Source organism: Equus asinus, chromosome X (genome assembly GCF_041296235.1).
Source record: "Equus asinus isolate D_3611 breed Donkey chromosome X, EquAss-T2T_v2, whole genome shotgun sequence".
Classification (NCBI taxonomy): domain Eukaryota; kingdom Metazoa; phylum Chordata; class Mammalia; order Perissodactyla; family Equidae; genus Equus; species Equus asinus.
In genome coordinates, this window is record NC_091820.1 from 133,605,528 (window position 1) to 133,893,885 (window position 288,358).

Here is a 288,358-nt window from a genome sequence, read left to right on the forward strand (position 1 = left end):
GGGCCGCCCAGGTTAGCTGCTGCCTGCTTCAGATCTCAGGCAGAGGGCTTGCCAAGAAAACGTACCTCCACATGGGTTATAACTTCAGGATAGAAGAGCATCAGGAGGCAAAACTCAAATGGAAAGGTATTCAAGAATAGCAGGACTGGCTATATAGAATGTGGGGCCTAGTGCAAAATGGAAATGGGGGCTCCGTGTTCAAAATTATTAAGAATTTCAAGTTGACAACAGCAGAACCTTAAACCAAGCACAAGGCCCTTCTAAGAACTGGGCCCTGTGTGACTACACAGGTTGCACACCCATGAAACCAGCCTTGGGGAATATTTGTCATGTATTGTAAACCAAGTTATTATATATGGATCCCTCCTGCACCTTCACCCCTTGCCGATGCCATAAAAATGATAGGAAAGTTAATGGAACTTGTTGTCAAACTTAACTTGTCGACGAAAATAACCCATAACCAATCTATAAATGAAAATTTGGGTGAGTTTATTCTGAGCTAAAATGTAAGGACCATGGCTTGGGGCCTTTCTTCCCAAAGGAAGAAAGGGCACCAAAGAAGTGGGGTCTACAGAGTGGTTATATACCCCCAAAGAGGATGTTTCACATATGATTGAAATGTCCTTTTTACAATAGTCGCAAGACTGCTCTGTTGGCACAGCGATTGATGGACACAGCAGGTAGGTCTGCTGTCTCGGTGAACACAGCAGGGTGGCAGGTCTGTTGTCTCGAGCTGAGTGGTCACAGGTGAGCTGGGTGGTCAGAGGTGAGCCCAGTAATCAGTTCCTAGCCTAGGAAGAGATGCTTATGCTTAAGAAAATGCCAATGTGGGGGGAAGTTGCACCTTTATCTTTTTTTTTAATTGCTTTTTCTCCCCAAATCCTCCCAGCACATAGTTGTATATATTTTAGTTGTGGGTCCTTCTGGTTGTGACATGTGGGATGCTGCCCTGCCAAAGCGGAGTGCCCGAACTTAACCACTCAGCCACAGGCCGGCCCTGCACCTTTATCTTAAGGGCATTTGTTCTTGCCAGAGTAAATGTTTAAAGCATATATACAATGCATGCTCAATGGCCACGTCAGGCCCTTTGGAAAAACAAAGTGAGGCCGAATTAGGTTTACACCAAATGGCTTCCTCATCTACTCCAATATATCCTATTGCTTGCCGTTTCTATTTGTCAGACTAAAAATCTATCAAAGGCCTTTGGGCAGAGTCAATATATGAAGGGGAATGTAGGAGATGACCATGACATACAGATGGTAGAGTGGTTATCGTAACGGCTTCTAGTTGCCCTCTTTACTTTTCATTGTCCCCAGCATCAGACTGCAATTTTTTTAGGTGAATATTACCGAAATTTCAAGAACAGATAACCCCAATCTTACACAAATTGTTCTAGAAAGTAGAATAACAGAAAAAGCTGCCCATCACTTTTATGAAGCTAGTATACTGTGGATACCACAACCAGAAGAAGATAGTACAAGAAAAGGATGTTAGAGGCCATTTTAACTTAAGGACATAGATTTAAAAAATCCTACGTGTGTGTGTGTGTGCACGCGTGTGTACTGCATTCAACAATGTGTTAAGTGAGCCTTGTTCCAGGAGTACAGAGATGTTTCAGTGCAGGAACACTTGGGAATATAATTTCATTAGTGGGAATATAATTGCATTAGTGGGCTGAAGGAGAAAAATTATATGATTTTCTGAAAAGGTACGGAAGAAAGCAATTAATATCAATATCCATTTATGATTTAAATCTTAGCAAGCTAGAAATAGAAGGGAACTCCCCTAACCTTATAAAAGTAAACTAAAATAAACATAATGGAGAAAATTTAGAAGCATTCTCTTTAAGGTCAAGAACAAAGTGAAGGGGAGGAAAGCTTTTCCCTTCTTCCCTCTAGGGCCTTTGTCTGGTCTAATAAGTAGTTGACAGACAGATTAACAGGAGTAAGACAAAGTAAATTTTGTATGTATGGGAGACCCAAAGGTACAAGGCTCCTCAAAGTTACCAAAGCAGGCAGCTTTTATTCCTTTTGGATAAAGAAACAGTAAATTTGTGAAGAATTGACAACACAGAGAGATTTGGGCTTGGAGTAGCAAATTAGTGAAGTAACAGGCTTTGTTTATACAGCTTTCTCAGCCTTGAATTCCCTATCTCTAATGATAAGGATGTCTCTCTTTCTCCTGGTGCCAGGAGGATATCTTTACTTGGGAGATTTGTTTCCTGCTTTCAGGGGGACAAAAGAGGGTCATAGTGTCCTTCTTGCACCTGCTGTTTCTTAAGTAACTTTAATTCAAAATAATCAGTATACCAAAGTGGCATATTTTGGCATGGCACATTTTGCTAACCTTCAAAGGCAATGGTGCCTGATAGCACAGCTGCTATTTAAAGTAATACTAGAGGATCTAACCAAAGAAATCGTAAGAAAAACAAATGACTTGTAAAGACTAAAAGAGGTAACCTCTATCATTTGCATACGGTATCGTCATTTACATAGAAAATCAACAAACAATTGAGACTAATAGAGTTAACAGTGTTAGATCCAGCCAATAGAGTCTGTGGCCTGAAATGCCTACAGATCCATTGTATGTCAGTTTCCCCTTACTTCCCACTATGGACAATGAAGGCCACTGTCCTGGTTGCTCAGGCCTGAGCAGTTTCCTTGGATGCAGGATTTCCATGCTACACCCGAGACAGTCACCGTAGCTCTGCTACTGAATTTTTTCTTCCCTTATGACCCCTCTAAATTTATTTGCCTTTCAAGCTAGGCCATGTATTAAAATTTGTTTGGGTGTTACATTTTATCCAGCATTCCTAGATATTTTTAGCTTAAGGTATGGATCCACATCAGCTCAATTTGCTCTTTTGCCAGAATTCTCCTTATTAAGCCTTTAAGAATAACAAAATGTTTAATAATGTGGGAAAATGTTCGTGTGTAGAGTGAAAAAAGCAGATTACACCACTCTGTATAATCAGGTACCATTTTTATTGTAGAAATATATCATGTTTTCATATCTTTGAAAATATTGAGATAGCAAGCAGAACTTCTGCAGATAGAATTGACTTCAATGTCTTTTGAGGGGGATTATTGTGGATAGAGAGAAAGACATCTTAAAGGATGTGCAGCTGGAAAAAAGGCAGTATGGTAGGGTAGGAGAAGAAAACTAGTGAAGATTGGGAGAGGTAACAGAGGGAATGTTTCCATTGTAGTGAGAGGGTTTGTATTTTAAACACTTATGACCCATAGCTCTTTTTCTTCTTTGCACCTGGGAGAGAGAAAGTGATCTAATGTTATTCCTCAGAGTCCTGGCCCCAGATTGCATTATCTTATTGAGCATGTAACTAGGTCATTGGAGCAGGCATTTGAAACAGTTGCTTACTAGGGATTTTTAAAAATCCATGCTTCAACCAAGACAAGAATAGAATAAGCTAACTAAAACATACTTGAATGTTAAACATCCCTAGAAAGGCTCTGATATAGCTCAGGTTTTTTATGGTAATAAAACAAACCGATAGCTATGAACCCAGTTTCAAAACAGAGCTTTGATGAGTCGTCAGGGATTTCTTGGCCGTGAAGATGATGGAAGTCTGTTCTTGGAATTTTTAGGTATATGTGCATCACGATAGGGAAATCTCGTCTGAGGCAGTCTATTCCCTAAATAGTTAAAAATAGGTTATGTAAAGAGGAGAGAGGTGGGTGTAACTATAAAGGCACAGTACTGGAGAGTTCTTTGTGTTGATGGAATAGTTCTGTATCTAGATTGCAATGATGGTAACAGAGAACCTAGATATGTGATAAAATGGCACAGAATGACACACACGTTGTGCCAAGGTCAGTTTCCTGGTTTTGATATTGTACTGTAGTTATATGAGATGTAATCTTAGGGGGAAACTGGGTGAAGGACACATGGGACCCCTCTGTTCTATCTTTGCAACTTCCCGTGAATGCATAATTATTTCAAAATAAAAAGTTTTAAAAATTAGACGAACACCACCAAAAAATAGGTCACACAGACTAGCATCTCCCTGGAAGAGCCAACATGACCCCCAAATATCCTGTCTACTTTGTCTTAGCTGAGCACCAAGACTGGAAGAAGAGATTTGGGCTGACTGACGCCTGTGTGCTTTGCCAAATAATGCGTTAGACAACGGAAAGCTAAATATAGCCTTAAGAGCCTCGTTCATTTTCACTTTTATATAGGCCACAGTCTCTTGATGGAGTTAGAGAAATGGCCTTCCAAAACAGTCTTTTACAACTGGTTTATTTAGGCAGTTCAGTCAAACGACCACTTGATTCGCTGGGGGGGTGAAAAAAAATCACCTAATGAATTGAATGATTGATCAGTCAGGGTGTCAGGTTTTTCACCAGTCTAGACAGACATGGAATGCATATTCATGATAAAATAGCTCACAGAACAGCTTACGTGGAATAATTATTAAAAATAATTTGTGTATTGGAAAATGGACCTTAACTGTTCAAGCTAAGTTGAAATATTCATAAGAACATTTAGAACTAGAAAAGACCAGAAATTGTCTAAATCAGTCATCTCATTTTATATGTAACAAAAGTTTATATCTGGGGCTGGCCCCGTGGCCGTGTGGTTAAGTTCGCGTGCTCCGCTGCGGCGGCCCAGGGATTCGCTGGTTTGGATCCTGGGCGCGGACATGGCACCGCTCATCAGGCCACGTTGAGGCGGCGTCCCATATGCCACAACTGGAAGGACCTGCAACTAAGATATACAGCTGTGTACCAGGGGAGGTTTGGGGAGATAAAGCAGGAAAAAAAAAAGTTTATATCTGAGCAAAAACTAAGATCAGACATATCTGGGCATCTGTTTTCGTAGGTTCATTACATCATGCATGTGGCCTGGTTTGGTTTGTTTCTGACCCCTGGAGGGCTTTAGTTTATCTCTAGCCCCTGGGAGCAGAATCTTGGTGATGGATGGGTGAGGAGAGTGCCTGTTCCTCAGACTGGCCCCATAGACCAGGCCATAGCCCCATGCAGAGAAGAGCATTCTTTCCATTTCCCCTTGGAACATAGTGCGTGTTAAGTGCAGTGAGGACTAGATAGAAGCTGCAGCTTGGGAGCACTGGAAGTCAGCATGCTGAGCAGGGAAGTTCCTCAAGGAGAGCAGTAGAAGTGGCAGGGACTTTTCTGGAAGAACAAGAGCAGATTTGTTCAGTCATTCAATGAATATTTATTGGGCACCTACTATATTCCAGGCACTGTTCTGGGTGCTTGGGATTCATAACGGACAAAACTAAGAGCCCTGCTCTCGAAGAGCTTACATTCTAGTGAGGAAGCGGGTAAGACAGAGAAGAAATAAGAGGCATCATAAATAAGTAAATCACACGGTGTGGTAGAATGTCATATATCCTATGGGAAAAAGTAAAAGCAGATGAGAAGAAGAGGGCTTCAGAGCAGCATTGAAGGGAGGCACAGGCTGCGCTACTGAATAGTCAGGATAGACTTCACTAAGCAGGGGAGATTTGCGGAAAGATTTGCAGGATATAAAGGAGTTAGCTGAACTGCTTTCTAAGGAAAGTACATTCCAGCAGAGGGGACAGCTAGGGCAAAGGCCCCAAGGCAGGAATGTGCCTTAAATTACAGAAGAAATTGATATAGGGAAAAAAGAGGAGAGGGTCCAGCCCGGTGGCGTAGTGGTTAGGTTCACGTGCTCTGCTTTGGTGGCCTGGGGTTTGCGGTTTTGGATCCTGGGTGCAGACCTACGTACTGCTCATCAAGCCATGCTGTGGTAGCATCCCACATACAAAATAGAGGAAGATGGGCATAGATTTTAGCTCAGGGCCACTCTTCCCCAAGCAAAAACAGGAAGATTGGCAACACATGTTAGCTCAGGGCCCATCCTCTTAATCAAAAAAAAAAAAAAAAAGAGGGGCTGGCCCCGTGGTCGAGTGGTTAAGTTCAGGCACTCCGCTGCAGGCGGCCCAGTGTTTTGTTGGTTTGAATCCTGGGCGCGGACATGACACTGCTCATCAAACCACGCTGAGGCAGGGTCCCACATGCCACAACTAGAAGGACCCACAACGAAGAATATACAACTATGTACAGGGGGGCTTTGGGGAGAAAAAGGAAAAAAATAAAATCTTTAAAAAAAAAAAAGATATTCCTTAACAGTTAGAAGCAACTCGGTTTAAAAACAGTGTTCTTTTATGGAATGAATGTTATACATATTCCCTCTCATTTGTAGTGAAAATTTGATGTCTTATTTGAATATGTTCCTAAAGAACTAGAAACAAGACAGTGTAACCCCAGTTTTCTTTTCAGTGAATGAATGTAGACATATTCCACTCTTGTGAAAAGTTTGATTTGTCTTAAAAGATAATATTCCTAAACAGCTCGAAGGAAGATGGTTTAACCACAGTGTTCTTTCAGTGAAGGAATTTACACATATTCCCTCTCAGTTGTAGTGGTTTGATAAGTCTTCAAGAAAGATGTCCTTAAATATCTAAAAGCAAGATGGTTTAACGGCACTGTTCTTTCAGTGAACGAACATTATGCATATTCCCGCTCGCTTGTAGTGACGTGTTTGATAAGTCCTCTGTGAAGATAATCCCAATGAGCTAGAATCAACAGGCTTTAACTATGTTTCCTTTTAGTAAATGGATGTTAAGCATATTCCCTCTCACTTGGAGTGAAAAGTTTGATGACTCTGTAAGAAGATACCCCTAAACGGGGAGAAGCAAGTTGTTGTAACCACAGTGCTCATCCACCACATGAATGTTATGTATGTTCGCACTCACGTGTAGTGAAAAGTTTGAGAAGTCTTATAAGAAGATGTTCATAAAAAGCTAGAAGCCAGTTTATTAACCACTGTGTTCATTCAGTGAGTGAATGTTATACATATTCCCTCTTTTTTTTTTTTTAAAGATTGGCGTCTGAGCTAACAGCTGTTGCCAATCTTCTTTTTTTTTTTCTGCTTTTTCTCCCCAAATCCCCCCAGTACATAGTTGTATATTTTAGTTGTGGGTCCTTCTAGTTGTGGCACGTGGGACGCTGCCTCAACACGGCCTGATGAGCAGTGGTGCCATGTCCGCACCCAGGATCCACAGCAGCGAAACCCTGGGCTGCTGAAGTGGAGCGCATGAACTTAACCACTTGGCCACGGGGCCGGCCCCAGAGCAGCGTTTTTCAAAATGGGGTCCCTGAAAGAGCAAAAGCAGTCTCACTTGAGGATATATTAGAGATGCAGATCCTCAGGCCCCACCCCAGACCTGCTGAATCAGAAACTCCGTGCTTTCACAAGCCCTCCGGGCGATGCTGCATTCTACACTTTGAGAGCCCGTAGTGTACAGCACCATTATCAGATGAGTTTACTTCAAATCATTAATGGAGAAGGTCTCCATTTTAGGGTTTCAATTTCTGCAAATCCTCACCGATATTTGCTATTTTCTGTCTTTTAGACTGTAGCCATTCTAGTGGGTATGAAGTGGTATTGCATCGTGGTTTTGATTTGCATTTCCCATAATGGTTGTTGAGGTTGAGCATCTTCTAATGTGTTTGTTGGTCAAGTCAATATCTTTGGAGAAAAGTCTGTTCAGATCCTTTGCCTAGTTTTGGCCCTGAGCCAACATCTGTTGCCAATGCTCCTCTCTTGGCTTGAGGAAGATTGTCCCTGAGCTAGCATTTGTGTCCATCTTCCTCTACTTTTATGTGGAATGCTGCCACAGCATGGCTTGATGAGTGGTGTGTGTGTCCATGCCCAGGATCCGAACCCACAGACCCTGGGCCACCAAAATGGGGTGCGTGAACTTAATCACTACACCACTGGGCTGGCCCCCTTTGTCCAGTTTTTAGCTGGGTTGTCATTTCATTGTTGACTTGTAAGAGTTCTTTATGTAGTCATTATCAACTTATGCAAAAATGGCAGCTAGGATTTTGGTAGGGATTTCACTGGATCTGTAGATCATTTGGGGGGGGTACTGCCATATTAAAATATTGTCTTCCAATCCACAGTCATACTGTGTCCTCTCATTTATTTAGGTCTTAATATCTTTCGACAATGTTTTCTTTCTAGCTTTCCATGTGCCAGTCTTCCACCTCCTTGGCTAGATTTATTCCTAAGCATTTTATCTTTTGATGCTATTGTAAATGGAATTATTTTCTTAACTTCATTTTCTGATGTTTTGTTGCTAGTGTATAGAAATACAATTGATATTTATATTTTGATCTTGTATCCTGAAACCTTACTGAACTCATTTGTTAGTTCTAATAGTTTTTTAAGCCAATTACTTAGGATTTTATATATAAAAGACAATGTCATCTTTTATATCTAGATACAGATAGAAAATAGTCTTACTTCTTCCTTTCTAATCTGGATGCCTTTTGTTTCTTTTCTTGTGTAATTGCCCTTTCTAGAACCTTCAGTACAATGTTGAATAGAAGTGGTAAGAGAGGATAACCTTGTCTTGTTCCTGATCTTTACGAAAAGCATCCAGTCTTTCATCGTTAAGTGTTACGTTAGCCGTGCAGTTTTCATAGATGTAATTTAAAGCTGAGGAAGATTCCTTTTATTCCTAGTTTGTTGTTGTTGATGGGGTGTTAGATTTTGTTAAAGGCTTTTTCTGTATTTGTCAAGAGGATCGTGTGGGTTTTCCTCTACTGATTTTCATATGCTGAACCAACTTTTCGTTCTTGCGGTAAGTCCCATTTGGTGGTGGTGCTTGATTATTTTATATGTTGCTAAATGTGGGATTTTCTTGAGGATTTTTGTGTCTATATTCATAATAGATATTGATCTGTAGTTTTCCATATTGTTATAGCTATATCTGGTTTTAGTGTTAAAGTAATAATGGCCTCATAGAATGAATTGGGAAGTGTTCCCTCTTATTTCATTGTTTGAAAAAGATTGTGAAACCCAGTGAAGCCATCTGGATGTGGGCATTTCTTTACGGATAGTTTTAAAATTACTAATTGAATCTCTACTATTTAAAGGTCTATTTTTATTTTTATTATTATGTTTTTTGCTGAGGAAGACTCACCTGAGCTAAAATCTGTCGCCAATCTTCCTCTATTTTGCGTGTGAACCATGGCCACATCATGGCTGCTGATAGACAAGTGGTGTAGGTCCGTGCCTGGGAACCAAACCCAGGCCGCTGACGCGGAGCATGCCAAACTTAACCACTAGGCCACCAGCACTGGCCCTTAAGGGTTTATTTATATTTTTCTATTTCTTCTGGAGTTTTGGTAATTTGTACCTCTCTTGGAATTTATCCTTTCATCCACGTTGTCTAAGTTATTGGCATGTAATTGTTCTTAGTATTCCTTTTATTTCTGTATCCTTTTTTTTAAGACTAGTAGTAAGGTTCCCTCTTTTATGTTTGATTCCATTAATTTGAATCTTCTCTCTTTTTTTATTTGGTTCATGTAGTTAAAAATTTGTCAATTTTGTTGATCTGTTCTAAGAACCAATTTTTGATGTCATTGATCTCTATTTTTCAACTTTCTATTTTATTTATTTCTGCTCTGATCTGTATTATTTCCTTCCTTCTGCCTGCTTTGTTTTAGTTTGCTCTTCTTTTTCTTGTTTCTTAAGGTGGAAGATTACATTATCAATTGGGGATGTCTTTCTTCTTCTTCTTTTATTTTTTTTAAGGAAGATTAGCCCTGAGCTAACTACTGCCAATCCTCCTCTTTTTGCTGAGGAAGATTGGCCCTGAGCTAACATCCGTGCCCATCTTCCTCTACTTTATACGTGGGATGCCTACCACAGCATGGCTTTTGTCAAGTGGTGCCATGTCTGCACCCAGGATCCAAACCGGTGAAACCCGGGCTGCCGAGGAGCGGAACGTGCAAACTTAACCACTGTGCCACCATGTTCCTTCTTTTCATATACGTCTTCACAGCTATAAATTTCCATCTAAACACTGTTTCAGCTGTATCCCATAAGTTTTGTTATGTTGTGTTTACATTTTCATTCATCTCAAAGTATTTTATAATTTCCTTTGTGATTTCTTCTTTGACCCTATGGTTATTAAGGAGTGTGCTGTTTAATTTCTACTCTTTTAATATAGTTTTGATTTTTGAAGCATGTAAATATTTTATGTATCAAAAAGGTAAAGTCAAAAAGGATTTAAGGAAAGCAAACCTTAAGTTGAATAGATACAAAAACAAATGACCCTGGCTATGTATGACATTAATAACATAATCACAAAGGAAATAATTAAGTCAAGTAACTTCTGACTCTGAGCAAGCTCAGTCAGATATAGCCGAAGGATATAAAAATCAGGTGATCATAAAATTGTGGTTTGTTCCTATACTTTTTATCCTGCTCCATTGATCTATCCTTTCCCCAGCACCCCAACATCTTATTGTAGCTGTATAGTGGGTCTTGATATCTGGTTGTGTAAGTCCTCCAATTTTGTTCTTTAAAGTTGCTTTGGCTATTCTTAGCCTTTTGCATTTCCATATGAATTTCTATATCAGCTTGTCAGTTTTCATAACAAACCTGCTACAATTTTTATTGAAATTTAACTCCATAAATCAAGGAGAAATTGGGAGGAATTGACATATTAACAATATTAGCAATGTTGAGGCTCTAACCTATGAACATAGTATATTCCTATATTTGCTTAACTTTAATTTTTCTCAATGATGTTTTCTACTTTTCAGTGTAAAGAACTTACCCATCTTTTGTTAGATTTATTCCTAGGTATTTCATGGCTTTTAGATGGTATTGTAAATTAAAAAGAAACCCCACTATTTTCTACTTACTTGTCCTGATCTTTAAAAATGAGTTTGATGCGTATATTTTGACCTTATGTCAACATTGTGGAATATGCTTTTTACTTTACGTTATTTGTAGATTCTTTTGGATTTCTTTGGTACACAATTGTGTCATCTGCAAATGATAGTTTTTATTTCTTCATTTCTAATCCTTATGCCTTTTGTGTCTTTTTCTTGCTTAATTATGCTGACTTGGACCTCCAGTACAATGTTAAACAGAGGTGTTGCTAGCCGACATCCTACTGATCTCAGGGGAAATTTTTAAAATAATTTAACAATAACTATGATGGTTTTTGTAGCACTATTCATTCAAATTAGGGAAGTTCCCTTTTCTTCTAAGTTTTCTAAGAGTTTTTTTTTTTAAATCACAAATGAGAGTTCCATTTTATGCCTCATCTGTGTCTATTGAAGTGATTCTATAATTTTCTACCATCTTTCCTGTTAATTTGGTAAATTACACTAATTGATTTTCCCGTAAACCCTACTTGGGTGATATGTAGTATCATTGTTAAATATGACTGGATTAGATTTACACACACACACAGTATTAGTTTGTAATTTTCGTTTCTTTTTTTAAACCACTTTATTGCATCATGACTGACATGTAAAAGTCATACATATTTAGTGTATACAACTAAGAGCTTGGGGGTAAGTATACAGCTGTGAAACCATCACTATCATCAAGGCCATACACATATGCATCGCCTCCCAAAGTTTCCGACTGCCCCTTTATTATTATTATTACTACATAATTTTATTTCTTAAAAATTCTATTCAAGTTTTCTTTATGTTGGTTTCATAAAGTAAGATGGTGAGTATTCCCTCTTTCTGATCTCTAGAAGTATTTGTGTAGGCTCAATGTTATTTCTTCTTTAAGTGTTGGAAGAATTTAGCAGTGAAGCCATTTAGGCCTGGAGTTTTACTTTGGTGGGAGGTTTTTAATAACAGGTTTCATTACTCTCATAGATAGAGAATTCCTTCTTCTTGTGTCAGTTTTATTGAGTTGTGTTGCTCAAGGAATTTGTCAGGTCCCTCTAGGGCTGCTTCTGACTCATTCTCTTGCTTTTTTTTTTCTGGCTCTCCCAGCTACACCTATGGTAGACTTTCCTCATATGTTTCCTACATTGTTTTCGTGAATTTCCATCCTTTTTGCTCTCCATTCTTTTTTCTAGATTTTGTCTGCTGACCTATCTTTCAGTGCACTAATCATGTTTTCCACTTCTCCCAGTGTGCTGTTAAATCCATCTGTTGAGTTCTTAATTTTAATTATTTTATTTTTTATTCCAGACTTTCCATTTCATTTTTTCGTATAGATTCCAGTTCTCTGGTAAAAATCTCTCTCTTGCCATCTATTTCTGGAAGATTTCATCACAATTATTTCAAAGTCTGTGTCTGATAACTCCAATATCACCTATGTTTCTGCTTCTATCCTTCTCTCTTTTTCTCTCAGTCTCGTTTATTTGTATGCCAGTAAATTTTGATTAAATGCCCAACATTGTGTATGAAAAGTTGAGGAGGCTCCAGATCACGTTATTTTCCTCCCGAGAGGACTGCCCCTTTCCTCTGGCAGGGGGCGGAGGATCAGATCACCTTAATTCAGCGAGGGCCTTTGGTAACTCAAGGCTGGTTTGCCGTCTTTGTGTGTCCTAGTTTACCTCTGGTTCAGGCCCCCTTCTGTGCTATTGCCCTCTGGGAGTTCCAACTAGGAATCAGGGTCGTTTGCTTGTGCTACTCCTACTTGGCAGGTCATAAACTCCAATTTTTCTTTCCCCAGCACTATGAGCCTACCACAAACTTGCTCTGCTTTCTGATGCTTTCTGCCTGACTTTTTAGCCTCATTCTCTGCACAAAGTATAAATGGCTCTAGAAGAAAACTGGTTCCAAGTGTTGAGTTCTAGTCTGTGTCCTTCCTATCTCTCTAGGATCTTGGTTCCTCAACATTCAGCTGCCTTGGCAGCTTCAAACTTGGTTTTCAGTCTTCCCAGCTCTATGAGGTGACCTAAAGCTGCTCTGCTGGCTTCCCTGTCTCATGCTTCATGCCAGAAATATCCCTAGGGAAAAGTAGTGTGCAGAAAGTAAAGCTCAACTTAATGAACCTCCCTTCTGTCTGGGTCGGGTCTCTCAAGTCCTGGCTACCTCAGTAGCCCTCTGATTCCTTCACAAAAGATATTTTTTAACACCTGGCTTTTCTAGTTTTTCTCATTAGCATATTGGTCTGCTACAAAGCTACTCCATCATAGTTAGAAGTCTTCTGAACTCATGATTAAAATATGTGTGTGATTGAAAGGATATAGGAGCAGTGACTCTCTAGGAGCAGTGAACACACCTAGCACCTAGAGCTTTGTTTCTATACATCATTTCCCACTAAGATGAATCAGGTTTCCTTGGAGAAATTGCTGATTTCAGGGAAAGTACAGGATGAGCCTGGGTATCTTGCTGTACCAGAAAGTAAGCAAAAGCTCAGAATATAATGGGAGTGTTTCATAAGGACACAGGAGCCAACTTGAAGGGACACCCAAGGCCTAAGTCTGGAATAATCTGAACATCAAAAATAATGATAGTTTATAATACATTGAGTTACCACAGGGATGAAATATACAGCATAGTGAACGTAGTCAATGGTATTGTGATAACTTTGTATGGTGACAGATGGTGACTCGACTTATCGTGGTGATCACTTTGTAATGTATGCAAATGTTGAATCGCTATGTTATATACCTGAAACTAACATAATTTCTAATGTCAACTATATTTCAACAACAAAATATATATAATTAATTAATTAAAAAATAATACATGGAGTTAAGAAAAATCCATGAATCCTTTGTGATATTTAAAATTTTAAAAAGGAGGAGAAAAAAAGAGGAAAGCTCTGTTTTTATTTTTGTTTTTATGGAAGAATGCCAGCTGCTAACTGTAGAAGGAATGATATAATTAGAAAATTGCTGTTTATAACCCCCCCAAGTACTAATCGATTCAGGTAAGGATCATCAGTTGATGCAAATATAACTAGGTAAAATGTTGCTGGGAACAAGTCTCAAAGTATAACTCCACAGATTACTTTTAATAAAGGGAAAAATGTACTCTTACAATAGAAAAGTTTGATAGTCACCACCTTAACCAAGAGGGCAAGCTTGGCAATGCCAGCAATGGTGTGACCTGACATCGTGTGCCTCCCGTATGATCCAGTGGGAAGTACACGATGTCATTTATGTGATAATCTTGCTGGAAATGTTTGACCTGAATCTCATCATGAGGAAACAGACAGTTCTACAATGTGGGGCATGATGAAGGACAAGTGACCTGGACTCTTCAAAGGATTTAATGTCATAAAGCACAGAGGGAGTCACGGAGATTGTTCTGGATTGCAGGAGATTACAGAAATAAAACAGTCAAATGCTCTGAGAAAATCTCGAGTGGATCCTGGATTGGAAAAACAGAGGCCGTAAAGGACATTTTGGGGACAATAGAAGAAATTTTAGTATGGACTGGATGCTGGATATTGAATTTATGGTGATTATTTTAGGTGTGCTGATGTCATGGTTAAATAGGGGGATCTTATTCTTGGGGAATGCATATTGAAATATTTTATGGTGAGGTGTCATGATGAAAGTAACCTACTTTCCTATGATTTGGAAAAAGGGAAGTGTGGGTGTGTAGCGAGATGGAGAGGGTGTAGCAAGATGTTAACAGTTGGCAAACATAGGTGAGGAGTATATGGGTGTTGAAAATTAGAAGAAAAACACCCTTGTGGCCTTTACTTTTTTCAACAAAAAATCCACAAGATGGCAGTAGAAGAACGCTCTTAAAGTGTGTTTCTTTGCACCCTTTTTTAAGGTGACCTTATTTTCAGACTTGAAAAGCAGAATGTGAAATCCAACAAAGGATTGTTTTTGCTTTTTGAATATATTTATATGAAAAGTTATACAAAAGTATGAACACAAAATGCTAGTTGGCTGTATCATTCTACAGTCTGCTTTTATTGAAATAAATACTGTTTTGTTAAAATTGTTCCACAGAACTCCTGAAACGTATCTAAAATGTTGTGTGTATGAGCATTTTTCTGGTGAGAATATCCACAACTTTCACCATATCTCAAAGTAGTCAGTTATAACCCCTAAAACTGCTGAGCTTGAGGGGTTCGAGAAAGTGGTACTAGGTCAACGCCTTAACCACATCAGAGTCCGCAGTAGTTGAAGCCATTTCCCTTTGCTAAGTTCTCTGAAAGTGTTTGAGTTTGGTGAAGGGCCCTGACAATGAGTATTTGTCGAATGGATTGATGGATGGGAGTCAGAAAACCTAGGTGTGAATGTGACACTTACGCGTCCCTCCTCCCTGCCCCAACGCCCCAAACCCACACACTAAGATAAAATGTATTTATCAAAATATTTGTGGTCACATAAAGCAATTCCCTACCCAACAGAATCAGTTGTTTGCCTCTGTTTATTTTTTTACTCCCCAAAGAAAAATAGTTTATAGCCATATAAAACTTTCTCTTTACAAACGTTTACCAAAGAGTTTGTTTTTTAGGGTAACATGAGCCAAGTTTCTTGTGATTACAGAAAGCTTTTAGTCTCTGTGTCACCTGTGCGTCTTGTTTTCCTCCAAGAGTTCCTGGTTTTGTGTCAGACTCGGTTTCTACAGATTGCAATTTGAGCAGCTTGCAGTGTGAGAGCCAAGCCACACAACACTCTTTTCCTTTTGATTCACGGACCAGAGATTGGGCTTTGTTTTCTGTGTAGTTAAAAGCAACTTGGCAGATAGCTGTCTTAAAAACTTGTATATTGACTTGATTGTAAAAGAAAATCCCTGCTAAGCGCCTTGATCTGGCTATCTGGGTGGTACAGCTTTTAAAAAAACGATCATGGATCAGAATCTACCAAGTGAAAATAAAATGTCTGTTTAAGATGTGTTGGCAGTGTGTAGTTGGTTTCAAGTATCATTTACTGAGTTCTTACCATTTTTTGCTTTCTAAACTCCATTAATATTGGAGAATTCCTTATTGAGGGACCATGAGCTACCGGTAGTTAGCAGTGTGATTGGAAGTGAGAGACTACATAGTAAAGTGGTCATGTCTTTAGAAAGGAACTTTTAACTTCTCTCCCCCTGCATTCCCAATGGAAACACCATGTCGTGCCATGTTGTTGGCTAAAAGAGCTTATGTTCAGTAAAGAACTGGTGAAATAAATTACGACATCCATTAAATGGATTGTGTATGTAGCTGTTGAAACTTATGACATAGATTCATAAATATTGACACGGAGAGGTATCCAAACTGAACTATAACAGAAACAGAGCAAGTTGGGGAACAATATGTAAAGTATGATCCTACTTTGAAATATATATCTGCTATTGTATGTTCAGAAAATAAGATCTGGGAGACCATACACTCATTTGCTTAAAGTGGGTTGTTTATGTTTTGAGGGAGGGAGTAGGATTGCAGTGCTAAGGGACTTAAATTTTCTATTGTATGTATTTTCCCGTTGTCTGGGTTTTCTTTATGAGAATGTAGTCTTAATAAATAATGATGTAAAGGGAGCGTATGTTGGCACAATCCTCGGAGACCTTCACATGCTGAATATAATTGTTGCTCCGTATAATCAATTCTGTCATTCATCTTGAATAGACCAAAGCCAAAGAAAGCCAATTAATTAACTTATAAATTATATCCTTTCTACATTTGAAGCTGTTTACAGTATTAAAAGACCTGAAGTGGAACAATAAAAATAAATGTATAAACTGAAAAAGACAAATTGTTTTGAAGAAATGAGATAACCATTTAGAAGGAACGAGATAACCGTACCAGGAATATGGAATGACTTCTCTACTGAATAGAGCGCAGGGTTTAGCTCTGAGCTTTCTGGTTCCCAAGCAAAAAAGGCAAACAGGTTGGATCTATTTTTTATATTTATGTTTGCAATTATACAAAAGGAAGAATATTACAGGAAATTTATTGTATGGCATCTTATATAAGCAACATGGAATGATGTATTGGACGATGGTTTCTATATATGTTCACCAAAGACACAGAAAGCTTTAATTGAATATTTTCTCCATTCACTGTCTATAAAAACACAGCCGAAATATCAAATCACAACTCAATCACTCAAAAAATGTCTTTGGGGAAACTAAAGGAATACAGTCCAGGTACATATTTTCTTGATGATCCCAACAAATTGTTTTCAAATCTGGCTGCACATCAGAATCAACTGGGAGGCTTTTAGAAATTCAGATCCCATGGTCCGCCACGCGTCTTCAGAGGTTCTCACTCCAAACGTCTGGCACTGGGCTCGAGAACCTGTACTTATTGATGCTATGTGCATATTCTGATGAAAATCCTGGTTTGGGAACCACTGATCTACAATACACGATAAGCATAGCACCTTTTCTTCTAGCATATATTTTATTCGAAGGTAAATGAATTAAAAACGTTTTTCCTAATAAAGCAAACATGAATTATGAAGCAGAATTCAAATTTTGCATTAATTTCTGCAATAAAATATGAGCCTTAGACATTTAATGCATGCAAAAGCTCATTTGGGGCTTCATTCCCAGACCCCAAGGAGGTAGGGTTCATGCCTCACTATTGTTTAAATATTTTGATGGAAAGGTTTTTAAAGCACCAAGGGAAATGTATCAGTCAGGGTTCAGTGCTGTGAAAGGACTAGAAGGACTAGAAGATTAGGGATAAGGAGGCGCCACTGTAACTGGGACCCAGAGACTAGGCAGATGCTGCTCCAGCCCCTGCCACCACTGCTGCTGCCTCCACTCCTCTCAGCCCCACAGAGCTCAGGGCTGACCAGTGACCCTCAACAGGGACAACGGCAGCAGGAAGCTTGCCTTTGCCTCACTCCCACCTTCCCAAGCTTGTGCAAGTGCCTCTCATTGGCCAAATGGAATTCACATCCAGAATCCCAGCTGTAAGAGAGCCTGAGAAATAGCATTTTAAGCTTTTGCATCCCTGTGGTATGTAGGTAGGTGCATGGAAGAAGGTAGAAATGGATACTGAGTATCAAAGGATGCTGTCAAGCATAATCATGAATCAAAAGAGCAGAGCAGCTGGATTTAACTGGCTGGGGAGGGTCTGGAGATTCCAAAGCCATGGAGATATTGCTGTCCACTTATAAAGCTGAGTGAGACGCTCTTTCCAGACACAGGCTAAAATGGAAATTCAGTTTTTCTCTTTTATAGAAGACATTCTGTAAATGACGGATCTGTCCCTGAAATGGCATTTGTTATTGGCACTGGCTTCTAAGCCAAATAACTTCAACTGAGAAATTGTGAATCACATTTTTTCCCAAATCAGGAGTTGGTTATGACAAACCTTTTCTTTAAGTATGTATGTGACTGAATCTGAGTTACGTGTGAACCGTTCTCCCATCATTTTGCTTGGTGGGGGGTGGGGGGGGAGTCTGTGCATGCACGCTTCCTTGCAGGCTCTCCTGAGCTGGGAAACAGGTTGCCCATTCCCCTGATTGTCCAGACACGAGTTCTTCAAGGCTAACATCAGCCTGCCTGTGGTTGTGTTGGCTTGGAGTCAGAGAAGACGCTTCTCTGAGAGGACCACAGTAGTAATAGATGTTTATTGAGCACTTGCTCTCTGCCCGACATTGTGCTCATTCCTTTACGTATATTATTTGTCCAACCCTTATGATGCCTCTTTGAGGGGTGTGTTACTATGTCCATTTTACTGATGTGGAAGAGGCATGAAGAGGTTAAATAACTTTTCGAGGTGGCAGAGCTGGGAAGCGGCAGAGCCCGAATTGAAAGCCAGTATCTGATCCCAAAGCTGCCACTACCTTACGGGACACTGAGGAGAACCTCAGAAAATTACTTGCGGAATTGCTGAGACCTCTTTTTTGTTTTACTGTTATTGTCCCCTAGTTCCTTTATTTTTGCCAAATGTATGACCATACTCAGAAGCTGCAATATTGAGGGTAATGGTGCATTTAAGAGAGACAGGGAGTGTTTTTAGTACAAGCAAAGATACCTACCCAAAGATGTAGGCAGACCAAAAGTCTGTCTGGTTATTGAATAATCAACTGTTCCAGAGCAGAGGCAAGACAAGAACTCTCTCATCTTCCCTCCTTGCATGATATTTTCAATATTAGATTGTGGAGCGAGGCTATAGTACCTTCTGTGTATGCCTATAATGCTCGGAGTTTAGAAAGTGAAACATATAGGAAAACATAACAACAAGTGAGAAAAATAACATGCATTTGTCCACTCTCTTGTCTGAACAAATTCTGAGTTAAAGAGGAAGTTTCTCAGAAAACCATGAGGATTGGATGATGAAAATTTGTTGCCTGTCATTGGAGTGATGGAAACGGATTTGGAGTAATTTCTGCTCATTGTTTAACTTGTTATGCCATAATTTCACCATTCTAGTTTCATATGTGGCACAGGGCCATACAAGGTCAAAGTGAAGGGGAAAAGAACAGTTTCCATCTGATATGAAATACCCAACTCAGTAATAAAATGAGCAGTTTCCCTTATCCTGCAAGCATCTGGTACAGTGTTTTCCAAATAAGGCATCACTAGTAATTTGGGAGGGACTGTGCTTCCTTGGGAAGGGCTGTCCTAAGTAAGTTGTTTAGGGTCTCTGACTTTAGGGCGCTAAGTGTCAAGTAGCCCTGACCCTATCACCTGGAGAGCCAGGGTTCCGCCTCAGCCGTGATGTGGCTCTGAGTTAGGGAATGCTGCTTCCCTGTGGGCCATTTCTCCAGGGAATGCTGCCTAAGACGCAGATAAGTAGTTTGCCCAAAGTAGGCTGACGAGGTAAAAATATGGGATGCCCAGTTAAATGTTAATTTCAGATAAACAGTGAAGAATTTTTTATAGAAGTTTGTCCCCCAAAGTTACTTGAGGGTCCTGAATTTTTATTTGCTGAGTCTGGCAAATAATCAGCCAATCTGAAACCAAGGTCAGTTGACAGATCCATGCCTCCATAGCAGCAGATCTGCAACTTGAAGGTGGGCCTGTTGTGTGTGACTTCAGACTGCATGCTTTCCACTGCCCTGTACTGCCTTCCCCATTTGTTGAGCAGCTTTCATGTGCAAAAACCATGCCCTGCAGGATGCAAAGAAGGAGTTATAATTCCTGCCTTCAAATTATTTGGCTTCTGTGTGATGAGAGAAGAGAGTAGAGAAGAACTGTGTTTGGACTATCTTCTTGAGAGCCTACTATGTGATGAAAGCTGAATCATTTTATATTCTAGAAAAATTTTGAAAGCTTAAACAAGGAACTTACGTTGTACTTTCCTCTGAGGAGTCTTGTAGCAGCACCCAGGTTATTTTATAGAGTGAGATATCTGCAGAGGCCTCACCGTGAGAGACCCTTCCTGGGAGTGACTTCCTACTCTTCTTCTTTGGTTCAAGGGGTAGTTGATTATGAGGCTTAACTAAGGTCAGAGGCTTGTGTTGATTAATGGGTTTCACTTATTGGGGGGGATGATCTTACAGCTAAGAACACAAACGATCCAAGTAGCTTTGTCAAGCTAACCAAGTTTTTACTAAAAATTCTCAGGACTCCAAAAACTGAAGAAGCACATTTTAACCTTGACAACTTTATCTTCCAATTTCCCTTTATTAATGAGACTATGTATATGAAAGTGCTTCCCAAACTGGTAAAGATATTTAACTGAAATAACTGCGAAATACTATTTTGTTATCTGTGTTTTAAATGTGAAGAAACAGACATCAGAAAAACTAGAGTAACAGATGAGTTAAATAGGTAAGTAGATGGTATCGTTCCGCATGTATGTTTTCGCAATTTGCTTTATTCACTCAACACCGTTTTTGAGATTTATTTGTGTTGATACATGTAGATCTACTCCATTTATTTTAACTGCAGCATAGTATTCCACTGTATGAATAAAGCACAGTTTTATTTATCCATTCCCCTACTGATGGACGATTAGGTTGTATTCACTTTCCTTTTTTGTTTTTGCAAACAGTACTACAGTGAATATACTATAAGGTACATGTCTCCTTGTGTATATGCAAGAGAGTTTCCCTAGGATAGAAACCCGGAAATGGTCAGTTTGATGCTAGCTATGCAAATTAAAAATCACCCAGAACAATATCATATATTGCTTATGAATACATACATATAGAGACCAGAGAAAGAACATTCGTGGGAAATATGCACAGCAACTTCAGGAGGGTGGGTCCTCCGGGGAGGGAAAAGAAGGGGGAATATCGGAGGGATTTGGAGCTTGAGCTATAACATTTTATTTCTTAAAAGATGAAGAAAGTTTAGAAGCATATACAGCAAAATGTTAACTTCTGTTAAATCTGAGTGGTGAGTACATGGGTGATCTTACTTTCTGTATGACATATTTCATAAATGATCATGACAAATATTAAGTTATTTATCTAAAAAGATAAATCAAAAGAATTCAGGACACTAGCCCCTGTGTCTGACCACTAGTTCACACTCAGATAAAAATCGATGAGTCTGGAATGCTGCTTCCCTTTAGCCCAGCTCAGAGGCGCTTCTTGAAGCACCAGACTCCTGGAAACAGGACGTCTTGTTCAAACCAAAGTAAAACATACCAGAAGAACACAGAGGTGCAGAGACTTCCTGAACAACTCCCTGCTCAGTCGTGTTTCATGCTCTCTGATGGAGATGAGGACACGTCAAGGATCTTATGAGATGAGCGGTATAAAATGGAGGCATGAGATTTCCAAACTAACATGAGCTGGAGTTTTCCACCGGCGGTTTCTTGACAGTTGTAGTGACACATCACACGAGGGAGCTATGGGCAAAGGGAGCTGCCAGAGGGTGCTCGGGGAGGCTATTTTGCCCTGGAAACAGACACAAGTGCTGTCCCAGAGCCCTGCCTGACTCCCTTTCTTAGGCTGCTGGCTGTTTGAGCAAGGGTGAGCGCTCTCTCACAATGGCACAGCTCATCTGAAAATACAAGAGCAACAGGACTCTCCTGCCGACGCCTCAATCTCAGACCCAAACCAATTCAAAACAGTAGGTAACTAGGGCCTACATGCTGAATTTTGAGAAAAGACGATTTCCTCCCTAATTAAATACAAGAGCATGTCACTATTTGATGTTACTGGCCAGGAGTTGTAGGATTAATTACTGAATTCGGACACAGTGCTATCTGATTAACAAACAGAATCATGTTAAAAGACAAGAATAGAAACCTAAAGACTATAAACAGGCAATGAAAATCACATTTGTGCCTAATCAGAAGATTATTTAATATTAATCAGCACTTTATAGTTTGCAAGTATTACCCAATCATTAATTAATTAATGTAATCTAGCAAACCAGCAAGTAGTTTATTATGGTTTGCTGACCAGAGCCTAATCAATGCGGAAGCCATTTTACTTTAGATAAAAACCACACTCATGTGGAAATTTGCTGCTGTATGTTTTACTGCCACATAAATTCACCCGCCATTGCATTTCACAGATCAATCTACCAATATTAATAAGAGAAGTGAAATTAAAAAAGAGATACCAGCCAGCCATCCAAACTAATTAACCAGCAAAGAATTAAAAGGAGCTCTGCGTTTTCCCATCCCCAGAACCCACACGCAGCAGAGGGCTTTGTCCTGGTTGCAAATGTGACCACGTAGGAGAAATTTGCTAAAGTGGCTTTTGCGCATGCAGTGGCATCATCAGGTCTGGCCACTGCTGTGTTTCTTTGCCAACAACTGCTATTGAACATTTGCCACCTTCCCTGCTGCTACTGAGGCTCAGGATTAGATGTGGAGAGGCCGGCAGCCCTCACAACTTCATCTGTTGGCACGGCAGGCAGGCAGGAGCCAAGCAGCATGGCAGAGCGAGAAATCTTTGAAATCGTCAATTTGAAGACCCTGAACGGGAGGGAAGTAACGGACTTGAAGTCAAAGGGGCAGTGAGGGCTCCTCGGAGAAAGAGAGAGAGCCCTTTGGGAGCAGGTGGAGTAGAGGCACGAGTGTGGGAGGCAGACGAGGTTGTGTTACTGTAGCACAAGGGGTCTGGACTTGAGCACTAGGAGCTGGGTACTTCTTTGTTTTGCGGGAGGCTGTAGGATGATTAGCAGCATCCCTGGCCCTAACCCACAAGAGGCCAGCAGCATCTTCCCCCTCATTCCGCCAAACGGGACAACAAAAATGTCTCCAGACATGGCAAAGTGTTCCCTGGGGGGCAAAATCACCCCTGATTGAGAACAACTGGTGTAGCACATGATGGCCCTCTCAGCAGGCTGCATTTTGGGTTCCGGTGCATCAAATGTGGTCTAATTCACCTCTGTTATGAGCTGAATCCCGTCTCCCCAAAAATCATATGCTGAAGTCCTCACCCCCAGTCCCTCAGTATGTGAACTTGTTTGGAAATAGGGTCGTTACAGATGTAATTGGTTAAGATGAGGTCATACTGGGGCAGGGTGGGCCCTAATCCCTGGCTGATGTCCTTATAAGAAGATGGCTAGGGACTGGCCCAGTGGCCGAGTGGTTAAGTTCGTGCACTCTGTTTTGGCGGCCCGGGTTTCACCAGTTTGAATCCTGGGCGCGGACATGGCACCACTCATTGGGCCATGCAGGGGCAGCGTCCCACATGCCACAACTGGAAGGACCCACAACTAAAAATACACAACTATGTACCGGGGGGCTGTGGGAGAAAAAGGAAAAATAAAATCTTTTTTTTTTAAAAAAAGAAGACGGCTATGTGAAGATAGAGACGCACGCAGGGAGAAGGCCTTGTGAAGATGGGGGCAGAGATTGGAGTGAACGTGAGGGCTGCCGGCAACCGCAGAAGCTGAAAGAAAGGCATGCTAGAGGAAGTGCCTGCTGACACCTTAATCTCGGAGTTTCAGCCTCCAGAACTGTGAGACCATACATTTCTGTTGTTGAAGCTTCCTGGTTTGTGGTACCTTTTTTATGGCAGCTCTAGCAAATAAATACAACCTCCCCACTAAAGGCGGTCTGTTGACAAAGTTGGGGAGGACGTTTTCCGGCAGGGATTTGGAGCAGTCTGTCAGAGGCCTGAGTCCGTCTGCTCATCAGGCCCCATATTAGTCGCTTGTACCTGAAATGGGGTTGAGGGCTGCTTTGAAGAACCTCAGATTAAGGACAAAGGGCAAACACAACCGGACCCCATGTTGTGTCCATTCCTATGTTTCATCCCTCTCCTGCATCTTCTCTGATGATTTCATTCAAAAACAAAACTCCCAGGCAGTAGAGTAAGCATCTGTTTTACTCCCCCGACAGCCTGCATTAGTCGAAGAGAAACTCAGATTGATCTGGTCTTCTGTACTAACGGTCAAACAGTGGCAAAGTTAGTTAGGATCTCAAGCTCTTGGCACTTTTTCTTTCTTTCAGCTCTCCTTCCTGAAAAATGCAAGTCAAAGCAAAAACTGGCTTCAGGTGAGCCTGTGCATGCTTAAGAGGCCCAAGGAAATGACTTGAAGGTTTTTGAAGGGGTCCATTGACAGTTTAGATTTTCTTTCTTTTAAAATTTTAAGTCTGGGTACATTGGCATGTTCAGAACTACCCTAGCCCTTGACTTCAGGGTCTCCCCAAGTGTTTGAGGCCTCTGCAGCTCTGGGCCCCAAGTCCAGGGGACGTGGACAGAGAATAGGGGAAGCCGGGGTGGGAGGCAGTGGACACTCGGAGTGGTCCCTGCCCCTACCTGACCTGTGGTCTCTTAATTTAACTCTTACTCCGCCTTGGCAGGGCCAGCTGGGCGCACAGACAAATTCTCTGTTCCAAAGGGAAGTAGAAGTGGTGGTGGGAATAACTATGTGGAATAAAAGCTTTACTTTAGTTTCTCAATAATTGGGGCATGGGGAAACATGATGACACATGATGACAGCTAGCATTTTGTATGTGCTTTCGATGTGCCAGGTGCGTCACTGGCCTACCTCTTGGAATTCTAACTACCCTCGGAAGGTGGAGGTTATTAGATTATCATGTTTTCAGATGATGCAACGGAGCCTCAGAGTTAAAACAGTTTGCCTGAAATTTGCACAACTTCAAGGAATAGAGACCATTTGAATCCAGATCTTGCTAGAGACAAGGGTCATACTCTTTCCATGTTACCACACTGGTCCTTGCCAGCTAGCCTTTGCCTCTTCTGCAAGGCCTGGAGGTCTCCATGCTGTGAGTGAGTGAAGCTGTCTGGAGAACTTGAACGCAGTAGGCAGAACAAGGCCCCTCCCTCCAAAAGATGTCCTTGTCCTAACCCCAAGAACCTGTGGATATGTTACCTTATATCTCCATGGACCATCCTCTGAGTGAGTGGCATGCTCCCTGGCCTCCCATTATATGGTCCATGCCACTTTATCCAGCATTGTCCCCTCCTTACAACTACACGACTCTTTGTGGCCCACCAGCTCATACTTTCTCCCAAGAGTAAGGGGAAATCTTCCTGCTCACTCTCTCTCTCCCTCTCCTACACCATTTGGGTCAGTCTCAGGGTCTAATTTTGCCCCTGGCACCTCCAGCAGTTATCTGTACTGCTCCCATACTAAGGTGGTGCAAGGAACTGCCAGGCTGTCACCTTGCAGTCATCATTTCTGCCATGGGCTTCAAAAGCTGAATTTCAAGAGGAGAACATTCATGTGTTTCTCTTCTCTACATCTCTGCAGTGACAGTCCTAACCTGAGGGCAGCGTGTGTGGAACACTCTAGCTGTTTGGGCTGGAGTGCTGCAAAGACGTGTTGGTGTGGGAAAACATCAATGAGTATTTCAGAACGTTCTACCACAGAGTCATCTTAACTCAGTTATCAACTACTTGAAAGTGCATGAGAGTATGAGAAGTTTTGCCACTACTGCATGTGAAAAAATATCAACGTCAGAATAATTAAGTAGGTCGTGTTGTATACACATAATCTAATGGCCATTAAATCTTGGAGAAGTTACTTAATTTCACTTAGCTTCAGTTGCTGTCTGTAAAATGGGGGTTATCAGCATCAGATTCAGGTTTTTTGGAGCCCAATGTTTATACTATTTGGGAGCCCTTCTTCAATGAAAGTACTTAAAAATTACAAAAACAAAGTGAGATGTTACAGTGGCTATTGATTCGTTAGTTTCTGGCTAATCCACCTCTGGGGTAATAACAACCTCTGGGTATCTACTCAGGATTGGCGAGGAGCTCAGAGGTAGTGGATGTGAGAATGCTTTGTAAACTGTGAATTGTGGTATGGCTCCAAGGTTGAAATGAACTTTAGAATGGTTAATTTGATGTGTTACGTAGAAATTTTTAGTCTAAGTAATTGTGTGTAGGAAATTTTAACTGATCTCTTTTCTGAGATACAATCCACGTTATCTTGGAAATGATAATTTGAATGTAAAAAGGAAATTGGTTAAAAGGGGGCCTTTGAACTCAGAGCTTAAAAGAGATTGAGCTGACACTAAGAGAAACCAGACAATTCTAAAGTATTTATAGAGAAAAGAAAAAGAAAAACGTGCAGGTTTGGGGAGGTGGCAGTACGTTTCTATGTATATGGAACCTGAGCATTCTTTCAGAATTGGAGTGGGGTGGAGTGAACCTGGAATTGGGGGTCGGCAGAGTTACATTCAAGTCTGGCTTTGCCCTAACTTGCTATGTGACCTTGAAATGGTGTCTTATCTGATCTGGGTCTCATTTTCTTACATGTAAAATGAAATGATTATGCTAGATAGTTCTCAAAGTTACTTCCTCATTCATTTCAAAAATTCTTTAAAAAATTTGGATTGTTTTACTACAAATGACAAATTCTAATTATAAATAATTTAAGGAATACAAAAAAGGACAAAAAGAAAGTTAAAAAATCACCTTAAAATAATTGAAATTCAAATTCAGTGACTGTATTAGTCAGAAGATTAGATACAGCTAGAAAACAAATTCATGAATTGGAAGATGGACCTGAAGAAATTCTCCAGAATATAGTTCAGAAAGAAAAAAGAGATGGGAAATATGAAAGAAAGACCAAGAGATATGGAGGACTGAGTGAGGGGTCTAATGTAACTGCTGCTTCTGTTGGAGATAATAGAGGAAAACACAATATTAAAGAACTAATTGCTGAGAATTTTCCAAAATTGCTGAGAGAAGCCCATCCTCAGAACCAGGAACCCCAAATGAATCTAAAACAGAAAAAATAAATCCTCATCTAGACATATTGCAGTGAACCCACAGAACATCTAAGAAAAAGAGGATATCTCAGAAACAGGCAGAGAGAAACAACAGATCACCAGAACAGGAATAGCAATGATGACTGATGTTTCAACAGCAACAATTGAAGTGAGAGGCGTGTAATTATATCTTCAGCAGGCTGAGAAAGAGTAGTCATAAACCTAGGTTGTACACACAACAAAAATATTTTTTAAAAATGAGGAAATTAAAGATATTTTCAGAAAAATAAAAATTGGATATTTATTACCAAAAAACCCTCACTAATGGAAAAACTTAAGGCTATACTTCAGACAGGAGGAAAAAAACCCCAGAGAGAAAGCCTGAAAGATAATAAGGAATATAAGTAAAGATATTGGTGAATATATATGTAAATCTAAAGAAACACTGATGATATAAAGTAATAAAAGCAATATCTAATTTGTGAAGTGAAAAATAGTCCAGAAGTGAAATATCAGACAACAATAGCACACAGCATTACGAACTAGCCTGAGCCCCTGACCCCTATGCTTTCTGGACTTCATAGTTCAGATAGAGCTAGATATGAACTTCAGATCTAGGTCAATATCTGCAGCTGTTTGTTGAAACCGTGAGAAACGGGGGGACTCATACAACTGGCTGCCCTTTGAAGGTTGCACGTGGCTCCAGCTGGTCAGCTGTTTATATTGCAGCTGGTTTAGCACTTCATCCTTGGGGTTCTATAGCTAAGGCTAAACGGAAGAATGGATATCGGGTTAGACACCTAGAAGTCCCTGCCACAGCTGTATAGCTACACCTGATTTCCTCAAATTGTGACTGGGGAGGATGAGGCTCAGAGAAGTGACAAGGCTGATGGCTGGCAGAGAAGGGGCAATAGTCTGGTTTTTCTGACTGAGCTCAGTGTTCTTTTCTCAGTACCATGTAGTCTCCTTGCTCTTACAGCAAATTTATTTTCCATCCATAACTCTTTGACACAAGGGTGTTTGGTTAGACCCTAGCAGTTAGATCTCATGTCAGGCACCTGTCTGTGGATTACTATGACAGCTGGACCTACTCGACAGCCACCACAAGTGATCAACTCAGGATCTCTGAGCAGATTAGGGAGTTTGAGGTCCCACCTTCATGACTTTCAGCCCACACTGAGGGGAGCCTCCAGTGAACTGTGAGATATCTTTCTTTCCCCCGGGAGTCATTTCAAACACCAGCTCTCGGAAGCCTCAGACCTTTGACTGCCTGGGGGCCATGAGACCTTGGAGTAACCCAAGACTGCAGTTTGCCTAATTGACAAGAGAAGATCCTTTTAAGGTCGTGGGACTCTGTGGATGAAAGTTGATTGTCTGATGTAATGCTAAAACAGGAGTAAATGTTTAGGTAGCCTCAACATTTTTTTTTCTACTTTACCTCCCCAACCCCCCTCCACCCCACCCTATACATAATTGTATATCCTAGTTGCAGGTCCTTCTAGTTGTGGGAGCCTCAACATTTTTAATGGGAGTTTACATTTGATAGAGAAGTTGGTGAGGAGCTATTTGGGGGTCTTAGGTGGTCAAAACAGAAATGAGAATATGGGGGTTTTAGCAATAGTTGATGCTGGCTTGAGGCAGGAAAGCTGGCTGCAGAATTCAGGAACAGACCACATGTGAGTTTATCTTCAGGGATTTCAGGAAAGGGACCTCCAAGATGCTGGGACTATGACTGGCACACTTTGGAGATAATTGAATTGGCTAGTATCTTTGTATTAACAATAGCTGTTTTGGGGAAGAAAAGGCTCCCTGAATAGACCTTGACATTCTGCTAAAGGTATTTGCTTATACCACTCAACTTAGCTCTATATTTTTATATCATGTGTGAATTTTTACTTAAAACATGCCTCGATTACACATTGCTTATTCTTTTAAAAAATTCTCCTTGCTGATTATTATTACTCATTTTTCTCATACTCGGCTCAGATGACACTTTCCATAAGAAGTGTTATCAAACCTCCATGTCTGGGAGAGATGTCCCTTTCCTGTGCTCTTACAGTTACCTGCATGGAACACAGTGGTGTAATTTCCTGTTTACTATCTATATCCCCGGTGCTCTGTGCCTGGCACATAACCAACTTCAGTGAATATTAGTCAAATGGAAAAATGAATGAATGAGTGAATGAATGAATGAATGGATTGCAAGTAAATTTTTGGGAGGTTTTGTAGAAGAATTTGCTTCTGATTGGGTAGAATATAGGACACTCTCTAAAGAATATATTATCAGACCAACACCCATTTATGATAAAAACCCTCAGTAAAATGGGTATAGAAGGAAAGTACCTCAACATAATAAAGGCCATATATGATAGACACACAGCCAACATCATACTCAATGGACAAAAGCTGAAAGCCATCCCTCTGAGGACAGGAACAAGACAAGGGTGCCCACTTTCACCACTCCTATTCAACATAGTACTGGAGGTGCTGGCCAGAGCAATTCGGCAGGAAAAAAAAATAAAAGGAATCCAAATAGGTAACGAAGAAGTAAAACTCGCGTTGTTTGCAGACGACATGATCTTATACATAGAAAACCCCAAAGAATCCACAGAAAAACTATTAGAAATAATCAACAACTACATCAAAGTAGCAGGGTATAAAATTAACGTGCATAAATCAGTAGCATTTCTATACACTAACAATAAACTAACAGAAAAAGAACTCAAGAACTCTATCCCATTCACAATCGCAACGAAAAGAATAAAATACCTTGGGATAAACTTAACCAAGGAAGTGAAGGATCTATACAATGAAAACTACAAGACTTTCTTGAAAGAAATAGGTGATGACATAAAGAGATGGAAAAACATTCCTTGCACATGGATTGGAAGAATAAACATAGTTAAAATGTCCATACTGCCTAAAGCAATATACAGATTCAATGCTATCCCAATCAGAATCCCAAGAACATTCTTCACAGAAATTGAACAAACAATCCTAAAATTCATATGGGGGAACAAAAGACCACGAATTGCTAAAGCAATCCTGAGCAAGAAAAACAAAGCCGGCGGAATCACAATCCCCGATTTCAAAACATACGACAAAGCTACAGTGATCAAAACAGCATGGTACTGGTACAAAAACAGGTCCACAGATCAATGGAACAGAATTGAAAGCCCAGAGATAAAACCACACATCTATGGACAGCTAATCTTCGACAAAGGAGCAGAGGGCCTACAATGGAGAAAAGAAAGTCTCTTCAACAAATGGTGCTGGGAAAACTGGACAGCCACATGCAAAAGATTGAAAATTGACCATTCTTTTTCACCACACACCAAAATAAACTCAAAATGGATCAAAGACCTAAAGATTAGGCCTGAGACAATAAGTCTTTTGGAAGAGAATATAGGCAGTACACTCTTTGACATCAGTTTCAAAAGAATCTTTTCGGACACTGTAACTCCTCAGTTGAGGGAAACAATAGAAAGAATAAACAAATGGGACTTCATCAGACTAAAGAGCTTCTTCAAGGCAAGGGAAAAAAGAATTGAAACAAAAAAACAGCTCACTAATTGGGAAAAAATATTTACAAGCCACTTATCCGACAAAGGGTTAATCTCCATAATATACAAAGAACTCACACTGCTTAACAACAAAAAAACAAACAACCCGATCAAAAAATGGGCAGAGGACATGAACAGACATTTCTCAAAAGAAGATATGAATATGGCCAATAGACACATGAAAAGATGTTCATCATCGCTAATCATCAGGGAAATGCAAATCAAAACTACACTAAGATATCACCTTACCCCCGTTAGATTGGCAAAAACATCCAAAACCAAGAACGACAAATGTTGGAGAGGTTGTGGAGAAAGAGGAACCCTCATACACTGTTGGTGGGAATGCAAACTGGTACAGCCACTATGGAAAACAGTATGGAGATTTCTCAAAAAGTTAAAAATAGAAATACCCTATGACCCAGCCATCCCATTACTGGGTATCTATCCTAAGAACCTGATATCAGATATCTCAAGAGTCCGTTGCACCCCTATGTTCATCGCAGCATTATTTACAATAGCCAAGACGTGGAACCAGCCTACATGCCCAGAAACTGATGATTGGATAAAGAAGATGTGGTATATATACACAATGGAATACTACTCAGCCATAAAAAAAGACGAAATTGGCCCATTCACAACAATGTGGATGGACCTCGAGGGCATTATGTTAAGCGAAATAAGTCAGTCAGAGAAAGACGAACTCTATATGACTCCACTCATAGGTGGAAATTAGTATATTGAGAAGGAGATCTGATCGGTGGTTACCAGGGAAAAGGGGGGGTGGGGGGAGGGTACGGAGGGGGAAGTGGTGTACCCACAACATGACTAACAAAAATGTACAACTGAAATTTCACAAGCTTGTAATCCATCATAACATTAAAAAAAAAAATGACTAAAAAAAAAAAAAAGAATATATTATCAGAGAGATTTTTCAAGAATATGTAGGATTTTATTAGAGGGGAAAAAGACAAGGGGGATTCCAGACAAAGGAAACATCGTGAGCAAACCACAGAGGCAGGAGAGGTGGAGTATAATTATGTAATGGCCAGTTGGGGTTGGTTAGATCAGTGGTTTTTAAACTTGAGGTGCATCAGGATCACCTGGAAGGCTTATTAAACCCTAGACTGCTGGGCCTCACCTCTAGAGTTTTTGATTCAGTAGTTCTGTGATGAGGCCCAATAATGTGGGTTTCTAACAAGTTCCCAGGTGATGCTGGTACTGCTGTTCCAAAGACCACACGTTGAGAACTATTGGGCTGGAGAAGAGTATATTTGGAAGGAACGGTGGTAGATAAAGCTGGAAAGATAGATTGAGGCTGTACTGTGGAAGGTTTTTAAATGACAAGTTGAGTATTTTTTTGTGTGTGAGGAAGATTGGCCCTGAGTTAACATCTGTTGCCAATCTTCTTTTTGCTTGAGGAAGATTGTTGCTGAGCTAACGTCTGTGCCAATCTTCCTCTATTTTCTATGGGGGGGGGGGGGGCGCTGCCACAGTGTGGCTTAATGAGCAGTGTGTAAGTCCATGCCTAAGATCTGAACCTGCAAACCCCAGGCCACTGAAGTGGAGCATGTGAACCTAACCACTACACCACTGGGCTGGCCCCAAGTTGAGTATTTTTTTATTGCTTTTATTGGTGTAGGAGAACCATTGAAGATTCTTGAATGTGGAAGTAATTTGTTCGGAGCTATCTCTTTAGGAAAATTAATCTTGTAGTAACCTAAAGGATGACTTGATGGAGGTAAGTAGTTGGGGGTTGGGTGGAGAGATTGGAGGCAGAAGACTGAGTAGGATGTGACTTTAATAATCTAGGTTTCAGTGAACCATTCTATATTGCTGAACCTTCCCTTTCAAAATGCTAATCATTTTGGATGGAAATCTTCCTAAAATATATTACACACTCTCTGCTCTCCTACAGAGAGAATCCTGAACATAATGCATCCTCTTGATGACTCCAAGTTATCGTTCTGCATATCGATGATTGCACTGGGCTGTAACACAGTGTGCTCTCATGGGTATGGAAGTGTAAAGAGCTTTTTGCCCAATTCTAAATGCCCTAGAACTGCTGTGAATTTTTAGTTTTGTGTCTTCTATTGATAACATTTTTAACTCTCCCTTAGCAGTTCCTCTCTCCATTCTAATTGGCTGATTCTAATCTGCAATGGGCTGGAAAAGCAGATATAATTGTGTGTAATGTAAGAGTAAATAGAGTGTGGGTGAATAAAGTCTATAAGCTTTGAAGTGTGAACTCTGCAACATTTATTTGAGCTGCTTACAGATCTTTCGATGTTCTTCCTACTTTATGGCTCCATTCCAGGTAAGTGAGATGGCCAGGAAGACGAAAAGTGATGTGTTGTCAATGGGAGTGTCATGTCTTTTCTTTTCAAATAAGAATACTTGAAAGATGTTATAAAAGTCATAATTCTGAGTAAACTTACTTTAAAGAAGGATGAAAATAGAATTTTAAAAGACCAATTGATTGTTTTCAGATCACTCCCCTCCACCTCCAATATCCCCTACCCTGGGAGTCACTGAAATTACACTCTAGACCACAAGTCATTTGTGATATTCCTCTTGAGAAGCCACCATAAAAGACGCAGAAAAATTTCTAATGTTTGATATGATAAAGAATGTCTATTAAATGATAAGATAAACCATTTCCTTGGTAGACTGTTGGAGGTAGGAAGGTCGGGGAGAATCCCATTGCGTAGCATATTGAGTCTTCAAACAGCCTGCCTCTTTTCAAAGGAAGCAGAGTCCCACAAACAGTCTTCAGGCAACTGCATATGGGCCCTGTGGAGTTTATTAACTTGTTTTTCACCAAAGTGTAAATGTTGTAGATCCAAATAACAGCAGTTAGGGGAGGGTAAAAGAAGAGAGGATGCTGGACCAAAATATTTATCCCCACAGTGACATTGCAAAGAACTTAGAGAACATTTACTCATAAGTTTGATTATATAGTATACATCTCTCTCTCTCTCTCTCTCTCTCTCTCTCTCTATATATATATATATATATACTATTGACAGGAGAAATTGCTTATGAAGTCATCAAATTTTTATCCTTAAAAGAAAAAGCCAGAAAACAAGACCACAAATGACAAAACATCCTAGTTAGAGCCCAGATGGCTGCATAAAATAAATAGCCATTTCCTTGATGGAAGCATAGGCAATTTGGCTGTGTGAAGCTGCAATTCCAGCAGAGATCCTTGAAACAGATGTTGATATTGCTTGTGCATCAAAACTTTCTGAAAGAGCAAGATGTTCAGGTAGTATGAGAAACAAATAACTGGTACCTTCAAATCCTTATGTTAGTGTCACTGGGAGACAGTGTTCTCCCAAAGAGAGATTGCCTTGAGATACCCACAGCAGAACACATAGGAACAAAAACTCAGGCAGATGGAAATTTCCGTACTTCTATTACAGACCAGAGCATCTCCCAAATCTCCACACTACCTGTGTTCATTTTGATCCTCCTATTCTGCCTCCCTAAAGTCATTTCAGAGAGAATACAACATCAGCTATTTCTTTGGGAGAGGATAAAGGGAGTGTAGGAAAGAAAATGAAATTCTCTCATCTCAAGAGGAGTAGTTGCCTCTGTGAGGATGGTTAGGACTCTGACAGATGGAGACATGTGAGGTAAAGCCTTACAGGTAGAGGTAATGGCAAAAGCAAAGACCAGAGGTCAAAAAGAGTGTGATGTGTTTATGGGCTGGTGACCAGAGAAATATGGCTAGAATGTAGGGTTTGTAGAGAGGAATGGAAGGTTGGAAAGAAGACTTGGAAAACTGCAAGAAAATGATTGGGAAAATATGAATTCAAAAACATTATTCAAGAAGTATTATAAAGCTAATGATAATTTACTCAGATTTTTCCATCTGATACCTTACATGAGAAGACTCACTGGATTCTAGTAATTCCGAAAACATTTACCTTTAGAATAAGAACAAGTATCAGTAATTTTAAAAATAAGGTGTATTTAGAAAAAACTCAGTTATCATAGTAAAAGTTTTTTAAAATAGAGAGAAATCGTATACCTTTTTATACCTGTCCCGTAAAATATCCATCATCAGGAATGAAAAAGATATCACTAAAGATGGCTTAGATATTAAGGAAATAATAAGAAATTACTACAAAGAATTATATGCCAATAAATTGAAAATTTAGATAAAACGGTTGAATTCCTAGAAAATATAACACACCAAAACTCACTTGACAAGAGTTAGAAACCAAGGAATTGAATCACTAATCAGGAGCCTTCCCACAAAGAAAACTCCAGGCCCAGATGGCTTCACTGGCAAGTTCTACTAAATGTTCAAGCAAGAAAGAACTGTAGGTTTGCACAAAATTTTCCAAAGAACAGAAAATCAGTGAACATTTTCCTAAAACATTTCATCTTTCATGAGGCCAGCATAATCCTGGTACCAATGGACAAAAACATTAAGAGAAAGGAAAAATGAAGGACAATTTCATTCATTGTAATAGATGCAAAAACCCTAACCAAATGTTAGCGAATAGAATTCAACAATATATAAATAAGATAAATGATCATAACAAAGTAGGATGTGTCCCAGGAATACAAGATACTTTATATTAGAAAGCCAAACAATGTAATTTATTACATCAACAAATTAAAGGAGAAAAATGGATGATCATCTCAACAGAAGCAGGTAAACCACCATGTGGTAAAATTCAGCATCCTTTCATGGAAAAAGTTCTTAGAAAACTAGGAATACAAGAAAATACTTTAATTTGAAAAAAGATATTTATTAAAGTCATACAGCAGAAGTGGAGATGTCCTGAATGACAGAATAAGGACCTCCATAAATCTGCCTGTCCATAAAAGCAATGAAAATGCTGGCAAAAAAAGGGGTCAAAATCAACTTTTCCAGAACTCTGGAAATTAACCAAAGAACTGCAACAATTTTAGGAATGTTTATCCAAGAAAAACTCCTGAATCTCAGTAAGAACAGCAGGGTTTGTGGCTTTTAAATTTCTCCTATTCCTACCCGCCTCTCCATAGTTCCATGACAGCTTTGAAAACCAGTAACCTCACAAATAATGGAAGGTGTGAACACCAATAGCCTTGAGGCCAGTGGAGGGGCACACTAGTTTTGTAGCTCCTCAAAAAGTCCCATCCCCTAAGAGCTCTCACTATTTGACCTGTCTGGAAGGTCCCTAGGAAAAAACCTTTTCACAGGGCTTGTCAACGTTTGACTTGACTCAGAGCTCACTCTTTGGGAAAAGCCCTAACCCCAGGATATTTGTCAAAAACAATCTGTGGCGATTGTTTAACCTCACAGCTACATGAGGCTGTGATACCAGTTGGGGCAAACATGAACATGGCCAAAAACATAAGTGGAACATCTGGGAATTACATGTCAATATGGGGCTTTGAGAGCTCTTATATATTCCTGGGGATTTTAGAAGGCCAGGCACATGTGCTTGGCTGTGAGAAATCTTGAATTTGAACAGAAAAAAATGAGACATCACTTTTAGTGGGAGTAAAAATTGATATGACTACTTTGGAAAATAATTTGATATTTTCTAATGAAGCAGAAAATGAGGTGTAACAATGACTCAGAAATATACTCACTAGATCAATACATGCTTATAGTCATAGTAACATTATTCCAAATTGCCAAAAACTAGAAATAAACCAAATCACCATCAGTAGAATGTATAAGTAAATTGTGCAATATTATATAACAACAAAAATGAATTAACTGCAGAAAAGTACAACATAGATGAATCTTACAGCTATTATGCTAAGTGAAAAAAAGCAAGACCACAAAGAAACACATTGTAATTCTATTCATAGAAAATTAAAAATCATTTAAAACTATACGGAAAGGTTTGAAACTGTATATATATATATGTGGTTAAACCACAAAGAAAGGCAAGGAAATAGTTTTACCATACAATTTAAGATAGTGATGTCCTTCAAGGGGTTGTGGTGAGCTGGAGAGGATACATAAGGCTTCTGGGTAGCAAAAATGATCTCTTTTTTACTTGGTTGATGTGATATTGTGCTTTATAAGAAATATATATTTGGTCATTCAGATATATATTCTCATATATATTTGGTCTTTGTCCTCAGTTCCTGGCTCACAGCTCCTAAGACATTTGGAATTTCCTGTGATAAGAGCCATAAAGGTGTGTTTTGTTATGTTAATGAGGTGGCTTTTGGAAAGCCCTTAGGTAATCTGAAGTTGAGGGGCTGGTTGCCAGGCGAACCAACCTTGTGATTAGAAGATGGGACCTTTCAGTAGCCCCTGCCACACCTCCAGGGAGGGAAGAGGAGCTGGAGATTGAGTTCAATTGCCAATGGCCAATGATTTAATCAAATATTCCCATGTAATTAAGCCTCCAGAAAAACTCAAAAAGACAGGGTTTGGAGAGCTTCTGGGTTGGTGAACACACGGAGGTGCTGGAATAGTGGCACCTAGGGAGTGCAAGGAAGCTCCATGCCCTTTCCCCATACCTTGCCCTATGCATCTCTTCCATCTGGCTCTTCCTGAGTTATATCTTTTTATAAGCAACCAGTGATCTAGGAAGTAAAATGTTTCTCTGAGTTCTGTGAGCTGTTCTGGCAAATTAATGGAATCTGAAGAGGGGATCATTGGAACCTCCAATCTGTAGGAAGTTGGTCAGAAGCACAGGTGAAAATGTCAGCTTGAAACTGGTGTCTGAAGTGGTGGGGAGGCAGTCTTGTAGGACTGAACCCTTAACCTGTGGAATCTGATGCTGTCTCTAGACAGATAGTGTCAGAGTTGACTTAAATTATAGGACACCCAGTTGGTATCTGAAGAATTGCTTGGTGGTGGTATGGAAAACCCTCCTCCCCATGAACTGGAATTGGGATCTGGACACTTTTAGTTGGTGTCAGAAATGGGATTTGCTAGAATGGCCCTGTCCCATGGAAACATGTGGTTCGGGAAGAGAAAGGATGAAAGAGTGGGGAATAAAGATTCCTGGGTGGTCACATGGTTACCCATGGTATGGAGCATCAGCTGTGCTACAAGCAGTCACTAAGGGTAAAAGTTACCAATGGAATTTAGAGATGGATCCAGCTCCTGGGGTGTTGGCTCAATGGATGCATAAGGTAATGCAAACTAACGAGATAACAAAATAGATAGCAAAATATTCAATCCCTTGTTTATTGTTACCTGTAATAACTAAACTAAAAGTATAAGAAAGTGCTGGGTCTGGTCTTGATGCTAAACCAAGTTCAGATTTGGATCAGTCTGAGCTTCAGCCACTAGCTTCAAAACTTCCTAGAAAGGGAAAAATAATTCAGGGGCGACAGAAAGTACCTCTAAGGCTTCTGGTCACCAAGAAAGCAGTCAATGTAGGGGAAGGGCAAAACAAAGAAACTATTGAAACCAAGGTGTATAGTGTGAAGGAGTTGTTACATTTTGTGGATTGGTATCATCAGCTTCCTGAGGAACCTTTACTAAAGCGGATTGTGAGAGTAACTAATTTTGGAGCTATGTCTTTGGTGTTGAATGCTGCAGAGTGGAAGAGCATGTTTGTGTTGATACAGGACACACAGCTCACTAAGGAACAATCACAGATGGCTATGGTAGAATCAAACTAAGATGGAGTCACTTATGTCAAGGACAAAATGGAGATGGTCAACACGGGCCCGTACAGGAAACAATTTAAATTTGCAGGAATTTGGTGTCTCAGCTTCTGCTCATGGGTTTTACAGATGCTAATAAAAACAGGTTAATTAACAAGAGAATGGGAAGAGGCTGAGGGGACAATCAAGGGACTCTTCCTAACCAGGTGGAAATTTTTGAAAGATTATTAAGAAATAAAGTGAATAAAGCAAATATTCAAAAATAAAGGGTTGAAACAAAGAGGAAATAGAAAGCAGAAAGTCACAGGACTTACCCCAGCATGGCGGAAATCTTTAGATGGTTATTAAGAAATAGGAAAACAAAATGGAAATTCATGGGCTTAAAACAAAGGTCTTATAGAGCACTACCTAAGGTTGGGTGGGCCAAAGAGACCCCCTGCTGATCCTCCACCAGTAAAGTGCCCCAAACAAGTCTGCTCTGTTTACCCTTGTTTGGAGAAGTTAAAAAATTTTCTTGATAAAATGTTGGAGAAAAAAGTGATTACACACCACCTCCCTGTGGATGAGAATAATCCATAACCAGCCTATAAATCAAACTTGGAGTGAATTTATTATGAGCCAGATCTGAGAACCATATAGCCCAGGAAAGTCCTTTCACAAAGGGATGGAGCACTCCGAAGAAGTGGGGGTGTACAGAGTGGTTATATACCATCAAAGAGCATGTATCACAAATGATTGGAACGTCCCTTTTACAATAGTCACGAGATTGCCTAGCTGGCACAGCGATTCACATAGCAGTTGATGAACACAGCAGGTAGCGGGTCTGTGGCCTCCAGCTGGGTGGTCGCAGCAGGTCAGCAATCAATCCCTAGCCTAGGGAGAGATGCTTATCCTTATGGAAATGCCCATGTGGGGGAAGTTACAGCTTTCTTTATCTTAAAGGGCATTGTTCTTGTCTTTGGGGCATAGTAAATACTTAAAGCAGATGTACAATGCATGATCAATGGCCTCGCCAGGCCCTTTTGGAAAAACAAGGTCAGGTCAAATTAGTTTTACACCAAATGGCTTCCTCATATACTCCGTTATGTCCTATTGCTTGTCATTTATTCATCAACCCCCCGCCCCCCCGCAAAAAAAAGCTGAAAGGCAAAAATTATGATGAGAAACCTGACCAGCAACTGCTTCGGGCAGCAGTTAGGCCAATTAATCAAGATTAATCAAGATTGACAGAAGGGCCAGGATCCCTTGGCTCGACCCCTCACTGGAGTCCCAAAGCCTTTTGCACAAGAGTGGGTCAGATAACAGTCCAAGGGTGGAGAAGAGGAGTTTCTAGGACTCTTTATAACAGGAGCTCCACGAAGTGTGGAACCAGGACTCACTGGTGAAGCTCTGCCTCAGGCTACAGTCAGATTGAGAGAACGTAAAAGTGTAAGTGTTGGTAGGATTATGAAAGTTGGAATGTTTAAGCAGGTAGTATGTACAGAAGTTGTGTCAGCGTTACTGAATGTTTGATGGAAATGGATGTTAATGTCTGGCTGGGGAACAGTTTCCCTACCCAGCACTGTAAAACCCAAACCTGTTGATGAAGCCCTAAGGGAGCCTACAGTTAGACACGTAAGGGGTGATGGAATTAAGGTGAACGTTGGTGGAAGAATTGGTATGTTAAAACAGGCTTTATGTGAAGTGGTTGCATCTTTTACCTGATTGTTATGAGGATGGACACTGTATCTGATTGGGGAACACCTTCCCTACCTGGTCTTGTGAGACAGAAGGCATGGAGATCCACCCTTCCAGCGGTATTAATTAGACATACTAGATGGGAATCAGTAAGATTGTCTGAGCCCACACAGTATAGAGTAGAAGCTAGAGTGCTGGTAGGGACAACTTCTCTGTGACAGTCCTATGCATCTCTTCCAACTGGCTGTTCCTGAGTTATATCCTTTTATAGTCGACTGGTAATCTAATAAGTATAATGTTTCTGTGGGTTCTGTGAGCCGCTCTAGCAAATTAATCGAACCTGCAGAAGGAGTCATGGGAACCTCTGATTTATAAGCGGTTGTTCAGAAGTCCAGGTTAACAACCTGGACTTGTGATTGGCACCCTGCTGGAGGGGGTAGCGGGAACCTCCAATCTGTAGCCTGTTGCTTAGAAGCACTGGTGTCTAAAGTGAAGCAGGGCAGTCTTGTCGGACTGAGCTCTTAACCTGCGGAATCTGATGCTGTGTCCAGGTAGACAGTGTCAGAACTGAGTTGCACTGTAGGACACCCAGTTGGTGTCATGGAGAATTGCTTGCCATTGTAGGGAAAGTCCTTACCCCATGAATTGGAATTGGGAGCTGGACGTTTTCAGTTGAGGTTACTTAGGTGTTTATTATTATTTCACTTTATTTATGAATGCTATATTTCACAAAAATGAAAGAAAGAGCTGCTCTTAAAACTTAGCTGGAAAACAAGAAGTTAGTGTTTGTTGTAATATTGATCTCAGCAGCGTAGAACTATTGAGGTACGTTTGCTGCTTAAACAGTCACATATAAAGCATGTTTCTCCATTTCTCTTCTCACGTGGCTTATATATTTCTATTTATTACACAAGGCGTAGCTATACGTCTACTAATAAGCATATGCTATATACACATTCCAAGATATATTGTGTCATAACAGAAATACTCAAGGCATTCAATACACATTTTGGAATATAAATATTTAAAATACGTATAATTTAAATATATATAAATATATATATCCATTCTGTTTCTGGTGGATTACTCATATATAGATGTGCTATATAAGGTTAAACAAGGTGCTCTAGGTATGATCTGTATTTGTTGAACTTGCACAGAATATGTAAGGAGAGGGAGGTAGCTAGTGAGTACCAGTAGAAAATCTAGAAGCTATAGACGAAAACTCTGTAAAAATTTATAGAGATTAGCTTTGAAAAATTATTTTTTCATAGCTCTCTAAACAATACTACAATGTGCTGATACTTTCGCTGAACTCAAAAATCCATTCATGTTAACTCACCATTTACCTCCATCAATTGCTCACTTTCTGCTTCTGGTTCACTGACTTATATATCCGGTGGCCCAGAGGACAAGACATTCAGAATTTCTGCTAGTTGCCAGAGATGCTGCTAAGAGAGATAAGGCTTTATTGCAGAACTTTTCTACTTAGGAATGAAGGGACACAGGCTGTCCCTCATTCCCTAGATGGCAGTGTAGACAGGTCATAGTCATGAAGGAGGGATCATTGCTTTTAATATATCTACCCATTGCACTCAGAATCCTACTTGTAACTCTTCTGATTTCTAGTAGTTTATAAAACAGTTTATAAAATGCTCTTTAGAACAGCCAGGAAGATTGCTGTAAAATGCACGAGCATTTTTCGGCACTGGCCCCAAGGGACTGTCGGGCGAAAGATGTCTTGAGGCAAAGGCATTATCTTTAAGACCCTGACTTGCACTAACTAACTATGCGATTTGCCCTTTCCAGCATTCACAGTGGTAAAAAGCTCAACTGCAGGTAATGCCTCCCTGTTCACTTTTAGTTTCTGATCTTCAACTACTAAATCAGTCCTGGAGACTGAAACACAAATGAAAACACAGATTTTTTTTCACCATGCAAACCTCTCACCAGACCATATCCACTCCGTAACCAATCTGGTTGACTCTAAGTGTCTTTAGAGCACAGTTTCCTCACCGCTGCTTCTTTGTATGTCCAGAGACAGAATTGTCTCTTGGCTGGGGTGAATTGGTACGGGGCTCATGCTCTCAAGTCTGATCCCTTAAAAATCTTCTGCACATCTGTAGGTTTTTCCCTTGATCTTCAAATAGGCACTGATTGGACATGTGATGGCAAGTAACAAGGGCATGGCCATGGACAGATATAAGTCAGGGGACCAAACAGGAACAGCTCATTGGCATCTCCTCTAACTTTGCACCCTCACACTCTTCTCGTGGCCAGTCACATTCTCTCTCCTCTTTCCTCTCCTGGGGAAATGTAAATGGATGAAAATAACTCTGAGACACCCCACGAAATGCACTGACTTCTTTGCTGATATCCAGTGTCAGTACTTTGCTTTTCCCCCTCCCTTTTAAAAATCTATCTCAGGATCGCAGTCTGGTAGATATGGGAAGAATCAAAGGGAACTTCTTACCTGGTGCTTAGCCAATTGTGCTGTGTGGAGACTTCTCAGAGCCACTACAGAGGGGACTCTGGGCCCACCCATCCCAACATAATCAGAAGAGCTCCACTTCATTCATATATTCCTTGAGGAAATATTTTCTTAATGCGTACTGTGTGCCAGCTGCCTCTCTCTCTGTGTATGTGTTTGTGTGTGTATATGTGAGATGACCCTATGGCAGGAGAGCACACAAACCTTTGGAGGCACTGAAAGGTGGCGACATGACTGAGTGTAGTCTAAGGAAGGGATGACGGTACTGAAGCAGTGAAAGTCTGTTTTGCGTGATGCATCCCCTGTCTCTAGACTGACTAGATGCTATTTTCGTAACAGAATTTGTTTGGGGACTGCTGCGGCTTACCCATGTCTATTTCAATATTCCACTCTCTCAGACGGCAGATACATTGTCAACTATTCATTTGGGAGAATACCTAGGAGAGTGTGATGTGCCTTCGATAAAAGTGATTTATTTTGTTTTGTTTATTTATTTGACTTATTCATTTTCCTTGACTGAAACTTTATGCCCACTGATTAGCAATTTCCCACCTCCCTGGCAACCACCATTCCACTCTTCGATTCTATGAATTCGATACCTCATATAAGTGAAATCATGCAGTATTTGTCTTTCTGTGACTTGCTTATTTCACGTAGCATAATGTCCTCAAGGTCCATCCATGTTGTTGCATATCGTAGAATTTCCTTCTTCTTAAAGGCTGAATAGTATTCTATTGTCAAACCAAGATAATAAGTGTTGACAAGGATGTGGAGAAATTGGAACCCTTGTATACTGTTGGTGGGAATGCAAAATGGTGCAGCCACTATGGAAAACAGTGTGGAGGTTTCTAAAAAAATTAAAAAATTGAACTACCATATGAACCAACAATCCCACTTCTGGGTATACATCCAGAGCAACTGAAAACCTCAAAGAGATATTAGCACTCCCGTGTTCATTGCAGCACTGTTCACAGTAGCAAGATGTGGAAACAACCTAAAAGTCCTTCAACAGAGGAAAGGATAAAAGTGCTCTTAATAATAAGGAGGTAGTGGGCACACAGGGAAAGTACTATAGATCTTAACCTCCAAGTCCTACTGTGTAATGATCTGAATTTTTAAACCATTGGTTCAAATCCAGGTGTTATTTCTAGAAATTCTCCATGGGAATCAACGTGCCAATGTGGAAATATGTTGCATTGGAACAATAACAGCTGTTGTATATGAGCCGTAGGTACTTTGCATACATTATCTCACTTAATCCTCACAATAACCCTGTGAGATAGACGGTATGATTATTCTTATTTTAAGATTTTGCAGAGATTATTTAACTTGCCCAAAGTCCCATAGCTAGTGGGAGGCAGGGCAGGGGTTTGAACTTAATTGTCTTGGCCCTAACAGGGAAAATAGAGTTTTTAAAAAGATGCTATCATTTCAAAAATATATTTAATTGAAACACATGAGCAGTAACAATGTCAGGAACTCTCCCAGTGCAGCTCAGTGTACCTAGTTTTCTTGACTTATGAGCTCAGGCAAATCTATCCTCCAGAATCTGGAGTTGCAGCTCCAGAAAGACACGCACACGATGTCCTTGCCTGAAAAGGCCTTTGATCGAGGAGTTAGTGACATTTTGGCTCCTCTACTTTGCCTGCCTTTTGACTGTTTATGTCCAGCTTCTGGGCTGACTTCCTGAACCTTTCTTGAGAGTGCCATGGAGCAGTGGAGAAAAGCATGGACTCTGGCATTGGACAGACCTGGCTGAATGCTCGTTTCTGCCATTCTCAGACTGTGCCTTCTGGCAAGCATCTTCACTTTCTGAATTTCAGTGTCTTCATCTGTAAAACAGGCCTCATGGCAGCGTCTACTTCATGTGGCTGCCTTGAAAATTGAGTGAGATAATATAGGTAGTGTCTAGCGTGGTCCAGAGCAGCACTGTCCAATGGAACTTTCTGCATTGATGGAAATGTTCTGTATCTGCACTGTCCAATATAGTCATAATTAGCTACATTTGGCTATTAAACATTTGAAATGTGGCTAGTGTGATTAAGGAACTGAATTTTTAATTTGAATGCATTTTGATTTACATTTAAATAGCCACATGTAGTTACTAGCCACCATATTGGACAGTAGAGGTGGGGATACCAAGCTTAATCTTCAATGACTAGAACTGTTTTTTTATTATTGTGGACATATTTTGCTTAGTTCACCAATCTTCTAGCTTACTGCCTGGACTCTAGATGTATTTCCTGCATAAATGGAGCAAGCACAGGATTTCAGGGACAACTTCATCAAGTATTGGATGGCTGAGCTGAGTTTTAAAAGGTAAGAAGGAATCAGTCAGGTAGAAAGGATGGTCCAGGGAGTGGCAGGGAAGGGCATACCAGTATGTGCCAAGGTGTGGACATATGAGACGTTACGGCGTGGTCAAGGAATTATAAGGAGCTTGGGATAGCTGGTATGGGTGGTGCCCATGAGGAAAGGGGACAGAGATGAGCCTGGAAAGGTGGTAAGGGTCAGATCACGGATGGCCTCCATGCCATATCTGGATTTTATCCCTTAAGCAGCATGGAGCCACTGAAAAGTGTTTTAACTATGGGAGTGACACAATCACATTTGTGTTTAACAAAAATACTTATGAATGTAAAGTGGAAAATAGATTGGTGGCATAAGAGAAGGGCAAGACAAGAGGCAGAGAAAATAATTACAAGACTGGGGCGGCGCTGTAGGCAAGAGTTCTGTTTTGGACATATTCATTTGTATGTGTTTATATAACACCAGAATGGAGATATCTAGTATGCTGTTGGATATTTTTATAGAAACTTATAGCACTTACCCATATCTGGTTCTGCTTTCCTTATGAGCACATTGGAGCATTCCACTTGAAGTTAGATAGGGTCTTGTGACTAGTTCTAACCAATGGGCTGTGAGTGGAAGTAATGTGGTTGCTTCTGGGCTAAAGCATTTATTTAGTGGTATAATTCTCAAGTTTCTCTCCCCCTGTTGCTTTGACCAAGGATGCTGAGTATCTCATGCAGTGTAGGTACAGGTAATGGCAATTCTGTTAGCCTGATTGCTGGGGAACATTGCCTTGGAGTGTTACCGAGATCTATACTTTATATACAGCATACATAAAATATCAACTTTTGTTAAACCACTGAGTTTTTTGAACTTTTAAAACCAAATTATAACTTATTCTATCCTGACTAATACAGAAATGCATGTGGAAAGCTCAGGAATGCTATCTGGGCTACATATGGAGATTGGTAATCGCTAATGTATAGATGTAACTGAAGCCATGGAAATGCATGGGACTACCCGGGGGCTGGGTAGAATGGAAGAGAAATGGGATAAGGACAGGAACCAGAAGAACTCCAGAATTTGAGAGAAAGGTAGATGAAGATAAGCCTACAAAGAAGAACTAGAAAGAGGAGTCAGAGAGATAGGAAGAAAGCAAAGAGAAATGTGATGTCATGGGAACAAGGCGGGGAGAGTTTCTAGATGACTGATCAGCAGAATCAAACGTAGCAGGGAGGTCAAGTCTAAGTCCTGAGTTGTGTGCAAATGATTTGGCAGCAAGGAGGTGGTTAGAGGCCTTGGTGAGACCAGCTTCAGAGGAGGACTGGCCTGCAGAATCCAAGTTACTTTGAACTGGTGATTGGGAAGTATGATGGTTAATTTTATGTATCAACTTGACTGGGCTAAGGAATTACCAGAGAAGTGCTAAAACCTTTTTCTGGGTGTGTTTGTGAGGGTGTTTGTGGAAGAGATTAGCATTTGAATCAGTAGACTAAGTAAAGGGATCCACTCTCACCAACATGGGTAGGCATCATGCAATCCATTAAGGGCCTCAGTGGAACAAATAGGCAGAGGAAGGGAGAATTTACTCTCTCTTTCCAAGCTGGGACATCATCTTCTCCTGCCCTCAGACATCGGAGCTCCTGGTTCTCTGGCTTTCAGACTCTAGGACTTACACCAACGCCACCTGCCCCTTCCCCAGGTTCTCACACCTTTGGACTCAGATTGAATTATACCCCCCACTATCCTGGTTCTCCAGCTTGCAGATGGCAGACTGTGGAACTTCTCGGCTTCCATAATCATGTAGGCCAATTCCCATAATAAGTCTCCTCATATCTACCTACCTACCTATCTATCTATCTATCTATCTATCTATCTATCTATCTATCTATCCTATTGGTCCTGTTTCTCTGGAAAACCCTGATTAATACAGAAAGAGAGTATGATGAGAAAGTAAATGTGGGTGATTCATATAGGAAGCTTAGTTTCAAGTGGAAAGAAAGGGAGGAGGTTGAGAAAAAGAAAAAGAGGGAGAAAGAGAGAATGTCATTTCAATAGCTAGAGAAGGATATAGGGAAGGAGAAGTTGATGGTGCCGTAGTATATTACTCACACAGGCTTGCTGGGATTGAGTTTGGGGCAGCAGTCCGAAGTGATCAGGAGGGGAGGGTTCCATGGTGAATGTTCCTGAACTGAGAGATGTGTAGCAGCTGGGAGGAATCTACATAGAAGACTGCTCTTTACCAAAAAGATGATCTTTAAAAGGGAGCCAAGGATCTGTCTGCTACAAGAGTAGTACACAGGATTTAAGGCCACGGGTTAAGAGCCAGGAAGTGGTGCCAAAAATGAGCTCTCTACACACAAAACTGAAGGACCACAGGGTCACAGGACAAGCCAGCCTATGGAGGGAGGACTAGAACGGCTAAGATCACAAAGCCTAACAAATAAGAGCAAGGGACGAACCAGGAGCCTAACTGCTGATGTAGGAATCAGAGAACAGAGCATCTCCAGGTAGGGATGGGAGAGGCAAGTGAGGAGTGACTCATTGAAAAGAGATTTTGAAGTAGGAGCGAGTGCTCTTGGCTCTTCCCTCCCTTTTCGGCAGTCAAGGTGCTGGCTCCAGGGGTTATGGCACAAGTGATGTGAAGATTAAATGAGATAATTCATATGAAAAGTTAGCATAGTACATAATACACAGTTATTTTTCCTCTACATCATTTATCCATAGGGATTCTTTTTCATTGAGGAACCAGGATACCCATCTATACTTTATATATATATATATATATATATTTTTTTTTTCTTTTGAGGAAGATTAGTCCTGAGCTAACATCTGCTGCCAATCCTCCTCTTTTTGCTGAGGAAGACTGGCCTCGAGCTAACATCCATGCCCATCTTCCTCTATTTTATATGTGGGACACCTACCCCAGCATGGCGTGCCAAGCAGTGCCATATCTGCACCCAGAATCCAAACCGGTGAACCCCGGGCCGCCAAAGCGGAATATGCACACTTAACCTCTGTGCCATTGAGCCAGCCCCTATATATTTTTTAAATTATTATTTTTACCTTTGTCTCTTTAATCCATTTGGAATTTGTTTTGGAATGATGCTGTAGCTCACCCACCTGAGTCACTAGACACTTTCCTGACACAATTTATTGAACGGGTGTCTGATTTGGTTGAAACAACTCCTAGCTTCTTTGTCAGTTGTGAGAATCTGAGAATTTTTCTAAACTTTACTCTTGTTGCTTGTGAGGGCTGATGTGTCAGAATCTGGTGTGGGTACAGGTTTGTGACAAGGCCTTCATGATGTAAATTTTCTGCAATGCATCTCAATAAAAATGATTGTAAATGGAACAACATTTATTTTCTCTTCAGAAGAGCTGTTTGGTAATCATTTTGGGCTTGGCTATGCTAGACCCCTGCCCCTCAAAAATGGACCTGCAAGGGCCAGCCCCAGTGGCCTAGTGGTTAAGTGTGTCATGTCATGCTCCCCCTTCAGTGGCTCGGGTTCAGTTCCCGGGCACGGGCCTACACCACTCATCAGTGGCCATGCTGTGGTGGCACCTCGCATACAAAAAGAAGAAGATTGCCACAGATGTTAGCTCAGGGCTAATCTTCCTCGGCAAAAAAGAGGAATATTGGCAACAGATGTCAGCTTAGGGAGAACCTTCCTAAGAAAAAACAAATGGGCCTGCAATATTGGCATAGTGTGGCGGTGCATTAGAAATGCAGAATCTCAGGCCCTGCTCTAGACCTGCTCAATCAGAAGCTGCAGTTTAGCAAGAGCATGTGAAAGTCTGAGAAATACTAACTAGACTTGACTTTAATATACACATACACATGCACACACACTTCTTTTCTTGCAAAATAATACATTTCCATTGTATAATATTTGGAAATGTTAGTAAAGTATAAAAAAAACCTACATAAAATCCAACCACCTAGAGTTAGTCCCTGTGAATATTATATTTTTTGTAGAATTTTATTCATCAATTTATTTTTTAAATTGGCATTACAGTGTACATGTGCTTGTGCACCCAGAATATTACCTGGCATTTCCACATGTTCTAAATATTCTTCAAAACTGTGGTTTTAGTGGCTGCGTCATAATCTACCCTGTGGATAAGGCTTCAGTTATTTAGCCGTAACTCCATTGTTCAATAGTCAGATTGTTCCTATCTCATTGGTATCGTGCTGCAAACATTCTTATACTTGCATTTGGAATAAATACTTTGTTAACTCCTAAACATAGAGTCCTACAGGATTAGGAAGTAGGAATAATTGTAGGAATCTTGATATACATGGCTTAATTATTGCAACAATATACCCTTCAGAGCAGTGTACAGATCTGCCTGCTGTGGTAGGTATCTCCTCTAGCCAGCATTTCTTTTTTTCAATTCTTTAGCTTGAAATCATTATAGGCTCACAGGAAGCTGGAAAAATAGTACTAGAAACGCTAGAGCCCTTTACCCAGCATCCCGATGGTGACATTTCATATGACTGTAGTACAATATCAAAGCCAAGAGATGGACATACATTGGTACAACACTGTTAACTCCACTCAGATCTTAGTCAGATCCCACCAGGTTTATATGCACTCATTTGTGCATGTGTATGTGCAGCTCTAGGCCATTTGATCCATGTGTAGATTTGTGTAATCACCACCACAGTCAGGATACAAAACTATTCTATCACTACAAAGGAACTCCTTTGTGCCACCCCTTTATAGTTATACTCATCTCCCGCCGCAAGTCCCTGTCCCCTGGCAACGATTAATCTCTTGTCCATTTTTATGGTTTTGTAATTTCAAGGATATTATATAAATATAATCATACAGTATGTAACCTTTTGAAACTGGCTTTTTTCACTCAGAATGATGCACTTGAGATCCATTCCAGTTAATGCATGTATCAATATTTCATCCCTTTTTATTGCTGAGTAGTATTCCATAATAGGTATGTACCAGAGTTTGTACCAGAGACATTTTGGTTGCTTCCAGTTTTCAACTACCATGAATAAAGCTTCATGAGCATTCACATATAGGTTTTTGAGGGGACATAAGTTTTCATTTCTCTGAGATAAATGCCCAAGAGTGCAACTGCTGGGTTATATGATAAATGGATACATAGTTTTGTAAGAAACTGCCATACGTTTTTCTAGAGTGGGTGTACCATTTTACATTTCCACCAGCAATGTATGAGTGATCCAATCTCCACATCCTCTCCAGCATTTGGTATTGTCACTAATTTTATTTTAGCCATTCTGATAGGTAGGCGGTGATAGCTGATATAGTTTGAATGTCTGTTTCCCTTCTGGCTAATCCTGAACATCTTTTCACGTGCTTATTTGCCATCCATAGCTTCTCTTTGGTGAAATGTCTGTTCATGTCTTTTGCACAATTTCTAATTGGATTGTCTTCTTTTTACTGTGGAAGTTTTGGAGTTCTTTATATGCTCTTTAAGGTTTGAATTCTAGTTAACAGTGTTTTACTTATGTCAGTTTCCTGATTTTGATATTGTAGTACAGTTATATAAAATGCCACCATTGATAGAGACTGGGTTAAGGGTTCAGGAGACTCCAGTGCCAAAGTGGTTAACTTTTTCAGATATGGGGTTTGCAAATATTTTCTCCAAGTTCGTAGCTTTGTTTTTCATCCTCCTAACAGGGTCTTTGCTCTTTAATAACAGAGCAAAAGTTTTTACACATTTTAGTGAGAGGAATAGACAAGAGGTTGCAAGCGGAGTGTGGAGAGATGCAAAAGAGCACTACTGTTCCCCTTTATCAGCTCAACTGATATCTCTTTTGTAGTCTCTGTAAGCAGATATGAAAGCATTCCTTGTCACTTTAGTGGTGGCGTACTGATCTGGCCTCATCTCCTGCCTCAGGTCGCAGGGCCCACTCTGAAGATTCCTACCTTGGGTAGGAAGTATATAAAGTGCCCCTGCCTCAGAAGGCCTTCGACTTCTTGTCCAGCTCTATTCTTTCTACTGGATGTTTCTTATCTGTTGGTATATAAGCCTTCTGCTTGGCTTTATGCCTCCAGAAGCCTGGGGTCCCAGCTTCTGCTTAATGGCTGCCACTGGCACAGTACCATTCTCCTTCCTCTGCTTACTCTTCTAGTCTTAGCTTCCAACACACCTGATCTGTGGTGTCTGCTGGCCCGAACTAGAATCACAAAAGCTGTTGTAACACGTAGCTGCACAACCTAGTAAAATAGCCATTTTAACACTGGAGAACTCAGGCTGGGAAAAACTGCAAGATTAAGTTCCAATCAGTTTGAAGGTAAAAGCTGAGATGGCATCTATGACACATCCATCAGCGGCCAGGGTTGAAAGCACAAAGGATACATGGACAAGGCACTGTATCTTATAGGATCCTGCCCTTCACTACCAGAAAGAAGAGAAAATGTACAAGAAAGGCAACAGAAGAAAGGGGGGACAAGGATCATATGTAATATTTCTGAGTTCAGTTATCACAACTTTATCCAGAGCCAGGATCTGCTTTTGTTTGATGAACATGATCAATCCTACAAGTGAACAATGACTAATTAGGGGAAAAGATGTTCCTCTTGCCTGTCTTTCAATTCCAGACTGAGAGTCATTCTGTGAATTTAAGGAATGTTTAATGAATGCCAGTGGTGTGCTGGAGCCAGCTCACACCTTCCAGCAAGAAATGATTGTGCACGTCTCTTCCCAACTCTGCCTCAGGGACAGAATGTCGGTAACTTGAAATCAGCCGTGGTGGGAATATTTACACCATGAAATCAGCAAACACTACGCATCAGGACTTTTTTTTTTCTTGGGGAGTCAGTTGTTAAACATTTACGTCTTTGTTAATGTTAAACATTTACTTCTTTGCCTTTGGGAACTCCCATTTCATTGTTAAGCAGCTTCCTTATAATCTCAGCACTTTCTCTAACCACCTCTGACATTTCCTTGCCTTGATCGAAGTTTAGATTTCTGATGGTAGCCTGTTTATTTTTTGTAATCCTCTCAAGTGGAACCCAGGCTCCCATGCCTCCAGCCTCTAATGGGTCTCAATGAGCAGCTGCCATTCTGCTGACTGCTTATTACACCGCTTTTCTTCAACTCTTCCTATACTATCCAGTTAGACTATCTGCCTTTCATTAACCCAAAGAGGGAACACAATAGGAGGAGCAGGTTTGAGAGGGACATTTTTGACATGGGTAGTACTGGTGAGATCGAGTACCGGTGGGAGGCACCGCCGGGACGTCCAAGTGGAAGATGTCCAACCAGATATTGGAAATGCAGTTACCAGGGATCTTTGTACGCAAGAAACTTTGTGGGATTTCCTGGGATCAGCATGGAAGATTCATTTTCTCTTCCTACTTCTTTTCTACCCACAGCACTAGATAAGGAAAAGACGATGGCTTACCAGAGATAAAGCAAGATTTTGTTTTATCTTACAAAGCATCAAATTAAAATGAATTTGTATTTAGTGTAGTTCCAGTAATATATTTTTCATCTCCACTCTTCCAAAACTGAGGATCCATTGATATATGATATACAGTGGTGGTTCACAAATCAGATTGCCTTTCATAATCATCTGGATCATGTATAAAAATAATACACATGCTTGGCAACAGAATATACTCAGCATTCTCAAGTGTTCAGCTAACCAGAAAAACCTCTTTCTGGCTGTTCCGATGAATTAAAGTACACTTCTATGCAAAGGTCCAGGACAGCAAAATAAAAGCTTGTACTTTGACAGTCCTGATCTTTCTGTTTTGCCAGAAATAACACAAGAAAGAAGAAAAGGAATCACAACCTCCACTGGGCTCTATCTCCCTTTCTACGTGCACAAGCCCACTCCGAGAATGCATGCCCCAGTCTGATACAGAGACTCTAGCAACTCTCTTCTTGTTTTCCCTGGAGCACACTGGTTAACATGGGAACACCAAGAACTTTTTGACAGATTTCTTAGGGAGAAAATCCTCACCTAACAGCTTTATTTTCCCCATCCTACGAATTACTGTCTGAATGCTTTCAAATTCTGAAAGAGCAAGGCAAGAACAGGATCCAGTTATCATTTCAAGTACTTTCAATGCATTCTTTTGTCACCAAAGTGGTTTTTATTGTTCTGTTATCAGTAATCCAGGTTTTACAAAGTGTGTGCTATATGTATTAATAAAAGACCAGATTGATGAGTTACCTTGCTATCAATCAATTTACTGAGCAATCATCATTACAGACCACTTAATCTTCACTGTGACAGCGTATGATAATGCCAGAAGAACTTCTATGATAAATTTATAATCAGTTTGCAATCCATGTACATCAAACAGTTAGTACAAGTAATAACATTTGCCACAGTTAATGCAAAAAGTGAAGGCAGCAAAACAGCTTCATTAGGATGTGGAAACGCACCTTTCTAGAGAGAGATAAGGATTTGAAGTGCATTCATGTATCTAGCTCATAGGCAATTCTTCGTAATTCTTTTGGGCTGTACATACACGCCATTCAGCCTTACACATCATTATCTCATGCATATTTAGCATCGTAAAAGATGTTGACCCCATTTTACAGGTATAGAAATCAAGGCACAGAGCAAAGTTTGTCAACGTCCTATAAATAAGTAACATATAATTCTACATTTCTGACTCTGAGCTAGGTTCTGAATGGTATTGGTGATATGATAGATATATAAATCCAGACAACAGTAGTAACGGCTTAGAGGAAAACTGGAAACATTTTACTTTTCATTTCTTTTGCAAAAATCTGTTAAGATGAGATGCAGTATAAAATAGTGGTCGAGAGTATAGCCTCCAGCATGACACTGTCTGGGTTCAGATTTTGTCTCCAACATAACTTCTACGTGCCTTAGTTTCCTCAACTGTGACAAAAGGGATGATGATGTTAATGGTAGTACCTACATCATTAGATTGCTAAAAACATTATTTATAATGTTCATATATGAGTCAATATTTATTGTGTACTTAGAACCGTGTCTGGCACATGGTAAGTGCTATATAAGTATTAGCTCATGTATATAAAGATTTTGGAGATTCCCTAACTCATTAGACAAGTGTCGGCTGACTGACTTTTGTAGCATCTCTACACTGACAGTGCTGGTTTATTTGTCTTGTTCCATCCAGAATAGGTAGCAATTCTCACGTCTGTGATTTCTATGTAGTCCTTCTTCATTTACTTTCTCAATGTTATTAAGTTTCTTCATAGACTTTCTCACTTTGAATCAGGTAATTACAGATCTTTTCACCTTCTATTGTAGCTCATATTTTCCTACACCTTAATCACCTCTTTCCTGTGCCCCTAACTCATTCTATTTTACCCATTGAGTGAGTATGACTCTGGATGCTTTTTATAATGGAATAACGGTCTCATAAGTTTTGAAAGACCCATGAGAAATCATGTAAGGCAGTGCTCCTCAAAATGTGTTCATCAGAATCCCTGGGGCTTTTGGTACAAATAAGGATGCTTTGGACCCACTCTGAAGATTCTGATTCAGTAGGTCTGTTGGGGAGCTCTGGCAGCTGTATTTTTCAAATCCTTACAGATGATTCTGAAGTAGAATGGTTGGGAGCCACCACACTAGGGCATATGCTTCCCTAGAAACAGAACCAGCTAGATCTACTGGGTTTAAATACTCAAGAGACTCCTCCATGGGAAGCTGGAGCTTAATGCAGTCAAGTATTACAGTCCTGTGTTCTCAAGGGGCTCTGTGATTATGATCATCATTATTAACAATATTTAAAATGGACTAATAAATGGTTAACACTTACATAGTGCCTACTATGTATCAGGCAATGTTCTAAGTGCATTATACTGACATATATAGATCAAAGCATTTAATCTTTATAACTCTATGAGGTAGGGGCTACCCATCTCTTATTTGGCAGAACTACCTACCATCCTTGTTTGCAGACACAGAAACAGAGATACAGAGAGGATACTAGCTAACCTTACTGACCACTTACCTCTGCCAGATGCTGAGCTGAGTAATTCCTTCACATGCATCTAGTCCTCATGATATTTAATGAGGACACTGAAGCCTCAGTGAGGTAAGTTCTTTTCCAAAGTTCATGCTGCTGGTAGGTGACAGCACCACGACAGGAGCCCAGGTTTTCACTGATCTAAAGGTGTGTAGACTCTGGTTGTCAAGATAGGTTATTAGCTTTTTCTTTCAATAATATGGAGAGTAATAATTGGAGTGTAACTGTCACTGACTTGTAGACTCTTTCATGATGAGATAAAGGAGTTGGGGAAGATAGCATTCTTTGAAAAGCCTTTTGAAGCCCTGTCTTGATGAAAGTGGGAGGAGTTTCATTAAATAAATTCTGGAGACTTGTCCCCCTAAGTGTGAGCCCAATAACTTAGGGCGGGACCCTCTATCACGCCTCCCTCAAAGTGGTCTTCAGAGATCTTCGTGAAGCCCTGGCTTTTTCAGAGAATGCGACAGTGGAGGAAGGGTTAGTCAGAGCAGCTCCCTAGCTGAGAATTTTCACTTCCTTCTAAGGCCCGAAAATGTTCTGAAACAAACCTCAGAGCACGTGACAGAAGGTGTTTGTGATGCATCTAGATATGAGAGGCAATATTTTTGGGTAATAAACGACTGGAATTTAGGGGGACATTTTGATGGATTAAGGAGACAGAAAACTCTTGAACTTGGAACTGGACTAGAAAATCTGTTCACTATGCACTAGTTGGGAGGCTTAGTCAAGATTAAAAAGATTTTGATGTTCTCATCTAGGAATCCTGTGATCCTAAGGACAAGACAGGAAGGTTCATGCTGTAGTTCTTTGAGTGCCTAGGAGACTGAGAATATTGCTCACTTGGGCGGAGTTGTGGATGGCCCCTGCTGTGTGTGGGTAGCTGCATTTTGGGACCGGACGGGATGCTAAAGACTCAAAGGGGAAAAACAATTTCTTTGGTTTACAGGCATTTCTTGTCCTCCAATGAAAATAGTATAATAAAAGAGGCACAGACAACATTAATAAGAAGTAACAATAGATAAATAGATGTGTGGAATATTACACAATAAATAATTTGCCAACATGTAGCAAAAGAAAGAAACCAAAGGGGGAAAAAGGAACAAGTAAGGTGGCAAAGGCCATGTCCATCTGTGGTGGCAAAGATGGGCTCCTTTGTAGGAAAGAGTATGGTCCTTTGGGGATAGAGTAGACTCCTTGCCACATTGACCTCACCTGGGAGCTTGTTAAAATGCAGACTCTCAGGCCCCATCCTAGATCTACTGAATCAGCGTCCACATTTTAACGAGCTCAGCAGATGATTTGTTCTCACGCTAAACTTTGAGAAGTACTGGGCTAGAAGACTTATTTAAGGTCTCTCTTAAGTTTGCTGCTCCATCTTTGTGTTTCCTCTGGGAGGAAATTCCTTTTGAGTGAGGGATGAACCTCTTGAGTAATGAATGTGGAGAGCAACCTTGGAAAAAGCATGGAAGCTTATTACTATCTCCTTCTTTGGTCCTGAGAGTAAAAGAAAAATCAAGCAATGAGTAGGCCTTTCTGTTTACGTTACTCTCCATGTTGTAAATAGGGACACAAAGATCAGTAGTACCCTCATTCACCACAAACATCTATGGGCAAGGCTTTGTTGATGTGACAGTTACTTGGTTGTGACAATTTTTTTCAAAGTTGAAAAATGAGAAGCATCTCTAAATTGGCTACAAACTCGGGGTAGGTGAGGAACTGCTGGGTGGAGTTAGGTGAAGTTGGTGGGGAATCATTCTGACAGGATAGGTATTAAGCCTAAACACTTGTGTGATAATGTGGGAGCCTGGAGCACTGGCTATAATTGAAAACCTGAATCTCCCTTTTGTAATACAAGGTCACAGTGAAGGCCCCATAGTTGAAAGTATTCTGATGTTGTTTTCAGCATACATAGGGACTATGTCTTATTGTAAAAGGCACCAGTATGACACCTTTTGTTTCTATTCATAGACTATTGATGTGACTTTCTCATCATGGAGCTAATGAAAATACCAGCTACATGGTTTGGGTTCTGACTTTGTCTCAGTGTGTATTTTAGTGATAAAGAGGTATGTGTTGGAAGTAAAAAAATCCAAGAGGTAACCACTCCTTACAGGTGAGAATGGAGCTGTGCTTCTCAACGTAACACTATTTTGAAGGGCTTCCAGGGACTAAAGAATACCATGATTTATGCATATAAGTCCTTTGTCATATTGAGACAGTTCCTAAACAGCATCTACAAATAATAGCTGAACTTCAAATTCTCAATAAAATGATAAAGTTCATTGATAATCTTGCTAAGTCTGTGACCTCCAGCCACTCAGCTGAGGTTGCAGTTTCTTAAGAGTACATTGGGGGATGAGCTCAGGATTTGAATCCAGATCCTGCCTACTTGAGACCTTAAGATCATGTTTTCTATCAGAGTGATGACCAATGAATGAATGACCTTATTTAGTTACACCTCCTCAAAAGAACTGAAGAATATCTACTTACATCTAGGAAAACCAAGCAATCAACCAATGAACCAACCTACCAACCGTCCAGCCAATTTACCTGAATACCATTCAAACAATCAGCCAACTAAATGCTTGAATTCTACAAACAAATTCTTAAGCTCTTTGTACCAGATGCTGTGCTGGATGAGGATAGTATAAAATTCAATAAGGTAATAAAATTTCTTGGTCTTGAGAAAGAGACAGACATTTAAAGAAATAACCATAATATAATATGATAAAGGATAAAATAGAAGAAACTATGTTTTCTCCTTGGAGATAGTGGTGAGATGGGGGTACAGGTCCAGGTAAGACACAGAAAGCAGATGACATTTCAACTTTGTTTTAAAGGATGAGTCCGAATGGTGAGATAAGCTTCTCCAGACCTAGGTGACTGCATGAGCAAGATCATAGAGGCATCAAAGCTCATGGTTTGTTTAGAGAACAGCAAGGATTGAGGATAGCATGGCGGCGGGGTGTAGGGGGGGGAGCCGTGCCACATCAGTGCCATCTTCCACGTGCCTAAATTGATTAATCTGAGCTCACGTTATAGCTGCTCAGTAGCTGGATTTTCCTAGAATAAACCAAACAGGATTGAAAAATTGTCATTTCCCACATAGAAGGATTTAGACCTCTACTAAGCCAAGTATCTTCATCTGAATACTGAGGAGTTTGGGTAGCTAGATCATCTCTAAGGCCTTGTCCAGCCCTGACATTTTTAGTTTCTATGTTTATGTCTGAAAGGTAGGCAACTAGATATTAATGCTTAAAACCTTAAAGGGAGGAGGTATATCTCAAGCTGAAATGTATCACTAGAATTTTAATCTGTCCTTGATTTCTCTCTCTGTGTCACAGCTCTAAGATATTAGTATGAACTCTTGATAATTCTTAACTTTGACAAAGTTGCTAAGGCATGTGTATTGTCAACTTGTTTCTCTGAGTTGTGTTTACTTTTTCTGATTTAAAGAGTGGATTATAATGAAAATACACTCAAGTGTCCATGTTGTGTGTGGCACTGTGCTGATTTGCATGAGACCCCTTAGCTGCATGGTGATTAGAAATAAGAAGGAACTCAAGGCCTGAGAACAGAGAGCTGTCATGAAATCTCAATGAAAATAGCAGATGACCAGCCTTGTGTCCAGGTATACAGGCCAAGAGAAACTTTATCTCCTTCCCCTTTCTGTATCACTGCCCCCTTCATTCTCCCTTCCTTTGGATAGTACCACAGTCATCTGGAGAGAGATGTTTCTGGCAAGGAATTCATTGGAATCCCTTGAATATCATTACATAGATAACCACTTATTATACCTACTTACTTGTTGAGATTTGGATAGGCCTACCTGCTTATAAGACAGTCAGATGTCTTGACAAAGATTCCCTCCTTAACCATACTTTAATCAGATTCCTTTGAGCCCTCTTCTTGACTAGGCCTTGACCTTAGCCTGCTGAGGCCAGTTTTAGCAAAGAATCTTGCTAAGCCGATTTATCAAGAATCTCATCCCCTTTGATATGTAGTCAAGCTCCTCTTCTCTTATACTTTATGTATGATCAAGCTCCTCATCCCCTACCCTCTATATTCAAGTCCTTGGCCTGTCTTTAGCAAGAATCTCATTAAGTCTGTTTAGCAAGGATCTCCTTAGCCCTGATAGCTAATCAAGTTCCACTTAGTAATTTTCCATCTACTGATCTCCTCACTCTTCTCATTAGCTATAAATCCCCGGCTTTCTCTGCTGTAGTGGGAATCGAGCCCAGTCTCTCACCCTTATTGTAATGGACCCTCCTCTACTGCAGTAATCTTGAAGAAAGTCTTCCTTACCATGTTAGCAAGTGCCAGAATAATCTCTCTTTGATAGTCTGCATGAGTCTTTGTGGTAAGCAGAATTCTAAGACAGCCTGCATGACCCTCATCCCTCTGGAATTACTTCCATGGTTATATTGTTACATGGCAGAAGGAATTTTACAGATGTAATAAAGGTTACTAACCAGTTGACCTTAAGGTAAGGAAATTGTGAAGGCTGGCCTAACCCAAACATGTGAGCCCTATAAAAGCAAAGAGTTTTTCCATCTTGTAGCAGAAGAAAAATTCAGGGAGATTCAAAGAAAGGGAAAGGATTCAATGTGCTGTTGCTAATTTGACTATAGAGGGACTGTGTGGAAAGATCTGAGAGTGGTCTCTAGCTGCTGAGAGTGGCCCATGGCCAACAGCCAGCAAGAAAACGAGACTTCAGTTGCACAGCTACAAGGAACCAAATTATGTCAACTTGAAGGAGTTTGGAGATAGACTCTTCCTCCAGAGCCTCCAAATAAAGCCCAGCCCAGCTCAATTTGATGTTTCAATTATTAATACCTTGATTTTGGCCTTGTGAGACCCTAAGCAGAGAACTCAGATGAGCCCACCCAGACCTCTGAACTACAGAAGAGTGAGCTAATAGAGGTGTTGTTCTAAGCCACCGAGTTTGTGGTAATTTGTTACACAGCAAGAGAAACTAATACATCTTGTTCACGTATCAGGGAGGGGATTGGTTGACTGCCAACTTCCAGTCAGCTCTGCAAGCCTCTCTACATGGCGCGAAACTGTAAGGCCAGGTTTTCCTTAAATTCAATCCTCTCAACTCCCTTATTTAAAAGATAGGTACACTCAGTTCTCTAGGATTTCCTGTGGCATGAAGTATTGAAAATAGAAGCCAGCCATGTTTATAACACAAGCTCATTCGCTCAACAAATATTTATTGAAGGTCTACTATGTACGAAATACTCAGGGCTAAAGTCATTCAGGAGAGGACAGGCATCTCATTTCTTACACCTGCTTGTGTTTCCAGATTTGGAACCAACATGAGCAGAATTATCTTTTTGCTAGATGCAGCCTACCCTACCTGTGTTAGTCAGAGTTAGAGAAACAGAACCAACAGGATGGCGATATAGATAGGTATAAAGATAGAGATATTAGATGCAAATATAAATATATCTAGATAAATATATATCTATATAGTTTATCTCTGTATCTATCTATCTATCTATCTATCTGTCATCTATCAAGAGATTTATTTTGAGAAATCGGCTCACGTAATTGTGGAGGCTTGGCAAGTCCAAAATCTGCAGGATAGGCCATCAGGCTGTAGATGGGGCAGAGGTGCAGTTCAAGTGCAAAGGAGAGTCTGGGGCAGAATTCCTTATTTTTTAGGGGAGGTCAGTATTTTTCTCTTAAGGCCTTTAACTGATTAGATGAGGCTCACCCACATTGTGGAGGATACTCTGCTTTACTCAAAGTCTACTGATTTAAACATAATCTTGTTAAAAAAATACCTTCACACAAACATCTAGAATAATGTTTGACCAAATATCTGGGTACCACGGCCTGGCCAAGTTGACGTATAAAATGAACTGTTACACTACCTATCATTGGTGGAGCAGCTGGAGAATAGCAGGCTTCTGCGTTTTCCTAACGGTCAACAGAGAAAGTCTTGCTCAGTTGCTCACCAGAGAGAGAGTTTACTTCTAGAGAGAGTAACAGAATCCTCTTGAAAGCACAGTGACTTCTGCCCCATACCTAGCAACCTGATGAACTTTTTCTCTTTCCTTGGGGAGGATCATGGGAAGGGCTGGAGAAAAGGATGGAAAGTTTCTCACGGGCTCTCAGGACAACGGAAATGTCCTGACTGAGACAGGTACTTGGGCAGAGGAAGAGAAGAGTTTTTCCATCCTTGAATTATAAACTCAGTGCTTCTGAGTTATCAGTTAAGACACAGGAAATGGACCCACTGCTACTGTGTCCAAGAAGACCAACAGTCTTGAGAATAAGAGCCTGAGCTCCAACAGACCTGCGTTCAAATAGTGGCTAAGGCTACCTGCTCTTTATGTGTATGTGTGTCTATTCTATAAAATGAGGGTATGCATATCCACCTCACAAGGATTTTGTGAGTGTGCTTTGAGCTAGCATATGAAAAGCACTTCAAACAGTACCCAGAACATAGTAGGAGATCAACAAACGGGAGTTTATAGTGTTGTGAATATTAGCGGTACCACCAGGAGAGACAGCAGAAATGGAGGGTGCATAAAATAAGTCCGTTCTTTGACATCTTCTCGAGAGTATGGGCTTGTTTTTTAGGTCTACTCATCTTTGCAGTGGATATCAGATGGAGAACAATGGATCTTTTCTCACTCTGTACTTCTTGTCTCATAAGTAACATTAACAGGACCTGTACACAAGAAATAAATATGAAAAATCAAATATATATATATATATATATATTTATAATTTACTCTGCACATTATTTGCTGTTTTATATTGTGCCACGACTTTTGTGTCAAGCTCTGTGACCTTGAATGGAATCAGCAAGTTACTTTGGATTTAATTGTTATAATTTATTGCTTTTTCTGCCTTCAGCTGCTGACTGTAAATTTTTGCAGAGAAACACAAAATCACTTCCTGTTCTTGACACATAAAGGGCTTTTTTCCCCTAGTTATGCTCATAATTTTATGTTGGGTGACCTTTGCATCTGTGGCTTGGTTTTATGATTTAAAAACTGTGCTTTGGCTGACACACAATTCTGGAAATGATTTTTTTTTTACCTAATGCAAATTGCCTGAGCCCAAGACATAACGTGAGTTCCTTTCTTTATATTTCCTGTTAGCATTACCAGCGTCATGCTGCCTATAAATCAATTAATCTGCCCTAGATGAGAAGCTCAAGTCCTGTGAAAACTTTGCTTGAGAAAATACCTTTATCTCTACCAACTTTCATTTCCAACATAGAATTCCTGTGAAATCACATTAAGGGCAGTTTGAAATTAAAAACAATCACTTAGTTTCTTGTTTGGGTAAAAGACTCAGTTCTGATCTATAACAAGGTCCATGTGAGAGGGGGAGAACAAGTTTTGTAATGATTATTGCTTGGCTGTGCCTGAAGCTTTCCCTTCTTTCTCTTCCCCTGTTGTCTGTGAAGAAAAGAAAGTGCCATAGGTAATTGGTATGTGCAACACTCACTGGCTTTTGCTTGTAGAAACACAGGCCAAGGCCTAAGCATCTTGTTGCCTCAGTTGAACAGATGGAAAGCATGAAGATCCACCCTCATCAGCAGGTTAGAATTTGGCAACTTGAGTTTATGAGATTTAATATGCATATGAATAAATAATAAGGAAGAAAAAGTATTTATCCCCAAAAAATTTAAATAATTTTTCCTTTCACAAAAATGTAATAAAAACAAAATTAAAAGAAGTATTTTATTTCTTCATAAGCACTAATGAACAAGGGCAAAGTGGTCCTGGACTTGGAACTATAGCTCATAAGTCCATTTAAGGCCATATCACCCATAACCTCTTAGCAGGCCAATTTCCCGTTGAAATCCATGGGGAATTCACCACCTTCTGGAGGAGAAGATCAAGTCCCTGAGCAACTTCTGCTTGCAAATTCATTCACTTCCCTCTCCTCTTTATGGTGCGTATATTGCGACCAGTTGCTATTACTGCTAGAGCCGTTTAAGAGAACAGGTTGGCAGATGATAAAGGCTGACCACGTCCAATGGTAAAGTCAGGTTATCTCAAAGGCCTTGCAAAAGCACAGTAGCTAGCCTGTGTACAGACTCATTGGATGTTGCCTTCACTTCTTTATATATTATACACTTACATGGGGAAAAATACGAAAATAAGGGGGCAGAGCAGATATTAAGGGATTGAAAACAGTTTCACAGCAGTGTCTTGTCAGCTTTCCAGCATCCCCTGACTTATCAAGATCCAGACACTCACAGCTGGTGCATATTTTGATGCCAAATGACTAGCATGGCTGAAATTGGAAGTCAGCATGTCTCCTTGTATCAATTTAGTCTCTTCATTCCCCCATGTAACTTCTGAACATAACTTTGGATTTCAGGGAAAGTTTTTTTTTTTCTTTGAGGTGTGGGCTTTTCGAGCCTAAGTCCAGGCCAAGCAGATGCATGGCTGAGAAGTAAAGTGAAATGAAAACCCTGCTAAGTGCCTGCTCTAAAGTTGTCAACCAGGGATGTGCCAAAGCTATTGGCAGAAGTTCAGGCTCTTCCAAACAAGGGCAACCTACCAATCCAATAGCCAAGGACAGCAAAAGAACTATGTGATTGCTTTCTCCCCATGTTGGCCTATTCTTAGTAGGAATCATTTTCCGGGTGCTAATGATATCCACTTGAAAAGTCAAGGACAAAATTTAGGGTTCTTCAGAACCATTAGGAGGAGAAGGGAGCAACTACAACAATGCCAACAGAGTGGTTGAGTTAGATGAGGTGAAGAATGGAGGTGTATCTATCTGAGAAAAGGTGTTCTGAGTGTCTGTGAATCATGGAGGTAGTTTGAATAGTGAAAATCAAAACATAAAATGATTTGGGAGGTTTCCAAATCATATATGCGCGAATGTATGTATGTAAACATATGTACACTTGTGGTGTCTCTGTTTGCGAATTTGTGTATCTCATGATGTCCTGATGACATCACCTTTTGTAAAGCAGTAGTTTTTCAGCTATCTACGAGGTTTTGAAGGCCAGGTCCAGTCCAGTTTCTGAGCCGCTCCAATGTGAGCAGAGTCAAAAGATCCTTGTGATTGCTGGATTCTAGAATGAGCCACATTTCCATTGACCCTGAATGTCTAGTGTGCTTGGTGATGTTCTTCCTTGTTCCCATATGCTCACCAGATCACAGCCTTCCCACTTCCACCATGTTGGTGTAGTCTCTATGCCTGAGCTCATGTTTTGGTTTCAAGTTCCCCACTGGGACTAGGTTTGTTTTGAATATCTCCTCACTTGGCTTCTTCTATCTAGACACGGACTCTTTCCTGCACCAGGCCCTGCATTTAGGAGTTCCTTTAAACTTAGCACATTTGTCTGCCTACTGCTCTAATAAACACCCTACAATTGCATCAGTGCCCCTCGGCCTGCTTGGACCTACTTCAGTCTTCTTTCCATCCCCTCACTTGAATAGGTTGAAGTCCCAGCATGCCATTCACCTGAGATTTTATGTTTGATGACAGTCAACCTCTGTGAGGTCACACCTAGACAAAATGACATTTTGGGGTTAGAATACTTTGAAATGTCAAAATGAATGAAAGTACTAAATAACCAGTAATCTTAGTGTGTTTTAGCAATACATAACCTAGTCACATAGAATTCCATTTCTTAAACAACTAATCACTAGTCTGACGTCTACTATACCTTGTTCTGGCTCTGATTTGGTGACTAGGACTAGCACTTCATATGAATTCCACCTTTTATATATGTTACAAACTTTATTGCAATGTTCATAAGCAATAGTTGTCGCAAATATGCAAAGAATGAGGTATATATTTTAATAAAATCTGTCACATATTTATAACTAAGCAAATAGAACAGGTAGGAAACATATTGGTTTTATGTAAACCAAAATTTAGAATTTAAAGAATTTCAAACTCGTGTTCTTCAGAAATGTACAGATCAGGGGTTGGGGGGCAGGGGACAAAAGATAAAGGAGGAGGGACTTGATTATGATGAATTATACATTTCCTCATCATTTCTCTATTTTTCTGGGTTTTCATATCTGTAAATATACCAATGTGGTAATTTTAAGAACATGCCAAATTATAAATAATACCTACTAATGCTGCTAAACCAACAAAGTACTTTTTAATCTATAATCAGTATTAAAATATTACATATATTTCCATTTTCCCCAGATTAATAACGTTGTCAGCAATTGCCAAAGTCTTACAGTGTCACTTAGCTTTTCTAAATACCCAGAAGAAGGGAGGGGTGGTCCTGCCTTGCAAAGCTGTCAGATTTGCTTCTTTGGGGTCTCGTTATGCACTGGAGGGGGAGTTGAATCAGAAGAAGCTGTGAGGTAGCTCGGAGCCTTCCAGCACACTGAGTTGTGCTGTCTACAGAACGTTTTTTGTGCAGACTTTGTGATAAAACTCCTGCTCTGTATGTGTGTATATTTATTTATTTAAACTTTTGGTACATGTTGTTGATTAAGAAGAGCTAAAATTAAGAGTAAGAGGGGCTAAAATGTCAAGCTGACACATGTCCCTGAACGTAAACTTGTACATGTGAGGTCACTACTCCAGCACATGGGTGCTGGCCTCGATTAAACGTCAGGCAAGGCTGAGATATGCGCTCTCCTACACTTGCAAGGGGTGGTTGTATAATAAGGACGAGGCGGTGTGGAGTGCATCCCATGGTGATGAAATACCATTTTAGCATTTAGTCTGAGGCATTTTAATAAGCAGAAAGAACCTAATCGGGCAACGTGTGCTTGTACTGTTACAGGGCTTACAAGGTTGTAGTTTTAGCCATAAAATGGAAAACTAAAGTTGGAGTCATTATGGAAAATAAAATAAATTTGACTGTTTTGAAATTTCCAGGGACTATCTGACAGATAGGCACTGAGCTATCTCATATATCTTTAAAAGGATGCTGTCAGAACAAGATATATTAGGAAAGTAATTTTGCCAAATACTGAAGATCGGCACTGGTTCAGAATCCCATTCATTGTTTAACTCCAAGTTTAGCATGTTCCCATTCAGGATTTCTAGCAGATGTTAAATCTTGTTGGTGATTCAACTTCTAAAGAAACATTTCCGCTGTAGAAGACAATGTACCAAGGTGGTTAAGAGCACAGATTCTGGCCCGAGACTAGCTGTTTACCCCTTAAGTACATTTCTTAATTTCCTTTGTCTCAGTTTGCTTATCTGTGAAAAATGATGACTTTAGAAACAACTACCTTGTTGGGTTCTTATGAGCATTAAGTGAATAAATAGACGTGAAGGCCTTAGAAAATGCCTGGTACCTAGAGAAGGGGAGGAGCAGGAGTTGTCATTATTACCACTTACTGTTCAAGTTTCTGGATCATTTTAGTTGAAGTATAAGCTAGGTTTTTGAGGCAAATTTTTTTAAAAACCATTGTCATTTACAGATACTTGTCTATATGAATTATAATTTTTCTGATACTAGGCAACCAAAGGAAGTCCAGAAACAAATTAGATATTGAGGCAAATGTCAGTGCAATTGACAACTATGACCCCAAATCTCCAAACTTCATATATATCCAGGGTTTTGTTCTTGTCATTAACTGATGTGATAGTCAATACACAGCGATACCTTTCAACTTATACAATACACCTCTACTAATAAAATCAGTTCGACATATTAAAGTTCCACATAAGGCCATGTTTTTAAAAACCCCACTGATAAAAAACTTAAAAGGCTTAGGGCCAGCCCCGTGGCCGAGTGGTTAAGTTGGCTCACTCTGCTTTGGCGGCCTAGGGTTGTGCCAGTTCGGATGCTAGGCGTGGACCTGGCACTGCTCATCAGGCCATGCTGAGGCGGTGTCCCACATAGCACAACCAGAGGGACCTACAACTAGAATATACAACTATGTACTGGGGGGCTTTAGGGAGAAGAAGAAGAAAAAAAAAAAACGATTGGCAACAGATGTTAGCTCAGGTGCCAGTCTTTAAAAATTAAACACAAAAAACTCCCCCAAAACTTAAAAGGTTTAACTCTCACTGATCTAAAGAAAATAATGTCTGTTTTACTGTGATGATAATGATAATAAAAATGTCATTTTTACAAAGTGCTATCTCACCTATGATGGTGTTTGTTACAACAGCCCAGTAAAATAGTAGGGTGGGAAGTATCATTCCTATTTTACTGATGAGAACATTAAAGCTCAAAAAGGTAAATGACTTTCTCAGAGTCACAAGGTTATTGTGGCCCAAAGCCAAGATTCCAGTCCAATTCTGGATTCCTCATTCAGCGTGTTTTTACTTGACCTGCCTTGCAGCTAACCTGCCTAAAAGTTCCTGTTCCAAAGCGGGGGCCCCTTTTCCTTTGGTGCCTCTGATGGAGTGGTCCACAGGGAGGTGCGCCTCTCTCCCTCCTCACATGATGGAGAATCTTGGTGCATCTTGGCTTCCGATCGCCCAGTGCAGGGAATTGGGAGGTGCCATGCTGGACTTGAATGGTAATGTGAGCCTAAGATGAGAAGTTAATTAGGCCCTTCGATATCTAATGAGGTTTCACATAATTTATCACCAGTAGAGAGCACTGTAAGATTAGAATTAATGGCAGGCCTTGCATGAAGAAAGGATTGTTTGTATCATGAATGTATTACAAAGGGAGAGTTAACATGATTTTAAGCAAGCACGATCTGCCCTGGTAATAGAGCATTTCCATCAGCTGAATCTTTAGAGAGCAGTCATTCCAAACTTGCATTTAAATGTCATATCAATATTAAAAGGAGTAGGCATTGCTTGCTTGCTGAAGTTAAATTGAAGTGGTTCAATTCAGAGTCAGAACCCAGGCTTGCCTGCTTTCTCCTTGAATATCTTGCTTCCGAACCACGGTTGGAGTGTTTGTAACATAGAGCTCCTCCTGGCTCCTGGCTCCTGTATTGCATATGGGACTCCACACACAGAGAATAGACTCTGACACCGCTTGGTCGAAAATATTATAGGGCCTCATTCTGATTTCCTTTATTTCTCTTGCTTGGGATTTGCTACTGGTAGGTTTTCTTAAAACATTTTTCTGGTTGTAAATATAAAATCAAGCTTCATTTCATAAGTAGCCTTCAGTGTTTTCATGCAGTAAACACAAATCAGTGCCCACAGTCGATGGAATGGAATATTGGCATTTAGTTGCAACCCAATTACAGTATTTTACCAGTCTAAATACTCAGATGCATCACACGACTTGCGTGCTGTGGAAAGCTTTGAAATGGATCTGCCTTAAAGATAGATGCATTTACACTTCATGTGTTTTCTATCTTTTTTTTTTTTTTACCATTTTGCCAGTTCCCCAAACTAGCTGTATTTAAACAAGTTCTTCCCCCACAGCCATTTTGTTCTCTGATTTCACCCTGCCGTGAAGTCTCAATGTGAAATTGGCAATAGCATGATTGATCATTTAGCTGACAGCATCATCACGAGCACGGGGTAGAAACTTAGCTTCACATCCAGTAAGAGGAGAAGCTGGAATGCAGCGGTATTAAAACACGAACATCTCCAATGAAAACAGAGGTAACATGAGAGCTTTAATGTTTGAATAAATCTTTTCCCCCCGATAAATGTGCTTTCCTCTTCAATTTTGTTTCAGTTCTCAGGTTTTCTTATAAATAGTATATTTATTGCAAAAGGCTCTCTCCCTTTACCCCCTCTTCTGTCACAGCAGTGAGAGAACACCCCCCTTTCTCCTTGCAAAACAAGCCTGCGAGTGCTGGCTCCCTAAGCCCCTGGTGACTTGTTTGCCTGAGTGAGGAAGGGGCATGTTCTGCAGGAATGTTGTGTGTTGGATGAGCCCCATTCAGAAAACAACCACAACCTGGTTTCTGTTTATAGACGAGCCATTAAGCGGATTTACTGTCACAGTCAGAGGTTAGCTAGCTAACCAGGTGCCCTGCACGTGGAGGGGAGGATTTCGCATTTTAAAAAGTGCAAAGAAGCTGCCTGCTGGCGTGAAAAACGGGTCCCCCAAACATAGGTTCTAGTGATTTATTTCCCCAAAGGGGCTCTACCTGCACTTCCTGCAGTAAACCGAGCCACTGGACGCTTTGTTGCTGTTGAATACCAAGTCCATTAACAAAAATTTTAATGGCCTTCAACAGGGTTTTCAGTTGGGGGTGGTTGTTTTTAATTTTACTTTTCATGTGAGAATTGGCATGTTAAGGCTACTGTGAAAGCGAATTTACTGACAGTGATAGATAGTATCTATGAAATACAGAATACATTTATCTAGATTATATCAGTGTGAACACACACATATCAGAAAAGTGTATGGTGAAAAAGGTTCGAATTATTTGTGTTGAATTTCCAATGAGACAATGGATGTGAATGCCCTTTATATAGTCGAGAGTGCCACCACAGCAAGGTAGTATTTTTACGCTGCCATTTTGAATCTATGACTTGGAGCTGACAATTTTATATGTACAGGAGTGTCTCTGAAGTGAAGGTGTGAGCATAAGTGAATGGATGAGCTGAAATGGCAAATACTAACACTGCTGCTCAGCCTGTGTGAGGAAATAGTCAGGAAGTCCGGGAAGTACTGGGAGCCCTTGCCCTTCCGGCCCTTTCTAATTCACTTGTCAGTTGTTCAACAATGGCTTGCCATTCTTGCCTTGTGTTTGACTTATTGTCTCATCTTCATAGTTGAGCTTACAAATGATAAACAAAGAGCGTGAGCAGAGAAACTTATCAGAAGCTTCTATCACTGAGCAGAAGCTCTCAGATTTGCAGTGTGGTTCACTTGTTTCTTTTATGTGATTTTTACTCTCTTCACAGGCCAGCCTCTTTCCCCTGAGAACGTGTGGTTGCTGTATTTTCTCAGTATTTCCTTATTTCAGCTTCCAGTGATGCACATGTGTGGGACTTTAAAAAGATCCTTCTTGTGCCTTATTCTCTTAACATATACCTCAAACTCCTGGGCATCAGGAACGGTAGACAGGACTTGAGATGGCTCAATTTTTTTCTTGTCTGGCAGATCTTGTATAATACAATAATAGAAAAGGAGAAGATTTGGAGCCAGAACACGACATATGGGTCTCCAAACATCGTGTGATCCTCTCTATACAGTACATAGCATGGGATTTGGCATAACACCCCCTGGACGAGGTCCAACGCTATTCAGTTACTGGCACTGCACTCCGGTGAATCCTGGACTCGCCACTACCAAGCACTTCCGTGGCTCTGCCCCTGAAGTTGCTATAACAGTGGGACTTCAGTGTATTATATAGAGAGAAGGACAGAAAAAATATATGTGGGAATGTAGGGGATGATCTTGTCTATCTTCCCCCACCCCCCACATCGGGTTTAAACACGTTCTTCTGTCCAGTCCTTCACATTTGTAGACTAGTATTTATGTTTGTTTCAATGACTCTATGACTCTTAATGTTCCCTCAAAATTGACTTCAGGGAGAATCCATTACATCCTTCTGCCAGGCAGGGCCACATAGTCGGTACTCAGTAAGTTTTCCTTTTAGTAGTGAATGAATGCAACTGGTCACAATGAAAATAAGGATTTCCAAATTAGATTCATTTTGTTCGTCTTTTACCTTTGGTACCTCTAAATTACTTTTATTCTATGAAACATCGATCTTAAGCAATATTATTCCTGTTTCTAATTTTAAAATCTCAATCACTTATATTAATTGAGAAAGTATTTTTCAAGTGCCTGGCACAGTTCTTGACACATGGCTGGCAGGCACTGTAGAATGAAAGTTTGTTGAAAATAATGTGACTTCTACTGGTAGATTTGATTGCACTAAATAAAATGGAAAGAAAAGTAATAAAAGGTCCCAGATTCTAGCATCTACGAGCTGTGATGCGAACAAAGCAATTGTAGGGGTACAGATTGGCCTTATACCATATAGAAATAAAGGTGAAAGGGAGAAAATCCAAGAAGAAGGAAGAAAAGAAAGAAGAGTTGTTTCAACCGCCTATTGATTAAAATTCCATCTCATTTTGGATGAAAATAAATATAAGTTTTTTGAGATTTAAAAACTGTGATAAAATGTACATAACATAAAATTCACCATTTTAACTATTTTAAAGTGTACAGTTGAGCAATATTTAGTACAGTCACAATGTCGTGCAATAATCACCACTACCTTGTTCCGGGATATTTTTACTACCCAAAAAGGAAACCCCATACACATGAAGCACTCCTCATTTTCTGCTCCCCTCAGAGCCTAGTAACCACTAATCTGCTTTCAGTCTGTGGATTTGCCTATTGTGGGTATTTGATATAAATGGAATCATACGTTATGTAACATTTTGAGACTGACTACTTTCACTTCACATAAAGTTTTTGAGGTTCACCCATGTTGTAGCATGTATCAGCACTCAGCACATAATTCCTTTTTATGGCTGAATAACCTTTCATTGTGTGGATACACCACATTTTGTTCATCCACTAATCTATTGATAGATACTTGGGTTGTTTCCACTTTTCAGTTATTGTGAATAGCAACGCTATGAACATTTATGTATAAGTTTTAGCTGGAACATCTGTTTTTGATTCTTCTGGATATGTACATAGGAGTGGAATTGCTGTTCATATGATAATTCTATGGGTGAAGGTGGTCAAAAAGCACGAACTTCCAGTTATAAAATATATGAGTCACGGGGGTGTAGTGTAATGCAATGTCCACTTTTTTTATTGTAGCCATCCTAGCGGGTGTAATTCTTTTTTACTCTAAATGTCCTGGTGGCTAAGGAAGAGAAAGTGAGCCACATGCCACATTTGTCACAGATCAAGTGTCCTGCCATACCTCCACATCAGAAATGTGCGGTATTACACAGGGCGCATGTGAGGTATTAGATGCCATCAGTGCTGGCTGAGGGCCAATGGTGAAGGAGGCGCTGTTTGCTTTTCAGGCCTCTGCATCCACATTTTGTATCCTTCTTTTATCCGCCTTCAGTGGTGCTTCTTCCTTTTTCAGGTGCTCAGTGTCTGCCTTGCTCAAGGTCTGACCCGCATGAACAGACTTGTACAGCATCTCCCTTTTGATTAGGGTGTTTAATTTTAACAGGCCAACTGAACTTCCAAAATGTCCAGCATTGTCCGTAGGCACAGTTTTTAGGAGGCAGAGAGTACACAGTGGGCGTGCTGTGAGCCTCTATCAGAGACAGTGGTCATGAGCTCATCGTCTGTTGACTGAATAACTAAGTGATGCCCAGTGTGAACAAGTCTCACATCACAAAGCACATGAAAAGGAGTCTATTGGTTAACTGTCAGAGGAGCAGCCAGTCATTTATTTAATAAGAATTGGCTGAATGCTTACTTTGTGCCAGGGACTGGGCAAGGCACTGTGGGTTGAATCTATGCTGGATCCTACCTTCAAGGAGCTTGTGTTGGAGTTGTTTTTATAAGCAGTAAGGTGGGTGTTATGGGGAATCCACGTTATTCTCGGACAGGGCTGTCTTGTGACTTGTGGAGAATGTGTGTTCAATGACTGGCCAGGCACACAAATATAGTCTGTGCACCTGAAAACAGAAAAATGAACTTAGCAGTACTCATCGTGAATTGTGACTCATTCACCAAGGCTTTGGCACCCCGTTTCTCACAACCTGGAACTGCACTGTCAATACAGTAGCCACCTGTGTCCTTTGGGCACCTGAAATATGGATAATGCAACTGAGGAACTGAATTTTGTGTGTGTGTGTGAGGAAGATTGGCTCTGAGCTAGCATCTATTGCCAACCTTCCTCTTTTTGCTTGAGGAAGATTGTCCCTGAGCTAACATTTGTGCCAATCCTTCTCTATTTTGTATGTGGGATGCCGCCACAGTGTGGCTTGATAAACAGTGTGTAGGTCCATGCCCTGGATCTGAACCCGTGAACCCTGGGCCACTAAAGCAGAGCATGCAAACTTAACCACTATGCCACCAGGCTGGCCCCAGAAGTGAATTTTGAATCATAATTAATTTAAAACATTTTTTCAATTATACAATACAATGTTATCAACAATAGTCACCATGTTATACATTACATCCTCAGACGTTATTCATCTTATAGCTGAAAGTTTGTACCCTTTTACCAACTTCCATTTGTTTCTCCCACTCCTCGGCCGCTGGCAACCACTTTTCTACTCTGTTTCTAAGAGTTTGACTTTTTATTTAGATCCCACATATAAGTGATACCACGTAGTATTTGTCTTTCTCTGTTGGCATATTTCACTTAGCGTAATGCCCTCAAGGACCATCCATGATGTTGCAAATGGCGGGATTTCCTTCCTTCTCGTGACTGAATAACATTCCATTGTATATATATACCACATTTGCTTTACCCATTCATCTGTCTATGGACACTTAGGTTGCTTCCATATCTTGGCTATTGTGACTAATGCTGCAGTGAACACAGGGTGCAGAAATCTCTTTGAGATCCTGTTTTCATTTCCATACAATTAATTTTGATTCATTTAAATTTTAAAACTGATACTTGATTCAGTTATTGGAAAACATAAGTGTATTTGGAACAATTCGGATGTGTGAATCTACTTTGTCAATTGTTTATGTTATGAAATTTAAATATAGGTCAAATGTTTCCAATGAACATTTAGCATCTGAATTGAGATGTGTTGTAAGGTAAAATAAGCACCAAGTTTCAGGGGCTTAGTATGAAAAAAGAATGTAAATGGTCTCCTTAATAATATTTTATAGAGATTACATTTGAGGTGATAATATTTTAGATATATTGAGTTAAAGAAAAAACAACATTAAATTTAATTTCTCATGGGGCTGGCCTGGTAGTGTAGTAGTTAAGTTCATGCACCCCGCTTCAGCGGCCCAGGGTTTGTGGGTTTGGATCCTAGGTGTGGACCCACACACCACTCATCAAGCCATACTGTGGCAGTATCCCACATATAAAATAGAGGAAGATTGGCACAGATATTAGCTCAGGGATAATCTTCCTCACACACACAAAAATAGTAATGCTAATTAATTTCTCGTTTCCTTTTAAAAATTACTTTTAAAAATGTGGCTCCTAGAAAATTTAAAATTACTTCTGTGACTCATATTGTGTTTCTACTGGACAGTGCTGCTCTGGAAGAATACTGGGGTCATCTAATCCTATTTATTGCAAGTGTATTTGGAGTAAAACTCCTCCGTAGGAAGTCCTCCTTCTCCCATCAAACTTTCAAGGATACCATCACCTTACCAAGCTTCTTAAGGCTGAGCTCTCAAGGCTGACCTCTGGGGCTTTCTCAAAGCCCTCTTTCTAAATGCATCCTCTCCCTTTCAGCCCATGCCCAGGCTCACTTATGAGTCCAATGCACTCAAATCCTGTTCCTGCCCGGCTTTCCTTGAGTGACAAAGCCATCCAATAGAGCATTCACACTGAAATGATCTTAGTTCAGTGTGTTGTTTCCCTCAGGGATATTTGCATTTTAAAATTTATGGCCTGCAGGGAGCAACAGTTAACTCAAAGGGATGAATTTAAGGGTGGTATTTTGGATACCGTGACGTCTAAACTTGAGAGAGACTCTTCCAGAGGGACCTTCCTGATCCGGTTTTCTAGTTGTAAATGAAACATACAAAAAGCCAGGTCTTCCTCAAGATTCTTTTCCTGCCCCCACCTTCTGCCCCATGAGTAAGTAGCCATTGATAGAAAAAGGATCCTTTGCTTTAGATAAATTTATGTTTCATACTGACAAGTGGGGTATTTATGGCCAATCAGAGGCAAGATGTGAAACGAATTTGCCTTTAATTTCTTTCTTTGTTCCAGAAGTGATAATGATGAGCAGTTTCCCTTTCATTAGACTGCCAGCTCCTCTAGGGTTGGCTGCCTGGAACTGAAAATACCAAATAAGTGTTCAGTCAATTCATTTGACTTTTTTATTATGAGCTCGTTTCTAAAAAATACATCCAATCTCAGTAGAGCTTAACCTGTTAGCACGAAGAATCCAGGGGAAGGTGATGATCCATTCTTTACTCTTTCCCAGGGATTCATGGCTGGAAGAGCCCCACAACTGTGAAAACTGTCTAACCTACAGCATGGACTCTGTCTCTGGATTTTGTTAGGGAATATTCAATATGCGATCAGAGATGTGACAAAATAGATATCGGTTCCTCTCAATGTAAACATAAACATGTAATGTAATTATGTTTGTGAACTTCTTTGTAGTTCCTTAAAACTCTCTCTTTGGACGGAAGTCTGATCTGTTGGATTTTTCTCTGAGAGTTGACACAGAATGAAAGAATTTTGATCTCTCTTCTTTGGCCTGAAATGGAGGGATGTCTTTGAACTGGAAGGGGAGGAACAGTGTTAGGACTTTGTAGTTATATTGTACCTATCAAGAATACAAGAATGTGATTTTGGAGTACCCCCAAGAGCATTTGTTTTACTGCCCCATTGCCAATGGAGAACTTGAGACAGAATAGGGTTAAGCAGTTTTCCAGTGTTCCACAGTAAATTGGCAGTTGAATTTGGATTAGAATCTAGGTCTCCAAACCTTGGGGACTTCTCCATTAGCTCAGATCATGTACGGCTCAGCAGTTTCTTTCACAAGATCCTCCTGACATGACACATGCCATCAGTCTTATTTTATAACAGATGTTTTGAGGGTGGAGCAGATGGTCTCTTCCCTTTCCTCCCCCAGCCTTGACTCTAGAGAGTCAGATCATGTCAGAGATGGCACTCACAGCCCTCTTTCCCCAGAGGTCCACCTCCCCTTCTGCTCATCCTTTTTCATACGTTCATCTTTTGAGTGCTCAAGAAAGCACTGTTGTTACTGTTCCCTTTTCTTATGAGGCTATGTAATTTCCCCTAAAGTCTTTTCTGTTACTTGTGTTCTTGTTGTCCTGACTCTTCTTAAGTTTTCGTATAAGAAACCGCTGTCTACTCACTGGGAAGATCACTGGCCTCTAAGACACTGGGCTCCGCATCCCATTATGACTCTTGATGTAATGGATGACCTGTGACAAGTTGCTTTCTACCTTTATGTCATTTACATTTTGGACTAACTTTAGTCCCCTGGAAAACCCCTCTGGATACCACTTGGGAAGCCCCTGTCCTAGAGTACTTTGAAATTCAAAGAGAAAGAACAAGGCCTTGCTTACAAGTTTCTGATGCACCATTGGCTGTTTCATCCATCATATGTATATATGGCATATTCTCTGCAGTACCACTTTTGTTCTTGAATGTCATTCTTCCTACATTATTCTTCTTGAATATCTTAAAATGACCTACTGACATTTATATCTTTTCTTTTTAGCTAACCAGTGAACTTCAGTTTGTGTCTTGAGGGAACCCAGTGTGAGATGTGTATGTATGTTTTTGTACTTACACACATATGCATGCGTGTGCTGCATGCACGTGTGGTCATGCACTTCTACCCATTTCAGGGGATTGTGTTTAATGTAGAAACATTGACTCTGGAGTCATCAATGCTTTTAAGACCCAAACTTGCTTCTCAGAAGCTGTGAGGCTCTGGGAGCGTCATTGTGCATCTTGGTCCTGTATAGATGCTCAGGACATTGTTGCTCTTGTGGGTGAGCAATAGAAGAAACAAGTTGTGTCAGGAAACCATGAAAGCCAAAGAGAAGAGAGGTTTCTCGGTGGTAAGCCATTCTCCCCATGAAGGAATTACTGCCCACTCTTTATCCCCCTGCCTCAAAGTGGGCAGTCCTGAGTGGGTTGAGCAGCTAGGTTACATGTGAACTTGTTCACTTCTGGAAAATCCTCTAAGGGAAATTAGTCAGTCTTTCTTTGCGTCCTATGGACAAACTATCTCATTTGCATTTTAATGCAAGAAATGGATGGAAATAATGGCCATTCCCTTCTGACCATAACCAGAGTCATTCAGTTTTTTCAAATTTTGCTATTTTATTACAAACAAAACAACCTCATAATTCATCCTGATGTACTTTTCCGTGTTGGGCTGAGTGGATATAATCAGAATGAGGATGTTGAATTATAAACTGGAAGATCCTCATTTTCCTGGCGAGTCTATCACAACTCCCTCCTGTGCCTCTTTGTTTTAACATTGCAATACTTTGATCTGCAGCCAGTAATGGGCCTTGTTTCCACTCTCTTCTGTCCTAACTCGGGATTTGGTTGCCTTTCACTCTCTACTTATCTCTGTTTGAGGAAGTGCAGAACGCAGATGGAGAGCGCTGATTCTCCTTGGACATAACCTTGAAGTTGGACCCTAGAGGGTCCTAGGAATTTTCTAATTATTTATTCCAGTGTTAACATGTTTTATGATCTCCCTGGGCTCTTCTCTGCTCACACTAACTCTGGTTAGAAGATTGGATTAAGTGACCTCTCATTAAGTGAATACCATTGCCCTTGGTTTCTTAATTTGGCTGCTAGCCAATATCTGTCCTTTTCTACTTTTGGGTCTGAAGTGTGTCATCTTTAAGTCTGAAGCTGATTCTGGGATCATTTCAAGTAGGAAAGGTTTGTTTAAAACCATTGAAGGGATCAATCATTTGTAAAGATTTCATCTTATTGGGTCAATGCTTCATCCTCTTTTTAAAGTCTTTTTAAAAAGTCCTGGTCTAATGGTAGGGAAACCTTGTTGGAATGTTGGCCCTCCTGAATGGATAGCCACCTTGAAATATACTGATTTTTGTATGATCTCAGAACTACAGGAAATTTCATGAGATCATCGAACCCAGCCTCTGCTTTTAAGGCCTCTCCATAGATTCTCCATGATAAATGATTGCGCACTAGGGATGGAAAATTTCATAATAACATTTGAGAGCCTATTCCAATGTCTGGAAAGTTGTAGAGTGGAGACTCCTAAGATCTTGCTGTGTCACACTGGAAACTAAATGTGATTCTTGCGATCCTAATTTATTTGAGTTGATAAAACACCAGCCAGTATTCTACTCACAGATCCTCAGATATGAGGGCTGTGACATCTATCACCAAAGTTGATTTAGCTGCTCTAGCTGACGAAGAGGCTGTCCCCTTCCTCCCTCATTGCTTTGGGCTCAAAGAGGACAAATTTCCCAGATACTTACAATGTGATGGTAACTGGTAGCAACACCAAGCATGAGCCTATGAGTTTGAGTTCACAAGAGTCTTATTATCATCCCTTAGAATATGCAAGGAGTTTGAGTTCTCATAAGCACCAGAAGGGCTGCATAATGATGCTGTCCTGCCAATGTTGACTTCTGTGGAATGTATTTTGTGGAAACTGTGGAACAGTTTTCTAACGATGCTCCAGGGACTTTCTACTCCATTAGGTCCTTTGGCACCTTCTAATATATTTACTGACTTAGGACATGCCTCAATGCCCCTACAAAGAAGGGGTAGAATTAGTTTCCACGTGCTAAGCTGCTTGATGGACTATTTAATACCCCACATGATTTTCATTTTGGTTCTTTGTTAGTTTCTGCAACTTTCAATTTTTTGTGCAAGTGTCGCCACGAGAAGAAAACTTCAGAGCCTTGCACATTGCTAAGAGTGTGGAGGAAGTCAAAAGTTGCCTGCCCAAACTCGGCCTTGGATCCCTACCTTGGTGCCTACCTACTTCTCAAGCCTCTTCTCTCTTCACTTTCTGCACCAGGGATCTTCCCATTGGAGGCCTTCATACCTATTGTTTTCTTATTTCCCTATTTTTGAAGCTCGCTCTTCTCTTATTCCTTGACAAACTCCTCATTTGCCCAGCTGGCTCCACAGTCCTGACTTAAATGTCACCTCCTCAGGGCCACCTTTCTTAACCACAGAGATTATGTCAGGCTTTGCTGGACCCTATATATCCTTGGTAGCACTTGTCTGAGAGGACAATTCCACCTTTACTTGCATTATCACTTCACATAGTGAAGAACGGAGAGCAGCAAAGCTTCCCTCAAAGGCAGATGCTGGGTTGGGCAAAGGGACCTGCTTTCTGTAGCTCATGCGATTCACATGTACTTCTGGAAGATTATTGAGTCACTCAAACCCGATGTTGAACCTATGAATGCCAACAGTCTTTGAGGGTCTGCTGTGTGACTTTAATCTTGATGACACGTTGTGGAACATTTGATCCATTTTGTATCAGGTTAAATCAATGATTATTTATCAAACACCCATGAGCAGTTCTGTGCTAGGTGCCTTGAAGTAAAAGCAAAAGTATAGGACATGGTCCCTAACTTGTGCTCTGCTTGTGTAAGCCTGTGATCTGGTTAGGGTGAGACAAACTACACACTCAAAAATTAGTCACTCCCCCTCTCCACTAGGACATGTTATTTACTTTCACAACACTCTGAACTTTTCATTCATAACACTATTTCAGTTTGCTATTGGTGACAGAATTCTAAGGTGGTCTCCATGATCCCCACCTCCTGGTGATCATACCTTTATATAATCCTCTCTCCTTGAATATGGGCATGGCCTGTGACTTGCTTCTAACCAACAGAATATAACAAAGGTTACAGGATATACATGATTATGTGTCCATGATTGCATAATCTAACCTGTCTTGGTAGAGTCTCTCTATTTCTGGCTTTGAAGAACCAAGCTGCCATGAATCCTATGGCTAGCTACAAAGAAATGAATTCTGTCAGCAACCTAAAGGACATTGAAAGTGGACCCTTTCTTGGTTGAGCTTTCACGTGAGATCCTGGCCCTGGTCAGCACCTTGGTTGCAACCTTGTGAGAGACCCTGAGCAGAGGACCTAGCTAAGCTGTGCCCAGACTCCTGACCCACAGAAATTGGGGGATGAGAGTGTGTTGTCTTCTACCTCTAAGTTTGTCATAATTCATTACACAGAATAGAAAACGAATAGTACTATTGAATAATTATTTGCATAATTCATTCAAACGTTTATCTCCTCACATTTTGTAAGTCCCTGGTGAGCAGGAACCATGTCTCTCCCTCTTACTGCTGTATCCTCCATGCATGTTATGTTGCCAAACAAAGAATTACCACTAAATAAATTTTGGTTGAATGAATAAATGGACAAGTGAATTGGAATGTCAAGCACCACACATGGAGACACATTTAGCAAATTTTAGGATCTTCAGTGGAAAGTCACAAGGATGAAGGTGAGAGGTCTGAAAATCACGGCAAGTGAGCAACAATCAAGAGAGCTGCAGATATTTGGCTGGAGAAGTGAGAGCATCAGATGGGAAGTCATGACTCGTGCTCAGACATATGAAGAAGTGTCTCATGGAAAAGAAGCTGTGCCCATGCACTCTGTGTATCCCTAGAGGTTAGTTGAACTCAAGGGCAATGGACGGGAGCTGTTGAAACACAAATTTTGTTTGATGTAAAGAAGAGTGGTGATAGCAGTGGGTTTAACAATTATAGCTGCCCTTTTAGAGTTACTCCGTGAGGTGGTAGTAAGTTCCATGGTACTCGAAGTGCTTAATCAGAGAAGGGCAACCACTTTTCAAGGGTGTTCTAAAGGAGATCTCTTCATATAAATGACTTACTATCCAGTTGGGAAAGAAGACATACATGGAAGAAGATATAGTCATGCGTCACTTAATGATGGGGATATATTCAGAGAAATATGTGCTTAGGTGATATTGTCATTGTGCAAACATCATAGAGTGTACTTAGACAAACCTAGATGGTATAGCCTACTACACACCTAGACTCTATGGTACTAATCTTATGGGACCACCGTCATATATGCAATCCATTGTTGACTACAATGTCTTTATGTGGCACATGACTATAAATATTAAGAAGACATTATGCTAAATGTCAGATGAGATACAGACAACGTATCAAATCTAAAAGACTTTAAAGGGTGGAGTGGCCCTGAAAACTGAGAGGTTACAGAATACTTTGTGGAAGAGACTATGTTGAAGGAAGAGTAATCCTCGAATATGTGACTTTAGTGGATTCTGGGGAAAATTCCATGCAGGAGCAAAAGCATGGGCAAAAGGGCAAAGGTGAGTATACCCCAATCCACAAATTATGACTCTTGCTTAAAATCATTATAGGCTGCATTCTCTATCCCTGATTACCAAGTCTTTCTGCAGATGCTAGGCCCAGGTGCCTCCTGTCTTTCCACTCAGATACCCCAGCTTCTCTCTGAGCCTAAAAGTGCATAGACTACCAGAATCTATTGATAGATAAGTGGCGTTTTTTCAGTTACGAATGAGATTATGTCAGAACACTTCAGCTGAAAACACAGAGTCGTTAGTCAAGTGCTTTTCCAGCCTCAACAGTGAAATAATGTGAAATCTGAGCACATTTCTTAGCTTCTCGATTTTTAAATTTCTGCTTCAAAATGATAATGTTTTTTGGTTTCTCATTGAAAGCTCAGGGTGCCAAGTATCAACTTAAGAGAAATAGCAGTAACTAGCACAATCTGAATTTACTCTATTACCAAAGATGTCACCAACAAAAATAAATCCTAGACCTTCATTCTTATCCAGCATGGTGGGTTCTTCAGAGAGCCAGGATCCAGGGAGAGAACTGAAGAAGGCTGGTGATGAAGTATGCGTTTCAGATGGAAAAAGGAGTTCTCCCTGTTTCAGAATAATTTCTTGCCTTTTAACATTGGGTATGTTACTGATTTATGCAGCAGCTTTTGACAACACTCAGGCCTAAAATTCTCTTCACAGCATGGTTACCAGCAGCCTGAACTTTTTCCCTACCTTACTCCTAGGAACTTTGACCCCAAAGAACCATCCCCATACTTCGTCAAAGAGAAACACATATTTCATTCTATGCTGCCAGAACATTTTAAAGCTAAATAGTGTAATTTAAGATCACCTGTCTGGGAAAATATCCATTTGAGTAACAGCCAAATCTTTCTTAATGTATGGTCTTTCTTCTGATTTGAAATGTAGAACTGTCTTTTTGTGTGGGATGGGGGGGAGCTGCATCTAGGACCCTAAATGAATGGTCTTTGTCCAAAGACTTTCTCCATATTAACTTCCTCTGGCTCTCACCCCAATGTAGTTGACTTCATGATGTAGTTTTTACTGACTTTTGTATCTCTATCCCTGAAGTCAAGCACTTCTTATACTATTTTAACTTTAGGTATCGTGCACTACCTTAATGTATCATGAGCTATTTTTAATGGAATGCGTTTCAATCCTACAGAAAGAAAACAATTACTAATCGAGGATCAGTACATAAACATGGGGATATTACCACTAAAGGCAAATAGACGGGTCTGGGTGAGCACTACAAAATGAAGAGATAAGTATAAGTGGGCCAAGATTAAGAGGGCAAGAGTGCAACCTATTCAAGGTAAGCCAAATACATTTAATCTGGCAACACTTACCCTGAAAAATAGGTGTCCTCCTACCAGGTGAAGCATGGTTCTGCAATGATGGAACACCGTTCTTTAGTAATGAAACACTATTCTATCTCCAGCATCTACCACAGGCCCTGGACCATAATGGGGACTCAGTAAATATTCAAAAAAATAATGAATGAATCAGTCTTCAAATTTACTTGTAGCCCTGGCTGTGACTTTAACTTCGATCTTGAAAGTACTTTTGATCAAAAGGATTCCTTTTACAGGAAGTGGTGACTAAAATATGCTGATCTTTGAATCTATGACTAAAAGTGTTTCACACGTAATAGGTGCTCAATAAATATTTTCAAAATGCAGCTTTTAATGAAGAATCTCATTGCTGGGGCTGGCCCCGTGGCTGAGTGGTTAAGTTCGTGCGTTCCGCTGTAGGCGGCCCAGTGTTTCGTTGGTTCGAATCCTGGGTGTGGACATGATACTGCTCATCAAAACCACGCTGAGGCAGCGTCCCACATACCACAACTAGAAGGACCCACAACGAAGAATATACAACAATGTACTGGGGGCTTTGGGGAGAAAAAAGGAAATAAAATCTTTAAAAAAAAAAAAAAAGAATCTCATTGCTGCTCTTCAACTTCCAAGATAGCCCCTCCCCCGTTATATTCAGTTATTTGCATGAACCTTGGTGGAAAGATCAAGTGCTCTTACACTCAAAGGGAGAGTCTCTGAATGCATTTGGTATAGATTATATCATGGATTGGATTGGCATTCCCACTCCAGTGATAAAATTAGAGTGCACATACAAATTATACAAGATTAAAATTGAGTGTGGGCCAGGGTACTGGTGAGTTAAAAATAGTGGTGGTGGCCAAAAGAAAAGAAGTGAGTGGGGAAATATTCTCTTTATCAGGAGATACTGGTATTACAAATGGGATTTCATGAATAAGAATCATATCCTTCAAGGTGCTCTTTACATACATAACATACATACATACATAGATGAATGGACAATGGCAAATGTGACTCATGGGAGATTTGAACTTGCATTTGCATCATGCCAGGGCCTTTGTAACAGGAAAGAAATTGCAAAAAGTCAGCATCTATTGTTAGATGATATATAGGAAATAAAAGTTCTTAGTGGTATGTTACTGAAATAGGAAAGATAATCCGGGATTTTCTTGTAGTATCCGTGCTGAAAAGGGAATGGCCCCACCTTCACTCCTCTCGTGCTTCTTATTGAAAAACAGCAACTGCTGTTGACTTAGAGCAATTTTTTTCACAAAATATGACTCTGCATTGGAGCCACCTTGGAACATATTAAAAATGTAGGTTCCATTGGAGAAATGCAAATCAAAACCACAAAGAGATACCATCTCATACCCATTAGGATGGCTGCTATAAAAAAACCCCTGAAAATAACAAGTGTTGGCAAGGATATAGAGAAATTGGAATCCTTGTGCACTGCTGGTGGGAATGTAAAATGGTACAGCTGCTATAGAAATCAGTATGGCGCTTCCTCAAAAAATTAAAAATAGAACAACCATATGATCCAACAATCCCACTTCTGGGTATACACTCAAAAGAAATGAAGGCAGGATATGGAAGAGATATTTGCACACTCGTGTTTATAACAGCATTATTCACAATATCCCCGAGGTGGAGGCAACCCAAGTGTTCATTGAAGTATGAATGGATAAACAAAATATGGTATATATACAGTGAAATTTTATCCAGCCTTAAGAAGAAAGAAAATTGTGACATATGCTAGAACCTGGATGGACCTTGAGGACATCATGCTAAGTGAAATAAGCCAATCACAAAAAGACAAGTACTATATGAGTCCACTTACATGAGCTATCTAAAGTAGCCAAAGGAGCACAAACAGAAAGTAGAATGGGAGTCTCCAGGGGCTGCAGGGAGAGGGAAACAGGGACTTGTTGCTCAATGAGTATGGAGTTCTGGAGATCTGTTATACAACAACGTGAGTATACTTTACACTTCTGAACTGTATATTTGAAAATAGCTAAGATGGGAAATTTGGTGTTATGTGTTTTTTTTAACCACACTGAAAAATTTTTTTAAAGTGGGGATCCCAGAACCCTGCTGCCGGTCTGCTCAATCAAATATCTGGAGCAGGAGGACTGGGGATGTGCATTTAAACAAGCTCCATGGTAATTTCCAGATGTACATCAATGTCTAAGAAGAGCTGAGGTCGGCCTTTCCAATTCACCGAGTTCTTTTCACCTATATTTTCTTATTTAATACTCACACCAACTCTGTAGGTGAGTATTATTGTAATCATTATTTTTATGATAAGGAATCTTAGGCTCAGAGAAGCGAAGCAAATTGCCTGAAGTCACAGAGCCAATAAGTTGTGGAGCCGGGGTTCAATTTCGGGTTCACCTGGCATTACACTCATCTTCTTTCCATGTATATCTCAACTTGCTTCTTATCCCTGCTTATCTCGGTTTCATTTTGGACATAAAAGTTAGACTTGATCTGCCTTTATGTGTCTGAAAAAATACTGAATGTCTCAAAACAGTATTTATTTTATCTCTTGTGGTTATTCATATTAGCACTTTTAGAGGCTATTCATTCTTATTTATTACTATCCGATTGTCACGCACTCTGATGCCCAGGTGTTATTTGATTGTACCTGAGTTTCTCGTCTCTTTAGATTGATGCTCTCTGCTTTTAGTCACTCCATGTATGTACCTTTTGTGTTTCCCTATGTAGATCCATTCATGTATGTACCTTGTATATTTCCCTATGTAGATTGATCTGAGGTTTCCTGTGATTTTTCCCTCTAACATTTGGATATAACTTTAAATTGTGTTGGGGCTGGCCCAGTGGCCTAGTGGTTGTATTCTGTGCGCTCTCCTTCAGTGGCCCAGGTTCAGTTTCTGGGTGCGGACCTACACTACTCATCTGTGGCCATGCTGGGGTGGTGACCCACATACAAAGTAGAGGAAGATTGGCACAGATGTTAGCTGAGGGTGAATCTTCCTCAAGCAAAAAGAGGAAGATTGACAACAAATGTTAGCTCAGGCAAAAGCTTCCTCAGCAAATAAATAAAAAATAAGAATAAATAAATTGTGTTGATATCTCTCACAAGTAGCTTATTGAATTAATTAAGGTCAATCTTCTACTCATAAACCTTTAGGGGATCCTGAGCAAGATTCTACCAAATTGACTACCGAATAATGTCCAAATTCCTAACTTGCTATGTAGGACTTCTGTACGTAATCTGCCCTCAAGACACATGTCTAGCTTTCTCTTTGCCACATGCCCGATACTACATCTAATTGGATCTGCAATATTTGTCATTTCATGAATAGGCACTGGATTTCCTACCTTCCTTCTTCTTCTCCTGGCATTCCCCATATTTAGAATGCCTCTTCCAATCGTGTTTACTCATCTTTACAAATTTGGCCCGGTTCTAGTTTCTCCGTGACTTTCTTTGCATGTGACCCCATCTTAAAGTGACCCCTCATCCCACATATTTTATTGCATTTAATTTGTTCTATGCATAGGATATTTTTTATCAACTGTACTGTATTACTGCAATTTGCAAGTGTGTCCAATTTCCTCTATTAGATTATAAGGACTTCAAGACAGACCCTGAATTTCTAGTCCTTAGTTTAACAACATTACATTTGAACTTACTATGCGTCACCCACTCTGCTAGGCATGAGGGCTACTGAGGTGAAAGACAGTTCCTACCTCCATGGGATTTACGGACTCGAAGAAGACCCAGAGAAGTAAGAAATTTTCTGTCTTACACAGTACAACCTCATGCATTCACCCTTAGAAATGCCATTCTGTACATACCTGTAAACTTTAGTAAAGTGGCCAGTAATCTAATTTCTTTGATAATTGATAATGTTTCCATCAGATCAAAAACTACTAGCCAGAAATGACTTATAACTTCTGAGCTAAAATCAGATACAAGTGGAAATTCACTTAACTGACCTTGGATAATTGAATTCATATTTCCAAACTTGAATGGGATCCACTAATTTCTCTTCAATAGTCAACAGACCTTTTGCATCAAGGAATAAACTTAGGAGAGTGATTGTTTCTTATACGCCAATAGATGGCTGTGGATTTTGTGTTGACTTATTTAGTGGAACTTTCTTTGTAACTTATGATTGTACTCAGCTGTAACCGTGGCCATCAAATCAATAATGGTATTGGGTTGGTTTTGGATGAGAGGAGGGTAGATTGTGGAAAATAAGAAAAGATCATACACAAATGCAGTGACTTTGTGAGAAAAAATTACAAAAAGACACATACAGGCTGATAAAGTCCTAGAGTGAAATTCAAATTGCTCCTGCATTCACTTGTTTTTTTCTAGCATTTATAGCAAAGCTTAATAAAGCCTTTCTCAGCCCCAAAAAGATTGTCCCCATGGACTATACACTTAAGACACAAAGTCTGCCAGTTAAGGAGTATCAGTGTATTCTAAGAGATGGAAAGTTTATTGTAAACTAAAACTAACAAGAAGCTTGGAGAGTTTTGTGGCCCTTCTTATTAAAAATGAGAAAAAGTAGCATTCTCGGGTGTTGCCCTGCTTTTTCTTTAAAAAGATTGAGGCTGTCTTTTGGGTTCCCGGCCCCCTGGAGGAGATGGTCATCTCTGTGACTGTGCAATTGTTTAGCACTCCATGCTGTCAAAGCCCTTTTTTTGTTCACCTGCTGGATATGTCAGATGTATTACTGAGATGTTTTAAGTCAAAATTCATTGGTTTCTTTCTAGTTTTGGCTCTTGATTAATGTTAAAGGTAGAATTACTGACTGGGTATAAGATCACAACAATACCTCCAATTAATGGTGTGCCTTGGCAAACAAACACTTTAGACACAAAGAAGACTGTGTTTAATGATACTCTTCAGTTTGCTAAAACTCTCTTAGAGATTTTCCCAGGGAAACCAATTCTATTTTTAGGCTTCATGTTTGCCAATTTGTATTTGGCCCTTAATATTTTTTGTTTTAATTTATGAAATCCAAGGTGAATAATGAGTAAATGTGTTTTCTCATGTTTTTTAACATGCACTTAAATACATACGTGTATCTATATGTGTACGTATATGCACACACATTTATGCATCTCTTTTATTTTGACTCTGGCCCTTCAAACTCAGCTAACCCATCTACATGCTCCATCTTGAAATTGTGGAAAAGCCTTGAAGATTCTAGATATTCCGGTGATTATCTAGGCCATCTCTCTGCCCACTGCCCATTTGATCTTGGCCTTGGCTCTTCTGTCCTTCATTCCATACCCTGCCTCCATGCTTTTCTCTGGCCACCTTTGGCTTTGACATCCCTCCTTCTGGATCCTCCTCTCCCCCTCATATATCGTGGCTTTCACACAGTGTTCTAGGTTCTGTGGGTTCTCTTGATTGTGGTGTTTCTGTTGCCTTATAAAAGAATCCTGCTTTAGCCTTGCTGGTTGAACGAGATGCTGGGCATACACATACACTGGATTACTGGTATGAGAAAATAAGAGGGGTAGGGTGTGAAAATGGCATTTCGCTTTGTCTAGGCCTGAATCTATGCATTTAATCATTGATCAAATATATATTGAACTGAATGACCATCTTCCCTTCCCGCCATTCCAAGTTACAATCCTCTTTAACCTGTACTACTGCCCTCCCTGCTTCGACCCTTGCCCTGACAATCCAAGCACCGTACAGCCATGGAGGGATCTCGTCCCAATGTAAATCAGATAATACCACTTGCCTGGGTCAAAACACGCCAATGGGAAGTCAGATAATAGCAAATTCTTGACTGTGACCTATGAGGCTCTGTATGATCTGGCCCCTGCCTACCTCTTCACCTCATCTCAGCCCTCTCTCCCCTCTGCTCACTCTGCTTCAGCCTCAATGACCTTCTTGCTGTTCCACAAAAACACCAAACTCTTTTCCCCTTGAAAGCTTCGTACCATCTCTTTCTTCTTTCTAAAACACCCTGCCACTTGATCTTCACACAACTGATTCCTTCTTGTCATTCAGATTTCAGGTCAGATGTCACCTCTTTGGAGAATTCTCAGGCCACCAAATTGAATGTGTCTCCCAGTCACTCTCTACCACATCGTCCTATTTTATTTTCACCATATGTTGTTCATTCATATATTAAGCTATAATGTTTCCCCATCACTAGCATGTGAATTCCATAAGAGCAGGCACCTTGTCTGGCTTTTTCATTTCTGAAAGCCCTGCAACTAGAACAATGCCTGGCATTGAGTGGGACTCAATAAATATCTGTTTATTAATATTTTACCTTTGAGTGATAGATGGAGTGTATAAGTGTTTAACGTATGTTAAGTATGTTAACATACTTAACGTATATTCATTCATCACTTCTCATAGTGGCCCTGTAAGATAAATGACAATCTCCATTATATAGATAAGGAAACTAAGGTCCAAAGTGTAAAGTGATCCATATACATAGGAAGAGGTGGTGCTAATATTGGCCCCGAGGTGTATATGATGCTATATTAATTTTATATTGCTGCATAACAAATTACCACAAACTTAGCAACATAAAACAACACTCACTGAGGGGCTAGCCTGGTAGCATAGTGGTTAAGTTCCTGTACTCTGCTTCAGTGGCCTGGGGTTCGTGGGTTCAAATCCCAGGCGTGGACCTACTCACAGCTCATCAAGCCACGCTGTGGCAGCATCCCACATACAAAATAGAAGAAGATTGGCACAGATGTTAGCTCAGGGCCAATCTTGTTCACCAAAACCAAAACCAAAACAAACGAAAAACAGCACTCATTGATTATCTCACAGTTTCTGTAGGTCAGATGTCCAGCATACCTTTGCTAGGTTCTCTGCTCGAGGTCTCACAAGGCTATAAACAAGGTGTCAACTCCACTGCATGCTTATTTGGAAGCTCAATTAGGGAAGGACTCACTCCAAATTGTTGGCAGAATTAACTTCTTGTGGCTGAAGAACTCATGGCAGCTTGCGTCTTCTAAGCCAGCAATGGAGAGAGACAGTCTCTACTCCTTCGAGTCTCTGACTTCCAGGAAGATCTAAACCCTGCTTTAAAGGACTAACCTGATTAAGTCAGGTCCACTCAGGATTATTTCTCTTTTAATTAACTAAAAGTCAACTAATTAGGGACCTTAATTACATCTTAACCTTTGCCATATAATGTAACGCAAAGGACGGAGATCCCATCATTTTGCCATATTCTATTGGTTAGAAATAGGTTACAGGTCCTACCCGCACTCAAGAGGAGGAAATTATACAGAGATGTGGGTCATTGGGGGTCATCCTAAAATTTTGTCCACCACGTGATGCCAAAGACCATGCTATTTCTCCTCTAATCTACTTTGAGTGGAAGATTGGGAGCAAGATTCTTTAGAACTTTAAGATAGTGTAATTACACAAATAAAAAGGAGAAGAAATAACTCCAAAATGAATGAACGCTTTGAGAAGAGATGACGCAAACTGTTGTGCTTGAAAATACAATGCAAATCACAAGAAATAAATGGAGCATTGCATGTGATCAAATCTAAGAGATCGACTCTCACCTCTCATTGTGGATCAGTTTGCTTTGCAGCTCTCCGCTCCTCCTGGCCATCTCATTTTGTCATTTGGAATGGAGACACTCCACTTTAAAGGTAAACTCATGTTGTCAGATGTGTGCCTTACTGAAGCAAAAAGATGGCCTTCTATGAGAAGTGAACAGATTTAAGCAGGCAGCTGCAGTAAAGATGTGCTTTTGAAATGCCTTTTTGGATTTTCTGCTTTGAAGACTAGTACAAAGGGATGAGCCGTGTCTAGAGAGTCCACGTGTACTCATTCACTGAACTTCTAGAGAGCATCTACCAGGTGCCAGACTCCATGGGGCCTAGGCACGGAGTTCCAAAGATGCACCGAAGAAGGTGCTTAGCTTGAGGAGCTTCTGGTTCAGTGGAAGAAATAGATGTGTCAGCTGAGTGGTATGGAGTTGTGTGCGAGCTCAGGCGTTGGAGTGGGGGTGGAGAGCAATCGCTTCTGCTGCTGAGCTGAGGAGAGATTTCCCAGAGGACAAGCCAGGTCACGAAAGCAGCATAGGTGCTCACTTTGCTCACAAGCAGGGGGGGGCACAAAGGACATTCAAACAAAGGCAAACAGCACATGCAAAGGAATGAAGACTTGAAAGGGCATGGCATTTGGGGCGGTGTAAACCATTCAGAGGGGAGAGCACAGGGTGAGTATGAGGGACGGGAGAGCTGAGATGAAAGAGCTAGATGGTCTTTTTGGCACCGGTGCAGCCACGATATGAGAAGAGATTTTAGACTGTGTGAGTGGCACTGAGGTTGTGCTCTGAGTAGCCTCATTCAGCCTAGGCACCCTGACCAGACTCAAGGATAACATGCCATGGTCTGCCGTTATATGCTTCTGTAAGTGCTATGTATTCGGTAATTTAAGTAGCACGGTGCAAGTGATGCCAAAGGGCCCCCCGTGGAGGGAGTGTGACGTCTGGGACTTTCTTCTGTAAAGCTAATCAGGGAAAACCTGTGAAACTCCTAATGCCACTTTTGCTTTTACTACCATTTCATCAGAAATTATACATTCACTCAATCCTAAATAACCAACATTGACAGTTTTATCAAATTGGAATATATGGGAAATAAAAGATACATTTTATTTTTATTCATTTATTACCCAATGAAGACCAAAAAACATTATCCATTTGAATTTATAATATTAAATGTCTTTCAGCACGAATGCACCTGCTTTTGTATTAATATGAAATATATGAAATTGATGGTAGGAGCGCAAGTCCCTTGTATGCCTCTTCATTCTCACGAGGTAATTCTGACAGCAGTGCTAAGAGGGAGTGAAACCGGCTGGGTGTTTGGAGGGCAGGCTTCAGATGATGCCAAACCTGAAACCCAAGTGGCCGATTGCCTTGGTAGACGTGTCTGCATTCACAGGGGTTGGAGAAGACGGCAGCAAAGTTGAAAATGAACTCAAAACACACAGCTTAAAGTAATGTTCCACAAGGATGACTTTTTCTTTTTTCTTAAGTAGTCATTCATAACTGACAGATAACTTGAAATCTTAGAAGAAGGACTCCAAGTTGACTGTTCCCTCAACCTTCCCAATGCTGCCCTGCAGAATGAACGAACGTGGCAGATGGACTGCAAACTGTACATAACACAAAGCAAATGGTCCTCTGAAAATATCTGAGCGGGGACTGGTAGCCAAAAAGAGGGATTACTTTATAAAGGGATGCTCACCATCCAGGTTATTGTGAGTCATGATTCTAATTTTGCAGCACTTGTGCTGAAGAGGTTCGAGCATAGTTGGTTTCGTTTTTCTGTGTAGTTACTGGGTTCTGTGACATCAAGATAAATCTGGTTTTCAAGTAGCTGATTTGTATTTTCTGCTGAATAGTTGACTTTGATCTTCACTTGTAGAATGGCGTCATGGAAACAAACAGGTTCTGGAGCCAGTGATAGCCCTGGACTCAAATCCCAGTGCTCTCACTTATTTCCTGTGTGGGTGACAAGGCTTATTACTTAACCTCTCTGGGCCTCAGTTTCCTCATAAGTAAAATCAAGGTAATAATTGTTTTTACATTGTAGGGTTATTGTGAGGATTACAGGAATTATTCCATGCAATGGGCTTAGAATATTGCCTGACACCTAGTACACACTCAGTAAATATTAGCTGTTTTTATTGCACCCATATTTGTGTATAAGCCTTTATCAATCGCCAGTTGCTACCATCTCAGATTTGAGGCAAATATTGAGAAGCCTAAGGGACGTTTAAAATCGTTTGCTATGGTGATAATGCTTTAATATCGCCTTATACTTGGATGACACTCTAACCTTCTAATCTTTCGATATGTTAATAAATACTGATTGAGGGCCTGTTCTGCGCCAGGCACTGTTTTATCCCTACGAAAGAGGTAGGATTAGTGTAATTATCTCCATCTGAAAAAGAAGAAAACGTGTGTCTGGAGAGGTTAGTGGGTTTGCTTCATGTCATGCTGTTGTTAGTAGTTCGGGTGGGGCTGGAGCTCAGATCTTTTTTTTAATTAAAGATTGGCACCTGAGCTAACAACTGGAGCCAATCATTCTTTTTCTTAAAGGTTGGCACCTGAGCTAACAGCTGTTGCCAGTCTTTTTTTTTCTGCTGTATCTCCCCAAATCCCCCCAGTACGTAGTTGTATATCTTAGTTGCAGGTGCTTCTAGTTGTGGCATGTGGGACACCACCTCAACGTGGCCTGACGAGCGGTGCCACGTCCGCGCCCAGGATCCGAACCAGCGAAACCCTGGGCTGCTGCAGTGGAGCACGCGAACTTAACCACTCGGCCACAGGGCCGGCCACTCAGATCTTCTGACTTTACCCCCAAATCTCTTTCGGCTTTATCCTGCTTTTGTGCCTAGCGCAATGGGCCTGGCCAGGGTATCAGGGATGTTCCTTCAAGGGGCCTGATAAAAAAGAAGGCTAGAAGCCACCAAGAGCTAGGGGAGAGTCAAAAATCCAAAGTCCAGGACGGAAGCAGAGTCCAGAGGAGAGGGGAGCAGACAGGGTTCAGGAGCCCAATAGGAGATGGTTGCAAGGTACAGCTGAAGACTTTTGCAGATGGCATGGCTGACCTGAGTGGGCTTCCTGTCTGAGTGGCGGCTTTCGTCCTGGGGCACCTTCAACACAGAGCTGGACTTCTGGCCCTGCTCAGGCATATTCTTTTCCTTATGTTCCTCGGCATTGAGGCAAACCCTTCTCTTGAGTTTGTATTGTCTTGATCACAATAACATAGACTGGCATCATTATAAATTAGTGAAGCTTACCATTACAGGTTAGTCACAGGTAAGTGCAGAAATCCCAGACAACTTTGGCAGAAACAATCCTTGTAAACAAAGTTTACTGTGGGACTGGAGAAGGCAGCAAAAGAAATGGACTGTCCTGTGCATGTTGAGATGGCCCTCCTGACTCTGATCATTCCCCTACAGCCATGAGGATGGGTTTGCACTAATCTGCCCACATTTTCTCCTTAGCTCCCGTTGTGACCAACAGCACCATTTGCCACATGGTTCAATGGGGTGAGGGGACGGCATGCGGCTGTGACATGTGACAGAGTGAAGTTAGCTGACCCATGTGGGAATTGGACTGATAGCTTTCATATAAGGCTTTCAGAACCTCATTTCACATAAACTATGGAATTAAATAAAAGGTTATATAAACAGAACCAGACCAATTGACTTTGGAGTAAAAAATAGCATTCATTCTGATTTCTAATCCTCATCAATTTTTTAGACAGATGTCTGGAGTTTGGGGTTCAGACACAGACTTAGTTTGAAAATGGCAAGGCCCTCATATGGACTCTGGGAGGACTTGGGTGTCTGTCAATTGCTAGCTAGTGAGAATACACTGTTGGCCCTGAGCAGGCAACGTTAAATGTCAAGAGGTCCAGGAGTAAAGGGCTGAATATCCCGTAAGTCAGAATCTCTGAATCTCAAGATCCTCAATACGATTGATCTTGATCTCCAGCGCTGCCACTGAAGAAAATCCTGGCTTTAAAGAGCTCCTTGAATTTCCTGAAATATGAAATTCCTCTCCAGGTTGAATGTTCTTTTCCATTTCTGTGCTACAAATCTATGGAAGTATAGGAATCAAAGCTAAACATGCTGTCGCATGGAAAGTTCAAGTTCCGCCTTTTGCTGCAGATAAGGAGTCTGCTTTGCAGTAACCTCTTGCACCTTCCTGGCCACACTCCTACTATCCAGGCTAGCAAAACCATCCTCGCCAGTTTTAGGTTCTCTGTAATGTCAGCCTCTATCCCTCGCCCTCTTCCTCCTGCCTCTCCTCTGCCCACCCCCTGACTTGAAGGGGTATCGAATGTAGTTGTCCCTCCATCTCCTTCCACAAATTCACTTGTCCCTCCATTTCTACAAAGGCTTTTCCTCCTTTCCTTCTCTCCATTGTCTCTGAATCCAGCCCGATTTTTACAGTAAGGTTCCCACCTGCTTTCGGTTGCAGAATGACCTTGGAATCTTTTACTGGGGGAGCAGAGCTCTCTTGCCTTCTAGCTAGTAATTAGTGTCAGATGAGGTAAACTGCATGGGTTACAAACAGAGCTAGGAAAGGTGAGACGTGCCTTTTGGTTGAAAATGCTCACATCATCGAATAATTGGTAAACTTGAGTGGTGAGCCCTTGCATATTATAGATATAACATAAATATGTATATATAATGTGTACATGTATCTATACACATACATCTCTCTATACATATACGCATATATAATTTGTAATAGGATATGGATGGGGTGCAACTCCTCCTCATTCTTCCATTTGGAGCTGAGTTTCTTCACACTGCAGTATTCGTTTTGATAAGCGTGCAGAGACAGATGGCATTTTGTCTGCCTTCCAGAACAGAGGAATGGTTTGCCGAGCTATAGCTAGTCTAATGAGGAGCCGTGTAAGTTGAAGCTGAGGGAAAACCAGAGCATCTGTCAGTCCCCGCGTGCCAGATTGGAGATGCTGCAGACAAACTAATATTTCAACAAAAAGTTGAAGCGAGTATAGATTTGTGACCAAAATGATTGCATTTGATAACAATGCCATAGCAGATGTCCTAGAGTTCATGCTTGGTTTTTATTACTGCTCTGTGAGTGTTTTTGGAAGCGAGACCTAGCGGCACAGCTTGTATGGAGCATGTTCATTATAAAATTTTATTTTACAGAAAACAATGAGATGGGAAATTTGTAGGTAATTTGGTACTTTCCTACTCTATCATGTTTCTTTACTTATTATTTGGAGAAGGATTCTATTCTTGTTTGATTTATGTTGGTGCTTTCTAGCCTAATGAAAGAACATCATGTCAATTTGAAGTAGAGAATGAGAAAGTGGAAGTAATATTTATTATCTGATCCTATGTTTTCAGTATGGACCATGGGAAGATGCACCTTAATGTGTCCAGTGCTCTCCTTTTCATCCATTCAGTTTTATGTTTTGTGCTACCTGAAAGTAATTTTTAAAAAGCTTTTCTTTAGAATCCCTGATTAGAAAAGAAAGCGCAGAAATGTGATTTGCCCACTCGTGTCTTTTGCCTATTAGTAGTTGATCCTTCCTCAAGAAAGCAATTGTTGTAGATCCGGATGATTTAAGTTCTTTACCTATGGTGAAGAATGCGTATTTAAGTGTGCTTAACACTTTCCGGCCTGAGTGCTACATAAGGCAGTGTTAACACGACTCAGTGTAAGAAAGTCACTCGCTCTGAACCCAGCTCCCACGACGTGCGCATTATATGAAGGACAATATTCTGGGTTTCAGTGGAATGGGAAATAGTTATATAACCTGATTGCCTTTTAACAGATTCCTTACTGGGAGAGGCAATTATTTTCAAAGGTTGCTGGATGTTAATAAAACGTTACATGTGGTAGTCAAAACGTTATAGCATCGAGTTTAAAGAGAGGAAGATAGTCCAATTATGTACAAGAATATTTCCTATTACAGGGGCTGTTAGGACCATTCCTGTGCCATCTTTTGTAAGTGAACTGTATTCAAGGACAAATGTTCCTGTCTCCCTCCAACTCAGTGGCTCTTGGGAAACATATGGTTCAATTTCTGGCACTCCTCTTTCTGCTTCCCTTTGAGGTCTTAGCTTGGACTGTTCTTTTCCCAGCAGTTTGTGGTGTTGGAGTCTTTGGGTTACAATGAAAGCAGGAGCATGGCTTTCGGTTTGCCTGAATGGGTTGATGTGCAGTTGCTTTGCCGAGTGCTAAAGCACACTCCTGGCAAGTCTCAGTTTGAATTGGAAATGTGATGATATAGTAACACACTACTGTGTTAAAATAGATATGCATGTAATTAAATAAACATGTCTAAGCTGAAAGAAGAAAAATAACCCATTCAATTTTACTCTCGTCTACTTAAAGACAATCTTGCTTGTCTATCGTCCTTATATTGCTTGCTTTCTCAAAGCTCTTTTATTAAACAATTTTTATTTTTAAAGAGGATTTAATTTTGTATTTTTTAAGATATTAAATCTATTATAAATAATCATCAGATAAATCTAATGTTATAAACAGCATATCCAAGATATTAGGCTTCTGGGACTTTTAAACGGTTTAAATTTGTTTTGTTTTGTTTTGTTTTTAAATAGTTACATTGCATTGCGGAAAAGTTTGGTGTAATTTTAACTGTAATACTGTGGAGAATTTCCTTCTGTTCCCCCAGGATCTGATCAGATCACTTGCTTTCCTGCAAACTTTCAAATGCCCAGAGGAGAAACTTGGCCGAGGGGAGAAACATCTTTGTACGGCATTCAAGGTCTTTCCCATCTGCCCCCTACCTTCCTAGTCTGCCCTAAGTCCCCCCATCCCTCCCACCCCTCTCCCACACGTCCCACACCGAGCTCTAACCCTCAAAACCCAACACACACCAAGGCTCCTTCGTGCTTCCACGCCTTGGCCTGTGCTATATAGCCTCTGAGTAAATTGCCCTTTCTATTCCCCACCCTCTGTTCCTGCCTATAATTGCTCCTATCAGACATGACATTCATATTCTGGAACTGAAATCTTTGAAATTGCCAAATAGATATCCTATAATAACTCATGTGAGCTGTTGTACAAGCTCAGGTTGCAAATATGCCTGTACCTCTCATTTTTTCCAATTGATTGCTCAAGCTCCCACCTGTTCATTAGCAGGAAATGCAGAATCTCCCTCTTGATACCTCTCCTCTGCCCCCACCAAATGCCTAGGAACTCTAGAGGTTTCCACAGTTCAGAAAGGATGGGCCTCTTGGCTTCTATACCTAAATAAAGGGGAAGCTGGAATCCAAGTTCACTCTTACAGTTGCTATACAGGGATGCTTTTGAAAATTGGCAACGTTCAAGGTGTCAAGTTGATTTTTCTTGCACCTCTCATACTGGAAAAAGGAAAAACACACATTTGATTTCCATGGGTCATCCCTCTATCCTGGAATTTCGAAAAAGGGGAATTATTGTGGCAAAATATTTGTACTTAATAACAAACAAGACCTTACATTTGAATAACTCTTTGCAAATATATTCATATGGTATAAACAGAGCAGATCAACTTGCCCCTCGGTGTAGATGAAAAAATGAAGGCTCAGAGAAGTTAAGTAACCTGTTTAAGGTTACAAAGTAAGCTAAGTCATAGATTTGGGACCAGAACCTATTTTTGACTCTGCCACTGCTTTCTGCTTTTGCTTTTTGGGTCTCATTTGTTCTGGCCTTCTGGCCCCTGGCTCTGCCCTTCCCTGAAGCTGTGGGCCCATACTGTGGGCTCTCTCTGCTTTGAGCTACCTGGGAGATGCACTCCATCTGGCTGGTCCCTTAAGATCCAACCCTGACCACTGGGCCCCGAGCAGAGGCATGGAGGCAAGAGTTTAGACCACTTTTGGACCAAAGATCTTTCTCCTATATGACTTTTCGTGTTATAAAAAATGCAACATTTTTCTTTTTCCTACTTATTCTCTAATTGATCATCTTAACCCAAGATGGGAAAGTAAATGGTCTTTCTGTTATATCCGCCCAGCTGTGAGTGTGCAACTAGGAACTATGGTGATTCTTGTATGTTAATGGAGACGATTGCTATGCCCAGAAACTCACCTTTAGAATGACTTTTGCCCTTGTGCCACTTATTAAGCAAGATATAGTAATTAAAAATAAGAAATCAAAGGACAGTTTGTGGGAGAAGTTGCCTCCAGGGTGGGGGGAGGGCGGATTGTACTGAATGTATGCTCTCTCAGGGTCAGCGCTCTGGAACTGTTTTTTACTAAATAAACAAATGGCAGACACAAAGATGACCCAGGAGAGCAAGAGTAGCCTCATTTCCTCTTCTGATAACTTAATTTTGCACATAATGCTAAAATCAGACCATGCAGTACTGCTTGTACAAGACCAGGGTTGGTTTGGAAAATGGGCAGAGAAATAGTAAATTAAATTCAAGATTGAAATAAATTATTTGAATCCTTTTTTATCAAAATGGGCATATTCACACACACAAAGTAAGCTCAATGAGAATAAGAAAGTTTACAAATGAGTGACTTGGCAGAATCTGTCAGTTCTTTCCTCAAAGTAACTTAACTTGAGAAAAGGTAGGATGCACCTAGGACCACTGTGAGGGAAGTTTAACATAAAAATGGATAGCAATATGGAAGACAGATCTGCACCCCCGTGTTCATTGCAGCTTTAGTCCTAATCGCCAGGATAATGGAAGTGGCCATCAATGGATGAAGGGATAAAGAAGATGTTGTATGTGTATATATATATGTGTGTATATATATATATATATACACATAAATATATACAATGGAATATTATTCAGCCATGAGAAAAAAGGAGATCCTGCCATTTGCGAAAATATGGATGGAACCTGAGGGCATTATGCTAAGTGAAAAAAACCAGACAGAGAAAGACAAATACTGTGTGATCTCGCCTATATGTGGAGTCCAAAAGAAAAAGTCAAACTCATAGAAACAGGGCAGAAGAGTGGTTGCCAGGGGCTGGGGGGGTGGGCGAAATGGGAAGATGTTGGTCAAAGGGTACAAAGTTCTGGTTATAAGATCAATAAGGTCTCAAGATCTAACGTAAAACATGGCAACTATAGTTGATGACACTGTACTGTATAATTGAAGTTTGCTAAGAGAGTAGAACCTAAATATTCTCACCAAAAAAAAAAGATAAATATGTGAGGTGATATGATGGATGTCTTAACTAGATGGTGGGAATCCTTTCACAATGTATATGTATATAAAATCTTTTTTTCTCAGTGGAAAGTTGAGGGAATCCTGGATTGTGTACAAATGAGAAGTTACAGCTAGCCGTGCTGCATGTCACCATCCCTCATACTCCCTCTGCCTTAATATTGACTCGTGGACAGTATGAGAAGAGTTTTTATTACTTATATCACCATTTTAGACTAATACTCAGATGACTCACATGCATGCTGCTGACTTTGGATAAATTGAATCTTTTCCTTGAACCAAGTATGACTTTTCTACCTTTTCACTATGTTAACTCCTATCTTTAATGATATTTTTTATTAGAATCCATTGAAACAAATTGGTTTGTTAGGTTTGAAGCAAAGCTATTAAAAGTGCTTCCGACAATAAAATATATATAATGCAAATCCCTAGGTTTGTACTTCAGAATACCAAGTCATGCAAATCTGTACAATTTGTGCAAATCAATGGAGAACAATAGAATGCACAGATATTTTACATGAATGGTAGCACACTATATATTTAATTCTGTCACCTACTTTCATCATTCAAAAAAACCGAAAAAAAGACAAAAACGCTTGCAGACATATTTTCATGTCCAAAAGAATCAGCATCTTTTTTTATTGGCTGCATGCTAGTCCAGTGTAGCTGAATTTTCATTTATTTAACCCGGCTCCTATCGAGGAACATTTGGGCTTCTTCCTGTTTTTCACTATTTCAAACACTGCTACAATATACATTCTTATGAATGCTGGGTTTTTGTGTTTTGTGATTGTCTCCGTACGTTTGACCTTGTTCAATTTTGCTAACCTGGTAAGTGTGCAATGATACGCCATTGCAGTTTTTATTTGTGTGTTTACATGATTATTAGAGTTGAATATACTTTCATAGGCTTGAACTTTTCTTTTCTTATTTTATAAGGTGCCCTTTGCCATTTTTTATGTTTTAACATTTTTTTCTTTTTAAATTTTTGGTTTGTAAGAGCTTGTTGTATATTGGGAATATAGTCTTTATCTTATCATATGTGTTAGAAAATATTTCCCCCAGTTTGTCATTTTTCTTTAAACTTTGCTTAAGGTGTTATTTTACTATATGTAAATTTTTAATTTCTAGTTTTTATATATTCAAATGTTCCAGACTTTTAAGTCATGGTTACTGGCTCTTGACATGTTAGGCACTTATCACCCCAAGATTTTAAGAAAAATTCAACCAAATTATCTTTTACAACATGTATGGTATTTATTTTTTATCTTATTGCAGTAACATTAGTTTACAACATTATATAAATTTCAGGTGTACATCATTATATTTCAATTTCTGTGTAGATTACGTCATGTTCACCACCCAAAGACTAATCACCATCCATCACCATACACATGTGCCCTTTCACCCTTTTTGCCCTCCTCCCTCCCCACTTCCCCTCTAGTGACCACTAATCCAATCTCTGTCTCTGTGCGTTCGTTTGTTGTTGTTGTTATCTTCTATTTATGAGTGAGATTATATGGTATTTGAATTTCTCCCTCTGACTTATGTCACTTAGCATAACACCCTCAAGGTCCACCCATGTTGTCACAAATGGCAAGATTTCATCCCTTTTTATGGCTTAGTAGTATTCCATTGTGTATATATACCACATCTTCTTTATCCATTCATCGTTTGATGGGCACCTAGGTTACTTCCACGTCTTGGCTATTGTGAATAAGTCTGCGATGAACATAGGGGTGCATGTACCTTTGTGCATTCGTGTTTTCCTGTTCTTTGGATAAATACCCAGCAGGGGAATAGAGGGATCATATGGTAGTTCTATTCTTAGTTTTTTTTAGGAATCTCCATACTGTTTTCTATAGTGGCTGCATCAGTTTGCACTCCCACCAGCAGTGTGTGAGGGTTCCCTTCTCTCCACATTCTCTCCAACACTTACTGTTTCCTGTCTTGTTAATTATAGCCATTCTTACGGGAGTGAGGTGATATCCCATTGTAGTTTTGATTTGCATTTCTCTGAGAATTAGTGAATGTTGAACATGTTTTCATGTGCCTGTTGGCCATCTGTATATCTTCTTAGGAGAAATGTCTGTTCATATTTTTTGCCCATTTTTTAATTAGGTTGTTGGTCTTTTTGTTGTTGAGATGTATGAGTTCTTTGTATATTTTGGATATTAACCCCTTATGTGATATACGGTTTGCAAATATCTTCTCCCAATTGTTAGGCTGTCTTTTCATTTTGTTGATTGTTTCCTTTGCTGTGCAGAAGCTTTTTAGTTTGGTGTAGTCCATTTGTTTATTTTTTCTTTTGTTTCCCTTGCCTGGTCGGACATGGTACTTGAAAATATGCTGCTAAAACCCATGTCGAAGAGCATACTGCCTGTTTTCTTCTAGAAGTTTCATGGTTTCAGGTCTTACATTCAAGTCTGTAATCCATTTTGAGTTAATTTTTGTGTATGGTGTAAGATAAATCGTCTACTTTCGTTCTTTTGCATGTGGCTGTCCAGTTCTCCAACATCATTTATTCAAGAGACTTTCCTTTCTCCATTGTATGTTCTTAGCTCCCTTGTTGAAAATTAGCTGTCCATAGATGTGTAGATTTATTTCTGGACTCTCGGTTCTGTTCCACTGACGTGTGCGTGTATTTTTGTGCCAGTACCATGCTGTTTTGATTACTGTAGCTTTGTAGTATATTTTGAAATCAGGAAGTGTGATACCTCCAGCTTTGTTCTTTTTCTCAGAATTCCTTTGGCTATTCAGGGTCTTCTGTTGTTCCATATAAATTTTAGGATTCTTTGTTCTATTTCTGTGAAAAATGTTGGAACTTTGATAAGGATTGTATAGAATCTGTAGAGTGCTTTAGGAAGTATGGGTGTTTTAACTACATTAATTCTTCTAATCCAAGAGCACAGAATATCTTTCCATTTCTTTGTGTCTTCTTCAATTACTTTCAACAATGTTTTATAGTTTTCAGTGTACAGATATTTCACCTCTCTGGTTAAGCTTATTCCTAGGTATTTTATTTGTTTTGTTGCAATTGTAAATGGGATTGTATTCTTAATTTCTCTTTCTGCTACTTCATTGTTAGTATATAGAAACAACTGATTTTCGTATGTTGATTTTGTATCCTGCAACTTTACTGTATTCATTTATTATTTCTGAAAGATTTTTGGTGGATTCTTTAGGGTTTTCTATATATAAAATCATGTCATCTGCAAAAAGAGACAGTTTCACTGTCCAATTTGGATCCTTTATATTTCTTTTTCCTTCCTGATTGTTCTGGCTAGGACTTCCAATACTATGTTAAGTAAGATTGGTGACGGTGGGCATCCTTGTCTGGTTCCTGTTCTTAGAGGGATAGCTTTCAGTTTTTCTCCATTGAGAATGATATTAGCTGTGGGTTTGTCATATATGGTCTTTATTATGTTGAGGTACTTTCCTTCTATACTTGTTTTATTCAGAGTTTTTATCATAAATGGATGCTGTATCTTGTCAAATGCTTTCTCTGCATCTACTGAAATGATCACGTGATTTTCATTCTTCATTTATTAGTGTGGTGTATCACGTTGATTGATTTGTGGATGTTGAACCATCCCTGCAACTGTGGAATAAATGCCACTTGATCATGGTGTATGATCTTTTTAATGTGTTGTTGTATTTGATTTGTTAGTATGTTGTTGAGGATTTTTGCATCGATGTTCATCAGTGATATTGGCCGGTAATTTTCATTTTTTGTGTTGTCCTTGTCTGGTTTTGGTATCAGGGTAATGTTGACTTCATAGAATGAGCTAGGAAGCTTCCCCTCCGCTTCAATTTATTGGAAGAGTTTGAGAGGGATAAGTATTAAGTCTTCTTTGAATGTTTTGTAGGGAAGTCATCTGTCTGGGCCTGCACTTTTTTTTTTTTTTGGTGAAGAAGATTGGACCTGAGCTAACTTCTGTTGCCAATCTTCCTCTTTTTGATTGAGGAAGATTACAGTCCTCCTCTATTTTCTATGTGGGATGGCACCACAGAATGTCTTAATGAGTGGTGTGTAGGTCCCCCCACCCCGGGATCTGAACCCACAAACCCTGGGCCACCGAAGCAGAGCATGCAAACTTAATCACTATGCCACCAGGTCGGCCCCTGGTCCTGAACTTTTATTTTTGGGGAGGTTTTTGGTTACTTTTTCGATCTCCTCTTGATGATTGGTCTATTCAGATTCTCTATTTCTTCTCGATTCAGTTTTGGAAGGTTGTATGATTCTAAGAATTTATCCATTTATTCTAGATTATCCAATTTGTTGGCGTATAGCTTTTTGCAGTATTCTCATAATCTTTTGTATTTCTGAGGTGTCTGTTGTAATTTCTCCTCTTTCATTTCTGATTTTATTTATTTGAACCTTCTCTCTTTTTTTCTTGGTGAGTCTAGCTAAAGGTTTGTCAATTTTGTTTATCATTTCAAAGTACCAGTTCTTAGTTTCATTGATTTTTTTCTATTGTTTTTTTCTGTTTTGATTTCATTTATTTCTGCTCTGATTTTTATTATTTCCTTCCTCCTACTAATTTGGGCTTTGTTTATTCTTCTTCTTACAGATTCTTTAGGTGCACTGTTAAATTGTGTATTTGGGATTTTTCTTCTTTGTTGAGGTAGGCCTGTATTGCTACAAACTTCCCTTTTAGAACCGCTTTTGCTGTATCCCATAAATTTTTTTTATGTCATATTTTCCTTTTCATTTGTCTCCAGGTATTTTTTATTTCTCCTTTGATTTCTTCATTGAGCCAATCATTGTTCAGTAGCATTTTGGTTAATCTCCACATATTTGTTCCTTTTCTGATTTTCTTTGTGCAGTTGATTTCTAGTTTCATGCCATTGTGGTCAGAAAAGATGCTTGTTATTATTTCAGTCTTCCTAAATTTATTGAGGCCCATTTTGTGGCCTAATATTTGATCTATCCTGGAGAGTATTCCATGTGCATTTGAAAAGAATGTATATTCTATGGTTTTTGGATGGAATGTTCTATATATATATATCTACTAAGTCCTTCTGGTCTAATGTGTTATTTAAGGCCAACGTTTCCTTATTGATCTTCTGTTTGGATGATCTACCCATTGGTGTAAGCGGAGTGTTGGAGTACCCTATTATTATTGTGTTACTGTCTATTTCTCGTTTTATATCTGTTAATAATTGCTTTATATATTTCAGTGCTCCAAGGTTGGGTGCATGGATATTTACAAGTGTTATAGCCTCTTGTTGGATTGTTCTCTTTATCATTATGTTGTACCCTTCTTTGTCTCTTGTTACAATTTTTGTGTTAAAACCTATTTTCTCTAATTTAAGTATTGTTACCCCACCTTTCTTTTCATTGCCATTTACGTGGAGTATCTTTTTCCATCCCTTCACTTTCAGTTTGTGAGTGTCTTTAGGTCTGAAGTGTGTCTCTTGTATGCAGCATATATATGGGTATTGTTTTTTTTATTCAATTATCCACCCTATGTCTTTGGATTGGAGCATTTAGTCCATTGAGTTTTAAAGTAGTTATTGATAAGAATGTACCTATTACCGTGTTGTTACTTTTTTCTTCGTGTTTTAGTAATTCTTCTCTGTTCCTTTCTTCTTCTCTTGCTCTCTTCCCTTGTGTTTTGATGTATTTCTTTAGTATTTTGTTTGGGTTCCTTTCTTTTAAGTTTTTGTGTGTTTATTATAGGCTTCTGGTGTGTGATTACCGTGAGGTTCATATATAATATTCTACGTATACAGCAATCTATATTAAGTTGATGGTCTCTTTAGTTTGACCTCTTCCTAAAAGTTCTACTCTTTTACTCCTCTCCTCCCACATTTTATCTTTTTGATATCCTATCTAGCCTCTGTTTTTGTGTTTGTGTACTAGTTACCCTCTTATCATGGAAATAGATTATTTTAGTACTTTTGTCTTTTGACCTTCATATTATCTTCATAGCTGCTTGATATGCTACCTTCACTGTATATTTACGTTTATCAGTGATTTTATTTTAGTTATTTACTTTTTTGATAATTTTCTTATTCTTATTTGTGGTCTTCTCTTTTCCAATTAAATAAATCCCTTTAACATTTCTTGTAAGGCCAGTTTATTAGTGATAAACTCCTTTAGTTTTTGCTTGTCTGGGAAACTCTTTATCTCTCCTTTAATTCTGAATGATAAACTTGCTGGGTAGAGTATTCTTGGCTGTAGGTTTTTTCCTTTCAGCACTTTAAATATATGGTTCCACTCCCTTCTAGCCTGTAAAGTTTCTGCTGAGAAGTCAGCTGATAGCCTTATGGGGTTTCCTTCATATGTAACTTCTTGTCTTTCTCTTGCAGCTTTTAGGATTCACTCTTCATCTTTAATTCTTGACATTTTAATTAAATCATATCTTGGTGTGGGCCTCTTTGGGTTTATCTTGTTTGGTGCTCTCTGCTTCCTGTACCTGGATGTCTGTTTGCTTCCTTAGGTTACGAAAGTTTTAAGCTATTATTCCTTCAAACAGGTTCTCTGTGTTTTTGTCTCTCTCTTGTCCTTCTGGGACACCTATAACACAAATGTTAGCGCACTTGATGTTGTCTCAGATTTCCCTTAGACTGTCCTCATTCTTTTTAACTCTTTTTTCTTTTATCTGTGCAGCTTGGGTGATTTCCTCTAATCTTTCATCCAGCTTGTTGATTCATTGTTCTGTACCATCCAGTCTGCTATTGAGTCCCTCTAGTGAATTTTACATTTCTAGTATTGCATTCTTCATTTCTGATTAGTTCTTTTTTATATTTTCCAGTTCTTTGTTGAAGTTCTCACTAAGTTCATCCATTCAGCTCCTAAGATCAATGAGCATCCTTGTGACTATTCGTTTGAACTCTTTATCAGGTAGATTGTTTATCTCTGTTTCATTTAGTTCTTTATCTGGGAATTGTCCTGTTCCCTTATTTGGAATGCATTCCTTTGTCTCCTCATTATGCCTCTTTCTCTTTGCTTATATCTATGTATTAGGTAGATTAGCTATGTTTCCTGATCTTGGAGAGATGGAAGAGGCAGAAATTCCTTTCTGGAGAGAAAAAAGACACCTCCTAGCCATACCACTTCATGGCCGGCCAGGAGCAATCTTAAGCTAGGAGGAGTAAGGGATCTGAGTGGGGGAGCATTACCATTATAAGAAGCTTTTGGATTCAGCACAATCAAGACAAGTGTCATACTATCTGGCTTTGCTGACTATTAACAACAATTGGGAATACTCCCAGAAAAGCTATTGGACATAAGGGTGAAAAAAGCCTGCTCTTGAAAGGCCCATGCACAAATTCACCCGTTTTGGAAAGCAGCCTAAAATCACTACAAAGAAAAGTGCACAGTACTTTGGTGAAAAGAGACTCAGTTGATAAGCTCTGGGTTCATCTCAGTGAGAAGTGAGACCTCCAGGCTTGGATCACCTCTCTAGGGACTGAGACATTGGCAGCAGCCATTATTGTGACCTAGTACAGGCATACTGATGCAGATTCTGGCAGATGCCATTGGAGTTCTTCCCCTGACCTGTTAGTATAAAGGTCTGCCCCACCCACTAGGGCACTGATTTAATCCAGCTCAGCCAGGGCAAGCAGCCCACCATAGGGACTGGCCCCACTCAACAGGAAGCCCTCAGGAAGCTTGTAGGCCTGCATGGGTGGGGTGCCTAGAACCTTAGCAGCCAGGAGTGAGTGGGTCCAACTCTGCAGAGCAGGCTGTATGTAAGGGGTAGCTCTGCATTGGCAGAGTTTGTGGGGCATCTTCGGTGGGGCGACTGGGTCTGCTTCAGCAGGTTGAGGCATGCACATGGGGCAGGTCTGCATTGACGGGTGTGTGGCCTTGTGGGCAGTAGGGCTTGTCAGTTGCAGCAGACTTGTGCTTCCTAAACAGCCAAATGGGGGCCATCCCCACCTTCCAAGCCTGAAACAATTGGGTGCTCCCATGCCTGGGACCAGCCCCACTCAGCTGCAATCCTGAGATTGCTGACAACAGCCTTGCAGGCTGGAGGCCTACAGCAATTGTAAGCTCCTGAGCCTAGCAAGCAGCCATGCTGGGGGCCTACTCACTTAACAGAAAAACTGCAACAGGAATGTGCTATTAGATCTTGCAGCCAACTGTGCTGGGGCTCCCAATGCCCAACAAAGTAACTGAAGAGTCCATAGCAGCCACACATAGCTGAGCATTATAACCAGCTTGCTCGGGGGACAGCCTAGCCTCCCCAAGCACCTGCAGCAAGAGCAACTCTGTCACAACAGAAGGACACATGTAGTACATGTGTACACTCTGGGGTACACTCCTGGAACATTTGGGACTGGTGATGAGAGGGAAGCATACTCCTTGGCCACATAAGGCAACCCCATTGTTGTGAGCATTCTTTTTATCCAATTTTCAGTTCTCTTTCAGCAGTAATTGTTCCAAGAGTAGTTGTAAATTTGTTGTGTCCGTGGATGAGGTGAGTTCAGAGTCTACCTATGCTGCCATCTTGACGCCGTGTTCCTGGTGTTGCTTTTTATTATTTTATCTTTGATCCACCTGAATTGAATTTGGTATAAAGAGTCAGGTAGAGTTTCAACTAGTAATGTAGTGTTTGCTTTCATCCCACACACAAACTTTTGTGTTAGTTTGGGTTGATTTTTTTTTAATCTTGACTTTTTTCCCTGATTGCTATCTAGTTGACCAAATATCATTTATTAAATAATAATTCATCTTTTCTCAAATGACTTGTCATATAGGCACATATGATAAAATTACCACATATAATAGGTTCTATTTCTAGATTGTATTTAATGAAATACTCGTATTTACTTTAGGAGTCTGGGTCATCTATTAGAAAGAGTGTAACTTTGAGGGTGGACATACTTACGTATGTTTAGCTCATTTTGAAGACAACTTATCATTTTCGATTGTCTGGTGTTTGAAGGTACTTTATATACAGCTCTATCATCTCTAAGCTGTTTGACCTTTAGTTAAGCACTTAACATCTCTGATCTTCACCTGTGACATTTGGACCATACACCTATGCCCTAAGGTTTTTGCGAGACTCAAATGAAATAATATAAGGCAGTCCTTGCTTTGCACAATAGTACAGGACCATAAAACTGACCAAGTAAGCTGAAACCATGCAAAGTGGTCCCATTGATTAATGGGGAAATTATGATTGTTCTGTGACCTTTACAAATTTTGTCGAAACATTACAAACTCTTTTACTGTCAGATACAAATGTATACAGGAATGAAATGAAACTATGAAACTAATATTTATTTAGTACACTATAATTTAAAACACTAGAAACATTGAAATCAAAGTGTTTTCTTTATTGAAAAATGTATCAAGAGTAGTTTGAACCACGTTTGCCTTTAGTTGTGTAACTTTTGATATGGAGTGACCACCTTTTTTCTGCCTTGATTAGTTCTCATACTCTTTTCCAAGTTTGGACCGGTTTCCAATATTTTAACCTTTGCACTTTTGATATTGTAAAGTATTTCCAAAAGTCCCTTTAACTTGAAGGTTTTTGCCAGGGTCACTTCCTCTAGGACATCATCATCCTTTTCTCACAGTACTTTCCTCATTTATGTTGATTAGCTCCTCTTCACTGGGGTCCTCTGGCTGCATATTTAGGATCTCTTGAATGATGGCAGTGTCAACAGTTCCATGGTCAGCAAGTTCTTCTATAACTGCATTTGTGTTTGATTCGATTTTCATTTGCAGTTTTACCACTTTTTGTTTCTTTGTTTTACTTTTGTCTTTATTGGCCAATTCCCTCTTTCAGTTACCCATTTCTCTAAAATGTCATGTGGGTTTATCACTGGGACACAAGGAGGCAACATATCGACACGCTTTGCTGTGTAAACTTGAGTTAAATAGCAGATGCTCAGCAGCCAATCACAGACAGACTTTGAAGGAAGTGATGTAATTGATCACTAGTCAGGATTCACATCTGTTATTTATGCCATGACTTATGGGGTGAAGAGCTAACAGTGAAGTTTGTACTTTATGCAGTTATTCACAATTCATATATTGTGATAACTGAAATTTGAACTGTCTTGTTGGGGTTTATTCTTCCTTAAACTGTGGTAAGTGAAATTCATGCATATCAGGATTGTGTAAATCGAGGACTGTCTGTAAAGTATATACCACAGTGTTTGACATGTGGTAGGTGCTCATAAAAGATAAGCTCTCTTTTCTCTTCAGGTGGATCTAAATAGCCCTACATAAACTTTAGTGTTGATCAGGGTTAGTCATTGAGTTCATTACTTGAGGAAAGGAGATGGTGTTGCATTGTTTCAGGTGGCCAACTTCTCTTCCTACAAGCGAGTTTCAAAAGAAATCTGTGAATAATAACGTAGAGCATGTGTTCCAATTTTCATATTATGCATGATTCTTACACCCTAAATATAGCCTTTTCCTTCTGCTAATTTCCTCACACTCCCTGTTATCTTCATGGTTTCCCTCCGCAGTTTAGGGCATTTAGGCATACGTAGAATTTTTTCAGGATGATTTCAGCTATCCACCCCCAAATTTTTTGACATGACTCAAACATTTATTGGGCCTCACATCTAACATTTCCAATCATTATTTGTAAATAAATCAGTTTTATAATTGAATGTGCTCCCTCAAAAAATCAAATATTCCCAAATCACATAGGCATTGTTAATGGAAAAATTGTGTTTTATTAATGGGAGCAGACGTAGGTAGGTGACCAAGCAGAAAGTTCATTCTGGGGACAATGTTTGAAAATAACACTTTTAATGCTAATGGATTTGAATTATTTATTGGCTCTAGGAGACAAGAATGTTTAATGTATTGTGGAACCTCTAAACATGTTGTTCCATCTTTTTGCTAGCACCTAGGATAGATACCTCATTGTTGCAGCGCCATGTCTTCCCCGTAGGTCGTCATTTAGTATGTGAAATGACTCCAAAATACCAATTTTAGACATGTCTGTTATAGGTCATGGCTTATCTTCCACAGAAAGGTAGACCACCATTTTGTCATTCTTTAGTGAGATGCCAATTGCTGTTAAGTTAAACTTGCCTGAAACAATAGTAGTTCTCTGGCATGATGACTCTCATGGCCATCTGTTAGGGTGGCAATGTGCCCACCCATAGGGTGGTATGCCAGTTTCAACAGGGCACAGGTGCTAGCCAAACATAGGTTTAGAAGGATAGGCTGCAAGAACTCAGCAAGGAGATCCTCCAAGTGGTTAGTGATGCCAAATTAGACCCACATGCTTCATTACAAGGGATCACATCTGTTGATGCTTGTGGGCATTATATCGTCAATTAAGGATTGCTTTTTCTGTTTCTTTATTCATTCCAACTCTGGACTGGGAATACGGAAAATCAGGGACAAAACTAGTCCTTGGTCACAAAAACAATCAGTATTTCCCATGTCTTCCATTGATGTCTGTCTTCTGCAGTCCCAAACTTTATTCTAAATTATATGAAAATTAGAAGACATGTGACATTAGCTTACAAGGCTCTCTGTTATTAAAGATAAAATTTAGGAAACAACCAGCCAACTCAATCTCTGATTATCAGCAACATTTTAAGAATGTATCTGCTGAAACTAGAGATTGCGATTCTAGTTAAGCGTGTCTCTTATGTTTAATCTGCTGTTTCTTTATTGAAGGATTATTTTCAACCAAAGATGAGACCAACCGTAATGAGCCATTCATTATCCAGTGTTTTGTTGAGGTCTGGGCTGCAGTGCATGGCCTGACTCCAGAATAGTTTTATTACACCTTTGTGTGTTTCAAACTATATTACATGTTAAATACATGAGGCATGAGGTAAATACAGTATTTATGCCATATAGAAAGACAAAAAGAGCTTGAAACAAAGATTTTGGAGATTTCTGAGCAGAGGCAGGGCTCGGGTTAAAAGTCTTTCTTGCTGTATAATAGAAGCTGTGGTAGTAGGTAAGAACCTGTCCTTTAATCAGGGGATGGAATTTAAAAGTCAGCCATTTTCCCTCAAATGTTTGTGAACCCCGATTACAGGTAAATTTATGAAAAATTAATAATATCATAGTTTGTCATGTGAAAGAACCTACAGGATTTTGGAACATATTCCCAGCTTTTTGTAGTTGCTGACTTGCTATGGCATGTTTTTCTTCTCTCCCCATTTTCCCGTGGTATCACTGTCTCAAGCAGAAATCAGAATTACCATGCAAATAGCAGGAAGGAATGTGGATGGCGGAGGGCAGAGGAAGAGACTAGAACAGTAAGCACACAGGCTTTGGAGTCACAGAGACAGGGATTTGAATCCCTGCTATGCTAATTATTAATGCTCCTAGCTGCTACTACCTGCCATATGACCTTGGGAAAACCATTGAAACTGTCTGGTCCCCAGTTTTCTCATCTGTAAAACAAAGACAATAATACATACATAAGGTACCTGGCACATGGTTGGCACTCAACAGATGGTAGTTATTAATATTAAGGTTTTTATTATTAGGGTGTAAAGTCAAGGAAAGGAAGGAGTGGCCAAGGAGCAATTTTATTTTGTCATCATGGAGACTAAGAGGATCCACCAGGCGCTTCCTCAGATTATTTCAGAAAGCTGGTGTTGGTTTCCTAGCATATTCCCCACAGTGACTGTCCTAAGTGCCCATCTTTCTCCCCAGCCTCTAATCCCATAATAATGCCCGTCACCTTGCACAGCCAACCATCCTCCTCCTCTGCATAATTATCCTTTCTCTTTTTTGTGTTATGAGGTATTTAACACGCACAAATGAATATATATGTATGTTTGTGTATATATACACACATATGTAATTTTTATATTGGGTATAAAGAAAATCGTGATGGACACCCTTGTACCCATCCTGAAGCTTAAGAAGCAAATATTACAAACACCACTGAAGTGTCCTGTGTGCCGCCCCCACCCTCATTATGCCCCCTCCTTCATCACAGTGGCCAAAACTACTCTGAATTTTCTTTTTATCATTTCTATTGCTTTCTGTTGTAACTTCATCCCATATAAGCGATTACTTACTGTCGATTCTTTTGAGTGCTATATGAATGGCGTCATACTGCCTGTTTTTCATTCTGCAAGTTGCTTTCCTCACTCAACCTTGTGTTTTTGCAATTCATCCCTGTTGATGTGTGTAGTAACAGTTCATCCATTCTCATTGAAATAGTATTTCATAAAATGAATGTAACATAATGTATCCATTTTTTCTTTGATGGCTATTTAAATTGTTTCCCACTTTGTTGCTGCTAATGAACATTCTTAAACAAATCTCTTCATATACACGTGCAAGAGTTTATTTAGATATATACCTAAGAGAGAAACTGCTGAGTTTTAGGATATGTTTATCTGCAACTTTTCAAGAAAATTTCAAACTGCTTTTTGAAAAAATGACATCAAATAATACCCCCACCAGCAGCATACACAATTCTCTTTGCTCCACACCCTCACCAGATCTTTGTATTGTCAGACTTAAGTTTTGCACATCCCGTACTATAAATCTGTACCTCATGGTGGTTCTACTTTGTTTTTCCCTTATTACTAATGAGCGTGGGCATCTTCTCACATTTATTGGCCATTCATGTTTATCATTGGGTGAAATGTCTGTTCATGTCTTTTGCCTGCTTTTCTACCAGCTTGTTTGAAGTGACCCTCTTTATCTTTAGTAATACTTTTTGCCTTAAAATTGATTTTATCTGCTATTAATGAGAAATTCCTGCTTTCTTTGAGGTCGTATCAGCATGATAGTTTTTCCCTTTCTGTTACCCTATGTTTTAGATATGACTCTTGTAATTAGCAGATAGTTTGATTTTTAAAAATTCAGACAACAATCTTTATCTTTTAACTGGAACATTTAGTTCATTTACATTTAATGTACTTAATGACAAATACATTTGAGTTCAAATCTGTTGTTTTTATATTTTTGATTAGCTTTTTGGAGTCGTTGCTTGTATTTTTATTCTATCCCCCACTTCTACTTGTTTAGAAGTTATACACTCTATATTTATTATTTTAATTATAATTTACATACTTTATTTCTATTATTTTAGTTTATAATATGCATACTTAACTTAGTAAAGCGTAATCATAATGAATAACTTTACTCTTCCTCTGGGGAGTGCAAAGAACTTCAGACAATTTTACTCTATTTATTCCTCTCCCAACTTATATTACCATGAAATATTTTATTTCTATCTTGTTTCTTAAGCCCACTGGATACCATTACTACAGTTTTATACAATCAGTGCTCATTACGTTTGCCCACACATTGACTACCTTTTAAAATACTTCTTGCAGCTCAGATAACTGTCCTTCTGCTTGAGGTGTATCTTTCAGAATTTCCTTTAGTGAGGCTCTGCTGGTAGTAAATTCTGTTTTGGTTTATTTTTAAATGTTTTTATTTCCCCTTCATTCTTGAAATATATTTCTCCTGAGCATACTTTTTTTTTTTTTTAGCACATTGAAGTTTTTATTCCACTGTCCTCTGGCTTCCATTGTTGGTTTTTTTCTGGCTTATTTAGAGGTTTTCTCTTTGTCCTGTGATGTGTCTGGGTGTAGATTTCTCTTTGATTTTTCCTACTTTGGAGTCATCATTCTTCTGGAATCTGTGGATTAGGGTTTTTAGTCAGTTCCGGAAAATTCTCAGCCATTATTTTTTCAAATATTGCCTCTCCTCCATTCTCCCTACCTTTTCCTTCTGGGCGTCTGATTAGACGTATGTTAAACCCATATATACTATATTCAATATCTCTTAGCTGCTCTTTCATATTTTCATTTCTCTGTGCTCCAATCTAGGTAATTTCTTCAGATCAATATTTTAGTTCACCATTTCTGTCTTTAGCTATTTTAATCTGTTGCTTAAACCTTCCATTAAGATTTGATACCAGTTTATTTATTTATTTTTAGTTCTGTTTTTAATTCTCAACTCTTTGTGTTCATTGTTGATGGTAGCATTTTCTGATAATTTTTTGCTTGTATCTTTTATCTTTTTGAAGATCCATGTTATTGTATATTCTATTTCTTATCAGTAATACCTGTAATCCTTAAAGGTTTAACTCTGTTTTTCTTGTTTCCTCTGAGTCTTGTTTGTGGTGTCTTGTTTCCTTGTGTGTGTAGTGACTATTATGGTGTACTTCTGTTTGACCGAAGTTAATCTGTGGGAATCCTGTAGGTCTGGGTTGACAATGCTTTATTTATAGATGATTTATGTGCTTTTGCTGGTCAACAGGGGTACTGTTATACTTCTTAACTTCTAAGCTTGGTGTTTTCAGCCATGCTGGCTGAATAGATTCAAATTCCAGTCCCTTCTAAAGCAGATCTGTAGAAACAAATTCTTGGGGTGGAAGTGTCGTCAGGACTCCTACTGCTATTGCTATTATTAATTTCTGTCTATCTTCTGCTGTGGTGAAGAAAGGTTTTCTGGGTTTTTTTTCCTGAAGATTGGCACCTGAGCTAACAACTGTTGCCAATCTTTTTTTTTGTTGTTGCTTTTTCTCCCCAAATCCACCCAGTACATAGTTGTATATTTTAGTTGTGGGTCCCTCCAGTTGTGGCATGTGGGACACTACCTCAGCATGGCTTGATGAGTGGTGCCACGTCCGCGCCCAGGATCTGAACCAGTGAAAACTTGGGCTGCGAAGCGGAGACCGCAAACTTAACCACTTGGCCAAGGGGTGGCCCCAGAAAAGTTTTCTTGTGGGCTTACTCTGATGGCTACCAGATTTTCTTTCAGGCCTATCTTTCACTGATGACGTAGCACCTTCAAGAGGGCCAGATTACAGTAAGGGTCTCAGGTGTAGATTCTTTATTTGCCTAGGCCCAAGGGTTGAGACTTCATTTCCACCTCCCAAAACTCTAGGTTACAGGCATGACTATCTTTACTCTGAGCCTTTCTTGCTTTTAAGTTTGCTTATTACTCTGCACCTGTGCCTTTTTTATTGCAAGTCAACACGTCTTCTTGTGTTCTTGATCTAATCTCTGCCTACCTCCTCTAAACCTGGTTCTATTATGTCTCCCACAAATCTGTTTCATTTTCAACCTTTCTTCCCTTCTATATTTAAATATCCTTGGGTCTCCTCCCACCCAAGAAGAGCTTCCCACAGCCCAGGTAGCTCTCAACCTAATATTCTCTCTCATTTCTCTAACCAATTAATCAAATAAATATTATTATTCAAAATTTGCTATGCACCAGGAACTATGCTGGATTTTAGGTGCAAATAAGACAGTTAAGGTCCCTTTCAGAACTGGAACTCAGGCTTCTCTGACTCTGAGGTCTAGAGTGTCTCTACTACAGCTCACTTCATGCTTTAAGAATGGTCAGAGATGTGTATTAAGTTAAGAAGCAAACATTTAATGAATACCTACTGTGTATCAGGTAATCTTCTAGGGTTTGTAATATAATATTAAGAAAAGGTGAAACGTGATCCTCACTCTCATAGAGCTTGCGCTGAACAATTAAGCAAAGGAGATGAACAGGGTGCTGGGAGAGGATGTAATAGAAGACTGCTATCTCCTCTTGGAGTCAGAAAAGGCATCTCCAAAGAAGTTACAACCTCACATCAAAAGTGGTCTACCCACTCTTTCTGCTTGTACGTCTCACCACTGGTTCAGCTTCATCTTGTTGCTAAAATCCTATCTTGAGGATTACTAATGACTCCAAATGACTAAATCTGATGGCTTTGTTCTACTTATGGGCAGCACTCTTTGACACCAACCCTCTCCCTTACTTGAAGCCCTGAAATCCTTGGATTCCTCTCTCACTTTATATATGGGTAGTTGTCCAATGCTATATGATGGGCCTTCCTCTGCAACATTTTTCTCATCCAAGATTTTCTGTCCCAGGACAGCCCTAGGTAAGGACCTAATCATCCCTTGACTAAATCATTGCAACACTCTGCCCAGTCTCTATCCCCAGCTCCATCCTCGCCAAAGCTGCTTCTTCAGTTCAGTTGTTCTCAGCCCTGGCTTTCCAGTAGAATTGCCTGAGGTGCTTTAAATATCTTAATACCCAGATCTCACCCAGATTTCTGACTTAATGAATATGGTGGGGGGCTTTGTGCCTCAGGCATTTTAAGGCTCCCCAGGTGATTCTAATATGCAGCCAAGATTGTGATCTATTGCTCGAATCTCATGGTTCTCACACTTTGGAGCATCAGATTCCCCTGGAGGGCTTATTCAAACAGACTGCTTGGCATAACCCCCAGGTTTTCTAATTCAGTGAGTCTGCACCAGCCTTGCATTTCTAACAAATTCTCAGGTGATGGTGATGATGCTGGGCCAGGGACTACAGCTCTAATTCTATAGCCATTGTGAAATTTTCAAGAATAAGAGGCCTCATATCACTCCTCTGCACTAAAACCTTTAAGGGCTCCCTATGATCTATCAGAATAAGTACAGACCACTTTTCATGGCCTTCAAAGCCTTTTACCATCTGATCCTAAATGTCTATCCTGCTATAATTCCCATTACTTCTCTGCTCCAACAAATGAGACTACTGGCTCTTCTTCAAACACACCCAGGACCCTCTTGCCTTCATATATTTGCTCCTATTCTTATCTTAGCTGATGCTCTTATCCTCATGTGTTCACCTGTTGAAATTCCATCCATCCTTCAAGGTTTATCTAATGTGCCTCCCTCAATGATACTTCCTTAAGTCACTGTCCAATTCCCAATACACACAAACTCACTCACTCACTCATTCATTCATTCATTCAGTATCACAATTTTCTTGCTCCCCTAACTAGATCTCCCTAAAATCTTTGTCCTATGCACAGGCTGCCAAACATGATCTGCCTCATATTATGCTTACCCGTATTCATGCTTAACCCTCCCCTAACATATCCAAGTAAATTATACATGCCTTAAAGGCAAGGAGTGCTTTGTATTCATCTTTTTTACTCCCTATAGCCTTGCTACTCAAAGTGTGGTAGAAAGCCCAGCAGCACTAACATCACCGGGGTGCTTATTAGGGATGGAAAATCTCAGATCCCACTTGAGAACAATTGAATCAGAATCTGCATTTAAAGGGTCTGCAACTCATTTGAATGTACAGTAAAGCCTGAGAAGCTCTCTGTAGTGCCTAGAACAGCTTGGCACAGAGTAAGTGGGTGGTAAATATTTGTTGACTTGAATTACCTAGAATAGAAAGTACAGCAGAATAGATCAATGCTTTTCCCCACCTCCTCCAGGAATGAAGCTCATTAACTTGCTTCTTGTATCTTTTTTGCAATAAACAATAGGATTCATTGAGTCAAAATTGAGTCAGAACACAGGATTAAGTGCACTGGGGAGATATCAGAAAGCAGAAACACTTCTCTGGAAGAATTTGTAATCTAACTCAGCAGACCAGACAGGCTTGCTGAGAAGATAATCTCAGTTCGGGGTGACTAGATAATAGCCTGGTTACAGAACAATTCTGCCCAAATTTGCAAATCCTCCACCACCTGTGGGGGCCGCAGCACCGTGAGGATTCCTCAGTTCCCAAGGGTTTCATTCTCTACTTCTGGAGTTTTGAGCGCCTCTCCTCTTGAAAATTTTGACTTTTTCCTCAGAATCCTAGGAGAGAGAGAGTGGCTAGGAGGAATATTGCCAGTATGTTAGTCACCTCACTGCAAGGGACTGCCCTGAAGTCGGGCACACAGAGTCAATTAATCAGGACTATCTGTCAGAGATTTTCTCGTTCCACACTTTATGGGACACTCTGTGTACATAGTCAATTGCTGGCTCTCCGTGACAGAAGTAAAATGGTCATTTAATCAAAAATTAATTTTAAAATACTTATTTGATACTTCATTCTGCAAAGGATTTGAGGCCACTTACAACATTAACACGAATCACATGTGAGGAAAATAGAAATCAAATCTAAAACAAATGAAGACTGTAGAGAGAATAACACCAACACAGAGACAAAAAATATATTCTCCAATATATTCTGACTCCATCCAACCATTTCTCAACTCAACTGCTACCACTTAAGTCCAAACCCCCATTCTCTCTGGCCTAGCTTCTCTCCCACCTTCACGGTCGCCCCGTCCTCATCCATTGTTCGCAAAGCAGCCAGAGGATCCTTTAGAAATATAAGCCTGATCATGTAACCCCCTCCCCCTGCTTAACAGCCTCTACAGGTTCCCTCTTGCAGTAGGAAAGAAGCCAATTTCCCTAAATATGGCCCACTAGGCCTCTTATGGTCTAGTGCTGACAACCTGTAGTGGCTGTTGTTGATTTTGAGCTGCCCAGTGTCCACCCCTCCTTCCTAGTTGCATGCTAGTTTTCTTTCAGGAAATCACCTCTTACCCATTGGATACAGTCTGGCGGAACCATGAGTCAGGTCCCCTTGTCCTCCCTTAGGCAACGGGCAAGCACATCTTAAAAGCAAGGTCAATAGAGGCTACAAGAAGGTAAGCAGAGGGACAAAGAGGTAAAAGTTGGTGAAAGTTGATTCATTTAAGGGGCAGCAGCCAGACCTGGCCATTCCTACTACAAGACTTTTCCTGGACTTCCTGCTCCCTAGTCCTTTGGAGCTTCCTGAATCCTGCCTATTTGGAAGGCTTTCCATCAATTCTGTGAGTCCTCCCAATATCTTTGCAAAAATTTCATTTGACTTATGTAAACCAGAGTTGGTTTCCTCCAATAAACCTTACTGATGCACCTCTTCTGCTCTGTCACTTGTGTCACTCTCCCCCTTTCCTATTCTGCTCCAGTCATATTGGTCTTTTGTCATTTTCTAAAAGAGCTCTTGCCTGCCTCAGGACCCTTGCACATGCTGTGTTAGCTTTCCTCAGAATGCTCTTTCCCAACCCAGTTTAATCAATCCTTACTCACCCTAGAGATCTCAGCTCAAAGTCATTGCCTCATGAATGTCTTCCCTAACTTCCCTGATTAGCTCAAATCCTTCTATTGGAGTTCTCTTGAAACTATGTTCCTCTTCCCCATAGCTCTTACCACAGTTGTTATTTTATATTGAGTTGTGTGGTTCTTTATTGTCTCTCTTTACCCTAGGATGTTATCTCCAAGGGATTGTGTTCATTTTGTTCACTGATGCACCCTTGGTACATGAGGCAGTGTCTACCTTATATGAGGCTCTCAATAAATATTCATTAAGTAGATGAAAGCAAAATTTGCATGGAAATTTAAGCCAAAATATGATACTTCTAAGCAATTGATGCTTGTTCCCAGTATAGTCATAGAAAAATACAGTCAGGATCTTCTGCAGCCAGAGGCACCTAAATGGGAAAATTTAAAGCGTACTGAAATAGTTGTGACTAACCTCAACAAAACAACCACTTGGAGATTATGCCTGTGGAAGTTGTATTTCTTTCTTCATTCATTTACTCATTCCTCTATCTACTCATCCATGTAGTCAACGAAAATGTATTAAATATCCAATTATTGGGGCTCCAATGATGAATGAGAACAAATAAGTTTTGAATTTTAGAATGTACTTTCTCTTATAAATATGGGCAGTTAGACTAGTGAAAAAATATGTTACCTAGTTATTGGATGTGCAAACAACTGCAGTTTGATGTACAAGTTGATCATTCTCTCCCATTGAGATGATTGACCTCATATAGTCACCAAATAACCTTCATTGTGTTGCTGTTTCTATTTTTACTTTTTAAGGTGACTCACTCCCTTAACTGTTTTCCCAAGGTCATGGCTCTTTATTTCAATATTAGCAGAGACATCTCCAGTTTTCATTGCCTGACATCCCCAAGTGTCTCCAATTAACTCGTGGAACTTTGTAATGGGTTTTTACCATTTTCGTGCTATAGAACTAATTTCCAATGGCTGTGCTTCTTAAATAACCACATGACATTTTTTTGAGAGAGGAGATAAGTAGGGCATGAAATAAAATAACAAGATAAGGTGCTGTAGTCCAAAAAGGTTGGAAATTACTCATGTTAGCTTTTTAGAGTCAGCGTCCATCCGTGATCCTCTTTCCCTCCCTCTCTCTCAAACTCACAGCCTGACTCTGTTCGTAAACAATGAACATGTTACTCTAAATTCAGTAATATTTCAGTTAAAAAAATAATAAGTGATCGCTTCTCTGTTGTTAATCACTTGCCCTACTTAATTCATTCATTATACTCTGAAGCTCTGAGATTAAGCCCCCAGGCTGGAGAGCTTCATATGAATCGTTTCTTTTTTATCTATTCCAAGTTAGATTAAGTCTAGGTCCTGTTTAATGAGGTGCCACTTGCTGGGTTTTCATGCAGAAAGAATTCCTCATCCTCAGTGGTATGTATATACCAAATAAATTATTTTTTTGAATTTCTGACTACTGCTTCCTGTAGGAAAGACTATCATTATGAGCTCCCTGAGATCTGGGCAGCTGGATTTCTTTGATTTGGAGTTTTTTTTCTTTTCATCAAAGCCCTATCTTGTTTTTCATTATATTTAGAGGGTGTGAGATTATGAAGAGATTTCCAGACAGCATTAAGTGCCATGCTGTGATGAACATGGGGATGGGGCAATGGAGGTAAGAAATGAGTCAAGTTATGGGACTCCCCATGCTCCAGACCATTTGTACTCTTTTTGGTATAACCTGCTTGAAAATGAGCACAACTACTTTATGCTTCTGCCCCATATCCTGCTGTGTGTGTATATGTGTGTGTGCACATATGCATGTTGGTGGGAGGAGTTGCTAATATTTTTATTTTTCATGCATGGTTATATACATAGAGTCAATAATTGTATTTCCCCTTAAACGCTGCCCTTTGCTGAACATCCTGGCTCCAGACTAAAAATGCACACATAAGAGCATTTGCAGTATGGACCACATTCTGCCAAAGACTAGACTCATAAGGCTCTATCGTCACAACTGAGAGTCACTGTCATGGCGCTACAGATGTATTCATTACTGCTACTGAGATAACAGTCCTACTTTTCCGTAGGCCTGCTTGGCTAGCCTGGGACTCAGCAGCCCCATAGTAACTCTAGGAAATAGGGAGATGGAGAAAAGGAGGCAGAATAAACAGAGCAAAAAGGGGTTGAAGGTGGAGGTAGAAGAGAGGAGGAGAGGCTCCCATGGCCAGAAGACACCAGAACTACCAGCCCATGACCCCCCCATGGCCCTGTTTCCTGGCCCACTCTAGACAATCTGGATCTTCAAGTCTGCTTTTTGGGACAAATTAGTGTGTTTGATAAGAACTCACCAGTAATGCGGGCAGTGTCTTGGGTGATGTTATTATATGGTCCACCTGGCTTTGTCTAGAGAAAAAATAGTTTCCACACACTTACTGCCACTAATCACCAGCAAAGAAAACCAGGACAAAGTGTAAATGGCAGAGTGCAGCCTGCTAATAACTGCAAATCAAACACAGCAGCAAGTTATATGTGATCAAATCCTGTTCTCACAACATAAATTGTAAAGGAACCAGTGGAACTTCTGAGGTTAAGTATTCCACGACGTTAGAGTCCTGTCCCAGCAACTGCATTCTAGAGCAGTGTTTCCCAAACTTTTTCATGCCATGGAACAACTAGAATGTGACGATGTCTGTCCAGCCTCCTTGGGTAACCAGGTGAGGCTATACATGATTAGAAGAGAGAGGCCAGGTCCTCCGGCTCTCCCAGGTTTCACCCACCCGACATGAGGACTGAAGGAATTAATATAGGGGCATTGTAACCACTAAATGTGTGGGCTCTGTTCTAGAGCATTTCAACAAAATGGGGTTCTCCACTCCATTTTGAAATCGACTTAGAAGGAATTACTCTATCAAGCATATTTATCTGCTTTACCTCCTGGATAGTGTTTGTGTGTGTGTGTGTGTGTATGTCTATATTTCTGTGAATACATTTTTATTTTTCCCTTAAATCATTCCTCTTTCAACCTTCTACTGCCAAGACTGAGTCATGAGGCTTACTGCCCCAAGGAAGGAGAGGGCAAAACCTGCCCAAAACAGAGGTTGTTGATCAGCTTTAAGTCTCAAAATTGACTATTTTGAGACCATAGAAAGACCATTGTTTTGAAAGCCTGACTCTGTTGAGAAAATGATTTCCTAAATCCCTTTAGCTCTCACTTAACATACGACAAACTGGGCACAGCTGACTAGATCATGGATGTTTATTATATTCTTAATATAGAACTCAAGAAATGAGAAAAGAAGTAGAAACCCTCTTCCTTCTGGTCCTGGTGGGGAGGGGACGGAGGAGAGGAGAGGGAGGGAGAAGAAGTTCAGATGCCGGAATCTTTGATTTCCCTCTCTTTTGGGATGCAGTTTAGAGTAAGGAGGTTATTTAGAAGTTTCCAAGTTAGTATAAAGGAACCTGAAAACATCAGGAAGCAGAAGGACAAGCTACTCCTGTCATGGCTTGAGGGGACCTCAGACCTCGTGCAGAAGCCCTGCCCTGGGCCACACCGCCCTAGCACACTGCAGGAGTAATAGTGCAGCGCTGGTAAAGGAAGGCAGCTGGACATATGTGCCGAGGCAGTGCTCAAGGATCCCCATGTATTGCATAAGCTGGAAGACTCATATACCCTGGTGAAGGAGTGAGGAGGGGCTGAGAATGCCTGGAGTTAGCAAAAATTGTCTGTGAATTTGGACTCAAGTCTAAAGAAAAGTGATCAAGACTATGGCTCTGGTGTGGATGCATTCTGGTGTCGGTTGCCCCAAAAGGTCAAAACCCATTGTATCTTCAATGTCACCAGTCCAAGGAGCAGAATACAGTATTTGCTCTTCTATAGACACCAGCCAGGATCTAGGGGACACCATGCAGACCCAGGGACCCTTTCTTTTCTGCCACTGCCACCATGAGTATGGTAGAAAGACTCTAAGATTGTCCCCCATGTTCCCCAGGTGCTGGTGCTCACAACTTTGTGCAATACCCTTGACCTGAGTGTGGGCAGGACCTGTGACTTGCTTCTAAACAATAGAATATGTCAAGGGTGATGGGATGCCCCTCCCATGGTTACATGATGTTCTATTTCAAGGATGAAGGAATGTCACTTCTGTGATGTTACATTATATAAGACTCAACCTGGCCAGTAGATTGTCTCTTGACTCTCATTCTCTGTTGACTGTCATCAGTCCTTCTGCCCCAGAGAAATGAGTTCTGCCAATAATCTGAGTGATCTTAGAAGCAGATCCTTCCCCAGTCGAACCTCCAGATGAGAAACTAGTCTTGGCCAACACCTTAGTTGCAGCCTTGTGAGGTCCTGAGCAGAGGACTCAGTTAAGTTGTGCCCAGACCTCCGCCCCATAGAAACAGTAAAATAATAAATGTGTGTTGTTTTAAGCCACTAAGGTTTCAGTGATTTGTTACACAGCATAGCGCACAAATATACACAAGTTCACATAACCTTCAGTTTCCTTACACCTACATAGCATCTTGAAGAAGAGAAGGAGAGGAGGGAATCTGAAAGAGAGGGTATTTACCCATGAAACACTGAGCTAAAAAGAGATAGTTAAAATCAGAAGAGACTGCATAGGACTGAGTTTATTCAACTGCAAGAAATTTGTCCTAATATCCAGGAGTGTGAAGGTGGATAGGATCATGGGAAAGTTTTGATAAACTATAGAGAAATAAGGTAAATTTTGGTACATTTGAGTCTAGTGGGAGTAAGTTAGTGATACACATAATACCCCCCTCCCCGGCACACACACACACACACAAATACTTCAGCCACAGTAGTAAGGTTATTTTGAAATTTCTCTCTGGAGTCATTTAAGAGGTTGCAATCCTTCTTGCATCCAGAATGTTTGTGTCTATGATACCTCTTTACTGTAACCTGATGTTAAATAGAGATCAACCTGTGAACATCAAGGAGGATGAAGTAAAGAGCCCCACAAATATCCTGTTTCTTTGAACACAGTTGAATAAAATGAACAAAGCCCAGTATTGATGGCTTTTGTTTGTGAGGTTTGGACTGCTCAGTATAATGAGCCCTCATCTGGGAGACTGCATCTTCATTTGTAAGAAACCTTAAGATTTGGAGAGAGCACAGAAATGGCCCAGCTGATTAATTATGCTTGGATGGAGTTCAGATTCATTTGTGGCAATGCATCTGGGAAATAGTACCCAATGAGAGAGTGCAGGCCTCCTTCAGCAGCCATGTGGCTTGTGTTGACAGTGTGAAATGAAGGCTTTGCTCTCTGATAGGGAAACCGGAAGAGACCACATGCAGAGTTCAGGAGATTGTTCACTTGGGCTTCCCTCCATGGACTTGGATCTCTCCACAAAGGGAGGCCCTGGTGGAGTTCTGTGAGCTTCTGGCAAAATGGAGGCTGGCACAGGGTTTGGTTTTTCTACTCAGCTCTGCCAGAGCCGATCATTCCTGAATAACAACTCCCCCATCACTTTTCAGCAGAGTTGTACCTTTGTTGGGTGCCAGATTCGGTGCCTCTCTGACACCTTGCTTAGTGTAGGCAGGACCACTGAGTTTTCCATCTATTTGATACCCGAGGAAAGATTCATCTTCACATTCCTAAAGTGATGATCCAGGACTCCAGTGAGACCTGGCCTAAGAAAATGTTTCTCGGCAAGCATCAGCCAGAAGGGAACAAAAGGAAGTATTGTTGGCCCTCCAGAAATGGATATGAAGATGAGGCAGAGGAATTCCATCTTGGAGGATAAAGTCTTGGCAGTAGCCACCCAAGCAGCTGGCAACTCCACGGGGTTGGCAAGCCACGGTGCAGCCCAGGGCCTTAGGTACAGCCAGGCAAGGGGAGGATCAATCAAGCACCGGGCAGTGTTGTGAGATTCTTCCCCTTCCCGCTCGTTTTCAGCAAAATTAAATGATCAACTGCTAATTTGATTTTTCTCACATACGCACACACCACTAAGAGAGAAGCCATGGCGCATGATAGACATGACCTGAGTTACATTAATTTCCTCAAAATAGTGCCTTGAAAGAGAATATGATCGCTGTTGTGAGAGTGTGATGGTATGAAAGAATGTCCTTTAATAAATTTAAGACCACTACAGATTGGTTTATTTTTAAGAAATGGGGTAAGATAAGGAGAGTGGGCATGCAGATAGGGAAAGAGGAAAGAACGAATTACTTATGTCCATGTGTCCATGTGTCGTGTGTGTGTGTGGTTTCTTGGAACGGCTGTGCTGGTTTGGCTATTGCCCCATGCATATATTACACTTCCTAGAGCTGAAGCAATCTGTTTTTTCAGGAGGAATATCAAACGGTTTACATCACTCGGCATCTGGGGACTGTATTGGTGGCACCGTGCAGGAGGCCTGCTTCCCACTGACTTCTTTAGAGAAAAGAACGGTAACATTTCAGCTCCACAGTGGGCTGTTATCAAATATTTTGAACTGTAATCTTGTAATTACTATTAATGTTGCATTAAAAGATTATTTAATGAAGGAGATCATGCCGGGAACCAGCATTATAATGGCTCCAAGCAGCCTGCCTCCCACATACCTGGAGAAATTCCCTACTGTTGTAGAAAGTGAGGACGAGTGCTGCTTGCCAGTTCTAAACAATAGGCTTCACACGAGATCTGTTAAGACCTGTTGCTTTTGGCAAACACACACACTCCCCGCACACACACACCTCAAAGACATGAGTGAAAAACTGATACCAGTGGCTCAAGACAAGTTGAACAGAAGTTTCTAGCCTCAAGTGCAGTATTTAATCCGAGATGGTGGGGCAGAGATGTCCCATGGAAAAACTGTGGAGTCTGTCTTCAAGTGTGTTTTATCTAGAAACAGATTTCCTCAGCCTATTACCCACCAGTTTTGGGTCCTGCTTTTGTCTCAGAGCCAGGTTTTCAGGGACTTGTGCCTAATTCTGGAGTAAAAGCCATGACTGTACAGAGAAATTGGGTGACAAAGTAGGGAAATTACCCAATTGCAAACTTGTAGAGGTGCTTATTTGCCCAGAAAGTGGGTTCTGTTTGAGGCGAAATGGCTTTTTAGGACACATATTTGATGGGTGTACTTTACAATACTCGTTTGGGAAACCCACTGGAACGTTCGCCACTGCAGGTTGAGAAACAGAATTCCTGCAGAGCAAACTAGGGGTTTGGTTTCTGTAAGCAAGCCCGCCGAACACCAAGAGCTCGCCTGCGGTCACCAAGGACAGGGGACTCTCCTTTGTTGAATACTTACCACGTTCAATAGTGGACCTCAATGCTGTGCACACATCGAGTGAAAGGCTCCTCAACTTCGGCCCTGTTCACAGCTGGGCCTGGATAGCTCTTTGGTGTGAGGGGCTGTCATGTGCCTTGTGGGATATTTAGCAGCATCCCTGGCCTCCACCCGCTAGATGCCAGTAGCACCCCGTGCTCAGTCATAACAACCAGAAATGTCTCCAGACATTGCTAAATGTCCCCTGGCAGGGGGAGCAAATTCGTCCCCAGTTGAGAACCACTGCTTTAGTGTGATCCTCTAATCCTCCGTGGCAAGTGCTATTATTCACCCCGTTTTACAGATGGGGTGGCTAGTGACTCACCCGAGATGACACAGGTCATGTGTGACAAAGTCCCCAGCTCCTTCCCCTGTGCCTGTGTCTCCAGGCCATTAGGTAATGAGAACAGCAGAGTGGGCCTGAGTATAAGCTTTGGACCACCTGGGAAGTGGGTCACTTCACATGTTGAGGCCTGAGTTTCTGTCCAATGGAAGTGAGGTGACTGTAGCTTTAAAGGGAGAGCACAAGAATTTATGGCTGAAAGCCTGAGGTCCTTCCCAGGATCCTTTGCTTTGTATTTAGCAGTGGCCGTCATCACCATCATCATCATTGGCATGGGAGAGATTGAGATTTTGAGGATGAATTCCTTTCTAGAGCTAGGCCTCACTATCTTTCTGGATGTCTGGGATTGATTTAGAGTCAAATAGAAAGAAGAGGGGTGAAGCATCAGGAGGGTTGGGTTCCAGTCCTGTGTGACTTTGGGTAAGGCCTTGCTCCTCTCTGGACCTCATTTGGACATGTGTATAAGGACAGGGTTAGACATCTCAAAAGGCCATTTCAGTTCTTACCCTCTTACTAGAGGGCTTAGCCAGTACTAATCATTATGTGTGTTAGGTGCCCTTGGGACTTGGCATTACTGGCTTAAAGGCTATGAATTGGGTGAATGGCTTGGGGAAGGCTCATAGAGAGTGTCTCAGGAATATCTTCCTTCTACAGACTTAAGAGAACCTAGGCATAGCCAATTCTAAGGGAAAGTGCACAGAAAGAAAAATTCCTTGTCGCTGCTTGTTTTTCTAGGTTTTAAAAACCATTGTCATCAACCTGGGGAAATGCCACTGATCATAAAAAGAGTATAAAGACTTTTGCTCACAGTGTCATAGTTTTTATTAGGTTGCTGGGGAAAGAACAGCAGAGCACTCCTTATTATATATCTTCAGGTCAGAATTTCATTGCTTTTGGCCAAAGGCCATTGCAGACTTATAGAGCAAAGGGTAGATACAATATGATTTTAAAAAGAAATTATAGAGGCTGGCCCCATGGCATAGTGGTTAAGTTCAGCACACTCTGCTTTGGCAGCCTGAGTTCATGGGTTCGGATCCTGGGCACGGACCTACACCACCTGTCAGCCTTCCTGTGGAGGCAACTTGTGTATAAAGTGGAAGAAGATTCACACAGATGTTAGCTCAGGGCTAATCTTCCTCAGCAAAAAAAAGTATATATATATAAAGATTACAACAGAACTAAGTTACAGTGAATCTCTGAGTGTAAGAGCTGGCAACATTTTTGCATTGTTTTCCTAAAAGGACTCATCCTCTGCTGTTTTAACTAGGGTCTACAATAGCTTATGCTTTGGTAATTGAAGAATCTGATATAAATAGACGTTTGAGATATATGCCTGCAAAATGTAATAAGTGGTGAAAATTAGCCGCCAAACTTTTGGGTTATTTCTAGAAACAGATCACTTTGTGCGCAACCATGGGCTTCATCCACATGTATGGGTTTCCAAGGCTAGGAGAGTCTGGCTGGCTCTGCCTTCGGTCACGTGCGCTAGTGTGCTTTGGAAACAGAGTTCTGTAAAGCAGTGGTTCTCCACCTTGGCTGCTCATTTGAACCACCTGGGGAGCTTTAGAAGCTATGATTGCTCGGGTCCCACTACCTGGGATTTTGACTTAATTGGTCTGGTATATGGCCTGGGCATCGGGGTTTTTTAAAGGTCCTGCAGGGGATTCCAATGAACAGCCAAAGCCATGAACAATGCTGTGAAGATTTGTTTCCGAAAGGTAAGTTTTCTCAAGTGATTCCTTTTCATTATTCTACAACCACCTGGGAAATGATACGTGGAATGATAATAGTGCTGGGCACATAGTAAGTACTCAGTCAATGTGTGTTCAGTCGGAATCTGAATCTAGAAGAATTAGACCTCCAAAGCAGCCAGCCCATCAAACAGAGTATCTGATCAAAGATCTATTCACACAGATTCTCTTTGCCTCCACTTCCCACCTCCACTCCAGGTCTATACATTCCAGTTGTCCAGCGGCCATCCCCTTACATGTCCTATGAGGAGCTCACATTCCATATGCTTGAGCCCAGACTCGCAATTTCTCTTCCTCAGTTCTTTATATTGGCAGTGAGAGACACCATCATCCAACCATCATCTAAATCATCTCTTTCCTCTCCCTCAACTCCCACATCCATTCAGCCAGAGCCTTTTTAATTCTACAGTGCATTAAAATTGTCTCGTTAATATGTCTCCTCCCTCCTTTCCTATTTTCTTCTCCATCACTGTCATCACTGTGTTAATATAGGCACCTCTCCTCCTTTGTTGGTGGAGTCCCAGGAGATCACAACTCTGGCTGTTTATTACAATTAGCTGGGGGAACTTTGAAACTATCCCAACGTCTGAGATCACCTCCAGATACTGGCTTCAAATGCGCCAGGATGGATTGACGCATAGGCATGTTTGAAAAACTCCTTGCTTTCTATTATATGGCCAGGGTTGAGGATCTCTGAGTCTTGTAAACTCTTAACAGCCTCCCTGCCTCCAAATATATATATTCTGTTACCTTCTGCCACAATCTTATGAAATTCCCATTTAAACCCTTCAACGTCTTCTCATGATCTCTATGGTAAGCTCCCAACTCCTTTGTGAGGCCTTGATGGTCCATGGAAATCTGTTTCCAGCCAACTTTTGTGTCCCATCCCTCGCCACTTCCCTTTTGCAGTCTACTCCATGGGCTTCCATGCCTCCAAGTTTGTTCCCACTGCTCCCTCTCTCCGGGTGCCATTTCCTTCTCCTCCGCCCAGCATTAGTCCATCAAGATCATCCTCGTCTTCTGCGATCTCCAAAGCACGTTGCTCAAGCTTTGTTTTAGTGATGCTTGTATTGTAGACTAACTAAAATTGTGTTTGTTTCTCCATCTTTGTCCACTCCAATTGGTTGTGAGAACAGGGGCCATGTCATATTCATTTTGTATCCCCAGTGCCTGGGTCACTGTTTTGTGCATTGTAGATTCAATAAATTGATTCAACTAATAGGCTAGTGCCTACTTTGACCCCGTAAATCAAAGATAATAGAATAGAATTGACATAACACAAATTATTTATAAAATTTGTTCTTCCTATTGTGAGAATGAAGCCAACATAAATTTGAGACCTAGTTCTCCAGGGGAAATGGCAGTTTCTTTAGGTATTTTATTATGGTCCCATGAATACAGATTCTGGTGCGGAATGACTGAATTAGTGCTTCCAAGGTACTGAAGAGGTGACAGTGTTGATAAATACAAGTAGTTTTAGGAGATTCTTTTGTAATGTTTCCAGGTTTGCATTCTGTTTATTGTCCTAGCTCCGTTCCTTTGTTCAGACAGAATTTGGGTCACTGAATTGCACTGTGGAAGAGTTTTAGAGGAAGATCGATTAAGTGGCCCCCTTTGGTGCAGGAGAATTTCAGTCTGGCTCCTATGGCCTTAGCGACTGTGGCCTTTAATGTCTTAGTATGCCATTTCCCAGAAAGTGCTTAGTTAAAATAAACACCCAGCTATTTAAATACCCAGTACCAATCAATTGACAGATAACATAGAGCCCATCAAATTGCCGGTTTTCCCCCCTCCCAATCATCAATTTTCTTTTTGGATAATTAATATTTAATTATAATTCTTTAAGTGGATCATACCATTTGGATATATATATTGGAGCTCCTAAGTGAATATTTTTATATATATTTACACCATATATAGTCCTCATTTCGCAGAGGACTTGAAGCAACATATAAGCCAACAAAAAATTACATAAAAATTAAGAAAAATTCCAGGATTATAAAGGCTACAAGCTGTCATAATATATTGGCAAATACAGGGATAGAGATTCCAGGGTCAGCTGAGGGAGGAAAACTACCGAGCAAGACAGCTTTTAACAATTTGGTATTAGTGTTATCCCAGATCGTATAGAATAAATGTACGCTGTGCTGTTTTATAAAATATTTATTCAGAACAAAAATTTCATGACTGTTTATTCTGTATTTTATTGATTTAGGTATTAAAAATGTAAAAAAGGATCATTAGCAGTATCCATTCAGGGCTTTTCTAGGACATTTTCCTCAAGCAACAAGTTGCAACGCTCTCCACCGCTATCTTGGCAGGACAGACCAGGACCTGGGACTACCTCAGTTTTTTAAAATGACAGAAAATAGGAAGACGATACAAACAAGCAGGAGAAAAGTCACCAGCAACAGCCACTACAGTAAATAAACTGAATAATAAAAGCAGGCCCCAAACTTAACGTTTATTACTTGTGTACAGCAGTGATTTAGAAATTGTATGGAGGTAATGAAATACCCTATAATCAGATTTCAGGATTAAGTATGTCATTAAGGTGAAGGTTGAATAGAAGTAGGACTAAGATATGCCCTTGCTTCACCCCTTGGTCAAAGAACTGGAAATGCCTACCTTTATTTCATCACGGGTGCCAGTGAGAACCTGCTGAAGCAGAACTAAGAGACGCCTATGAACGATGGGGCAAGGCCACTGGGCCAGAGCTGATTTCTGGTGACAGAGCCAAAGGAAATCTACAAATGCAGCTCAGTAATGTTTAATAGGTGACAGAGCCAAAGCAAAATCTACAAATGCAGCTCAGTAGTGTTTAACAGGGCTTCATATACTTTGTTGCACAAAAAGACCAAGAGTTATTTTATTATGTATAAAATTCTATGTGCATTGAGAGCAAGTCATGCTAAACTAAACTTAATGCTTTAAACATCTATTTAAAAGAGTTTTAAAAGTCTGTTACTTGTCTCTTAGGTCAGGAGAATGCCAGAGGTAGAATACATATGGTTTCCTGCACAGTGTTTGATATTTATACATTCAACAGATATTTATTAAATGACTACTATCTGTTACTCTGAGCCAGGTACTGGGGATACAGCCCTGGACAAAATGGTCAAAAGTCCATGTTTCTTGGATTTGACATCCTAGTGGGAAAGAGAGGAAACAATTGACTAAATAAGCAATATAGTGTGTCTGCGGATGGTAAGTGCTGGGGGCTAGAGGGGCAGGCAGGGCCTGGAGTGGGGTAGGAGATAGTATGTAATATAGGATGAGTGGGGCAGGCCCCTCCAATGAGGTGACTATCAGGAGAGACCTGAGGGAAGGGAGCGAGCGTGTCCTGTGTCTGGGTAGAGTAGCCCAGGGAGAGAGAACGGCCGGCGCAAAGGTCCTGAAGTGCAAAGGTGATTGTTAAAATGGGCAAGGAGGCCAGCATGATGCGAGCTGACTGAGCCAGGAGGAGAGTGAAGAGAGAGGAGCACAGTGAGGGCAGAAGACGGGAGTAGGGGCACGTAATGTTGTTCTGTCATTGTGAGGGCCTTGGAGTTTACTGTGAGCAGAACGGGATGCCAGAGTCTCTTACGGCATCTTAAAGATGGGGAAATAAATACTGGATGGCAGTACAGTTGAGTAAATTCCTGGCTGGTGGAGTCATTACATCCAAAGTGATGATTAATGGATCCATGCCAAAGCGGAGGGCGGTCTCTCAGTGGACTGCCATGGAGCTCTGCACTTGGCTGCACCATCATATCCAATGCTTTCGTCTGACTTGGGTAAATAATCATGGTTATATTAATAATAGCTAATACTTGAATAGCACTTAGTGCAAGCCAAGCACAATTCCAATTGCTTTATACATATCCACTCATTTAATTCTTACAACAGCCTTATGAGTAAGCGCTATTATTATCATCTTCACATCACTGATAAGGCAACGGAAGTGCTGAGGGGCAAAGTAAAATGCCCAACGTCACAAGGCAAGCAAGATGGTGGCCTGGCTCCAGAGTCCATCCTTGTAATCATCATGCCATACTGTCAACATAGAACACGCAATGTTCACCAAATTGTCAGATAAAACCAAGCTGAAATAAGTGATAACGTGTTAGTTGACAAAAGCAGGGTTCATATGAAAGATACTTTGTTACACTGTGATATAGGACACATACCACAACACACACACAAAATCACCCAAACACAAGTTTTGTATAACAGTACTTAGTTTTACTATGTGAGATGTACTCTATCTTCTCTACTTTTCTAATTTTTTTTTTAAAAAGAGGAAATAACCAAATTAATTTCACATCTCTTTAATGGGTCCTGGCCCACAATTTGAAAAACACTGACCTAGAACAATGTATTTGTGAAGCCTAGTTTTCCAAGGATGCAAGGCACCACTTGCATTTATCACCCAATTCACCAACACATGCGTACACATGCAGTCCAGGTATTTCCTGGTAGTTGCATTCTCTAACTGAAGTGCTATATGAATGGGCTGAGGGGAGAACAGCATTTTGTCATATTAGAAATTTTCCCCACATCGTAGAGGGACAATGTCCGAGTTTTCTCATTAGACAAGCCTGGCATAGCTGACCAGTGGAGAGATAGCAAGAAGGCGAGTTCTGTTCCTGCTGTGTAGCATAGGCCGGGCCGTGAAATGTGTGGTCTAGTCCAGTGTCAATGACTTTGCAGTTGTAGTTTGTAGAAGTTCTCCCATGATTTTGGCAATAGACTGACCATCAACCTAGTTTTCCATCCTTTCTTGAGTATAGTTATAGGAATTTTAAGAGAAAAACTGTATCAAGAGCTGATAATCTCAACTGTGATGTGGTAGATTATTTTTGCTAAAATGCAATATTTATCATTGAGTTTACTAGTATAGTATAATATTCCAATTCCTTCCTTCCATTTCCTTCCTTCTTTCCTTCCATCCATCCAACTATCCCTCTTCCCTTCCTTCCTTTCTCTCTGTCTTTTTAGCATAGCAGACAATCATTTGGGTTCCAATCATTTATTTTTCTTTTTTAGCAGAGAACTAGATTTTAGGTAATCATTGATTCAGTTGAGGAGACAGTAAATGTAATATCCCTAAATGCAACATTAAAATATAAAAATATCATTTAAAGAGAAATTCATCTTTACATATTTAAAGAACTGTTAATTCAATGACTTGCTAGGTATGTCTGTTTGCAGTGTGAGTTGATCTGCCTGATGTGCTGCACGTTCTTGGGCACCTGCTGTGCCTATAGGACCAAGGCCACATGGCATCCCAGTCCTGCTACCCTTTTTCCTTCTTCGAATTTCTCTTTTTTCTCTTGGTCTTCCATAACGGCATTTGACCTTCACTTGGTACCAAAGCGCTTATACAAAAATGCAAGTGTGAGTTCTGAAAGTATATTCTAGTACTTAGCTACAAGGTAGCCACAAGATGAAAGTGATTCTTTTAGATTATAATAAATGAAAATACAAAACTAAATAATTCTTATAAACCTCCAGGATCCTGGAAAATTTGTCATTTGATCTCAGTTTGAGAATCATCAAGTTACACAATTCATGTGTGTCTAATGAAAGACAGTACTATTTCTTCAGGGGAACCAAAATATTTCATGGTGAGGAATTTTAAGTGTCTCCTGTGGGTCTTCCATGGTGGGCACAGCAAAAACAAGGGTAGGCGGCATACAGTTTTTTCTTATGAAAATTTGAGCTCATTGAAAGTGACTTTGATGGAGCAAAGGCAAGATGGTTCAAGCAGGCACCATTCTGGTGGCCAGGCTTGATCTCAGGAGAGAATTTCGAGAAGGCAGCAAGGTGGCTGGGAGAGTACAGGCCTCTCAGCATGGTGTCTGGTGTGACACTAAGCTTTAAGAGCACAGGCTGCCAAAACAAAACAAAAAAACTGAAAACAACACAGGCTGCAGAGTCACAGATCTGGATTTAAATCCTGGCTCCGCATCCTAGGCTGGTCTCTGTTATTTTCTCATTAGCTTGAGACTTAAAATATTTCTAATTGGCACCAGTGTGACTGTAAACACAAAAGCCAACATGGGAGCTGAAATCACAAGGCAGTGCCCAGCTATAGGTGGCCATGCAGATGGTTTCTAAAATGATCATAGCTGATAATAATTTTCTAGATCTCCTGATTGAAATTAAACCCCCCTACTCTAAAACATTGTTATGGAACAACAGAGCCCTGAGAATATGACAGCGGACCTTAGAATTGGAGACGGTACCCTAGATCAAGCTTGGTAGACCCAAGAAAGTTGGATGACCAGGGTCCAGCTGTTGGGCTGAAAAGAGGATTTAGTCAGCTCTGAAATGGGTAGGGAGTGGGCCAGGGGAAATCCCAACATTTGGTGACGAGCCTTGAGTCAGAAGAGACCTTGCCTTATTTGAGAATGAGATAACTGAGCATAAGATCTAAGAAAACAATATACGTAAACAAGACTGAGATAGAATGTGACTTGCAACCTGGCTTCTCACACGGTACTGTGCACGAGAATCCCAGCGTATCTCGCAAACTGCAGATTCTTCTTCTGTAAGACTTGGCAGGGCCTGAGATCCTGCATTCCTAATGAAGCTCCCAGCTCCTGCCGGTGCAGCTTATCTGTACATCACTCTTGAGTAGCAAGGGATTAGAGCACTGGTTCTCAAATTTGACTACCCATTTGAATCACCTGGAAAGATTTAAAATACTGATGCCCAGGACCAATCGCTAGAGATTTTGATCCAATTGGTACGGAGTCTGGCCTCAGCATGATGATCTGTAAAAGCTCTCGGAGTGATTTTTATTATGCAGCCAAGTATGAGAAGCACTGCATTATAGAGAGCATCCAGAAGTGGGTGGATGGGGTGGTGGCAAAAGCTTTAGAAATCATGCCACATAGGGACAGCTGAAAAAAACCCAGGTTACTTAGCCCAGATGAAGAGGAGCGTGCGTGTCTTTAAAGACCCTGTGTTCATGTATTTGATGGCAGAGAGGAGTAGACTGAGTCTGATTTTTGCAGAGGATAAAGCTAAAGCCAAAGGATGAAAGGTACAGATGAACTCAATTTCAGCTCTTCGGTTTAGCACAGGTTGACACTCTCTGACCCACTGGGCTGTCCGACAGAGGAAGGAGCTGCCTCATGGGGAGGTGAGCTCCTCATCACTCAAAGTGTGGTCCGCTGGCTGGCTTTCAGAAGGGCTCGCTGCAAAGCATACGAGTGTGGACTTCTCTGACCTCCAAGTTGCCTCCCGAGGGGCAGGGCCCGTGGAAACCCCTGATTGGATTCCAGCGTCAGCCCTGACCATGTCAGGTTGTGACTCTGGCAGTTATTTTGCTCTTCGAAAGTTTTAGCAACTGGAGAATAGATATAGCCAAAGAGACCTTATTATCTGACTAGGGCTTTAATTATAAGATGACTTTCTTTCCTTTTAAATTTGAATAGTACATCATTTTTATACAGTTGATTAAATAATAAACCTACCTTCTCACCCTTATTTGTGATTGCATTCATAAGCCATGAATAATTAGAAATAATATTTGAAACAAAGGCCTTCTGGGCTTATCTCATGAAAAAAATAATTAAACCATAATGAAATTTCATAAGAATAATCAGCCTCCCTACGCCCAACCCCAAAGACCACACACATGCAAAACACCATGTTTAATATTTTTCAAAACCAGGAGAATTGGTGTAGGTCATTCAGTCTTCCTTGTGAGGTGTGAGTTCTGAGCACCATGGGTGATTCTGTTTATCCTTGTCAGATTCACTCTCATTTTGTGTTGACGAAGTGGTCAAATCTCAGACCTCTCAACAGAGGTAGTGGAAAGGAAAGGGATGGGCTGGGCGTCAGAGAGAACTGGGGTGAGTCCAAGAGCTGCCATCCCTCAGCTGCTCCATGATCTCGGACAAATTGCTTAACCCCTCTGACTCATAGCAATAATACTGTCCTTTCCGTGGCTGTGGCCACGATCACCAAGATAACACCAGTTAAGTACCTCGTGCAGTGCTGGGCCTGTTTGGGGGCTCAATAAAGCACAGCTCTTATTGCTATACTGACAATATGACTTATAAACCCTGGACTCCTAGGCACCTCATACATTTAAGTGAGTAGTGGGTAATACCGAATGGTAGCTGCCCCCAAGCGGCAGCTGTTCTCTGTCTGCTGATTCAGAACACCTGAAAAGTGATTAACCCAAAGACATATGCTTTTTGTACAGATATGGAAAATTAACAAGTCCTGGTATATAAGATTCTGTGCCACCACCTGGTCCTTTCCAGTTCCTACTGTTCCTACTGTTGTGGACAGCGGAAATGATACTAATGATGACCTCAGCAGCAGCAACGATGGTGATAACATTTCTTTTTTATTGAGATGTAATTGACATAGAGCACTGTATGAGTTTCAGGTGTACAGCATAAAGGTTTGAATACATATATTGTGAAAGGATTACCACAATAAGTTTAGTTCACATCCATCATCTCATATAGATCCAAGAAAAAAGAAATGGGAAAAAATTTTTTCTCTTTGTAATGAGAATTCAGGATTCACTCTCAACAGCTTTCACATATATCATATACCTGTGGTAACTATAGTCCTCGTGTTGTATATTACATCCTCAGTACTTATTTATCTTAAAACTGAGAGTTTGTAACTTTAAATCACCTTCATCCAATTCTCCCTCTCCCCACCCCCACTTCTGGGAGCCAAAAGTCTGATCTTTCTATGAGTTGTGTGTTTTTTCTTTTTAGATTCCACGTATAAGTGAGACTATAAAGTATTTGTCTTTCTCTGACTTATTTTATTTAGCATAATGCCCTCAAGGTCTATCCATATTGTTGCAAATGGTAGGATTTCCTTTTTTATGGCTGAACAATATTCCATTGTATGTATATACCGCAACTTCTTTATCCATTTATCCATTGGTGGACACTTAGGTGAGATAACATTTCTTGAGGTCTTACCACATGTCAGGCACTGCTCAAAGCTTTCCATGCATCAGCTCTTTTAATATGAGGTAACTATTGTTGATCCCATTTTACAGATGAGGAAAATGAGGCTCAATCGGTTTAGGAAATTACACAGGAGTACACAACTGGTAATGTGTACGTGAAGGTATAGGTTCACCATCCCTTATCTGCAACTTTGAAATCCAATATGGACGGGTAACTGAATATTTTTTGCAAGTCTCCAGCAAACTAGTTTGGTGTCAAAAGTTGACCTGACCTGACTGTGAGGCTATTTACAGTCTTTATTTTTCCCACTTCGTCTGAGTATTCATCTGCTTCTCCTCAGAAAAGTTACTGTCTTGATTACAGGACGCTGCTCTTGACCCCAGTGGAGGTGTTACAACATATACGGTATATACATTGGGTTCCATTTCTGAAATCCACATAATTCTGATTTCTGAAACATTAGGCTCCAAGCATTTCAGGTGAGGAATTGTGACCCTGCTATTGAAAATATCCATATTTAAGTTACACGTGGATCAATGAACCATTTGTGAGCTGGACTGGTAAGCTCACCAGGTAAGGGACTGACTCACCAATGAACTTTTGGAACAGGGCCCTTCTCTAAATTTGTCTCCCCACCTATAGAACCCAAGAAAGAGAAGAGGTCCAAGCCCTGCCCTCTGTGATGTGCTGGTGTTATTTGAGGAAAGCTCCTAGTAGCATACAAGGTTAAGGACAAGGAAACTTAACTTGTGAACGGCTGCAGGCCACACAATCTAATTTCCGTAACTGAAGTTAAATGAGACATTTGGGAGGGTTGGGAGCGTGGTTTCCTTCCCCAGCTCCTCCTTTGCAGCTATGATTGGGGCAGAAGCTCAGTGGTGTGCAGAGAGAGGCAGCCGTGAAGCCGTCCTTTATCCCACAGCTACAGCTATCCCTCGGCCAATCAACAGCAGGCTCTGGGGCATTCTTTGATGCTTCACCTTGGACCAGGCACTAAGAAATTTTGCTGTTAGAGGTTGCTGCAACCCGACTGCTAGCATCCTATATGTGGACTTCAGTTTTGCAGTTTTCATGGTAAGTATTTGGTTGAAGAAGCAGTTAAACTTTCTGAGGGAGAGGGAGGGGGAGAGCGAGGGCGGGGCGTAGAGGAGGGACAGCACAGGGAATATACTGGCACAGCATCTCCCTGCTGATGAATCAAGCCCTGGAACACAAACAGGAGGAGGCATTTCCCACCAAAATATTGGTTTTATTTTGCTTTTGTTTTCCTCTTATTTCTTCCTTGTAATTTGGCACTTCTCACTGTGTGTTTCAGGTGACAGGATAGAGGGGACTTAACGACTTTCAGGAAAACACAGTAAAATCAGAGTGAAAATTGAATGTGATTTCTTGTGGTGTCCAGATAAGAATCAATATCCCAAGTCTGTTCTGGTACATTCTAACTTTTTTTTCCTAAAGATTGGCACCTGAGCTAACAACTGTTGCCAATCATCTTTTTCCCTTCTTCTTCTTCTCCCCAAAGCCCCCCAGCACATAGTTGTATGTTCTAGTTGCAGATCCTTCTAGTTGTGCTGTGTGGGACGCCGCCTCAGCATGGCCTGATGAGCAGTGCCATTCCGTGCCCAGGATCCGAACCGGCGAAAGCCTGGGCCGCTGAAGCGGAGTGCGTGAACTTAACCACTTGGGCACGGGGCCGGACCCTCTAACTTTTTAAAAGATAAAAATGGCTAACTTGTATTCAGAGCTGACTATGTGCCAGGCACGGTTCTCGGCACTTAATTCATTTATGTCAAACAACAACCTCATCTGGCGAGGCAGTATTTTTTTTCAACAGATTTATTGAGGTATAATTTGTATACCATATGATCCACCCATTGAAAGTATACAATTCAGTGATTTTTAGTATATTTACAGATATATGCAGCAATCACCACAAGCAATTTTAAAACAATTCCTCACCCCCCAAAAAACTCCATACCATTAGCAGATACTCCTTATTCCCCCTCCCGCCAGCCCCTGGAAACCATATATTTCCTCATTCTGGACATTTCATATAATTGGAATCATGTAATAGGTGACCTTTCACACCTGGCTTCCTTCACTTAGGACAATGTTTTCGAGGTTCATCCATGTTGTAGCATGGATCAGTACTTCATTCCTTTTTATGGTCAAATAATATTCCACTATATGGATAGACTTCAATTTGCTTATCCAACCATCTACTGAAGGACATTTGGATAGTTTCTAGTTTTTGGCTATTGTCAATAATGCTGCCATAAGCATTCCTGTCCAAGTTTTTGTGTAAACATGTTTTCATTTCTCTTGGATATAGACCTAGGGGTGGAAGAGGCAGTATTTTCATTATCCCCATTTTACAGGGAAGGCAAGGGAACCACTGAGGGCAGAAGGGGTAGAGCTGAGATTCAATCCAGAAAGGGTGGTATGGGAACCCATGCTGTCTATTAATCACTGGGTTAGATGTCTCTTTTTATCAGAAAGGCAGTGCATTGAATCTCACTGATCCTGATGAGCATACTGACTTTAGAGTTCCAATGATGTGGGTTCAAATCCTGGCCATTCCCCTTAATCATTGTGTGACCTTGGCAAGTCAGTTAATCTCCCCATGAGCCTTGGTTTCCTTTTCTGTAGAATGGCCATGCAAACGATAATAGCTACATCATGGGTCCCTGTTATTGTGAGGATTAAAGGAATTATTACATGTGGAGTAAGTGCTGAGCCTAAGACTTGCCTGGTGAGCAGTGCTCAGTAGGTTTTAACTATTATTATTATTATTGTTATTAGCCTCTCCTGCAGCACCTAGGATAGTACCAATAAAGCCTAGTTTGAAGTAAGATGATCAAATGAGCTCTGTGATGTTTGAGTTGTCATTGAGTGCCAGGACAGTGTGGGAGTCTTCCAAAGGAAAATGATCTTTATGAATTTCAGGAACTCGAGTAAGTACCATCTAAGCTTGGAGACTGACCCGGGGGCAGAAGAGCCCATGTCTGAGCTGTGGGAAGTGCCGCTCCAGATGGGCTTGGTGAGCAGGACCAGGAAGCTGGCTCTGTAACTATTGTAAAGGCTTTCCTCCCAGAAACCTGGTGATTTGGGGAAGCCCAGACACATTGGTAAGGTTTCTCGTACATACTTGATATGAATGAGATTGTATAGTGGGGTGAGTAGGGGTGGTGACTCTGGCACTAGACCACCTGCACCCAAATTCTGCTCTACCATTTACCCATTGTGGGAGGTTGGACAAGTCATTTAACATTTCTGTGCCTCAATTTCCTCATCTGTGAAGTAGGAATATTAGCACCTACCTCGCAGGCCTGTTGTGAAGATTAAATGAGTTCATAGACATAAATCACTAGGAGCAGTGCCTGGCACAGAGTAAGTACTATATACAGGCCCGTTGTTGCTATCGTTCCTATTATTACTACTCTCCTGTTGACTTGTAACTCGGGGTCCTTCTAAGGGCTTGTTGGCCCAGAGAGATTATGCTTAGGTGGTTTACTTCTTGCTTCTGTTACTATTACTGCATAAAGAATGGCCCCAAAACTTAGTGGCTTAAAATAATAACCATTTTATTAGGCTCATAGATTTTGTGGGCCAAGAAGTAAGGTGATTCTTTTGCTTCTTGTGGCATCGACTAATGACCCTCAGTGGCGTTCAGCTGGTAAATGGAGAATCAATGATGCCGTTATTTCCATATCTGGTGGTTGGGTGGGGATGACACAAAGATCAGGACTGTCACCAGCACTTTCACTTGGCCTTCCCTTGTGGCTTGGGCTTCCTCATAGCATGGCCAACTCAGGGTAGTCAGACTTCTTGTGTGGCAGCTCAGGGTTCCAAACGTGAATGCTCCAATGCATATAGGCAGAAGCCACATGGCCTTTTATGGCTTAGTCTTGGAAGTCATGCAGCATATCTTTGCCTCAGAGCTTGTAGGTTCTAAGCCAGGATTTGAACCCAGATCTCTTTGGCAGCAGAGCTTGTATTTGTAGTGAGCCTCTGTCCTTGCTCCAGGGGAAAATGGGACGCAAAGAAAGAAGTCTCATTGGTATAGTATAAAGCTAACTACGTGTGACAATTTTCACTGAAATGATTCACTTGGTTTCCGACTGTGGTCACTTTATTACAGGTAAATTCAGCTGATGCTTCCATGGCATGTGATACAGTTTTGCGAGAAGGGGAGGGAAACAAAAGGAGTTTCTTTTTCTCAAAGACAATCAGGTTTATTCTTGCTCCCAGAGAGCTCGTAGCTTTCACTTAACTCAAAAAAAAGAAAAAATACTAACCCTGAGCCAACTTGAGGAAGCAGCAGTTGGGAGCCGCTAAGATACATTTCTCTGAATTACCATGTGTTATGTGTAGGGGGAAAACGGGTTTATTGAAATGCAAAAATATACAGTACATGTTACGCTAAAGAGCGCCTATGGTGTAATTTAAATTTAAGTATGCTACCAAAAAACATCAAATGTGGAGTAGGTTCCCTTGTTCTATCTTGAGATTGAATCTGCTCTTAATACAATAATGTAGCGATTACACAATCATGGTTTAGAGGGATCGATCATTTTAAAGTGACTGACGTCATGCATAGTGCACTCTTTAGAAAACAGCATGCCTGTGAGTGAGGCCAAGAGCTGTGGAGATTCAGGTGTGTGCAGGTTTCTTTGTTTCATTAAGATGACGTTTTCGGATAACATGGAAAGATGACAGTTCAGATCATCTGTTCCGCAATTTTAGTGCTTTTGGTTATGAATGCGAGCTTCACCAAGCCCTCCAGAAGAAGAGATTTGAGGATTTAAAGTTATTGTATTTTCTTAGGTAAGGGTTCAAGAGAGATTCTCCATGGATTCAGATTCAGGTAATATTTACGTAGTGCCTCCCCTCTACCTGGCACTGTGCTAGGCATTTTCCTCTTAAGCTATTTCAGTGAATCTTTCTAACAACTGTTTGTGGTCGCTCTCAGTCACTCTGGTTTTATAGATGAGGCAACCGAGACTCAGAGTACACTTTGGAGGGAGAGAGACTGTCCTCTGTGGCCCTGAGCAGCCTCATTCCCATCACTCTCACTCTACCCTTGCTTGCTCTTCAACTGCCCCAGAATTTTCCATTCTTGAGTGCACTCCATTCTTTTTTTGTTCTCAGGTTCAGACCAGTGGTTTCCTCTTCCCAGGCTTTTCTGTCTTACAGAGATCCTTCAAGTCTCAGTTTAAGTGACCCTTTCCAAAGACCTCTTCCCTGATACCTCAGATGAGGCTAAGCCTTCCTTCTATCTGCTTCCAGAAAGCCACCCATACTCCATATTGCTTCCCAGTTCTTTGCAGAAGCATAATTAAAGTATCTGGTGATTCCTTGGTTAGTTTGTTTCTCTTGTTAGCATTTAAACTCCATCAGGATAGGAGATTTTGTCTGCCTTGTGCTTTGTCATGTCTTCAGTACCTATTCCATTGCCTGGCACATAGTAGGTGCTCAATAAACATTAATTGACGGACTGATCCAGAAAGAATGATTGACTTGCCCATGATCACACAGTTGGCATCTGGAACAGGCAAGGACAATTAGCAAATTCATGGTTCATGTTTCTGTCTGTATTCCAGCAAATAAACTAATAGTTTAGGGATTAGGTTCTGCCTGTCAGAAGTGTAAGTATAAGTAGTATTGGCTGAGTCAGGTTTTCTGCTAAGAAGTGTGAGGCATGAGAAATAGAAATCCAGATTACTTTTTAAATGGTTATTCATAGCAGATGTTTGCAATGTTTGAGGACATGACCTTTCTAGCCACACTGTCAGGGTTTGGATTCAGTGCTGGTCTTTAATCTACGTGTGATCTCAGGCAAGTTACTTAACTTTGCAGTACCTCAGTTTCCTCGTCTGTAAAATGGAGATAGTCATAACTGTGTCTATCATAGGAAAGTTGTGAGGAAAAAATGATTTAATACAAGTAAAATGCTTAGAAATGTACCTGGCACAGAGTTAATGCTATAGAAGCATACTTATAGCTCGTTGAATAGTGTCCCTCAAAAATTCACGTCCACCCAGAATCTCAGAATGTGACCTTATTTGGAAATAGTGTTTCGTAAATGTAGTTAGTTGAGGATCTTGAGATGAAATCATCCTAGATTTAGGGAGGACCCTACATCCAATGACTTGTTCTTATAAGAAGGGGAGAGGACACAGAGAAACACGGAGAAGAAGGCCACGTGAAGACAGAGACTGGAGTTATCCATCTACAAACCAAGGAATGCCGGGAATTGCCGGCAACCACCAGAAGCTAGGAGAGAGGCCTAGAACAGATTCTTCCTAGCGAGGCCGAGGGGTAGCCAGAATGTCAGTGCCCAATTTGCAGGCCTCTCCAGCTGTCTTCTGCCCTCTTCTCACCACAACACTGTTGTGTTTCCTTCTCCCACTTACCCGCCCATGGCAACCTGACTTCCCTTCCACGGTTTTTTGCTGGGCCGTTTAGAAGCCTTGTCCTGATTAACTTAACTATCAGCTTAACGGTTTTCCTTACGGAAGTTGCCTCATCATGGAATGTTCTCCTCCCCCTCCCACCTCATCTGAAACCTGGCTCCAGTGTAAGCTGCCCACTCTCCATGGGGCTAGGAGCTCTTTCCTCAGCTCCCCACTGACACTTGTTTCCTGTGGCTGCCCAAACAAAGTGCCACCAATTCAGGGACTTAGAACGACAGAGATGCATTCTCTCTCCATTTTGGAGGCCAAAAGTGTGTGATGTCTCACTGGGCTGAGATCAAGTGGTCAGTAGGTCAACGCATTCCCTCTGGAAAGTCTAGGGGGGAATCCATTCCTCGCCTCTGCCAGCTTCTGGGGCCTGCTGGCATTGCTTGGCTTGTGGCTGCATCACTCCAGTCTCTGCCTCTGTTACCATGTTGCCGTCTCTTCTGTGTTTCCGCCTCTCTCTGTCTGCCTGTCTCTTATAAGGACATTTGTGATGGCATTTAGGGCCTGCCCGGATATTCCAGGAAAATTTCCTCATCTCAAAACCCTTAACTTAATCGTATCTGTAAAATCCCTTTTGACAAACAAGGCAATGTTCACAAATTCTAGGGATCAGGCCGTGCACATATGCTTGGGAGCCATCATCAGTCTGCCACATCACTTCTGACCCTTCCTTTGTGGAAGATGCCATCACCTTAGTGCTGAACCACCTGCTTCCTGCAGTCACCTGTGGTGTCCTAGTCCTGTCCTTTCAGCTCTTTGCCCAAGGCGTCCTCTCCATTTGAGGGCCTGCCATGTCTTGGGTGTTTGCCGTCTTCATGCCGACAGCGCAGCCAGCACTCTGGTCTCACAGTTTCTGGGCCCTTACATCCTAATGAGCTCTACACTCCAGAGGCTCCTCATCTTCATGGTCAGTGTCCCCCTTGAAATTGGAAACTCCAGTATCACATTCTCTGGCCACACCACTGATCCACCCTGCTTGCTTGCACCCTTACTTCTCTATTCCTGCTTTTTCAAAAACTTTAATAACATTTAACCAAGTATATCCAAAACATGATCACTTCAACGTGTAATCAATTTACAAAAGGATTAATGAGAGATTTTACACTCTTCGTGCAAAATCCTCAAAATTCAGAGTGTATGTTATACTTAAGGCATGTCTCAATTCAATGCTAAATTTTCATTGGGAATACTCGATCTGATTTGAAATGTAGCTGTCTAGTGTACCTGAGGAACTAAAATTTTATTTTAATCAATTTTAATTTAGAAACTTATAAGTGATTCAGTTATTAGAAAACTTTTAAGTATGTTTGGGGCAACTCAGGTACATGAGCTTATTCTGCTTTTTGATCTCAACGTGACCACTGATCCAGTTAGCCGTCCTCCTGGCTTCACTGTGTTTCCTGTCCAGAAATGGTCCAGCTTTCCAATAATCCTTTGTGCCTATTGGCACATGTCTGTTTCCTTTTATTCTTTTGTGGCATCTACCCTTTAAAACTCTGGATTAGTCCAATCATCCAGCCTCTTTTCTCCCACACTCGCTCAGGCCACTGAGGATGGCTGGAGAACATCAAACCCTCTTTGGATATGGGCCACAGTGACATCATAGTCTCCAGCATCAGCAGGGGCCTGGCAGTTTTTCTCTGGGTCCTAGTCGGCACCCTTGTCTTTCCCCTAAGCAGTGAGTTTAGATACCTGCTTCCCACCTAAAACCTTGCACCGCTGGGGTCCACAAACCTTTCTGGGCATCTGAGTTATCTGGTGGAGGTTTTATAAATCAAAACCCTAGACCCCACCCCTAACCTAGGCTTCACTGCCTCTAGACTTTAGGCATTCCTGGAGACTTTTAATCATCCCTAATGTGCTTTATATAAGAAGACCAATGCATTTACATTTTTCCAGTAATCATTTTATTATCCTATAGGGGAAAGTAGCAAGTTTGTCCCATTAGAATGCAAAACAACAAAGCTTGACCGTGTGATATTTGAACTCCAGCAGAACTTGGGTAAGGATTCAAATACCTTGAATCTCAACCTCGATGTTTAGCCTGTTTTCCTTAAAGGAGGAGAAGAAGAAACATGGGGAGGAAATGCTGTTCTGTTTGAAAGTAGCTTTAACTCCAGCAAATGGTTCTTCCAGGTCATGTTTGTAAGCTTTTCAAAGAAAGGTAGTGTTTCTTTATTTTGCAGCCTCATTTTACTGATGTAGGGAGAGGTGAGAATGTCGGAGACCGAACGGTTTCCCGTTTTAGGTGAGCAATGGAGTGCCACAGCACCATCCTCTGTCCCTGTGACCTCTCCCCCCCCCACCACTGCTGCAGCTGGTGCCTTCAAACAGCATGTGGAAGGTTCCTTGTACAATCTTGCCTCAGCCCTTGCTCTCCTCGTTTCTTGACCCAGACCTGGGGGCGTTCTAATGAACGAGACAAAAATAACCCAAAGAATCCCTGAGGCCATAAGACCAGGCTTCCAAGACCAAGTTCCCTCTGTCTCCTGGCACTGAATTTACCATGGGTCTCTGCCCAGCAAAGCTGGCCCTTCCCTCCATTCTGCCAATAACAGGACTTTAGTGTTCTAGGTCTTTATGGACAGCTCCTTTTAGATATTTACTCAAGGATATGGATTCAGGTGTTCGTATTGGCATTAGTTTCCATGTATATGGCTTTCGGTATTCTAACATTTTATCCAGAACCTACCTTGTGTGGGGTACTGAACTGGGTGCACAGAGATGATGAAAGGCAGTGCATCTTCCTTCAAGGAGCTTACGTAGTTATGTAGAGAGTGGGGGCAGTGGTGCACTGGAACTGGTTTGAACCAGCTTGCAAGAGTTGATCATTAAATTTTTCGTGTTTGAGATCTGGTTGTTAAATACAACCATTGTTAAAAACTAAATTATGTAAACTTACACTAATTAAATTTTATTAAAACAAGGGTAATTCTTTATTTTCTAATTGTTTTACTGTATTTTATTATTGTCTATGTTCTTGAAATTATTTATGTCTATCATACGTGCATGGTGGAAATACTATATAACTGTTTACTTCCATGCATCTCTTCACAGCTCTGTGTTCAGTGACATCAGATTGGTAGCTTGACATTGACCATGGTGGAGTATTTACACCATGGAAATCAGCAAACACTATAAATCAGGACTTTTTTTTCAGAGTCAGTTGTTAAACATCTACACATGCACCACTGGATTGGGCAGGGAAGGAGTTAGAGAAATGCCTCACTAATGAGTAAGTGCTATGATAGAAGAAGTTCAGAGCAAGTTCTCTGTTGGGATGAGGGAAAATGCTTCAGGGAGGTGATGACATCTGAGAAAGCCCTTGAAGGATGGGTCAGATTTTGTCAGGCAGAGATTGATAGGTACGGTGTCCTTGACAGAGGGAATAATGAGCAAGGTCATGGGAGGGAGAAAGAATTGGACATACTTGCGGAAGAGCTAGGAATGTATCTGGCTGACATACGAGGCCAATGAAAGTTAGTAGTAAAGATAAGGATGGGAAAGCCAGTTGAAGCCTAATTGTAGAGGGTCCAAAAGTCACCGTGAGGAGCTTATACAAAAGTCAGTGGGAAATGGGGAACCATGGGAGATTTTTGAGCAGAAGCATAACATCTTGAGAGCTGTGCTTTTAGAAAATTAGTATACTAGGTATATGTAGTAGAGCCAGAAGCAGGAGGTCCTGGCCTGGTTTGGAAGTCATTGCTTCAGTGCTGTGGAGTTAACAGGGACCTGAACTGCCGTGCTGGCTGGGGAAGAAGAAAGGAGGGTTTTGATGCAAGAGACATTATGAATGTAGATTTCACAAGTCTTGGCTACAGCATTCTGATGCCAGCATTTGTACAAGCTCTGCTGTTATCTTGTCTCTCAGCCATGTAATAAAAGACAACAAAATAAACAGATAAAATGCATACTTTTAATGTGAACTACTGATGAGTGTTTCACTAGTCACTTTTTGATTCAACTTCCCAAAAGGAGATGTGCTTAATACCTTTAACGTGTGTTCTTGAGGATGAATCACAAGATTTAGAATGTTCCTAATGACTAAACTAATTCTAGGAGTCAATGTACTGAGCAGCTCCCATGGCCATGGTTCCATAGCTTGACCTTTAGAAAATTAGTATGATAAACTGTTAAATTAAGGCCTGGAAAAACCACCCTCCCTGCTTCCTCCTTTTTGTTCTCCCCTCCCCACCTTCTTTCTCTCCAAACATTGAATCAGTATTCTTTTTTCTGTAGAAATATTCACGAACACTGGCTGTGGAGCTGTGAGTTTCCCTGGGATTCTAGGAGGGGTATTTGAGTGTTCTCATCATACGCTGACAGAGAGGAATGAATCAAGCATCAAAAATTGCCTTCTAGAGAGGATTGTGTCCCCAGTCTCTCTTTTTTTCCCTTTTCCCCCTCTCTTGCTCTTCATTGAAAACTGAGGATTCTCAGTTGTGTCAAAAGGTGCCTGCAATCTCTACAAGAGAGTAGTTTGAAAACCTCTTGGTCGGACTGCCATAGACTTGCGGTTGGCACATCAGGTACCCCAGTCTCAAGAACACCAAGTGTCCCGAGATTTCTTAGCAAAGGCAGCTCCCTACGTTCCTCCATCTTGAATACAATAGAGATAACACTGCTGCTGGCAGCACTTTAAGATGGGTGTGCTTAAACTTGCTGAAGAGATTTGTGTGTGGAATTTACATTCATGCTGAGTGAGAAAAGTGTGTGGGTATCCATCACGTGAGTTTGAGGGGGCCATTGGAAGTGGTAGGTGGGTGGGAACAGGGATACCTGAAGGTATCCAGAAGAGGCAATGGGGGAGAATTGGAGTGGATGTTCCAGAGGTCGAGCAGGATAAGAACTGAGGGAGAATGAATTTGATGGAGTGTGTTCTGGGTCGTGATAGGCTGTGGTATGGTGAGAGGCATTGAGTGGGCATGGGGACTGAGGGCAGCTGGATATTTGTTTTCTTGCTTGTGGGCCACCCTGTGAAGGTAATGCTGGGGAAAGGATATGAGGGAGACCTGCTGGCCCGCTGCTCCCTTTGAAAATCGGGTTCAGGAACCTGGCATCCTGGGCATGCTTTATATAGATAGTGGGTTATTTTAAAAGGTTACTCCAGGAAATGGATTGGAGGAGGGATGCAATGGATTGAATGTTTGTGTCCCCCTCAGAATCATATGTTGAAACCCTAATCCCCAGTGTGGTGGTATTTGGAGGTGTGGCCTGTGGATGATAATTAGGTCGTGAAGGTGGAACCCTCTTGAATGAGATTAGTACCCTTAAAAGAAGAGACCAGAGAGCTATGTTGTGTTTTTTTCCGCCACGCGAAGATACAATGCAGTCAGCAGTCTGCAACCCGGAAGAGCATCCTCACCAGAACCTAGCCATGCTGGCACCCTGATCTTGAACACTCAGCCTCTAGAACTGTGAGAGAGAAATTTCTGTAGCCACCCCGTCTGTGGCACTTTGTTGCAGTAGCCCAAAGTAAGACAGGGGACAATAGTGGGTGCAGGGAGAATAGTTAGGTGAGAGATGGCGTGGGACTGGCTAGTATGTTGGTGCTGGAAATGAAGAACCTCAAAGATGGAAAGTAGTTGTGATGACAGATGCTGAAGGACACGAGGGGAAGGAAAATTTAAGAAACTTATTTTAGAAAAAGGGCATCTGATATGTTTATTTGATGCCAGAAAGTGTCGGCTGCAGACACAAGGCTGGGAACCTCAGCACCAGAATGGAGTGACTTCGGGTAATTGCACTTGTGGTCTGTGACTGTCAGAGCTCATAGGCAACGCGTGATCTTTGAACCCCATTTTCCCCTAAACTCTCCGGGAGCAGATGTGTTTCTAAATGGCAGTCCCGTCTGGAATGGACACCAACCTTTTCCTCTTTGTGTTTTGCTTTTTCCAAACCTGACCCCGGGCCCTCTCTTCACATCCTTTCCTAACCTCCTGACCTGACCTCCTTGGGCCTGCCCCCTGGAGAGGCCCAGAGAGACTCAGCTGTGGCAGAGAGTCAGGTTGGATTAGAGGAAAGCCCAGCACAAGACACCTTCTCTTCCCTCTGCATCGAGCTGGCTTCGGGGACTATCCGCTGGCCTCCAGGAAGAATTCAAGAAAACCCCTTTGTTCTTTGCTTTCAAAGGTAACCCAATGGCAATATTCTCCTTTCCAGAAAAAAGATTTGTGCCTGTCATCACTGTTTGTAATTCCGGGTGCAGGTTTCACATTCCAGTTCCCAGAATAAAACTCCCATTCCAGTGGAAATCTCTATATGGCAGACTTCCCAAGCACGGTCAATGGTGGACTTATTCCAAGTCGCAGTCAATGTGATCACCATCATGACATTCCAGGACAACAAAAGCATTTAGATTATGTCTTGGATTCCATCATAACCAAATTTAACATAAAGTGAGCCATTCCAAGCCAGCTTTGCTTCTCCACTGTATTGAGCATCATTCTTACCTGGGGGTGAGGAAGCTTCTCAGTCCCTGTCCCTGGACTGATGGTACAACATCCAAGTCCGTCTTTTCCAGTGTTGTGTTAGGCACTGGAGATAGTTACCTAGGAATCTTTATTTCATCCTCAAGCCAGGCCTTCGATTGGCGTGTGTTATTTCAAGAGTGATAACCACAGGAGCAATCAGAAGAGGGAAAGGGGCAGCTTGGCAGCAAGAGACATTAGTGGAGATTTTCTCCTCCACAGGAAAAGTTAGGGGCAAAACTGTAGACAAGGACATTCAGTTCTTGACCCCTTCTTAGCACCTGAGTCCTGGGACCTGTCCCACACCTTTCAGCCTGATTCCCAGCCCTCCTGATGTTGGGAATAGGGAAGGAAAAATGTAGGGGATTCCAAGCCTTAGTTCTCCACAAAGTGATTGGAACCTCTAAAAGCCTCAAGAATACAGAGCAAGAGGGGGCCTTGACAGAGATGCTTGCTTCTTGATCCTGAAATTTCACAGCCTAGGGAACCAGACAGGCCAGGACTGGAATTCTGGATGCATGATCCTGAGACTCAGTTTTCTTATCTATAAAACAAATATAACACTTTCTCACGAGATCCCTAGATACCCCCATCCCACTCTAAATTTGTTCTTCCCTCAGTGCTCCCCATCTCACAAAATGGCCCCCTGTCCAATCAGCTACTCCATCCCCAAACCTAGGAGTCATTCTTCACTCCTCTCTTTTCCTTCCACCCACATTGAATCCATCTGCATGTCTGGCAAGTTCCACATTTAAAGCATATCCCAAGTTTACATACTTATCTCCTGCTCTTCCAGCAACACACTAGCCAGTGCCTGGCTATCTCACCAGGACTCGCACCCTAACTCTTCTCTTTGCAATCTATTTGCCAAAGTAACCTACTAAAAATGCAAATTAGTGTATAACTCTCTAGTGGCTTGCCATTACACTTGGAATACAATCACACTCCACACTCCTTTCCATTGGTTTCAAGGCCTTCACCGATCTGCCCCTCTATCTGTCTGGCTTCATCTTCTGTCCTCTTCCAGGCACCCTGACAATGTTCTTCCGGTTCAAAGAAGACAGGCACCTTTTCCCTGCATCAGGGCATTGGCCTGACTGTTCCCTCTGCCCAGGACATTCTTGTCTCATCTCCAAATCTACATGGCTTGCTACTTCTAATCCCTAAGGTCTCAGTTCAAATATAACCTTCTTCCTTGCTTACTCTTTTGAAAGGAGCACCTGCCGCCTGGCGTTTTCTGTGGCATCACTCTATTTTAGTTTTATTCATAGCATTTATTGTTCTTTGTACATATTTTTCTATTTGTGTTTTTCTCATGTTTGTTGCTGGTTTTTGCCCAGACCATAAGCTCTATGAGAACAGAGACCTTATCTGAATTATTCCTCATGGTTCTTCTAGCATCTAGGATGGTGCCTGACACATAGTAGGTGCTGAATACATATTTGTTGAAAATGAATAGATGAATGAAAGAATGAATGAGTAAATATGAATAAAACGAATAAATGGTTCTGAGGATCAGGTGAAATAATGGAGGAGGAAATGATTGGTAAACTTGCAGCACCATCTTTTGCGATTGTTTTCTTTGGTTCCCATTATAAACCTTGCATTGTCAGTTCCCAGGAACTCCTATGCACTGAAGATGGGGAATGGGCAATTCTTCGCTGCTGTTCTGTGCCTTCTTCTTTGGCCGCCCATGCGCTGCTAATGTGTTTGGTGACTCTTCAGTGGGTTGCTTCTTCACTGCCCCAACACATCCAGCGTTTTGGCTTAATGGCCCATCACCCCATTTTATATTTCTAAACAGGGTAAAGCCTGAATTATTAGGTGAAAGAACTTGACTTGACTTCAGGGAACAGTTTGTTTATCCGTTCACAGTGATTCCCCACCCCTCTGCTGGAGGGGTTGGTTTAGGTATACCCAGGCCCATAAACCACGGATTTTAAGATGAGCTGTGTCAACAAAGTCCTTTATTCTTACAAGGTAAATGAAGTGAACAGTTGATTCTGTTGGGGAGTGCCTTTCAGAGAGCAGCTTAAAGACAAAACGCTATCATCTTTGAATAAACATTAAAAATCCTAGGACATTTCTCCCAAGGGTGTTTCTTACACCCCCGATATAGTCTTTCCCCAAATTATTGAGTCAAGAACTTCCAATTGGTTGCTTGAGTTGCCTGCCATTGGCCTCTCCAAATAGTAAATATTGCATTGGCCTTTTTTGCCAAACCAATCCCTCACCCCATGTGGGAGTGCCAGGTGAGGTGATGGCCGCTGCCCTTCTGAGAGATGCTGAGGGAGGCTGGGCCACCTGGCAGGCTCAATGTAAATGGTCTGAAACACCAGCTCTGTGGCAACAGCAACATTGCTGCATCTTGGAAGGGCTTCTGCACTTCCCAAAGGGTTTCCCACAAACTGTAGATTTCCTCAGGGGCAGTTTGAGGAAGCTGCCTCCAAACTGAGATATGCAGGCTGTTTTCTGACTGCGTAGTTTTTCAATAAGGGAAACTGATTTCATATCTTTTAAAGCCACTGAGCCTCCACTACGAGAAGACTTTAGGAACCCTGATTTCTAGCACTCAGGTGTTTGCTGCTCAGCAAACAACATGATTCTTGTTGTTGGCCTTGAATTCCCTTTTAGATTTCTATAAATATATTTGTCTTATTGGCTCGAATTTAAATGTGTCTCTCAGGAATAGAATTTTCCTTTGGTGGCGGTTATTGTCACCCGTGGTAAGCCTTACAGAAGGACATGATATCAAATGCAGGGTTACCTTCATTTTCAGTGGAATGAAAGCACAGAATACCATCATGCTCAGGCAGCCCAAGATGTGAGCTTACAGCTGCAAATTTCTTACAAGCTTAATTATGATCCTTTATGTCTTTCATCTTTTATCACCTTTCAGATGACTTTGTCAAAGCAATTGAGATGCCCAGGACCTTAACCATTTGAAAATCCTATTCTTGATCTGCCAACTGACATCATTTATTCTAAGAGTAGGTTGAATTTTAGCTTCCCAGTCAACATACTTCCAATCTTCTCTTACCTCTTCACTGTTAATTTTAGGGATTGCCATAGTTAGCATTCTGCCAATCTTCACTAGAAAAATAAATGTCCCTCATGAAAGAGAAAGTGTACACTAAACTGGAAACTGCTGGATAGCTATAAAGATTCTGAGGGTCGGGGAGGCAAAAATTCAACTCCTTGCTAAAGCAACCTGCTCTTATCTATTTGTCATGAAATCTCTCCTCACCATTTCCTCTTAGCCCCAATCTTGTTGTATATCCCTAAGCCAAATGCTTCATTGCTATGAATAAGAAATCCTCTTTCACAATGTGCATGTGTGCTGGCAGGGAGGAGAGAGCCTGCCCTGGCTGCAGCCGCGGAAGCCTCTGCAGGGCTGAGGTTTGTGGGTGAAGTGTATCTTGCCCAGAGCATCAGGGCCAGGGAAAACAAGGAGGGTGCATCCTGAGGGAAGTGGATGTGTCTGAGGTCAGAACACCAAAGAAGGGAATAAACAGTTCATCAGAAGAAGAGAAATGTTGAGATGCTGCTGTGGAGACAGGGAACAAGGATGCTGGGGAGAGGAGGGTCAAAGGCCATGGGTTGAGATGTAAGTGAATGGGTAGGCCTGGGAAAATTCTTGTGTGGTAGAGGTAGGGCACTTTGACTTGCATCTGGCTTTTTATTTGCTTTCCTTGTCATGTGCATGGGAGAACCAATCACATTTCCAACTGTGATCACTGACCCTGATCAACTGCATCCTGGACTGGGCGAGCACATGCCCTCCTCCAGTGGTGAGCAAACGCTTGTTCATGGGAAACAATTTTAGAAAATAAAAACATATATTGGCCTGGTGTTTCTCCATTCAAAATGAAAATCACTGTATGGAATTCATAGCAGGAATGTGAATGCTTACAATTTGGCTTACCTACTTTATTGAAGAACATCAGTGAGGAAGTCAGCACGGGTTTTTAGTCATTGAAGTTAGTATCAGGGCACTTTTGAGAAATAACACACTGGGAAGCAGCCTTTTAATATTGCCTCCCAGGATGGGAGAGCAGGCCATAGCATCACTGCAGGATCACCATTTGCCCGAGTTGCTCATCACTCCTGGGTGCCCCAGAAGGAGTGCTGGATATACTCTGTAACAGCTTCTGACAGGCTGCTAGGTTGACAGAGGTCTCCAGAATTCTGGAAAGTAGGCCTCATTGAGAAGGTGACATTAGAGAAAACACTTACAAGAAGTGAGCCAAAAGGATACCTGTGCAAGCACATCTCAGGTAGGGAGAATAGTAAATATAAAGGCCCTGAGGCCGAAGCTTGCCTGGCACGTCTGAGGAACAGTAAAGAGGCCAGTGTGATATGGTCCCTGGGCACTATCCAGGGAGATGGAAGTGCTAAGAAGCAAGGAAAACCTTTGGCCAAATGCATTTTCCATTGCTGTCATTGGCACCATCTGAGGCCCTGAGAAGGTAAGAGATGAAGGACTTTGGAATTCAAGGGTAACAGACAGTTAAAAGGAAGAGACAGAGAAAACTGTGCTTAAAAGCAGAGGCTTTGTAAAAAAATTATTTTAAGTTGCTCTGTAAAAGACACTGTTAAGAGAATGAAAAGACAAGCCAAGACTAAGAGAAAATATTTGCAAGTCACATATCTGATAAAGAACTTGTGCCAAAAACATATAAACTCGACAATAACAAAACAAACCAAGCAATTTTTAAAAGGGCGAAATATCTGAGCAGACAACTCAAAAAAAGATATACAGATGGCCAATAAGCACATGCAAATTAAAACAACAAGGAGTGACCACAACACACCTATTAGAATGGCTAAAATCCCAAGCACTGACAGAACCAAATGTTGTCAAGGACATGGAGCAACAGGAACGCTTATTCATTCCTAGTGGAAATGCAAAATGGTACAGCCACTTTGGAAGAGAGTTTGGCAATTTATTATAAAGTTAAACATGACCAAGCAACCACACTCCTAGGTATTTTCCAAATGAATTGAAAATTTATGTCCACAGCTCATGAATGTTTATAGTAGTTTCATTCATAATCATCAAAAACTGGAGGCAACCAAGATGTTCTTTAGTAGGTGAATGGATAGACAAACTGCGGTACATTCAGACAATGGTGTACTATTTAGTGAAAAAAAGGAGTGAAGTATTGAAACACTCAACAACCTGGGTGAATCTTAAATGCATATTGCTGATTGAAAAGTCTGAATGGGGTGATTCCATTGTGTGATACTCTGGAAAAGGCAGAACTATAGAAATGGAAAACAGATCAGTGGTTTCCACGGGGTTTGGGAACACGGTGCATTGAGTAGGTGAAGCAGAAGGTTTTTGTTTTTTTTTAGAAGGGACTTTTTTAATGTGGTAGAGCGATTGTGTATAATATCATAGTAAGGCATTTGACCCTATGCATTTGTCAAGACCTGCAGAACTTTACAACACAAAGAGTAAACCTTAATGTATGCAAATTTAAAAAAATAATTTCGGAGGTGGGGGAATCCCAGGATGGAATGCAGACCATGACAGAAGAACCTAACTGCCTTGCAAGTATATGATGCAACCTTACTGAAGGGGATGGGGGAAAGGTACTGACCTTAGTAACTTTAGAAATGACTGGAGTTTTTAAGACTAAAGGCAAAAGAATCTGCACATAAGCACTGAACTCTAGTTAATAAAGTTGTTTCCCATGAAGGCACGGATTAACAATTCTGATACTGCTATCCACATATATTGGAATGGAACAAGTAAGTAAATGTATGGCAGATGGTGGGAACCAGGATTCTCACTCTTGTTGTGGGAGTTTAGATAAGCAAAGGGAGGAAGCTAGAATGATCCATGTGGTACTGAATTAGAATTGGAAACATCAATATGAATTCATGTTTAGCTCAATATATATATACGGATAGTTACATATAGAGCTATTTATAGATATATGTATATACATGGGCAAGGAATCACATCTTACTGGGCCTCCATTTCCTCATTCATAAAATGGAATAAGAAGAAATTCGACCTGATAGAGTTGTTGTAAGAAATATTGTGAGGCAAATGGGATAGCGTACACAATGCGTGTGGCTATGTTGGAAAGCACTCAATGAATGGCAGGTATGGCTACAAGTCCTGTGTGCTTCTGCTCCCTGGTGGGGAGGCAGGAGCTTGTGGGGTGCCTGGGGGATCACGCTAGAATGGAGTCAAAGTGAAGAAGAGGGCCAGTCAGGAGCACCTCCTGGGAGCCAGAGTGTGGAGCCAGAGTGTGGAGCCAGGAAATGGGAACACAGAGATGGGAACAGGGAGCAAAGGTCAAAGGGTACTCAACAGGAGGCTGAGCTGTTGGCCAAACTGCATGTTTAGTTTCTCTCCATAGTCTTGCATATTGGAAGGCCACCTGTGTTTAAACGCTCACAGGTGGCTGAGCCATGTGACACAAGCCCCTTAAAGTGGCACTGTCATTGTCTCAATTGGTATTTCTCTCATCTGCTCCCTCTTTTATTATTCTTTAATCTTGAGGTCTGATTTGATCTGATGCCAACCTTTCCAGTGGGATGAAAATAAAGCCATGGCTTAGAGATCTGAAGATATGTTGCTTATTGATATTGTTTGAAAGAAAATGTCATTGACAATATATTCTCCAGTTCCGCCTTGGGAAATAGTAGCCAGGTTCTCAAAATATACGGAGGCCAGGCTCCAAATCTGCATGTACAGAGTTACTCTTTGAAAATGAGCTCGTCTAGTCCCTGCTTCATTAATTTTGTGGTGCTTACTTCATTAACAAATTTAGTTTTCACTTCATTAACTTGCCCAGAGTCTCCATAACTATGTCAATGCCAGAAGCAGTTCCCCTTCCACATCTACATGATGGAAATGCAGTCTTGTATTTCCCCTCCCTCCTTACTCTCTTTCTGCCGCAGTCTCATATGCGTACCGCACATGATTTTGCAACTTGCTAATTATCCGTGGGAAATATTTGATCCCAGTGTTTATTCTCAGTACTCCCAAGACAGTTTTTAAAGTGTTTTCATGCTCAGGGGCAGAGCCTAAAGAAGACCTAATATTTTTGGCTTGAAGATCAAGGTCAATGCCTCTGAATTGGATGTTTCTGGGACATTTGAGTCTAGATTCTTACCTCTTCCAAGAAAGGAACTGTGTCATAGCGCTCTTCTGAATTCACGCTGTGCCTATATTATAATAATGACTTGTACAGATACTATGCACTAGGCACTAAATACTAGCAGGGGGAAGTCCCTTCACAAAATCTGAACCTAATTTGTAGTGGGAGAGGGGAATTTTAGGAAAGCTCAGAGTCTGCACTCGAAGATGACAGTGCAGACTGAGCTTTTCTATAAAATGCATGGCACTGGCTATGGTTAAGAGAAGATACAAAATTGGGAGAAGTCAGTTGTACATGTTCAACTCTGCATACCTGTATTAACTCAGCTTGTGTGGCAGTAGCCACTTTAGGGAAAACATGTTGATATTCTTAGCTCTCTGGGGATTCAAGTTGCCTGTGAGCAAAAGGAGTCCCCTGTTATCTCATTACTGCACAGCAGATGCTGTTGTTTGATAAAGAGCTGAGCCGCGGGGACGTCTCAGGACCTTCTTTGGTGGGCCTTCATAATTTACACTTGATTATACATTCTTAGTCAGTTCTGCCTAGTTTTTTTGAAAGAACATCTTCTGATGCAACTCACAGCTGAAATCAATGACTCAACTTAGTACAAGCGTTCAATGAAATATCATATATTTTAAGAAATTACTACGGAAAGTCCCACGTACCAGACTGGACGGATGATTTGCCAGACCCAGTAGAGCCTTTTCATTTGTGAACTAGCCCACTATAGCGTGTGTTCCGCAGCAGCGATGTTATATATGGGAGTACTCAATAAATCTTTGTAGAACAAATGGAACTGTCATGGAAAGAAATTTGGTGTTTGTTATATATGTTATGAAAATTTGAACGTTTAAAAAGGTTTAGAAGAATTTGCATCCTGGCTGGGGTAGAAAGAAGGAAGAATAACTAACAGCATAATACATGTCTTTCCTGTACAAATGAGAGTTTGTGCTGAGGACAGCCTCTTAGTTGATGAAAGTTGTGCCATTTCCTAGATAAGTTTGATAATCACAAATCAAGCATTCATAATACAGCCAGGCTCATTTCATTTTTCTTTGGTTTAAGACATTTCCTAAGGCAGGGGGCCCTGATTAAACAATGGTTAGCTTTTGGACTAGGAATATATTCACAAACACAGTGAGTTAAACACAACAAATTAATTTGATCATTTTTTTCTTGCTGTGGTTAATATTTGAAATTTGGTTTATTATTTGTAAAATTACTGACTCCAAATTGTTACTACAAAATGAAAGGGCTGACATTTTTTCTTTTCTTTCTTTTTTTTTTCTTAACAAATACACCAGAATTTTTCCTCACTCTAAATGAGCATTATCCTTCAGACTAGCATCCTTGGTAAAAATACACTCATTCCAATGATGTTGAAATTCGTCAAACCATTTTTGGAGCTCTTCTCTTCATTCATTCCATAAGTGTTTATTAAATGCCTGCTTTGTGCCAGCCACTATGACAGATCCTGGAGACAAGTGGAGAACAAGGCCTGGCGTCTGACTTCCCAGAGTTTTCAGTCTAGTCTAGTGGCACTGCCTTCAGACAGTTGTGGCCCTCATAAGAAAACCATTTCGTTTAATTTCTTCTTATAATGTTTTTCTTTTCTTTTGTTTAATACCTTTTTTTTGACAAATCCTTTCTATCAGCCTGATGGCCCACCTGATTCATTACACATATATCTGAATGAATTTTTACAAAACGGCAAAACCAAAACAAAAGAAACTACCACCTCAATGTCCTTGTTTCTGTCTATTAGCCTCCCTTCCTCTGGACCATTCCCACTGTCTCCCTGCCCACTACTTCAGTCCTCCACTATTTGAAACCCTTCACAGGCTCCCCACTACTCAAAAGATATAGTCAAAACTACCTTTCTGGTATCATCTCTTGCCCCATCTCCTTATTTTCATGCTTAGTAATCCAGGCCACCTCTTTACTGGGCTGGTGCATTATTGGAGACCTGGCAGGTCTCAGGAGACCCTTCTGTTCCCTTTATTTGTTCAAGACAGCTTTGCTGGGTCTAAATTCTTAGGTCACTCGTATTCTCCCTCAAAACCCTGTGGACGTTGCTCCCTTGTCTTTTGGTAGTTTTTGTTGAAAAGAACAAATCATGGATACTTTCATTTGAGTCTTTGTTTGCTGCTTGAATGCTAACAGAAATCTTTTTAATAATAAGTTACCAGGACATATCTGGATATATATTGATCTTTGTTTGGTAATTTTGTCTATAAAATGGAACATGGTAAGCCTCTCCAATATCCAATGTCAGATAATTTTTCTAAATTGGAAAGTTTTCTTCTATTATAATTTTGATTATTTCTAATCCATTTGCTCCATTTACTTCCTCAGAAACACCTGGTACTAATAGGTAGACTATATGACCTACCTTCCACAATAGTTATTTTTTCTCTAGTCTCTACAAACCATTTTAGGGATATTTTTTCCGTTTATTTTTCTGCTTCAATGATTCATCTTTTGTGGGGTCAAGTCTATTTACCCCTTCTGATTCATTCTTTCATCTTAACTATTGCATTTTTTGGTTTGATTGTATCACAGGAACCTAGTATGCAAGATCGTGTACATTGTATCACAGGAACCTAGTATGGAAGATTGCGTACATTTCTAAATGAATATGGTATATGCTTGCCTCATTTTTTTCACTTTGGTTGCAGAGAAGGCTCATTTTATTCTGATTATTTCATAGCTGTATTAATGGTGATTTGGGAGAGGGATTTTCAGGTGAGCTTACTCATCTCTCTGTCTTCCTGGAAGACAGATGTATGCATTTAAACTCAATATAAATGCTGAATTCTGAGAATTTTGTTAGCATATTTGAAAACACCAGCATTTGTTTGCTGCATTAGCCATGACCTGGATAGGGCTCCCATGTTCTGTAACTATGTTGCTAGTTCTTCCCTGTAAGTTACAGTACTTTATGCTACTCATTGTCTTTGGATAGAAAATACATAGCTACAACTCATTTTTCCTCTCCATGGTCTTCTTTTTCTTCTTATCCTCTCCATAGCTCTTTCAGTGTCTCTTAGTGAATTTAGCACCATATGTAGTTCTGCTATTAGCCCAATTACAACACTACATGCAATTTTGATCATTTATTTAACTTTTTTTCAAAATGAAAATAACTTCTTTGTTTTTCTCATCACAAAAGTAATGCCTACTAATCCTATAAATACTAAAACAATATATAAGTGGGTTTCGTGTTCTAAAAAGAAGTTCATAAAAGGAGTAAGTGATACAGATGATGATGATTTGACTTCTGGGGAGATATTGATGGGACTAAATTATGTTGCCTAGGAAAGAAGCAGTTAGGCATATAGATGCTGTTTTTGTTCATTTTGTGAAATTCCTAAGATAATGTTTATGCTCCTAGAATAAATAGGAAAATCTTTTGCCTGATAACTCTCAGAAACTACTAAATACTTAGAAAACATAATTATGTAATGCTGAGGAAGTATGTAGCTCAACTATCCATTTAAAACTCAGATGGTGTCCATGTTTCCAACTAGCTGGGATGCCTGCATGTTTATGATAGAGGGAACATTTGATGGGGTTGGACAGACTGGATTTCTAGACTCCAAAATACAGATGATGAATTGCAAATTCCTCCACTTGATCCCTATGGGTTATGGTTTCCTCCTTAAAAGCTGTATTTGAATGATATATAGTGGCTGGTAATAGCATCTGGCTCCAACCTTGGAACTCCCTCTGGGACTTTGTAAAGCTTATGGTTTTTGTTTATATTCCTTTATTTTAAAAGAATAGCTTTCATGTTTTCCTTTAAAGAACTATTATTTGGAGCAGCAATTAGTTGGGCAATTAATAAGCCCTTTCAGTTATAAATGTGTATGTATGCAGGTAAGCATGTGAATGTAAATGTGAAATGCATGTATAAATAATGCGTATTTTCAAGAAAACTAGAAACTTACCTTTGACTAGTTAAATGATAACACCAACCAAACGACTGATGAAGTCATTTTGATTTTATTTTTATTTTTAATGTAAATGCATACCACTAGTCACCTGATTGATTGTCTATCATTTCCAGAGAGCATGAAATTCACCATGGGAAGGGTGTTTCTATACTCATTCATTCCTTCACTCAACCATTAATTTATTGAGAACCTATTATGTGCCAGGCACTGTATTAGCTTCTGGGCAAACAAAGACAGAAAGGGGAACAAGAGACTTGGCTTTCTATAAGCTAATAATACTGTAGTGGAACCTATAGATAAATTACAACACAGTGTGATAAGTACTAGGACAAAGATGGCTCCATGGCACCAGAGAAGCACATAGTAGAAACATCTCACTCAGAATGGTAGACTAGAATGTAAAACGCATTCTTATCAACCACGACCACTGGCAGAGTTTTATTTTGAGTGAGAGTAGCCCTGAGCTAACATCCACCACCAGTTCTCCTCTTTTGCTTGGGAAGATTGGCCCTGAGCTAACATCTGTGCTCATCTTCCTCTACTTTATACGGGGGATGCTGCCACAGCATGGCATGATAAGCGGCGTGTAGGTCCATGCCCAGGATCTGGACGAGCGAACCCCAGGTTGCCGAAGAAGAGCACGCGAACTTAAACACTGCGCCACCTGGCTGGCCCCCAGAGTTTTTATCATAAGGAGGATTCCATGCTGAATTCTGAGTATCTGAGGCGTATATGATCTCAAGTTGCCTAAGATCAACTTGATGAGAAGGGGTATCTACATGTTTAGGGAATAATCACTATGAGACTCTTGTGGGGTAATAGTAGGAAATAAAGTTGAAGAAGTAGTTAGGGTCACGTTGTGGAGAGCCCTGAATGTCACACTAAGAGTTCTTACACTTTGTTCAATGTACTAGCTAGGGGGGTACTGAAGGTTTTTGAGAAGGGATGAATGTGAATTTCTAGCTTCCCTGCTGTAATACAAGCTCAAAGAATCAAGGTGCTATGCCTCCCTTGCTTATCACTGTCAGCTCAGGGCCAAGCACAGTACTTAGCACATAGTATGTACTCAATAAATGTTTGTTGACCAACAGCTTATACAAAAGGATGTGTTAGGAAGACAACTCTGGCTGTTATTATAGCATGTATTGAGTGACAGACTAGATCCAGGAAAACCAGTCTGGCTGCCCTTGAGTAAAGTAATGAAGACCTGGACTTTAGTGGGATCATTGGAAATAGAATGAGGAAATGATTGCAAAGAAGAAATGGATTGTATTTTATGATTGGATAGGTGAATGTGCAAGGAAAATGGAGGAAACAAAGTTTATTCTAAGGTTTCAGAGGGTAACAGAAAAGAGTTGTTGGCAGAAATGGGGAGCCTAGCAAGAAAGCTAATTTTGGGAGAAAGATTATGAACATGGGCTTTAAAAATGTGAAGACATAGTGTTGGACACTAGTCCAGAAGTTTTCAACTAACCTCCAATAAACTAGTCATGGAGATTACAGGTAACTTGATTTGTCTCTTCTTATATCACATACTGGTTATGTCCGACCCGTCATATATAGGAGTGGCCTGATGCCCAGGCCATAGCATTTTCCTTACACATGGCAGTAGGCAGAAAGGCCACTGTGCCTTCCAAGATTGAACCCTTTTAAATGTGGAGCAAACTAATCAATCAGATGAATGTGCAAGTGACTCCCACAGCAGCTCAATAATAAAAAATAATAATTATAATAATCACAGAGGATATTTTAAATACCTAACCATTGAAATGCAGTCCTTTGAAATTCAGTACAGCAATTTCAAGGTCCAGTTCCATTAACTGCCATACTGAGGGAAAAAATGCTATGTATGTCCTTATAGAGAACAAGCAGTTGAATAGCGTTTAAAAAATAGTAATAAAAAGACAATAGCAATTTGCTAAGGCAATATGTCATAACTTTGATTATGCAAAAAGTGAAGTGGAGTGTAGTGAATTTGAGGTCAACTTTTCAAACAAGTCATCAGCGAGAAAATAAGAAAAGTGCCAAAGAGCTAAATATGCATGAAGCTGCTATTGAAGTTTAATGGAAAAATGGGGCTCTTGTCAGCTAGCTGAGTACTTAATAATGTTAACACCACTACAAACAAGTTGTGGTTTATTGCTTCAATTTCCTACGTACTGGCAAGAGAATTAACAAGACTGATGCATTGAGATCTTAGATTTCAGTCAAATTAGGTGACTAAGAGGGTGATGAAAAAACACTGGTTCTCGAAGGGAACACAACTCTATCAAGAACTTGTTACAATCTGGATGAGCTGCTGATTTAACAGTTACACTGAAAAGGAAACCCCTTAATCAATCCTTTTCATACAAGAGCTATTATGTATTAGGTGATTTAAAGGAATAATATGCAGAGGTAGGAGGCACAGGTACATCTCTGAATATTTGTGTATGAATTCAGGTGGATAAATAAAATAACAGAGCCTTTGTAAATATCCCTATTTCATTTAGAATGTAAGATACTATCAAAGTAGACTTCTTTGAAGGTGAACTTACTTTAGTTTTCCCTCAGATTTAATGGAGGATCTCCAAGCAACTGAATGACTCATCTGGGATCGCTTGGTCAAATGGAAACTTTCTCCTTCAAGCGTTTTCTCAGCACCAGTATGGGTGGCAATGCTCATTGTTATCTTCAAGAATCTATCTTTTCTGGCTTGTGAACCAGACAGAGAGAAAAGGAATTGGCCCATTACAAAATAGAGCATGCACATGGCCTCTTCAGAAAAGGGGGATATGAGCGAGAGGTGAGAATAGTAGACTGATTGATGAAGGGCAGAAAATGTTGCTGAGAACATACAGCTTCATCTTCTTCAGTGAAAAATATCCTTCTTGTGCACTCAAGTCAACTGAAAATCACCAATCACAGTATATGGAAAAAAACCCAGACTGTCATGGTCCAAATATTGTTTCCCCTGTGAAATATGGTTGGCCACTCCTAATCTGCAAGTTGATATTTTCTCCAGAAGATTTATGTGACTTGATTCGTCTATTAGAATCTAAGTTACAGATTCACTGAATCAGGAATTGTTAGACCTTAAAGGCCAGTAAAGATTTCAGTAGCAGAATTCTTTGTAAAATGAGATCTTACGTGTAAGCCAGTTATATCAATGGACGAAAGCAGAGCTGCTTTGGAAAAATGGGGGAGAAAGCTGGACCCACCAGCTTTTCCTCCAACTCTGCAGCATCCACCTCTAAGGTACCTTAGAGGAGCCCTAAAATAGCAGGAGTGACTAGAAAACATACCACTTTCGTAGATGATAAAGCTAAGGCTCAGAGGTAGGGAAATGACGTGGCCAAGGTCATACCACCGACAAGGCTGGGGTAACATTTAGCACTAGAACCCAGGTCTCCTAAATTGGGCTAGAGTTAAGATGTTAACAGTCACCCACTGGATGGTGAAAAAGTGGCTTAGCTCTTCAGGCTTCTCAAGCTATCCCTTTGTGGCAACTTGCAGAAATAATTAACACAAAGGGGAGAGTTGCATTAACTTCTGTCCCATTAAATAGATGGTTTAGGAGTAAAAGGCAAAATAGCTTTTGGCTAGTGTTTGGTAGCTCTCAGTTCCATGGAGGAAAGGACGAGGTTAGGCACAGTCATTAGGAAGGCTTCTTACAGCAGCCAAAGTTGCTTGGGAAATTACAGAACCATTGACTAGAATACATCAAGTACAAAAGGGGGACGTAATAACAGAAGAGTAGTTATGCACCTAAGTCCTGCAATGTGGCATTACATCCATTCTGAGAGGTAATCGCTCCTGTCATTACTAAGCTCTGCCATCGCTCAGTCTAGTGTGATGGACGGCTTCAAGCTCAATCCCATCACGGGCGGATCTCGCTTCAGAACCCCGGGCGCTTATGGCTCAGCTGGGGTTCAGGCAGAGGAGAGAAATAGCCACCCTTGCAGTTTTTCACTGACCTTTAGGTATTGGTTATAGGCCTACTTAATTGAAATAAATGAGTTTTTTTCATTAGTGCTTTATGGAGCCATTTAAAATTATAATCTTTCCTGTCCAAGAATTAGTTTAATATGATCCACTATGATTACGTCTAATTGGATTTAATTTAGATTGAAATGTTTGAGCTCATATAATAGATAGGGCTCCATTGCAGTGTGTATGTGTTTTCAAATTTCAGGAGATTGATTTTTCTTGCCATTGACTGCTGCGATTGTGTGCTACTAAACCCTGGGCTAGCAAAACCCCAGAATGTTATTTTACTCCAAAGATAGTTTGTCCTTGCTGAAAGTTGTAGTTAGAGAACACAGTGTTCTAAAATTCTATCTTGGGAACGAACAAAATAGAGCCACACGATTTTCTTCTATCCCTCCTCCCACTCTCACCCCTGAGGGTACACTGCAACTTTCACAGTAAAATGTATTTTTGTATCTACACATCTCTCCAAAGCTCTTGAGATTTGCTTGGCCATCCCAAGTGTGGATGCTGAAGAACACTCTTGAACAGGCAAAATGGTAAATGGCATAAGCATCTATTCCCAGTTGGGGGGTAGACTTGGAAAAAATAGTCCGGGGCTCTAAACAATGGGTGAGATGCTCTTCATTGTGGAAGACCGGGATGTAACGCTTGGCATTATGTGAGAGCGCACCCCCGACACCTACCGCTGCTGTTTGCTTTCTGCTTGCCTCTGTGTCCTGAGTGGATTTTTGCTTGTGTCTTGCTGCTTCCTTTCTCTATTAGGGCTATAAAATGACTTAGTTTTGCTGTAATCAGGTGACTAAAACATTTTGGTGCTTTTTCAAACACGTATTTTTAAAGCCATTTACACAGTGACACTGTGTCTTCAGAGCTCAGTGGCTCACCGGGGTACTGGCGCTCGCAGCTCACTAATGCACTGGCCTGGTTCCCTTTCTAACAGGAGGCACGAGTTAAAAGCCTGTTCCCCCCTCAGGCTCATTGGGTCTAAAACCAGACTGGCCGCGAGGAGCCTTGTTTTGGTGATTAAGACTTCAGATGGATCACCCCCGACTCGGGTGCTGTGGATGTATTTGGTTATCACAGTGTGCAGATGTAAGGCCTGCTATTGAAAACCACAGAGAGGAGTTACCACAACTGCTCCCTGTAAAATTGGAAGCATTGTGTACCAACCAAGCATGCTCACGAAACCAGGAAAGGGCAGGAGGAGCAAATCTGGTTGCAACCCAAACAGGTATAACGCCCTTTTCCTTTGGGTTCTAACCAATCTTTTCTAGCATTCTGGGAGCTAGAATTCACAGCCTTGGCAATGTATTAAAATGAGTTTCAGAGTATTGTAGGATTGGAAAAGTAAGGTGTTGGGGGAGTCAGTGCTATCTGCTTAGAAACAGGCAAATTTACTATTACTGCATTCACTATGATTTTGTTTCACCTGAAAACAGCTGGGTACAGGGGTAATAGAGAAATTGTCTCCAACAAGCGAGATGCTAATATTACAACGGAGAATTTGGTTTGACACCCCAGAGGGAGAGGTGAAAGCTGGTGATTCCTCTTTTGTCCTTCGGAGGCTGATTCCCCCGTGAAAGAGTTCCCCTCAGAGTGAGATGTTGACTGTACCTGGACTTTCCACTTGACTATGTGATTTTTCTCTCTTTGTTTCAGGATAGATAGGAAACGTCAGGGCAGATACCCTCGTTGTCCACAGGGATAGGTGATCCGCATTCACCAACCAGAGAAAGGACGAAGTCCAATTGTCATTTCCTTCTGTGAAATGGAGTATATAAAAGATTTGAACACCTCTCAGAGAGTCTATGTCTGCTGTTGTTCGATCTACAGCCAAGGGTAAGGTTCAATGTGAAGGGTAAAGACATATATATATTTGGAAGCATACATAATTTAGTAGAGCAGCTCCTGAACGAAATAAATAAGGGGACGTCCAGTGAGAATCTTAATAGTAGAGACAAACTGGTAGCACAAATAGTTTCCTGGGTGGTCAGGACAGTTATTTGTTCATATGAACCCAATCCAGGATGTGAATGGGCCCTTTCCAACTCTTCTATAGTTGGGGTGCCCCATTCTTTATTTCAATACCATTCCATGCCAGCCCCATTCCTCTGAGTAAAAGTGGTGAATGACATGTACTTGTTATATTTCAGATTAAAGTGAACATAAATTATTTTTAGGGTGGGAAAAAAGAATTTCACAATGCTCCTTAAGATAATTGAAGGCACTCTGAGGTGTCACAAAACCAATATTGGGAAACTGAACTAACTCTTCCGTTAAATTTGGTTTAAAGGGTTGGTAACTTTCAAATTTGTAATAAGTATGTTTAGAAATCATGAGGACAAACTTCCTTTGGGTTTTTACCAATTTCACCTTTTACCACGGCTCTTCCAGCACTGCGGCCATCTGTTTTGAGGTGGGGACTGATAAGTCCCATAGGGAACTTCAGGTTCTTTTTTTTTTTTATAAGGGACCTTTTTTTTGAGGAAGATTAGCCCTGAGCTAACATCTGCTGCCAGTCCTCCTCTTTTTGCTGAGGAAGATTGGCCGTGAACTGACATCCGTGCCCATCTTCCTCCACTTTATATGTGGGACGCCTACCACAGCATGGGGTGCCAAGCGGTACCATGTCTGCACCCGGGATCCGAACTGGTGAACCCCGGGCTGCTGAAGCAGAACGTGCGCACTTAACAGCTAAGCCACTAGGCCGGCCCCAATTTTTTTTTTTTTTTAAGATTTTATTTTTCCTTTTTCTCACAAAGTGCCCCAGTACATAGTTGTGTATTTTTAGTTGTGGGTCCTTCTAGTTGTGGCATGTGGGACGCCACCTCAGCATGGCCTGATGAGGGGTGCCATGTCGGTGCCCAGGATTTGAACTGGCAAAACCCTGGGCTGCTGAAGCGGAGCGCACAAACTTAACCACTTGGCTACCGGGCTGGTCCCCAGGTTCTTATCTATTCTTTGTGGTATAAGAGAGATCTTAGCCTCAGAGGAATTTTGTGGTGCAAATCTATAAATAATAGCGTCCATATTCAAAATTACATTTGGTGATTTTGTGCACCTGAATGGACAAAATAAGAAACTTTGTGGTATTGGTTGATTATTAACACAGCTAGCCAAAGAAAGCATAGGCAGCAACCCACCATTTGATTTTGAAAGGAGTGAAAAGAAGGTGAAAATAGCCAGTGGAAGCTATTATTGTCTTATTATTATTACCTTCATCGTCATTATTATTATTGTTATTGTTGTACAATAATGCACATAAAACATTCTGATAAATGGTATAAAATAAAAAGTAGAAATCTCGCCCACGCTTGTGCTGCTCCAGTTCCATTTCCCAGAGAAGCCACTTTTAACTGTTTTAAAAATCCTGGAAGATGTCACCATAGTGGTAAATAACACAGCACACTTTTTCGATTTGTCAATTTTATAGTATGTATTGACTGTATTTTCTATGCTATGACAGATGAGGAATTTAGTGAATTACACTGTTTTCCACATTTCTCCTAACTTCAACTTCTTTGTTTTTGTTCATTATATTATTTTAAAATTTCCTCCAGTAATTTCATTTCCAAACTTTGAACAATGTATATCCTGTTGTCTTTCTTGTTTCATCAAATATTGACAGCGTTTATTTGCTCCCTACCATATAAGCAAATGAAACTAGCACATACATACTTACCCCCACTCCTCCTCCCCATCTGCCTCCTCACTGTTGTCTCCTATGTCATTACTTTTATGTTGTGAAAGTTCATAACATTTACAATTTATTCTGTAATTGCTGAGTTGAACCATATGAAATTGTCATTTTTGTACATCAAAATAGCCAAATATCAGCAATTTCCTATGGTTCAGTCTATACATTTATGTTTTCTGTGCTTGTATACAGCTTGATTCTAAAAATTGAAAATCAATAAACATTCATATATTAGTATGCTTTTCATGACAGAAGAAAGTAGTGTCATTGGACTCATGATTTTAAATACCATTTAATGACTCCCAAATATATATTCCCAGTCCCATCATCCCCCCCGAAGTGCAGATTCATATCTAACTACTACTTGGTTCCTGTGTATGACTACCTGCCATCTAAAACTTAACTTGTCCAAAACAACCCTTAATTTCCAGGCTGCAAACCCCTCTCTCCATCTCCTGCTGGTAAACGGCACCACTACCCGTCATTTGCTCAAATCCCAAACTTGTGTGTCATCCCACAAATGTTATATACATTTCCTGTTGACTTCTCAAAAATATACCCTGAACTGATCAATTCTCAACACTTCTAATACTTCCACCCTCATTCAGGCCACCATCATCTCTATCATCTCTTGTATCACACTGCGGCAACAGTGCGATAACTGGACTCCCTCTTCCTATCCTTGTTCTCATCCCTGGTGTCCGTCCTCCAGTCCGTTCTCCAGAAAGTAGTCTGAGTGATCTTGAAGCAGAATCAGATCATTTCCCTCTCCTGCTTAAAACCCTCCAGTGGTGTTCTGTTGTATTTTAAATGAAATAAAAAATCTTTTCCATGACCTGCAATGATTTGCATAATGTAGACCCCAACAAACCTCTCTGATCATCCTTTCCATCACTAATGCCCCTCACTTCCTGTCTTCCAACCATCTTGGCCTTCTTGCTCTTTCTGCCACATACCATGATGGTCCCTGTCTTAAGTTCTGACAATGTGCTGTTTTCTCTGCTTGCCACATTCTGTTTCCAGATCTTTCCATGGCTGGCTGTTTGATATCATTCAAGTCTCAGCTCAAGTATCAACTCCTTGCCTGACCACTCCATCCTAAATAGTATATACCATCCCACAGCTAGTCGCTCCTCCAGTTTCATTTTCCTCAGAATATTTAAAACACGTTGAAAGCTTCTTGTTTGTTTTTTATAACCTGTCTTCTACCATTTGAATGTTAGCTCCATGAGGACAGAAGATTTTTTTTCTGTTTCTAGTCACAGTCATATATCCCAGAGTATCTAGGACACTGTCCAACATATGGTAGATGCACAATAAATATTGTTAACGAATGTACTTAATAGAGAAGGAAAAGTAATCCTAGGTTATTGAGAAACATCAAGATCAAATGGATTATCTCTTCTCACACTCTATCAATTATTGTACAAATGCCACATTTTATTTTGCTTCATATTTGGACTTTTTGTTTTGTGCAGCTTTTTTTATCATAGTTTCTAATTGTCTCTCTCTCCCCACTTCCATCTCTACCTTTCTTCCCTCCCCTCTTTCTTCCTTGTCCTCCCCCTTTCTCTTTCTGAAAGAAAGGAAATTTTTCTTCATTTCATCAGTAAGACCCTTAAAGTTATTACACATACAGTTTGTGGGATAACACTTTTTTTCTTCCTTAAAATATTTTTCAAGCATCCTTCTAACTTCCTGTTTGGATTAAACCAATTACATTCCATCATTCTGGGATACGTATGCCTGCCTGGTGCATCTCAGAAAGAATGAGGAGGCTAGTTTGACCAGAGTGGAGTGAAGGAAAGAGCAGTAGGAGATGAGGTCGTAGAGGTCATAGGCGTGTCATAGAGGACCTGATAGGTTAGAATAAAGACTTTAGCTTTAACTGTGAGTAAGATATGAAACCACTGTTTAGAACAATGGCTCACTTTGGCTGCTGGATTGAGAATAGATTAAACATGGGCAAGAGCAGAAGCACGGAGACTAGTGAGGAGGCTACTGAAATAATCCAGGTAAGAGATGATGATGGCTGGGACCAGGGTAGTGGTGGCAGAAGTAGTAAGGAGTGGCCAGATTCTGGATATATTTTGAGGTAGAGCCTACAGGAGTTTCTGGATATGAGGTATAAGAGAGAGGGGTAAAGGATGAATTCAAGGATTTTTGCCTGAGAAACTGAGAATATGGAGTTAATATATGTGAGGAAAATTTCAGGATGATGTTTTCTTGGGGATGGGGTAGATGGGATATGAGAAGCCCAGTTTGGGATGTTAATTTTGAGATATCAAGTAGGCAGTTGGATATACTAATCTCAGTTCAGGAGAGAAATCCAAAATGGAGATATAAAGATAGCACTCAGCCTATAAATAGTACTTAAATGTATGATATTGAATGATTCCACCTAGGAAGTAAGAAGTGAAAGAGAAGACAAGAGAACTAAGAACTAAATCCTGGGTCACTTCAACGTTTAGAGTTTGTGGCGATGAGGAACCAGTGAATGAGTCTAGGAAGGAGTGGCTGGTGATCTCAGAGGGAATTCCACTGTGAATGAGGTCTTCTGGAAGCCAAGTGTTTTTCTGTGTATCCTTCATAAACTGAAATTTCAACATGAGTAGCTGTGGGTCATTTTGTAACTCTTGTTTGGCACTCTGATGGTCCTTTTTATCTAGACGCCTGTATTTCTTCATCTATGAATTTTTTCATCTATTATATCCTACCTTGTAATGTCTCTTTCGTTCTAGAACTCCTATCAGATAAATGTTGGACCATCTGGATCTATACTCAATACTTCTTACCTTTTTGCTCATAGTTTCCATCTTGTTATCTTAAGCTGTAAAATATTTATTACTTAGCCCTTCTACTTAAAAACAATCTGTAGTCTTTTTTTTTTTTTATTTCCAAGAACTTTCTTACTGTGTTATTGCTTTTTTTTCAGAGGAGCTCATTCTTGATTTCTATTCCCAGCATAATCTATTTTCTCTGGGGTTATTTGTTTGTTTATTCATGTTGGTCCTTTTATGCTGTTGATTTTCTCAAACATCTAGCTATGTATGATTGGCCACTTATACTTAGAATGCAGAACTGCAGTGATTAGAACAGTAGCTGGCATGAGTTTCTCTCATAGTTGTATATGTGCATTTCTCCCACAGGCTACTCTCTGGATTGGGAGTGCTGAATGTAGACTCTGTGGAAGTGAGCTTATCCTGTCAACTGGCAGGCTTCTCTTTAGGATGTCTTAGTGGAAAGAAGGCAGGCTGACTCAGGACTCCTCCACGTAAGCTAAAGTAAGGAGATCTTTACTTTGAAGGAAGGGTATTTCAGAATTTATTCTAGAAGTAGAAGACTTGAATGTATTCCGTTCCTTGGTGGAGCTGTCTTTCCTTGCTTTTTTTCCCCCCACTTCAAAGGAGGCCTAGTGTCACCCCACTCTGTGCCCTGCCTCTTTACCGAGCTGTAATACCCATACTCTCTCCATACTGTTTCTACTCTCTTTAGGAAACAGTTCTTGGGACTCCAGCTAGGAACAAATATTGCAGCTACTACTTTGTGTCTGTGGAAGAGGGGAAGAGGACAACTGACTCCATTACCCATTGACAGTCCTCTAATGTGACTACCCTGATTGCTTTCCCACACCTTATTTTTGCTCTTAGCACCTTCTGATTCTGAGCTTGGAGGCTCTCAGGGGCTCTGCCAAAGACAGTGTCTCCCACCTCCCTTGAGCCTTCTTCCAGTCATGCCCTGCATAATGACGTTTCGCATATACAGTGGTGGTCCCATGAGATTAGTACCATATAGCCTAGGTGTGTAGTAGGCTATACCATCTAGGGTTGTGTAAGTACACTCTATGATGTTTGCACAATGACGAAATCACCTAACGACACATTTCTCAGAATGTATCCCTGTCATTAAGCGACGGATGACTACATATTTTGGGTGACACCAGGGAGTTTGGTCCTAACCAATGTACTATGCTGCTTCCCAATGTATCTTTAATGTGATTTGATTGGATCCTTGCAGGACAGAGAAGTAAACACATGTGCTCAGGCAGTCATCTGGAACCAGAAGTCCTGAGACTATTTTCCAACTTTAGGGAGAGTACTTTCCTGAATTCCAGTTTATTTAATAAAATGTGTACTGTATTAAACAACTGTGGATGATATACTCTTTTAACATACTGTCTTTAGCCTCCAGATCTGGTTCCTACCACATGCTTCCCTTTGCTTCCTTTAGCTGCTGGATGGAAATGAAGGTCAGGAAGGGGGAGAAAACTAGTATAAACTAGTATTGGTCTGTGCTCCTACATAGGATATTTCATTTAATATCCTTAGCAGGCTTATAAGGTGGAGAATAGCCCCGTTTTAGAGATGAGGAAGCAGAGGCTCAGAGAACAAAGGCACTAGCCCAATGCCATATGCATTGTCAGTGGCAGACCTGGCACTGGAATCCGGATCTGTTTTACCTCAAGCCTGTGTACTTCCCGTGACATTAGGCTCCCTCCCCACCTCTATGCCATTGTATTCTGCCACAGAAAAGAACTCTGGCCAGCTTAGCTGTACTTCATGGGCGTTCAAAATAAAAATTAGAATTTCAGCATGGTGTGTATGAAAAACGTTGTAGTTACAGGTTTTAATCAGTGATTATCTAGGTTTATTTTGTGATATTTTTTCTTTGTCTATGAAACACGCTGCTTTTCAAATTTTTCTCAGTGGTGATGCTGATACTGTGTGTCCCTTATTTCTATCACAAGTTTAATTAATAACCAGTAAAAACCTCCTGAAGGGTGTGGTTGCATTAGGATTTTCAGTTGTGCACGGTCTGAGTTTGCATTCCAGGCAGTTGCTCATTTTCTCCGATTAGGCAGCTTTTTAGAATAGAAGAGGGGCTATCCTAAAAGAGGTTCACCATTCTTGTCCAGCTATAACCGGCTAAACCCAACAGGCACTTGCCCACTTGTGGAGCTGTGGCTTCACCAAATAAGCAAAGATCTGAACAGATCAAAAACAGTACGTTGGAGGACTCAAAAAAACAGGCTGGCTGTAGCAGGATAGATCCCCAAACCAGTGCCGTGAGGGGAAGCTGGCCACTCTTTCTCTTCATTTTGTAGCCTCTTCTCCATTGACTGCTACCAGACCACCTTGGTTCCACGTGCAGGGACACACAGAACACAGGGACGCACATGGTTACAATAGAATCCTACTAATAATAGCTACTGAAAAATGTGCATTTCCTGGGGACGGTGCTCCTGGCCTTCTGTGACTTGCTTTCCCTTACCAGCTTTTCTCTTCTGCAATGAATGTGCCCATGTTATTGGGGCCTGCATAAGCCAAGTGTGATGCCCCCGCCTATGTGCTGGATCAACTTACACATGCTTATTCAGTTCATGCTGCTTGCCAGACACTACTCAGAGTCAAGGCCAAGGCTAGGATGAGGCACTTGTCCTGGGCACAAAATTAAAGAGCTGCAAAAATAAAATCCCCTCAATAATCGAGATGATTACCATCTAAATGCAGTAATTTAAAAAAATCAAAATGAGTGCAAAACATTCCGTGATGAGCAAAATACTAAAATGTTAAATAAAGACAGAATCCCAACAGGGCTGGGATTTGGAAAAGGTGAGAGAAATGCGCCATGCAAGTGCAGGGTCAGATCCTGTCAAAACGTTTTCTTGGAATTTGAAACAAGGGCAAGAAATAGCCTCAGAATCATTGTTTTGCTTTCTATCACTTTAAATGAGAAAGAAGTAGAAAAGTGCTTTCAAAAGATCTTGTGTGATATAAATGTAAAATATGACTGTATAACTATGATCATTTGTTCCCAAGAATGACTGCCTGGTTGGACTGACATTTTAAACAAGTCTGTTCAACTCTTTGCATCACTAAAGATTTACACTAATTCGACTCTTTTTTCTCTAAGTCACACAGAAAACAATGAGGTGGCAAACGTACGCTGTGTCACTCTAAGCAGAAAGAATGCAATCTGCTATTAGGGAGCATTTGATTCAACTTCCCGCTCTTTCTTTCTTTTCTTAATTACCATTTACTTACAACCCAAAACAGAGCGAACCACAGTGCATAGCTCCCAGTGACAGGCTGATGCTGTTGGCAGTCCCATACTGAGAAAGAAGAAGATGGCAATTGCATTTTATAAGCAATTACAGGAACTTCTGGATTTCCATGCACTCTGTGACTTGGCGTCTTGGTAGAACCTAAAAGATTTTAATGTTAGTGCTGAAAGATGGTAAAAATCATGACTCGTGATGTAGAAAATGGAAGTTCCTTCCACTGCTGCATTAATGAGCCTATTTCCCTAAACTTCATTAAGCCAACCATATATGCTGTTCAGCTCCAGCCTGTCTTGCAGTTATTAGAAAATGGTGTCAAGGCAGCAAAGATTTAGACGTTACAAGTTAGGACTTAGTGTTCAATTCCAGACTTTGAACTACCCTAAAGTTATGTTTAATTTAATTAAAGGCATGTGTGAATTCAACAAGCTACCTATCTCCTGTCTTGGAGCGCATTATGGGCAGTCTAGGAAGAGAAAAGAGGAATGAAGAAATTATGTTTATATAAATACAGTGTAGTACAGGTGTTACTGGCTCCTGGAGATATTGGATTCCTGTGAATGAAACTACCATAACAGGAATTTTAGACAAGCCTAGAAAATTACAGATTAGACAGTTACAAAATAAGAAAGAGAGCTCAAACTAATGTGAGGAAATTGAAATTAGCATTAGATTGGGGAATGTGTTCAATGGAGTGTGTGTGGCCTATAAATACAAAAGAAAACTTGCCCCCCTAATTGGGGTAGCTCAAGTTTGTTTCTGCAGAAACGTGACATTCTTCTCTGCTGTTTCACGTGGGATGGATTACCTAGCAGAGTTCAGAAGGTGAGGATGAGGGTCAGCAATTTTCATTTACATCAATTCCAGTTTTAAGGAGGCCAGTTCTTAAAAGTGCTTATTTCTGTGTTTCTATGTCCAAATTTAAGAATGAAATGAACACTCCAAATATCCATTTGCACAATCCTATGTTTCACATTGCTTTATAGTTTGCAAAGCTCTTTAACCTCCCATTCATTCATTTAATGCCACTCAGGCAGAGTCTGAGAGGCAGGCCAGCCACACAGTGGAGAGTGCAGGCTCAGGGGTCAACCAACCCTGGGCATGAGTCCTGTCTCTGTCTCATGGCTGTGTATCCCTGGGCGAATCAAGATTCTGGCTGAGCCCCTTTTCTTTGCTCATCCAAAGGGGATCACGATACCCACCTTGCAAGGATGGTTGTGAGGAGTCAAAGGGGCAATGCATGCCGAGAGCCTCGTGCTGTCCCTGGCATGGAGTAAGCCCCAGCAAACATTAGCTGTCATTGTGATTGATACTCCAAGACCCCTGTAAATTAGATGTGATTAATGCTAATTTACAGATTGAGAAACCAGGGCCAGGGAGGTAAAATGACTAGCCCAATTAGCAGAACAAGGATTTGAACTCAAATCTTGTGACTGAAGTTTAGAGCACACCCCAATCCCCATCCTGGTAAGTTAGTGTATTGTTTCCTGTGGCTGCTGAAACAATTTAACAATGTTTGATGGCATCAAATGACAGAAATTTATTCTCTCACAGTTCTGGAGGACAGAAGTCCAAAATCAGCTTCCCTGGGCTAAAATCAAGGTGTTGGCAGCGCCCCACCTCCTCCGGAGGCTCTAGGGGAGAATTGGTTCCTTGCCTCTTTCAGCTTCTAGTGGCTGCTGGCAGTCCTTGGATTGTGGCCACATCATTCCAATCTCTGCTTCTGTGGACGTGTCGCCTTCTCTTCTGTGTGTGTCAAATCTCCCTCTGCCTTTTTCTCATAAGGCTAAATGTGATTGCATTTAGGGCTCACACAGATAATTCAGTATAATCTCCCCATCTCAAGATCCTGAATTTAATCACATCTGCCAGGTGCCTTTTCACCGTATAAGATAATATGCACAGGTTGCAGAGATTAATTAGGACGTGGATATCTTTTAGGGGGGGCCATTATTCAACCTACCACAGCTAGCATGGGAAAATTTCAGTCTGGGCAACCTACTGCCCAGCTTGAATCCTACCTCATGCCAGTTTATTCAGATGCAAGCCCTCCCTTTATTCTCCTGATGGCTTGGGCATCTGGAGCCCTGGTAGCCAATCTGGGCCCTATACTCTCTTTATATAAGCCTAGCAGATCAAAGAGTGACTCCAGTTTCATCCTCAAGATCTATAACTGCCTTTCTGCCTGGGCCTGGCCTTTGCAGGGTGCCATGCCCTTCCCCTACATGTGATCTCTATGGCCCAGGGGATGCCCTCCAAAGTCGGGTGATCCACATTCAAGGAGGGTTGATCTGCATTCTACAACTAGACAAGGGGCTAGTAGTGGAAGATTGGGATTCACTCAGGTTGGTTGGAATGTGAGGCAGGGATTTCAGGGCCTACAACCCTGGTCATCTTCTCCAGGATTGCAGTACTCTGAGGAAACCCTGTAGACAACTGCTGCTCCAGGGCCAGTGCCAACTGGTCCATAGTCTCCTCTATGGTTTCATCGATGGTTCTAGAAATGTATTTTTATTCTGTGTGTGTGTGTGTGTATGCATATGTGTGTGTGTGATCCTTTACTTTTCACCAAAATACCTCATTTATATATTTTGAATTCAGATGAAAACTCAAATAACACCTCCCACTGGTTCTCATGCAGTCTACTGAGCACCTCCTCCGTGCCAGGCTCTTTGCTGGGTGCTAGGGATACAGTGGGGAATCTGCTGTGGTCTAAACTCTTATGGGGATCACAGTCTAGGGAGCAGAAAAATTTAGAAATGGGTGATTAAAGAGTGGTGGGATGGACTGGCCCAATGGCGCAGCAGTTAATTGTGCACGTTCCGCTTCGGCGGCCGGGGTTCGCCAGCCCAGATCCCTGGTGCGGACATGGCACCACTTAGCATGCCATGCTGTGGTACATGTCCCACATATAAAGTGGAGGAAGATGGGCACGGATGTTAGCTCAGGGCCGGTCTTCCTAAGCAAAAAGAGGAGGATTGGCAGCAGTTAGCTCAGGGCTAATCTTCCTCAAAAAAAAAAAAAAAAAAAAGAGGGGTGGGATTAGTTCTACTAGTCTATGCAAGATGGGGACCAGGGTGAGGCAAGTGAGGTACTTGCATAGGGCACACAATTTAAGGAGGCCTGGAAACTCACTGTTGATTACTGAGTTATGTCCCTTGATGGTAAACAACATTTTAATGCAGTATTTTAAAAAATCGAGATTATTGCCAAAAAAAAATCCATGATGGACAAAAGTGCCCTTTTTTTCGCCCTGTAAGGTAACATATTCACAGGCTCCAGGGACTGGGTCATGGGCATCTCAGGAGACGAGGTCTTATTCAGCCTGCCACAGGTACCGAAATGAATGGCATACTTCATGGGACAGTGCCCGTGAAAAGGCGAGGTGGAGGAGGGTGACAGGAGTGAGGTCACCACTTCCACTTACTGACAGTGCTTGTCCTCCCATTGAGTCTTCCAGGTAATTGGGGTGTTGACAATGGCTGAGCTTTGGGTGTTGGTCTGTAGGATCTTTTGTCTTGCCAAAATAGACTATATACTGATCACGTTTGGCAGTTGCTCCTCTGGGCAATTAAAACAAGAGCTTGCCTAGTGATGCCTCGGCAGGGTGCTAGCCAAATGAGCGTTCCAGCCACCGGGAGAGATGACTAGCAACGCAGCTTCCATATGTGCTCAGGGGAATATTTTCTTGGATTGGTCAAGGCAATGACCGCTGTGGTGTCTGTGAAAGGGGCAAGACTGAAATTTGTGAGTCAGTCACCGAGTTCCCGAGGGCCACAGTGGACAAGGGGATTAGCGTGATGCACATTTTAGAGGCAGCGCCTAATAGACAGTGGCTCAAGTTGAACTCTCTAAGGTTATCCTGCTTGCACTGAAGAGAATTTGTTCTAGATCGCTTCACTTTCAAGATAAGAGCCACAGCAGTGTGACTCTTGATTACATTGGGGCCGCAAACCAAATAGAAGGCTTAAGAGCTTGCAGAAGGGCCGGGCTTCCTAGCCTCCATTGCCCCTCTCCTCTCCTGCCCTCACACTCCATCCACACGGCATGCAGCTGTTGGAGAAGCCTCCCTGAAGGTACAGGTTTCATTTCCCAAACAGAAGAGATTTCATAGTCTTCTAGCAGATCCTTAGTCAAACTACATTTCTGTCCCCAAGTCAGGGCCACAAATCAAGATCAGCAAAGCCATCTCCTATTTTTTAATGCAATTTTCCATTATAGAAGTAATAAATGCTCCTTATAAAAAACTGGGAAATATAGAAAAATGAGATAAAGAGAGAAATCACATAGTCTGACCTCTGAATCTTGATTATTGATAATGTTTTAGCATACTTCCTTTCAGGTATTTTCTATGTATAGTGATTTTTCTATGCATCGTTATATATGCATGTGTATATGTGTGTGTGTGTGTGTATAGGTAGGTATATATTTGCATATGTGCATATATGTATATGTGTGTATCTATACAGTGTATAAACACACACACATATATAATTAAGGGGCTTTACAATCTGGTACCCTGCCTTTTGTACTTACCATTCTTTGTTCTCATCTGTTTTGACCTATCAGCATCAGCCCACACAGTCAACCACTTCCTCCTTGAAACACTCACTTCCCTTGGCTTCTCTGTCACCACATTGTCCCAGTTTTCCTCTGATTAGCTTCCCACTTGTTCTTCATGTCCTTTGTCAACATAGCTTCTTTTGTCTGACCATCGAATGTGGGGATTCTGCAAAGCTGGTGTTTTCCCCTCTCCTCCACTTACTTTGCGTTCATGTTTTCAGTGATTGTACCCATTTCCATGACTTTAAATATGAGTGACACGCAGATGTCTCCCACATTTCTATCTCTAGTACAAACTTCTTTAAGATCCAGGTTTACAAATCCAGCTGCCTACTTGACATCTCGATGTGAATGTTTCATAAGCATCTCAAACCCAGCAGGTCTGCACAGAACTGTTGACTTCCCCTCCCATATCTGCCTCCTCCAGTCTTGCCCATTTCAGAAAATAGTACCACTCTCCACCAGTGGCTCAATCCAAAAACTGAGGCGTCATCCTTCATGCCTCCCTTTCCCTTACCTCTCACATCCAATCATTCACCAAGTCCTGCCTATTCTACCCTACCTTATATCTTGAATTGACCCACTTCTTTATATCTCCATTGCCATCCCTTGGGCTTAGCAGACAATCCTCTTTTACCTGGCTATGACAATAGTCTCTAACTCTTGCCCCCTCCAATCCATTCTCTACACAGCATCCATAATCTTTCTAAAATTTAAATCATATTACGTGATAAAAATCCTTAAATAGCTAACCATTGAATGCTTAAATGAATTGTGTACCACCGTATGATGGAATACTATACAACTACTATAAAAATGAATGAGGAAGGCAGCCATGCAATGAAATGGAAAGAGCCCCAAAATATATTGTTAAATGGGAAAGATCCAACGTATAGAGTAATATGAATGGTATGTAACTTTTGCCATACTACCTGGAGACAAATCAACAGTATATATTTGTATCTGCATCAAAACTCCGAAAGCCTTCATAAGAAACTAATGAAAATGTTTAGTTGTGGATGAGTAGGGGGAACTATCCAGTGGATAGATACAACGGGGAGAGCAAGACTCATCACAGTAAACATTTTTTGTATTGTTTGGACTTTTGAACCATGTAGATGTATTCCCTATTCAAAAAATAAAAGTGGAACTATCTTCCCATTGCACTTAGAATAGGCCTAATATTCCCCACCATGGCCTGTCAGACCCACCTGGTCAAGCCTCTGCCCACATCTCTGCTCTCACCTCCTACCATGCCTATCACCCACAGATTCGGAGTCCAAATGATATTCTTTCAGCTAATCTCATATGTCCTGTGCTTTTCCTCCTCAGTGCCTTTGCACTGCCTTTTTCCTTTTCCCTGAGTGCCATTTCTTGTGGTCTTCATATGGCCATCTCCTTGTCATCTGTACATCTCTGTTAAAATGTCCTCTCAGAGATATCATCCTTGGCTGCTTTGTCTCTGTATGTTCACCCCATCCCGCCTCTTATTCTCAATCATGGCACCATGGTCTCTTCCTTCATAGTACTCCTCACCATTTTTTACTGTTTGTTTAAGTAAAATTATTTTGTTGTTCATCCTTCATGAGGATGGGAACCATTTACGTAATTTTCACTGCTGTACAACCAGTCTCTTCCTAGAACCTGGTGCATACTAGTTGATCAATAAAAGTCTATTGACTGAATGCATGAACGTAGATGCTATGTCATAAGCATTTACCCACGTCATTATCAGTTTTTCAGAAATATCCTTGTAATAGTTGCATTATATTCCACCCAGTGGATATACCACAGTTAACATAACCATTTTCATATTAATTTGACAGCTTAGGTGGTTATTGAAACAATATATAAAAGTGAGTTTAGCCCCAACATTGTTAGTATTGTATATTGTCATGTTTAAAACATTTTGATTTATGTGGTAGCTTGAAAAGTGGTATCTTTTAGATTTTTAATTTGTGTTTTTTGATTAGTGATACAGTTTTGTTTTGTTTTTTTGAGGCAGATTAGCCCTGAGCTAACTGCTGTCAATCCTCCTCTTTTTGCTGAGGAAGACTAGCCCTCAGCTAACATCCGTGCCCATCTTCCTCTACCTTATATGTGGGACGCCTGCCACAGCATGGCTTGCCAAGCAGTGCCATGTCCACACCCAGGATCTGAACCCATGAACCCCGGGCCACTGAAGCAGAACATGCGCACTTAACCATTGCACCACCGGGCTGGCCTCGGATTAGTGATACAGTTTTACATGTTTTCCATATTAGGTGCTTGGATTTCTTTTCTGTATTGTCCTCAATGTCTTTCGAATTATGCCCTTCTCCTTCCCCATTGCTATTGTCTTAAGTCAGCATCTAATCATTTCTAGCCTGAGTTGCTTTGACAACCTCCCTACTGATCTCAGGACTGCAGATCTTGCTGCCCTCCAATGTATCCTTTCTCCCACAGCCAGAATGTTTTTCTAAAATGCATATTTGTTCACAGCATTGCCTGCTTATAACGCTTGGACTCTCCATTGCCTAGAAGATAAAGAGTAAGGTCAGCCATGTTATGGCCCTTAAGTGTAGCTTCAATAGTTCCAGCTGAAAAATCTCATCCCCATCCAACATCACACACACACATACACACACACACACATACACATGCACACGTGTACATTATGTCTCTGGGTCTACTTGAGTTGTTCCACCTTTCTGGAATACCCTTATATTGCATCTCCTGTGCAGCTGGGGAATTTCCACTCATCTTGCAAAAGTAGGTCAGGAGTCACTTCTTCCATGAAACTTGATTCCTCCAATCTTGGTGAAATTGACTTCTGCTTGCCCCATGTTCCACTTCTTCCTCATTCAGACTTCTATCACAGCAACATAACACTTAGCTGGGCCGCTTTTTTTCATGTTTGACTCTCTGTAGATTTCAAGCCCTTCAAGAAGCATGTAACGTTCTCATAAACTTTATATTCCATAGTTCCTAGCACATTTCTTGAAATATAGTCTGTATCTAATGAATATTTGTTCAGTATTTTGTCCCATTATTTGAGTATTAGTATTTTCCATATAGATTTATAATAGTGATTTATATGTTAAAGATAGGAATCTTTTATTTATTATGAATATTTTTATCAGTTTTCAAATTTCCTTTTAAGTTTGATTATGGGTTGATTGAGTGGTTTCGTTGTTTTAGAAGCGTTTTTAATATATATAAAGTCAAATTTATTAATGTTCTAAATTATTTCTTCCATTATTTCTAAATTTAGAAATTCCTATTCCTATTAGAAGATTTGGTAAATATTTATTTCTGTTTTCTTCTAGTTTTATGCTTTGAATTTTTTCAACATTTAACTCAATAATTCATCTAGAAATTACTTCATGGTATATATTAAGAATTTCATTTATTATTCCCTAGATAGTTAACCACTTGTCCCAATGCCATTTATTAATAACCTTTTTCTTCTCCTTGATTTAAGCTGCCTCCTTTATCATATATTAGTTTCACATACATAGTCAGATCAGCATGGGGGATATATATGATTTCATTGATTTGTGTATCTAAATTTGTTCCAGTATCCTAGTGCTTTAATAATTGTGGATTTATAACATGTATTTTGAATGCAGTGGACTATAAATAAAAACTTTAATGTCTGATAGGGCTAATTCCTCTTCATTACTCTTCTTTTTCAAAGTTTTCTATACAATTTTCTTCTATTTGTTTTTCCTACTAAATCTTAGGATTGTTTTGTCAAGTCCCCAAAGGAATTCTGTTAGTGTTTTGATTTGAGTTTAACTAAAATTATAAATAATTGAAGAGCGAATTGATTTCTCTTCACCACAGTCAGCTTTCCAATTCAGGAACGTGGTGTGTCTCCCTACTTACTCGTCTTTTTTACATATTTCTCAGTAAGGTTTTATAGTTCTCCTTTCGCAGGTCTCACATGGTTCTAATTAAAGTTACTCCTAGGCATTTTGGATTTCATTCAGCAAACCTCTCCAGTATGACTGAGAATACTCATGCAACCCACTGGTAAATCTAAACCAGGATATTGGGGCCCATATTTTCTAGGCCACGTGGTCTGACAGTATTGAGGCCATATAGTGTGGTGGTGAAGTTCACGGGCTTGGCATCCAGGCAGATCTGGTTCTGAATCCTGGTTCTGTCGCTTATTAGCTATGTAACCTTGGGCAAGATGTGTAAACTCTGTCCCCATTGATTCCTCTATAGACAGGGCTGCTAATAATGCCTCTCCTCAGGGCTTTGGTGAGGAAGCTGCAGGATCACAGAAGGGAAGGTTTGGCATGGCACTGGGCACATAAAAAGCACTCAATGAATGTGAGCCATGACGATGGTGCTGATGATGGTGACAGTAATTGGACATACCGAGAAAAATGGGGAAGAAGACTGTCCTGGAAAGTTCAGATTGCTAAAGCCATAGGGAAATGAAAAGGAAAAAAGATCCAAAGGAGAATGAAAGGTGAACAAGAGAGGAAGGCGGGAAAAGAAATGGTGCTTGCGGTGGGGAGTTCCCTCTTCTGGTGTGAAGAGTATGGAAACAGGTTGCGTCATTGTTGGAACCAGGTATAAGGACCATGCTGGGGAAACCTCTAGAGGCTGAGGAGAGGGAAGGCGAAACACAGGAAATGTGTGGATAGTCACACTTCACGCGACTACTCTCCTGCCTACCCAGCTAGGCCTTAGACCCAGGATGGGGAAAGAAGCTCACTTGAGAACCACTCTCTTGTGGGGATCTGGCCTGGTGGCTGTGGGAACCCCTGGAGCCAGATTTCTACTTGCAAGAGATGCTTATTCAGGATAGTTTACATCAAAGAGCGCAGCTGCGTAATCTCTGGGAGCAGCCATAAAGTGAGGCTCATGGGAAGCATGGCTTTGGAAAGAGATAGAAAAGTGTCTGATGAACCAACCCCTTGAGCTGGGAAGCCACAGATTTGGCTCTTTATTATTTTATTAATCATAGCATATGTTGTTTGAGAATGCTGGTGGCATTTAACCGGAAAGCCAGATCACTTCTTAGATGGTGACGGGCGTGGAGTGAGGGAGTGGAGGGGATGAAGGGAGGGAGGGAAGGGGAAGAGAAGAGAGAGATTGGTGCCTATATGTAAACGCTTGCACAAACGTATTCTCAATTGAGTTCTATGCACAGCAGCATGCGAGTTTTAACCTGGAGGTGTTTTTATAGAGCCGATTACAAGGATGAAAGTTTATTTGTTGTGTGTGACATTGTTTTCGGACAAATAGAACTAACATCCTTAATTTACTCTGAAGTACAAAGAGTAAGCAGATGGGTGAGGAGCCCTGTAAAGGGAATATGTGAAAACAGCCTGTTGCCTAATGGTTCCTGTTGTACTCCTTTATAGTCCCAAGAATATCCTCAAGATGCAATCCAGCAATGATGTTTTCCAATAAAAGCTCCATTATTAAATAGCAGATATTTGAGTTATTCTTGGACATCATGGTATCCTATAACATTAGTGCTAAAAAAAAGCCCTTTGAGACCAACCAATAGAGCCACTGAGGCCCGGAGGAGGGAAATGACTCAGGTGCAGTTGTGTGATGAACTGGTTTGCGGAGCCGAGACTGAAACTGAGGCCTCTTGACCCACAGTGCCCTTTCTTTCCTCCGTAACTCAGGGGCTGCTTATTTTTGGAAACCCCTAGGACAACCGCCTCTTAGCACTTATTCATCCTTTGTCCTGGTACCTTCTAGCGTATGTAGACATGCGTTATAAACCTGCTGACATCATTTTCTTTCTTTGGGGGAATAAGGTGATGGGAACACAGTATAGCCCATGTGTGGAACAGGAAGGACTATTTTCAAGAAGCTAAATTATCTTTTATCTCTTTTCTCTCCTCTGAGATCTTTCTAAAAAGATGTTTTACCTTTTAGGCATTTTCATTTCCTAGTGTCAAAGACTGGCTTGTCTGGGTGAGGCTTTCGAGACGGGCTCTGCTCACTCCGCTCCCTCTCTGGGCTTTCCGCAGGATCTTGAACCCACCTTCTGACGTTACTGATCCCACTCTGTGGTAATTAGTTGGGCCTACAGCACTACAACATTCTCTCTATCTGACCTAGCTGCAATCTCCTCCAGGGCCAGGACTCAGTCTGATTCCCTATCCCTAGGAAAAGGGCAGGGACTCAGGAAGTATCTACAGATTGAATCCAAGAGCAGAGAGAACATGAGGGAAAAGCCCAAGTGTTAGGCTTTGGTTTTGCATGCTTGCTGTGTGGCCTTAGGTCAGTCAATGAACCACTCTGAGCATTGGCCTCCTCCTTTCTCTAAGAGGATGGTGATAATAGTGCCATCAGCAGCTCCCAGAGGATTATGAAGATAGATGAGATCATGACTGCCAAAGCTCTCTGTGAACTGAAACGGACTGTTTGAAAGATAAAGCCTATGATAGTTATAGCTAACACTCATTGAGAACTCACTGAGCACCAGAAAGCACCTTCAATGTGTACAACGACCCTGTGAGGAAAGGCCTATTGTTATCTCCATTTTATAGATGGGAAAACTGAGGCACAGGGAGGCTAGGCAATTTTTCCAGGATCCCACATCCCCAAGTACAGACAGCTAGTAAATGGTTATGATACTAGAAACAAGAGAGGGGATGTAACTTGCTCAAGCTGACATGGTCAAGTGTCAGAGACAGAACTAAAATCTAGATCTCTTGACTCCCAGAGTAGTGCTCTTTCCACTGACCCTAAGGTGTGATGTGCTGTGAAAGCCATCCCAGGTATCTCCTATGGAAGCATGCTTGGGGCATGGTATTGCTGCTCTGCGTATGTCTTCTTGCCTGATAAAAGGGTACAGAAAGTGGAAATGAAAAGTTCTCCCTGAGCTGGAGGACTTCAGATCATGGGTCAGTTTTCAAAATGAGTCACTGAGGGGCCTGGGAGAGAGTCTGCCGTTCCAGGTGGGTTGGTGAAAGTGAACAAGCACAGACCAACCTTGGGTTAGAAATAAATGACACATTTCTATCTCTTCTATGTTTCTATTCTAAACCATCTAGATCTATATCATATAAATTTTTTCTTGCCACTTCGCTGAAAGGTTATTTTTAAATAAGATATGACACAAATATAACTTGGCCAACAGCAAGCACCTTTGTAATACAATCTGACATTTCTAATAAACACTCAATGATGTGGGACTTATTCCCTGGCCTTTACTATGAAGCCAGGACCTTTTGCTGTTTCTGGAAACAAATTCCACCACTCAGCGCTAATCTAGAGATCCTTTACGCACCAACAGTCCACACCGTGTGCACGATTCTGGGCCACCTGCTCTGTACCCCTTATGCGTGTGTCTTGAGGCTACAAGGCTACAGGAAAGTGACATACAAATCCCTGTCCTCACAAAACTTAGCATCAAGTGAGAATTAAATGAGAACACTAGTTTGCTTCAAAGTATATAAAAATAACAGTAATAATAATAACGGCACTTATAGAAGGAATTACAGTTTTCAAAATGCACACATACTATGTGAAATAGCTATATCGTTTTTCTGGGAACACACATGTATTTGGCCTTTTAAAAAACCATCAGGACTATAGTAACATACAACATATACAGTGACTGTCCCCCATAAACCCCGGCATTGGAGGTAGCTGTTGCTTTTAACTGTTTATTTTCTATAGATCCTGTTCTCTACATATGTACATATACAGATACAGTTTATTTATATTAAAAATAAAGGGAGCCTCCCATGCCCAGAGTTTTGCACTTGCCTCCTTTCACTTATCACGGTCTATCTTGGATGGCTTTCCATCCCCATACTCATACATCATTCTTTTTAATGGCTATGTAGTATTCCATTGAACATACACCCTTTAATCCTTCTATCAGGGGTCAGCAAATTATGGCCCAGCAGCCAAATCTGGCCACCTGCCTATTTTTGAAAATGAAGTTTTATTGGCACACAGCTGTGCCTGTTTGTTTACATATGGTCTGTGGCTGCTGTCGGGCCACAACTGCAGAGCATAGTTACTGTGTGGCCCTCACGGAAAAGGTTTCCTGACCCGGCCTTATAAGACCCGCCCAGATCAGGGAAGGCAAGATTGCCTTGTTTATGTAAGTGTATGTGTATGTATGTGTTTCTTTGTGCTCATATATGTATGTGTCCTACAAACCACATGTTATATGATATTCTCATTACTGAAATAGCATGAGTCTGTTGAATCATATTTTCAATGCCCTCAGCGTGCTAAGAACTACCATACCAAGTGATGTGTCCTTCTGTAAAGTGAATGTGCACCACTTAATTTATCTATTATGTACAGTACTTTGGCTTTCTGTAATGTCCCCCTCTTCATCTAAAACTCACACACATATAAGCACAGTCTCACACGTTCACTAATTCCCACACACACCCACACACTCACAATCACATATATTCACTAATGCATGCACACACACTCATGCACACAACACCACGTCGAGTGTTGTAATGCGACCATGCCAAGATCTCTGGCAGACCTGCATTGGTCTTGGCTTTCTCACGCAGTTCACTCCAGGAAGTGCCCCAGACTTCACTTCCGCCGAAGGAAGGAAAGGTTTAAGAAGCAGCTGGGGGAGAAGGGCCTCTGACAGGTCCACAAGCCTGAGGTTGGGGAAGGTGTCCCGTGGAGAGAGCGCAGGAAAGGGAGCTAGGTTGGAGGCGGGAGCAGAGGCAGGAGGCTCTCTAGAGAAGGCCAGCCTGGCAGACGGGCCTGATCCCGCGAATCGGTGGTTTGTTCTGGGGCAGAAGGGGAGAGGAGTGGTTACTGGCTGGGCTACAGGAAAGGTGGGAAGGGAAGAGTGAGCAAATGGAAAAGACTGTGTCATTGATCTGAACAAGAGCAAAAAGCCCTTCATGGCAGCCACTAGTTGTTGAATGCTTCCTGTTACCAATCCCGGCCCTGCGCCTTCCTAGCTGAGTAGCCTCAGCTAAGTCACTCAACCCACTTGAGCCTCCCTTTCCTTATCTATAAAATGGGAATGAGGATGGCACAGGCCCCACAGGCTTATGGTGAGGATTCAGTAAATAAATTACATACTTGTAAAAGTGCTTAGACTACTGTCTGGCACACACACACACGGTACACGGTAGCCATTGTTATCTTTGTAGTTGTAACTCTTCTTCTTTTTCTTTACCCATGGCTTGGGTGCTTTTATGACCCCCATTTTACAGATGATGAAACTGAGGTTCAGGGTAATTGTATGCTTTGTCCAACATCTCACAGCGAGTGTGTCGGAGAAACAGCAGTTGTGATCCCAAGCGAGGGCTCTTAAACACTGTCCTCTACGTGAGGGCTTCTCCATCTGCCATGTGCAGACATGTCACTTGCGCATCCTGTTAAAATACAGATCTTGGGGTCTTCAGCTCTGGAGGGGGCCTGAGACTCTGTACTCCTAAGGAGCTACCAGGGGATGCTGAGGCTTCCAGTCCTTGGGCTACACTTTGAGGAACAAGGCTCTGTTGCCTCTCTGTTGGAGACCTGGGTCTTCACACCCAGGAGACTCTCGTTAAGAACCTCTAGCTGAATTTCCCAACTCTTTCCTCAGTGAGTTTAGGACATAGGCTGTCAGGCTGTCTGCACCTAGATGTGGGTCTCACAGAATTCAATTTACTTCATCCTGTAACTTGTCTTCATTTTCAGACATGTCATCTGAAACAGCAATACATAAACACACCCTGAGTTATCCTTGCTTTATCATCAATTGTTTTTAGTACTTTTCAGATTCGTTTCTGAGATGCCAGTTTCACATTGTTAATTATTACCTTTTCTAAAAGGTGATGTAAGAATTTTTTTGGTTCTTTTCCTAACCATTCATTCAACAAACGTATATTCCATCCCTACCATGGGCCAGGCACCATTCGAGGCACTCAGGATAGAACAATGAACAAAGACGGAAGTGCCTATCCTCAGGGAGTTTACGTCCTGTTGGTGGGGAAGGCAAGAAACAAATAAGAACACTGGATAGTGTGTCAGATGATAAGTTCCACTGGAGATAAGTAAATCCAGGTAGGTGGATGGAGAAGGCTGGCGTGGGAGATGCTCTTTTCTGTAGTTGGCTAGGGAAGGCCTCACGGATAATGTGGTGTTTAAGCAGAGCCCTCAGGGAAACAAGAGAGCACACCAAGTGGCTATTTGGGAAAAAGAGTATCCCAGGCAGTGGGAACAGCAAGTACAAAGGCCCTAGGGCAGGGGTATGACTAGCCCATTTGGAGAACAGCCAGGATCAGATGATGGGCGTGAGAGAGAGCAGAGCAGCAGGAGGTAAGGTTGCAGCAGTCGTGGGGTGAGGCCGGGTGGGCCCTTAGAGAGCCGTGTAAGGATTGGGCTTTTACGCTCACAAGGGGAACCATGGCAGCATTTGGAGCAGAGGTGTTTTGACAAGATCACTCTGGCTCCTGTATTAAGGATAATGGGAGGAAAGACCTTGGGGTCAGGTAGGGATGGAACAGAAACACTGGTCAGATGGTTGGAAACATTTGCTTTATAATATTTTCTGACATGAGTAAGCATTTAACAACTGTTAGGGCTACTAGGTTGACCCCTGACCAAAGAATCAGCAATAAGAATGTTAACAACACTCACCACTGAGGACCTACTCTGTTTGAGGCACATGGATAATGACTTCACATGGCGCGATCACGTTGAATCCTCACCACAACCCTGTCACGTAGGCCACTGCCATTTTTAGAGACAGAAACAAGTTCAGAGAGGTGAAGCTAGTTGCTCAAAGTCACACAGCAAATAAAAGGCAGAATCAGAAGCCAAGCTTAGGTCTCTAATTCTACAATGCTACCCTTCCTCCCATAAAGATTAAAATTAAAGAAAGATTAACAACACTCTCAACTTTGCCATTTATCTTTATCTTTTTTTAATGATTTAAAAAAATGTCTACTTTTCCATGACTTTATGACCAGCTTCTAAGTTAGAGTGCTGCAAAATAACATGTGAGCACAAGGTCCTGGCTTGGGGAGTTGGGTCCAGTTCCATCAGATAACTCCCCTGGCAAAGAAGAAACAGATTCTCTTCTTAGCTGACTGATCAGCTTTTCCAGGCTTTTCAAGACAAACTCATTTGTGTGTTTCCTTTCCTTAAATTCAGGTAATTTCATCGCTACTTATATGAAAAGGAACAGGCCAATCCCCGCTCTGGACGTTGCTGATTAGTTGATGCTGGAGGCTGTCTCAGGCGCTTGGCTGTGTAGGGTGTCCCACCTCTTTGAAATGACATTAAAGAAAAAAAAAAGCAAAGCAAGGTTTATGTTGCTTTTCAAACCTGCTTTTAGAAAAGTATCCACAGCGGATCATGTGCTCGTGGAATTTCCTGCAGCTTCTTCAGGACTCCACAGTGCACCCAGTGCATCTTGGAAATTCAGCTTAGCAGTCAGAAGGAAATGTTGCTGCAGTCATTTTTAAGATCACATCAAGCTGGAAGAACTGTGGGAACTTAAACAGGGGAAAGATCTTTTACTTCCAGGTGGGTCAGATCCACTAAGAGATCCATTTCACTGAATATTACCCTTTCACTCCTTCACTGCTCTCCTGAACATGCGTGCACGCTTGTGCACACACATACACACTCACACACAGGAAAGGCTGCAAGCTGTGTTTAGAGACTCTCTATTGCTTCAGAAGCCACTTCCTGGCCTGTGCTTTCATCTGAAATCTCGGTATGACATCTCAGCCCCGAAGGCAGTTATTTCTGTTGGTCTCTGGTGGAGAGATAGGCAATGTCCCATTGCTGAAGCTTCGTTCTGTGGGCTGGGTAGCCACGCCACTCCCTACCCCCACCCCAATCTGCTTCCCACCCACCAACCAAAAAAGAAAAAGAAAACTCTGGAGCGTAGACCTACCTATTTTTTCTAAGACTGAAAATCCTTACTATTGCCAGCAAATAAGTGTCCTGCAGATTCGTGTGTGTTTTCCGGTGAATGCTCAGAGATCATGGCCAGCTGTTGCCCAAATTAAAGGGCATAAGGTGTTCCCTCTGGGCAAAAACTGCAAGACTTTTATCTATAAGACGGCAAGCAAACCTTAAGGCTTTGCTACTTAACTGCCTTGTGACCACAAGCAAGTCACTTCAGCACTCTGAGCCACAGTGTCCACCTTGGTCAAAGAGGGAAGTGACACTTCCTTCGTCTCTGCTCACGCTGGCCCCTCACTTGCTCCAGTGCAGCTCTCCGCCTGGGCAGTGAGTTCGTTTCCCACCCTGACTGATCTTGCGTGCAGTACCCAGATAATGGGCAGGGAGGAAGTGGCGGGCAAGCACAAAGAGCTGATTGGCCACATTCTCCGTGATTCCAAAAGAATCCTTGGGCACACACCGAGTCCTTCGGCTAGAACAGAGGTCTCCTGCGGCCTTGCAGAGACCAACCTTTGGGGGAGGGCGTGTAGTCTCAAGTGGCCCGAGGGCAGAGCCCACAGGCAAAGGTGGGTGCTTGCTCTGCAGCCTGGGCACCATAAGTAAGGACATCCTGTACTTTGGGGCAGTGCTTTTCAGTTTATAAGACGTTTTACCATCCACGGTCGCATTCAAGACTTCCACCAGCATGTGATGTAGGCAGAGCAGGGATTACTCTTCATTTTTACAGATAAATCAACTGAGACCCAGAGGGTTGAAGGGATTTGCTCTTGGACACAAGAGTCGAGTCCCCATGACCAGCTTTCTTTGTCATAAACTCAGTGCTTTTCATTGTACCCCTACCTTATTGTTAGGTATGTCCATGGATTCGAAACAGAAATGCGGCTACTTGCCCTTCATAATGCCTGTGGGAGAAATGCTTGGGGCTGAAAGTCTTCTCTGTCTGCACTTAGTCCTTCATGATCTCAGGGCTTTAAATACCATCTGTGTACTGATAGCTCCTCCATCATGGGCTTTGCTGGAACTCCAGACTCATTTATCCAATCGACTACCTGGTATCTCCACTGGGATTGCTAGGAGACATTTCAAACTTAGCAGGCCCCAAACTGCAGTCCTGATTTTCCCCACCCCCTGCCCCAAATGGGCCATTCTTCCAATCGCTCAGGCCAGAGTCTCTGGAGTTACCTTTGATACCTCAGCTCTTACATCCCACATCCGGGTCATCAGCAAGTCCTGTTTGGTTGTACCTTCAGAACATATTCCCCAATCTAACCATTTCGCCCCTTCTACTTCTACCAGCCTAGTCTCAGCCACCATCGTCTCTCACCTGCATTGCTGGAACAACCTCCTGTCTTGTCCTACTGCCTCTGCCCTCTCTCCCTCTGCACTTTATTCCTCCCACAGCAGCCAGAGAGATCCTGATAAAATGTGATTCAGGGTAGGACCCTCCTCGCCTCAAAATCCTCCTGTGCTCCCCCAAGTCACTCAGAGTAGAAGTCACCACAGTGGCCGCTGAGGCCTAATATGTTCCAGCCATCCTCTTACCTCTCAGACCTGCTCGCCTGTTACTCTCCTTTAGCTACTCTTGTTGCTCAAACTACACTGCCCATCTCACTGTTCCTGGAACACAGCAGCCATGCTTCACCTCAGGGCCTTTGCCTTAGCTGGCCCCTCCACCTGGCCCACTTACACTCTTCACCCAAGTATCGTCAGAACTACCTCCCACAGCTTCTACAATTCTTTGCTCACATCTCAGCATCTCAGCAGGTCCACCCTGGCCACCTTATTTACAATGTAACCCGCACCCACCAGCTGTTGCTGTGCTCTATTTTCCCCTTAGTCCTTATAACCTTCTAACATATAGAATTAATTCGTTTACTTATTGTCTGTCTTCCACCTCCCCTTAAAGTCTAAGATCCATGGACAGGGAATTTTTGTCTATTTTACTCACTGGTATATCCCAAATGCTTATACAGTGCCTGCCAAAAAGCAGCAGTTTGTGATACTTTATTGAATGAATATTTGTTGGATGTAGAAAGATGGAGACAGAAAGCCAGTGAATGTCAGAGATAAAGAATTAAGGGCACCAAGTCATACCATTCATGGTGATATCTTAGCACTTACCCATTGCACTGTAATTTATGGGTTTGCATATCTGGCTGAGTCAAGGTTAAGGTTAGGGTTAGAGACAGGGACCTTGTAGGCTTCATCTTTGAAACCCTAGCTTCTAGCACAGTTATTAGGGTATACTGAGTGCTGAAGAAAATATTTACGGAGTGCAAAAAGGAATGATGGATGATCCCAAGAACAGGAAGGGTAATTATTAACTAAAGATCAAAATGGTGGAGAGAGGGAAAAAATATTCTTAGAGGTGATAACACAAACTATGTGCAGCATTTACTCCATGCCTGTCACTGTTCTAAATGCTTTACACATATTAACTCATTTAATTCTCATGTAACTCTCTTAGGTGTTTATGTATTATTATCCTCATTTTTCCAATGAAGAAACAGAAGTATTGTGGAGTTAAGTAACTTGACCATGACCACACAGCTAGTTAACTTTAGAGCTAGGATTTCAACCCAGACAGACTCATCCAGAATCCATATTCTTAACCCCCACATTATACCAAATGGAGAATTTAAGGTCATTATTATTAAAACGATTTATTATAAAAAAGAATTAAGATTATTGTAAAAAAGTACTAACACTATTTACACTGCTAAATCGTGGAGAGAAGATTAAGGAAAGGATAACACAATTAGAATTCAGTATTTTCCACTGTTTTTGGTACCTGTATTAGACCAAACATGTAGATTGCTTTCTTGACTGACAAGTTGTAACATAATTATTCTACTTGCCGTTTTTTAAACCTCATTGTAACTTAGGGGTTTGCATACCTCAGTGAGCCAAGGTCAGGGTGATGATTAGAAATAGGGTTAAGGGTTGCCCCTCAAGAGCACGAACCTCATATGCGTCATCTTTGAAACTCTAGCTTCTAGCACAGAGGAGATATTGTTCAAGGAAGGATATAAAAATAAAAGGCTTTGCTCATGTGCTGTCCTGAAAATATCACTGCTGGATCATGGAATGGGCTGACTTTGACCCAGGCTAGAATGCATCTATCAAAGGACAGGAACAGAAAGTATGTAACCTTGGGAATTGTTTTGAGACCCAAAGACTAAAACACTATGGAATCACCCTAGAGTAAAGAACTCAACCAAGCTGAGTACATACTTATGCCAAACAAATGGAAATTCATGTTGTTTTCATTTTGGTTGTTATTCTTTGAACATCCTGAGGAGATAGGCTAACAAAATTTATATGTATCTTTTCAAGGACTTTTAAAGCCATGTCACTATTATTGGAATGATGAAGAGATGCAGAGCTGTTCAATGTTGTTATCTTTAGATTGCATGATTTAACGTATGGGATTTTAAAGCTCTATTCATATTATAGTGTTCCTTTCAGCTAGTAGAAACATTAAAAGTACAGCGTAAATTGAATCAGTGTGATCACAGTATATATCCTCAGCTGCACGTCTCCATTGACAAAGGTACGATGAGGAGGGCTGTGTTGTGGTTTTATGTGAATCTGTCTTGGCGGCTCTCTTGAATAAGTAAATTCTTAGGCAAGTTAATACTTTCTGTTGAATCTATAAAGACAGTAGTGAACTATAGGTCCAGTAGATTGCAACCTAAGTTTTGTGATACAATCTCTGTCTTTGTGGTCATCTTTATTTCAATATATATAATTAAGTGACTGGGCTAGATGATTCTGACGTGGGGTGTCCTGTGCATCAAGTCGAGAGACAAAAATAATAAAATTGAACAATCTCCTTGGGTAGTAGTTCCCAGAACTTGCTATGATTTTGCATTCCAAGGTACTAGACCTATGACAACATTTTGCTAACTCGGCAGAATGTGCTTCTGTTACGTGTAGTCCCTGATGGGGAGGTAGTCATCGTAGGGATGCTGGGGAAAGACAGTGACATCATTCAGCACCATTCAACAGCCTGTTACGTGGTGTCTGCTCTGTGCCATGCCCTGTGCTGGGCCCTGGCGACACAGAGATGAAGAAGTCTTAGTCCTGGCCTGATTTGCAGCATCCCTTTGCGCTTTGAAAATGTGTCTAATAACATTAGCCCCTGATGGGGAGCTGATTTGTGGCTGTGGAAGGTAAAGGTTTTGTTTGCTTTGAGGAGAAGGCATCATCAGGGCATTCTGATTCAATTGCTTGACATTTTCTCTTTCACATTTTCACCGGTGAACAATGGCTTTCTGTGCAGAAATCAGACGGGTTGGCAACTTGTAATGTGGGTGATTAAGGATTTTCCTAAGAAATGTGGAGCTGACAACAGCTATAAATAAAGGTTTAACTATTCATAATTAATTTAGTCATAGTTTATGTATTACTGCAAATGTTAGTAATGTCACTTGTAAATATATCATTGACTTAGAAATGGAAATGACTTATTGAATGTTCTAGTCCATTCTCTATCAATGCAAAATTGTTCCCTCCTGTATTTTCTTAATTGTTTAAGCCAATCAGTCATGTTTTTAATGACTTGATATATTAATAAATTAAGGTTTGGGGCCCACAGAGGGAAAATGTATACACATATTAGAGTAGCTTATGTTCCTTACAGGAGGTTATATTCCTGCCAATATAGGAAATATTTGCTTTTAAGAAAAACAAAGGAGACTTCAAATTTCAGAAGGGGATGTTGAGCTTAATATAAATGCTAGCAAGCAAATTATAGTTATTAACAGGCCTTCTAGTTTAGTAAAATGGATACAATTTAATATTTAGCCTCACCCTGTCGCAATATTTTTGTTCCTTTTAGTATTGTGGTTACATTTTGGATACCATGTACCTTGGGAGTTTTCCAAAATATGCTTGAAGAAATGGAAGAATAATTGACTCTTTTAGGAGGGGTGGCTGGTTCTTTTTCTCTAGTATCCCTGCCTTTATCTAAGACACAGTAAAGGTCCACCTTTTTCACACAATTCTCCTGCTGTGAACTCCAATACCCTAATTATTACCAAAAACCAGTCTGTTGTGTCTTCTGGTCTCTAACCAATCAGTCTCTCTCTCTTAGTGTGGTTCCCTTCTTTCAGTACGTCTTTCCCCTTCCCAAACTGGTGCCCAAGTAGAAAAAACACCTGTGAACAGAGCCACTATTAATACATGTCTCAAACATTAGGCCAACAATCAATGAATAGAAGATCAACAACTGGACTTGAGTATAATAGAAAATAGAAAACATGAACAAATTGTGGCGCATGTAGTCTTTAAAACATGGGATGCTGCCCAATACCCCAAATCATTTGACATTTATATGAGACCTTGTTTTCTTGAAGTCTTTGAGTACAAAAGAACTTTTTGAAAGGCAGACACGTAGACAAATGGAACAGAATCGAGAGCCCAGAAATAAACTCACACATATACAGTTACCTAATATTTGACAAGGGAGTCAAGAATACTCACTGGGGAAAAGATGATCTCTTCAATAAGAGGAGTTGGGAAAACTGGCTATCCACATGCAAAAAAAAAAAAATGAAATTGGACCTCTGTCTTACACCACTCACAAGAATTAACATGAAATGGATTAAAGACTTCAATGTAAGACCTGAAATCATTAAACTCCTAGAAGAAAACACAGGGAAAAAGCTCCTTGACATTGGTCTTGGCAATGACTTTTTGGATATGACACCAAAAGCACAAGCAACAAAAGCAAAAATAAACAAGTGGGACTACATCAAACGAAAACCTTCTGCACAGTGAAATAAAAATTCAACAAAATGAAAATGCAACCTATGTAATGGGATGAAGTATTTTCAAACCGTGTGTCTTATAAGGAGTTAATATCCAAAATGTATAAGGAACTCATATAACTCAAAACAAACAAACAAATAATCTGATTGAAAAATGGACAGAGGACGTGAATAGAAAGTTTTCCAAATGGCCAATGGGTACATAAAAAGGTGCTCAGCATCACTAATTATCAGGGAAATGCAAATCAAAACCACAGTGAAATACCATCTTACCCGTGTTAGAATGGCTATTATCAAAAAGACCTGAAATAACAAGTGTTGGTGAGGATGCGGAGAAAAGGGAACCCTTGTGCACCGTTGGTGGGAATATAAAGTGGTGCAGCCACTATGGAAAACAGTATTCAGGTAACTCAAAAAATGAAAAATAGAACTACCATATGACCCAGAAATCCCACTTCTGGGTACATATCCAAAGGGAAAGAAATCACTATCTCAAAGAGTTATCTGTACCCCCATGTTCACTGCAGCATTTTTTACAATAGCCGAGACATGGAAACAACCTGAGTGTCCATCAACAAATGAATGAATAAGAAAATGTGATATGCAACGTAATATTATTCATCCATAAAAGAGAAGGAAATTCTGCTTCTGCCATTTGCAACAACGTGCAAGAATTGGAGGGTGTTATGCTAAGCGAAATAAGCCAGAGAGAGAAAGACAAATACTATATGGTATCACTTTTACGTGGAATCTAAAGAAAAAGAATAATCAATTTCATAGAAACAGAGAACAAAATAGTTGTTGCCAGGGGCTGGGAGGAGAGGGAAATGGGGTGATGTATGTCAAAGGGTACAAATTTTCAGTTATAAGAAGAATAAGTTCTGAGGATCTAATGTACAACATGATGACTATGTGAATAATACGGTATTGTATACTTGTGAGTTGCTGAGAGTAGTCTTAAGCATTCTCATCCCACACACACACGAAAGAGTTAACTATGTGGGGTGATGGATGTGTTAATCATCTTGATCTTGATAATCATTCCACAATGTATATGTATATGAAATCATCACATTGTAGACTTTAAATGTATACAATTATATTTGTCAATTAATCCCAATTATTCCTCAATAAAGTTTTAAAAAAAGGAAATGTGATATATAAACACAATGGAATATTATTCAGCCATGAAAAAGGAAATGCTGGCATTTGTGACAACATGGATGGACCTTGAGGGTATTATGCTAAGTGAAATAAAGCAGACAAAGGCCAATACCGTATGATCTTGCTTACATGTGATATCTAAAAAAACTCAAACTCGTAGAACAGTAGATGGGTGGTTGCCAGAGGTGGGGAATGGGGGAAATGGGTGAAGGTGTCAAAGGGTACAAACTTCCAGTTAGAAGATGAATAAGTTCTGGAGATCTACTGCACAGCATGGTGACTATACTTAACCATACTGCATTACATACTTGAAAGTTGCTGAGAGAGTAGATCTTAAATGTTCTCACCAAAAATAAAGGTAAGTGTGAGGCGATGGATGTGTTAGTTAACCTCATTATGTCATTAACCTCATTCACAATATATATGTGTCAAATCATCAGATTGTACACTAAACTCACACAATGTTATATGTCAATTGTATCTCAGTAAAGCTGGGGGAAACAAAGAGCTTTGTGAAAATTCCTTGGTTGTTTCCTTGCATGTTCTGTATGGGAGTTCAGCATTATATCAAGATCTCCTTTACGTAGGGGAACTTGGAGACACTTAGGAAGGCTGTGCTCTCAGCACCACTGACTCGTGGGAAAATACAGGAAACCAAGGACAATACTAATCTAACGAGCTCCAACTCCTAACTTGGACGCTGTTTTCATTGGGATCAGTAGATTAGAACCATTTCCCGTGGTTCATGTTCACTGCTTGAACTATGACTAAGGAACAGGCAGTCTTCTTCTTTCTTGAGATGGGAGAATAGGAACTTTGTATCCTCACATTCAGAATCAGGGCTATAAGATTTTTACTTAACTCCACTAATCTTACTTTTGTATCTCTTTTTTGCTCATGCTGAAAATTCCAGCGATATGGAAGAGGCATGTGGGATCCTGGCAGAGTTTATCACAAGGGAGAGACTGGAGTCCATTTAAGATTTTATTTTTTTTCCTTTTTCTCCCCAAAGCCCCCTGGTACGTAGTTGTATATTCTTCGTTGTGGGTCCTTCTAGTTGTGGCATGTGGGACGCTGCCTCAGCGTGGCTTGATGAGCAGTGCCATGTCCGCGCCCAGGATTCGAACCAACGAAACACTGGGCCGCCTGCAGTGGAGCGCGCAAACTTAACCACTCGGCCACAGGGCCAGCCCCGACTGGAGTCCATTTAAATGAAAGAGCCAGCACATGAGAGAAAGTTGAAAATAAGGGAAAGGAGGGCGTAATCAGTGGTGTAAAATTCCTGACAAAACTGGGAAGGAGGGATGCTTCATCCATAATATCACTAGGCAACAAGTAGGAGTCTAGGCTACTAGTGTGGGAATCATGCAGTCTTTTTCACTCGGATGGTCCCTTCCACTGGATTCTGTGGGAATGCGGGAGTTCCCCTATATTGATCTTGTCATGGCCATTAGGCTTAAGTGGGGGCATCATATGTCAGTTCTCTACTGCCCATAGCAGTGACATACTTAAGAATAGAACTGGGTTGGAACTGGGTTGGAGTCTCAGCCCAATGTTCTTTCCCCACATTAAGCTGTTGTTGAACACAGTGTTTTGTTTTAATTATCTTCATTATTTTTTAATTGTGGATTAGCAATTTTCTACGCGCTTTGTACATTCCATCTAACAGTTTGATTTGGAGCTGGTTTCAGCATATGAAATCAGTCTGAGGGCCTGGGTCCTCCCTGCCCAGATGTCTAAAACAGCCCTCCTCTCCCACTCTCCTGCCTGTGTTCCTCTCATCACTCAGGTCAAATATCTTTTGACGCTTATTACCATTTGAAATGATCTTAAGCTTTTTGCTTATTTATCATCTGACTCCCCGACCAGACTTGGAGCCCTGTGAAGATAGGAAATTTTTCTGTTCTGTTCCTACAACCATATCCAAAGTTCCTAGAACAGTGCCTAGCACCTAGGTGGCCTTAGATAAGGCCATACTAGGAGTCTGTAAGAATTTAATACTTGTCCTTTCCCAAAGGATAGAATTTGTAATAAGTTAAATAAGTAGATAAATAAAAATATAACCCCCATAAAAGGAGTCTTTGTAATAGGGTGGTATGTGTTTATTCGTTCTTTTTTTTAATTAAATATTTATTGAATTAACACTAAGGACCATATACCGGCCTAGGTGTTTAGGGTGCAACAAAAGTATGACGTGGTCCCTGGCTTCAAGGAGCTCATAGGCTAGCAAGGAAAGAGACGTGGAAACAAAAAAGGAAACATGAGGTTAAAAAGACCATATTTTCAAGTCCATATAAATCAGCCCTGACTTCTCATCGCTGGCTTCATTAGAGTCATCCAGGGAGATTTACAAAATACTGATGCCTGGAAGAAGCCACACACACAAGCCATATATTATAGGATGCCATTTATATGAACTATCCAGAATAGGCAAATGTAAAAAGACGGAAAGTGGTTGCCAGGGCGTGGAGGTGAGGGTGCGAGGGGGAGGGAGAGGGAGTGTGGAGAGACTGTTATGGGTATGAGGCTTCTTTTGGGGGTGACAAAAACGTTCTAGAATTTAATAGCGGTGATGGTTACACAACCTTGTAAACGTACCAAAAACCATTTGATTGTACACTTTAAATGCATTGTATGGTATGGAAATTATATCTCAATAAAAGTGTTAAAAAATGCTGATGTCTAGCTCCCACCCCTAAAGATTGTGATTTACTTGGCAGTTTATCGTGGTCATTCAGATTTTAGAGGCTTCTCTGGGGACCCAGGGTGAGGACCCCTGGCCTAACTACAGTGATGGCTCGGAGAAGGCAGGAGTCAACCCTATTTGGCTGGACTGGAAAAGGCTTCTGGGGCTCCAGCCAGAGCTTAAGAGAGAAGCAGGGCACTTGAACTTTCACAGGTGCGAATAAACCTTGATGGGCATAGAAATAGTCTGTTGTTGCTAATTTACCAAGATTTCACCAATATCTAGATATCAATCTATTTCAGCAGCATTGTCAATAAGGCTTCTCAGTGGTCAAGCAGCTGAAATTTCTTACCTTCAAATATAGTATGTGGGATTGTATTCTTCCACATTTAAGCAGTCGATACGTACCCTGCTTAAATACGCACTCTGACCCTAATGCAGTAACGTTTTTAGAACTTACAGGGGAGTTGATAAAGTCAGTGAACGTATCAAATTTTGAATAGCTTTGGATCATAGATAATTCACGGTTTGATCAGATAGATTACTTAAACTCTGGGTTTTTTTCTGCCCCATATCTGGTAAGAGAGGAGATAGATAGAACCAGAACAATTTCGCAAAGGGTAGTTCTTAAACGTGAACCCCCACTTTGACTATGCTAAAAGTTACCTTAACGTTCTAAAATAAAACAAGTCAAAGCTCTTTGATTACGATTATTTTTGCAACAGAAAATGACAATTTGGGCAAGGAGAGAATTAGGAAATATGATATAAGTTAGAGGCACGGCTTTTACTTCATGTTTCGCAGCCTGGACTTTAGATGACAAGGCCGAATTACCAACGCAAAATTCTTTCCATCCCAGATCACTGTTAGTGTTCTACTGCTTCTCTGCTTCCCGTTACTGCAGCGTTTAGAAAAGGATCGTAGGCAACAAGAGCTTTCTCATTCACTGGAGATGCCTACGGCAAGTCCACAGGAGTAACACTAATCAGGCAGGAAAGAATGAAAGAAAGAAGAACAGAGAGAAAGCAGCAGAGATGGCAGAGCTGCAGAAATGCTGAGTAGAAGTGGCCATTCACAGACTTAACAGGCGGTAGATCAGCACGTCCAAACCCTTATGCTCATCAGCATGACCTAAGTCCTTGTGAAAAACACTCATCTCTGGTCCCACCACTAGAATCCAGTTCGGCAAGGCTAGGCTGGGGCTGCAATCGGAATTTCTACATGGTCCCACCAGATGCACATAGTCCACAGCCCACACTTTGAGCAACCCTGCAGTAGAGATGACCATGAGGGAATAGCAGTACTGGGGGCAAAAATAGTATTTTTAAATATAAAGCAATTTCACTACTTTGTTGTTGTCGTTCCTCATAGGATCTTAGGACATAAATCGGGCAGATATTGTCATCTCCATTTTACAAATGAGTACACTGAAGTTCCAAAAATGTAAATGACTTGCCCAAAGCTGTACTTTAGTGGGTGAAGTGGGTAATAGAGTGAGGACTGAAACTCAACTCTTTCTAATCTTAGATGGACATTCCTTCTATTAAAGCAAGAAACGCACACATGAGAATAGCACGGTGATGTGGCGTCATTCAGCGTAAGGGCAAGCAGTTGCCAAAGCTCAGCACTCTTGATGGTCAGTGAGCAGTCATCAGTGCTAAGGCCCGCCTCATGGAGAAAACTGTCATTAATTCAGTGCACTATAGCAGGTTAGAAGATAAGAGAATGCATTGTGGAAATTTTTTTTTTTAAGTTTTAACATTTTAAAATTTGACACTTCTAGTCATTTCTTTCTTTACCTGGAGCCCTCACTTATATAGGATTACCTAATGAGCATTTATTCATTTATTCAATAAATACACCACGTACTTGAGATTACTCTACAACATTCCCATAACCTTGCATTTGTGAATCTTTGGGAACATCCTCAGTTTTGTACATATGATTTTATCCTTGTTATTATTGTCCTTTGTTATTGTAAAAGGTATCTGCATAACACATATTTATACTTTGGCATTTTCCATCTGTAAATTCGATAATAAGCCCATGGGCAGCCTTCAACAATTTCTGACTAAGTCAGTACTCTCCAGTGTTCACTGTTTTCCTACTTCATCCACTACTTTTCTAGACTATAAGTCACTCGTTCAGGTACTCATCACTTTTTCAAACCCTAGATTCAATTTCTTTCTTCTTGATCCTCATCTCTTCACTCTGTTTGGACAGAACCCTATAAATTTTCTTTATGGCCATTAACTTGTTTCTTAATTTTTTCTCAGATGATCTTGGCTGAAAGGCTCTTGTGTGGCACATTCAGAGCCTGTGTTGCGCGATGGACTGGTGGATTGGAGCTAGTCCTCAATTACCTTCTTCTGCCTTCTTAGCCTTGAAGGGCTAATACATGAAGCTATCAAATCATTCCGTATTGGTAACATTCAGCCCTCCTTTCTCTGCTGGCAAACTGCCTTCTGACTGTAAATCCAGAGTGCCGTGCCAGTGGTCCCCCTTGGCAGGCCTACACATTTTGAAGGGAGCCACACAATGGATGAGGAACTGGTGTCAGAATATTCCTGATCAGTCCTGTAGTTTCCTGATGACAAACTCCCAAATCCTCCAGAAGTCCTTTCCTTTTCTGGTGCCTTTATTCCCATGCACCAGTTTCTTTTAGCAGCATCTTCCCCTACAAACAATCGTGAAGAATTATGACGAAGCCTTCTTCCACCTGTGCATCTCGTACACTGATACTTTTCCATTCGAGCCCCATATTTATAGCTTTATGCTTTGTTCTACCAATTTTGGCTCCTGCTTCTTAAGCCTACTCTAGATATTTCAAATCCATGCTGCCTTTCTTCTGCTGCTCTTGCTGAAGTGTTGTAACACATCAGCTGAATCAGCCATGACTGGTGTGGTTGGCCAAAGGAGGCGCCAACATGGATTGAAATGTAAAAATCCTAGTACAGGTGCAGAAAAGCAGAGATTGCCCCCATGAAATTCATCAAAGCAAGAATTTCCAGTTTGAGAGAAAGCACAGACATTGGGCCCAGATGATATGATTTCCTGAATCCTATAATCTGTATATTATGAGTTGTCTTTCAGCGTCTTAGTCAGCATTAGCTGCCATAACAAAATACCACAACTGGGTGGCTTAAACAACAGAAGTGTATTTTCTCACAGTTCTGGAGGCTGGAAGGCTGGAAACTGGGTGCCAGGATGGTTGGGTTGTGGTGGGGACTCTCCTTCTGGCTTGCAGATGGCCACCTTCTCGTGTGCTCAGATGGCCTTTCTTCTGTGTGCATGGAGAGAGGGAGAGCAAGCTCTCTGGCTCCGGCACTAATCCCATCATGGGACTCCACCCTCCTGACCTCTTCTAACTCTAATCACCTCCCAAAGGCGTTACCTCCAAATACCATCACACTGAGGGTTTGGGCTTCAACATAGGAATTTTAGGGGGACACAAACTTCGAGTCCATAGCACTAAGGGTGTAAAAGACAGCAAATCGAAGGTTCTCAACATCTTTGGCCTGGTGGACATTTTCTCTGTGTGAGCTTCCAACACTACAGAACTCAGGGCATACCTCTGAAAGATACAAGGGAGGCCTGAGCAGCCAAGCCCATCCTTTGAGGTTGAACCAAAGAAAGTGACCTTGAAGCTAGACCAGACATCATGGTTTGGTCTCATGCAACTGTAATCAACTGTTTTTTTTTTTTTTTTTTTGTCTCCGCTGGTCTGTAGATGTTATCAGTGGGTCCACAGGCAGCATGTAGAAGAAGGGGTTCTGTGGGGGGCTCTGCCTCATTCCGCACTTCACATTTGCTTCTCTTCCCACCCCCTTTATTCTGACTTTTCTGGCTGTTGATCCTGGGCATGTCATTGAATTGACATTGAATAAATCATTTAGTGTTCCAAGACATATTTTTAAGTGCCTATTATGCGCCAGGTATTGTTCTGGGACTGAGTATAGAGCAGTGAAAAATAGAGGAGTAAACCCTGCCCCTGTGAAGCTGACATTAGACAGAATATTAGATGGTGTAAAGTGGAATGGAGGAAATAACACAAGCAGGAAAGGGCCGTAATGAGCGCTCGGGGGTCACTTTAAACAAGATGGTCAGGGAAAGCATCGCTGAGAAGTGACGTTTGAGGAAAGAGCTGAAGGAAGTGAGCGCACAAGTCATGCTGATGTCCTAGGGAAAACAGTATCAGGTAGAGAGGACAGCAAGTGAACAAGTCCTGAGGTGAGAGCAGCCTTGGCATGTTTGAGGAACAGCAAGGAGGCTGGTGTGGCTGTCGAGGGACGGGGAAGGATGTCATGTAGGGCACTGCAAAGTGCCCACAGGGAATCACAGGCTTTCTGTTATATACCACAGCACCACGTAGCTTGAAGAGAAAGTCAAGATTTGTTGAGGCTCAAATGGATTTTCTTTCATTCACCCATGATAAATATCCTTTCTAACCTTACCCCATTGGCATTTTCTGCCATATCTCAAGTCCACGTCTACCAGTTATCTCTGGATAAGGCCCACTGCTAGGCTTGATTGTCTTGGGTATAAGTTTGCTGCTAACTTTATGTACTTTACATTCATTAATGCCAGTGGTATCCAGTTGCTAACATCCCTCATCTTTCTTTTAAAAGCGCTGTTGTTATACTCGGTAGTAATACTAAGAGCCATCATATACTGAGTTCCTTCCATGTGCTGGAGACTTTGCAGATGTTATATCGTGTAATCACTCAACAATTAACCAACCAATTAAACTTTGGGGTAAATGTTATTATTCCCCACTTTATACACAAGCACACTAAGGCCCAGGGAGGATGAACACCTTGCCTGAGGTTATAAATCCAGACTTTAAACCTGTGTGTGAGTCAAAAGCTCCTTCTCTTTTCACCATACCAGGCCGTTGGTCTCCTTAGATAAGTTGATTGTCCTGTAATAGTTTCGTGGAGTTCAACCTTGAGACTCTGGCTTGAAGTCACATATCTTGAGGCCTTGACAACTTCATCTTCTTATAGCAGGTCCTACCACTTCCTAATATCTTAGGAAGCAGAAAAGCTTCACATTCCTTGATCCTTTCTGTCACCATAATTTAAATTTTGCTGTATTCTAATAGGAATTTTTGTATCCTCCCTATATCCATGTCAAATGTTCTGTCTTTTGATGAGTTAATTTTACTTATTACCAGAGTATAATCAGAAAAGTCAGTATCTTTCCCTTTTGATCACATAGCACTTATTCCAACATTTACTTCCTAGCAATTCTGCTAACCTACTTCTTTTTTGTAACTGTTTTTTTCAGGAGACATTTGTAAGTAGCGTTTCTTTGAAGATTCTTCTATGCCAATTCTAAATATTTGGCATATTTTTGCTGTTTTCAACAACGTCATCTGTTTTTCATTGGTACAGTTGATATTGCCTTCTACCATCACCGCTCAATCAAATAACCTTTGATATATTTTGCTTTCCTATACATTTTAGGGTCATATGGTAATATCCATTTCCAATATTGATAATTTCTACTCTAATATCAAAGTGTGTGTTTGTCAAATACCCAAAAATATATCTTTCATTCTTCTTAAGAATAATACCCTATGACATCCTTCGTCACTCTCTGTCATTGCATCAGTGGATTTCAGTGTTTCAAGGAAGGGTAATGCTTTTTTAAAAAGACTCATTACTGGGCTTTAATCATCAAATTAGATGTCTTTAAGTTCTCATGGAGACTGTAGCCTTCGAAGTCGGGAATCTAAATTTCCAAAAGTCCTTTTGTGTATCGAAAGGCAAAACTGTCTCATCCCCTTGAATGGCTATAATAAAAAACTGACGATCCAAGTGCTGACAAGGAGGTAGGGCTACAGCTGCCCTGCTGGTGGTAATGGAAAATGGGGCAGCCACTTTGGAAAGCAGTCTCACAGGTCCTCAATATATATCCCATCTATAACCCAGCAGTTCAATGCCTAGATATATACCCAAGAGAAAGGAAAACCTATGTTTAAACAAGAGCGTGTACATGAACGTTCATAGAAGCACTATTTATAACAGCCAAAAGGTGGAAACAACCCACATGTCTGTCAACTAGTGAATGGATTAGCAAAATGTGGTCTATCCATAGAATGGAATAGTATTAAGCCATAAAAAAGAGTGGAGTCTGCTACATGCTACAATGTAGATGGACCTTGAAAACATTATACCAAGTGAAAGAAGCTAGACACGTAAGGCCACGTATTGTATGATTCCATTTATATAAAATGTCCAGCGTAGGCAAATCCATAAAGACAGAAAGTAGATTAGTGGTTGCCAGGGTTTGTAGGGAGGGAAGAATAGGGACTGCTAATGGATGTGGGGTTTCTTTTAGGGGTGAGGAAATTGTTCCAAATTTAGATAGTGGTGATGGTTGTACAACTCTGTGAATATACCAAAACCCACTGAATTGTACACTTTAAAAGGGTGAATTTTATCGTAAGTGAATTATGTCTCAATAAAGCTATAAAAGAAAGAAAGAGGCAAGCCTGTCTGACTGGGGCTCTAGAACTCTACTACAAGCCATTGATTGAGAAAACTCAGAATATGATGTAGGCAAAGGGTCCTCTCTTTAGGAACAAAAGTGGAGCATGCTGAAAGATGGCAGAGAGAGAGTGAAAGAAAGGATGAATGAGAAGCCAGACACCAGTGTTTCACCTTCCTCACTCACTCCATGTTAATAAGGGTGGGACCTGTCAGGGAGTGGAGGTTTGACAAAAATGTTCCAACCAGGTTTAATGACAACAGAGTGGATTTAAGCCATCTTTGCTCTTGAGGACTCTGGGAGATCATCTTTCACAGTGACCCTCAACAACAACGGTCAATTATAACAGAGGAGAAATGGATACAAGAGGGAGGGCCACTTTTCCCTCAGCTACTACTTGGCATAGAAGAATCTAGACGTTTTCCCATGCTCCCAATGGAGGACATGGAAGGTAGCTCTGTTAAGAGCCAACATTACTGCCATGGGGCCACTGTGGTCAGGGGCAATCTGGTCCCACGGCAGAGGCTGTAGGTAGACAGCCTAATCCAGAGGCTAGATGGAGGATTTGGCTGAGACTCAGAGGGCGTGAAGGGCAGTCATGGCCCCAGGCAGGGCAAAGTCAGCGAGGTGGAACACATCAGGCCTGGACTGGGCTGAGAATAGACTACATTTCACAAGACCTGGGCCTCACCATAAGATGCCAGGAAGGTGCTCAATGATGGAATGGGGGTTACTGGAGACATTATTTTTGAGGCCAGTGAAGACACCCACACAGGGACCCCCATACCAACCTCTGTCACAATCTTAGGGACAGGGAAATCATGGTAGACGGTGAAACTCTGGATCACTGAGCATTTACCCAAAGGTACTAAGCTAACTCAGAAAAAACTACTTTTGATGGACAGAGAACTGAGTTTTCATTAATTAGGAGATTTTGAGATACCCCTCACCACCACCATCCATGGGGACAGGGACTTCAGATGGAGATGAGGACACTTACCAGGGTTTCTTGACCTTGGCACCACTGACAATTTTGGTTGGATAATCCTTTGTTGTGGGGCTTTCCTGGGCATTGTATGACATTTAGCAGCATCCATGCCTTCCACCCACTAGATACCAGTAGCACCCTGCCCCTCAGTCATGACAATCTGTCCCCTGGGGGGCAACATTGCCCTCAGTCAAGAACCACTTCATTATAACAATAAAGAACACCCTGCATTGTATACACATTTGGAGATGGAAGGCAAACTCGTCAGTCCTTCTCTCCACATACATGTCCAGGCTCAGGCCTTAAATATCCTACATGATATGAGCCCAGCAAACTCCCTCTCCTGTAAGACTTCCTCCCCCTGTTGACCACAGTGAAGAGCCTGGAAGCCATGTCCTTTCATGCATAATACATGTCCTTCTTTGTATTCAGCCTTGTTTCTTACACTAAAATTACATCCTGTTTCTTTGCTCTCAGAGCCCCAGAGGCTCTGTCTTGAGCTTCCTGTGTTCTTAGATTATTTGTATTACCTGTTCTGAGATATGCTTTCCCCTGTTGGTGTGATTTTAATTAGTCCTTCCTGGTTTCCTTTGACCTCTCTCGTCTTTCTTCTCTCCTCTATTACCTCCCCTTAGCTGCTACTCTTCCTTCTGCCTTTCTCTGTGCCTCTTCTTTCTCTAACTGGGCCCATCTCTATTGGCTCATCTCTTCCGTTTTGTTCTCCATCGGCTTCTAGGAGGCCCCTTCCTGCTGCCCCTCCACCCTGCTGCCCTCTTCTGTGGAATCTGACAAACCATCTCTTCTGAATGAAGCAGGTGGAGCCTTCCATTTCTGTGGCCCGCATTTTCCTGGCCCCTCTTCCTCCTCCCTAGCCTTTTTCTCTGTTTTTATTCTTTGTTTTTTGTCCACTGCCAGCTGAAATCCAGCTTCTTCCTTCTTCCCCACACTGTGCCATCTCCGTGGCCCCCCCGTGTGAGCAGCTGGGGGGGGGCAGCCTGGTGAAGGGGAAGAGCACAGTGCTGGGCACCAGGCCAACAGGGACATGGATCCTGGACCCTACACTTTCCTCATCTGTGTAAAATGGAAGTAACAGAGTGCCCCGTCCAGAGGGACACTGGAGGATTAGAAGAGTTTATAGTATACAATGTCTAGTACATTCTAGACAGTACTCTCTGGCATCTAGTGCATATGCAGTGAATGTTTGTCAAATGGCTGAAACTTTGCATCACCGACATCCAGCCCAAGGCCGGGTACACAGTACGTGGCCAAGGCAAAAATGTCCTTGAACGGAACGGAACTGAACTCTCTTTCCCACGTCAGATTCGACAGCACAGACCTCAAACCCAAACTTGACTTTCTTCATATGTCCCAGCCTTTTCTTCTTCAGGCTGAAACCTCTCTTGCATCTATGACTTGATTCCTCAAGAAAACAAAGATGTTACCTGAACCTACTATGTAGAATCCTTCTTAAACCATTCCTTCTGCCTTTTCTCCTAGTGCGCTTTCCAAAATAAATCTACTTTTTCTCCTGATCTGAAGCTTATATGAAACTCCCCACTTTCTGGGAATTTAATTACAACAAATACATCCCTAGGGTTCATGCCAATTGCATTAGTAATCAGGGTCCCCAGCACACGATCTCGGTGCAGCTTTTGAAGCAGATCCGCGCACCAAATCTTCCCTTGGAGGCCTCTCCTGCTTGCTTTCTCCCCGCACTGTGGACAGGCTTTCTTCTCTTCTCTTCTTCTCTGCCTTCCTCTCTGCCTGCAGCTCTCATGGAGGGTGACAAGAGATGAAAGACGCTGCCAGCAGTAGGTGCTTTCTTGTTAGTTCCTTCTTCCTGCTCCCCATTCTTTTCCTCCTCCTCCTCCTTCCACCCTACTGCCATTCTTGATTTTTTTCTTTTCCCTCTGATTATTAAAGTCAGTTTAACCCTTTTTGATAAATTTAGCGGTGGTATTAGCTCCACTGGCGGATGAGGGAGCAGTTAAGTGGCCTGTTCACGTCATAGAGTGGTACATCCCTGCCGGAGCCAAGATTACTGGTGAAAGCCCCACCTGTTGGCCTGTGGCTTTTTCACTTTGTCTAAACCATATTGACTTCAAATGGAACATCAGAGATGGTAGCAATGGACATTATCCACTCTCTACAAAATCTATGAAATGCTGTTTTTATCCTTAAATGTTAATACCAATAATAAAGAGGGAATCTCATGAGTTCCCTCTAATACTTGCATAGAGTGATATTCAACATCATTAGTCCTTTTTATCCACTTTTGTCATTTTTTTCTTTCAAAAATTATTTATCTACATAAACAGGAAACAGGAACTACAAATTTATAGCACTTGAAATTTACAAAGTCCTTTTATGAGCCATCATTGTATGTGAATCCTCAAAACAATCTTGCAAAGAGGACATTATTAACCCCACTTTACAGATCATGAAACTGAGGCTCAGAAAGCTTCTATGACTTAATACAAGGCACTCAGCTAGGAAATGGCAGAAGTGTAACTTTGACACTTTTCCTCTTGACTCCAAAGCTCATATTTTTTCGATTTTAGCATTCTACTTCACACGTGAAGGGGCTGCATTTCTAAAACGCATTTAGCTTAGTTTATGAATATTTATTGTTAAGAATAGAAATGCATCAAGTTTACAGACAAACAAGGTAAAGGCAAATCAGTAATATTATGTTTAGCTATTGATATGAGATGGAGCTGCTTGCAAAATTAGAATTCATTACAGGCAATAGATCTTTGTCATGACTAGGCTTTGCTGGATCTTATTATCTTGTAAATAGCACCAAAATAAAGACTTGGGGCTCAATAGGGTAATGACACAAGTTGATTCAGTCCCCGTTGAGCACGGGGGCCAAGGCCTGCCTGATGGCTCACTCCCGGTGCCTTAGAGGGTTGGGGCAAGGGCTGGGGCGTCAGACTGGGCTCTGCGGGGCTGCGTGTGACTCACCTGCATTTTGGCACTGGGCACTTACTCAGGATTTCTGTAATGAAGTTAGAAGCCAGGAAGATCTGAGCCTGGATTATATAGCTCTTTGAAAACTCAAAGTTTGTTTCTATGAAGCACTGGAATGGAGTTAAGCTCCAAGTTAAAATACCAAATGTCTGAGTCCACTTAGTACAAGGAGATATGGTTTCCTCCAAGCCAGAGATTCTCAATCTTGGTCCATGGATGGACTTCAGGTGGCATATGTGTGCTCTGAAGATCAGGGTCCACATTGAGGAGATATATGCTTATGTGCATGTTTCTGGATAGAGGCTTTGTAGCTGTTGTGAGTTTCACAAAGCGAGCAGAGAATGGTTAGCCACTGATCGAGAGCACAATTGAAGGCTAGGGAGTGAGTGAGCCCACCTGGAAAGAGTTCAGACAGAGGAAGGTCCCAGGCAGAACCTAGGAAATCAACCAGCTATAAGATATGTCAGATGTTTTGATAAAATGATTCTCAAGTCAGTGTCACATGAATCACAGATGGTGTGATTATATTTCATGATGTGGGACGATTATTGGTGACTTTTGACCTGGGGCCTATGGATGCACCATGCAAAGTGCGTAAACTCCTTGAAATTGGAGGCAACATTTTGCATGTATGTGCATATGAACATATTTGTAACGAGAGGACTTCCAGCTTTCATCAGAGATTTAGAGAGGATCCTTGATCCCTGAAGGTTAAGAACCACTGAGGTGGAAGAAGCAGTCATGAAGCTTTGAGCATCTGGCAATGACAGTGATTCAGGTTCCTTCCTACGTTCTACTCCCATCTTTATATAATCTCTTTTCCATCTGTCTTTTCACTTGAGCAAGCAGTGTGTTAAGTGCAGAATAACGTAGTCCATGAGAGCTGAGAGGGGAGAGTTCAAGAGGGTGATCCTGAGGGGATTAATCCAAGAAGATTCCCAGAAGTGGCCTCTTTTGAAGTGAGATCCAGCAGGTTTGCTCAGCACTTGAGTCCTGAACTAGCACGCAGGAAAAAGACTGCTTGGGCAGAAAGGCGTGGACGCGAGGGCTTGGGCTGACCACGTAATTGAGTATTGAATTCACACACAAGACGAGGGATTTCCCCTTTGATTGTGTAAGACACTGTAAATGAGGAAGGCCATTGCCAGACGGAACACTTCAAGGGCTATTTATCATTATAAAGCAGGCAGGAGGAATTGACTGACCTGGTGGGTTAATCAAAATTCTGAGCAATGGCTTCATTACATGATAATTCAGCACACAAGATTTATACAGCCCGTCTTCATTAACAATATAAATATTTCTTTAAAATAACATTTTGGAATTGAACACAGAATCATAATAAGTCCCTCACTGAACTGCTAGGAATTGATTCCCACCTGGTTGTGTGGATGGCATTTAGGCTTCAGTGCTCCCAAGAACCATCTACAAGGCATGAGTTATTGTACTGTAATTCACACCTTGCCAGGGTTTCCAGCATTCATAAAGGAGCTGTCCCTGGCATCAGTGGAAAATCTCCAGGAGTAGACAGGATCTGTGACAGGACTGCCTTAGAATAATCTGGAATCCAAATGTTGCTCTCGAGCTTCTCAATTCATTCCCAGCAAGAGCCAGAGGCTGTTGTTAGTATGCCCACATTTATGAAATAGGTGTGCTTCTGAAAATCAGTGAGCAAATTATACTCTCAAACGTATACATATAGAATGAGGCTTTGCGTTAACAGAACATGGTCTCTATTGCAGAGCCAGTTTTCGTAAAGCGAAATGCCTCTTTGTAATGTGAATATCACTGCTGATTTTCTAAGCCCAGTTTTTTGTATATTGAGTTTGCTTAAAATGAAACCTATTTGCATGTGAGCCTAGGGAACTAGTAATTGCTGTCTTCATGTGTTCAAGCTGATTGGGTCAATATTTTCATAGAGTTTTTAATTCTTTTGAGTTCGGAGCAGATGGCCCTGTTACCTGAATAACAAACTATGAAAATTGAGCATAGAAGAAAAAACTTAGTATTATAATCAAATAGAACTTGCAACAAAGTTAAAATGAGACATGTCTAATGATTTGTGTGGTAATCACATCAAAATGTTAAGTGGTTTCTGTAAATAGCTGTAATTAGTGTGACTCCTGCAGGTCAACGAAACATTTGTAGGGACGAAGGTTGTTGAAGAGAGCGTTAAAGAAAACTGACCAATGGTCTCTTTGAGAGTTCCTGTGTATGACTCAATGAGGTTCAAGCCTTTCCTTCCTTCAGCTGGGTCTTCCAATGGCCCAGCTTTCGAGGAGGTCCTGATGAAGAGAGACTTACTGTCAGACCTAACCCTATAACACCAAACCGGATAAGTCACACTTACCATGGACCAGTGCTTCCTCAACATGCACATGATTCAGAATCCCCAGGGAAGCTTGTTAAAGCATAGATTGCGGGGCTCCACTCCCAGAGCTTCTCATTCAATAAGGCCCAGGATTAGACTCAAGAATTTGCATTTCTAACGAGTTCCCATGTGATACCTTTGCTGCTGGTAGGGGGACCACACTTTGAGAACCACTGGCTTGGAGGAAAGAATGAGAACCTCAGGCTACAAATGGATGATCAAGAGAAGAAGCCCAGGAAGTGGTCACTTTTGCCCCCCAGCATGGGGAGAGAACTGGGGATAGTGGTGGGTGGCCTTAGGAGCTACCAACACTCCTCACTGTCACTCTCCTCAGGGTCTTATTTGCATTCATGGACTCCTTTATTTGTTCAAAAGTTATTTACTCAGCCCCTACTAGGAAAAAGCACAGAACTTGGCATTGGAGATGCATCAGACCTGGGTCAACAGCATAGAAGTTTATAGTATAGGAGGTATGATGAGACATGCACACACAACTATGAGGATCTAGGTTGACAATGCTAAGTGCATACAAGAGGCACAACTCCTGATCCGACGACACTCTCCTGCTTCATTCACCTCTCACTCTCCCAGATGAGTTTCCCACATTCTCTTTCTACAGTCACCGAATACCTCTTGCCCTATTCTCCCTCTCTGCTAATGACCTTACATTTTACTTCACTGAGAACCATCCAAAAAGAACTTCTTCAGGCTTCCATGACCATCTCTACCCAACTACCTGCACCCAAGCCCTGTACCTGCCTTCTCTCCCATTACACTGGATGTATTATCAGTGTTCTCCAGATAGGAGAACACACCAATAGGGTGTGTGTGTGTGTGTGTGTGTGTGTGTGTGGTGTGTGTGTATACATAGAGAGATTTATTTTAAGGAATTGGCTCATATGATTGTGGGGGCTGGCAAGTCCAAAATCTGTAAGGAAGGCTGGCAGGCTGGAGACCCAGGGAAGAGCTGATGTTGCAGCTGGAGTCCAAAAGCCATCTGGAAAGACAATTCCTTCTTCCTCAGGAGAGTCAGACTTCTTCTTAAGGCCTTCAATTGGTTGGATGTGGCCCTCCCACGTTATGGAGGGTAATCTGCTTTACTCAAAGTCTACTGATTTAATTGTTAATCTTATCTGTAAATACTCTCACGGTATTTACATCCAGAATAATTTTGACCAAATATCTAGGTACCGTGGCCCAACAAAGTTGACACATAAAAGTAGCCATCACACTGGGTTACAGCCCTTCCAATGGTGCCCTAGATCGCATGCCCTCACCTACTCAGAGACTTCTCTCCTACCATTGTTTTCTTACTCTCCTTCCTCATCGATTTTTCTCACACCATTGGCTCTTTCCAATAGCATGGAAGCATGCTATGATATCTCTCATCATCACGAACCTTCCCTTGACCCTACATCCTCCTCTAGTTACTGCCCCACGGCTCGGCTCCCCTTTACAGTAAAACTCACCCAGAGAGTTGTCTATACTTGTTCTTTCTACTTCTGCTCTTCCATTCTCCACTGAACCCAAGAGTCAAGCTTTCTTGCCTGGCTGTAAACTGACCAAAACTACTGTTGTCAGGGCGACCAATGAGTCCCTTGGTGTCAAATCAAATGGTCGCTGCTCAGTCCTCAACAAGCAGCAGCGTTTGGCAAACTTAGTCGCTGCCTCCTTCTTCAAACACGTTCTTCGCTCGGCTTTCAGGACACCACACTCTTTGGGTTTTATTCTTAACTCACTGGCCACTAACTTCTCAGTCTTCATTGCTTGTTACTCCTCCTCTTCCTGACCTCTAAACATTGGAATACTTCTAAGATTAGTTCTCGGCCTTTTCTTCTTTTCTAGTTATGTCTGCCTCCTAGGTGATCTCATCTGGCCTGATGGCTTTAAATACAGTCATGGACTGCATAACAATGTTTCAGTCAATGATAGACCGCATATACAATGGTGGTCCCATAAGATTAGTATCATATAGCCTAGGTGTGCAGTAGGCTATACCATCTAGGTTTGTGTAAGTACACTCTATGATGTTTGCACAATGATGAAATCGCCTGATGACACATTTTTCAGAACGCATCTCCATCCATAAGTGATGCACGACTGTATTTTAAATATACTGATGACTCCAAAGCTACTCTAATGAATGTGTAACTGCAAACTGTGATCAATGCTCTGAAGAAAAGATACATGGTGCTGTAAGATTATATACCAGGGATTCTTGTCTCAGTCTAGAAGAGGGGTCTACAAACTTTGAGTTGTGAGCCATTATTCAGCCTGAGACCTGTTTTTACCAATAAAGTTTTATCGGAAGCCAACCATACCCGTTTGTTTGTATCATCTAAATCTGCTTTTGTACTACAATGGCAGAGTTTAATTGTTGCAACAGAGACTATACAGCCTGTAAGCCTGACAATATTTACTGTCTAACCCTTTATAAGAAAATCTGTTGACTCCTGGGCTAGGAGATCAAGGAACAGATGATATTTGGGTTGAGGTCAGAAAGGCGAATATGAGTTATCCAGGCAAAGAATGGGAGTGGGCGAGTGTTCCAGGCTGTCAGAGCAGCAATTGTATGGCTCTTGTAAGGGAGGACCTGATGGAAAGCTACTATGGCTGGAGAATGAGGTGAGGAATGAAAGCATACCAGATGAGGCTGGTCAAAGACGGCAGTTGTGTGCATCACAAACATTGCCTAAAGCAGTGCTTCCACGACATTATTATGTGTAAAAAGCATCTGCTAAAATGCAGATTCTGATTCAACAGGCCTGGGATGGGGCCTGAGGTTTGCATTTCAAACAAGTTCCCATGTGATGCCTGTGTGGCAAGTGCCATACCCCACCTGGAAAGTAGGAGGGCATGATGTCATTAAAGCTTAGTGGTTGGATGAGAAGCATGAGGGGCGGGGAAGGAATCAAGGATGATTCCAGGTTTCTATCTCAAGCAGCCCAGTGGTGCCACTTACTGGGAAGGGAAGAAGGGACCAGCACGTTTGATTATGGAGATGATGCATTGTTAAATCTCGGATGAGTTGAATTTGTGATGTCCATGGGACTTTTACATGTATAGCAGCAGGTGGTTGAATATTAAAGGTTGAAGTTGGAAGCGGGGATTAGCATGAAGGAGGGTTTTTCAAAATTAGGTGACCGAGACTTGAGCATTTTTATAAGTGATGGGGCAAGGTCTTATGGGAATGAATTCAGAGGAATTGCTACCCCTGAACAGGAAAAGATGGGGGGTTGACAGGTAGGAATAGGTATTTATGCAGATGCGTTGGGTGGATCTTGAAGACCCTCTCACTGCTTGCCTCTATTTTCCTTGTGCCATCTGCTGACAGTGAAGGGATAGGGTTGAGAAGGAAGGAAGGAAGCGGCAGGATGCATTTACGGCAATTGTACACGTGTGAGTGTATGTGCAAAATAGCAAAAATTTGTGTTGTCTGATAAAATTATATTTTATTTTCCTTTAAGCATTATGATTAAGTGGTGTGGTAGAAAACCCAATGAACTTGGAGAGAATCAAGAAAACTGGGTTATGGTGCCAGCCCAGCTATTGACTTACTATTTGACTCATGATAAATCCCTTCCCTTCTCTGGGCCTCAATTTCATTTGTAAAATGAGAATTATTGGATTTGATGTCTAACACATCATCCAGTGTTGTGGTTCTGACTCATTATAACAAAAGCTTTTTAAATTTAGCGTATAGATACAGGACAGAAGCACTTACTTTTTATCTTGGGTCTTAATGAGGAATACCCACTCTGCTTAGAATTGGATGAGAGTCAAATAGTCAAATATACATTTAATTTCAAATCACCCTAAAGGTATTCAGTGCATTATAAAAGATAAGAAATATGTAGGGATTTAAGTCTTACAGAATTTCTGACTAACGGTACACAATAACATGCGACACTTATAATCTTCAAAGTATTTGGTGATCATGAATCCATCTTCAGAAGATTCCCTGGGAGATTTGTTTCCTTTTAAGATGGTATGGAAACTGAGGCAAGGTGACTGTCTACTTCTCTAGGGCTTTGGAGGGAATCTTGGAATCCTGCTCATTAAAGCTAAGGCCTGGAGAAGAGTCAGGTTTGGCTGGTTTTCTTCAGTTGAAGTGAGAAGGCTCTGGAGGAGGCCTGTGGGGGAGCTAGGCCCTGTCCCATTCCCCTTCCCCTTCACATAATGACAGAAAAGATATCCTATCAACAAGATTTCCTTCTTTCAGGAGATATTTGAGAAGCTCCTTGAGAGCTGGAACCATGTATAATTTGTCTTTATATTTCCTACAGTACTTGATTAGGAATTTATTCTTTTTTAAGCACCGTCTTTAAGAATGAGAAAATTAGATTTTTCCCAGCGAAGATCTGGCTACAATCAGGAAAGTAATGACTGATCCTCAGGTTGGCAGTTTTGCCTAAAGAGAATGTGGCTCTTAAACTGAGTTCCTGGCAGGAAGTTGGTTTTTGCCCAATCTGCTCTCTGGAATAAGAAGGTGTATTTCGGCCTTTCACCAAGTTGCTGTGTGCCAATGTAAGTCAAGTTCTGCTTTTCTGTTTCCCATCCTGAAGTCGGGAGCAACAGTGCCTCCTCCTATCTACCTCAAGGACCTCTGTGCAGATAACTTTTAAGTACGCTGAGCTCTTAGAAGAAAGGTGTTATATATATGCAAAGTATTATCATGTACACACTAGATACTTTATAGCCAAGATAAATTTTCAAACCAAAATAAAAAGACTTTTTAGAGTGCTAGGTAATAAATATAAATGGATATACTGAGATGTTTCTGCTTCACAGGAGAGTTGAAAGAAGTAATTGATGCTTGTAAAATTCCTGGAAGTCTTTGAATTAAAGAGTCTAGAATTTGCAAGGTGTGATTACCCTCTGTATTATACATGTTGTAATTAATACACACACATATTTTCTAATTCAGATACATAGCTAGGACTTGTTCAAAATGAATAGACCCTTTAAAATGAATACTCTGGGAGGAGCCTCTCTATCCTCTGAGTTCTGACTCATTTGGGTGGATGTCAATTGATACAGACTCTAGTCTCACCCAAGCACATTTTACCACCTCTGTTTTATAATTTTAGTAATCTCCCTTGCACTCATGGCAGGAAGAACTGAAATAACCTTGCGTTATGATTTATTCAAGCTTGACAGAAATTAGGAGCCAAATAAAAGAGAGGACAGATATTTCTCTGTCTAACAATGTTACCTCAGATTGCTTGATGTTCTCTGTGACATTTGTTTGAAAAACATTCTTCCAGCCTCGTTAAACTGTCTTTGGTACGCAGCAACTAAATATTCTCTGAGTCTAGATTTTCACATTCCCAAATGATTGGCCTTAGCATTGGAAGGAGAGGAGGGATACCCGAGTGAAGGGGCTGGGACGGGGGCAGACAATGGGGCCAGACATGGAGCAGGCAAGGGAGTGGCCAGTGGTCTTTAAGCAGCAGAAACCTTTAGAACTTTTTAGAAATACACTGTATTTACATTCATCTTCTGAGAAAGTAGATACACCTAGTTCAGCTTACAAAGAAATGTCCCATGTAGGTACGTACTGTTCAGAAGGACAAAGAACAAAATGCTTCTCCCCAAGCGCAACTGGTCAGGGTACGCTAGAGAAAACCGAAAGGAGATCGGTGTTTTTATAGTTCAAAAGCACTTGAATACTGTCCACTATAAAATTCTTTCCACTTTCCTATAGATCTGAAATTTTTCTAATAAAATGTTAGAGGCGAAAAAAAAAGAAATACGTCTTTCCTCCTATTCCACTCCCGTCTCTCCCTACCTCAGACATCAAATACGCAGAATCAGAACTCCCCAGATCTATTTAATTACATTGTAAGTTATATATTCTAGAATGTCCTTTGCCCTCTAAAGTGAACATTAGGTATTTCTCTTCCGTCATCTAAAGAGGTGACAATAAAGTTATTAGAGCTACCCGCAGTAATAGGTCCTTAAAGACATTGAATCACACAGGAAATAGAAAAGATGATAATGACAGACCTTCACACACACATTATTAACGCCCACGCAGCCAAAGGTGACTTGAGATTTTCCGTTTTGGAAATGAGTGAGAGGGGGAGAGGAAGGGAAAACATTTGTCAGTGAAAAAAAGAAGGCGGTGGTCCTCATTATGAGGTGTATCCAGTGAGTTCTTAAAAATTGTATATTGCCTATTTTAAAAGTGAATTAATGAGATATCATTGTTGAATGACTGTTGCAATTATGATGATTGTATTTTCCAAGCCCAAACCTGGGACACAAACTTTGAAACTGGGAGTGCCTGGAAAGTTCAGGAGGTGTGGTGTGTCCGGCACTATGCTCCCAGTCTCTCTCTTTGTTCTCCATAGAGCTGAAGTGATAAAGTTCCATGAAGGTTTGTCATGAATCTCATTTTCTGTGAAGGGACAATTGGCATTCTGAATTGGAGTCCTGGGGCTGGAAGCACATGTGCATAATGTAAATATCTTAATTATCATTCATTACGCATCTTTGGGAGGTACATTATTACACATCATTATGCATATGCCTCTAAAGAGGTATGGCTCCTACCTACAGTGACCGTGTTTCCCAAATCCCAAACTGAGAAGCATAATGGGAAACGTGGTCTGACAAGGAGATTGAACTTTTAAAAATCTGCGCTCTCTTGGAAAAGCTCAAAAGTCCCTTGGCAGTAGCTGTGCCCAATGCGCATGCACTTTTTAACTAAGTACTAGGAGACTTTAAGCTGGGCTCAAGTCTGTAAGACCCCAAAGCAAGTCAGAGTGGGCCTGTTCTTCAGAGGGAAAAGGTCAGAAGGAGGTCATGACTGGGTGACTTCAGAGCCATTTGATTGTGTATCTTTTGCAGCTAGGAAGAGTGCGGGAGGCTGAAAACGAAAGCTTATGGAATAAGAGAACAACAAGGCCTCCAAGTGGCAAGACGGAAGGGGAGAGGAGAAAAAGAAACTAGTATTTCCAAGCTCAGGCAATACGCTGGGAGGATCCTTGCTTAGGCTGAGGGCTGAGGACTGGGGCCCTGGGCTCACTAGGTGTCAGCATGCAAGCTGTTCTGGGCTGATTTGTGTCCCCCCCCCCAAATTCATATGTTGAAGTCCTAGCCCCTAGGACCTCAGAATATGACTGTATTTGGAGACAGGGTCTCTAAAGAGGTAACTAAGTCAAAATGAGGTCAATAGGGTGGGCCCTACTCCAATATGACTGGTGTCCTTATAAGAAGAGTTCATTAGGCACAAAGATACTCTGGGGGAAGAGCATGTGAAGAAAGAGGGAGAAGGCAGCCATCACAAGCCAAAGAGAGAGGCCTCAGAAAGAACCAACCTGGCTGACACCTTGATCTCAGATTTCCAGCCATCAGAACTGTGAGACAATAAATTTCTGTTGTTTAAGCCCCCTAGTCTGGAGTACTTTATTACACAGCCATAGCAAACTAATGCACAAGCATAATGTTGATGTGATGGAGGGGCTCCAACAGGAAGGGAGACGTGTGGACCTGGGAGAGAATAGGGCCTCTGGGAATGGCTTGGCCCTAATGTTGTACTCATTTTGGAGCGGGCTTCAAGGAGAAACTTATTAGTAAATGTGACACTCCATGAGGCCTTAAGGACTATGAGTTTTGTATCCCTGTCTCCCACTTTTCCAGAGTGATTTGAGCAGCATGTACATCCAGTATGAAGCTGGATCGAGACTTACCTGAAACCAGCTTGCAAAGACCCTGAGAAGGCTTGCGTTGGGATTCCCGATGACAGAGCTGATGGAGGTTACCCTCTAGTACCCCTAAAGAGGACTACGTGATGGTGAAACAACATCATCTTCAACTGACACCCCGATAGCTGTGTGAATGTGATCATACACGAGGACAATATTCAGTTGTAGTTAGCTTGCTTTCATCTGTTCTTAACATACCTGTTTTTTCACAGATGAAACGAGACTCAGGTTAATCAAGACAGCAACCCATCATTTGTCTCTTGACTAGGCACATTGAGAGGTCTGGACTCGTCACCTTGGGGACAAAGGCTGAGAATGGAAGTGATCTGGGTATGCTGACAAGGAGGAGGGAAGCGAGGATGGCCCCGACACCTGTCTCTCTCCCTCCTCTGCCTGTCCTCTGCACCAGGGCTGCTCTAGCTGTTGCACATGCTTTGTCTCATTTCCTCCTCACATCTAGCATATGAAACAGGTCCTACCTATCATTACCTACACTTTGTAAGAGAGGAAACAGAGGCTCAGAGAGTGAAAGGGACCTACCCAAAGTCACAGAGCCAGTGAGTGGCAGGGCCGGGGGGAGAAGCCAGATCTGCATGACACAGAGCTTATGCCCCTAATTTCCCTACATGCCACCTTCCCCCTTAAAGCACATAAATAGATCATCCTGGACTTACTCATTAAATCCAGGGATGCTAAAATGAAAGAACAACTTCTTTCCTGGCATGCCTTCCTTGTACACATCCTGAAACTGAAAGGAGGCACTTTAGAACAGATTGAAGGCGGTCATCTTCATGTAATGGGGAACAAAAATACTACTTGTTTTTTTAACCTCAAGTTGTAGAGCCTGAAAAGACTGGGTCTAGATCAGTTCCCTAGACACCAGAAGAGGTCTGTAAGGGAGAAATGGTGGTTTTGCTATTCTCAAAGCAAAACAAACAAAAATGCTCCCAACCTGACAGAGAACATATATATATATACTCCCCTTAGGACTGTGCAGGCAGCCAAAGCCACAAGTGCTTTGACCTTGGGCTGGGATTCTGTCGAGTCCATCAGTTCTGGCTCTGGACTAGTAATTGAGCCTCATTTTCACAACCATCACAGCTAACCCGTACTGAGCACTCACCCGCGCCCGCCACCGTTCTACCTCATTTAATCTTCACAACAACCCCGAGGCAGTGACTATCGCCCTCTCCATTTTACAGATGAGGAACTTGAGGCCATTTCACACTGACAAGAAACTGATTGTGAGTTACCTGATCCTTTTAATTCATTTTTTTAAAAATGGTGAGCACAATGCAGTCTACACAGAAGCTGAAATAGAATAATGTACACCTGAAATTTACAAAATGTTATAAGCTGATATGACCTCAATAAAATAGTTTAAAAAGGGAAAGTTTAATTATTACTTCATAAGTGCAGTTGGTAAAGAAGATTCTTCGAATAAACAAAGGCAGCTTGATATGACAAAATATTTTTAAATGTGTAGCTCCCGGTGGGGGAAACCTTTTCTTACCGGTGATGAGGAGAAGATGGGGCTGTTTATTGGCTTAGCTCATGTCATGAGTGATAACCTTGTACTGGGCTAGTAGAGCAGTCCAGGAAGTTTAGACCAACCCCTAACCTTTTGTGGCCCACCTCAAGGAGAGCAGTGACCACACTGGCTCACAACTCATCACCTGGAATTTCTGAGCTGGCTGAGTCAATGAAATGACCTATTTCTTATTTAAAAGCTCAGAATGCAGGAAATCAGTCATCCTGTAGCACAAGACAACTCAAAAATCCAGAAACATGCACAAAAGGGACACACATGTACCACAAATCTGTGGCTCGGGCCCCATTCCTACACTAAAATGCACCACTCTCGCCTCCTAGTCTTCTTACTGTCGCAGGCTACACTTTGCTCGAATGCTCAGATCCATTGGGGGTAGAAATCCCAAGCATAGCAACAGTGTCCATGCAGAAGCAGCAGTCAAATGTCCTTAACTAGCAGAAGAAAGGCCTGAGTAATGATAATCAAGCTCAGAAGCCGAATCAGAAGTGGGTTCAGTTGTAGCAGGCATGGCTGGGGGCAGGGTGGCAGGAGGAATGGCAAAGAGGGGCAGGCTGGCCCTGGCTTTTATGTTTTTGCACCAGACCTATGGAAATCTGGTGCTTGCTGGCCATCCAGCTGAATATACCTCAGCTAGCTAGGAGAAACGTACTGGCAAAGAAGCCTGATCTTCCTCAGAAATAGCAATAATTGCCATTGAGAGATAGCTTACCATATGCCAGGTACTATTCTAAGCATACATTATCTCATTTAATTTTATTAAGAGACAGACAGCGCTATATGGTAGGAACAATTACGCCCCATTTTACATAAGGGGAAACTGAGGCTCAGGAAGGTTAAGTAACTTTCTGAGATGACAGATCTTCAAAGTAGCAGGGTTAGAATTCTGGTCTTGGTATGTAGGAATTCTGAGTCCAAGTCTTTACCCACCAGGCCAAGGGATGGCAAACTTTTCTGTAAAGGGTCAGATAGTAAATATTTTGAGACTTACAGATGACATGGTCTCTGTCACAACTACTTAGCTCTGCTCTCATAGTGCAAAAGCAGCTATAGACAACACGTAAATGAATGAATATGGCTGTATTGCAATAAAACTTCAAAAAGACAGGCAGTGGGCCAGGTTTTGCCCGAGTTTGCCAGCCCCTGAACTCAGCTATAGCACTTCCCTAATTGTCTGCAGCAAGAGTTTGCTCTGGTGTTAGAATTAAATGCCCTAGAATCAGAGGCAGTGATAAAATCAGTGATCTGTTGGAAGGATAGAGAACTCAACTGAAGAGTTCGGGCTTGAGCCCCAGTAGTGCCACTAACCTTCTGCGGAAATTTGGTCAAGTTATGTAATGCCCTTGTGCCTTAGTTTCCTATTTACAAGCAAAAATGAGAATCACTGCTCTACCCCTACGGAATATATGTTTTCAAGAAGATGGGGAAAACATACATGACCTGCACGTTGAAAAATGGAACTACCGTGCAAATCTTAGGTGCTTAATTTTCCTTACACCAGGGAGTGGCCCTCTGGAGCCCTGAGCCATAATTCCCCATAGATCACATCCTAGGTCTGGCCCCTGGTGACTTTGGAAGGAGCACCAGGTGAGATGTGGCACTCGCATACCCGTATGAAAGTCCATTCCTATGGCAACAAACAGAATCAGAAGCAGCTCCCATGCTGTGCAAAAGAACAATGGGAGGACAGCAAACCAGAAAGTGAAAATCAGATGAGATAGGGAATCGCAAGGACAGTCGGTTAAGCTCAGCTTGAGTGGCTACCGCTGATACCAGAATAAACTGCTCGTGTTGATAATGCACCATCTCTCTCAGTGATAGGGATTGTTTTCATCGGGTGAGAGAGAGCTCTTGCTCTGTTGAAGCATGTGTTTGTGACACCGCTAAGCAGTCAAATAATGTACTCCTTCCTGACAAGGAGCTCCTCGGTGCCACTCACCAAAAGGAAGCCCTTCCTTTCACCTTGCTCTCACATTTGGGCACTGGGATGAACTTCTCTGCCTAGGCCCAGAAAGCTCAGCCTCTAGAAAGAGGGTGCCAAGAGGGGCCCGGAGGACCAGCACACGTAAGCCGTCATGGCCCAGGGAGATGATTTTGTCCAGTTCTTCATGTTTCCAAGAGGGAAACCTGAGACCTGAGAGGCGGCTGGCTGAAGGCCCTCGGATGTAAATAGAAGGACCTGCACTAGAACCCACATCTCCTGATTCTCCTGCCCAAAGACTTATCCCATATTAGGAAACTGAAATGTCTATTTCAATACACTCCTGTGTATTGGAGCTATTTTCATCGAAACACCATGATGTTGGCAAGTGAACCAGAGGCAAGAATTTCTTTACATATTATTTATTTTGGCAAATCTTCAATTCAAAGCCAATTATTTGGCCTCTTTCCTTCCAAAGAAATAAAGCAAAAGGTCCTTTGCACCTCTGCGTTCCCATGAAATAGTTTAAACATTAGATTGTAAACAGTGTCTTCTTCTTTTCTCTTTGTTCCGGTTGTTATTACTTATGGTCACATTGAGAATAGTTGAAACAGCTTTTCAATGTATTTTCACAGAAGAAGTGGTATCTCCTGTAAGATAACTTTTTAAAAAGCTTTCCTTTACTAATAATTGCTAGACCCAACCACTGTGTAGTACCTTTTAACTAGCATTCAGTAAAAATTAGGCCGTGGAAGTTACCAAACAATGGAGTACCTTCTTCCATCTTTGCCAGCCAAGGAAGAACTCAAACAACAAGACCTCTTAGTGCCTGGACGTGGCAGGTGGTGAGAGTTAGCTTTTGTCTAATTAGCTTCTAGCATCTGTGCCTATTTGCATAGAGCTTTGTATTTTTCTAAAATTTCCAGGTATACTATTTCCTCAACATCGTGAAGGTATTCATTTGTATCTTGCACTTGTACACTTGAGGAAATGTGGGAGCAAGAAGATGTTAAAAATAGTGGTTAACAATATGGGATTTGGAGTCCAAGTGGAGTTCACGCCCCTCCTCCTCTGTTTTTCTAGTTGTGTGACCATGGGAGAATTAGCCAAACTCTGTCCTCAGTTTTCTCATCCATAAGTGGGGAAAATAACAGTACCTGCCTCCTAGGATTGAGTTGCAGGTGAGATGATCTGATGCAGACAGTAGTTGGCAGAGGTATACTCAGTAAGTCTTAGTCATTATTTCCTTGGGGAGCCTGGCAACTTTGTACCACTTATTTTCTATGGTACAGGAGGAAACAGAAAATAGTTATTTTGAAGCTGCGAATAATGTTAGATAAAAATAAAGAAATGCCAATTGTTAGTGCTGACACACACACCCTCTACGTTAAGCTTGCTTAAAGTCAATATCTCCATCAAAAATTCTGTGCTGTGAAAGAATTTGTTTCTCTCTCCGCCAAGTGCTTTCCCTTTGTCAATGTAACTGGTGTGTTTTATTATTGCTACATTATTTCCCACTGAAACATCTTTCCTCCAGAACATGTGATGTCATTTATAGCTACTGGCACAAATATTTTTTCCATATTTTGTCAATTAAGCATGTCACAGAATTTAATATTTAGTCTTGTATGGTTCATTGAACTACTTGGAGGAAAAGAAAAATAGTGACACGGGGGGCAAAATAAGAGATTGTACTTTCAGCACCAAAGAACTGGGGGTAGAATCCTACCCTTTTGATTTCATTAGTGAATGTTAAATATAATTATGAGGCTTATAATGAACACACTGATAACTTTGATAAGCATTTCAAAGAACAAATTAATATTTAAATATTTAATATCTGGAACTCAAACTTTTGCACTGATGCTTGCCAAATCTCTCCTAACAGACCAGACTTGCCTTAGGAAGCAGATGGAACAGCATGCTTGTGGAAGATAAAGCTGCTTATTGCCAAAACCTAGGTAGAGCAGAGGCAGACTCATTTGTGTTGGTGAGATTGGCGTGGCAACACGGGCAGGTCACAGAAATCCTTGGATTTGGTGTAAGCTGTAGTGTCTGAATTGTGTTCCCCCTACATTCCCATTTTGAAGTCCTAATCCTCAGTACCTCGGAATGTGACTATATTTGGAGTCAGGATCTTTAAGAGGTGATTGAGTTAAAACGAGGTGATTAGGGCAGGCCCTAATCCAATAGGACTAGTGTCCTTATAAGAAGAGATTAGGGGACAGACACACACACAGCGGGAAGGTACAGGGAGAAGGCAGCTCTCTATAAGCCAAGGAGAGAGGCCTTGGAAGGAATCAACTCACCTGACACTTTGATCTCTGGAGGCTGGAAAGCCTCCAGAACTACGTAGAAATAAATTTCTGTCTTTTAAGCCACCCAGTCTGTGGTACTTCGTTACGGCAGCTCCAGGAAACTAATACGTAAGCCCAGTCATTGATGCCTTGATCCCCTCAGCTGAGGCAGAGAATTGTAGTGGGTTCATATTTGTATATCCTTCTACCTCAGTGACTCAGTGAGTGAGGAGCAAAGCTGTCATAACACCCAGCCAGCCCTGGCTGAATGGCTGCCCCTTGGGTAAAAGAAGAGCTGGGTTTTTCAAACAGAGGTCAGGCCCGGGGCACCAGAGAATGGTCAGGATGTCAGAAATCTAGGTAGACAAGACACATGCTAAAGATGCAGGAAGGTTTCAGGAGTCAAGGCAGGCAGAAGGGCCATAATCCAGGCAGATGAGTAAGCTAGGCTAAGCTGAAAGTATCAGTGATCAAAATGCCGGGACACGAACTTTGATTCCAGAGGTGAGGTCTGCTTTAGCCAGAGGCCTCCCGAATTCTCCCTGCAGATGCAGGAAGTAGTCCTGGAATGAGCAGCGTTGAACTGGAAGGAACAGCATGGTACAGTGAAAAGAGCACTGCCCCTCCAGTCAGGGGGTCTGTTCTCACAGTCCTGAGTTCAACTTATTGTGGCAATTCATGGTTCTAGAATATGTTGAGTATTTATTTCTAATGTGTCTGGTGCTTAAACAAGATGTTAGGGACACAAAGGAACTTGTGGTCTAGAGGGAAATGGAGATAAAGAGGGAAATGGCAGCAGACCTGGGGACTCCATTTAGGCTCAGTCAGAACAACCTCCCTGGTGAAAATTTAAAATACAGGGTGGGACAAATGTGTTCGAACTTCCCAAGAGCAGGAGAGAAAAGACAGGCTGTTAGAGTACCACCAGGTCAAAATATAAGGGAAATGGGAATGGAGGTGGCTTGCCAATGCAGGCAAACTTGCCTTTCAGTTGTGGTGGCCTCACAGGGCGAGGGGGCAGAGACAAAAGCCCAAGTCCTTCCCTTGGGAGAGAGGCTAATAAAAGACTCTAAACTTGGACCCCAAAGGATTGTATTCTGATGGAAAGTAGGAACCAAAGGTACTCCCCTCCAGGATTAACAAGAGACCGACGGTGGTCTTGGACTGGGAATGACCCCAAGCACCTGGCAGAAGTGAACACAAATCCTTCTGGAAGAAACTACCTTAATCTTCAGCCTAAAAAACACCCACAAGGGGCCGGCCCGGTTGTGCAGCAGTTAAGTTCACATGTGTTCCGCTTCTTGGCAGCCCAGGGTTCACCGGTTGGGATCCCGGGTGCGGACATGGCACCGCTTGGCAAAAAGCCATGCTGTGGTAGGCGTCCCACGTAGAAAGTAGAGGAAGATGGGCACAATGTTAGCTCAGGGCCAGTCTTCTTCAGCAAAAAGAGGAGGATTGGCAGTAGTTAGCTCAGGCCTAAGCTTCCTCAAAAAAAAATATCCACAAATCATTCTTCTACAACAATGAGATGTACACTCATATCTCAGTTTAAAGAAAAATAGACCTTTCGGCTGGCACCGCCATCTTCCGGTAATTCACCAAAATGACCAACACAAAGGGAAAGAGGAGAGGCACCGGCTATATGTTCTCTAGGCCATTTAGAAAACATGGAGTTGTTCCTTTGGCCACATACATGCGAATCTACAAGAAAGGTGATGTTGTAGACATCAAGGGAATGGGCACTGTTCAAAAAGGAATGCCCCACAAATGTTACCATGGCAAAACTGGAAGAGTCTACAATGTTACCCAGCATGCTGTTGGCATTGTTGTAAACAAACAAGTAAAGGGCAAGATTCTTGCCAAAAGAATTAATGTACGTATTGAGCATATTAAGCACTCTAAGAGCCGGGATAGCTTCCTGAAACGTGTGAAGGAAAGTGATCAGAAAAAGAAGGAAGCCAAAGAGAAGGGTATTGGGTTCAACTGAAGCGCCAGCCTGCTCCACCCAGAGAAGCACACTTTGTGAGAACCAATGGAAAGGAGCCTGAGCTGCTGGAACCCATTCCCTATGAATTCATGGCATGATAGGTGAAAGAAAATAAAAGACCTCTGCGCTGTAAAAAAAAAAAAGAAAAATAGAGAAACATTTCAACATGTTAAACAAATTTGACCTAATGGACTACATATAAAATATTAAAATCCATATCTATAGCATGTACATTCTTTTCAAACACATATGGAACAGTTAAAAACTTCAACATATTGGGCCAAAACCATGTCTGAAAATGTTTGAACGTACTGTAATCAGCTTACTGCAATAAGTAGAAATCAATAGGAAAAGTATAACTCCAGGAGCCCCATGTGTTTGGCTTTTATATTTTTTCATCACTTGACTTTAGTTGAAAATGTAGACATTAAAATATGGCACAATTTCTACATTATTTTGGAACTTATTTTTCCACTGAGTTACAACATGGATACAGTAATGTGTAAAGTGCACAAATCCTTGGTGTACAGCTTTTATTTTTTAATTTTTAGAATTAATATACAGTATAATTGACTCTTTTGGTCTATAGTTCTATGATTTTATACCATTTACAAATTCATATAACCACCACCACAATCAAAATACACAATTGTTCCATCACCCCACCGCTAACCCCTGGCAACCACTGATCTGTCCTCCATGATTATAGTTTAGTTTTGTCTTTTCAAGAATGCCACTAAAATGTCATAAAAAGACACACATGCAGGGTATAACCTTTCAAGATTGAACTCCCTCCAGATCCATCTAAATTGTTGTGTGTATCAACAATGCATCCCTTTTTTATTGCTGACTAGTATTCCATGGATGGATCACAGTTTTTTTTAAATCATTTACTCATGGAAGGACATCTGGGCTTTGCTTCCAGTTTGGGCTGTTATTAAGAGTTTCTGTAAAAATTAATATACAGTTTTTTGTGTGGATATACGTTTTTGTTTCTCTGGGCTAAATGCCCATGAATGCAATTACTGTGTTGTATGTTTAATGTACGTTTAATTTCATGAGAAACTGTCAAGCTGATTTCTAGGGTGGCCGTAACATTTTAAATTCCCACCAGCAATGTATGAGTGATCCAGTTGTTCTGCATCCTTGCCAGCACTTGATAATTTCCAATATGTTTTAAAGAAAATGTTTTATTTTGAAATAATTTTAGACTCATAAAAACGTTGCAAAGATAGTACAGAAGTTTTTCCTATATTTTTTACCCCGATTCTCCTAATGTTAACATCTTACAAACCATGATACATTTATCAAAATTAAGAAATTAACAGCCATATGATACTCTTGACTACCAACTTTTCTTAGACTTGAGTTTTCCCACTAATGTCCTTTTTCTGTTCTGGGATCCAATCCAGAATGCCACATTGCATTTAGTTAGCAGTGTCTTCTTATTCTCCTGTAACCTCTGATAGTTCCTCAGTCTTTCCTCCTTTTATGTGACCTTGACAGTTTTGAGGAGTACTGTTCAGTTATTCGGTGGGATGTCTCTCAGCATGGGTTTACCTTATGTTTTCTCATGATTAGACTGGAGTTATAGATTTCTCATCACATTATATTGGGGGAGCATGATATCAACATGACCTATTACTCATCATGTTGAACTTGATCACTTGTTGAAGGTGGTATCTGTTGGATTTCTCCTTTGTAAAGTTCCAATTTTTCCCTTTCCACCCTCTATTCCTTAGAAGCCAGTCCTTCAGCCCAGCTTACGCTCAGCAGAGAGGGATTAAGCTCCACTTCCTGGATGGACGAGTATCGAAAAATTTGTGGACATATGTTAAAGCCACCAGAGTAATTAATAAATATTTTGGGAGAGATACTTTGAGGCTGTGCAACTATTCTGTTTCTACCTAAAGTTTTGCCCACTGACTTTAGCATTTACCTGTGGATCTTACCTGCAGCAATGATTACTGTGGTGTTCTGATGGTGATTTTCTATTTCCCTCATTCCTTCTACATTTATTATTAGGAATTCTTCTGTAAGGAAGATCTCTCCCTTCTCTTCCGTTTATTTATTTATTTAGATCAGTGTGGACTCATGGATATGTAGTTCATTCTTTGGGTTACAATCTAATACTATCCAATCCAATCCAACCCAATCCAACAGCTATCATATGGTTATTTACTTTGTTGTGCAAATTATTCCAGGTTTGGCAACTGAGAGCTCTTTCAAGTTAGTTCCTGTGTCCTTTTGACATGCTCTCATCCTTTTTCGTGCTCTTTCCCTCCCCCAGCTCTAGAATTGTTATTTCTCCAGGAAGCCCTGGCTCTTTTTAATGGAGAATGACATTTACAAACTATAATGTGGGTGCAGGCGTACTCATTGTTACTGGAGTGTCACTGCTTCGAGGCCCTCTCAGTAGACAGAGCTATATATGTATACACACACATTAGTGTTTGCATATATGTGTATATACACATGCATACATATATACATACGTGTCAGTGTTCATGTATGTGTGTACACATGTATACATATATACGCATGCCTATGAATACCAATCCATGTATGCATGCATGTTTATTTATTTCTTTATCTGTCTATATGTATCTGTGCATTTATATATGTATATGTGTGTGTGTGTGTGTGTGAGTTCATACTGGTATCTCTGACTCCAGTCCGGCACCATTGAGTTTTTTCTTCTAGCCTTCCCACCTTGCTTATTTGTACCTTTGCTCTCTGACTGTGAGAAACCTAGCTCCCATCCTCAATTCGCCGTCCATTTCCTTATTTGTTCAACACTAGCATAGTTTCAGAATTGCTAACCTGTACTCCTACGAGAACAAATTTACCGACTGAAGTACATTGCTTATGTACACTTTTGTTTGTCTTTAGCCCTAGAGCATCTACTCAAAATACTGTTTTCCAAAGTCACTTAGGTCAGCTACTTATTCCACCACCCCTTTCAGCAAGGTTATTTTATATGTTTCTAATATAGTTAGGTTCATTTGTCACAGTGTGCATTCCAGCCTAGTTTCCCCTGACGTCTTGTTTGACTTTTTAAAATTTGCATACGTCACTCTTTGTGGTATATAGTTCTATGGATTTTGAAAAATGCATAGTCATGTATGCACCACCACTGTCCCAAAGAGACCAGCCCCATCACCCTAAAAATTCCTTTGTGCAGTTCCGTTTGCAGTCACTCCTTGTATCCCACCCCTGACAATCACTGATATGTTTTCCATATCTAAAAGTTTGCCTTTTCCAGAAAGTCATATAAAATGGAATCATACAATGTAAAGTATTTTCAATTTGGCTTTTTTCACTTAGCAAAATGCTTTTACTATTCATCCATCTTGTTGTGTGGATTAATAGCTCATTCCTTTTTATCACTGAATGGTATTCCATTGGATGGCTAGATCATAGTTTGTTTATCCATTCACCTATTGAGCAATATCTTTTTTGCTTCCACCTTTTGGCAATTACGAATAACATAAACATCTAAAAACAGGTTTTTGTGTGAACATCGGTTTTCAGTTCAGTGGGGTAAATACCTAAGAGTGGCATTGTTGGTTGTATGGCAAGTGTATGTTTAAATTTATAAGAAACTGCCAAACTGTCTTCCAAAGTGACTGTAACATTTTACAGTCCAAACAGCAATGAATGAGAAGAATTATTCTTCCACATCCTTGGCAGCAATTGGTATTGTCTTTTTTGTTTTTAATTGTAGCCATTCTAGATAAGTATGTAGTGATTCTCACCAAGGTTTTAATTTGTATCTCTCTAATGCCCAATGAACATCTTTTCATGTGTTTCTTTGCTTATGTCCTCTTTGGTGAAGTTTCAGTTCAAGCATGTTACCCATTGCTAACTTGGGTAGTTTTTTTCTTGCTATTGAGTTTTGATGGTTCTTTGTATATTCTGGATTCAAGTCATTTGTTAGATATGTGGCTTACAAATATTTTCTCCTGATCTATGGTTTGTCTTTTTATTTTATTGACAGTATCTTTGACAGAGCAAAAGTTTTTAATTTTGACAAAGTCCAATTTATCACTTTTTTCCCTGAGAACTCATCTCCTAACCCCATGTCATGAAGATTTTCTCCCGTGTTATCTACAAAAGTTTTATGGTCTTACATTAAACATTTAAATTTTTTACCATTTTGAATTAAGGTTTTATAAGATGAGATTTAGATTGAGGTTCATTTTTTTTGCATATGTATGTCCAATTGATCCAGCCATTTGTTGAAAAAGACTATCTCTCTTCCATTGAGTCCTTGTGTTCCTTTGTTAAAATTCAGTTGGCCATACTTATGTGTGTCTATTTCTGGGTTGTCTATTCTGTTCCATTGATCTATGTATTTATGCCTTTGCCAGTACCATGCTTGAGTACTGTAGCATTATACAAAGTCTTAAAATCAAATGGAATGATTTCTCCACTTTATTCTTCATTTTTAAAAATTGTTTTGGTTATTCTAGTTCCTTTACCTTTTCATATATATTTTAAAATCCTCTTATCTAGATCTACAAAATGATCCTGCTTGGATTTTGATAGGAATTTTGTTAAACCTGTACATCAATTTGGGGAGCATTGACATCTTTACTATGTAGGCTCTTCCAATCCATGAACATGGTGCGTCTCTCTTTTTATTGATTTCTTTCATCAGCATTTTGTAGTTTTCAGAATATAGATTCTGTGAATTTTTACTGTATCTATAATAAGTATAAAGAGAGCAGAGTAATGGAGTTGGGGGTTATAATTTCAAGTAGGGTAGTTAGGTGATGTTTGAGAAAACATGTGAAAGACATGAGAGAGTTAGTCTTGCCAGTATCTGGGAGAAGAGTATTCCCAGTAGCTCAAAAGCTTTATCAGTTCAACAGCTCTAAGGCAGAAGCGTTTTAGGCCTGGGAATAGTAAGGAAGCTAGTTGACTGGGGTAGGGTGAATGAAGGGGAGAGCAGTAGGAGAGGCCGTCAGAGAGAGAATGGAGGGACAAGGCTAAAAAGGGCCTTCTAGTTCAGGCTTTACACAGGACTTTGGCTTTTATCCTGAGTGAAATGGTGAGGTACTGGAGGAATCTGTGCAGAGGAGGATCATGGTCAGACTTTGATTTTAAGAGAAACCCTCTGGCAGTTGTGTTGAGACTGTAAAGATTAAGGGTGAAAGAAGCAAGACCACTAATTAGGAGGCTATTGCCATAAACCAGAAGTGGTTGGACTCTGGAGTTTGGTCATTCAACGAATAAGCATTGACCAATGGTCGAGTCCGTTGGAAGTTATCAATGATGCCACCAAAACTCAGGCATTGATCTTGGTAGTGACAACTGTGAAAGCAAATTTGGAAAGGAAAAGTACATTACAACAGCATGAATAAATCATCTAATTACAAGTGTTAAAACCTAATTAGTATTCAGTTTATAACACCTAAGGTGCAAACAGCAGTGTGTGGGAAGCCTAGGATTCTGTCGGCCCCATCCTCTTTGCTTGGATGAATGGCAGAGTCTCGATTGTCTGCAATGGGTCTCCACAGAAATATGTGTGGCATATCTACTAGCTTTGCAAAAGTTATAAAAACTCAGTGTTAGGAATTAGGCGACGAATCAGTCAATCAAGCTGGAATAGTACTGCACCATAGGCTTACTCCTTGAGAAACGAAAACTTGAATTAAACTGAGTCAATCCTGCTAATTTGAGAAAAGAAGCAGAATTTTACTTAGCTTTGTTCCTGCTACTCAGCCGATGATATGTGATCCCAAATCACACTTCTGGTTTTCGCTGTGTGCATTCATAAATGCTTGTCATGGGGCCTGATATAATTAAATGGATTTTCAAATGTTTTTCGAGGTACATTGCCCCTCCATCCTCAGAGTACTATGGCCGTTACACCATAGATCCTCATTAGGAAAAGGCTTACAAATCTTCAGTGACTTCATAAGGATGGATTATAAAATTAAATTACGGTTTTTAATGTTGAAACTTATGAGCTGTAATTTTATTAGGACATATTTTTCTTCCTACTGCTGCACATATCTGCAAATAGCATATACTTTTTGTATAATCCCAGTACTAGTTATAGACTATTTACGTGTTTTAAAAAGTAATTTAGACTGGAACAAATAACTGTGCCTTAATGAATATAAAATTTGTTGAAGTTATTCCTTTGATTAGTTTGCCATCTTTTTTTTTGGCATAGAATTATCCATAAGGTGACTTAAAACCTAACAGAAACCTCCTGAAATAATGAAATAGTAAATATGGATTCTCTAGCTTGTTATAGAGTCATTGGGTAATATCATCTTACAGTCAGAAGGACACATAGCTGTTATCTAGACCCATATCTTCCAAAGGAGGGAGTTCTTTCCCCAGCCTCTCTGAGAATTAGTCATCAAGCCTGTGCTCAAAGGTCTTCATCCATGGGAGCTCACTATATATTGGAACAACCCGGTGTTATCAAATGTGTCTCCTCAGCCTTCTACCTACTGGTCCAACTCAAATAAATTAGAGCTGGTCTACTCTCTTTTCTGCTTGAGAACCCTTCAAATACTTGATGCCCACTGACCCTGCCCTCTAGAAATTTCCCTGAACTGGTTATGTTCCTCTTGGTGTGCATGTGTTAAAGTTTCTCTCTCACTGTTGCTATCCTTGGTCTTGAATACCAAACACTTTGGCATCTTAGCTGGACCTTTCCTGGAGCTTCCTGAGATTTCTGTTTCAGATGTCCACTTACCTTAATAAGAAAAAATGTCCACAATGTTTCTGGGTCTGTGAGAGATAGAGGGAGAGGGAGCCCAACCATTTGATAGCCAAGCTAGCTTCGAGTCATGCAGGACACTCTTCAAGTATAGACAAGAGACCAAAGAATGCAAACACAGTATGACTTTTAGGTACCCCTACACTACCCACCTCCCAATGTATTTGCTGGAACCTTCTGAAACCTTGCCATACATTCTGTCTCCCCATACTGCAGCTGACCAATTGCTAGCAGTTACATTTGATAGTAGCAAAGTAGACAACTAAATGTGCTATTTGATTAGTAAGGTGATATAACTGGCCCAGAAATAGTTAGAATAAGGTTACCTCAGACTTCTCAGGGACTGAACTGGATCAATTAATCCACCTTTTGATCTGCTGTTTAGTGACCAAGCATCAGGAACAAATGCTAGTTTGCTTGGTTTGGATTAATTAATGATAGCTAATATTTATTTATTGCTTACTCTGTGCAAGACAATGTGTTAAGCATTCGGTCATTTAATCCTCATACTAACGTTATCATCCACATTTTACAGATGAAATACTGAATGTTCAGTGAGGTCACGTGACTTGCCCTGGGTAACACAGCCTGTAAGTAGGGGAGACAGAACTGAAATCCGAATCGGACTTACTGCAGAGGCCCAAGCTCTTGATCATTACAGTATTCTGTGCTGGTCTGCGGAATGCAGCTCTATAGTTGTGACATAGGGCTAAAGGCTCGCCGTACAAGTCTGTGGCGAGCTCAGAGGTGGAGAGTTCTGATGTGTAAGGAGGCCATTCTAGCAGAGATGTTGTCAGCTCATATTAACTATCCATCTAGATTCACCCTCAGTATCGTTATCCAGGACCTGCTGGGGCATCCTTTCCACTCCCACCCCCCATTCCTGGATCTCATCCTGCACAAAAAAGTTCTCTCTGGGTTCCAAAGTATATGTGTCATATACGATAGGAGAAACAAATGCATCCCAACATGTGACTAAGAGGCGGCTAGAGCACATATCAGAATCCTCCCCCCTCTGGTCACATGTTCTTATTTACGGGAGACTTCCGGATGCACGCCTCTGCGCTAGCCTGCTAACCTGGAACCGCGACGAAAATGGTGAGGTTTTAGGTCAGGGAAACTCCCCAGCAAGCAGGTGGAGGAACTATTTTGGATCAGCTATGACCTTGGGGGCCTTCACTGATTGCAGCTGTTTGTAGAGTAAATTCTGTGGATGTGTGAAGGCCTACAGTTAAGAATCCGGATATCACATCCACTTTGCATAAGACTGTACACTTCATGTGTAGAGTGTGGGCAATGTTTTCATCTGTGGTAAAGCCACTGAACCAGGTAAATCAGGTTCTTTGGTTTCCTAACACAAAAAGTTATACTGAATAATAATGCCAGCTTCTTGGTTGCAATATAAAAGATAAGGTGGTGTGTGTGTGTGTGTTTAAATACATTTCAGATAACAAGATAACCAGATTACTATCACAAAATTCTAGGGTCTATTGGCTGTAAAGTGATTTACTAAATATTGCTTTCCAATTTTCAGTTGTAATGTGTGAAACAGATAAGCACATACTTTTATCAGCAGCAATACAAAATGCAAATCTATTGGAATAGCAATAAGAACTACTTGGGGTTAATGAAGAGAGAAATTTTAAAGGAAATAATAGGTGTGTAGGACTCTTTATCACCAAAGATCTGTTTCAGAAGGTGAAAGGTTATTTTTGCAATTGACTCCATGTGGAGAACTGTCTTCCAGGAATTGTTCTCATGTTGTTCCAAAGAGAGCAAGTGGGGAAACGTGGAAACTAAGGATCTGAAGAAGCAGAGCAAGATGAAAATGAGAAATCAAGCCAGGCAGGTGGAATTAATTTAACACATAGCAAATACTGTAGCATGAACATCCACTTTGCACTGTGGCTATCTATAGATAGCTTATTATGAATAAAAAATATAACATCATTAAAGCTTCACCCTACTGTTTTTGAAAAAATGGGATGGTTACCCATTTGAGGTATCCACCCAGAATGGGTTAGTATTAGTACTTCATTCTTCAAATAAGCAGAAGAGCTAGAAAAATCTTTTTCAAAGGGGGACTTTGTTCCATAAGGCGAATCAAAGCAATAGTTCTATATTAATTTCCTGGGGTTGCCATAAGACATTGCCACAAATTTGGCGTCTTAAAAGGACAGAAATGTATTGTCTCACAGTTCTAGAGGCTGGAAGGCTGCAATCCAGGTATCAGCAGGTCTGTGCTCCTCTGAAGGCTTTGCGGGGAGGATCCTTCCTGCCTCTTCCAGTTTCTGGTGTTGCCAGCCATGCTTGGCATTGCTTGACTTGGAGATGTGTCGCTCCATTCTCTGCCTCCATCTTCACATGGCCTTCTTTTATGTGTGTCTGTGCCTCTGTGTCTACATTTCCCTTTTGTCGTAAGGACACTAGTCATAGTGGTGCCCAAACTATTCCAGTATGACAGCGTCTTAACTTGATTACATCCTCAAAGACTCTGTTTCCAAATAAGGTCATATTCATAGGTACGGGGGGTTAGAACTTCAACACACCTTTTGAGGAGACACAATTCAATCCACAGCAGTGTCCTATAAAAGCACTATATTTTTGAAAATCTCTTTATTAAATAAAGAGATGAACCAACTGCACTTCAAGAATGGTCTATCTGCAGGACAGACTTCAGAAACCTGAACTAGAAATTAACAAAGGGCAAAACCAAGAACTGGAATATTCTCCTCTGAGAAACCCTCTTCCTACACACTACCTCTGCTGCCTGATATACCCTTTAGGCTCAGTGGAGAGAGCATGGGTAGTATCTTCCAAGTGACCACACACCCCATCCCTGAGCTTCATCTGATCCCCATTTCTCATACCACCCCTAGTTAAGAGCACAGGCTCTAGAGTCTGATTGTTTAGCTTCAAATTTCAGCCCCCCACCTCCCCCCACTTGCTAACTGGATCTGCCCCTCAGTACCAACTACCAGGCAAATTGCAGGGGCTGGTGCAATTTCTTTAGTTGAGCTTCTTACAGCGAAGTTGTTTAGTGAATTCCATCATTTGGTGTCAAACTCACTGCCACAACCCTGTTATCTTTGGGACACTCTATTTTTTACGTTTTCATCAAAAGAAAAATATACTTCTTGATGCATTACATTCTTTTATTCATATACAACTGGATGTCTAGCTCTCCGTTCTGAACCTACTGCTCAATGTGGGGTCTGGCCCACTGACCTTTCAAGTCTTGTGGAAATCAGCATAAAAAATATTTTCTGGGAGTTCTTTTTTTCTAAATATTATTTTTGACAAGTGCTGGATATTTTAACTGATCTTTGACTTAAACCCTGGCAGTCTTATCTTTTATGTTTTTCTTTGCTCTTGTGGATGGGTTAGGGTAATTATTCTGAAAAGAATGTCAAAACACAGCAAATGGTTTAGAATAACTCTGTTTATATCCCTTAGAGTGAGAGGGGAAAGGTCTTGGGAGAGAATTAATAATGTCCTATAGCTGCTTGCAGGGGACATCAAACAAATTGATAGTGATCTTGTTTTTACTGCAAGATAGTACTAAATTGAGAAAGACGAACTAAAGCTCCAGAGGCAAAGGCCTGGACCAGACGTAGAGGGTGTTCTGTGCGGGCTGTTCATTAGTGCAGGATGAGAACTCAGAGATGAGACGGGTGGTCAGTAAATTCATTGGAGAAATGTATTTATGGGTGCAATGAAGGTCTGAGAATTTATAGTCAGCAGCCGAATATGTTTGCTTTGGTCTATGTTGTGAAATTATTCTGAACAATTTTGAAAATCACTGGCTTCCATCTGCAACTCAAGGGGATTTTTCCAGGCCACTTTGAAAAGAGCTTTATCTCTTTCTTCTCCCAGGTCACTGAGTATTAATGGGACAAATCATCACTCCACGGCACCGTCATGTGTATCAGAAAAGAGGAAGCTGCCCTTTAATAAAACTAGAAAGCACCAATGTTTTCTCAGTAGAAATCGCAATTTTCATTTTTAATGTGTTCTGATAAAGTCACAGAAGGTTCAGGGCTTTCTTCGCTTTTCTCGGGTCAGTAGGGGTCCTTGACTATTATTTCCAGGGCCTCAGTGGAGCCCTTCTCCACCTCCTGACATCCCAAAGAACCCAACCTATACCCAGGCAACCCTGTTTGACTTATCAAGCACAACGTGCAATGAAGGCTTGGCCTCTGGGGCAGGAAGTGGGATGAATGTCCCCTCAAGTTGGACACAGATATTCTAGGAGGAAAATAGTTCTCATTTCTAGCCACAACTTGCAACCTGGAAGGGGCAACGATTTCCAGAGCTCCAGGTAGGGAGGCAGGTGGCCATGGCTCCAAACCCAGCTCTCCCACCAACTCCCTGTATGACCATGAGCAGGCAGGCCTCAGTTGCCCCATCTCTAACATGAGCAGGTTTGACTAAATGAAATCTAAGGAGCTTTCTTGCTCTAAAGTTGAGGTGCTTCCCCAAGTTCTGCAGCTGGTGTCCCAGAGTGGCTTCTTGGATCCATTTCGGTGGCCAGACTCTTTCCCACACTTCTTCAGTATACATTTCTACTCCCTCCTCTCCTTTGCTCCTTACCTTTCTCATCATTTGCTTTTTCTCTCTGTTTTCCTGACCGCTCTTCTTTCCTTTCCCCTCACTCTGCATTAGGAATAGATACATTCCCTTCAGGCTCTGTTTAACGTTCAGGTGGCATTTTGCTCTAATGTGGTTATTGACCTCTGTTCTCTAGACAAAGCAGACTTTTTATTTAAAATAAAATTTTAAAATGTATTCAAGAGGCTCTTAATACCACCAGACTATGATGAGACATCCTGAAGATGCTGCAATAGCCCTGTTTTCAATCCAACGCTCAGGGACACCACGAATCCACAGACATCGAGTCTGCAGTCAGCAGCTTCCCTAATCTCATCGTCCCCCGACTCCAGGGAGTTTCCCAGAGCTGGAGAGACAGGCTGATTGCATGGGATTCTTCTCTGAAACCAAGAAGCTCTAACTCCAAGAGTGCAGATGTTGCTTGGCCTGGAAACTCCAGAGGGCCTGTCCACCTCAGGAGCCACTTGGACGTAGTCGTGAGGGGCGTCTCCACAGGCTGCTTCTCACAGCCTTGTTGGGACCACAACCGTGGACAACTTGCAATTCTCCCTCTCTCTCTCTCACACACACACTAAGCCAATAGAATTATGATTTGTTTCATCATTTGCACAGCAGAGTTTTGTAGCCTTTTGGGGTTTCAACAATCACAGAACCCTCCCTCCTCTCTGATCTGGGACAGTGGGAAATGAATAACAGTTAACATGTTTTTGCCAAGCGCTCAGTCCCTCCTCACCGCAACTCCATGTGGTAGACACTATGATGGTCAGCCCTATTCTGCAGCTGAGGAAGTTGACGCGTGGAGAAGCTATGCAATTTGCCAAAGCACATACAGCTAAGCAACAACCTGAATTGGGTGTCAACCCCAAGTAGCCTGGGCAAAAGCATGGACATGGAACCACCATGCCATACTCACATTTCCCACAGTTTCACAACTGGTCAGTGGTGGGATTGGAACAAGAACCCATGTCTGTTTGGGGCCGGAGCCTACGTCCTCAACCACCATGTCCTGCTGGGGAGGCGTGCTGGAGAGAGGAAAGGGCTCGCCACGCTCTGCTTCTCTCTCGTGATTCTGTTGCTATGATAACTGAAGTGCAGGAAAAATTCCCCAAACATAACCAGCAGTTGTATATTGCCAGGCTTTGGAGCATCACTTTGTAAAGGAGAAACCTGAAACTAAATGCATACCATGAGAATTGCAGAACCGTCATACTCAAATGGCAGGGAAATTGTGATACCTAAAACCTAGGCTTGAGGCAGAAACTAATAAGGGGGAAAAACTCAGTAAAATAGACTTCTAGCATTCGTACGATCAACTATCTAATAAACTTGGCAATTGTCATAATATTTAGTTTCATTGAGAACACAGCCTGTTAGCAACAGGGAATAACTTAATCTGTTAATTAAATACAAAATTCAGTTCTCATAAAAACATAATAATTAGCCTTTTCTTACCTTAGGATATCTGCATCAGCAAATACAGGAATTTCTCAAGAAGGAAAATAAGGGGGTTCTTACGTCTGCAATGCTCACCATGGCTTTGCCACTGTAGCTTTGCAAGTTCAGCACTCAGGAGACTGTTTTTTCCTCCTAGATGCTTTTCTAGAAATTAGAGTATGCTACTGTCTGGGGACAGCAGATGACTCAGTTAAATTCATGTTGCTTGAACTACAAAAGATTCATACATTATAAGCAAGAGTCTTGCTATGAATTTACTGCTTTAAACCCAACCAACTCCTGCCCACCCAAAACCCTCATATTAACATTTAAGAAGTAAATCAACTGACTATTAATTGGTAAAGTAGATAATTATATAGAACAAGATTGAAAGGACAAACATTTGAGGATGGGGATGATCACAAACATCTGTGCAGGAAGGATGTGCAGGCGTTAAGCTCCCAGGGAATTGGAGAGACCTGGCTTCACAATCATGCTTTTCTGCTTGTTTAGCTGCAGGACCGTAGGTAGACCAATTATTTAACATCTCAAAGCCTCCTTCACTTGCCTGTAGTTAATTATATGTACCTCTTGTAGTACCATTGTTGTGAAGATTAAACAACCTAGTATGAATGAGGTGCTTGGCCAAGAGCTGTGGTCACCCCATGCTCCCATCACTGAACTACTTGTGGTTTTCCACAAAATCCAGGCTCTCTCCTGTCCCTCTCAAAGCCTTATAGTCCCCTTCGCTCAGCCACAAACACAACCTGCTATGCTCCTTGCCTTCTCCTGGCTCACTCGTACATGTTCTCTAGGCGTACATTCAGACATTATCTTCCTTAAGAAGTCTTCCTTATGGTTAATTGTGTTAAGTGTGATAACAGTCATGTTGTATAAGGTCTTTATAGTTAAAGAAGCATAATAAAGTATTTATAAGTGAAATGACATAATGTCTGTGATTGGCTTTGAAATACTTCAGGAAAAAATGGGGAGAAAGGAGTAAATGAAACAAAGTTGGCAAGATGTTGAAGCTGGGGTATGGATACACAGGGGTTTAATATACATTTCTCTTTACTCTTGGGTATATTCAAAATTTTCCATAAAAAATAAACAAATCTTCCCTGAACTCCCTCTCCAAGCCGATTAGCTGTCCTTCCTAGATACTCCTTAACAACGCTGTTATATCATCCCTTAACTGTTCTCCTAATTATCTGTTGCCCGGACAGTCTCCACTACTAGACCATGAACTCCTTTCAAGGCACAGACCTGAATATTATTCATTTATGTATCACTGTACCTGACACAAAACATAAAAATGTAAAAGGATCACTTGGGAACAAATTATTTGTTGAATTAAATATACGTTTTGTTTGGAATGCCTCTTTCATGTTTTGAAGCTGCCTCCTCCTCCTCCGAGCTTGTTTTCAGGACCTTCCTAGCAATTTCAGGTGCTGATAATACTCTTCTATTTCAGCTCCTGGCTTTTAGAATTAATTAAAGAGGAAAGCCATTATAACACACCCTGTACTACAAATCGAAAACTCTCCATCAAGAGTTGTCTTTAATTAGAAGGTGATTTTCCACTTTGTTCAAGGAATGAAACATCCACCTTCTCCCAACAGCTTTAAGCTGCAACTTTGATTTAACAGATGTGTACATAACACTTCCTTAACCGTTTCCCAGCAGTGGCTGTGGCCTCCAAAACCATCATTTTCCAGGTTTTAAACAAAGATTTAAGGCACATTGATGGCAGTGTTGGTGGTGCTGCCTATAGGTCTCCCAAACATGCACTTGCCTGGCCATTTCAGATTATGTGTAACAGTCCAAACATATATTTAGAACATCTGGTGTGCTTCTAAAGGTCAAAGTCCTGATGTTAGGATACATTTCACTTAATTGTCAAAACTCTACAGCACTTTTCTGCCCATCTTGACGCATTGAGGCCTTTCATCATCAAATAATTAGAAGCAAGTTCGTCACTCATTCAACAAGTATCTCTTAAGCTCTTATCATGTGTGCCAGGCCCTGTTCTAGGCACTGAGAATACAGCAGAGGACCAACCACACAAACACCTCTGCCCTCAGGAAGTTTAGATTTGAGAGAGTTCCACTAGTCCCGCGTTAGAGACACAAAGAGTACAGTAAAGACTGAAAAAAGCTGCCTACACTCCCTGTCTCCACTTTCTCTCCTCCTGAGTGGTTACTATCTCTCCTCTCATTCTCTCTGGAACTCTCTTATATCAGCGGTTCCCTTCCACTGAAATGGCTTTGGTCAAGGTCACCTATGACCTTTGCTTTGTTTAACCCAATGATCAACTGCAGGTCCTTATTTTGCTTGACCTGTCAGAAGCATTTGATTCAGTTGATCAGTTCCTTCTTTTTGAAACTCGTCTGGGACATCACACTCTCCTGAGTTTCCTCTTCCTCACTAGCCATTCCTTCTCAGTCTCTTTTGCTGGTTCACCCTATTCTATCCATCCTTTATCTTTACTCCATCTGCACTCACCCTCATGCTGCTGTCATCAAGTCTCACGGCTGTAAATACCATCTATATGCCAATCTCTCCCAAATGTCTATTTTCAGACTAGACCTCTCCTTTGAACTCTAGGCTCATATATCCACCTGCCTGTTTAGCATCCCTATTTGGATGTCTTGTACACACCCTCAACTTCACATAACTTATACTGACCTCTTCAAACATGTTCTTTCTGGAGTGTTCTCCATCTCTGTAAATAGCAATTCTATCCTCCCATTTTCCCAGTCAAAAAATCTCATCATGCTTCATTCCTCTCCTTCTCTTACTCTACATCCTATCTTCTAGCAAATCTTTTCAGCGTTAGCTTCAAAATATATCTAGAACCTGACCATTTCTCTTGACCTCTACTGCTTCCATGTTGGTCCAAGCCAGCAGCATCTCTTGCCTGAATTACTATTAATATCATAGCCTCATAAATGACCTACCTGCCTTTACCCTGGCCCTCTACAATCGATTCTCTTCATAGCAGTCAGAGTGATTGTGTTAGAATGTAAGTCAAATCCTGTCATTCCCCTCCGCAGAGCCCCCAATGGCTTCCTATCTCCTTTAGAGTAAAAGTCAAGTTTTACAGTCACCTATCAGACCCCCTACCCTTGTACTTTCTGCCTGGACGACTTTCCTCACAGATAGCCACATGGCTTACTCTTGCCCCTCCTTCTGGTCTTTGTTCAGATGTCACCTTCTCAGCAAGACTTTCCCTGACCATGCTATTTCAAACTACAGCCTTCCTATCCCCCAAATTCCCTACTTCCTTCCCTATTTCATTTTTATCTGCAGCACTTGCCATCACTTAACAAACTGCATATTTTACTTTCCTGCTTATTTTCCACTGCCCCCCCCCCCCCCCCGCCGCACCCACACTGAGAATGTAAGCACCAGGACAGTCAGGGATTTTTATCTGTTTTACTCATTGCTGAATCCCCAGTGCATAGAACAATGCCAGACACATGGTAGGTGCTCAGTAACTAGTTATTGATTGCTGGAATGAATGAATGAATCCTTATTCTTAGCCAGGCACAGGAGATACAGTAATCAACAAGACATGGTCCTTGCCCTAAGAAGCTCACAGTGTAAAGAGGAGAAACAGAAAAGTTAACAGAATGTCTATTCAATATGTTAATTGCAATTCGTTAATTGCAATACTAGGGAAGCACGCTAAGGGAACACATGGTAGACACTCAATAAATGCTTTTTAAATATTGAACGAATGATTTCCAGTTTGTTTTATTAATAACAGAAATACTTCTCTTGTACCGACACCCTCCTACTGACTCTTGCCTTTTTCAGCCCCTGAGGAAGGAGTGGAAGCTAAAGAGACCCTGTTGATATAACATTGTCCAGCTGTACCCTGCAAAACCTACAGTATTGATCTTTGTTACTTGTTAAAATCACAAAGTAAAAACAGAGTTAAACTGAAAGCAAAAGATGAAAATGTGACAGGATAGCTAGTTCCCAAGAGAATTGCAATGAGACTTATTAGTCTGCATTAAGATGTAAATCACATAGTCCTTTAAGTCAATATCTGCTGATGGTATATTTCTTTTAGCCAAAGGTGAGTCAGTTTGAGGAGGAGAAAAGAGAAAATAACAAAAACATGAATTGCTGAAATGAAACTTTCCCCCGCTGCTAAACCTTTGCACTGAAGCTGTGTCTGACAACAAAGCAATGGATTGAAAAGCGAAAAATTCAGTCAATCAATTGTTCTGTCCACATGACACATATTCTTTGAATTCTTTCCCCACTGAATTGATATTCTGTATATGTGGTTTGGGGGTTTAAAAGAAAAGGGCCCGTGGAGGGGAGGGCATTAGGGGAGGCATTTAGTTCCAGATGCTTCTCTCTTTCCCATTGCCTGGTTCTTCCTGGATGGTGGGAGATTGAGAGTCAGCATAAACTGTTCTGCAGCTATTCCAAACTTGGTTTGCATACTGGGGTCCCAGATCCTCCTGTTTTGCTTTTCTTCACATCCTGGGAATAGTACTCTTTGATCTGTACTAAAAGCAGACAAAGTTACCACAGAGGCCATTGGTAGTTGGTACTGTGGAATAGGGATGCTCACCTAAGCAGAGCACAGAGAATGAGAAAAGAAGAGGACCAAGGCTGGACTCTTGGGAACCCCTACATTGAAGGGGCCCGTGAGAGAGAGAATGTGAGGACAGAAATCAGAGAAGTTGGAATAGCTGTGCATTTCAGTAGTCAAGGGAAGAAAGGATTTATGATGGAGGTGAGCAGTGTCACATGTCTCTGAAAGGTCAAATAAAATGAGGACTAGCCAAAAGGCAGAAGCAACCTAAATGCCCATCAACTGACAAATAGATAAGAAAAATGTGGTATATGCAATACAATGGAATATTATTCAGTTTTCAAAAGGAATGATGCACTGATATATGCTACGACATGGATGAACCTCAAAAACATTCTGCTAAGTGAAAGAAGCCAGTCACAAAAGACCACATGTTATATGATCCCATTTATAAGAAATGTCTAGAATAGGCAAATTCATAGAAACAGAAAGCAGATTAGTGGTTGCCAGGGGCTGAGAGTGAAGGAGGAATGAGGAGTGACTTCTTAAGGGGTACAGGGTCTCCTTTTAGGATGATGGAAAATGTGTTGAAACTAGAGATGATGGTTGCACAACATGTGAATGTACTAGATGCCACTGAATTGTACACTTTAAAATGGCTAATTTTATCTTAATGTGAATTTCACCTCAATAGAAAAATAAGATGAGAACTGAGAAGTGATCAGAGGATTAAGAAGTCATGAAGACCTTTGTGAGAGCAACGTCAGTGATGTGGTGGGAGCAGAAGCCAGATTCCAGTCACTTGAGGCATGACTGGGTATTAAGAAAGGGGTTGCAGGGATTATAGAGAAATCTTTCAAGAAGTAGAAAGACAGCATTAGAGTTGGCAGGTTAAAGGAGGGTATTGTTTGTTCATTCTAAGATGGAGGAGACCTGAGCCTTTGTATTAACCAAGGAGAAGGAGAAAGTGGAGAGAGAGGTTGAGAATACAGAGAGATGTTGGCTGTCCGATGGAGCAAGGTCCCGGCAGAGGAGATGGGGATGGAGGAGCCAGAGCAAGGATAAAGGGATGAGCCTTAAATAGAAGGCAGGACTGTGCATCCTCTCATATGGGAGGCAGGAAAAAGGGATGCCAAGGTGAATGGGGATGTGGAGAGGAAGGTGAGGATATTCCCAATAACTGGCATTGTCTCTATGAGATGGGAAGCAAGCGCAATACAGAGAAGAATGATTAAAGCTGGCCTCTTGAATAGCCCCATGTGGTTACCAGAGGCTCGCTGACTTCCTTCCCTGTAATCCTTAATGAGGGAACAAGACCCATCTCCAGAGCTTTTCATTGTTATTTATTTCAGTTGTCTCTACTGGCCTCACAGTTTTTTATCTTATAACTCCTCACCCCCCACACACATGAACTTAAATTTTGAATTGCATTTGTCTAATGAGTAAATATAATTGTAATGATAAAAATAACAGTAAATTCAGTGAGTGCTCCAATCGTAATAATCTTAAAGTACAGTGTCTGAGGCATCTAAAGTTCAGTACCTTAGAGAGTTAATTAAGTCAAGTTAATTGGAAAAGATCTAATCTCCAGATAGGTAACATGGTTGATTATCTTATTTATGCTTAAACAGAGTAACAGAGGTCATTACAAGCCTTTTTAGAAGATTATTGATCAATATATAATTTCTTAATTAATTTTGATTGACAATATCTCTTGCTGCTTGAATCTACCCTCCTCAGCACAGTTGATCTATTGAAATCATGATGATTTAGCAAATAGTTTATTTGAATAATCTAGCTTTAACATACAAAACCCCCCTGTCATTTGGCATTTTATTGTGACTCTCTACAAACCAGCGCTTTCACACATCTGCATGGCACGCTGCAGAGGGCAGAACTGAGAAGACGGAAGTTTGGGGGAGCAGTGGAGGTACCAATGGGTGGTTTGGACAGGACTTTGACTTTCTTTTGATCTCCTTAGGTTTGCTGTACTCCCAAGCAAGATCAAGTAAACACACACTCCAGGTAAAAACTCGAGGTAAAAAAGTGACTTGCTTGGCAAGTGCAATTTCACAACAAGTCTTCTAACTCCTCTTCCCAACCAGTTTGAAACCTTCAAGCCCTAGCTCTACAGAAATGTTAGAGCCACTTCTGGCTGCTCGGCTTAAGGCAGCCATTTCTAGCAATGGAGCTGGAACAAGCTGCTTTGTCACTGGAAGGTACTGTAAGCAGGAGAGAGCATCTGCTTGGGAGGCTCTAGAGGGAGTTTCTAGTTTGGATAGGAGTTTAGACTAATATGCTCTTCTGGGTGCATTTAATTATAAATTCTCTAATTCTAAGATCTACAATAAGGTTGAACCAAAGAGACCTTGAAATTTTTCAAGTTTAACTATTTATGTATCTGTGTGTGTGTCTGTATGTATTTTACTGAGATTTCAGCCGTATAATATTACAACTGTTAAGATACTTGGTTATCTAGATCCCTCTATTTCCCCAAAATATTATCGTAAAATTTATTTCTTATCTTTCCTTACAACAGTAGCTGTTTCTAAAAATATATCCCTAATGTAAGTTGTGAAGGCAAATGAACTTTCTTCTCTGGAATATTCCATATATTAAGGCTAATGATTTCAAAACATTTATCTGGAACAAACCATGGGCTTTTGGAGAAAAGGAGCTCATGTGGATTCTAACTCACTTTGGAGGGCTCGCTTCTACATTTGCCAGTTACCTTCACCAGATGTCTGCTATTCTGACTATTTTAGAAGCAAAAAAGATGGAGTCCAAAGGATCAAACTGAAAAGAATGGAGAAAATTGACAATAATACATAAAGCAGCTGTGTTTAAAAGAAACCTTCAAATATTCCCCCCCCATCACTGGCACAGCTGTAGGAGGAACTGCTGTAAATGAATGTGTTTTACATTTGGACAGTATCATGAATTTTCCCATAACACTTAAGCAATTAGCTAAGCATTGGTGTTTTGCATAGAATTTTGTCCTTGTTATAATAATTTCTTACATGTTTATATCACTTTAGACCTTACAACGTGCTTTGATGTATATTGTCTCACTTTAACAAGTTACCTAACAGTTTCTCGGTGCCAGGCATTTGACATACTCTCTACTCTACCTCATTTGGCCTTCAAGACAGCCCCATGCAGTAGGGTCTCTGGTCTGTTTGTAAACGAGCAGACTGAGGCCTGGCCTGGTGCCTGCTGATGCAGTTAGGAAGTTGAGCCCAATTTCTAACTAACTCCAATCCAAGTGACCCAGAGCCCATGATCTTTCCCACAATGCTCTGCGGCCTCTGAACCTTGCCCTCTCTTTCTGCTTGTTTTATCCCCAACTCTTACTAATGTTACTATGGTCCTTTTTTTGCAAAAGATTTGTTGCTAGTCACTATGGAGAAGTAGTCATATAAGAAAGAAGTGCTAAGCAACGACTACCATAATTACAATAGTAAGAGTCGTCGCTAAAATTTATTGAACTAAGCTGGCTATCTAGCACTGACTGGCGGATTTAGATTCCTTATCTCATTGAATCCCCCCATCATACCTGGGTTACATTTGAACCTTACTCAGTCCTGGGAGGCTGGCAGAGCTGGTGATATTCTTCACTTTACAGATAAGACCACAGGTTCCTTGGGGTTAAAGGACATGTCTAAGGTCACACTGCTTAGTAGGATGGCTGAGTGAGTCCAAGCCGTTTATCTTCCTGTCACACACCCTTGCTCTCTCTACTGCACCTCACAAATGCCCGCACTTGGCCACTATGCACTCCAGATGATACTCTCTACGTTTGTTTTACCATTTTATTTCCACAGCAGGCACCGATGCTGTAGTAAAATTAATGATTGTGTCCCTTGTTAGTGCTCCTCCATTCAAACTGCTTAATGCCCCAAGGATAAGCAAGTGATGTCCTCTCTGTGCATCTGAGTCTTTTTTCATTTCATCTTATTCCTGACAACAAATTGAACTTCTGATGGGGATAGATAAGACTCTGACTCATTGAGCTGCAAGGCAAGAGTGACTCAGTATTATGAATGTGTTCTCTGGGAAGTCTAGAGAAGTGATCTTAAGGAAGAAGAATATGTACTAAGGAAACCATGTCTCCCTCCAGGATGACTGACTGAGTCAATGCTCCAAAGCATATAATCCATTTTGTCCAAAGTTCTGTGAGACACCTAGCTGCTGTGCTTTCCTTGTCTAGGAGGAAGCAAGAGCATACGGGACAGGAGAACTGGGTTCTAGACCGAGATCTACCACTTCCTAGCCGTGTTACCACTTCTCTTCTCTAAGCCAAGTCTCTTCATTGGTTAAAGGAGGATATTGTACTAAATCATCTCTAAATGCCTTCCTGCTTCAAAAAGAATGAGAGCTAAGGTTTGTAGAAGACTTTATGAGCTACTTTCATGAACTCCATCTCATTTGCTCATCATTACAAACCTGCAAGGTGGGTATGTGTCTTTCTCCAATTTACAGATGAGGAAAGGACCAAGGCTCAAGAGCTTGACTGGTCCAAGGGCAGACAGCTAGAAGTGGTGGAGTTAGGCCTCAAACTCATGTCTCTTTGATCTTGAACTTCATTTTCTTTTCACTATCACACATCTCCATTTGCTTACTCTAGGTTTGTACAATTGTGCTAAACGTTTCTCTGGATCTCAATTGATTGATGTGACAGTCACAACAGTTGATTCAGTTTGTTGTATAGATTTTTTTTCCTAAATGGCCAACCATTACTTTAATTTGCTGACTTCCAAGACAGAGCAGAGTATGTTATAATTTTGTGGGAAGATAACCTTTTTAGATAAGGGCAATAGAGAAAGTAAATAATCTCCTGAATAGAAGTTAATGTTTACAAACATTTCCCTATATTTAGGGCTTAAGCTTACTCAGAACCGGATAAATCCTGAAAAGAATTCCTCCCCCTGCAAAGCCAGCCAAGAGCTGCTTCTCAACCTCTTGTGATCTCTGCTTTCCACACAAAGCCTGAGATAGAGCCTCAGCTGGCACGTGGCCTATCATCCATACCTTGTGACAGAGCACTGGGGGAGGCAGACCCAGCTGGAAAGACACCTAGATTGGCTTTCAGCTGGGTTTCTGTAGGAGAATCCCATCTTCTCAGAATCAGGAAACAGACAAGTCACTCCTTTTTATTAGTTGGTGGGGACTTTCAGGATCTGTGATTTCAAATGATCTCGTTACGTTTGATTCAATAAACATGCACTGATCTCACAGAAGGCAAGCTCTGTGCTAAGTGTAGGGAAAAAGAAAGGCGAATAAAGAGAGCAATGGTTCCTATTTGTAAGGAGCTTGGATCCACGTGGAGAAGACAAGTAAATCATAATTACAACTCCACACAGGATGGAGTAATACATGAAAACATGAACAATGAATGGGTGATGGAAGCCTAGGGTATGGAATAAAGTAACTCTGACTTGGCAGGGGCTGGGGAGTGGAATTGAGGATCAAATGATCAAGGAAGCCTTCACAGAGGAAGTGGCACTGGAACTGTGACTTAAGGAAGGCTATAATCACAAGATATGGAGAATGGAAAAAGCAGCATCCCAGGCTGGAGAGAAAAACAGCACGTGGGAGTCACAGAGGTGTGAATGTGCATACTGGGATCTAGGCTGTCTTGAATTTCATGCTTTATTCTGTAGGCACTAGGGAGGCATTGCAGGTTTTGGAGCAGGAGATAGATGTGATCTGTCCAGGGTTTAAGAAAGAAAACTTAGGTAGTGGTATAGAAGAATGGATTAGTAGACGGGGAGATACAGGAAAAACTGAATGTAATTATGAGGTTATGGGATGATTTGAGAGCCTGAATGGCTGCCTTGCCTCCCAGCTTGCCCCTCCTAAAATCTGTCCTCACACCGTTGCCACGATGAGCTTTCAAAAGTACAAATTTCATGTCCCTTGCTTTAAACCCTTAGATAGATCCATCACCACTGCCTTCAGGAGATATTTATGCCCCCTTACAAGGTATCCAAGTCTCCTTGTGGCCTGCCTGGTCCACCTACCTTTCCAAGAATGAACGTCTCTTACTACTCACCCACATAGATCCAACATTCTAGGCAGACCAAACATTCATATGCCTCATAACGTTGTGTGAACACTCATGCCTTAGCACAGATTGCACTCTGTGAGTGCTTTCTCTCCTTAGTTTCCTTCTGCCTGCGGAACTTTGGGTTTCAGCAACTCAGCTCTTCTCTAAAGCGTCTCTAAAGTGTCCCAGGCAGCTTCTCCATGTCTTTCCCTCTGTCCCCACACTGCACTACTTATACACTCCGATTATTGCAATTACCGTGGAGGATTGTCATTTTTTCTCTACATGGGCTAGTGGTTAAGAGGGACTTCAGAACCAGACAGACCTGGCTTCATACCCGGCAACCACTTGCTATTTGTGTGACCTTAGCAAGCGTGTATTCCCCTGTGTGAATTATAATAAACACTCCACGGGGCAATTGTGAGGATTACTTAGAACAATGTGTACAAAGTACATAACCCAGTGCCAGGCACACAGTAGATGCTCAGGATCTTTTTAAACTAATACTGCAGAAGATGAGAAGAGGCTAGACTAACCCAAGGGTGTGGGCTTCAGGGACAGAGGAACTGCTCAGTAGGGTTTGGGTCCGGGACGTTATACCACGACGGAGCGGGGAGAGGGGTAACTTACCCTTCGGCCCTGATATGTGAAGGCTGCGGGGAAATGGGCAGCCTCCGCTGAAGAGTATTGCTAGACAATGACATTTGAAAGGAGACCCAAGCTTTGGTTGAGGCAATAGAAGCTGCATAGGGAATGTTTCAGGTTTCCACTGGAAGTTGCGCGTGATGTTGTACCCGGAACCCTCACTCCTCCTACGCCAGAGACCTAGGTGACCTAACAACATGAGGTAAAAATGGAGTTGATGGTGGTGAGTCATGGGAGGGAGGCCAGATGTGGAGCCACCAGATGCCAGTCAAATTTGGAGTAACAAAAATTTTGTTTCACTAGCTACGCAGGGCTCTTTGACAATCCAGAAGCCTGAAACTGCCTGAGGATTCCTTCTGAGTCAAGTGTAGAAAGTGGATCCCAAGCCCAGCCTCGTGATATGATTTCCCCCAGCCCTCTATCTGATAACCTTGTTTCCAATCCCAGGAACCAAAGTCCCTCTAATGACTTCGTACCAGTTTCTCCCAGAAGAATCTGTATGGCTTTGGCCATTTGGCAGCTGCTTTGTCATGAGGATGGGAAAAGAGTTGCACTACCTTCTGTTACGGTCTACGGCCCTCACTGATGCTCCCTTTGCTTCATGTATCTTCTTTGGAAGGCCTTTCTTGGGGTTTGGCTGGTATCTTAATTCTGGTGGAATATACACCCTGTTGCTGCAATGTCTAGAACCAAGGCAGGCCTGAATTGGGGTGTTGACCATGTCCTGGCCAACAGTTTTCCTTTTGTTTATGTAGCTCAAATCTCTGCTCCGGTAAGGGAAGAGATGGGAAAGAGAGAGAGAGAAAGAGAGAGAGAGAAAGAGAGAGAGAGAGCGCGCCAGTGAGGAAGGGAGTGAGGGGCGAGAACAAACAATTCACTGTATCTATTTTTTTATACGAGATCAGCCGGTAAATATGAAGATGCTGGAGACAGACAGATCTGGAGATAGCCCCAGCTTTACCACTTTTTAGATCTGTGGTGTGGGCCTGGTTATTTAATCTTTCTGAGCTTCAGTTCCTTCATCTGTAAAAGGAAGATGATACCGTTGCAAGAACATGAGCAAACATACAAAAAGCTGCGAATTATTTTTCATCTTGATATAAAGACTTTTTTTAAAAAAGCAAAAACTGGCCCAGAAGTTGTCTGGTTGAAAGCACAGTAGATTCGGGATGCACCCAGACCTGAGCTGGAATCCTGGCTTGTGTGGCACTAAGGAAATCACAGTGTTTCAGAGCCTCAGTGATCTGACTGTTAAGCTTCTTAAATGAAATGAAAGTCACTGGAAAGTGCCCATGAAGTGCCTAGTGCAGTTTCTGAAACATGTCGGGCCTCAGCAATTGTTAGCTGTTATCACCATCACCATCCTCAGCGTTGTCGTCATCACCATTGCTTTACGAAAGGTGACTCAAGCAGGGAGACTACGATTTTTGGAATATATCATAAAGATGTTCCTTTTTCCAGTTTTGGTGTCAATAGCAGCACCAAACATTTATTTGATGCTTATTCTATTCAAACAGGTATCTTTGTTTGTTGTCTTAGTTATAAACTAAATGTTGAACGGTCTGGAGTAATGGAAATGAAAGCTGTGTGCTGCTTTGCCTTGTTGCATTCTGGTCGTCACCTGTCAGGGTACACAACATTCTACGTACAGAAAGTCCCTAGGAGCTCTTTGTCCTCAAAAACATGAATCCTCCCAGCATCGGCGCACAGGTAGTATTTCCGGCCTGGAAGCAGTTGCTATCTATTTTTGGTTCCTTCATTAAAGGGTTTTTCCTCCTCTCTTTTGTATGCGTACATGTGATGTGTGGGATTGTAAGGAACCGAGCGCGAGGATGGAAATGGGCTAGATCTCTTCCCTCTTTGTCATTGAAGAAAATGATTCAACTTTCTATTGGGGGTGTATGTAGGGGTCACCTTTAGCCAATTATGACTCATTTTCTGTTTTTATGTTACATTCTTAGACTTGAAAACTTCTACAAACGGGATTTTTATATATGTTTTCTTAATAGTACAAGTGACTAGAACTCACTAAAAATCAAACATCTTTGTGAAGATGTCACTTAAAATTGGAAAAAGAAATCTATTAGAGAAAAAGAAACACTGTCATAGGTAGTAGTAATTCACTGTCCTCTAACAAGGCCAGGGGGTGAAAGAATTATTTCAGATATTTGAAAAAATAGATGGGCTTAATTGTTCACATCCAGAATTGTCAACAAAAGAACAATAACAAGAAATATTTCAGTAAGCAGACATGCATACACACCTGGGACCAATTAAATACTTTTTATTCATCTTAATCAGAGCACTGGGTTTCCTCTCTTTCAAAGTAGACCTACATTCTCCAATTTTGAGAGTTTTTTAAATGCTATTTTTAACAAGCCAAATTCGCTGATATTCTTTGGGGATTTATTTAAACAAATCCATGACTAGATCTAATGGTAGTAATGATAACTCACATTTGGATTGATCGTACAGATTTCAAGTGGCTTTCGTGTACTATTTCATTTGATTCTCACCATGGATAACAGGTAACGGTCTTGTAAGGTAAGCTGGCCAGGCAGTATTATCTTCCCATTTTACAGGTGAGGAAATTGAGTCTTACACCAGTTCAGGATCACGTATTAGTGACGGAACCGGACTCAAACCCAGGTCATCTTACCGCCTAACCTAGAGCTCTTCCAAATGCACCACCCTGCTACTCGATCATTCTTTGTTTCCTTTCTCCTCCTTTAAAATGACGTGAGGAGCTGTATTAGTTTCTCTTGTAGCTGCTATAACAAAGTGCCACAAATTTGGTATCTTACAACAACAAACATTTATTTTCTCATAGTTCTGGAAGCCAGAAGTCCAAAATCAAGGGTTCAGCAGAGCAAAGCTTCCTCTGAAGGCTCTAGGGGTGAGTACTTCCTTTTTTCTTCCCAGCTTTTGGTCGTTGCTGACAATCCTTGGCATGGCTTGGCTTGTAGCAGCATCTCTCCAATCTTGGCCTCTGTTGTCACATGGCCTTCTCACTGTGTGTCTCTGTGTCTATGTCCAAATTTCTCTCTTCTCATAAGGTCATCAGTGATATTGGACATGGCCCCCCACCCCCCAACTCCAGTACGACCTCATCTGAGCATTATTTCCAAATAACGCTCATCTACAACAATGCTTTCTCCAAATAAATTCACATTCTGAGGTACTGGGGCTTAGGAGTTCAACTTCAATCTTTTTGGGAGACACAATTCAACCCATAACAGGAATGAAGCATGGCTTTCTTTTTCTAGAGTGTAATTTGATAAATTATACTAAAAACCATAATATGCTGTCACACCAAGAATCCATGGGCAATATAAGTACTGACAAAAACACACACACACAAACATAATAAGTGATGTGTTGTTTGGTGATTGGAATGTATCCCACAAACGGCTGGCAGGTTGGTATTTTAGTGCACTTTCTAGGCATTTTCTTGTGTGTAGGCATGTTTTCTCCCATAACTGACCCCTCTTCTTTGAAGGATACCAAAACCTTTTAGTTCCCAAGGGGAAGTGAAAGTGCTAAGATGGGAACTTTTTGGAAAATGTCTTCAGGTATCTCTTTCTGCCTGTCATAATGTGGATCTGGATCTCACAAGAGCTGGAGTTGGATCCACGTTTGAGTATGGTTCTCAGCAGTGGTTGCTTTTGGAGGGTGCTTAGAGGGATTTTATAGTTAGAGAGAAGTCATCAGAAGGCACTTCCTTCCGATTTGGGCAGGAGTGTAAGTTTAGCTTTGAGGTCTGGCCTGGGTCAGTGCTTTGTGTTACAAATCTCCATTACATTCATGACAACAGGCCTTGCAGAAGCCCTCTAAATAAGTAGTGAGATTCAAGGTCATGAGCATTTATTGAGGAGCTATACTGGGCAAGGCCCTTTACTGTGGTGGACATAGAAAGGAGTCAACCATGATCCTTACCCTCCATGGAATCTAGTCTAGTTGTTCAATTAAAAAATACTGGCAACCTACTAGTGCCAGGCACTGTAAAGGCACTGGTTGTGTGAAGGAGATGGAGAGGAGGAGGAGAAGGAAGAAGAAGGGAAAACTTCGCAGGAAATGCTCAATTTCTAATGGGTGGGGAAGGCAAGTAGGAAGCCTGATATACTTTAATAGGTTCAGGCTGTGGAAGGATGGAAGGGGTGCACCTAACACAGCCTGGGACCTCAGGCAGGGTCACAACGTTGTGCAAGTCTGAGGGACATCAGTCACATAACTTGCATTGTGGGAGTTTCTATTTCCAGGTTGAGGTGCTGCCAGAGTTGACTGAATGATGAACTAGAGTCAGCCCAATAAAAGGTGGAGGGAGAAGAGACCCACCACGAGTTCATCCTATTCTGCAAATTAGACAAAGATGCACCTTTCTCTAGGCGTGTGCAGCCTGACGAATGAAATACAGGAAGTCTAAATCTGATTCTGCCACTGGGTAGGGGGCGTGGCAATGATGATACTGGGAAGAGTAGTAACCTTAGAAAGATTGCCCTGGCAACAATACAAAGAAGAATGGAAAGGGAGAACTGTGGAGTCTATTACAAGGGTCTGGGAGAGAGGAATGCCATCATTTCCAACCAGGCCAGTAGCTTAGTATTCCCACTCCTGCTCTGGCCCTGCTACAACCCATTTCCCATCCAGCAGCTAAATTTAATGTTTTAAAGCGTAAGTCAAATCATGTCATTCCCTCCTTCCTTCCTGTCAGTAACCTCTTATTGTCTCTTAACATGGCTGACCTTGGTGTCCAAGGCTTGGGGATGGCCAAGCCTCCCTCTTCAAATTCTTCCCATTTCACTCTTCCCTTTCATTTTCTGTTCTCCAGCCAAACTGCCTTCTTTTCAGTACTTGAAATACTCAAAGGTCTTGTCTGCTTTAAGACCTTTGCAGTGGCTATTCCCTCTACTTGGAAAGTTTTTTCCCTAAATCTTGTTATTACCCTAATCTTCCAGATCTCAGGTAAAACATCATCCACTCTCAGAGAGGTCTTTCCTTACCACCTTATCTAGCGCCTCCTCTGTATTGCCCTATCTCCTCATCCCATATACTGGACAGTTCTGATTGCCTACTTAGTATGAATGCCCCGCCCCTTTCCCCTTCCTTCCAAACAGGAGACTGATTTTCTTCATGTATTCATCCGTTCTACATGCAACCCTGAGTCTTAAGGGAAGCTGATGCTGCCACAGATCCAGGAATTGGCATGCTTTGTCGACGGGTTAGTGTATTCCACCTGCCAATGATCGATTGAGGAATGGGCATAAGACCCAACTCTGGACTATTCATTCATTCACTTAACAGATAGGTCCTGCACACTTTCTCTATATCAGACACTGTTCTATGTCCTGGGGAAACAGCAATAAACAAAACAGATAAAAATGTCTGCCCTCATGAAGCTTACATTCTAGTAGGGGGGCACAGGCAAGGAACTAGGGAAGAAATAGAGAATGGCTAGAAGATTATCGCAATAATCCAGGTGAGAGATGATGACTGTGCTGACAATGAAATGGTGAGAAGCTGTAGACTCTGGATATATTTTGAAGATATAGTTGATAGAATTTCCAGATATGTTGAATGTGAGGTATAAACAAAAGAGAGAAATCAAGAATGATACTAAGATTATTTTGCCCGAATAGCTGAAAAAATGGAGTTGCTATTAACTGGATGAGGCAGATGGCAGGTGTTATGGTCTGAATGTTTGTGTCCTCCCCAAATTCATATGTTGAAATGAAAGCACAACCCTCATGATTGGGATTAGAGCCCTTATAAAAGACACCCCAGAGAGCTAGCTGGTCCCTTTTGTCATGTGAGGTTATAGCGAAGACACAGCCATCTATGAGGAAGCAGGCCCTCACCAGATACCAAATCTGCCAGCATCATAATCTTGCACTTTCCAGCCTCTAAAACAGTGAAAAATAAATGTTTGTTGTTTATAAGCCACCTGGTTTATGGTATTATCGTTATAGCAGCCTAAAGGGACTAAGACACCAAGATAAGCTGGATTTTGGGGGAAGAGTAGGGTGGGTTGTTCGGGAGTTCAATTTGGGACATTTAAGTTTGAGATTAGCATACAGGGAGAGATGTCAAACAGGCAGTTGGTTATAGAGGTTCAAAGGAAAGGTCCAGATTGGAGATAGAAATTTGAGAGTCGTAAGCATATAGCCGATGATTTAAGTCTTGAGACTGGATGATATGACCTTGAGACAGACTATAGAGGAAGAAGAGAAAAGGACTAGGCAATGAGCCCTCAAGCTCAGATGTACAGGAGATGAGGTGAACCAATAAGGAGACAGGAAATAATCATCAGAAAAGTAGAAAGAAAACCATAAGAATGTGGTTTCATGCGAGTCAAGTGAGGAAAGCGTTTCAGGGAACACAAAGTGATCAATTGTGTCAAAGTGTACAGAAAGGTCAAATGAAATGAAAATGGAGAAATGGCTATTGGATTTCGTCACATGGGAGTCATTGCTGACCTTGACAAGAACATTTGGGTTCCAGGCAGGGCAAGCCTGAGTGGAATGGATGGAAAAAAGAACTACATAAGGGAAAGTGAATACTTGGAGCATTGGCTGTTCTTTCGGGAGTTTTGCTGAAAAAGGAAGGAGAGAAATTGGGCAGTACCTGGAGGGAGAATCAGAGTCCAAAGAAGGTTTAGATTTTTTAAATTTTTGTCAAAATTAGAGAAATAACAGAATTTTTTTATGCTCATGCGAATGATCCATGAGAAGGAGGGGAGATTTATTGGAACAAAGTTCTTGGTTCGGCCAAAGGGGATGGAGTCTGCTGCACAGTTCATCCATGGTATCTGGGCAGAGTATCTGGGTGCAAACACAAGTAGGCAGGAGTTTGTGGGAGCTCCTCTTCTGCTTTCTCACTGAAACAGGGAGCAAGGCCACCAGCTGGGAGGGAGGTGGGGGAAGAAGTATTGGAGGCATGAGGAGAGAAAGGAAGATATAAACGAGTTTTCCAGGACAGTGGAAAAGAGAACAGACTAAGAAAATATGATTGCAAGGAAGCCTTCAGAGTTCACCTAAGGTAATGGCCATTAATTTCAAGTGAGACGAGTCGTTGTGGCAGCAAGGTTTTCTCCTGGCACATTCAGTTGAATGAGTAGAATGTGAGTAAGAGAGACGGATAGAGTGAGACACGAAGAGAAACCTACTGCAGGATTTCTGGAAAAGTTTCCTCTCATTTGAGTAGAGTAGATCCCGAATGTGTGGGAACTGCATCTTTTACCATGTGAGGGGTGCATTCTTTGAGAAAAATAATACACAATTGCAGATAAAAAATTATTTACAAAACTTTATGTTTGCAATGAGAAAATAAATCACAAGTTATGACTTTTAGAAATGTGACCTCACAAGTTCAGCAAAACAACACATTATTTTTATTAACTGCCTGTCAGACCACTGTAATGTTTTTTTTCTCCTAGCTTTTGGCTGAAAAATCTCTTTGATCACCTCTTTTAATGACAACGATTATGTAATGTTTTCGATAGAGACATAAGCTAGCCCTTCTTCTAATGTGATTGATTAAAATTTTATTTTTTATCATTAATAATTTACAAACTATTTTTAGCATCACAACTTGATGTTAGTAACGTCAAATAGATTTTTAGAATTGTTGTCAAACCTCTATCGTTTCTTTCACATATGATGAAAGAAAGGCTTTGCAGATTTCTTTGTGCAGACGTTACTCTGACTTGATCACACTCATGAACCAGTTTGTGGAGTGACCTTCTAGTAGTGGCAAGTTGGGTTTTATATTTTCTTTGTCAATGTCATCATTTCATGGCAAATCAGAAAGAAATTCAAATTTAAATATTTTCCAATATGTATATGTGATTCATTCTTCTTCAATAAGTGGGATATCAAACAACCTAAGGTTTTTCATTGGATTTTTATAATTACTGATCGCGCTGATAAGTGGGAACTTCCATTTTGATAGGTGTGAATGAAAACCAAATTTTCCACTTATAATTTTACATGTTTGATCGTTGGAAGAATTTTCCACAGACTAGCTTCTGGCTCTGGATGTTTGAAACCTTGTTTCTTCTTCAATAGCCACATCTTTTTAGGGCTGGGCACGGTAGACATATAACACTATGATGTGATTTCTGTCCAGCACTTTCATTTCATGATAAGAGGTGAGTCACCACACTGGGCAGTGGGAGTATTCTGGAAGCCAGTCCTACTCTGGAATGGCTAGGGATAAATTAAGTATGTGCAGAAGTAACTGAGAACATATAAAAATATATCACTAGATCCATACTAAATGTGTCCACAACTCAATTCTCCCTTAGCAGGATCTTTGAAATCTCATGGCATTCCAGTGCTCCTTGACACAAGGGGAAGTGTGACAGAAGAGATGCCAGAGTGGAAAGAGACAGAGGCCTTAAATGAAAGTGGTTAAAATATCTTATCTTTGCAAATTTTACAAAAACCTATGACCTTGTGAACTCGTTCCTAGGCCCTTCCCAGAGCTTTGGAAGGACTCTGTGCCTATGAGAGACCCTTAAGCTTAATTGGGCTTCATTAGCATCACAATAAAGCTTCCTCTGTTCTGGCCTGAGGCCGAGGGGAAGAATGTCTCTCTTGTTCTTCTAGACAAGGTCTATCTGTAGGTGATACTCAGAATTGTGAAGGCATCTTGCTCCCAGTCAGAGGATGAAGCTAATTTTAAGATGATAGAGCAGCGATGAAGACTATGACTTGGGTACTTGACGACATTGGTGAGCCACCGATGAGCCAACCCTGATCCCATCTTACCTCTGGACTTCCTGCTACTTGAGATAATAAGTCACCTTACTTTTAAAACTATTTTGAGTTGGGGTTTCCTTTACATTTAGGGGAAAGCATCCTGATTCCCTTTGTTTATTTTCCTCTAAGCATTTATTATTCCCTAAAATAATCTTTTGAAGTTACTTTTTTTAAAATCCATCTAGATGTAAGTTATGCAATTATCTGATGTGGTAACTACAAAACCCAACACAGTGCTCAGCTCATAGCAGATGCTCAGTAAATATTTGTTGAATTGGACAAATGAATGTAAGTGTGGCATTAACGGTAAGTGAGGTTCACGATGAGTCTTTGTTTTCATCATGTTTTACACTCCCAGCTATGTGCCCTCACAGAAAGGAGCTCATTTCACTAAAAATACTCTGGTATTTTGAGGTTGCTATGCTGAGACACTGCCATTGCAGACATTTCTCTGCTCCACTCAAAGCTAGTGATCCACTGGTTTCATCCTGTACAGGGCCCCTCTGGGGACTAAATGTGCAAGCCCAAAAGTTGCATTGTCTTGTCTTCATGAGAGTACTAAATTATGGGCTATCTGACAGTTAAAGAAGCTAGACCTCTTACTGGGGAAAAGAAACACATTTTCTTTGGAGAGAAACTTTTGGCTCCTAAGTATGCTTTGTTCCTCACATCCCATCTGTCACCACGTTCTGACATTTCCCCGAACAGAACATCATCTGTGTTTGCCCTCTTCTCTTTATTCCCTGAGTTGCTTCCTTTCTAGAGTTATCTAGTGTCCTCAGCAGTTTCAAGAATGTTCTTCAACAACCCACTTTCCATCTCTGGCCAGTTTCATACTTAATTTCCTACATCAGTAATTGCTTTCTAAAAGAGCCTTTAGTGGCTCGCTGGAGTCTTGTGGGTTAAGTCCACATTTGTTTCCTCTCAGCTTTAAGAAAAAAGATTTCCTGGGGCTGGCCCCGTGGCTGAGTGGTTAAGTTTGCACGCTCCAGCTTCACCAGCCCAGGGTTTCACCAGTTCAGATCCTGGGCACGGACCTAGCACCACTCATCAATCCAAGCTGAGGTGGCGTCCTATGTAGCACAACTAGAAGGACCTACAACTAGCATATGCAACTGTGTACTGGGGGGCTTTGGGAAGAAGAAGAAAAAAGATTGGCAACAGATGTTAGCTTAGGTGCCAATCTTTAAAAAAAAAGAAAAAAAAAGATTTCCTGGAGACAATGATTAGAGATTGTAGTATTAGTACTAGTGACAGCAGTCAATTCCTGTTAGAGGATGAGCAAGGGACAGGACTGTTGTGCAAGTCGAAGAATACTGCCTAGGTATGGACTTATCTGGCTGTCTGTCTGTTTCTTCTTTCCCTCCTTCCTCCCTTTCTTCCTCTCTTTCTCACTTTCTATGTGTTAGACACTTGGAGCTGGGAATACAGAAAAGAATAAGACATAGTTCTTGTCCTCAATGTACTTACTGTCTAGTCAAAGAGATAGATACATAAGCCAATGTTTGCAATTCAGTGTGATGAGAGTATGTAGTCAGTTTTATTAAAGCCTACTCCTAGTGACTCAAGGAGTGTACAGAAAAGGTGAATCCTATGATAATCTATCAAGGATAAGTACAAATTAGCTCAGTGTTGGTAGAGTATTGATGGAAGGAATTCCAGGAAGAGAGCACAGCACGCACAAATGTCTAAAAGCAAGAAAGTGCATGGCACATTCAAGGAGCTAACAAAATCCCTTTGGCTAATTAAAGAGCTGAGAGAGTAGGAGTGATAGAGTGGCAGTAGGTGAAACAAAAGATGTAAGAAAGAACTATAGTGTGGAAGACTCCAAGAGAAATGGATGGGCATCGATGGATTTTCAGCACTGCACACCTACTGGAATGTCTAAAATTAAAAAGTCTGACAATATCAAGTGTTGACAAGGATGTAGAACAATTAATCTTCTCATACACTGCTGGCAGGAGTGTAAATTGGTACAACCACTTTGGGAAATTGTTTGGCAGCACCTACTAAAATCAAATACGCCTCTCCTGTGACTCAACAGTTCTGCTTCTGGGTATATACCTGAGAGAAATGAATGGCTATGCTTACCAAAAACATGTACAAAAATGTTAATATCATTGTTATTCACAAAAGCCCTAAACTGGTCAAAAACGACCCAAATGTCAATCAACAGTGGAATGGATAAATGAATGTGGTATATTTATACAAGGGAACACTACAGAGCAGTAAAAATAGGAACGAACTATTGATACATGCAATGACCTGGATGATTCTCACAGATACAATGTTTGCAAAAAGACTCTAGAGTACCTACAACGTGAACCCCTTTATGTGAGCAGGCAAAACTAATCAAAGGGGATAGAAGTCAGAATAGTGGTTATCTCTGGATGCTGGTACTTATGGGAGGGGGCAATAGGGAACCTTCTAGATGATAAAAATATTCCCTATCTTGATATGAGTGGTGGTTACGTGGATGTATATATAAGTACATATTCATTGAACCTAAATTGTTTGCACTCTACTGTATGTGTATTAAACCTCAGAAATAATGAATTAGGTGTCAAGAATGACTTTCAGATTTCTAATTTGAGCAACTGGGTGGATTGTAGTGCCGTTGTCTGAACTGAAGAGTATAATCGTAGAAGGCTGGGGCAGGCATAGAGGTTGCAGGGGGAGGATGAGTTCTGACTTGGATATTCTGAGTTGTAGGTGCTTAAACACTGAGATATATCAGAATAAAACTTGGGAGAGCGATGTAGACTGGATTCTTCAAATTAGTGGATACTTACCACACACAAGTGTATATTGTGGCCATAAAATAACATAAAAGCATGGAGCCCATAAGATTCACAATCATGAATGATCTTTCCTTTTAGAAACCCTTATGCAGAAAATAACGTGGAGTAATAAATAACATTGGTGACAAATAGTGAGGCCAGTTGATAAAGGGTGTTAAGTCTTAATCTGAAGAGTTGGGAATTGATTCAAGATGTAGTGGGAAGCCATTATGGGTTCTTAAGTGTGGGAGGAACCAAATCAAAATGCTCCTTAAACTTGATTATTCTTTTAGCCATGTGAAAGATGCACGGGGCAGGCCAAGGTTGGGAAGGGGGAGGCCAGTGAGGAGGCTGGCTGTAGTCATACAAGCTTGAGGTCAGAAAGGCCTGGCCAGAGGACTGCCATTGGGAATGAAGAGGAGAAGATGAAAGACCAAGAATTGGTGAGGACAAAGCAGCAGCACATGATGGCTGATGATGTAGGCATGTGAGGGAGAAAGAAAACTAAAGTCTAGCTCTAGTTGAAATAACGTGAGTTAGCAGACTTCTTCAAATCAGCACTTGAACCTATCTCATGGTTATTGAGTGCATTTAATGAGGTAACACGTGTAAAGTGGTTAGCACAATGCCTGACACATGCTAAGCATTCAATTAAGTTAGCTGCTATTGTTCTATCCACAGCTGCTCAAGGCTGGAGAAATTCATGCAACCAGGTGGGTCGGTTCCACTTGCAATTCATGGTTACCTACCTCAAGTGGGTCCTTAACACAGCTTACTCCTTCACTGGCTGTACTCACTGTTTCAAATCTTTTCCACCCTCCTCAAGCACCTTGCCCCACTTCACTCTTCCACTCTCAGCATATGACCCAGCCTCTTGCATTACAGAGAAAATAGATGCCATCAGAAAATAGTCTCTCTCCACAATATCATCCCATTTGCAACAAAATGGATGGATCTGGAGGGAATTATGATAAGCGAAATAAGCCAGATAGAGAAAGACAAACACCATACGATTTCACTTATATCTGGAATATAAACAAACACATAGACAAAGAAAACGGTTCAGTGGTTACCAAGGGAAGGGGGATGAGGGGTGGGCACAGGGGGTGAAGGGGAGCACTTATGTGGTGACAGACAAGAAATAATGTACAACTGAAATTTCACAATGATGTAAACTATTATGAACTCAATAAAAAAATAAATTAAAAAAAAAGAAAAGAAAATTGTCTCTCTCACAGTTCACCACCCAGTCTATGTGTCTGATGCTGCCCCACCGTCTCCTCCTTACCTGCTGTTACTATGGAGAGGTGTGCTATACTAGACACCAATACCCTAGAAAGAACCATTTCCTGCCTACCCTAGACCTTTAGGAAACTTGGGGTCAACTCGTCATCTGTCTCTTTGACCTCCTTGTCTCTAGAGCAGAGGACGTAAATGCAAGGGCTCTAACTGCCTGGGTTCACACACTGGCTTTGTCACTTACCATCTGTGGGCAAGTCTCTTAGCTTCTCAGTACGACATGTCCCCGACTAGAAACTGTCCTCAACTATGAATGAGTGCCATCTTATTGGGCTGCTGTGAGCCTTCGATGAGATCATACATGAAAAGTGCCTAGCTGATGCCCAGTACCTGCATTATCTATTACTTCTTGAGTCTTTGTATCACCATTTAAATATTCTCAAGTGTCTCTCACCAAATAAATAAATAAATAAATAAATAAATAAATAAATAAATAAATAAATAATTGCAAGCCCTTGTGGAGTCCACATGCTCCTCCAACTATTGCTTCATTTATTGGCTGCAACATAACAAATGAACGAATAGCCTGCACACATTGTGCTCAGTTCCTCCCCTCCCATTCATTCTTCAAATTCTTCCAATCTTGTCAAGGTCACCAATGACTGGAATGTTGCAGGATCCAATAGACATTCTTCTGTTCTCATCTTATTTAACCTTTCTGCAGAATCTCCATGCCTTCTGAGCATGCCTTCATGTTTTAACACCTCCCTGCCCTTGATTTCGGGATTCCCCATGATCTTGATTCTCCTCCTACCATTCTGGCAGATCCTGCACAATCTTTACTCCCCAATCCTCCTTTACTCAAACTTTAGCTATAGGTTCTCCAGGCTCTGTTCTAAACCCTCCCGTGATGTCAATCACGGTCTGCATTAGTCAGCGTGAGCTGTGCTATACTACGGTCACAAATTAGTCCTGAAATCTCAGGGACTGAACACACAGCAATGGTTTATTTCCCACTCATGGCCAATGCAGGGGCCCAGGCTGACATGTTGTTATGTCACTCTCATGACATGGCTTCAGTGAACACCAATTAGGGAAGATGGAATGTGGAGAACTTCTACTCTTAACTGCCTCCAACCTTACAGTGACACCTGTCACTTCCACAGTCGAAACTAGACATATTACCCCACCCAACTGAAAAGGAGATGGGGAAGCCATATTACGTGCCCTGCAAGGAGAGAAGAACTGAATATAGTGAGTTCTGTCAATTTCTACTACACCATCCATATGCCAGTAACTCATCAAATGGTGTGTATGACCTCCACTGACCTCCGAATCTGTTTAACTGGAACTCCTGGTTACGAAGAATAGAAATCCAACTCAAATGATTTATGGAGATACAATAATTTGTTTTAAAGTTTGTTAGATTGTCTTGAGAAATCGAGAGTCTGGGATATCTGCCAGGAATGAACTGGAATCAAGGAAACTAGAACCCAAGAAGGTCTCTGCCCATTTATTATCTGTGTTCCTTTCTCTGTGTGTCTACTTCATAATTTTCTTTTGCTTCTACCTGAATGTTTCCGCCCCCAGTCATTATGGCAGAACATGATCACTGCCAGGCCCTGGGCATCCAAGTCCTCTGTTTCAGCCAATAGAAGAGTAGGCAACTCTTCTTCATCAGTCCTGTGTCCCAAATGCTGGGAAAGAATGCTTATTGGTACAGCCTGGAGTAGGTCCCAGCTCCCTGGCTAATTCACTGTGTCCAGAGGTTCTGTCACCAGCTTAGTGACAGGGCATGGAGTGGGCAGCAAGAAGGCAATTCGCAGAAATTAAGGACAGTTTGGAAATAAACAAAACAGCAGATGTCAAAAAACTTAGTTATACATTTAACAAATAGTTAATCAATGCCTACTATATTCCACCTCCGCCCCCTGCTCTGGGCACTGGGCGCACATTATTGAACATGACTGAGCCCCTGCCCTGCAGGAACTATATTCTGGTGAAGGAGAACTGAAATAAAGAAATAAATCATATAATTTGAGGTGATGATAAATATTAGGAAATGAGATAAATGGGATAAGGAGTGATAAGGAATGACATTTTGGATAGGACAATCAGTGATGGGTCCTCTGAGGAGGTGGTATTTGAACAGAGACCTGAATGAAATGTGAGAGCAATTCATGAGAATGTCTGGGAGGATGAGGGTTCCAGGCAGAGAGAAGAGCAAATGGAAAGACTCTGAGGCAGGAATGAGTGCGACATGTTCTGGTAAGAGCAAGAATGCCAATGTGGCTGAAGCAGAAGGAGCTAGGAGCTGGTGGTAGGAAGTGAGCTTGGGCGATCAGGCAGGGTCAGATCATGGAGGGCCTTGTTAGCTCTGCTAAGAGTTTGGATTGTAATCTGAGCACAGTGGGAAGCCTTTGAAGAGGTTTGAGCAAAGTAACATGATCTGATGTGCAGCTTTTAAAGATTATTCTGGCTCCTCTGTTGATACTCGTCCCTAGTGAGGTGAGAGTAGAATCGGAAAGTTCAGTAGAAGACTGTGGCAGTGGTCCAAAGGAGAGAAGATGGTGACTGGAACTAGGGTGGTCAGAGTAGAGGCAGTGAAAAGAAGTGATTGGACTGTGGAAGTATTTTGAAGATAGAGAAGCCAGAGCTTCTGATAGTTGAGATGTGAGGAGTGAGAGAAAGGGAGGAATCCAGTAAGAATCCGAAGTTTTCAGCTGGAGCACCCAGATAGACCGTGGTACCATTTACTGAGACGGGGAAGATGGGGAGAAGCAGGCTTAAGTGTGCGGGTGAGCAGGATTCTAGTTATGTGTTTTGGGACAAATCAAATTTGAACTGACAGATGTCAATAAGGTAGGAGCCATTGTCATGTAGATGATATAAATCCACGGCACTGGATGTGTCATAGTCACATCAAACAGAGCGTGCATGAAGCCAAGCACACAAGCTTCCCGTACTCCTCTCCCCAACCTGTAGCTCCTCCTAGAGGAGACTATCCCATCGATCAGTAAGTTACAATTTATTTCGAAGCCAAAATAGTCCTTGAATCTCACCATCTGTAGAAATGATCGTGCCATTCTCCTGCTCAAAACTATTCGATGGCTTCTCATTGCTCCAAGACCAGTCCAAACCTTATCCCCAGACTCACAAGGCTTTGAGTGCCTGGACCACTGCACTCCTCTCCAGCTTTGCCTCACATCCCAGAGGTCTCTTCCCTCATGCACTCCGTTCCTCTCACACTGGCCTTCTCTCAGTTCCTTGAACACACCACAAACTCTCTCCTCTGGACTTTGCTTGTTGTTCCCTAAATACTCTTTTCTCACCTCTGTGCAATTGAATTTCACTTGTCAACACAGCACAGTGGTGACGAGAGTAGGCTCTGCAGCTGCAGAATCTAGGAGAAGTACCTGAATTTTCTGTGTGCCTCGGTTTCTCCATTTGTGTAATGCAGATACATGACTTTGGTGAGGATTAACTGGGTTTGACCAGGGAAGCCTTTCAAATAATACCTGGCACGGAGCAAGTGCCCAGTAAACAGATGGTCTTATTATTCATTCTTCCGGGTCCCGTCAATGTCCTATCCTCAGGGAAGTCCTCTCTTGATGCTGGCCGCCCTAGACGTGATCAGCTCTCCCTGGTAGATATGCCCATGATCCACTCTGCATATCTTCATCTCCCTGAACACAGTGGAAACTCCGAGTGACCCTGAAGTTAGAGTTCCTCCCTTCCTGGGTCATCTGCCTCTGGCAGTTAAACACAGTTCAACATATATCACGAAACGAAATAGTACATGTGTCACACACTGCTAAACACGGTGTTCCACCGAACTATCATTATACTCACTACCACACGCACCCAGCTCTGTTAACAGAGTTTCAACATTCATCATTAAAGAAAGTAGCACGTGTAAAAAACGTAATACCCTATTAAACACAGGGTGCCACAGAGAAATTACTACAGTGAGCCATTCATGCACCTAGCTCTGTGAAAAACAGTTTCAACATATGTCCCCAAAGAAGTATACAAGTAGCGTGTGTTGCTAAACAGTGTTTCACACAGATAACACTGTACTGAGGCATTCATGCACCTAGCTGTGTGAAACACTGTTTCAACATATGTCACTAAAGAAAGCAGTGCATGCACCACACAACGGTAAACACAGTGTTTCATAGAAACAGCACTTACTCAGTACCACGTGCATCTAGCTCTGTTAAACAGGCATCTTTTTTGGCATATTTGGGAAGGAAGGAGAGTATTCCTGAGGCCTCTGCTTCTCTCTCTTGCTTCTCTCTGCTTTCTCTCTGCTCCCATGTCCACCTCCTTCCACAACCTGCAATTCCCAAAGGACCGTTAGCATAGTCCACAGGACGAACACACGCATACAAGCTTTCACAGGAAACCCACTTATGGATTCACCCCAGTACTTAGGAATGTTTTATTGTCCTTAGGCTGGAGCACAGCTCGCGTCCCCACAGAAAGCACCCCACCTTTGGACCTCCTCTGCAGATCCCTCCGCAGCTTTAGGGAGGATCACTCCTACCCGGAGGAACTGGAAAGGCTCTCAGTAGAATCCATGCCATCCTTCTGGGCCACAGTGATTTCCCACAGCCCACATCCCAAACTCCAAGCCAGGTTAGAATAAATCCTGGGGCATAGGTTGGGGGCTTCAGCAGGACCTCCAGATAGGCTTCAGCACTCCACTTCAGTCCCTTCGACATCTCTCTGCTGGAGTTAAGAGCTCACGTGCCTCCTCCTTCCAGGTGATCCGATGAGTACCTATTGGGAAGAGACACAGGAGTGCAGACAGACATATGCACATCCCCAATGGCACAGGTAGAGTCTCCAAACAGGGTTGTCTAAATACTTATTAGAGAAGAGGAACATCTCCTGACTCCAAGGTGATGAGCCCAGCTGACCCAGGACCCCTCCAGAGGTAGCATTTTACTTGATTATGCAGAGCTGTGTCCCTCCCTCTTTGTTCATTTCAGTGCTTTCAAGACTGTGCCTGGGGGCCTGTAGGTGCATAAGAAATGGAAGCCATTACCAGGCTGCTCACCTCTTAATGGCCACCACTTAGCTACACAAACACCTGGTAGAAGCTTTAAAATGAAGCGGTTTCTTTTGCCTTGCCTTTTTGAGTGTGGTCACTTTGCTGGGCAGGACACTCAGCTATAATCTCAGTGGGCCCAAGGCGGGACAAAATGAGGATCTAGTATCCTCTATTCTAAGTAACTGCCTGAGCTGGAGGCACTGGTGGGGCAGTAACATGCTGCTCTCATGGAGACCCATAAAGTGATTTGAATGATTATTTAACATCACCTTTGCCTCAGACTGCATGCTCCATGTTTGTCCCCGTAGCCTGGTGCCTGGCACTTAGTAAGTGCTTAATGAACGAATCTTCGGGAAGTGTGAGTAGGTGATCATACTTTTGGAGATAAGTGATGAAAGAATTCAGAGAGCTGACGTGTCAGGGCTGCTGGTGCAGGTTCAACGGGAACAGAAAGACAACAGTCCAAGTCCACTAGGCGTTAAGGTCCAGGCAGTGAAGGACTCTAGCTAGGAGTTGAATCTCTATAGGATTTGTCCTGCCATGTACGGTTGGCAGGTGGGGAGGTCAATCCTAGGGGCCCAGGGCTGGAACACAGACAGAAACTGAGCATCACAAAGTGACAACTTTCCTGGGGAGCAGGCAAATTCAGGAAGAAGTTCCCGAGGCCTGAGCAAGCACCCTGGTGAGGAAATAGTCCTAGAAAATACAGAGGCTGGATATTGGCGATTGGAACCTTGGCTTGGGGCAGCTGGGCAGCAGGTAGCTAATCCACAGGCTCAGATGAACTCATCAGCAGAAGTCGCCAATTCACACACCCAGAATATGGATCTTTAGCACAGAAGTATCGGGTCTGAGCAGCAGGCCTGGAACCAGTAACAAAATTTGAGTTCATATCATTGTAAGATAGAGGCTGTGCATCTCGTCTAAGGCCAGAACTGGGCTCCAAGTGTTGGCAGGATGGAACCCCCAAATGGAAACCGACTTGGCTATGGGAAAGTTTACAAACTAAGGGCAGGGAGCCAGGCAGTTCCTGACAGCAGAGGGTGTTGGAATTAAAAAGGGCGGTTGTACTACCCCGACTTCCTGGGCACGGTCCCTTCATTCCTAGTCGTGTTCTTTGCCTTTGCACCTCTCTTTCCTTCTTTGTGTCAATTCCATTCTATTACTTCTATTATTATTAAACAGGTAATGTACAAATTCCTTGTTATATCCATTTATATAAGATTCTGGCGGTACCATTACTTCTCCAAAGTCTGGCTAAGACCATTCCGTTCTGAGATGTCTTGCTGACCCTGACTCCGTTCTGATGTTTTAATGTGTCTCCTTGGAACATCTGATTCTGCTTTTTTCCCTTTTGTCCCATTACTGTGACCTCAATTACAATCACTTTGTAAACTTTCTAGAATTTCACTTATGCCCCTTGTGAGCTTTCAAGGACAGGCTTTCGTTCCTGGGTAAACCCCATCATCAATTCATTTGTCCCAAGCGTCTGTTTAGCACCTACTCTGTACTAGGTGCCTGTTTCCTCTACAGATTTCTTGCTCTCAGAAGGAGAAGCTACTTCCTGCTCAGTACAGAAAACACGTTTATTGTCAGATATCTTTTTTAAAAATAATGAAAGAGGAAAGCATCTATTATTGTGAGTGCTGGTTAAGCAACCAAACTCAGCCCAATTTTGTTTTAGGACTAATTGTTGGTCGAGTCCAACTGGGTTGGTCTTTGGCCAGCTCTTTTTGCACAGCCTCAAATGTAGCCCTCTGATCCCTCTTCCACTGACACGGAAGTTAGCTGTTCTTGCTAAAGGTCATCAGTATTGCAGGCTGCTGTAGTTTATTGCTCCTAACTTGGGAGAATTCCCTTTAACGGGTTCAATTTTCATAAAGTCTTTCCTGCTCTTTGGAGTAGCCATAATTTAGTGCCCCAATTAACTGAGGGAGCTAAAATTTCATACATAGTTAACTACACCTTCAATCAGTATTTGGTGCCTAGAAAAGTCCCCAGTGGACGTTTGCCCCTACAAGTCATGCTGCACCGAAAAATTGGTGCCTGTTCCCAGACTGTTTCTCCTTCAAATGTTCAAGTTCAGCAGCCATCGCAGTCAGCCGAGTGGAGAGTGTTTCCAAGAAAAAGAGCACTCGATGCTACTCTAGGGTATCCAACAGGAAATAGAAGCAACTTTAACTTCCTCCAGGTAGATGAGTCAATGGTTATATTATCCACTCTTCAACCTATGCTAAATGAGTGAGGGTCCCCAAGAAGCTATACATTCTCTTCCAATGCGTTGTAACTGTTTGGGAGAAGCAGTTACTCAACCCAGTTGCTGACAGGTGCTCACCAATTATGGATTGTTCGGATGTGGCAGCTCACCCTATATACTCCTTCAAACCCCAGGGAAGAAATATTTTTAAAAGGTTAGCACAGATTTCCAACTGCGATGGTCATTATAGGGAAGGGGCAGTGTCCTGGCTGGGAAGTCAAGAGGTCTGGGCTCCGGGTCCAGCTCTGCCACTGACTACTTGTGTGAACCTGGACGTGGCCCTTCTCCAAATCCTGTCTCTGTTTCTCCTACTCCAGGACTCTGATCATTGCTGGCTATCACAACATACCACAAGAGAATTGAAATGCGTCTACACGATGAATGCTCATAGCGGCGTTATTCATAATAGTCCAAAAATGGAAACAACTCAAATGTCCATCAATTGGCAAATGGATAAACAAAATGCAGTATGTCCACACAATGGAACACTACTCAGCCATAAAGAGGAACATGGAGGAAGCTTGAATATATTATGCTAATTGAAAGAAGCCAGACACAAAAGGCCGCATATTATATCATTCCATTTATATTAAATGTCCAGAGTAGGCAAACCTATAGAGACAGAAAGTAGATTTGTGGTTGCCAGGAGCTGGAGGAGGGGGATGGTAAGCAGCTGCTTACTGGGTCCAGGGTTTCCTTTGGGGGACGATGAAAATGTTCTGGACTTGGATGGTGGTGATGGTTACACAACTTTGTGAGTATACTAAAAAAACACTGAATTGTACACTTTAAAATAATAGAATCACCAGAGTAGCTCGTTGAAAATATGGATTCCAGTCCCCTCCCTTATAGATCTGGCAATCAGAAAGTCAGGGTTGGGGGCCAGATAACCTATATTTTTAACAAATGGCCAGGTAACTCTCATTATCAGATAAGTTGATTAATCACTGCTGTGACTTTTTCCTAAGGGTTCTTCAAGGTCTTGACTACTCGACGTTGCTGTTTGCATTACTCATTTGTTTATCCACTGTGCACCTGAGTAAATGCACCAGACACCACCCTGGGGGGGGGGAGAAGTGGGTGATGTAGATAGTCATTGTCCCAGTGGAACTTACATCTAGTACTTTGGGTACAGAGGATGCTTATAAATGCCTTTATAGTTTTAATTCACATTCTATTAAACAACCAAACTACTATAAAGAGAGAGAGCCCAGCACATCCACTTGATACAGTAATTTTTAGGTGGAAAAAAAGAATCAAGATATCAAAGTGTGGCTTTCAACCAAATAACCTCCTTAGATTTCATCCTGCAGAGTCCACGGCTGACTTCTACAATCCTTTTGGTTAGATGAATAACAGAGAGACTCGGTGGCCTTTCGGAGGAGTGCAGTAATATGGAAGACTCCACACTGAGACATCATTTCTGAGGCAGCTCCAGTCCTTGGCAACACAGAAGGTGGAATACATTCGAGGCTTGGGGGGAAGCCTTCCTAACTAGCGAATGGGAGGGGGCCTCACAGCAGATGCCTCTCTTGGCACTCGGAAAGAACTGCTTCTCACACTATCAGTTGCTGTCACAAAGCCTTGAAAATTCTGAGCTTGGCCTTGGAAAAGAAAACGAAACCACTACACAATGGCGAGATCGAAATTTCAGAAAAGATGCCATGCTAATTAATGCTTAAGGTTTGGAGACAAATTGTCTGAAAAGATGCTGATGTTTTTGAATGCAAGAGAAAAACGGATATTCTCAATCAATAGTAAGCACTCAGTAAATTTTTAGAATTGAGCTGAGGAAAAAGAAAAGATAGCAGAAGGTTTTAAAAGGAGGAAGGGCGCCAAAAGAGTTCACAAAGTTTCTAAATTCCTGGCTAATTCTCCTGTTGCCCATCTTCTCTGCATCTCGGGAGCTCCCGTGGTCTTCAGAGGGGCTCCGTGGGGCAAGAGGAGCGAGCGTAGAGGAGATAAAGATGAAACCAAACCATTCACTGTTCCCACTTTGGATAGGGCTATGGAAGTCTTGTTGTTTTGTTTGTTTGTTTGTTTTTAACTCCAATGCTGGAAGCCTCTTAAAGCTCTTCTGGATCAAGACCCCCTGCCTCTTTACAGAACTAGGCAGGGCAAACCCGGAACTGGAAGCCCCGTCTAGGGACTTCCATCCATCTGGCTGGCTGCAGGAGGGACTCACTCTTGTTTCTGCCTCCCCTCATCTCCCTCCAGTCCCCTCTCCCTCTTTCCTTTTCCTCTGCCAGCTTTTGTCTACCCTCCCTTGCGCCCTGATCTAGGTTCTAAGGAACCAGAGAGGAGGTAGCCTTGGTCCCCGCCCTCAGGGAGCTCACAGCCTCTGTGGGGGATACACACTGCAGACAAATGAATACCAGGCAAAAGGATCCCCGCTGTAACAGAGGTGTGGACAGGGAGAGCAAGTTCCAGTAACTTAGGAAGGGCCTGGCAGAGTGGACTGGCACGGGCCAGCAGGGCTTCCCAAGGGGGAGGAGAGCTGAGGAGGCTGCCACTCTGATTCTGTGTGGCAGAGAATGATACGTTTTCAATGCAAAGACTTTTGACCAGTCCACACATTTGTGGGAAGGTGAGAGGCACCCACATGGAGCCTGGACCCTTCTGTGTTTGCATGAGCCTTTCCAGGAATGTGAGATGCAGAGGAAGCTGACTTGCTGGTTTCCACTGGGGCCTTCTGGCTTGCCTTTTTTTCCTTCTTGCCCTGCTCTTTTGCCATTTAGCCACAACAAACATCTTGGGAGGTATTTATTTGTGGGAGATTTATTAAATATTTCAAACTAATGGCAGTCAGTGGAGGATTTTAGAAAGTTTGTGTTAAAGAGCAGGAGTGTGTGTTTTTTTTTTTTTTTTTGAGGGAAAGACTGCCCTGCTTCCCAGAATGCCATGAAATAAAGCCAATTGTTTCCTTCCTTAGAGGAAATGTTTTTAAAAGCAAGACCCCTTCCAGATTCCTGAGGGCTCCTAGGTTCTTGGATGGTTGTGGAATAAATGTTTTCAGGATAGAAATGTGCCTGCTAAAAATCATAGGCTAAGAAGGCAGCTCTCTGACTACTGAATTCTTGGACTGTGGACTGTTCAAAGTGGCAAGCTGGAATCAAGGCCCGGAATCTCTCTTCCCTTATGTCTTTTGTGCTGCAGGATCCAAAGGTGCTGGGGAGCTTGGTCATTCACACACCCCTCTGTGTCACCCCTGCAAGCCCTGGGAAGGCAGTTCAGGCAAGCAGCAACGTGTGAGAGCTCCCCTCCAGGGTGACTTCGAGTTCAGATGAAGTAATATTTTCTCAGATCTTATCTAATGGAATCCTTGATTGTACAGAACTGGGAAAATTGGAGCTGGACAAACCCTGTAATGTCTTCTTCCTGGAACTGAGACTCTTAAATAGGTCCTTAAAGTCTAGTTTAAGTTCATCGAGCATTGCTTGTATATGCATTATTATTTTCCTCTTCAGATGATAAAACCTGAAGAAATAGTAATACAGGCATGAGTATCGCAAGAAATCTGATGATGAGAAAAACAGAGACATATTGCTTATTTCTCACTTTTTCTCGTGTTACTGAATGCCCTTCCCTCCTCTAGTTGTTTCCTTGTGATTTTGTGCCACAGTTTAACACCGCACATGTCCTAATTCTGCAATACGGTTTCCTAAGTATCTCCAGGCATGGAGAATAGAGCCGAAATAAAATGTATTTTTAGCCCATGGTTAACTCCTGATTGCCCAGGCGTGGAGAAGCAGCGCTGCGAAGGACAAGGGCTTTGCAGAGAGCAGAAGCTACATGGGAACCCCAGTCCCACCCTCCGGGTAACAAATATTGGTTGAGCAGCTGCCATTTGTCACTTATTCAGTGTGTGACCATGTGTAACATACTTAACCTTCCAAAACTTGGTTTCTTCATGTGTAAAATGGAAATAATAGCTGCCACTTTCCATGTGCTGTGTGCTGAGTCCTTTATGTATATGAATTCCCTTAATCACAAAAACAAGTCTATGACGCAGTTAGTGTTACTGGTATCATTGGCGTTTCACAGGGGAAGAACCAGAAGAACAACGAAGGGAAGTGACTTGCCCAGGTATGTAAATTATCTAATCTCCTGGGCCTCAGTTTCCTCGTCTGTAAAATGTGATAATAATAGTGCCAAATTTCTAAGGTTATTGTGAGGATGAAGCAGGCTAAATAGAAAAAGCCACTTAGAACAATGCTTGGCACAGAATCATCCCTCTAGATTTCCATTTTATTATCCTTAAGGTGCTTGTTACTTTCCGAAATCACCATATATATGTGTTTACTTGTTTACTTTCCATCTCTCTCACTGGGCTGTGAGTTCCATCAGATCAGGGCCTCTGTCTGGGTTCTTCCCCATCCTATCTGTGACGCCTATAGCAGTGGCTATATGTAGAAGGTAGTTACTAATTATTTTATGAATGAATGCATGACCACATTAATGACTTCTACAGTTATCTGCCAAGGAAAATGACAAGTTTGCCACATTTCCATTTATTTCCTCCACAATAACTACTTCCCACAGAGCAGTGACTTGGTTTGCTACACATTTAATGAGCCTACATTCTACAAGGAAATCTTCCCTACTTTTCAACCAAACCCAAACAACATTGTCTCCATTTCTGATTATACTTGATGTAGACCATATATTAATGTAACATAATACATAGACCAGCACAAATGTAAATTTGCACCATAGTGAGGCTCGCCCGGCTGGGAACCGTGAGGCTAGGCAGCCTGCTTGGGCAGGGGAGCGTGGAGAATCTGTTAGAGACTGATTTATGTTAAGGACTCAGTCACCTTGGGATGTGAGACCAAAAGGACAACCCAAATCAGAAGATTAATTTATGCCAACAAAGGCTAGGGACTTTGGCCCAGAGGCCCAGATTTTGGGAATGTGCCTGACTCGGGAGGGGCCGGGCAGCTGATTGCTGAGGGTCTAGGCAGTAACCTAGGAATTAGGGGCAAAAACGCAGTTGCTCCGATGAACTGGGCTGCTAAGCAGGGCTTAGGGCACTACCGGGCTCGGACTCCTCCAATGCTTTCCCATCTCACTCAGGCTAACATGGGAAGCCCTTATCATGGCCTGGGCAGTGTTTCACAAACTGTCCTGAAGAGAAGAATCACCTGAAGTTTTTGTTAAAAGCTTTCGATCTCATGCCAGAACACAGTATTTCCCCCAAAGCACACTGCTGTTCACTTCCATCAGTCCTGGGGTGACTTTCCCTAGTTTTGTTTTGCTTTTTTGAGGATTTGAGCTCCTGGCTCACTGTCACTCTCTCCAATACTGCTCCCATATTAATTATTGGTGATGTCAATACTGACGAAGATGATCCTTCCAACACCCTGGCCTCTCAGTTCCTTGACCTCTTCCCCTCCTCTAGTGACCTTGTTTTCCACCCCTCAGCCAGTCGCTCCTCTGGCCATCCCTTTGCCCTTGTCATTACGAACAAATGCAACCCCTACAACTTCACTTTCATACATCCTGTTCTCTTTCCGCCGCTTTCTCTCTTGGTGGCTCGTTCTCTCCAATGCCCCATCTACAGCCGTCCCTACAATCCATTGATCCTACAAACTGTTCACTGTCTCTCACCCACCTGATGGCCTCTCTTCCCTCCTGCGTTCCACGGTCAAGCATTATAACTCCTTTCTGTATATTTCAATTGCCCTGCTCCCCTCTCGCTTTGCTTAGCAAGACCACAACCTACTTTGCAACGGTACCTCTGCAACCGTACGTGACTGGGAAAACCCCACAAAGATGCTGGCTGCTCTTACTCTAAATTCGTAGCCCTGCCCCTCAAGTGGATCCTTAATGTTGCTCAGCAGTCATATACTATTTGCCAGGTCCTTATGCTCTCCCACTCTCCAAGATGACTATTTCGTACCTTCTCTTCACTCCTCGAGCTTCCATCTTGTCCTCTCCATCTTTGTTTGTTTTTAACTGATAACCATGCTTCCTCTTCACTGAGAAAATGGAAGCAATCGGAACAGTTTCCTCAGACTCTCCCCACCACATCTACCTGCCTGTCTTCCCTTCTGTTAAACTGCTAAACTCTTTGTGCTAAGTCTAATGGTCAATTCTTAGTTCAATTCCTAGCTCTCATCTTACCTGCACTAGCAACAGCTGTCGACACAATTGAGCACTTCCTTCTCCTGGAAATGATTTCTTCACTTAACTGTCAGCACACCCAACTCTCGGTTTTCCTCCTGGCTCGCTGGTTGCTCCTCCTCAATCTCCATTGCTGACCACCTCACCTCGCCACTCTGTAACTGCTAGAGTTGCCCAGAGTCAGTGCTTGGACTTCTTCTCTATCTACACTCATTCCCTTGGTGATCTCAGCCAGTCCCATAGCTGCAAATACAATCTACATGCTGACAACTCCCAAATTTCTCTCTCCAACCCAGACTTGATCATCCTGAATAAAAAATGCAACCCACCTACATCGCCAGCACTGCCCTTTCCACTTAGATTATGTTTTGTTTGTACCTGAGCATATAGCAATATCTAATGTACTATGTGATTTTTGAAGGTGTTTATTTTCTGTCTTCCCCTATTAGAATAAGCCCCATTGAGACAGAATTTTTGTCCGTTTTTTTTCCATTGATGTATTCTTAGTGCTCAAAATGGTACCTTCCATGTGGTAGGTATTGAAACTATTATTTAACATAGGCCCAAGGTGACTGCCATATATCAGGGAAGTTGGGCGATTTCTGGCCAAACAAGCCTTCTGTTAGCTGGCCCCTCCTTATCTCCCTGACCTGATTCTGTTCATTCTCTGCGCTGCTCATATTGCTCTACTCCACTGGTCTTTACTTTTTTTAACTGAGGTATAATTGACCTTACATTATTTATATTAGTTTCAGGTATACAATGTAATGATTCGATATTCATGTATACTGCAAAATGATCACCACAGCAAGTCTAGCTAATATCCATCACCATACATTTTTTTTTCTTGTGATAAGAACTTTAGAGATCCACCACACTGGTTGTTTTATGGTTCCTATAACATGCCAAATGTCTTTCAACCCCAGGGCCTTTGCACTTGATATTCTCTCTGCCTGAAATGTTCTTTTCATGATTTGCTTGTTCAGTTTATTCAGGACGATATTTAGTTCATTCCATTTAGTTCAGTTTATTCAGGGCTAATAAATACTCAGGACTGTGCTTAAAAGACCCTCTGAGAGGTCTTCCCCCCCCCCACCACCATCATTTTCAATCCCCTGCCTGCTTTATTGTTCTTCACAGCACTTATCGTTGCCTGGAGTAGGGTAATACGTTTGGTTTTTGTCTCTGTAGACTACAATGTAAAACTAATAATAACTAACACTTGTTACCTTCTGGATACCATTCTAAGTGCTTTGCACATAAAAATTTGTTCAATCTTCACAACAACACCAACATTGTTACTGTTACCATACTCACTTTATAGATGTGGAAAACTGAGGCACAGAGAGGTTAAGTAGCTAGTCAAGGTCGCACCACTAGTAAGTAGCAGAGCCAGGGCAAACAAGTTGGCTCCTGAGTCTGCCTCTTGTTAGGTGACCTAAAAATGAGGATTTGTGTCTGTTTTCTTTATCATCGTATCTCCAGGGTAAACCATGCTGGGCACAGAGTAGGTGCTCACTAAAAATGAGTTAACTGTTGAGTCATTGGGGCTTTTGTTAGCCTATTAGGGCTGCTATGACAAAATCCCTCGGGCTGGGGGTCTTCAACAACAGAAATCTGTTGTCTCGCAATGTTGGCGGCCAGAAGTCCGAGATCAGGGTTTCAGCAGGTTTGGTTTCTCCTGAGGCTTCTCTCCTTGGCCTGCCAATGGCTGCCTTCTCCCTGTGTCCCCACATAGCCTTTACTCTGTGTGCGTGCACCCCTGGTGTCCCTTCCTCTTCTTATAAGGACACCTGTCCTATTGGATTAGGGCCCCACCCTTCTGACCTCATTGAAACTTAATTACTCCTTTAAAGACTCTATCTCCAAATATAGTCACATTGCAGGTTAGGGCTTCTACTTATGAATTCTGGGGAGACACAAATCCATAATAGGGCTAAAGCCCAGTTCCTAGAGAATTAGGATACCGAGACCAGAATTATCACCAGGAACAGGCCAGGCCAGGGTAAAGAGAAATTCATACACCGTGTAGTCCATTGGTTTTCAAACTTTTTTTTTAGTGCCTGAAGCCCTTTCTCGAAAGCAAGCTCTTGTGGAAGCCCACAATAGCAAGCATGCAAACAGGGCTGTGCTATTGGGAGCTGAGGTCGAAGACTGTGTGGACGCCAAGTGCGGACTGCCCCTAGTAGGCCCCTCACTAATCCCAGCGCCTCACTTTATAGAAAAGACTTTCGGGTCTCTAAAGCGTCTCAAACACTCCCTCCATTTCCCATGGCTAGCGACAGGCTTGATCTCAGCTCAGAGAGGTTGGCTGGACCTCCAGCTCCAGCTTCATAGGCTCCCGCTGGAAGCCTGAAGACCTGGGCGGGAGGGAAGCAGGCAGCCTTCAAACAAGGGAGTGAGTGAGAAAGGTGCCCATGATAGCTACGCCAGCTACGGCTGTGGAGGCCCCGCCTCACCCCAGGCAGAATAACCACTGGGCTGCTGCTGCCTCTGTATTATTAGCAACTCATTTTTAATGACAGCTTTAGACTGAGTTTGAGTGAGACAAAACCCTGCAGTTAAAGTTCTCCGATTGTATAGATCCATATCGCCTTCATGCTAAAGCACAGGAACTGTTGAAAACATTATAAATCACTCCCAAGTGCCTCAGTTCAAATATTATTTCAGTATGCAAATTACAGTCATAAAGCATAATGAAGCACATTTGAATATCTAGTTCAAAAGTCACCGCATAAATATAAAATAGGAGTGAATAAACGTGGTCAACGTTTTATTTTATAAATGCAATTTGCCTCCCAAAGCCTTGAAAGAGCTTCTGGCCAGTATTTGAAGGGCCCAGCTGAATTCCATGACCAGGAGTTTCATTGTTTTAATTATGAAAGAAACAAAAATACAAAGATGTATATGTGTGTGTGTATATAGATATAGGTATAGATATAAACATAGATATAATTTTGTCTTGCTCTCTATATTTCCTAATTACCCTCCCCCTCAGTTTTAAGCAGGTTGTCTGGCTTGGCCATTCCTTGCCTCAAGGATTCTTACAGGTTGGAAATTAGAAGGATGCCCTGGACCACCTTGCTGGCAGGGCTGGGACGTGGAAAGAAGTCAGAGAGCAGCTGCGGAAGCGTGTGAGAGAGAGAACTATGCGGCTGCCTTGCTCTCTTCAGGCCCTGACTCTTCTCAGGGCCCCAAGTAACAGAGCTATAGCACTGAAGAGCCCACGGGGCCCAGGACAGTTTTCGTCCCAGGAAATACTAGTGTTGTGACCTGGAGTCCTGCTCAGTGCTTTGGTGTTACCTAAGTCCCTGGGATTTTTGTTTAATCCCAAGTGGTAGAGTCCCCATGGATAACTGAGTTTGGACAACCCACCATTCCAGGAACATAGGACCTCAGAAGTGGAATTAAAATGGTGTAAAGAGAATATTAAAAAGATAATACAAAAAAAATCATTCTTGTACAGTCATGCTCTGCATAGTGATGTTTCAATGACAGACCACATATATGATGGTGGTCCCACAAGCATATTACCACATAGCCCAGGTGTGTAGTAGGCTAGACCTTCTAGGTTTGTATAAGTGCACTCCATGATGTTCACACAATGATGCAATCGCCTAACGACGCATTTCTCAGGACGTATCCCTGTTGTTAAGTGACGCATGACTGTACTCCAACCCAAACCTGTGTCCATCTTGAACCGAGATGGGAATGAAGGTCTCATCCTTGGCCCTGTGCTTTGCTTTTTCTCTTCTCCTTCCTTTCTTCTCTTTGTCAATTATATCCTATTACCTCTTTTATATTACATAGGTAATACAAGAGTACATTCATATTGTATAAGATTCTGAAGTTACCATTGCTTCTGTCAAGACCCAGCTCTAGACTGATGTTTTCTAAGAACTCTTTCCCACCCTGATCCCTGTCTGATAGCTTAATGTCTGCCTCCTTGGAACTTAAGATGGTAGTTTGTGCCCCATTACCAGGATTCATTATCTATCATTTTGAAAAGGAGTTTCCTTTACACATATTCCCTTTCTCAGTAGATTACCATCTTAAGGAAAGGGCTATTTAAGGGTCTTTTATTTCTTTGATAAAGTCCAATGCTCAATTCAATAATTCAAAGCATTTATGGAGTGCCTGCTCTGTGCAAAACAACGTATCAGGTACTTTTTAAATTACTGAACAGAATAATTGCTTTTGGAAGGAGAAGCTTCTGCCCAAATTTAGAAGAGGAGAGCCTTAAAGATGTAAGCACCTAAGCTCAATGACGTTCTTTGACCTTCTAGTCATTATCTTTGCCCCTGAATCTGGAAGATTCTATGGTTCTTGGCTTTAGGAAATCTGTGCTCATCCCTGGACATTGTTTGTCTTTTTCTGTTTTTCTGAAGTTGAGTCTGTGTTCATTGTTAAAGCCAGCCTATCCATTATGAAATGTATCTTCACTCTTTGTTGCAGACTATTGTTTGGGTCAGTCTCTCTAGTGTGAGTTTTCTCAAAATGTAGCCCAGTCCCCTAGTGTGCTTGATAAAATGTAGATTCCTAAGCCCAATCCTGGACTTTCAAAATAATATCGCTGATGGGGCCTGAGAATCTGCATCTTAATCTATTTACCCGCAAATGATTCTGAAGTACCCCAGTACTGGAGAGGCCTGTCTCTGGCAGCCCTGTGGCCACTGTGGTAAGTTCTGTCTCCACCCTCGGTGTCTGCTTCTCCTCATCTTCCTTCACCCACACAGAGCAGATAGCCTCCTCTTTCTGAATGACTCTTTCTAGTCTACGAAGTCAACAATGCTTAGATGCAAAACAGATCTGCCTGCCAAGGACTGAGCCCGGTGGCCGACTAAATGCATCATTTATACAGCAACCTCTATTGCCCTTTTCTTTGGCTGTTCTATACCAATTTCACAACTCAAGTGTCTTCAAGGGTGTGGTTTTCCAGAAGCTTTCGTAATTTGAGCTATACCAGAATACTTTAATGAACATTAATCATGATGTAGGCAACAGTCCCACCAAGGAAAGAGGAAGTTCTGGGTATATTTGAAGCCATGTACTCACACAGAAGCCATTTTCAACATATTCAAACTACTGTATATTTGCATTAATTCCAATACTATTTATTGTGCATGATTTATGTGCCAGATACTATGGTAAGCAATATGGGGCTAAAAAAAATATTAAGGAGCAATTCTTATATGGCGCCTGTGTCTTCACATTCTGATTGGCATCTGGCTGCTCAGCTTCCTAGAGAGTTGTGTGAAAGTGAAAGAAATAATTTATTCTGCAAATATTTAATGAACACCAGACACTGTGCTCCATGACTTAGTGATTTAGTTCCTGGACGTGCTGCTCAAAGGCTCAATGGGAGATGCTAGAAAGGATGTTCTTGGGAGCACTGACAATCACAATGGTGGTGGTGGTGTGTTGGAGATGAGCTACATGCCTACCTCTGGGGAACGGATAGACAGGATGTGGTGTGAGTAAGCACACCATGGAATACTATGCAACAGCAAGTAACAGACCGGATGGATCTAACTAGTTTTGGGTAAAAAAAATGCAAAACAGCATGCCATATAGAATACAATACCATTTACATAAGTTAAAATATATGCATATGAAATGACTCTCTGTCTTTTATAAGCACACGTTCAAACAAAAGAATACACATTGACACATTGAATACATTAGAATGGTTATCCACGAGGCCATAGGGAAATGAGATTGTGAGATGGTGATGAAAGGGAGTAAATACATAAATAAAACAAGAGAATGGCCTTGTGCAGGCCAATGATGGTCCATGATCTGAGGACTAATAAAACCCAGTGCTCCGGAGGTCCAAATCAAAGGGGAGAGAAGGTGAGAAGATCAGATTTCAGACTGAAGAGCACAAGCACTTAGAGGTTGGAAGAAGTACATGCGTGAGTTCACCTGGTAGTGTCATGTCTGCCATGCCCTGGGACTCCATGTGAGATGCATTCACATGTTGGTTCCCTGCCTGGATGTCAGGGCTTTCTTCCTTTTTGTTTTTCAGAGTTCCAACCATCCCCACCCCGACCAAGGTTTTTATGTTTTGACTCTGGAGATAAATGATACATAAGTGAGAATGACCATTTCTAATTTGTCTCAGGAGAAGCTATCCTTCAACGATTTAAGAGTAAACGGGGCAAAAAAATATGTTGTGCCTCAGTTTTCTCAGATATGAAATGGTGATCATTTGGCCCTCGTAATGTCTCGCCTTGTCTATACCAACAGGCTCTTAATGGATTGCCTTGCCTGAGAGTTCCCCTCCTATCCACCCTCTATGTTGCCTGAATGATATTTCTAAAAATACAAATGTGATCAGGTCATTCCCCTCATTAAAAGTGTTGTGTGACTCATCAGTGTCTTCAGAAAAAATATCCCCTACCAGGAGCAAGGCAGCATGAGATCAGAAGACGAGGGGTTTGAGAGTTAGACCAATCAGCTCGACCACTAATTGGCTGTATGACCTTAGGCAAGTTACTACACCTCTCTGACTTTCGATTCTATGCCTGTAAAACATGCGATAAGAATTCTTAACTGTAGGGCAGTGTACTTTAGTACTTTAGTGAGCATTAGAATCCCCTGGAGGGCTTGTTAAAACACACAGTGCCGAGATCCACCTCCAGAGCTACCGATTCTATAGGTCCGGGGTGGACTTAAGGATCTGCGTTTCTCATAAGTCCCCAGGTGATGCCAATGGTGATGCTGCTGGTCCCAGGACCTCACTTGCCAAACCACTGTTAGAGGTTATTGTGAGGGCTAGGGATGATGCATGTCTCAGCTATGCCATCCATTAATGAAGTTGCTACTGTTGCTTTCATGTCCCTCTACCACTTTCTCGCCACTTCTCCAGTTTCATTGCCCACCACCAGCCTGCACACATCCTGTGTGCCAACCACAGCAAACCACTCACTGTTCCCTGAACCTTCTGTGCAGGTTTTGCCCTTGGGGGCCTTTGCCTGTTCTTGTCTTTCTTCTGAGAATGTCTCTGCCCCTCCCCACACCCACAAAGCAATCCCGCTTTGGAAGAACTTCCTCCTCTTCAAGGGCCAGCTCCAAAGCCCAGGATGCTTTTGTGAATCTTCTCCAGTTGGGATTAATTGGTCTTTTCCAACAACACTCATCCATCTGTTCATTTATTCATTCATTTTGTAAATATTTATTGAGTGTCTACTATGTGCCAGCCTCTGTGCTAGCTGCTGGCAATACAGTGTTGAGCAAAACCAGATTTTGTCCCTGCTCTCAAGGAGCTCAAAGCCTTAGAGGAGAAAAGAGATCTCACTCAAATAAACACAAATAAATGTAAAATTATAATAGTGACAAGTAATAAGGGGTGGAGGGACACGCTCCTTTAAGCACCTATAACTGAGGAAGGTTCACAGAGGTTTAAAATGGCTCTTTATCTATAGGAATTGCTGAAATCTATAAGGTTGGAATGGGGGAACAATCCAAAAATGACTTGGGTTTGCATAGTGCTTTTTATACAATGAACCTATTTTCTGGCCTGTTACAAAGATTATTTCATGAATTCCCATCATAGCACAATATGCAATCTCACAGCTAACACTGAGCACGTACTGTTCACACCAGTATTCTAGCTGGTATTACGGGTCTCACGATCAATGAGACGTTGCTCTTGCTCTCAAGTTGCTCACAGTCCAGTGGGAGAGGTTATACTGCACGTAAAACTCAACCCCAAAGCATGCTATGAGGAAAGGTATGATCACCTACTTCTCTCATCCCCCGCCAAAATTCAAGCCCTGTACAGACAGTGGTACTTTCCCCTCATGCTCTCCTGTTGCCCGGGATCAAGAACAGCACCTAGTGTACAGCGGACAAGCAATAGCACCTGTTAGATGAATGAATACGTCTCTGCTCTCACTGCCCTGGTTCAGGGTTCCATCATCGTCAATGTAGACTATTGCAACCTGGCCTTCCTGACTCTGGTGATGCCACCCTCAATCCAGCCCACATACCGCAGCAAACACCAAAACACAACCATGCAACTCTTCTGTTTAAAGACTTTCAGCTGCTCCCTCTGTGCTCGCGGAAAATGTCCAGACTCCTTTGCTATCTAGATCTGGTGTATACCTTCCACCTCAGCTGCTGCCCAATGCCAGTACCCACCATGTGGTCTAGACAGATTTGTGGTTCCCCAAATGTGCCAGACACTTCTTTCTCTTCTGGAAACTTCACCCCTCACTCCTGTTACCATTGGCCACTGCTGATGAATATAAACTAAAAGCTGAAATTTTCTACTTTGGGATAAACGTGCCAAAGACCTCCTGATACCCTTTCTTACATCCTCACCTTTCAATCTGGTGGTGGAAGGATGGAGTTACTTTATTTTTTTTATCGAGTTATTGATAGGTTACAATCTTGTGAAATTTCAGTTGTACATTAATGTTTTTCAGTCATGTTGTAGGTGCACCACTTCACCCTTTGTGCCCACCCGCCACCCCCCCTCTCCCCTGGCATCCACAAAACTGTTCTTAGTCCATAATTTTAAATAGGATGGAGTTACTTATTAATGATGATGTCATTAACAATTGAAAGAGAATCCTAATGGTCTTACAGAACCCCAAACACTTGTAGCTCCTGATTTCTCAGCCCTATTCTCAAATTAATTTCAGATGAATATACGATAGCTTGATGAGTGAACATAACAGTTTCTGTAGAAAGTGAGGTAAGTAATAGGGACCTGTCCTTACAGAGAAGCTCTCCCATGTTGTGAAACAATGAGGGACCAAGAATGTTGGCCCTTGTGGCTCTGGAGGGAGGAACAACGTTCTCTCTGCATTTCAATTTTCTTGATTTACAAATGGAAAATCAATGTGTCTTCTTACCTACAGAGAGCTTTAGGATCCCAAATGGGTCTGCCCCATCAATTCGAGCATCGTGTAGAAAAAAAGCCAACACAAAGGTCATGGCAGGATCAGGTGGCCGCTCCTTGAGGGAAGGCTCGGTCTCTTAGGAATGTCTGCATCCTCTTCCTGCCATGTTGTTGACTGTTAACACCTGGCCTTTGGGTGCCATAAGAAGAAACTTCATTAAAATATTTTGGCACTTCTGCTTTTAGTAGAATTAGGAAGCCGTGAAGCATGCAAACAGGGCATGAAAATGAAACACATCCTGAGGATGGTTATGAAACTTTTTCAGACCCAAGAAAAGTTTCACTTCAATCTGCATGTCGGTTTGGGTGAGAGTCTGCATGATTTCCTTCACTGAAGCCCGCAGATCCATGTGTATTTTCTGACTCTCCACTTCTTGGCTGAAATGGGCTACTGGCCTCCTCTGGGCAGACTTGGGCAATTCTGACAAGGTCAGGCAGTGGAAACTTCCAGGTAGAGATAGGCCTCTGCTGCCCATTGCCCCCATCTTACAAAGTCAGAATGTGCAGGTTGACTCATAGACTTCTAAACAAACCCTCTGTGAGCTGAAGCAGCCCCGGGAGACCATGACTGTCTCCTGAAAGAAACCTCAGGCCCAAGTCACTTTATCTCATACTAAGGTTATTTACGTGCTTATTTTCTCCACTAGCGTGTGAGCCTCTATAAAGCAAGGACTTTGATCAATCTTTTGTATTCTTCTTTCCAACCTCCTGTTACCATCCCCACTCCCCTGCTTCTGGCACAGTGCCTTACAGGTCTTCATGAAATTCATTGAGTCAAAAAGTATCTTACATTCATGTTAGTATGCTGGCCTCTCACCACAGCCCAACCTGGACTT

At 41.4% G+C, this 288,358-nt stretch overlaps 1 pseudogene; it reads left to right on the forward strand.

The window, feature by feature from the left end:
* Positions 1–227,945: 227,945 nt before the first annotated feature.
* Positions 227,946–228,506, forward strand: LOC106846166 (large ribosomal subunit protein eL21-like; annotated as a pseudogene).
* Positions 228,507–288,358: the final 59,852 nt, after the last annotated feature.